The 278087-nt window shown below is 38.2% G+C and overlaps 3 protein-coding genes and 1 long non-coding RNA gene across 8 annotated transcripts in view; 1 reads left to right on the top strand and 3 right to left on the bottom strand.

The window, feature by feature from the left end:
- The window catches only part of RSU1 (Ras suppressor protein 1), a 114417-nt gene extending 85219 nt beyond the window's left edge, over nt 1-29198 (bottom strand). The window contains exons 1-4 of the mRNA XM_034402610.3: nt 28956-29198; nt 27133-27268; nt 18725-18775; nt 606-726 (exon numbers count right to left, since the gene is read on the bottom strand). Coding sequence (XP_034258501.1) covers nt 606-726; nt 18725-18775; nt 27133-27241 — 281 coding nt within the window. The 5' untranslated portion in view covers nt 27242-27268; nt 28956-29198. The remainder of the gene's footprint in view (nt 1-605; nt 727-18724; nt 18776-27132; nt 27269-28955) is intronic.
- Nucleotides 29199-43133: 13935 nt separating this feature from the next.
- CUBN (cubilin) lies at nt 43134-212390 on the bottom strand. The gene is given in 65 exon segments (XM_087893689.1): nt 43134-43241; nt 47219-47477; nt 47660-47857; nt 49232-49397; nt 51554-51683; nt 52297-52310; nt 52313-52513; nt 63376-63590; nt 64264-64393; nt 70663-70713; nt 75586-75745; nt 80087-80209; nt 80211-80263; nt 81014-81152; nt 81154-81240; nt 83097-83183; nt 84082-84203; nt 85656-85754; nt 86026-86242; nt 87105-87136; nt 87139-87195; nt 87198-87305; nt 88752-88930; nt 89732-89800; nt 89802-89910; nt 92920-93087; nt 94417-94472; nt 94474-94552; nt 95088-95179; nt 99449-99682; nt 103561-103675; nt 108738-108923; nt 116524-116584; nt 116586-116622; nt 116909-116966; nt 117346-117460; nt 117960-118064; nt 137618-137790; nt 139330-139521; nt 160509-160668; nt 166839-166922; nt 167604-167757; nt 169581-169735; nt 175196-175333; nt 175336-175386; nt 177529-177698; nt 178622-178633; nt 181027-181183; nt 184904-185094; nt 185599-185761; nt 188286-188476; nt 189819-190053; nt 191660-191784; nt 192304-192339; nt 192342-192483; nt 193498-193619; nt 195678-195773; nt 198038-198206; nt 199710-199836; nt 206143-206246; nt 207568-207669; nt 207776-207814; nt 209428-209511; nt 212000-212129; nt 212269-212390. Coding segments are annotated over 65 exon segments (8040 nt in total). The 5' UTR covers nt 212388-212390.
- A 160-nt stretch (nt 212391-212550) lies between these two features.
- On the bottom strand, nt 212551-242337 carry TRDMT1 (tRNA aspartic acid methyltransferase 1). Of its 5 annotated transcripts, none has more exons than XM_087892843.1 (11): nt 242072-242190; nt 236962-237071; nt 235098-235174; nt 233757-233828; nt 231714-231779; nt 230878-230947; nt 229509-229592; nt 225695-226053; nt 223801-223858; nt 221993-222122; nt 212551-213560 (listed from the first exon to the last, which is right to left on the bottom strand). In XM_087892843.1, exons 1-11 carry the CDS (start codon nt 242136-242138, stop codon nt 213529-213531), a joined length of 1125 nt encoding a protein of 374 aa, XP_087748969.1. In that variant the 5' UTR covers nt 242139-242190; the 3' UTR covers nt 212551-213528. The 5 variants fall into 5 exon arrangements, with proteins under 5 accessions (XP_087748969.1, XP_087748971.1, XP_034257714.2 ...); XM_087892845.1 differs by lacking the exons at nt 212551-213560; nt 242072-242190 and adding exons at nt 218756-219012; nt 242202-242337; XM_034401823.3 differs by lacking the exon at nt 212551-213560 and adding an exon at nt 218756-219012.
- On the top strand, nt 242174-259150 carry LOC117654886 (uncharacterized). The gene is made up of 2 exons (XR_009620796.2): nt 242174-242310; nt 251502-259150. It is a non-coding gene; the product is annotated as an uncharacterized LOC117654886 (long non-coding RNA).
- The last annotated feature ends 18937 nt before the right edge of the window (nt 259151-278087 follow it).

Here is a 278087-nt window from a genome sequence, read left to right as displayed (position 1 = left end):
TTGTATTTATTTCAGGATTAAATTGCTAGACCATTAATAAAAAGATAAAGGCAAAAGTTCCACTCACACATATGTGCTAGTCGTTCCCAACTCTAGGGGACGGTGCTCATTTCCATTTCAAAGTGGAAGAGCCAGTACTGTCCAAGCCAGGACGTCTCCGTGGTCACGTGGCCAGCATGACTAAATGCCAAAGGCGCATTGAATGCTGTTACCTTCCCACCAAAGGTGGCCCCTATTTTTCTACTTGCATTTTTTACATGTTTTCGAACTGCTAGGTTGGCAAAAGCTGGACAAGTAAGGGGAGCTCACCCCGATATGCAGCACTAGGATTCGAACCGCTGAACTGCCGATCTTTTGATCGACAAGCTCAGCGTCTTAGCTACTGAGCCACAGTGGCCCTCCAGACCATGAATAATATTTGGTATATATTTTTCAAAATAACTAACTAGTGAATAATTTTATTCAACTATATCTTATAAAGAATCTTCTTTCAGTCTGGTACCTTCTATATTGTTGAGATTATACTTCTCAGAATTCCCAGCCAGCATTAGATTGGGAAAGGCAGTTAAGCAAAGTTAAAACAACTGACCACAACTGCTACTTACCCAAGATTTAAGTGTTTCAGCTTCTGAAGGCTGCTGATCTGAGTTGGCAGCTCCTCAATCTGATTGTTGAAAAAATTGAGTACTTCTAAATTCCTCAGATCTGCAATATTTGGAGGCACAGCTGCAAAGAGAAAGAAAACACCCTCAAAAGCAAGATAGGACACACAAATCACATCAACCCAGTTCAATTAATGGAAATGTTTAAATCATACAGTACATATACACAGGCAATAGCAAAATCATTGAATACTGGATATGTTGTCATTTTAAGGGGAAATTTGCCCTTGGTGGGCAAAAAAATATCTTGTCTTTGAATTGCTAAAAGTTTCCGATACTTGGCTTCACTTGTAGGTCCTCAAGTGATTTTTTTTGTATTAATCATAGCATAAACATGCTCTGGAAGCACCTTCTTTCAGCATAGTATAATATTTGGTTTGCTCCCAGTCATAAGACAGTTTTAAGCCATAATTAGTTGCATCTGTTTTATTTTCAGTTCTTTTATACCACTTGGTTCAATTATGATTTATGACAGTTCATATCTATTTTACTACTAAAACTTTCCCATTTCTCTTCTTTGTAATCTTCAATTACCTGAAATTGTGGGTCATAGTACAACAATTTTTAATCAAGGTATTTTAAATGCAGTAACTTCAAGAATACGTATAAAATCCTGGACCTTTATTTCTGGATTTGAAATTTCAAGCATTTTCAGATCAATTGTATTTGCAAAGTTGTGGTCATTACAATACTGTTACAAATGCTACAGTCACATGATTGTGATTTTCAACACTCCCTACCAGCTTCCCATAAGCAACGACAATATGGAAGCCAGAAGGAGTTATTCCCATTCCCATTGCATTTTTTGTCCACCCTTAAGTCATTCTGTTAATCTATTTAGGTAAGTAAAAATCTCTGAAAAGAGGTCATGGCTTTCTAACAAAATATAAAAATACACAAACAGCAAAAGAATACAGAACAAAAATTGGATTAAAAAAATTGCTTTCAGAATCAGCAATTCTACTAAATTCTGAATGGCTTGTTCTAACAAAACAGTTTTCACTACCTTGCAGAAGACTGAAGGGGGGTGGCAGGGGACAAGGTATTTTAAAGCACGAGGATTGTATTTCAGGCCCAGGCCTCCTGAATTCTTGTGCGGAGGGGACCCTCAATGACCCCTATCTGCAGGCAAACAAGGATTGGGCAGATTCTACCTGAGGCATTCAAGAGCACGTTACAGTGATCTAGTCATGACTTATGACAGTTCATAAGTGATGAGGGTGTGGGTCTCAATCACCAAGACTTCTTAGTCTATCTAAAGCTTAACTGATACAGATATCAAATATCAGCTAACATCAGTGAGTAAAAATCTTTATGGTTTTAGGTCTTTTTCAGATCATACTTTAGGACAGCTGACACTATAACAGAGTAGTGTATAACTCTTTTTTAGTCAAGGATTTAACTTTTGATGAGTACACCAGAATTTACACTTCAAAAATGGCAGAGGCAGGGGCAACTCTACAATTAATCCCATTAATTTCCAACATAAGCTTAAGCAATTTGGACATTTACTTCTGCAATACTTCAAACTACACATTGGTAGCACCTATAAGACGGATCCTGAGCGCATGCACTCCTGCAGTTTCCAGTTATGCACCTCTGTTGTCACTAACATGCCTCCTAAATCTCTTAATGTCCTGGTAGGCTATAGCTTCATAATGAATGGAAATCTCTATTCTGCAATGCAGAAACCTCTTTTATTTTTAGCAAAAGAATATATGCCTTTATGCTTTCCGATACCCACATCCACTCCCCCCCAAAAAAGTAAGGTCGCCTTCAAAATGAGTTAAACTTCTCATTACTACATAGTACAACTTGTTCTCTCCAAGATTGTTTTTCAATTTTCCTTAGCCTACAGCTTGATATTCTGTAGAACTTTTCCATCAAGGTACTACTCAGGTCTAGCTCTGTCTGGCCTCTGCTTCAAGACAAAATCACTCAGATTCTGTTATCTGCTGCTACTTTAACAATTTATCCAAATATACTTCTACTTTAATTCTGAAATATGACAATACAGGAGAAAGCTTTATCATATGTGATCACCTATCAATCCATAAATATTATTTGCTTGCTTAGATTTTGCTTTAATAAATAAAAGAGAAAATTAAACTAATAGAGAGTTTAAATCTTTATCTGAACTGTAGTATTCATATCATGCATCAGGGCTTTTTTATATTTCTAGATAATAGCTAGACATTGATTTGTTGCTAATCTGATGTAACCTTTTTTGTGAGTATTGATCATAATAGTATCCTCCTCGGAATTGCCTCAAAAGTGGCCTGGCTTGATCAGTCTATTATTTATTTCAAATTGATAGCCAAAGTTTAAATGAAGATTAAGTTTAACCGAATTTTAAATTTAAATTTAGGCCAAATGCATATCATTTTGAACAGCCAATATTAATACTATAGTTGTATTACCTGCAGGAGAAATAAAGTCACTCCTCAAGATTAAATTCTGAAAAACCAAATGTTAAAGGAAAGAAGAGGCATGCTAAGGCCCCAGTTCTTAGAACACCAGCTGAGATAGAAGTAGTTCTGGTAGTTTGATGGAGCAGGATAAGTGATAGCATTTAAGGATAAGCCAAAGGCAATTGGTCTTTCAAAAGATGATAGGATGGAATTGTTTCCTTTACATATACTCTTGATGAAATAAAAGCTACCAAGTAAAAAATTCAATACAGGTGCTTGTTCATAAACATTGTTCATTTTCTGGAATTATCACATTGTAAGGTAAGTTACAACTACACTCCACTAAAATCCGCACCCATATCACCTGAGGACCTAAGAGTCCTGTTGAATCTGGCCAAAGATTTTTTTCCTCTGCCTTCTGGCTAAGATCATAAGAGATAAAGCAGTTGTGTTATGCATTGTTATTCCTTACCATTATTTATCAACTAATATTTAAGACATACTGATGTTGATTTTGGAGGCAATATACAACATTTAAAATAATTACTATTGATAATTTAACCTTCCTTGAATTTGTCTTTTAAAAACCATTACACTTACCATCATTACATCTGTGGCAGTAAACACCCCCCCACACACAAATCTTTTTACATTCATTCAATAGACATACATTTTAATACTGGGGGCGGGATCTCTGCCTACAATTTTCACATCATTTGTATTTGATTAAATTCTACCAAGACAGAACTGTTTGTGTTTATTAGACAGGGCAGGAGGGAAAGCTAGTTGCATTGGTCCTTAAAGTAACCCTGGAGAGGGATATGTTTCCCAGAAAGGATTTGATTCAAGTCTTAGAAGTTGTTTTCAACTTTTCCATGAAGAGCAGGTGGAAGTGGTCAGGGGACATTTTGCCCATCATTGGCTGATCTCCTTACATGGATCAAAATCACCCAGCAACAATAGCTCATGTCTTCACTTAGTGGTACTACACAGAATTGTTGTGGGTCCTTCGCATTTGGGAAATACATAAGGCATGGATAAGTTGGAATGCTTTCTCAGTAGTCTTACCCACATGAAATATCTTGTTCGGAGGTATAGAGGGCTCAACCCTATTGGTGTTTCATAAATGAAACATTAAAAAGTGCTGTGTCAGTGAATGTTTAGATCTTAGGGTAATTTGAGCATTAGGGCACCTTTGTGACTTTTTTTTAATTGTTTTGTTTAATAGTTTTGTATAAAAGTCCGTGCTGTACTATTTTTTTTTTGTATAATTGTATAATAGGACAGAGTATAGTAAACAGACAGACAGAAGATATATATAGACAGAAAATTTGTAAACCATTGAGATCCAATTTTTTAAAGAAACTGTCTAACATAATTATATTACACATTAAAAGGTACAACACAAGCAATCTAGTCAAGAATACATCCAAGGGAAAATTATGTAAAATTCTAAGCTTCAAATTCCTTGTACATAAAAATAACTAATAATCAGTATTACAACAAATTTAATTAAGACAATGATGGAGATTTTTAAACCCAATATTAGGTTCCCAAAGAAAATTCCATCTCAGGCTATTAGCAATTTTGCTCGTATAGCTAGTAGCAGTTTCAGTGGGGATATTTTTTGCTATTCTTTGAATCATGACAAAAGATAAAAGCATTAATATAAGTCTTGTTTTATATCATCCTTGGAAATAAAATATAATTTAGAAATCTTTTAAATAAATAAAATACAATGACCCATATATGTTGTCTGTAATCTGTGCCAGGAATACAAAGAGAAAGGGAAAAGGCTCTGAGAAAAATTTTGCTGCAGTCCAACAACAAAATAAATAAAAAAAGTTGCACTTTTCTTGGTTTCTGCAGATACTGGTATTTTTGACAAGATAAAGGATTATTTTATTGCCCTCACTAAATCAGTCCACTTTGTTAATCTAACTGCAAACTTCCATATTAAGCTACTTTACGTCAAATTTTTAAGCCATTTTTCTCCAAATAAAAACTATGGTTTCAAGAAATTGTACTAATTTAAGTTTACAGTTTTAACTTAAGCTTCAATATTAACTATTAAGTTAATATAAAATATTTCTGTGTCTTCCAGGATTATGTGCTAAGTCGTTGTTGACTCTTAACAACCATATAGATTTACTCCATTATTTATGGAGTACTTTAAACTACTACTTATTGTACTACTACGTACAATAAACCTACTTAGAGGTTTACAAGGTCACTGCTACCTGTTTTTGGATCAAAAAATCCAGAATCTGACAGGACCAAATCAGTGAAAAATTTTAGAGGAATCTTGATGCTTGAACAATGCCTTGGGTCGTGTTTTCATAAGGACGGCTATATACATGTGATATGGTATGATACGATAAGATAAGATACAATATAATAGTGTGTTATAAGTCACAGAGACTTAAAAAGTAAAATATTATTATAGGACATCTCTGGGATTATACCCTTTATCTTTTAGATTTTTGACAATATATTTTATATATTGCATTGTTCACCAGTACTTGCTCTATAATTCTAATACTTTTTACACACCTGCCTTCACATCATCACTCAAGAGTGCTACATCGAGTATTTTAAAATTAACATCCTGACTCTCTTGGACTGAAAGTAAAAAGAGGGAGCTAATTTATTTCAAGTTTATCTATCTTAGTTAATAAGAAACAGATGTTACCCAAATTTCAGTTTTTGGCCTTTCTCATCACATGGTAAACCTAGAAATGCAAGAATTGAATGTGGAATATTCTACGAATAAGTGAGTTATGATATTTCCATTAACATAAATGGCAGTGATCAGACCCAACAAACCAGAAAATAATGATTTAGCCCAAAGTTATCTACTGCTGTGGATATTATACTGAAATATATAAAGGCCTACCATATAAAAATGGCAAAAATTAGTATCTTTGAAAAAGGATTATTGCTTAATTATCTATTTATTATTAACTAAGCATTGAGTTGGTTCCAAACAGATATTTCACAATTAAGAGGCCACCTTTATTTGTTTAATGAAGACTGTCCTTTTTTGGACAGAACATGATTCACAGAGCTAAGGGGAAAAAAACTGTGAACAAAATATATGAAAAGAACATCATCAAAACACCACCTAGGGAGGAAAACACACACAAAATAAATACTAAACATATCTATAGGCAGCAGAAAATATGTGATTTAAAAACAAAAATAGGCCCAAAGCCAGTTTTACTTTCACATTTCTTCAAAATGGTGTCCAAATAAAGTATGTGTAGGATAATATGGATGTATGGATTCATTAAAAAGTTCCAGTTATATTTATTTCACCTACGGCTTATTCCTTTTTGCATATCTGCATATGTAAAAATAGAAATTATATTGATGCAAAATGAATCACTAGAAAATTGTGAAATTAATTATACTAATTAATATATTATTTATACTATCTGAAGATGATACAGAGACAATTTGGAAATTGTTTCCCTATGTCAAAGAAAGGTTCACTTATTCCTCACAAACATTCTGTAACAAATGCAGTTACCTCACAAGTTTTCTAAGTTTCCAAGTCAAAGAGTAAAAATATATCTCAGCAGTGACCTCCACTGGATAAATTATGCAATGATTAGTTTTTTACACTGCAATCAGAACTTAGAAGAATTGCCTTCTAAATATATTTATTACCCACATTTCACAGTAATCGTAATACATTTATAGACTGGATATATTATTTTAATAATATCAAATTATCTCAAGTACTCAATTAAAAGTTATTTCTAAATAAACATATAATCCCATTTAAAGTTATACTGCATTTACCAGTGACAATAATGCAAAGAAAGGAGTTATTTTGCCCCCTACAGATCTTTTTATTTAATCCTCTTTTTATTGCTTTTTTGCAAATTGGTATTCTATGTATCTAATTTATCAGTACATATATTTATCAATAGATACAACTAGTAAATGTAAATAAGGAAAAACTTTGTATTAAGCACAACATAAATTCAAAATGCAAGAATTATCTATTTCTAAATAGAGTCAAAACAAGAGTACATTGTTACTAACATACAGGTAGCCACTTATTCAGCAACTGTTCTCCCTCTGAAAAAGGAAGACTTATGACAGATACTCAGAGTTATGGCTGTTGCAGCATCCCACAGTCATGTGATTGCCATTTGTGCTTTCATGACCAATTTCTAACAAGAAAGTCAATGGGAAAGCTGGCAGGAAGTTGCAAATGATGATCACCTGACTGCAGGATGCTATCAACATGTGGGATTCGCCCAATACTAGCAACTGGAATGGCTGTCAGAAGTTGATACCGTCACACAACATCACACACTATGACTATGTCACTTAGCAACCAAATTGACAGTCTTAAACACCGTCAGTGAGAGCTACTTAATAGCATATAGGAAATAGCCAGAAAAAAGAAGCTATTTTTCAATTAAAAGCATTTAAATAATAAATGCAAAAGGTTTCTGACATTAAATAATACAGAGAAAAATGCATATATACAAAAAGAATTCTGGATCAACAGAACACTTCGTGCAACTGAGAGAGAGAAGAAAAATTATTAATTTTGCTTGTAGTTTGACTTTCTGAGAATCTTAGAACCACATCTCAAACTCATCAATTTGGAGAAGATTATATTATTTCATTCCCATAAAATGATGTAATTCTGGATTAATTTTATAGCATGGAGCAATGTTTACAGTATTACTGTAAGTTACAGACTTCCTAATAATAAAGTTCACTAAACACCTCATAGTCTGTTTAACTATGTTGTTCATTTTGTGTGTGTAAGCTTTGCAATCTTTACTTTCTTGCATCAAAGATGCATATAGTCAGTTTTCTCAGTTCCTCTATCAATGAAGAGTTAGGAATGTATAGTCTAGCCTTCTACCTGACACGAGATCTTATATCATCTTCGTCAAATGGTTGTCCAATCTTTTCTTTAAAAACTCCAGGGATGAAGCATCCACAATCTTGGGAGGCAAGCTGTGTCATTGATTAATTGTTCTTACTGTCAGGAAATTTCTCCTTAGGTAGGATTTCTTTGACAAGCTTCCACCCGTTGCTTATTGTCCTATCATCAAGTACTTTGGAAAATAAGTCATCTCCTCTTCTTTGTTCAGCCCCTCAAGTACCAGAAGACTGTTATCATATCACCCCAGTTCTTCTTTTCATTAGGCTAGATATCGTTTCCTTAACCACTCATTGTACAGTTTAGCCTCCAGACCCCTTATCACTTTTGCATTCTTTCTAGGATATCAACATCTTTTTTTAATCATGGTGACCAGAACTGGATGCAGTATTCCAATACTAGTCTAGTGATAATAACCTACCTATCCTAATACTATCTTCTGTTGAGGCAGACTAGGACTGCATTGGCTTCTTTGATAGCTGCAGTACATGCTGGCTCATATCTAAGTGGTTGTCCACTAGGAAGCCTAGATCTTTCTCACAGTTACTGCTCGACAGTATATAGTATAAAACCTATACACCACCTATTATATACCTGTGCATTTTCTTGCCTACTTGTAAGATGTTATTTTCTTACTAATAAATTGTGTTTTGTTGGATAGGGCCCAGTATTTAAGGCTATCAAGATCCTTGAGTCTATCTTCTAAAGTGTTAGCAATTATCCCCAGCTTGGCATTGTCCATAAATTTGATGAGTTTCACCCCTCATTTAGATCATTTATGAAGATGTTGAAGAGTATTGAGCCCAAGACAGACTCTTGAGGTACCCTATTGAATGTTTCCCTCCATGTAGATGTAGCTCCATTGAGAACTACACAATGAGTGTGGTTGGTCAGCCAACTGCAAATCCATCTGCTGGTGGTACTCTCTACCCCACGAAAAGTAGGCTGCAGTCTACTTTGGACTTTACTGAAGTCCAAGTATACTTTGTCCACAGCATTTCCCTGGTCCACTAATTTAGTCTCTTTATCAAAGAAGGCAGTAATGTTTGTCTAGCATGACCTGTTCTTAACAAACTCGTGCTGGCTTTTGCCAATTGCCTTGTACATTTCTAGGTGCTCACAAATCTGCTGCTTATTTATCTATTCCAGGATTTTTCTGGCTATTGATTAGTCTGTAGTTTCCTGGGTCCATTTTCTTCCTCTTTTTGAAAATTGGAACTACATCACCTCTTTTCCAATCCTCTGGCAGTTCCCCTGTGTTCCAGGTGCTTTGAAAGACTTTGTTCAGTACTGGGGTGAAATGCTCCTGGTTCAGACCGGCTCAGGCAAGTAGGTAGCGCTGGTGGCGGGCAGTTCGGAGAACCGGTAGCAAAAATCCCTGCCCCCACCCCCCATGCTCAGCTGAGCCATGCAATCATCAGAGGCTTTTCTTTTAAATGGCTCTGACGATCCAAGCTCTGACAATCCCAGCTGACTTGCCTGATCGGCAGAGAGTTTTTTAAAAACCCTCTGATGATCAGGCAACTCAGCTGGGATCGTCAGAGCCTTTTTTTTTTTAACAAATTTTATTTCATAGTCAACATACATCATATACACTTAAACAAAAAATCAATCATTTTTTTTTATTTTCCACCCCCCTCCCTTCCCCCCTCCTATCCCAACCCCCACCCCCCTCCTCGGACTTCCCAGAACAAATACAGGGTAAAAACATTTAACAAACCTTAATAAAAAATCCCACAAACTAACTATCTATAGATTTATCTATCACTTGTACTTTAACTCTCCTTGTTCAAAACAAAATATAACTTTTCTTGCTTAAAGGTAGTTAAACAAAACCAACTTGTTCCTCCACAGAATAACATTAATGTTAAGTTTATCATCCAAAAGAAAGTTTCTTTTTTTAATCCATTACTTGAAGTAATTTTTAGATATAATCCATCCAATCATAATCATACAGACCATATCCTTAATAAAAATTAATCATGTCTTACAATCACCTCCACAGAATAATATTAATGTATATAACCTTAAATTTAACATAATCCATCTAATCATAAGTAAAAAAATTTCAAAACCATACAAATCATATCCTTAATAAAAATTAATCATGTCTTGAATACCAATACAATTATAAAAATTCACATTTATATAACAGTTGAAACATCCAGTCATAAGTAAAAAATTTATTTTCAAAACCAAACAAATCATATCCTTAATAAAAATCTTGAATACCAATACAATCATTCACCATGTTATCCTGCCTAACAAAGAGGGATAAAATTCTTCCATTTCCATTTCCCCCTAGTTTTTTTCCGAGCCTTCTTCTTCCGCTTTATTCCACCATCTTTTATTTCTACAAGCTTTTGTGTATTCAGCTGTAATTTTATCTTCCAGTCCTGTGCAACTCGCAAAGTAATTCCTTTTAAGAAACACACCTCTTTAGTTAGGATTAAAAGTCCATTTTTATAAAGAAATTGTAATTTCTAATTCTTCTTGATATCTTGAAAATGAAAGCTTCTCCCAGCACTTTTCCTCTCATCTGCATCAAAACCTCTGGATAGATCTCACTCCATATCTCCGGATTAACCTCCTTCAAGCCCATCAGCTTATTCATAATTTGAGAAACATCCTTTCCATGTTCCTCAGGCGCTCTAACTTGAATTACTTCTTCTTCCTCCTCTTTCAACATTGCAACTTTATTATCAATTTGAGTAATAAACTTCTCAAAGATCTCATCCAGTCTTTCCGTAAATGATTTTTGCCATGCTTCCAAAAAATCCACTGTCAGTGTTTGTACACTTGCTGAATTCTGTGCTGAGAAACCTCCATTCTCTTCAAAAATCTTTGCCTCTGCCATCTTTTCTTATGCTGCAAACTTAAATTCCTTCTTCATTCAGCAAAGCTTCAAAGTACTGACAGCTATAACGACCTTAACAAGCGCAAACAAGCTTTAACAATCACTTTCTTCTTAAACTTCCGTTCTCTATCAGCGCTATTTTGGATCTCTTTAAAACTTTCACTCGAATCCGAAAGGACTCATTATTCATCAGAGTTAAAGGAAAGAAAAATACTTGCGAGAAGCTCTCCTGTTTTGTTCTGCCTGCGTAAAAATCAATCCTTGAAATCACTTGTTTCGCAGGGATGGTCACGGCGCCTTGTTCCGTCAGAGATGGAATCCCGAGTCTGGAGCTGCTTTCCAGGCGTTTGGGATTAATCCTGGAGATTTAGGGGGGCTCTACCCTATACACCTGAGCACTCACCTCCCCCTCTTTGCCCGAGGGGGAAGTTCCAGCCGCCAAAACGGCTGATTTACGCTGTTTTGGCGGTTTTACAATCCCGGGGTTAGGAGCTCATAAGGAGCTGCAGTGGCGCCGGTAGTGCCAGCGGAAGTCCCGGATCGTCAGAGCCTTTTGAAAGCATTTTTTTACATGGTTTTACATGTTAAAAATGGTTTTAAAAGTAAAAAAAAAATTGGCCACGCCCACCCAGTCACATTACCACCCCCCCCACCAAGCTATGCCCACAGAACCGGTAATAACAAATTTTAGATTTCACCACTGGTTCAGTGGTTCCGAGATCATGTCTGCCAACTGCTTCAAGCAATGTGGAATGTAATCCATCTGGTCCTGGAGGTTTGAACTCATCTAGAATAGACATCTCTTACCAATGCCTTGTCTATTTTCTGTGTTCCTGTTCCCATAATGTTGTGTTTCGTAGGCTGGATTATGTTTTCCTTTTATGTGAATACAGCTACAAAGAGGGAATTGAAAAGTTCTGCTTTCTCTCTGCTCATCACCTTCTTGCCATCTTAACCCCTTAGTGGATCCATCATTTCTGAGCAAACCAAAATCTGCTAGATTCAATTTGCAATCCTCCCCAAAGAATGATCCTAAATAAGATTCAAGTGACTGAGATGCTATGCTACTATCTGGCAGGTAGTTTTTGACATGTGTGTGAAGCTGCCCCTCTATCTCCCCAACTTTACCCACGTTTAAAGGTTCCCTTCTTCAGATTCTACAAGATTCTGTCTCACCATGTCTCCCTGTCATCTGTGATTGGACATACAAAGAATTTGTCTTGGTGCAAATAAAAGGAAAGATACATTCATCAAGAATCATAAGGTACAACACCTATGACTATCATTAAGTGTTGTACTTTATGATTCTTGACGAATCTTTTATCTATACTGAGAGTATGCACCAAGACAAATTCCTTGTGTGTCCAATCACACTTGGCCAATAAAGAATTCTATTCTATTCTGTTCTGTTTTATTGTTAGAAGGAGATGAGGAAAGGAATTTGTGAGCCTTTGTTCTAATTGCCGGAAGGCTGCAGCAACTTTCTTTGTGCTTGAAAAGTTTAAAACTTTATTCAGATTTACTCTGCAGCTTGTCTCAAGAAATAGTGAACCGTGCACGTGCCTGGTTATCACCAGCACACAGCCTTAAATCATCAACTCACTGAATCTACTGCCTCTAAAGTCTGCAGCCAAAGTATTTCCAGGCTTCTCCCCCAATAAACAAATTGAGGAATGCAAAACAAAACCTCCTCTACAACCCAGCAGAAAGTGAAGAAGCGATAAGAAAAGAAATAATTACAGTAACCTCATTAGTGGCTATTTCTCCAGCAGCCTGTAATCTTAACTTTTATTCAACAATTGCAATCCTTTTTGCTACTTGTCCAAGAGGGATCTGCTTAGAGAGGGCTGTTTTTGTCTCTCTTCCAAGTGGGATGATTCAGTCTTTTAATTCAACTTTCTGGAACTGAATTCACGCTCTGCCGCAGCACTATAAAAAATCATAACCCAGCACCCCATTCTCATGCTCAGAGCACCACTGCTCCAACATGGAGCATTTTTAATGCTAAAACTGCTAATAAAATGTTTCTCACACATTTTCATTCTAACCAGGGGCTTATGGGGGGGGGGAGACAGGAATTGTTTTGTGCAATCCCCCCCCCCCCCCGATAGCCTGCCTGAGCACTGTTTTACATTTCCTTCCTTGCCTAGAGCAGCTTAGGCAATTTCATTGCGTGAGACAATAGGAAAAAGGGAGCTTGAACAGACAGTGGGAATTCAGTTTTCTATTCGACACAAGAGGATTCTCACTCACTACTCCAAAGTCAAATTTCTCTTTGCTTTCAGGATACTTTTGGTCTTTGCTCAGATCACTTCCAGGGGTGGCTGAGAATTGGAAGAAGAAGGACACATTCACTCGACAAACTTCCCTAGCCAAAGACTTTTAGGCAAAGACTGTTGCCTTATACATACTTCTATAGAACACAGGTATACCTAAAGAGCCTTGGTGGTGCAGCGAACTAAGTGCTGTTATGTAGCACTTAGTTGCCAGCTGCCTGTAATTAGTGCGAGTTCAAATCTCACCAGGCTCAAGGTTGACTCAGCCTTCCATCCTTCCGAGGTAGGAAAATTGAGGACCCGGATTGGGGGGTCAAAAGCCCTAATAAACAGGTATATACAAAAGAATGAAGGCTATTGCTATAAGTGCATTGTAAGCCGCCCTGAGTTTTCAGAGAAGGGCGGCATATAAATTGAACTAATAAATAAATAAATAATAAATACATAACTTTGACAGGTTTATGGATAGAAATGTAAAAAAAAAACAAAAAAACAAGCTAGAAACAAATAAAATGGTGAAGTGGTACACAACCTGAAAGCAAGAAGTCTATGACTTATTGTAGTGATAAAGCTTGCTGGTTTTTGTCAGGCTGCAAACACTAACTGTGGAAAACACTGGACATCTGCTTACCTTTCATGAATAATTTACCACCCTAGAAAATAGACATATTTACTATAAACAGTGGAACAACAAAGCAAGCATGCTCATTTATAAGGCAGAAAACTAGTATGAGATGCTAATATGACCTTAGTGAAGCTTATCAAATGTCATTGACATTGTTTTCCCAAGTCATTTTGATAACAATCCGCTCAGACAATTAATTGTATCTTTTTAAGGGATTAGGTCAAGAATGCCAAATGTGACAAATAAGAAAACTGAAATCCAGTTTTTTAGTAATTGTAAGGCACACTATTTATTTTTATTTATTGTTTAGCTAGATTGCAGTCTATCTTGCAACATTTTTTCCCATGTGTCTTGCAAGAAGTTTCAAAAGTATGACTTAGAATGAAATACATTTAAACACTTAAAAGTACAACTAATTTCATCAGATGACAGAAAAAGCATGACATAAGTGTTAATATGTTGGGAAATTTACTTTGCCTGGAATGTAGAACTAAGATTATTTTTGTCATCTAGGCAAATGACTTATATTTGATCCTTTTTGTGAGCTCACCAACTTGAGGATCCTTATAGAATGGAAATGGGGAATATCTAATAAATTCACTGACACTATTGAATAAATTATAATGCAGGAATGGGAAACTCAGACAGCATATGACCTCAGCATTTTATCTGTGGTCCTCCCACACTTAGGGTCTATGGTAAATCTGCTGAAAGGCAGTAGCAAAATGTTTCTTTTTAGCAATGAACAGAACGTTTTTCTGAGGCATGTCCTGCTTATTCCAGCCTCAACATTTCTTAATCATGTGAAAACAATTATTTCCAGAACAGGGGAGGATTGCACATCCTGCTATAATCTTTGCTACCCAATACACCTCTGATAATGTTTTCCACATCAACAATGTAAAAATAGAAAGGAATAAGATATTCCTTCCATTCAAATATCTCCTTGTTTTGGAAACTAAAAATAATAATAATCACACAATCAACAGTTACATAATCCCATTAAAATCTCACCCTTTTTCTAAGTCAAATCAAAATATACCTTTTACACTTCCTAAAGAGTTGGTTTCTTTGTCTGCTCTATCTAGTCAGGCTGACAATGAATGTTTGTATGTACCCTTACATACGAAGGCTCTCTTGCTGTGGACAATCACTCTGCACTCATGGAAGGATGTAATAGTATATGGGAAAGATCTTGGGAGATGTGGGGGAAGAGATGCTGCCTAGGGAATGGTTAGATAAGAAACAACATAGCCCATAGCTGCTAGCTGGTGAGCAAGAGCTCAAAGGAACATTACCTAAGTTCTCAGGCTGTAAAGGTTAATGTGGAAGAGTTGTACTTTCAGACATTCATGACACTATTAATGTAGTATTACAATAAACTAAAATTACTTTATCTGGTTTCTTATTTGGTCTACCTGGCAAAGCTGTCAAAGAACAACAAAATAATATGCCTCAGTATTTCTAAATGAGGTTTGATGGCAACGACACAGATTATAATTCTGCAGAAAACTGGACACTTGGTGCCCATTTATACCATAATATATTTAAAAGTATTTTTATGTGTGTGCGTGCATATATACGCATCAACTTCAACAATTTAAGTTTTTTAAAAATAATTTTGCATTGTATACAATTTTGCATTGTATACACACATACAAATACAGTATTTAAAAATGTATAATAATCACAATATATATTATGTTTAAATAATATACAAAAATAATTCACTAGTTGTAGAATACTTTCTACATTAAATTAGAAATTTAAGGTCCAAGTACTAATAAAACAATACTACTAATAATCTCAAAAATCATTACATATAAGTGTGTGATACAGATATGAAAATATGTTCAACAAACCATACAATCTAGGAGCCACTACAAGCTATTTAAATAAATAAATAAACGTAATAGCCGGGGTGGCGGTGGATATCCCCAGGCTTATGGTCATGGGGGATTTCAACCTGCCATCTGTCGGTGAAACGTCAGAGGCAGCTCAGGAGTTCATGGCTTCCATGACGGCCATGGACCTGATCCAGTTAGTCCAAGGCCCTACTCCAAGGTCCAGACACACTCTGGACCTGATTTTTGTCTCTGGTCAGTGGCTAAATAATCTAGAAATAGGGGATATAGTCATCAAGCCCTTGTCATGGTCAGATCATTCACTCCTTCAACTAGACTTTCGAGTTGCTACCCTCCGCCGCAGGGAGACGGAACCGACTAGGTGGTTCCATCACAGGCGCCTGATGGATCCGGATAGGTTCCTGAAGGAGCTTGGGCCATTCCCTGAGGCTCTGGCTCACGACTCGACTGAAGAACTGGTGGCCACCTGGGATAGGGCGGCCGCTGGAGCTTTGGACCGCGTCGTGCCTTTGCGGCCTCTGAGCTGGTGCCAATCCCAATTGGCTCCCTGGTTCTCTGAGGAGCTGACGGAGATGAAGCGCCGGAAAAGATGCCTGGAGAGCGGTTGGAGGGCCAGCCGTTCCGAAGCTGACCGAACACTGGTGAGGTCTCATATTAAGATCTACCTAGTGGCGATAAGAGCGGCAAAATCTAATTATTTTTACGCTCTTATTGCATCTGCAGATAACTGCCCAGCCTCCCTGTTTAGGATGACCCGCTCCCAATTCATTTGGGAGCGTGGAAAGACCCCTTGCAGGGTAAGGCTGAGGATTTTGTGCAATATCTGTGTGACAAAATCGCTCAGATTCGGGAAGGCTTGGACTCCAACTGGGTAGGTTCAGATGGGGTGATGGAGGTAGGTCTTGAGAGTGTTATCTGGGAGGAGTTTGACCCTGTGACTCCCGAGGATGTGGACAGGATTCTGGGTAGGCTTAGCGCTGCCACGTTTATTGGACCTGTGTCCCTCCTGGTTGGTGCTGGCGATCACACGAGGCTGGCTCCAGGAGATTATTAACGCTTTTCTGAGTGAGGGTTTCTTCCCCTCCGCCTTGAAAGAGGCAGTGGTGAGACCCCTCCTCAAGAAGCCTTCCCTGGACCTGGCTGTACTAGCGAACTATCGTCCAGTCTCCAACCTTCGCTTTGCGGCGAAGGTTGTTGAGAGTGTGGTGGCGCGACAACTTCCCCAGTACCTGGATGAAGCTGTTTATCTAGATCCGTACCAGTCGGACTTCAGGCCTGGGTACAGCACAGAAATGGCATTGGTCACATTGGTTGATGATCTCTGGAGGGCTCGGGACAGGGGTTGTTCCTCTGTCCTGGTCCTATTAGACCTCTCAGCGACTTTTGATACCGTCGACCATGGTATCATGCTGCGCCGGTTGGAGGGGTTAGGAATAGGGGGCACCGTGTTGCGGTGGTTCTCCTCCTTCCTCTCTGACCGTATGCAGTCTGTGTTGGCAGGGTGGCAGAGGTCAACTTCGAGGCGCCTTGTTTGTGGGGTGCCTCAAGGGTCAGTCCTCTTGCCCCTACTGTTCAACATTTATGTGAAGCCGCTCGGTGAGATCATCCGTGGTTTTGGGATGAAGTTCCATCAGTACGCTGATGATACTCAGTGTACATCTCTACCCCGGACCACCCCAATGATGCCTTTGACGTGATGTCCCGGTGCCTGGAGGCCATGCAGATCTGGATGGGGAGAAACAGGCTCAGACTCAACCCCTCCAAGACCGAGTGGCTGTGGTTTCTGGCATCCGGTTATAGCCAGCTGGTTCCATTGCTGACTATTGGGGGTGAGATCTTAGCTCCCTCAGAGAGGGCTCGTAGCTTGGGTGTCCTCCTGGATGCGTGGCTGTCTCTAGAAGATCATGTGACGGCTGTGGCCAGGAGGGCTTTTTATCAGGTTCGACTGATTCACCATTGCGTCACTTTCTGGATCGGGACTCCTTGTGCACGGTCACTCATGCCCTCATTACTTCCCGTCTGGATTACTGTAACATTCTCTACACGGGGCTCCCCTTGAAGAGCACCCGGAGGCTCCAACTGGTCCAGAATGCGGCCGCACGGGTGGTTATGGAAGCGACACGGTGCTCCCATGTAACATCACTCCTGTGCGAGCTGCACTGGCTTCAGGTGGTCTTCTGGGTGCAATTCAAGGTGTTGGTTACCATCTTTAGAGCGCTCCATGGCTTAGGACCTGGGTACTTGCGAGATCACCTTCTGCTACCGATAGCCTCCCACCGGCCAGTGCGCTCCCACAGAGAGGGACTCCTCAGGGTACCGTCGGTCAAACAATGTCGACTGGTGACACCCAGGGGGAGAGCCTTCTCTGTGGGGGCACCCGCCCTCTGGAATGAATTGCCCCCGGAGATACGGATGATCCCTGACTTGCGCACTTTTCGCCGTGCCCTCAAGACGTTATTGTTCCAACAAGCTGGGTTGGCCTAAACATTAATTTTAATGGGTTGTTTTTGTTTTAATGACGTCGGGGCCAAATTATTTAATGTGTTTTTAAATTGTTTTTTAAATTTTATATGGGTACTTGTTTTATCTTTGGCTGTGCACCGCCCTGAGTCCTTCGGGAGATTAAAAATTAGATTAAATAAATGAATAAATAAATAAATACACAAACAAACAAATAAATACACGAAACCTATCAGACCACTCTGGATCTAATGTGTCAACCTACCGGCTTAGATATAGAAAAGTAGTAAACTGTAGGAGGAAAAAATAATCTCCAGTCCCCTTCTCGTTTAGTGGCAAGAGGAAAGGTTCCATCAGTGCAAGAATTAGGACTATAAAACATTAATTGCAAAGGAAAGATGATTTCTGCAATATGCTATTAAATATTAACTTGCTATTTCAGTGTTGACAACATTATTTGAAATGTGCTACTATTCCTGCCAATAAAATGTTGAATACTGAACAGAAAGAAAATTCTATAAAATGGCATGGAAACATTCAACAATACAAGAGACCACCTACAAAATCTGTAACATTTAATAGTGTTCAAATCAATTAATTGCCAGGAATTCATTTACACTGAGGAAGAAAGGAAATATTTAAAATGCACTTACAGGTGAGCTTGTTGTGACTGAGAACCAGCTGTGTGATGTGAGACAGACTGACTGTAAAAAAAAGAAAAAATAGCCCACATTATAATTACAAAGCAGAAAGTACCTAAAAAGAACAGATTGGAACTTATTCTTACATAGTTTCCTAGCAAGATTTACACACAAAACATTGTAGACTTTCCCTAAAGACCTAGTTAGTGAGGTAAGTTTGTCTAAGTCTATAACACTTTTCATAGAATTAGGTTGCTTTGCAAAATATGATTTTAAAGTTTTGAATTATGACTCATTACAGAAGCAATACCCAAGTTTTATTTTATTCGGTATCTTTTTAAAAACATATTTAATTAAAATGCTCTATAGATATATATTTGTCTTAAGTAAATGTTCTGTATAGGTTTGTATATGATTTATTTCATATTAAAGTTCACCTAGGTAAAAAAGTAGATTGGCTATATTTCAAAGACTCAATTGGTTCACAAAGAATGAATAAATGTAGCAATAATTATCTAACCTTCAGAGGAAGTATGCATTTGTGTTGGACTCCGGGGAAGGGAGATGAAGAGGAAAACAGTAATAATGGTGAAAAATAATAAAGCAAACGATGGTGATTTAACTATGTGTTTATAAAGCAACTTAAAAACTAATTAAATATAAGACGATAACATTAAAGACAGGATGCTTTAATATGCTCATATACTTAAGCAGGCTTCAATTGATGTTAACTTGACATTTGTGCCTTTCAGGATACTGCCAACAGGTTGCAAAAGAATAAATTATCATTATCCATTGTATTATATATATATATAAGAAAACTATTTTGCATTCTTGGCAACTTAAAACATTTTTGAAGACAGAATTTGCATGCTTGGAGAAAAATATTTCCAACTAACTCTCAATTAAATGATTAATCCCTAAAATAAAAAATAGAATAACAGCAAGATTGAATTATAAGGAAGAAAAAAATGTAATTGGAATTACTGAAGAACTTCTTTATTAGGTAAACCATAATAAAATGTGCCATCAGATCCACAAGATGGCACCCTAGTTTCGTTTTTAATTCATAACATTGAGAAAGGAAGAGTTTATACTATCACTGTAAATTTCATATAGATTAGGGGGAAAAAACCAGAGGAGAAAATGACATATTCCCATCTTTAAAAAAAAAAAAGTATAGCTGAAGTCTATGTCAACTTGCTTTAATTTTTTTAAAAAATATGTTTTCAATGCCTTAAATAAGAAAATGAATGAAAAAAACTATTGAAAAATATCCAGTTCAAAGACACGTCATAATGCATATTTATTTTCCTTCCTTTTCAGAAATAACAAAATACAAGCCTTACTGGACTGTTTCAACCTCTGCTTTTCCCAGTTTTTGCTTATGTACATATTTACATTCATAGTCCATTCACACATTTAAAAGTAAGCAATTACTTTTAATCAAAGAATAATATTTCTTCCAATAGTACTAATCCCCTGAATTTTGAACTGAACAAGGTTTATTTGGAGCCTTCATTAAGCCATTGCTATTCTCCTGACAATCCTTCAAAGTAGACCAGATCATTGCCTGATCATACTCCACGGGATGATCAAACTATACCTTACTATTACAGGGGTCCCCAAGCTTGGCAGCTTTAAGACTTGTGGACTTCAACTTCCAGAATTCTCCAGCCAGCATAGCATAGAATTCTGGGAATTGAAGTCCACAAGTCTTAAAACTGCCAAGTTTGAGGACCCCTGCCTTACTATAACAGATTTCTGAAAGTGTCATTCCAAATCTCTGACTCCCATCCTAAGAGTTAAAGAATGTTTCTATCCTCTGATTACAAATTTTTATTTTTTTAATAAAATAACATAAAAATCTTTAATAATAAGTTTTATTTTTTAAAAAAATTGCTTCAAAGTCATGACCCTGACTCTATGTACCACCTTTTCAGCTATCATTATGTCAAAATAACAAGCAACCATATATATTACGATTAGATGTTGGGTTATTTTAATTATTAGAAAATTCTGGAATATATATTTATTATAGTATTTTTGTTAAAAAATGATGGGAAAGCTTATAACTATTTGTAGGCTCATTATGTAAAGGGAGGAGAATCTATAGTTTGTTGGTTGGTTTATTTATTTTTCAGCATCCAGCTGGGGATGATTCTTTATGTTCAATGTTTGATATATTTTACATTTGGCTTTTTTTTTTCCTTTTCCTTTTTTTGGTACACAAGTTTTTTTTTTTTTTCATTGCTAGTGTTGAATGTACGTTTTTATGTTTTTCTATTTTATTCTAATTGATAAATGAAAATAACTATGTTAAAAAATGAGAATTACTCATTTCAAAACTCAATCGCTGAAATTAATAAAAAAAGAGAAAAGATCAGTATATACTAGCCTTGGATTTATGAGTCTCTTGCCATAGTGGCTGAGGATAATAGAGAAGACATTCTATTGAGGAATATTTTCTCTATTATCCTCAGCCACTATGGCAAGAGGTAATGGACCTACAGTTTAACATTTGGGATGCATGATTGGGAAGGACTCATTAGACATTTTTTTTCCTTTTAAAACAGTCCTCTCTCAAATGATTGCTGTTAATGTTAAGAAAAAAATCTTCCTTTTGTAGATTATAAAGCCATGTGAAGCTTTGATAAAAAAAAGCGGTTACTCAAACTACAACAAACAGGAATGAGATTAAGACCCAGGATATGCATTTGCCACATGATTGTGTTAAATAAAGAAAGGAACTGCATTAACAGGGACTTGCCTGGATGGGGCATAAAACTCTTACTTCCAAACTGAATCTGTTTTCCAATAAAATTAGAATCTATATTTAAAAATGATAGTTATAGCATCCATGAACTATTCTGGAGTAATTTTTTTATAAAAAAAATAACCAGCAAATAATGTTTGTCTACAAATGCAATTATGTATTTATTTTTAAATAGCAAAAATAAATCCTTTGCTGCTGAGACTTGTGTAAAAAGTTTGCCAGGGAAGCATGCCATAGAAGACTTACCTTTATGTACTTGGTTTATTTAATTGACATCATTTATTATTCTATTTGATCATAAGTCATAGAATTCAATTTAAAGGAGGCTTTACTTTTTCTTAGTACTAAACAGCCTGATGAAAGGGAAAATACACACACACACAAAATTGAATATATAAAGAAAATATCACACACACACATTTAAACACTGCATTTTTTGCTTCTATTTACACATCCCAATTCTCATAAGTAATCATGTTATTAATCAGTGTTTGTTTTACTGTAAAGTGTCATTTTTTTCCCCATTTAGTGAGCTTTTACTAACTTCACATGCTACAGGAAACTGAATTATGCTTTTTCACAATCCAGGATGTAATCCACAATCCACATGTGATCTATAAATAGACCACCTATGGCCTATTTAGTTTTACTTTTAAAAAAGATGCAGTCAATTATGCATTGGAAATAAAAATTTGCATGATATAGAAAATCATGCAATCTAACCTTCATTTTCAATGTGAATATTTTATGTACTTTTGCCCCTAGAAATAATGTTTTAAATTATGCTGAACTAATCAGTATAACCTTATACATTCTCATTCAGATACAAAATATACTGAATTCAATAGCTTTGATTTTCTAATAAATATATATAAAATTGTACATTATATGTTAGCATTTTCAGATACTAACATCCTGATAACAATTTTTAAATGTCAGGGCAGTTTACTTTGGAAACAGTCTTAAAAGTTGTGTTTGGTAAATTTTTTCTTTTGTTTCTTTCCTGTCTTAAAACTGCAACAGTAATTAAACCATGGGGGGAAAAAATCTAAACCAGGGGTGTCAAACTCGCGTTGTCACGGCAGAGTCAGGGGACTTTTTTCCCCTTCGCTAAACCGGGGCCAGCCCGTGGGCTTGACAGCCCTGAACTAAGCATTGTAATTTCTGCTGTTTCTTCAGCTCAAGCTGAAGATAACTGTACCTGAAAATGAATCAGTACGTTCTGCTTTAGGATTTATCTTTAAACATCTGAGAAATTTTTGATGTTGTTTTAATTCTCTTTTGAGAATTAGTTAACTCTTTTTTCATGTGGTTTAGATATTGGCTACAACTACTATCTAATTAACCAAATGCCACAATGGGAGCTGAAGTGCAGCAGCTGCCTAATAAACTGCCTTATACTGAACTAATAAATAACTTAAACATCTTTGGCATTATTAAACAATATTATAATTTCTGATTGGATAATTTAATGTTTCAAACAAAGGGAACTCCTGAGACAGGTGTTGCGCTTCACTAATGTCACATCATGAAAAAGAAAGCCTCTTACAACAGCACTGAATTAATTATAAGATAATTAGCATAGAGTTAAAATTTGTCTGTCTCTGAAGATTCAGGGATAGGTTACTAAGCCACAAAAGATTTTTTTCATCCTGATTTCTCTACAATCAGGAGAAACATTACTAATTTATGTAATAGTCACAGAATATACTATGAAATAAGATTAAAGAACAGTCTTAGACAATAGTATTTTTCAGTCCTTAAATCCTTAGCACCAATAGAAGTAAAACATGAAATTATTCTGTCAAGAAACTGATGTATTCCTGTCCTTTAGAACAGGGGTCCCCAACCTTTTGGACCTCAGGGACCACCAAGTTCAAAATTTTAAATCCCACAGACCACTAATACGAATCCAGTGCGCTGCTTGCTGAAGCGCCTGGACTCCCAGTAATGGGATGTGGTCCTTCAGGCACTCTCCTTCCTCTCTCTCTCTCTTTCTCTCTCTCTCCCTCTCTCTTTCTTTTCCCCCTTCTCTTTCTCTCTCTTCCACTCATTCCCTCTCATTCTCTCTCTGATTGTGGTGGCCCATCAGTGGCCTGTGCAGATTGTAGCTGATTCTGACAATGAGGAGGCTGGTGTGGTGCTGCGTCAACAGCCTGTGCAGCTAGAGTTGAGTCGGACAGTGAGGAGGCTGGAGAAGATGTGGTGCCAGAGGCAGGGGGCCTTCAGAACTTCCAGAAACTCCTTTAAGTGAAGATGAAGAGGAAGAGCCTCTTCTCAATGCACGGGCGCGCAAAGCTGCCAAAAGGCAGGAGTGGCTCCTCAGGAGGAGGTCTCCTCAAGAGTAAGGCTTGGGGCTAATTGGCCACTCCCTTAGCCTATTTAAGAAGGAACGCCACTTGCAACAAGCTGTAGAGAACAACTTTAGTTCACTCTCCTTCTAGTCTGCAAAATTGCTTCTGGGCTTTCTGCCAACTCTAGTAAGACTGTGATTACCTTATCTTAGAATTCTGGTAGGCTTTTAAGACAGTTCATTAACAGCCTTTGAATGATAAAGACTAAGTTATTTGAGAAAAATAAGCTTTGCATAGAGTTTGTGTGTGCTGCATTCTTTGGGGTCCCTAGCTGGGGTAGAACACTGATTCCCTCTCTGTCTCTTTCTCTTTCATTCTCTGTCTCTCTCTCATTCTTTCTCTCATTCTCTCTTTCATCTGTCTCTTTCTGTCTCTCATTCTGTCTCTGATTCTCTGTCTCTTTCATTCTCTCTTTCATTCTGTCTCTCTCTCTCATTGTCTCTTTCATTCTGTATCTTTCTGTCTCTCATTCGCTCTCTCATTCTCTCTGTCTCTCTCTCATTCTGTCTCTCTCTCTTTCTCTTTCATTCCCTCATTCTTTCTCTCCATTTCTCTTTCTGTCTCATCTCTCTCTCGCTCTCTTTCTCTCTATCCCCTCTCTTCCCCCTCTTTCCTCCCTTTTCTCTCTCTCTCTCATTCTTTTTCATTCTCTATCTCTCATTCATTCTCTCTCTCTTTCATTCTATCATTCTCTCTCTTTCATTCTCTCTCTGATTCTCTTTCTCTCTCTCATCTCATGGGCCAGCCAGTGTCTTGGGACTGAGAGGAAGTCAAGCATCTCCCCGAGAGACCGAGGTGCGCGGAGCACCAACAAATGCCAGAAGAAACGGCCGCGAGAGCCAGCAAGAGACGAAGCTTTGGTCCCGCTCTGGAACATGGAGCGAATCTCCATCCCCCGCCCGGTGAGGAGTGACTGGGAAGGGAGAGCGAGGGGCAGGGACAGCCACTGGTGGGTTCAGCCGACAGGAAGCAACAGCAGGGGGAAGAAACAGCCCGGGCTTGTCACCACCCGTTGCTTCGGCCCATCTGCACACCCCCTGGCCGATGAGGGCTGCACTGCAAAGTTGCAAGTTGCATGAAACTCCCTCTACAGTGGAGATTTACAGCCCCACCATGCCTGGCCAGCCCTATATTCCAGAGCTCTAGTCACAGGACTGGCCATTGCTTATCCCAGAGCAGTTCCTCCACTGAACCACCAAATTCTCATGGACTACCAGTGGTCGGCGGACCACCGTTTGGTGACCACTGTTTTAGAAGGTAGCAACAAATCAGATTACTGGTAGTTCTTGATTTACAAGCATTCGTTTAGTGATTGTTCGAAATTACAACAGCACTTTAAAAAGTGACATCATTTTTCACACTTACGACTGATGCAGCATCTCCATTGTCACGTGATCAGAATTGGCAACTGGCACATATTTATGACAGTTGCAGTGTCTCAAGATCATGTGATCACCTTTCGTGACCTTCTGACAAGCAAAAACAATGGGGAACCCAGATTCATTAACAACCATATGACTAACAACTGCAGTAATTAACAACTGTGGCAAAAAAAGTCATAAAATGAGCAAAATTCACTAACAATTGCTAACCAACACAAATTCTGGGCTCAATTGTGGTCCTAAGTGGAGCACTGCCTGTACTCATGAACATATAAACATGAACTATCAGAAAAATCACACATTATTTTATTGTATGACATGTCCTACCTTTCATTCTGAGACAGCATGTATACTTGAGTAGTTTTCCTCAGAAAACTTTCATTAATGTAATTTTGTAAAGAACACTATAGTACTTTAGTCAATTTGAATTTTTGTTAAGTCATCTAATAATTTACACTATTTAGATCTCAAAATTCTTGAACTATTTTTGTAAGTCATATGAAGAACATTCCTTTCTCTCATACCATTCTCCACAAATTTAGGATAACTGGTTCATTTAAAAGGTAAATTATTTTTGGGGGGAGGTGGAAATCAACCTTCATATCCGGATGTTAGAGTACAGTCAAAAGACAAAGTCAGCAATAGAATAGCAGCCAAGAGGGCACAAAAAGTATTGCTCTAAATATACAGAAATAGAACTATAAAATATGGAAAAGAGCAAAGAATGTGTTTTTTAAAAAATTCTGTTGTGAGTCACAAACAGCTTCCAATAGTTTATGTTGACTGATAAAAAAGCATCAAGACAGTAGAATAGTTCCTCTTCCATATCTGGTCACAGTTGTTTAGGGAGCAAGTTGTACAAATGCTGTACTGGAAAAGTCTGTTTACACAACACTGACTATCATCCCATGAGTTTACAGTTAAGTCTGAAAAAATAGCTCTGATGAAGTTATTTCTATCCAGTAATATCAAATTACTATATTTTCTTTACAAGTTCTCAATTTAGTACATAGCCAGCATGTACTGAGCCAAACTCTGCTTAGAGAGTATCTTGTTGGAATGGAAAAAGTCCTCTAACTCAAACTAATAATATGGATTTATACAGACTTTTTAGACTAAGGTGTGAAATCTTTTATGAAGCTGTAAGTCACATTTGGTTTGTGCATCATTTCTCACTATGAAACTAATATGGGAAAAGATGCTTGATGTTTTTTAGGGAAGTAATATGTGTGAACCGTGGCCTTCAGGTTGTGAATCTTTGAACTGTTTTTTTAAAAATAATCTCAAACAGATACTTATGGAATGAAATCATAGACCTAATTAGTCTGATGCATTCTTTTCCTTAATGGCCAACCAGATGTCCTTGGAAAATCATAAGCAAGGCGATGCAAAAAGTCTTATTTTCCTATTTTTCTGAAAGCCAGAGTCTGGGCACCTATTGCTTTGAATCTTAGAAGAAGTATAAAATCATCATAACTATTATTACTATTATTAACAGCAGTAAATATGTATCTACATACAAAGCATTCATATAAACATCAACCTAATCGTTATGCCTTGTGCAGTAATATATACTTACTGCCATATCACACTTGGGACCTATAAGTAAAGAAGTTTATTTATTTATACCGCATGTTGAATTCCTGGACAAATTAAGTTTTGAAACTTAGACTTCCTAGTTCTTTGCTATTGTGCAATAACAGCTCTTGAGACCAATTTACGAAAAGTGTGATCAAGAGGCAAAACTACACAATAAGATAAACCTATTATTCAAATGTATTAGACAATCAAAACGTTTTCCAACATTATGCTTGGAAGATAATCTGCACCTTACCTACCAAATCTTTATGGAAACATATTTATGCCTGCAGAAGTGATTAAACTTGCAAAGAGCAGCTAAATACTTACATAATCCAGGGATATCCAACATGTTTGATATGCCACGCTCACACATGTCCACTTCCAAAATATTTTTTTCCCTACTTTCCTCTACAATCTTTTTCAAGGATTTCGACATGGTTTAAACTGAAACAAACAGGGTACACTGTAGAATAAAAAATATAGTAATCACAACCAGCAAGCAGACATTTTTACTGTTAATTCCAATTACTTATCCCCAAAATGTGCAAGATTTTCCATGCTGAAAATTGCATTTGATAAAGCAAAAGAAATTTAATTTAATAAAAATTTAAATAGAAGTATATTAATTACATATGCATATTTATGTCTTATGCATTTAATAAGTTCCTTCTCTGATTAAACTATAATTTAAAAAATAGTAGCAAAGTTGAGAAATTGCATCCAAGGTTGCATCCACACTATCTTGGAGCCTCTTGATAAGCATTTCTCAGGTACTAAAAAGCCAAATGTGCTAAAAGTCCCTCGGGAGTTGGGCAGCATAGAAATGTGACAAAATAAATAAATAAATAAATAAATAAAAATAAATTAAAAAACCAGATATATTTTTTCTCTAATTATGTTTTCTCTAAGGAATCGATGCAGTTGATTACAACTACAGTAATCAATGCATTTTAACTAACTTTTAAAGTTGTCAAAGTACCTTAAATTTGCTTGCCTGAATGTACATATTATAGATGAATGGCTGCAAATCACAATGAGAGACCATCTGCTTTCCATAAAAACAGGCTTCCTCCATTTGCAATTAAAGTATCAAATAACAAGTGATGGAATCTACAAATGTACAATCAAATTCCCGAGCCTTCAGTTTTTCTCCAGAACATCCCATTTTTCTGCTCTATGTGTTTCAACAGCAACTGTCCAGAATAGGAAATGGTTTCAGCCCCAAAACATATAATCAGTCAAATATGATTTAGTCTATAAGGCACAATAATCAAAATATGATTTAACATGATGTATGGCCACAGTCATGTGGTATTTACACTTAGCCCACATAGTGAGTGGACATAATTGTTGAGAGTTGGATGACAAACAGGTTTTAATGTATGTATTATTTTTAGGTGGAGAAGAAACCTGAGGTAGGTTTAATAAAAGTAACTACTTTGAGGAAATATCTTAAACGTACCTGGGAGCCACTCAAGGATCCCTTATAAAAGTGGATGTAACTTTTCTGTCTCCTGGGACAACTCACACCAGTTTTGATTTCATCTCAATAGCCAACATCCAATCACGGGAGAGAAATAGTTAGAGAAAGAAGAAAAGAGGGGGGGAAAAAAAGGAAGGACTGCTGGAAGAGGTTGAAATCTCAGGACAGACTGGGAAGCATTTATAACAGAGTACGAACATGGCAAACCTCTTCACTAAATGCACGCCATATATCAACACCTAAAGGCAAAGAAGAGCATCACTTAAAGCCATACCTCTTAAGATCAACTGGCCATGATCTGTCCTATCATTGCCAGAAGAAGAGAGAAACATGGAAACTAACTTTACCCTTTAGAGAAAACATGTAAGATGCAACATGTATGTAAGTCAGGACTTTTGAAGAATGGGGCAAAACGGCAGAAATCCATAGGTTAAAACCATTTTTTCTCATCACAACAGCCAGGCATGGGGACAACTCTACCTGTTGAATACTGCCTGCTTATTACTGCTTGCTCTCTGGAAGGGAATTGTTTCTTGGGCGAGCCCACCGTTTTATGCTTCCAAAGCGGCCAAACCAACCCAAGACATTTCTCCAAGGGGGGGTGGGGGTGGATTGGAGATGCTCCGGTTTAAAGGGGGTGGGGGTGGGGAGGGGCAGAGCAACTCACCGCGAAGAGCGACCAGAAGATCGGAGGCACCAGACGTACGGAAGCAGCGCAGCCCCCGGATTTCAGTGCACACACCCTACACAAGGTCCGCCTCCCGCCGTCGGGTCCCGTCATTGCCTTCCTCGAAGTGCGCAGGCGCTTCGATACCCGGCGTCCGAAAAGGAGGGGGCTCGGGGAAGCCGAGCACGCTCCACTCCAAGTAAGGTGAATTGCCTGAGTGAGTGAAAGGCCCGCCCATCTCTCGGAATATGAGGCTGGCGGCTACCCAATCCCAAAGTTCCTTTGCCTTTGGCCGATGGCTATTGGTAGGAAGATCTCAAAAGCGGGCAAATGAGTTGAGGAACCGAGCGCCCTGCAGTTCTGCAGTTGGTAGACCCTGAAAACTTATTCTGGAGCGTGGAGCAAAAAAAAAAAAAAAAGATTGGCTCGTGCAAGAAAGAAGGACCCAGGAAAGCGAGGTGGGGGTGTAACATGGGGCAAATGGCAATGCATACAAACTGAACTCGACCTCTTTCCCTTACGCGCACCCTTATTTTACTTCGTATCTGCTAGCGTTAGGAATAGTTTTCAAACTGCCAAGATTGAGGAAGTTAGTATATCCGTGTTGGTGGGTATAAAACAGATATCCTAAAATTAAGAATGAACTTTGTATTTGCAAAGATTCATATTTAAGCCTCGTGTTGAATGTATGTGCATTTTTGAGAAGTTTTCCTGCAGCTTTAAAGCGTTCTGCTTTGGATTTTATCTAAGCTTGGTATCATCTCATATAAATATGAACCACACGGTGATAACTTCAAGTCAATTAACAATATATAACCCTATTTTTGCTTTCTCAGAAATGAGCCACGTTTATATTCAGTGGTTTTCCATGCGGGCTGGAAATGGTGCAGGGTGGACCGGAAAGAATTCAAGGCTCTATTGTGAAACTCACTGATTTGTGGCCAATCAAAATTATCTCAACTATCTCACAGCACTGTTGTGGGGATAATGCTAGGAAGCTAAAGATGGGGTGCAAATATTATTACTACTACTTGTTCTGGGAAGCTTAGTACAGGATGCCAACCAAAATGGCATGACACTGTTCTTAAATTGTGGGTATTCTTTTTTCTGTTCTTCATTATTTCAGTCCTGTCAGCAAGCAAGAGCAAGGCACAGGAGTGATTTCAGCAATGTTTCAGTATTGTAAGTATAATTACAGAAACTCAAGAGTATCTTGATATTCCATTCTGCCTCAACTAGATCAATATGAGATTATGTTGAGTATTTCTCATACTTTCTTCCTTCCCTGATTGAACAGTTTTTTCTGAAACTCCTCTCTTAATTGTTTGTTATTTAATTATTTCATTTCTTCTCTATTCTTAGAGCCAGATTTATACTCCATCACATTTTTGAGAAGAATGCCCCCACCCATCCTATGCTTTACTATTTTTAGTGGGGATAGTTTTAAAACTTTTTGACCTCAAGATGATATTCGGATTTCTTTTTTCTCTCTCCATCTTAGCCCTTTCTATATGCTTGTTGATACTCAGCCTAAAAGATTGCTGTCAGGGCTTTCTTTTATAAGTGAACATTTACATAATTAGTTCTAGTATTGATTATACTTTCTAGCTAATTTATATAAGGCAGAATGTAAACTACACACTCTACTACTTACATTCTATTCAATGTAAGCATAATAAGCTTAATGAATAAACTTATATAAAGACAATTTCTTACTGGCATTCACTTTTGCCTCTATGTCTGGAGATTCTCATTCATCCAGGTCATGGTTGTTCCAAAGGTGCTTTTTTTTCAAGAGGCAACTGGACTTTCTGGTTTTTCTTTGAAGACATTTTGCTTCTCACCCAAGAAGCTTCTTCAGCTCTGACTGAAAAAGCTTCTTGGATGAGAAGCGAAACGTCTTCAAAGAAACCAAAAAGACTAGTTGTCTCTTGAAAAAAGCACCTTTGGGTTTTGCCTGTATGATAACTTGATTATCATAGGACTTTTCTTCAAAGCGCTACTGCAAAAAAAAATCACAATTTAATTAGCGAACTTTAAATTTTTTTGCTAATGTATTGCTTAGAATCAATCATAGTTTCTAGCTTTATGTTTTACATTTTGGTTGAATAAAATATCATTTTATTTATTTTATTTTATTTATTTTTGTCAAGCATATATTAGCAGATACAAGTATAAACATGATTATGAATACATGGAATGGATACGAATAAAAGGGAACATTAGGACTGGGATGGTAGGCACGCAGGTGCGCTTATGCATGCCCCTTAAAGACCTCTTAGGAATGGGGTGAGGTCTACAGTAGACAGTCTAAGGTTAAAATTTTGGGGCTTTGGGGAAGAAACCACAGAGTCAGGTAGTGCATTCCAGGCATTGACAACTCTGTTACTGAAGTCATATTTTCTGCAATCAGGTTTGGAGCGGTTTACCATAAGTTTGTATCTACTGTGTGCTCTTGTATTGTTTTGGTTGAAACTGAAGTATTCATTGACAGGAAGGACATTGTAGCAGATTATTTTATGTACTATGCTTAGGTTGGACCGAAGACAGCAAAGTTCTAAGTTGTCAAGCCCAAAATTTCAAGTCTGGTGGCATAAGGTATTTTGTTGCAAGCAGAGGAGTGGAGGACTCTTCTTGTGAAATATCTCTGGACTCGTTCGATTGTATTAATGTCTGATATGCAGTGCGGATTCAAGACAGATGAGCTGTATTCAAGAATTGGTCTAGGAAAAGTTTTGTATGCCTTAGTTAGCAGTCCAATATTACCGGAGAAGAAGCTACGCAAGATTAGGTTAACAATTCTTCATGCTTTTTTGATAATGCTGTTACAGTGAGCTCTGGCACTTAGATCATTTGAGATGAGAACTCCAAGGTCTTTGACAGATTGAGGGTCATCTACTAGGTCGTATCCACCTAGCTTGTATTTTGTGTTTTGATTTTCTTTTGCCAATGTGTAAGACAGAACATTTATTGGTTGAGATTTGGAGTTGCCAATTGTTTGATCATTCTGACACATAGTCAAGGTCTTTTTGTAGGGTAGCAGCATTGTCAGTGGTGTTGAATAGTTTTACATCATCAACAAAGAGAACGCAATTGCTTATAATATGATCACAAAGGTCATTTATGTAAAGTATAAAGAGTGTGGGTCCTAAAATACTAGCTTGGGAGACACCACTGTTAACTTGTGCAGAGTTTGATAAGGCGTTCCCTATTTTGACTACTTGTTGTCTGTTTGATAGGAACGCAGCTATCCACTTATGCAGGAATCCAGAAATGCCATAAGATTTTAGTTTTAGAAGTAGTTTGTCATGTACCACTGAAGTCTATATAAATTGCATCTATTGCTTTATCCTGGTGGAGTTTTGAAGAAGTCCATATGTTTTTGCAGTGTAATAGTTGCAGATTGCAGGATAATTTTTTTCTCAAGCTAAACTTGTTAGAAAGTAGTTTGTTAGTCTCTAAATAGAGGGATTGATTTATGATTGATTCCATGACTTTGCAGGTGACATAACATAACAAGATTGGTCTATAATTATCAGCTAGGCTGGGGGTCACCTTTTTTGAAGATAGGGATGACTGTGGCTAGTGACCATAAATTAGGTGAGCTGGTTCTGAAAGATATTTCGTAGATTATGCTAAGTGGTTCTTCCTATTTTTTAGGAAGTAGGCACATAATCCATCAGGGCCAATTGATAGAGATGGTTTAAGGTTGTGTAGTGCCTTTTCAATCATCTTTTTAATCATTTTTTAAAAAAAAATATTTTAAATTAAAAAAAATATTTTTTAAAAAATTAAATGTTTTTAAACTTAATTTTTTTTAAAAAAATCATCTTTTTAAATACTGGAACATGAAAGTAACACATTCGAAGTTCTCAATAGCTATGCATGTAAAAAAATCTGATATATCCTCAAGCACTTACAGACATAATTAAGAAAGGTATATTGTATTGCTATGGCATCTGGTGCAAAAATAAAATGGCAAAATTCTCACTTCTAGTGTCCAAATATGTATCATAAAAGTAAAGGAATACTGTAAACTGTGATTACTTCTTGCCCGATTCTACAATGATTCATTCTCTTAAAAATTAACTCGATATACTGGGACTTAATCTTTAAACCCAGTCTATTTATTCCAAGGCAATTAAACCTGTGAGCTTTCAGCAAATCCGGTGCAATTGAAAATAGGAATAAAAACAAAGTATAACTTTTTGATGGCCTGTGTCATGTGAGTCATTTCTAGCTCACAACTACCAGCTTTAAAACAACAAAAGTATGGCACTGAGGATTTAGCATTTCACATCTTTGGTATTTATAACATGACACCCAACTTTAATCAGAAAATAGCACTGCCTGGGCCAATGGAAGGGGTTCTGCCCCCAAATACCCTGTGGTATGGCAGGAGAATATATCTGGGAGGGATAAGCAAAGGAAGCCATGATTGTACACTAGGTGTAAATTCCCAGCAGGGTGACCAAAATGTGAAGATGATCCCAGATGCAAAGCAAATATTGTCTATATGAGACAATAGAGAAACAGGATACTCAAGTTGGATATTCAGTATAGCGACAACGGCAAAAGCATTCTGGACTCATGACTCCTATTCAAGGGACAGGTAGCAATTGGTATATTCACTCTTACATTGTTTTTACTAAATGTTAATTGTCTCATTGTTCAATAGTACTCAACAAATTATTTTATGTTTCAGAGTATTCTAATTAGTCCAGAGAGCATTTGATTGGATGTCTTCATACGGAAAATATTTTGGAAATTAAAAAAAAACTTAAGAAATGAGATTTTTTCATTGCATGGATATGTTTAAAGATAAGTAAGAATTCTGACAGTGAATATCTATACCTTTAGTTGAGCTGAAGTAATTGGTTGGATAACATACAATAAAATGATCTAATTCAGTTACTGAAACAGAAACTCATCCCAAGGGAACAGGACAGTAGTGAAATCCAAAAATTTTCTCTACCGGTTCTGTGGGCATGGCTTGGTAGGCCTGGCTTAGTGGGTCATGTGACCGGGTGGGCGTGACCAACTTGACGTCACCCATGTCACTCACTGTTAGAGCCAGGAGCTGCTCATTCTGAAGTACATTCTGCTCTTCTGAAGCCCCCAATGCTTTGATTTCCCTCTGGCTTGACTGCCCAAGCGTACCTCTGAGCCTTCTCTTGCCCCGCTCTCTATCCCAGAGGGCCGCGCATCCTTCCCTGCCAATCCTCTGCCTCCCTCGCTGTAACCTAAGATGTATACTACCTATGAACTTCTTGCGCTGCGAGATTCCCCCCTCTCGCAGATCTGGCCCTCCACATTATCAAGAGCCTACCTCAAGGATGGGTTTTGGGACCCAGAGAGGTGGCATGTGAAAACCAGGGGGTTGTGGGGTTTTTTATCAAATTTTTTAAATTAAACTTTTAAGGGGTCCCAGGGAGGGGGAGGGTCGAATTAGAACTCGGGTTGTGGGTTTGGGGGAAAACCCACAAGAGGGAGGGTTCGGTCTGGCCTCGAAGTGCGGCGGGGGGGGTGGGGGACCTGGGGTCGAGGGGGGTGTTAGAGCTCATCCGGATAGTGTTTCAAACATCAGTACTGTGAGTGGGAGGGGTAGATATGGCGGGAGCAGGGGGCCATATCATGTTAGGGGAGCGCGCACCCGCTGTCTACGAGCGGTGGCATGCTCCGGCCCCCTAGGCTCCACCCGTTCTCCAGGTTGCATAGACCCTCAGGGCCCAGGCCTTCGGCTGATGCTGTGCAATGCCAGGTCCGTAGTAAATAAAGCCCCCCTCATTTGTGATCTTATTCAGGAGGGGGGTGCGGACCTGGCAGGTATTACGGAGACCTGGTTGGGCCAGGAGGGGGGGTTCCCCTCGTTGAAATGTGCCCACCAGGTTTCCACGCATTCCATCAGCCAAGGTCACAGGGGAGGGGCGGGGGGGTAGCGGTTATCATTAAAGAAGGCCTGAGACCGAGGGAGGCCACTGTTCCTCAGACAGCCGGCTGTGAATCCCTCCTTGTGAAATGGGGTCACGGGGTTCAGAGGGGTTTGCTGATCACGTACCTGGCTCCCTGCCACGTGGCAGCAGCCCTGCCTGAGCTACTCAACGTCATCGCCGCGGTGGCGGTTGATACCCCTAGGCTTATGGTCATGGGGGATTTCAACCTGCCGTCCGTGGGTGAGGCGTCAGAGGTGGCTCAGGAGTTCATGGCTTCCATGACAGCCATGGACCTGACCCAGTTAATTCATGACCCTACCCACACGGGGGGAAACACGCTGGATCTGGTTTTTGTCTCTGGACAGTGGTTGAGTGATCTCGAGATAGGGGATATAGTCATCAAGCCCTTGTCATGGTCTGATCACTCTCTCCTTTGTCTCGACCTTCGAACCGCTACACCCCGCCGCAGGGAGGCGGAGCCGGTAAGATGGTTCCGCCCCAGGCGCCTGATGGAACCTGACAGGTTCCAGATGGAGCTTGGGCCATTCCCTGAGGCTCTGGCACACGCCTCGACTGGAGACCTAGTGGCCGCCTGGGATAGGGCGGCCGCTGGAGCTCTGGACCGAGTCGTGCCTTTGCGGCCTCTGACCCGGCGCCGATCTCATTTAGCTCCTTGGTTCACTGAGGAGCTGAGGGAGTTGAAGCGCCGGAAAAGATGCCTAGAGAGCAGTTGGAGGGCCAGTCTTTCTGAATCTGACCGGACACTGGTAAGATCTCATATTAGGAATTACCTAGTGGCAATAAAAGCAGCGAAATGTAACTATTTTGCTGCTCTTATTGCGTCATCAGATAATCGCCCGGCCGCCCTGTTTAGGGTGACCCGCTCCCTGCTCCACCAGGAAGCGCGGGAGGATCCCTTGGAGGGTAGAGCCGAGGATTTTGTTCAGTATCTGTATGACAAAATCACTCAGATTCGGGAAGATCTGGACTCCGACTGGGTAGTCTCAGGGGGAGGGACTGGGGCAGGTCTTGAGAATGTTATCTGGGATGAGTTTGATCCTGTGACCCCTGAGGACGTGGACAGGATTCTGGGTAGACTGAACGCGACCATCTGTTTATTGGACCCGTGTCCCTCCTGGTTAGTGCTGGCTTCTCGGGAGGTGACACGAGGCTGGTTCCAGGGGATTATAAATGCTTCGTTGGGTGAGGGTGTCTTTCCTGCCGCCTTGAAAGAGGCGGTGGTGAGGCCTCTCCTCAAGAAGCCTTCCCTGGACCCGGCAATGTTGGTAAATTATCGTCCGGTCTCCAACCTTCGTTTTGTGGCGAAGGTTGTTGAGAGTGTGGTTGCGCAACAGCTCCCCCAGCACCTGGATGAAACGATGTATCTGGATCCGTTCCAGTCGGGCTTCAGGCCCGGGTACAGCACGGAAACGGCATTGGTCGCGTTGGTTGATGATCTCTGGAGGGCTCGGGACAGGGGGTGCTCCTCTGTCCTGGTCCTGTTAGATCTCTCAGCGGCTTTTGATACCATCGACCATGGTATCATGCTGCACCGGTTGGAAGAGTTGGGGGTGGGAGGCACTGTGTTGCGGTGGTTCTCCTCCTTTCTCTCTGACCGGTCGCAGTCTGTGTTGACAGGGGGACAGAGGTCGACCCCGAGGCCCCTCATATGTGGGGTGCCGCAAGGGTCGGTCCTCTCGCCTCTCCTGTTCAACATTTATGTGAAGCCGCTGGGCGAGATCATCCGTGGTTTCGGGGTGGAGTACCATCAGTACGCTGACGACACCCAGCTGTACATCTCCACCCCGGATCACCCCAACGATGCCCTTGAAGTGATGTCCCGGTGCCTGGAGGCCTTACGGATCTGGATGGGGAGGAACAGGCTCAGGCTCAACCCATCCAAGACCGAGTGGCTGTGGTTTCCGACGTCCCGATATAGGCAGTTGACGCCATCACTGACTATTGGGGGCGAATCATTGGCCCCCACGGAGAGGGCTCGCAACTTGGGCGTCCTCCTGGATTCACGGCTGTCTTTAGAAGAGCACTTGACGGCCGTGACCGGGAGGATTTTTCATCAGGTTCGCCTGATTCGCCAGTTGCGTCCCTTTCTGGATCGGGACTCGTTACGCACGGTCACTCATGCCCTCGTCACCTCCTGCCTGGACTATTGTAATGCTCTCTACATGGGGCTCCCCTTGAGGAGCACCCGGAGGCTCCAACTGGCGCAGAGTGCGGCCGCGCGGGTGGTAATGGGAGCGACGTGGCGCTCCCATGTGACACCTCTCCTGCGCGAGCTGCACTGGCTCCCGGTGGTCTTCCGGGTGCGCTTCAAGGTTTTGGTTACCACCTTTAAAGCGCTCCATGGCTTAGGACCTGGTTATCTACGGGACCGCCTACTACCACCAATAGCCTCCCACCGGCCAGTACGCTCTCATAGAGAGGGACTCCTCCGGGTGCCGTCAGCCAAACAATGTCGGCTGGCGACCCCTAGGGGGAGAGCCTTCTCTGTGGGGGCACCTACCGTCTGGAATGAGCTCCCCCTGGAGATACGGAGGATCCCGGATCTGCGCACCTTCCGCCGCGCTGTGAAGACCTTTTTATTCCAGCAGGCGGGCTTGGCCTAATCTCTTCCCTTTTAAATATGTAAATTTTAATCTGTTTTTAAATTATTGGGGTGTTTTAATCTGTCTGGGCCAAAATAATTTAATTTGATTTTATCTGGTTTTTAAATTTTTTATGTCTATGTTATTTTATTGTTTGGCTGTTCACCGCCCTGAGTCCTTCGGGAGTAGGGCGGTATACAAATCGAATAAATAAATAAATAAATAAATAAACCATTCGCCCCATTTCTGCAAAGGCAGAGCCCCCCCTGCAGGGCGATCGAAAGGAGAGGAGGATGCTGCAGAAAACCTTCCATCCGGGCCTGTTCCTATAGCCAAGCACGCCCAGCCATCCAAGCCCTTTCCTCAAATGGGCTGTGCATGGAGTGCTTGGAGAGAGAACAATAGAGCTCTCCAACCTCTGTTTTGTGTGTGTGAGAGAGAAGGAGAGATCTGAAGCCGAGGCACCCAAAATTCTGGCAGCGGCGGGGGCAGCTTCTGACAGTCCTGAGTCAGCTAGTTCCAGGGAGCTACTCTCAGGGAGTACCTTCTGACCTACTCCCTGAGTCTCACCGTTCTCCTTACATACACACACGCAAGTAGTGGCAGGCTCTGTGGGACAACAGGGCCTCATTTTTCCCACAGCGCAGCATATGCTTGCTATCTCTGCTTTCCTGCTTGCAAGCAGCGATCTTCTCTGCTTCTCTTGGGACACTGGTGTGGGTACCATGCATCACTTGTCAGGGCTGAGCAGGAAAGCCGCTGTCCCGCCACACATTCTTGCTTCCCCGAGCACAAAGCAGAAGCCATATGCTTCCTCTCTGGGCTGGCCGCTCGCAAAGAGCCACGCGATTGACAGCTTCTCAATGCCCCATGCAAAGCATCGCCCAGCCACCACCCAGCTTGGTCTTAGGATAGCTGGTTGGAGCAGCGCTGCAGCTGAGGCCTCCATGCCAACATTCACCGGCGAGCACAACTTTAGTCGGGCCATTCAAGCCGCCACTGCAGGGACAGCTGCCTGGTGCAAAACCTCACAGTTTTTCTCCTCAGAATCATCCTCCCTGCTCAAGCAGCGGCGGGGTCTGCAGGAATCATTCCTGCCCTGCCACGGCTTCAGATTGCTCCCTCCCTCTCTCTCTTCACACACAAAAAAAACAGAGGCTGGAGAGCTCTATTGTTCTCTCTCCAAGCACTCCATGCACAGCCCATTTGAGGAAAGGGCTTGGATGGCTGGGTGCACTTGGCTGCAGAAGGAGGCGCGGTGCAATGGGATTGTTTTGTTCACTGCGGTGATGCTTCGTGAGGACAGGCAGATGTCTGCAGCTGACAACTACAATGAATACATCCGCCTGCCCTCCTGAAGCACTACTGCTGCCGTTTGCTTTCGTTTTGCGGCAGGAGAAGGAAGAAAGCAACCGCCGCCACAGTGCTCCGGGAGGGCAGACGGACTTCTGCAGCCAGGTGGGGAGGGAAGGTAGTGAGAGCAGCAGCAGCAGCTCCTTCCAAGTGCAGCATAAGGAGGCAGTAGGCAAGTCAGGGCCGGGCCCACCAGGGATGATTGCTACCGGTTCAGCGAACCAATGCCAATCATCACTACTGGTTCGTCCAAACCGATAGGATTTCACTCCTGGAACAAAACAAATGTTTGTTTTGTTTCAAAGGCTAAGAAAGGTGCTATCATTGTTATACAATATGTGATTTGCAGTACATAAACTATTTTTTTAAAAAGAATTTTCTTCAACTCCATCTGTACTTTGAGCAATTTCAAACATATATATATAGTTGTATAGTTCAGACCTAACCTATAATTGTAACCTATCAACAAAATAGTCATAATACTATCTTACAAGAATATACTTCCTTATTAGAAATATTAAAAAGTACTAGAAAAAGAAAATAACCTGATGTTACCCAAATGTGTTGGGACGAATACTTCCTTAGTAGCAGTAAATAAGTTATTTTACTGTTTTCTGATTTTCTTTCAACTTTCCAGTTTAGCCTGGGTTGCGCGGATCCTCAGGGCCCGGGCCTTCGGTTGATGTTGTGCAACGCCAGGTCCGTGGTAAATAAAGCCCCCCTCATTTGTGATCTCGTTCAGGAGGGGGAAGCAGACCTGGGGGGTATTAAGGGGACATGGTTGGGCCTGGAGGGGGGTCCCCCTCGTTGAAATGTGCCCACCAGGTTTCCATGCATTCCATCAGCTGAGGTCTCAGGGGAGGGGAGTGGGGTGGCGGTTGTTGTAAAGAAAGGTCTTAGTCTGAGGGAGGCCACTGTGCTTCAGATAGCCAGATGTGAGTCCCTCCTTGTGAAGTGGGGCCGTGGGGGGCAGATGGGCTTGCTGATCGTGTACTTGGCTCCCTGCCACGTGGCGGTGGCCTTGCCTGAGCTGCTCAATGTGATAGCCGGGGTGGCGGTTGATACCCCCAGGCTTATGGTCATGAGGGATTTCAACCTGCCATCTATCGGTGAGGCGGCTCGGGAGTTCATGGCTTCCATGACGGCCATGGACCTGACCCAGTTAGTTCATGGCCCCACTCACATAGGGGGACACTCTGGACTTGGTTTTTGTCTCTGGCCAGTGGCTGAATGGTTTTGATATAGGGAATATTGTGATCGAGCCCTTGTCATGGTCAGATCATTCTCTCCTTCGACTTGACCTTCAAACCGCTACATCTCGACTAGGTGGTTCTGCCCCAGGCGCCTGATGGAACCAGATAGGTTCCAGACGGAGCTTGGGCCATTCCCTGAGGTTCTGGCTCATGATGCGGCTGACGACTTGGTGGCTGCCTGGGATAGGGCGGCCGCTGGACTTTTGGACCGCGTCGTGCCTTTGCAGCCTCTGATCCGGTTCCAATCCCAGGTGGCTCTCTGGTTTTCCAAGGAGCTGAGGGAAATGAAGCGCCGGAAAAGACACCTAGAGAGCAGTTGGAGGGACAGCCGGTTTGAATCTGACCAAACACTGGTGAGGTCTCATATTAAGACCTACCGAGTGGCGATAAGAGCGGCAAAGTCTGACTACTTTTCCACTCTTATCGTGTCTGCAGATAACCACCCGGCCCACTCCCTGCTCCATCTGGGAGCGTGGCGAGACCCCTTGGAGGGTAGGGTTTAGGATTTTGTACAGTATCTGCATGACAAAATCGCTCAAATTCGGGAAGGCTTGGACTCTGACGGGGTAGGTTCAGACAGGGTGATGGAGGAAGGTCTTGAGAGTGTTATCTGGGAGGAGTTTGACCCGGTGACTCCCGAAGACGTGGACAGGATTCTGGATAGACTTAGCATGGCCACATGTTTATTGGACCTGTGTCCCTCCTGGCTTCCTGGGAGGTTACATGAGGCTGGTTCCAGAGGATTATCAATGCTTCTTTGAGTGAGGGTTGCTTTCCCGCCACCTTGAATGAGGCGGTGGTGAGGCCCCTCCTCAAGAAGTCCTCCCTGGACCCAGCTGTTTTAGCGAATTATCGTCCAGTCTCCAACCTCCGCTTTGTGGCGAAGGTTGTTGAGAATGTGGTGGCGCGACAGTTCCCCCAGTACCTGGATGAAGCGGTCTATCTTGATCCGTTCCAGTCGGGTTTCAGACCTGGGTACAGCATGGAAACAGCATTGGTTACATTGGTTGATGATCTCTGGAGGGCTCGGGACAGGGGTTTTTCCTCTGCCCTGGTCCTATTAGATCTCTCAGCGGCTTTTGATACCATTGACCATGGTATCATGCTGCGCCAGTTAGAGGGTTAGGGGTGGGAGGCACCGTGTTGAGGTGGTTCTCCTCCTTTCTGTCTGACTGGTCGCAGTTTGTGTTGACGGGGCCAGAGGTCAACCTCGAGGCGCCTTGCGTATGGGGTGCCACAAGGGTCGGTCCTCTCGCCCCTTCTGTTCAACATTTATGTGAAGCCGCTGGGTGAGATCATCCGTGGTCTCGGGGTGAGATACCACCAGTACACTGAAGACACTCAGCTGTATATCTCCACCCCGGACCACCCCAATGATGGCCTTAACGTGATGTCCCGGTGTCTGGAGGCCGTGCGGATCTGGATGGGGAGAAACAGGCTCAAGCTCAACTCATCCAAGACTGTGGCTGTGGCTCCCGGCTTCCCGATATAGTCAGTTGGTGCCATCTCTGACTATTGGGGGCGAGTCGTTGGCCCCCACAGAGAGGGCTTGCAACTTAGGTGTCCTCCTGGATGCACGGCTGTCCTTAGAAGAACATGTGACGGCCGTGGACAGGGGGCTTTTTATCAGGTTCGCCTGATCTGCCAGTTGCGGCCCTTTCTGGATCGGGACTCCCTACACACGGTCACTCATGCCCTCATCACTTCCCACCTGGACTACTGTAATGCTCTCTACATGGGGCTCCCCTTGAAGAGCACCCGGAGGCTCCAACTGGTCCAGAATGCAGCCGCGCGGGTGATTATGGGAGCGTCATGGCGCTCCCATGTAACACCTCTCTTGCGCGAGCTGCTCTGGCTTCGGGTGGTCCTCTGGGTGCGATTCAAGGTATTGGTTACCACCTTCAGAGCACTCCATGGCTTAGGACCTGGGTATTTACAAGACCACCTTCTGCTACCAATAGCCTCCCACCGGCCAATTCGCTCCCACAGAGAGGGGCTCCTCTGGGTGCCGTTGGCCAAACAATGTCGGCTGGCGACCCCCAGGGGGAGAGCCTTCTCTGTGGGGGCTCCTGCCCTCTGGAACGAATTGCCCCCCGAGATGTGGAGGATTTCCGACTTACGCACCTTCCACCGGGCCCTCAAGACGCTTTTATTCCAACAAGCTGGGCTGGCCTAATTTTTAAATTTTTAATTGTTAACTTTTAACTTTTTAATGTCCAAAATGGGTAGTTTTATTTTAATTAGATATGGGCCAAATTATTTAATATTTCTTAAATTGTTTTGTAAATTTTATATGTATGTTTTAGTTTGGCTGTACACCACCCTGAGTCCTTCTGGGAGAAGGTGGTATATTAAATAAATAAATAAATAAATAAATAAATAAATAAATAAATAAATAAATAAATAAATAAATAAATAAATAAATAAATAAATAAATAAATAAATAAATAAATAAATAAATAAATAAATAAATAAATAAATAAATAAATAAATAATAAATAAATAATAAATAAATAAATAAATAAATAAATAAATAATATTGTTAAGTTTTTCTAATGGTCTCCATGGACATCCTAGGTTTTTACCTTCCAGTTTTTCAAGGTCATCCCATATTGCCACCTAGATAGGCTCTTGCGGTGATTCTGAATTAATCTAAAATTTAAATGCAAAGTTGTGTTTGTGCTTGTGGCCTGAAATTTCTGACTTTAAATCATGATTTTAATTACTTTAGAAATGTAGGAAAGCTCAAAGTAGTCTAGTTAATGTCAAAGTGACTGCTAATTTGAATTTCCTCCCCAGCGTTATTGAAGAATATATGGAAAAGTTTTACTAGAGAATAACTTGCTTTAAAGTTGCATTTTCTAAGGAAAAACAAGATGTATGCATTTCCTTGAAATAATTCTTAACAAGTTATCAACTTCATTGCTTCCAAATAATTTTATTACTATTTTTATTACTTTATTACTAACACCAGCAAGCTTGTGTTCTGGGAAGTCTCTTCAGGAAGTGATGAGTGTTTTCCATGAGATAATTATTTCAGCTAGTCCAGGTCAGTCTAAATCCTGATGGGTGAGTTACATAATCCACATGGAATTTGATGAATACTTGATCTGACATTGCTGTAAATGGAGCAATATTTGTAGCCTAAAAATGAGAAAATGTTTAAAAAGTTATTTTTGATCATATTTTTCTACTGGAATGTTGCATTTAAATTATTATGGTTTCTAATCCAAAGCTATTTCAATAATTAATTTAATGTGGATTCCATGGCAGAAAGTTTTGCTGATTCTTCTAAATTTCAGGCATGGGTCAATATGTGCTACAGAAACTTCTTTCAGTTCCATTCAGTATTGAGATGACATAGGAGATACCCTGTTTCTCCTAAAATAAGACATTCTCTGATAATAAGCCCAATCGGGCTTTTGAGCACATGCACTAAAATAAGCTGTCATCGAAAATAAGCCCTCCCCAAAAATAAGCCCTCCCCAAAAATATTTAAATGCATGTGTGGCCAGTCCCTGCCATTTCCTCTGGTTAGGGTTGGGGAGACAGAGCTGGAAATCAGGTAAGACGGCAAGAGGAGTCCCATCTTGCTCCACGCACACCAAAATAATTAGACATCTCCGAAAATAAGGCCAAGCATTTATTTTAAGGTTAAAAAAATATAAGATAGGGTCTTATTTTCGGGAAAACATGGTAGGAGAAAAAAATAAAATCTTTAATATCTTGGTATATCAGCTCCATATCATTATCTCCACTTATTTCCATTTTACAGTCAGTCCAGTTTTAGAAAAAAAAACATCCAGGGGGTCATCCACGTCCCTTCCAATCACTTTTATTTGTTCAACAGTTTTGAAATTTTGAAGTTTAAAGTAAATTTCAAGTAACTCTTTATAACCCAATAAATATAAAAATCTCATAGGTGCACAGTTCTCCTCTTAACAGCAGATGGCGCTCCTAATTCAGCTTGGTCTTGCCTCTCTGCGTAATGCTGGTAAACTAATTTTAATTATTTTAAATTGTAAATCCAATAGGTGGGCGTAATAAAATTTGATAGTAATAAAGTAAAGACAAATTCCAGATCAAATTCTAGTATTTTTTTTAAAAAAATACCTTTTCAGTATCACATCTTCACTTTAAGAGTTCAATTTTTTAACTTCATTTCTTTTAAAAAGTTTTTCTTCTTAAATATTATGGCTTTTTTCCTCCTATAAATGTGCTTATTCGGCCACTGGCAAATAGTCCCAGTATGCTTCCCCCTTGTATTTCTGGGGATACTTTAAAAAAAAAAAATCTTACCTGATTCACAAGCCATTCACTTTGTCGTCTCCTGCTCAGTCTTATATATTCAGGTTATCTTCGGCTTCGTTGCAGCCATGTTTGCTGCCGCTATTCCTTGCCGTCGGCTGAGGGGCCTTTCCAGGTCAGGGAGGGGAGATGTGGTTCCCCTTTATCCCTTTGTTTCACCACACCTCTGGGGTGGCTATGGTCCCAATTCGGACCCTCTGACAGGGAAAGTTCAGCACTGGCCATGCAGCTCGCTGACCAGGCTTCTGATATAGCCAGAAGTCCAACCGGAAATTCCTATCTCCAATTTTCTTGAAGAGATCTCTGGTCCTCCCTATTCTATTGTTTTCTTCTATTTCTTTACACTGTTTAATTAAGAAGGCATTCTTACCTCTTCTAGCTATTCTCTGGAATTCTGCATTCAATTGGGTGTATCTTTCTCTTTCTCCCTTGCCTTTCGCTTCCCTTCTTTCCTCAGCTATTTGCAAAGCTTCCTTTGACAACCATTTTGCTGTCTTGCATTTCTTTTTCTTTGGGATAGTTTTAGTTTCTACCTCTTGTAGAATGTTTTGAACCTCTGTTTATAGTTCTTCAGGCACTCTGTCTATCATTTCATTTCATTTCATTTCATTTATTAGATTTCTACTCCCGAAGGACTCAGAGCGGTGCACAGCCAAACAATAAAAACACATACAATACAAAATTTAAAAAATAGAATAAAATCAAATTAAATAATTTTGGCCCCGACAAATTTAAAACCCCAAACTTTAAAACCAATTTAAAATTGAATCTATAAATACTAAAAGATGTTTAAAATTTTAAAAATCTTTTATAAAAGAGGGGGAAAATTAGGCCAGGCCGGCCTGGTGAAATAGTAAGGTCTTTAAGCCGCGGCGGAAGGTGCGCAGATCCGGGATCCTCCGTATCTCTGGGGGGAGCTCGTTCCAGATAGTAGGTGCCCCCACAGAGAAGGCTCTCCCCCTGGGGGCCGCCAGTCGGCATTGTTTGGCTGACGGCACCCGGAGGAGCCCCTCTCTATGGGAGCGTACCGGCCGGTGGGAGGCTATTGGTGGTAGTAGGCGGTCCCGCAAGTACCCGGGTCCTAAGCCATGGAGCGCTTTAAAGGTGGTAACCAAAACCTTGAAGCGCACCCGGAAGACCACCGGGAGCCAGTGCAGCTCGCAAATATATTCATCACTTCTACTGTATATTCATCAGGAATATGATTTAGTTCATACCTGAGTGACCTAGTGCTTTTCCCTACTTTCTTCAATTTAAGCCTAAATTTTGCAACGAGAAGCTCATGATCTGAGCCAGAGTCAGCTCCTGGTCTTTTTTTTACTGACTGTATACAGCCATGATTGTGAACCTATGGCACGCGTGTCACAGGTGGCACATGGAGCCATATCGGTGGGCACGCGAGCTCAGCTCCAGCGCGCATGCGTGCGCCGGCCAGCTGATTTTCAGGCCTTTTGGGCCCATCGGAAGTCAGGAAAAAGGCTGTTTCCGGCCTCCAGAGGGCGCCCAGGGGAGTGGGGAAGGCCATTTTTGCCCTCTCCAACCTCCTAGAAAGGCTGTAGAGCCTGGGGACAGCGAAAAATGGACCTTTCTTGCTATCGCATGCCAAAAGTGGAGGGAGCCCAGGGGGGGGAGGATCACACATGCATGTGTAGAGGGAGGAACACATAAAATTATGGGTGTGGGCATGCAAGCGAGCAACCCCCCCGCACTCCCCCCATTTTTGGCACGCAATGGCAAAAAGGTTAGCCATCACTGGTATAAAGCTTCTCCATCTTTGGCTGCAGAGCACATAGTCAATCTGATTTCTGTGTTGACCGTCTGGTGATGTCCATGTGTAGAGTCGCCTCTTGAATTGTTGGAACAGAGTTAAAAGTTTACAATTTTGTGGGACTGTATTACTAGCTGTCCAGGGTCATGGCTTGGTAACGCCTGGTCTAGGATATAGGTTCATTCATCACAAACTGATATTTTGTGGATTTGGATGTGGCTCGTGTGAATTCATCTGATTGTTGATGTATAACTTAGCAATAGTTACTGTCACAGTTGTGCTTAGTCACCATGTTATAAACTAACATTTATGCTTTACCATGATCTTTAAATCCACACATTGATTTAAGGTAAGCATATTTTAAAAAGTACTGTTTTAAAAAGCATTAAGCTACACCTTGTTAAGTCATGTCTCATAGTTAATGTGCAGCAACATCCAGATATTGGTGGGACACAGAATTATGGTCATGGTGAAATAACACTCCTTTTGCAATGTTGCACAGAGATACCAAACAGTTTTCAGCATATCACAAAACTTTTTTTTGTCATTCTGATGCAAGTTTTTACAAATGCTGCTGCTAATAGGAAATAAAATATTAAAATAAAATTCTGCACTATTTAAAGTATACCTTCAGGACTGGGGATTATTGAATAAACCACAATTAGGTGGATCACTGATCACACCAAGTCATAAACTATAGTTTTAAAACTTCAATGGCCATGAACAAAACCAAGCACAATGAAAACTCATTCTAAAATAATTTTAGCAAAGTTTCCACTAGATGGCACTACAAAACCTGTGATTTACAGAAGTGTTTTTTCAAATATTGCAATCATGCTGGATATGTTTGGTTTTACCTGATAAGGGAGGGAACCACTTTAGTTAAATAAGAGAGAGAAGGCAGTAAAAGATAAATGCATCCTCTAGTTTATTTATTTTTCTTGTCCAAACTAAGCATCAGTTTGAATCCAAATCTTTAGTCTGATATCTTAACCACTATACCAAACTGGCTTTCTCTAAAAATTCAGAAAAAGAAAAATCCTACCAATCCACAGTATGGTCCAATGGATGGATAACTACTGTCTGGTCTATTATAGAGTTTCAAGTAATTACTAGTACAATCGCCTGGATCTTCAATGCTGATGTAAGCAAAATTAACAGTAACAATTCTTCTTTGCTGAGCTTTAATTGTCCATTCACAGTCAGTTTTATTCTGGTAAGAAACTAGGTATTCTGAATTGGCGACTGAAGCAGACTGTCCATATAAGAAACCACCACAAGTTAGGAACAGAAAAAGTAAGTTACTGCTAAACATTTACTTGTTCTCTTTCATGAGAGCCCCAGTCTAGATTTGAAAAATTATACATCTTCCCTGTGGATGTCATTTTAATACTTTGCAGATTGTATTTTAATTTAAGACTTATACAATCATTGCCATTTGTTTCTGATTTGTGTTTAGTTTAGTTGTACAAGATTAAGTGGCAGCCATGTTGGTTGATGTATTAATTTATTAATTGTTTGATTGACAGAACTTAAAATATTTTTGGTACCATTTGGAGATGAAGTCCAAGTAATTTCATATCCTTCATAGGAAAGTAGGTGATTGTTTTTGAAACACAGATATATAACATGGTTTTTAGTAAATGTACAATTGGGTAAAGTGTTTTTATAATGTTTGCCAAGCAGTGGAAGATATCACTACAATTTCTATATTTAAAAGAATATATGAAGATTCTGTTAGCAACAATGTGATTGTAAAGGCTGAATTAGTAAGAATTTCTCAATTGATTCAACTTTTTTTGATTTACCAAGTTTTGACTGACTGAACAAACCTCACTACCTAATTAAACCTTCATCCTATTTTAAGATTTATACAGTAGTTTTATTAGAAGTATTTATCACGGCAACAACAAAGTCTCTTCAGGCATGAACTGATGAGCAAGACTGTTCTGAAATTTTTTTTTAACTATCAGGAGGGCTCCTAATGGAGAAAACCTGAAGAAGATAGTCATTTTTTGGTATCTGGGATCCCACCTCCAAGGCATGACAATATCAGTGGCAAGGTGCGAACAAGGGTGAATGCAGCCTCGATGCGTTGGTGAGAACTCACTGATGTGTTATGTGACAGATAAATGCCAATCTGTCTTAAATCTAAGATTTACAAGACAACCATCCAATAATATAAAATACAAAACAATCTGTTTTCTGACTTCCCTTTTTCAGTTAACTCATAATTCTTCATATCATAATAGTTTTCATGTTTTTGGTATATAATTGAAAAGTACATCCGCATCTTTAAACTCTATTCATTTTTGTGTCACCATGTTAACATACTTATGGCTGTTGAATGAAAAGAGTGATGGCATTAACCAAGGCCAGCTTATAGCAACTTTATGAAAAGAATGTATATATGATTTTATCATTGCAACCAGGGTCTTGAAATTAAATGACCTTGTTGCATGGGTGTAGTTTATTCTTAATTCAAAACTTCTTGAGATTCTTGAGATCAAGGGAATAAGGTCAGGTTTTTTTGTAGCTTTTCTCTGTTTTCCTTCCTCCTTTTTTCTTTTTTTTTTAGATTTTCATATTTTATGTCAGACAAATAATGCTTTCTCCTATAGTCTGTGCTAATGAAACCTAATGCCTGTAAGAAACAGTGTTATTTTTTAATGAAGCTTGAACTGGAATCGATTATTAATCATATAAGGGACATGATGGCTCAGTGACAAGACGCTGAGCTTGTTGATCGAAAGGTCGGCAGTTCAGCGGTTTGAATCCCTAGTGCCGTGTAACGGGGTGAGCTCCCATTACTTGTCCCAGCTTCTGCCAACCTAGCAATTTGAAAGCACGTAAAAAATGCAAGTAGAAAAATAGGGACCACCTTTGGTGGGAAGGTAACAGCGTTCTGTGCACCTTTGGCATTTAGTCATGCCGGCCAGATGACCACGGATACGTCTTCGGACAGTGCTCACTCTTCGGCTTTGAAATGGAGATGAGCCCTTTCTCCTAGAGTCGGGAACGACTAGCACATATGTGCGAAGGGAACCTTTACCTTTACCTATTAATCATATAAACATCTGATCTAAAAATTACAATGGCACTTTGCCTGTAAGAATAAAAATCTAGGATTGTAAAGTTGTCAGAAGCACAGAACTGGTGGATACAATCAGCATGCTCTTGAATGCCCTGACACGTGACACAGGTACAAATGTAAAATGATGAAACTTCATAAAAGAATTCAATAGAATCCAATTCACATTGCCCTATATTACTGCTACAGTAATATTTATTTTTATTCTTCACAAACATGACATGAATGCTTTCACAAAATCTCTGAGGCCCAAAAGCCAAAGTTTGAACTTGCTAGAATTTTCTCTATCATTATCCTATTTTAGTGGAGGGGTTTTGGGGAGGAGATGGAATCATCCAATCTTTTTCCTCTCGAGATTTTATGAGTCTTTACCAGTCTCCCATTAAACTATATATATATAAAAGTCACTAACATAAAATTGGATATACTAAAAAACCCATTAAGTCCATGGCTAGTTTTTCTAGCACTAGGTTGAAAATTAACAGCGATGAATCCCATTTTTTTTATCTACCTCTACTAATACCTAAATCTCTGTGAGGAAACCTTTATTCATGTCATTATTCCTCCCAGAGTGATAAGCATTTCTTATTGTCTGGGCAGAATTCTTTGTATATTTTTTATAGTTTAAAAAGAATGCCACCAAACTTTTGCATCTATTTCCCACATTACTACTGCCAAACTAGAGGTAAAGAGAAAGCATTTGAACACAAATGAATAGTCTTAGGAAGGGCTGTTTAATTTTTCTACCTTTTTACTATGGCCCTGACAAATATGACTTCTTAAAGCAGCCAGTTTGTAGAGATGTGAAAAATTCATTGATCCAATAATGGAGGACTATTCTCTGAGAACTTCAAAAGATTCTATTTTTCACGTTGCTTCTCCTTCAGACCATCCTTCTTTCAGAGGATTGTTTGATGGTTTCTAAAATCCAATAGTCTTTTATGTGTTTTCTTCTAACTGTGATATTTTAACAAAACTGGCCTGTTTTGGAACAAAACCATCCCCAGGACACCTTCAATTATTTGCAACTTGGACTTCTGGAAACCACTGAACTGTCTGTAGAATGCCAGAATCAAGACAAGGTTCAGCATAGTCCAGAAGAAAACAGAATGTTTGTAATTTGTTAATCTTATCAATGTCAGTATCATCAGTGACTAGAACAGTGTATAAAACCAAGGACGAGAGAAGAAAAAATTCTGGAAATTTCTGGTCTTTCCTGGATTGACAAATTCTGTATATACCTTGATCTTTACATTTCAAGTAAATTTCTCATTGGTGCTAATGGAGGTTTTCATTAAAACGCAAATGGCAATTTTTGGCCACTTTAAAGCAGAGAGGTCATTAACATTTTGGCAAGGAAAGAAAAGTTACATTTCTTGTTTTCAAGACTGCTCATATTTACCCATTTATTAACAAATGTTATACACATTCATTCAGATTTAATTTGGGCCTGGTCTGCCAATGAAGGATTTTAAACAAAGAGGAGGTTATAGCAGGCGAGGCATGGATCACTGTAATTCAGATTGGAATTACCATCTCTTGAATTACCTTTGTCTCAGTAGATGGCAGCCTTTGCCTACATATGGAAGCTACATAGCATTGGGCCTTGAGCATCTTGGAGGGAAACCATGGACAAGATAAGGGCTGAGAACTAAATTGGTAAGTGGAAAAGTAACTGATAGAAGGTAATGGCAAACCATTTCTGTATTATCATTGAGATACTGCAGAGCTACACTCTATGAAATCACTGAGGCACAAGTTTAATTTGAGTGTATTTTTACATTTTTAACCTTTAATATAAAGGTAAAAATATATTTCAGGGGCACTATGGCTCAGTGGGTAAAGACACTGAGGTTGTCAGCTGGAGAACTGAGAGCCTGATTTCGAGACCTAAGCTCTGCACAACAGGTGAGCTTCTGTTATTTGCTCCAGGTCCTGTCTACCGATCAGTTTGAAAGCCTGCTGTCAACTCATGAAGCATTCCTGACCTGCTCTTGAGTTGCCACAGGCAGGGGGATGGGAAAACCAAGCCTCACAGCTGCATCGAGGAACTTGCTTTTTAGTCAAAATAAAGCACCTTACAGTGGCAACATCAAGGTCATCTCCAGGGTGACTCACAGAGGCCGGAGGGAGTGACTTCTATAACCCACGAAATTGCTTCATTGGGGAATGTGACTGATAACACCAGGGGTGGGTTCTACTTACCTTTACTACCAGTTTGCAATGGGATCGCTGTTTTAGAAGAAATTTCAAGTGGTACTATCTACAGTAGTGTAGTAGTAGTGAAACCTCTTTCTAACAATGTATCAGTAACAAACTTAACAGTCAAGAAGTTGTTAGTAAAAAGGAAATAAGGTGGGAGATTGGGGCCACAGAACATTCCAACAAAATTGGCATCTTCATTACTACCATCATATGACTAAAGATGACAGAAATACATAAAATTAGGCTTCTATGGCATTATTTGAATAAAGTTGGCTCAATGAATAAGTGGATCTCTTTTTGATGTAACAGGGATAGATGAAATGTCCTGTTTTATCTAAATCAGAAAACTATCACCTGTTTCTTGTACCAGGATTTGAAAATAACTTCTGTATTTTGTTTGCTGCCTTGAAGTGGAGGTTAATAAATTAAAAAAATATGGATAACTAAGGATTCTGGTTTATTTTCTGATTGAGATAAAATGAAAACTAAGATGTATTAACCGTCACAACTCAAAAGAGATTGTATGAGAACTGGATACACAAGCATAATAGCGTATTCATATCTTAACATGATAAACCAGTTATAAGTATACCTGAGTGGAATCGATTTTATTATGATTTCATAAAAAGTCATTTGCACTCACTTAGCAATTGCTTATTGGCTTGCTGCTTTTGAATTCAGTTTTAATCTTTTTGTCACTTTAGGGCATTTTTTAAAAAAAATTATTTGAAACACACATTCTCTGTCTGCCTAAGAAATGCTGTTGAATGAAAAGAAAAATGGAATAGTCACAATTATTTTGTTATCTGGTACATGGATCTTCTTACCTTGACATAATCCTATGGCAATTTTGAAAAGATGCTGCAGCTTCTAATTCAAAAAACTCAAAGGTGAGGTTGATCAATTTGTTTATAGGTACAGCTAAAACCCACACACATTCTACATCTTTCCCATCCTCGTCAGAGTCTGGAGAGCTGAAGTTTTAACACACATTTCTCAAGTAGCCACTACAATTTGCCATTACCAAATGACCATTTAGCAATGCTTGATATTGCTGCATTAAATGATACCTTACTTTTATCATTACTTTCTGTCTCATACACCACATGTAACTTGATGCTTATTGGTAATGTTTAGCATGGAGAACATTGCTTTCATGAAAAGCATACTTTTTACACAGTACTTTGGTTTATACAGCATAGTAAACTTAGAGTTTGTGTAACAATTCTTAAATTGGTTGGATGCCAAGCGAAAAGCAACCAAATCACATTATTCATGAACATTGCCATTATTTTGAATATGTGGAGGAAGGAAAAAATGGTAGTACTACTATTATCATTGACTGCAGTGTGACTGACACTGAAGGCCATCTGTTGCAAGATTAGTGGGTTCCTTGTGTAGTGTGTTGGCTATTTGACAACTGACCGCTGGACAAGATGGGCCAAGGGTTCGATCCAGCAGGCTACTGTTTATTTTCTTAAGTTCTTATGTTACGCTATTTTTGCTCAGAGTTTATTAATTTTAAACAATCAGTATGACTAGATTATTCTTGGCAACTGTACCTACCGTTATGTAGCATTTTCTTACAGTTTTGGTAGATGACTGACAATTATAGTCAATTCTTTTTTCCTTTGCATCTAGTCAAATATATTCTGTCAATATTGTTTTTCATCATTCCCATGATGTTGCTGATATGGCATCTCATCCCTGGTCCATGAGTAAGACAGCCTTAAGTTATCTTTGGCTGTTTTGATATTAAAATAGGTTTATTTTTTATTTAGAGAGCATCCAAAAAGAGTCTAAAGGGGATAAAATCTGTTAAGCTTTGTCGTCCATTAATTTGGACAAAAGTCATGATACTTGAGGGGAATAAATTCAGTAGAGGTAGTATAACTCATTTCATGCTGATATATAATTTTATGCTAACAGAAAATGGATGAATAGTTCTTCTGTGCAGTAATACAGAAAGGCCCAAAGAGAGAAAACAAAAAGCAGCAGAAAATAAGATTTTTTCATAGCAGTCATGGAATGTATCAGTGTTAAAAGCAAACACAATCGGTATTTCTTTATATTTCTTTATTACATGAAGTGAGATCACTAGCGTTCAGCATAAGATTCATTAGCTAAATAAATCAGAATGCATGAATAATAAATGGAAAAAATTATAGAATTTTGAGTACAGCTTCGATCTTCCAAGATTATTTCTCTCTTTGAACAGAAGGAGGAGCTATTTCTTTGTCTTTGGACTAGAATTTCTATTAATTCCTGGGATTTGTCTATAGAGCTGTTGCAAATTAAGATATTACATTTCTATGCAGGAACATAAATGAATATGGTTTATTATCACGAATCAGATAGACTACAAGACTTTAACATAAAATTATTCACTCATATCAAAATAGGTATACTTATGAGCTGATTTTTGTTTTGGCATAATCCAAATCAGGGATATATTTCAAGCAATTGCTGAGTTTACCATTGCACTAAGCCATATTTTAACTTTAGTTGTTTAAATAAGGCACAAAATTGAAACTTAGCCTGGGCAACTAGTGCATATCCACATTTTTCATTTTATCACAGAGTTGGAATATATATTTTATTTAAGAAAAAATGCTTGGATAGTTATCAAAATATTAAGCCAGAGGAAGAACTCTTCTTTAGTTGCAATGTTATACTTGATTGCCTGCAAGTAATTTTTATTCACTATAGGAGGTTAGATAAGATCTAATTAAATGACTGCCTAAAGTTAAAAACAAAGACATTCTTTTTGTTTTACAGGAATGTAGTGATCTTTACAAAGGTTTTCCTATATTTTCTGGCTGAGTAAATAGATTTAGAAATTTGATAGCATGTTAAATTATTTTCTAAAAATGCAATGGTTCGTGGGAATGATCTTGTGAAATTGGGGTTAAGGAACACGACCAAGGGACTGGTCAGATAAAAGGCAGCTGGGCCTGTACCAGGAATGCAGACACAGTAAGAGGCTCAGGAGGGACCCTCTTTAATTTGGGGGCGATAAAAGGACAGAGGGGGAAGCATGGTGGTGGTGGTGGTGGTGGAGAGAAGTATTTTTAGACTTGTAAGATTATGCTAATGTAGCTTTACAGTAAAATGGAGGTAGCTCATCTGGTCATGTTTCTTGTCTGGTATATTTAGTAAGGCTAGCAGAAAATAGCTGCCAAGAAGGACAAAAACATTCAAATCATTTAATTGAAAGTAAACAGGTGAGAAATTGCTCCCTATTACTCTATCCTCCCACGGTGCTATTCCGTCAATTTATCTGTGTTATCTTCTAGGCACACATCCAAACAAATTACTGGCCAGCACTCATTTATCATTATTAATATTCCAAGAGTGTCTTAGGACTAAAAAGGGCCTGAAATCATTCTTAGAAATAAAGATTTATGCTGGAAGTTTTGTGTGTGTATGTGTGTGTTTGTCTGTGCATGTGTGTGCGTGTTCATAATACTCCTTTGAAATGTTATGATATTGATAAGGAGGATGAAATGCGTTGCATTGTCCAAGTTTGCTCCTTCACAACCTGTATATTCAGCAGATAGAGATTCTATATAGAAAGGATTTGCACAAGACTACTAAGAAACTTGGACAAACAAGACTCTGAGAAGAGTTTCTCAACTTTGGCAATTTGAAGATGTGTGGACTTCAACTCCCAAAATTCCCCAAGCAGGATGGGAAATTGTGGCAGTTGGAGTTCACATATCTTCAGGCGGCCAAGGTTCAGAAACACTGGTTGCAGTGAATATACCACAGCAGGGGGCTCTCTTGAGATGTTGCAGTGAAGAGAGAAATATTAGGGTGGAACCCACAGAGAATGAGCCTCTGGAAATGTGACTTTCAAAAGTAAATTTCTTTATAATAGGAAAAGGGTGGAGCAGCAGTTCCAAATTAGCTCCATGGACATAAATACATCTGGATTCTTGACAGGCTTCAGATGTCTCAAAATTAACATGCCGGTACATTTTTAAGGCTAGAGTTCAAGCATTACAAAAGATTGCTTTGAATGAAAAGGAGAAAGAAAATAACAGCAATTCTAGCCAGCCCAAAAATCAGTGTATTAGTTAAATGATGAGTAGTACCTATCATAGTTTCTCTTTGTTTTCTGCTAAGTCACAAGCAATATATGATTCCAAGAATGCAATCAGAGGTGTACATGGATTTGTAGAAATAGCATTCGGTAATTGCCCATCCTCTCCTACTGAAGTGTATTGTGCAAATAAAGTGATAAACATATATTGCATTATTATAACCCAATATAATTTAAAATTTAATTAAATTTAATTATTTCACTGTATTAGGACTACTTAAGCAGCCTGAGCATTCCACTAAGTAGACTACCGTGTTTTCCTGAAAATAAGACCCTGTCTTATATTTTTTTTAACCCTGAAATAAGTGCTTGGCCTTATTGCCACACGCTCAAAAGTCCGATTGGGCTTATTGTCAGGTGATGTCTTATTTTGGGGGAAACAGAGTATATACTTGGCAAGATCCCAATATAACCCATAAGGCTCTTGGCTTAAAGCAAACAGGTCATGGTTTAGGGGAAATCACAATCCTATTACTTATTTTTTTAAATAAAATAATGCAAGGATAGTCCCACACAGTTCGTTTAATTGAAGTCTGGATTTAGTCATGAAGTAAAAGAGCCCACACAGAGCAGCCAATTAGGTTAGTAAGAGTCCAAGTAAGCGTCTTACTTCAATGGGAGGATGTTGAGGTTATAGATGCCAAATAAACTTTTGAGAGTCTATGGGACAAGCTATGTCACAGGTTTTATGCTCCATTAGCTGCCACTCACTTTCCATAACTCCCAGTTCTTCTTTCTGTCATTGAATTTCTCTTATATAATTATCACACATACCAGATTCATATACATATTCAGCAGGTTCTGACCAATTCTGGACAACTGGTAAATACCACCTCTGGCTGGCCCTGCCCCCAACTATTATCTGCCTCCCAAGTCCCAGCTGATCAGGAGGAAATGGGGATTTTGCAATAAACTTCCCCTGGAGTGGGGTGGGAATGGAGATTTTACAGTAATCTTCCCCTGCCATGCCCACCAAGCCACACCACGCCCACAGAAGCGGTAGTAAAAAAATTTGAATCCCACCATTGACACATAACTATTATACATTAATACATATGTGTATATTATCTTATACATTCCATATACATATCTATTACTTTGACCTTTCAACCTACTGCTTCCCTCCACCCCGAAATTGTAATAATACAATTTAGTCTATTGGAGAAAAAAATATCTACAGCAAGTCCAAAACAGGGCATATCCAAAACTCAATATATAACTTTCAAGTTTTGGAAAATGCAAAAGTTGCCTATTTTGAGGTAGTTGAGTAGGTACCACTAAAGTATTGTATATCTTCGTGTTTGAATATTTAAATAGGAGGGCCTAGTTCACTCTAAATTCCAAGTAGCAGCAACTAAAGCAGGAACATTGCTTTCATCATTCATCATATAATGGAATAATTCCTAATTATTAACTTGTTAGAAACAGATGGAAAGTAGTTAGAAACCCAAGAATAAGGATTGGGACATTGGCTTAAATATAGCTTGTGTAGAGTTTTAGGGCAGGAGTGAATATGCTGTTTCCAAGTAAAAAATGGGAGGACAGGTTTATAATTTGTGGTGTATTTTCCAGACATAGTATTGGTAGGAAAGGCACCACTATTTATAAAGAGATGAACAATAAAAGAATTACATTAAATAAAGGTACTTTTCTCCATACAAAGTCTGAAGAACATTTCACCTCTTCATTACATCTAGAGATTATTGTAATTATAAGCAGCTATTTGGGAAGAAAATCAGCAAGCATGTCAACTACAAGCAGATAATTTTGTCTAAAAGGTTCTTGCTTCTCACATGTTATCTGTGCCTCATCATTATAGAAGTTTCAAAAAGCTCCAAAATATTAAAAGGAAATTCGAACAAATAAAAAAAATCATGTCTATTACCAAGAGATAAACAAGAAAAAAAGCAAATAACAATACCAAAAAAATGCAGAGACAACTTTTATCATTGATCTCCATTCACTGGAGTAGAAACAGAGAACCAATTTCTCTAGTGTGGGACTAAGTTTCGATTAGGACCAGGGAGACTGATATCCATCCTTAGCAGGAGTGAAATTCAGCAGGTTCTGGAGAACCGGTACCGGAAATTTTGAGTAGTTCGGAGAACCGACAAATACCACCTCTGGCTGGCCCCAGAGTGGGGTGGGAATAGAGATATTGCAATATCCTTCCCCCAGAAGTGGGGAAGGAATGGGGATTTTGCAGTATCCTTCCCATGGAGTGGGGTGGGAATGGAGATTTTGCAGTATCCTTCCACTGCCATGCCCACCAAGCCACTCCCACAGAACCAGTAGTAAAAAAAATTGAATTTCATCACTGATCCCTAGCCATAGAAATTGACAGACTGAGTTTGAGCCACTCACATTCTATCAACTCAACTTACTCCAGACAGTAGTGGTGGTGTGGAAATGGAGGAGGTACTATGGCACTCTGAACACCTAGTGAAAAGGAGAGGGGCAGATCTAACAAATAAATGAACTCGCAAGAGTTACTACAAAAAAATGATATTTTGAATTTTAAACATAAGTAATTTTATGGTAGGTTTTATATATTGTACTTGAACATAATATGGTTGGCCTGGCTTTGGCTTGTAATGTTCTGTGAATCCAACTTTATAAAACCATCGCTTATACCTTAGTACAGTATATAAATCCCACCAATTTTGGTTTATTCTACAAACCATCTTAAAGAAATATCTATAAGTGAATTACTCTTTATGATAAGTACACCATTTCATTTTAAGATTATAGACATAATGTGGTGCATTACAGAAAAAAATGTACCTTTTTATCCATTATTTACCATCTGAAAAGGTACAGGGAGCCAGTACTTGTCCAGACATATTTCTTTGCAGAGCTTTTTGGATGGATTATTTGTTTGTTTATTCGATTTGGAGACCATCAGGCTCTCAGTCAATTCTGGGTGATTATGTCCAAGGATAGGAAACAATAAAATATATATCCATACACATCCAGGAAAAAAAAATACAAATTTATACCACAAATGCAACAAACTGCTGACCAAATTTTATGAAGCAAAATTATGAAATAATAGCTTAACTGTGATATATTATTTGAAAAATATGGTATCACTTTTGACATAGATTGCACATTCTTATAATATAAAATCATTCTTAGGATAACTTAGTTCTTAGTTGTACAAATAGAAGCCTGAAGGACACTGTTTTTTCTTCCTACATATGTTTCAATGTAAACATCTGCCAATCTTTATTTACCAACAGAGATGTTTAAAATAAAAATGTTTCCATTAAGTTATGAGAAACAAGGGGACAGACTCCTAGTGCACATTTACTTTCAAATTAACAAATGACTCATCTCTCAGTAAAATGTACCACAGGTAAAAACATAGATAATTATTTTAAGTAAGATAGTTTGTGTCTTAACGAAGATGAGAGGCTTCTTCATAACAGTGCTTAGATTACTACAAATGAGTTTGCCATTTCTGTTTTTTCTCTTCCAAGAGTTCATCTGAATCACCAACAACATTAAACAGAATACTTTAATTAGATTATTCAATCTTGTTTTACTAATATATTCCAGTTACTAAATAACACACTGGTTATACTTTAGTGAATAATTTCATTTCAGTCCTGTTAACCACATGTTGTACTACTAATAAAAGCTTTTAGGATTGAAGGGAGTTCTTTTGCAGATTTGTTTCAAACTGACATGCCAGACCATTTTAGATTTAAGCAGATTTTTTTAAATAAAAAAAAATAATGCAGATGAGAAACAAATGATTCAACAAAGAATCTCAAATTATTGTTGATTGGGTGATGTTGCAACAATTTACTCGGGATTATAGTTCATTTATTTTGTCTGTCAAAATACACATGGTCCTCACATGATAGGTAAAAATTCTGGAAGTCGTATCCTTAGCACATGCAGAGGGAATACAGTTGAGACACACTGCAAAAGAGGAACCTTATAGAAATTAAAAACAGCTACTAACTGTGGAGGTGGGGAAGGGCTGAGTTACAATGACTCAGTGAAATACTATGTCCTGCTACACCACAAAGGCTTTATGTCATCAAATCTGGAGTGTTTCCTTTACAGATTGTTAAGGATCAGTTAAGAACTACTTTCTCTAAACTCTTAAATTAATAGGATTATCTCAGGCTGTTTTGATAGGTGGTTATTTTCAGCTAATTATTTTTGATATTAATATATTACAGAAAGGCTGGATTGAAAATAGCTCCAGTCATGCTACCCAGAATTAATTTTTAAATTCTGAATAAACATTATTTCATGAGAGCAAAATCCAAAAATTTGGCTTAGATCTAATAAATGTTCCTTAAATATGAAGCTTTTTGGCAAGATCTTTTTGGCAAGATCTTCAAATGAGTTTCCTCTGATCTGTATATGATGATTTGATATGTAATCCAGTACTTAATCCCATTGTATATTCCTGATAGTCTTTTCTTATAGATAGAAAAATGTATTAAGCAACTTCCATCCTATCTTCAACCTTCTCTTTTTGACGATTTGGTAATGAGAAGGTGATTTGATTACACCTACAAAGATTCTGAAGAAGGTTGATAAATAAATAAATAAACAGATAAATAGATTATTTAAACCTGTTTGAGTTGACTTTCAGGTTGAAGCTAGAACAGAGACAGTATTGATCATGTTTGTTTGTGAATGATCTGTGGCAGAACCAGAACGAGACAAGCGCAACTAGGACCTCAACACCTTTTGATACTATTAAACATGGTGTTTTTCTGGACCAACTGTAGGAATGGGAGTATAGTTTTGCAGAAAGCTCATGTCTCGTCTGTCCATGGCCAGTTCCAGTCACCATTGGTATGAAATGCTGTAGGTCAAGTGTAATGCCTCTTCTTTGTGAGGTGTCTTGGGGTTAGTACATTCACTTCTCTTTATTTAACATGAACATCTGTTAGAAGGATGTTGATAGTACAGTATAGCCTTTATTGTCATTGTACATCATATATACAATGAAATTGGTTTAGCCTCTGGTACAATCCATAACAGAAAACAGTATAAATAGTATAGAGAATAATCCCTATACAAGTAATTGGGAAAAAAAGACTAGTCATACATTTCCATATGTGCATGGAGTGATTGTGATTGTGCCCATGGGTAGAAGCTATTTTTAAACCTGTTTGTCCGGCTGGCTATGCTTCGCTGTCTTCTGCCTGATGGTAGAAGCAAAAAGAGACACTGGCCAGGGTGTGGATCAACCCTAAGTATTTTCCTTATTTTGCTGAAACGGCGAGACCTGGCGATGTCATCTAGTGGTGTTAGAAGGCAACCGATGGTTTCTTGTGCCGAATTGATCACTCTATGTAATGCCTTCCTGTCCGCAGCTGTTAGACCAGCATACCATACTGTTATACAGTATGTGAGGACGCTTTCTATCATAGACCGATAGAGAGAAGTCATCAGCCGTTGTTCCACCTGATTTTTCCGCAGGACTCTAAGGAAATGAAGTCTCTGTTGAGCCTTACTAACCACCAGGGACATGTTGTTTTTCCAGGTGAGATCTTGACTAATGAGCATTCATTTAAAAGAGGAAACCTTCTCCACATGGTTCCCCTTGATACATAGGAGCAGGCACCTCTCTGTGCTTCCGGAAATCTAGCACCATCTCCTTTGTCTTGCTAGTACTTAGATGTAAATGTCAGCTTTCCAGAAAACTCCCAATTCCAATTAAAACCTCTGAAGCAAGCATTTTCTCAAAGTTCTATTTATTAGGGTAGGTATACTGGCACATCTGGGAAAACTCGAATCTGAGAGTTCTGGGTTTTCCCTCAGTAAATCAAAAAACCCCAAACCATCTCCTCACTCAACAGTCGATTACATGCTCCAATCACCATGCGTCCCATTTCGAGACAGCACTCCAATCACTCCTTCTCCAAATGCAGGATCGTCCTGACTTTGACCGAAAGGAAGAATGCTATTTTGTCTAAAGACAATCCCTTTACTAAATCCCCCCTCTTACTTTCCCACACATGAGAAGGTGGCAGCGTGGAAGCTTCCGGCCTAATATGGCTTCCAAAGCTGACAATAAGTTGTTTTTTGAACACCATATGGATACCTTCTGGACTTCTTCCCTGTATGCTGATTCGTCCCCTCCAGTTATAAGCCCCAACACCATTGTGTCGTCTGCAAACTTCATTATGGTGTTAGATGGATTTGAGGATATGCAGTTATATGTATACAGCAGTGGTGGGTTTCAATTTTTTTTACTACCGGTTCTGTGGGTGTGGCTTGGTGGGTGTGGCATGGTGTGGGTGTGGCTTGGTGGGTGTGGCAGGGGAAGGATACCTTAAAATCTCCATTCCCACCCCACTCCAGGGGAAGGTTACTGCAAAATCCCCATTTTCTTCCAATCAGCTAGGACTTGGGAGGCAGAGAATTGATGGGGGTGGGGCCAGTCAGAATTTTTACTACCGGATCTCCGAACTATTCAAAATTTCCGCTACCGGTTCTCCAGAACTGGTCAGAACCTGCTGAAACCCACCTCTGGTATACAGTGAGTACAGGAAGGGGCTGAGCACGCAGCCCTGAGGGGAGCTTGTGCTGAGCTTCAGGGTGGAAGATGTCAGAGACCCAATCCTTACTTTTTGTGAATGGTCCATCTTTGACCCAGTCTTTGGGTCTTTGACCCAGTCACAAATGAGGGGAGGGAAAGATGTGATATTTTCTGCCTTTCCCAAACTGAAAGTCCTTTCTTATGGTCATTCATAAGGAATCTGCTCTATATGAACTGCCTTTGAAAACTATGTGGAAACTATAGCTCATACAGAATACAGTGTCACAAACAGTAATGGACAAGCATACCATGCTTATGAAATATTTACGCTTCATTGCTTATTAGTTGGATTCAAGGTACTGCAGATCAAGGTACATAAGGCCTAGTTATTACAGGGATCAATTGTTTCCCATGATTTTTGCAGAATCTGGCAGAATTGGCTATCTCTTGTTCTCTTCATCAGGCAGTGCCCTCTAGTAGCAAGATCCAGCAGGCAGACCTTCATTACTGCAGTTCTTGGCCTCTGGAATAATATCCTGAGATTTGTATGGCTCCCATCTTCTCAGTCTTTAAATAGCATTAAAATTTTAGCTTTTTTTTAAAAGGCCTTGGTTTAGGAAGATTGTAAGGACCTTTTGTTTATTTCCCTAAGGAAGGCACCCACCTTTAGGCATTTTACTTTAATCATGTTTAAATGTTAAGCCAACCAGCCATTTATTGTGGCCTAGAATGTTGAAAAACAAACAAACAAAAAAGACTGCATGTATATCTTTTGTTTTGCATTTTGTTCTATGTTTTTAAAAAAGTTATTTGTAGAATAGGAATAAAGAGAAGCCAGGGGATACTATCCCTTCCCTCTTGAACTCTTATTGTTTACACACTTCCTATTGTCTCTCTCTGCCTTTCCTTGCCTCATGCTGCAGATTGCCTATAGATCAACTGCTTTAATCTGATGACCTGGAACCACTAAGAGGTGAGCACTTTTATAACAGTTGATTGTACTTAACATCAGTGGTGAAATCCAAATTTTTAAACTACCAGTTCTGTGGGCGTGGCTCGGTGGGCGTGGTGTGGCTCGGTGGACGTGGCTCGGTGGGTGTGGCAGGGGAAGGATACTGCAAAATCTCCATTCCCACCCCACTCTGGGGCCAGCCAGAGGTGGTATTTGCCAGTTCTCCAAACTGCTCAAAATTTCTGCTCCCGGTTCTCTAGAACCTGTCAGAACCTGCTGGATTTCACCCCCGCTTAGCATGCTAGGAGCTCTTCATATGAATATAATTTTACCTATTGTCTCTCTGAAAGATGCTTGCCATCCATCGGCAGCTCCAAAGGCACCTGTCCTAAATACTAGCAGCAAGTTGTTTGAGGAACTCTTGATAGGAGAAGGAAGGATTGCATCACAGAATTTCCCAAGTAGCGGAGAAGCAATGTTTGGGCCATCATAAATTGCAACATAGCCTCTGAGACAAGAAGAGACCTCAAGATGAAAGCAATTGAATCTGTAAAGATTTAACACACATCTATACAAAAGGATAACTGCAATTGATATAGGTTTGGTAACTAGAATCTACTTGTGAAGGTTATGAATAAGCATTTTACGGGAGACCTTTAAGATCGCCTAAATTAGGAAAGGTTAATTTAAAGTATGATATTTTTTAATATCTGGAATGTAGGCTACCTGAGTCACAAAAGAATTTTGGTGCAGCTTTGTGCTATGTAAGATGATAGTAATTATAAGCCCAAAATGAAGAACTTGTACCTTGCCAGATATGGCTAATAATCCTAGAAAATATACTGTTGAAGTATACAGAGTGGTATACTCTTGAGTTCCCAGAGTGGTTACTGGGCAAAAAGAACCTTTGGGACAACCTTGACCTGGATGACTGAGAATCTCCATAGACAAGAAGGCAACAGGTTCCCTGTTTATGATACTGACTATAGCCTCAAAGAAATAAAATGGATAATTTTATGGAAAGACCCTGAATAAGACTGCTTTTTTGATATGGGTTCAGCAATCATGATAGTTTTTCCATAATTATAGAAAACTCCCAGTTATAGTAACCTATAAGTAGGTTACTTTTGTTTAAAAACACAACCTGTTTTTTTATTAAGCATCCTCTCTCCCTACAACAGTTGTTATGGTTCATTAAAAATTGCTTTTAACTTATGTACATGAGTTCCACTATTTTGTTGTTTCCAACATTTATGTGGTATGAACAGTTCATATTGTCATGATAGTCCATGAATGAATACGTAGGGCTTTTGATTTTGCCCCTGGAGACATTAAAAGTGCCCCCACAAGGTTTGATGAAAAGAGAGAAATGAAAAATTATGACTGTTATAATTTTCCAAGAAATATGCAGTCATCAGAAGTGACTTGAAGGCACAAGCAAAAAGACATTAACCATTAATAGATTTAAATGAAGTTATCTATGGATTGGATGATGGGATTGATTCATGATATAATAAAACTGATTAATCTTAAAGGCGCCACAATTTGTTCTCCTTTTTAACTGTGCATCAGTTATATTAAAATTAATGTGAAAATTTAGTCATGAATAATGTATTAATTTAAATCAATTTTTTTGGGATATAACTTTGTAAAGTTATTTATAATTCTGTTTATTATAATATATATATTCTGCCTATCCTGCAGGAATATTGATAATCCTCAAAACAACCATGAAACAAACTAGACTAGAATGAGCAGCTAATAATACCAGCCTGTAAATGTCATGATTTACAGGGAGGTTGAATCTCCATCCAACATCTTAATCACACCTCCCTTTATTTTTCCAGTTAAACCAACAAACAAGTGCTTCAGATAAACTTTTAGAAATAAAGTACAATTAACAATAAAAGTAACTAAATTACAAAAAAATGATCCATATAAAATATAACAAATCATACAAATAATTAAGATATCCCATCATTTACATAGACACATACAAGAAATTGTAAACTGAAAATCTGTGAAAAGTAAAAAGTTTTCAGTAGATGAGAAAATGTTATAAAGAAGGCTAATGCAAAAATTCTCACTGGGACATATGTTCTGCATTTGCAAGACATTGTGCATGATTTATGTTCTGATCAACCAAAATTTTGTTAGAGATGGAGCAAAAGAAGACTTTCCTTAATCGTTGGAAAAATTACGTAGCTTCCTGTGGGATGAAATGACCATTTTTAAAGAGTTTTCCGGTGAATATTTCCTACCTTATTTATATTATTTATATGGTTTCTGGGAATGCCTTTATATGCAGTCAGTGCTTCAGCTGGAGGCAGTGGCAGATTTTTAACTTTTTTCAAAAGAAGCACAGTTGAATGATTTTCTACTTGCCTGAATTTTGGGGGTGAAAGTTAATGTCCTTTGCTTCAAGATCCACTTGACAACTTGCAATAGCAGAAGCCATAGTACATTCAAGCAAGCTTCTTTTTCTTTTCCCATAATGACTTGCCAAGTCCAAGACATAAGGCTTTATTCCCTGCTTTACAACTCAGCATTGTACTCTGTTTTATAATCTTGACTTGGCAACTTACACTTTGGCCCTCTTGACAAATGGCTGAAACCCACAACTACCCAAGTTCTAAAGAGTAGTCATCACAGTCACAAACATTTGCAAAAACTCTTTTAAGGACAATGGCTATCCCAGTTTTCTGTCTCCATTTTCAGCTATAATAGGGTGGAGTAGTCTACTGAAAACAGATCACTTTGGACTGCTTGGAATTAAATGACTTAAACTCAGAAAATAGGAGAACAGAATTTTTAATAAGCAAGCAAATATACACACATCAGCCCCTTTTCTTATCTTGTTGAGAATAAAGCTGATCGGCAACAATGTTAATTGCTAGAATCTGCTTTGGAGGGGAAAACCAATTTAATAAAAAGCTTCTAGTCATACTTCACAAATGTCATAAAATCAAAGGTCAAATAGCAGCAACCAATTTGAGTTATGAAAGACTTTTTCAAGTGTAAATGAATATTGTCATCCTGGGTTGTTATTCGATCAAGCCGGTAGCTATCAGGGTGACTTACTTTGAACAAAGATTGTTTATAAGCAGTGGCTTTTTATCAAAGGGAATGCATTTTCGAACCATCGGCTTACTTAAATGAATAGGAGTCCCTCCATCTGTTACCAGCTTCAACTGAGTTTGTTTGTTTGTTTGTTTGTTTATATCCCTCCTTTATTATTTTTAACTCAAATAACTCAAAAGAGCAAACGAACCCAACACATCCTCCTCCTATTTTCTCCACAACAACAAGGTGTTGTGTAAGGTGATTTGAAGTGAAAGACAGAAGCTGACCCATGTCACCCAGCTGGCTTTCATGGCTAAGGTGGGACTAGAACTCACAATCTTCCACTTTCTAGTCTTAATCATTAGACCAAACTGGCTCTCATATATATTTACCTGCATTAAGAGGAAAACTAATTTGGTGTAGTGGTTAAAGACACTGGGTTGGAAAATTGGAGCTCTGGTTGTATTTTAGGTAGGAAACCAGATGGGTGATTTTGGACCAGTCACTGTCAGTCAGAGTCAAGACTGAAGTAAATAAGAACATTTCCTGAGAAGTCACCATCAGCTGAAAAGTACAAATATTTTTGATCTTTGACTAAACAGAAGTGTTTCTCAACATTGACATCTTCAAGTGGTCAAGGTTGAGAAAGATTGCTATAGAATCTTCAAATTAGCTTCACAACCTCCACTAAGCTGATTCCTACTCTGAACTTTTTGTTACATCTAAAATTAAGCTAAAATTAAAACTAAAATAGAGGGGGGGGGCGATCTTCAAGACCTTTAGACCTGATTCTAAACAAAAACCACTAGATAACCACCACCAGATAATCATATAAGGAGGTAGGGATTAAGGAGGAGGAGGAAAAAACACAGTGAAGTAGAGAGTGATGGAAAGGATGGAAAACCCAGATACAAAGTAGAAGATATAAGAAACATACTCGAGATTCATAAAGGACTCATGCCTAAACCTGAATGCTCAAAGTTTAGGGAACAAATAGGGTTAACTTGAAATACTAGTATATGAAGGTAAATATGATATAGTTACCATTGCTGAAACATGGTGAGATGAAAGTCATGACTGGAATGTACTGATGGAAGAATACAAATGTCAGCTTTGGAAGCCATATTAGGCCAGAAGCTTCAATGCTGCCACCTTCTCATGTGTGGGAAAGTAGGAGGGGGATTAAGGAAAGGGGTTGTTAGTAGACATAATAGCATTCTTCCTGTCGGTCAAGGTCAGGGCGATCCAGCATCTGGAGAAGGAGTGGTCAGGAGGCTGGGTCAAGATAGAACGGACGTTGATTTGAGCATGTGATCGACTGGGGAGAAAGAGGATGGTTTGGGGTTTTTTGACTTACTGAGGGAAAACCCGGGCTTTTCAGATTCGGGTTTTCCCAGATGTGCCAGTTTGCCTATTCTAGTAAAGAGAACTTTGGAAAATGCTTTCTTCTGCGTCTTTACTTGGAGTTGGGGTTTTTCTGGAATGCTGACAACAAACTGTTCAAAAGAAACAGACCTAACAAAAGAGGAGGTGGAGTTGCAGTATATAAAAGATCACTACATCTCTACAGAAATCCACAAAACCAAGGATGAAAACATCCTAGAATCCATATGGGTCAATATAAAAGTAAAAAAGAATGACATTGCTATAGGGGTATACTACAGGCCACCCAACCAAGCAGAAGAAATAGATGAACTTTTTGCTATACAACTAACAAATGTAGGAAATATACCACTACTGTAATGGGAGATTTTAACTACCCTGATATTACCCTGATAAAACAAGTCATTAAATTGGCTTGTTTTAGCACTATTTTATTGTTATGTTGTTTCTATTCTGTGAGCCGCCCCGAGTCCTGCGGGAGACGGGCAGCAATTTTCTGGGGATTTTAAATTGGCTTGTTTTAGCACTGTTTTATTATTGTGTTGTTTCCATTCTGTGAGCCGCCCCGAGTCTTACGGGAGAAGGGCAGCATATAAATTTGATAAAATAAATAAATAAATAAATAAATATCAACCGGGAGGCAAACTCTGCAGCAATTGGGAGATCAAACAGATTCCTAACCAACTTAGCTGACAACTTTGTCATCCAAAAGATACAGGAGGGAACTAGAGGAAAAGCTATGCTAGACCTAGTTCTTACTAATAGAGAAGAAGCGCTAGAGGGAGTTTAAATTACCAGAACTTTGGATGAAAATGACCAAGTTATCTTGAAGTTCAATGTAATGTAGTAATGGGTTTCAAATCTCATTACTACTGGTTGCCACAGGGGTCTGTCTTAGGCCCAGTACCCTTCAATATATTCATAAATGATTTAGATGGAAGATTAGAATGGGAACTCATCAAATTTGCAGATGATACTAAGCTGGCAGGAATAGCCAACACCACAGAAGACAAGCTCAGGATTCAAAACATCTTGACAGTCTTGAACAATGGGTCCTATTCAATAACATGAAATATAATGTGGAGAAAAGCAAGGTTTTATACCTAGGCAGGAAAAACCAAAATACAGATTAGGTGAAACCTAACTCAAAAACAATAACTATGAGAGGGACCTTGGAGTCCTAGTAGACGATCACTTAAATATGAGGCAGCAGTATGTGATAGCCAAAAAAGCGAACACAATCTTTGATTATATAAACAGGCATAAATCAAAATCACATGAAATATTAGTACCACTTTTATAAAGCCTTAGTAAGGCCAAGACTAGTTTTGGTCACCACATTACAAAAAAGATGTTGAGACTTTGGAAAAAGTGCAAAGAAGAGCAACTAAGATAATTAAAGGCCTGGAGACTAAAACATATGAAGAATGGTTGCAGGATCTGGGTTTGACTAGTCTAGAAAAAAGAAGGACTAGGGGTAACATAGCAGTATTTCAGTATTTGAGAGGTTGCCACAAAGAAGAGGGGGTCAACTTATTTACCAAAGCACTGTAGGCAGGACAAGAAACAATGGATGGAAACTAATCAAGGACAGAAGCAACCTGGAACTAAGGAGAAACTTCTTAACAGTGAGGACAATTAACCAATGGAACAACTTGCCATCAAAAGTTGTAGGTATTGCATCATTGGAGGTTTTTAAGAAGAGACTGGATAGTCACTTATCTGAAATGGTATAGGATCTCCTGCTTGAGAAGGGGGTTGGACTAGAAGATCTCTAAAGTCTCTTCCAGCTCTATTCTGATTGATTGATTTTTGACTTCCTTACTCTAATCACTTCTTCCATCTCTTTATCTTACTTCTCCACTGAACTGTCACTCTGTAATCTCATGGTTAAAATGAGTGTTTTGAACAGTCCAGATCTGGTAACCCTAGTCTATTTCTGGGATGAAAGAGAAAGCAAAATTTTCACCTATTCTACTTGTTGTAGCCTTTAAAATACCCCTCCCACACATACACATACACATGTACTCCAAAACAGAAATAAAGAAAACAATATCCACACAAGATTTTTCCAGACTCATGTCATCACAGTTTAATCCTATGAGGATTATTGAAGAAATTTACCAATGGAACTTGAATTCAAGTACAGTTGACCATTATTATTATAATCTTGTTTTGTGAATGGAATAGCAAATTAACGTGAATGTTTTGGCTTGTGTCTACAAGTATTTGTGGCAGGTTAATAACATTTAATAAAGTCTCAGAATGCATATTCTTTTTTTAAAGAAAAAAGTATGAATTGTTTGTACAGTACATTTCTTTGTTATATAATTTTATACTGTTAGAACTTAATGGCATGAAATCAGCCTGGAAAAATGCATTCTCGAATTTACAAGGAGCTCCACTCTATTTTTGTAATGCCCCATTAAATACAAATACTGGGCTAGGCAGAATGTTGGAATTTTGTGTTACTTATCCAGTGTCAGATCAGTAAGAAAAGGTCTTTTGTTGATTCTCTTTCTATATTCAGAACGATCAATATAGTCAAAGATTACTTCAGTAACATTAGTTGTAGTACCACTATGCTAGATTAAAATTGTTAAAACCCCTGCTTTAGGCTTACCGTGTGCTAAATTTGCAATTTAAAAATAGGCTGCATCAGACTTTAACAATGAAGTTCATTATTACTTAACAAGAAAGATTTTAAACAGAAACTGTATCAATATTTTCTGTAATGTGTAACAGATTTCAAGAACATTTTTGGAGATGGAGTTACTGGTACTTTTTAAAATTGACTTCATTAAAAAAATAGAATTAAGACTTGTCTTATTAACTAATAAAAATTAATAATTTGCCCTGTGGTCAATGCTGTATGTATACTACTTCTAGCAACAGTGTGATTATATTTTATGAAATAAAGTACTAATTGTGATGAAATTTATAATTACATATTCAGAATGTTTACCCCTATTTAAAGCTGAGAGCTAAAGTGTCTTACTTCTGAAACAAAATTCAAAATTTAGAGTTGCACATACAGATTGCATGGATTATGATTCCTTTTAATATCTTGGTCCCCTTTCTGATTTAGAAAAACACATAAGGATATGAATTTGTACCCTCTTGTAAACATTTGGCTATTTCACTTTCAAAGTGCTATATTTGTGACTACCCACAGATTACCCTATAAGTGATCAAAAATCCAGTGCCAACAATATAGGATTTTATTCAGTGGTGAAATCCAATTTTTTTTACTACCGATTCTGTGGGCATGCGTTAGTGAGCGTGGCTGGGGAAGGATACTGCAAAATCTCCATTCCCACTGCACTCTGGGGTCAGTCAGAGGTGGTATTTGCCAGTTCTCCGCACTACTCAAAATTTCCGCTTCTGGTTCTTCAGAATCTGTCAGAACCTGCTGGATTTCACCCCTGATTTTATTTCACAAAGTGTCTCAACAATTGTACTTCTTTTAAAAACCTTCACTCCATCAAAAGCACAATATTCCAAAGCACTGAGACCCCAAATGAAGAACAATTTATCAATATCTTGTGGATCTATTTACTCACCTATCCTAATGTGCTTCTTTCCACCCATATTATAGAAGCAAAGTTTATAATAATGAATAGTGACATTACTGATAAACCAATTGCAGTGAGGAATAATATAAATGAAATACATTTTTCTATTTAAAAAAAGCTTCTTCATGTGTTAATTATATGAAGGGGCTTCATATGATTGAAAGACCAAAGTTATTTATCCTCCCAATATCCAAACAGATAAATTAAGAATTTGTGTGTGCACGCCATGCAATCTACTAGGTCCATATGTTTGTCTTCAACATCCATTTTTAATACGTGGACATATAATGTGTAAGATAGAAAGAGAACAAATGAGACCTCAAAAACATAATTTAAGAAAACAGAAGAATATTACTAAATAAGTAACATTCACTTATTTTTTTCCAGAAACTCAATCTTTTATTTGAATGCCAAGATTTCTAACAGTTGCTTGCCACAGAAATTAGTCATACAACTAACTTGTGATCAAGTATTTTCAGTAGAACAGTCACAAGTAGTGTTGTTGAAAATGGACCTTAAGTATTTTAAAACCATGATGTAACAGAGAATAAAGCATACTAGTGAATCTTTCTTCCCAGATCATGGTTTACTGCCTCAAATATTCATGAATTAAAAAGAAAGCAATTTAGCATTCATAGCTCAAAATGGTTTACATTTTAACCAAACCCAGCTTGAAATGACCTTTTCAGAATAAAGTCAGGAAGTGTAGATGATTTTTGTGCTTTTAGTCATACTGGCTGGGAATTGTGAGCTGTTTCTCACATCCATAGAGCATGTAGTTTGAAAGTTTTAGGAAACCAATGACAAATAATGTGATGTAAATGAGGTTTTTAAAGAAGTCATTTGGCTTGAAGAACTAACAAAGAAAGAAGACTGTACTGGAAAATAAATAAAAGCTCCTAGTATGGAAGACTTCCTAAGAAGGAGATGATTTTTTATTTCTTCTGTTAACACTTGAAAGGTGGGGGGGGGGAGTATTTATTTGTATACAGAGACAAATTAACAAATAGTTATTTTGGAATTCCACAATAGAGGCATGTGCTAAATAATGCTTGCTTTTTAGCAAGCTCTCTTACTCTTCATACTTGTTTTCAGAGAAGAATTATGTTCCCTGAAAATATCCTTCATAGTTGAGGGAGCTCAAATATTTCGAATTAGGATACTACTAAGCTATCAAATCTTGTAACAGATAATAATTGAAGCTGATGGTCTAATCACAATTGCAGAAAGGGCACAGTAAATAACAATATTAAGAATATAAAGCAATATTATCTTCATTTTTAAAGAATTAATCAATTTATAATTCATTTGAAAATGCTAGACTTTTGATGAACTGATCAGAGACCAAAGTAAGGCTGCTTTGGTCTATGTACAGAATGAACTGGGGCTGTTCCAAACAGAAAGGCTTCAGCAGAGGAAATGGGAAAAATGAAAAAAGATGATGTGAAGAATAAGATTAGTGTGTTTCATTCCATTCTGCTCATCATCCTCTGTATCCCGTGATCTTACTGGCTCCTAGGAAGATAACAGATAAACAAACCAATGACATATATCACATTGGCTGATGGGAAAGAATGATTATATATACCAGCTTTTTCTACTTTCCCCATCCAATTTTGCTTCAGCTGAAATTTTGGACCACTAAAGCACTGTGGGTTTTGGTTCTGCCAAACCATGGCTAAACCAAAATGATTCCACAGAACACCTGGAATGTGATGGTTTGTTCCAAGTGTGATAGTTCATTATTTACACAAATGTTGTCTAATAAAACAATGCTTAAGTTTGCTTTGCATTGCCAAGAATTTTAATATTATAGTAATTAAGTCTATCTAATGGAATAAAAAGAGCCATTTCGATGTGCAGCTAAGACATCCGGTTAGAAACCAAGAGGCAATGAGCCTTAGATCCAAAGCTAACTGGGTAAACCTTGAAATAGTCTCTCTTTCTCAGACTTGGAGACAATGCAAACCAGTGATGAAATCCAATTTTTTTTACTACTAGTTCTGTGGGCGTGGCTTGGTGGGCATAGTGTGGCTTGGTGGGCGTGGCTTGGTGGCATGGCAAAGGAAGGATACTGCAAAATCTCCATTCCCACTCCACTCCAGGGGAAGGCTATTGCAAAGTCTCCATTCCCACCCCACTCTGGGGCCAGCCAGAGGTGGTATTTGCCGGTTTTCCGAACTACTCAAAATTTCCACTACCGGTTCTCCAGAACCTGTCAGAACCTGCTGGATTTCACCTCCGATGAAAACCATTTCCAAAATCTTGTCAAGAAAACTGCAAGGAGTTGCCTGGAATTTCCCAGGCAGTTGTCAGGAGTCAACAGTGACTCAAAGGATAAAAACAAAACAGCAACAAATAAAGGATCTCCTTTTCTATTTCTACTTCTTAGTGAGATATATGGACTAGACAATTAAAGACGAGTCTCACATGAATCTGTATCAGCAACTTCAGTCTGTCATGAGGCAATAGGAATCATTTGACTCAAGAGCAGATGACTGGTGTGGTTGCTATAGCTGAGGTCTCCCTATTCACCCATTAATTCTCCAAGTCTGCCAGAGTGAAAAGCTTTTATTTAATTTGCCAGGAAAAGAAAAATTCCTGCATTTTCCTAATATTTTCAGAAGAATACTGGAGTTGAAATAAACTTATTGGAATATTTACTGTATTTTTTAACGCAAGGAAAGTTTTCTTTCCTTTTTTTTTTTTTTGAAGGGCAAGGACATTCAGTTTTGGGAGTCCCTTTTATAACGTTATGTATTTATGTATTCTAGATGAATTAACAGTGGTTTTCTAGCTATGATATTTAGAGATGCTGAAAGAAGTTGATGTTGGTATCAATTATTTATGTCACTTTTGGAATAACAAATTTGAACATCCTCTTTTAGTAAAAAATGGGGAGGGGCTGCTTTGAATATAAAATTAGTTTCCAATGACATTAAAATGAGGATAAGATAGATAATTCTGGTTCCTTTCAGTTATGTTATATAAATCATCCACCAGAGATGCAATTGAGAACAGAATAAGATTGGGTCATGTCCCATTACTGTTACATTTTGGCTTAATTAGCAATATTATACAGTTCTTATAATGTATGGCTATTATAACTTTGGTCATTTGCTATGTGATGAAGAAATAAATACATTTACCTTTACTTAAATTTTCAAGTACAGGTAAATCTGGCCATCCCTGGTACAGAGAACAAGAGGCAAATTCAGTTATGCTTTATATGGGTGATTTGCTTTTAAGAAGGCTCAAGAAAAGCATTTCTTTATAAAATAATTTGCCTCACCACATTTAATGAGCAAAGCAAAGTTGCTTTGTTGCTGCCTGCTGCTTTTTTGTATTTCAGAAGGCCATCAAAGAAATAGGAATTGCCTTTTCTTGGAAAAACAGGATCCCATCCATTCCTCAGTAAGAAAAATAGCTTTGTGCAGCATTAAAGCAGCCTTGCACAGCACAAGTTATGGAAGAATCTGAGCAGATTTCATAACCAGGTCCTGCAGAAATTTGCAGCAGACTCTTCATACATAATTACCAATATACCAATGGTGGGTTACTCCTGGTTCTGTCCGGTTCTTTCGAACTGGTAGTAAAAATGGCGGGAGGCTCCGCCCACCCGCCCAGATGTCATAATTGATGATCTGCGCATGTGCAGAAGCACAAGCAAAGCGCTTGCACGTGCTCCAGTTGCAAACCGGTAGTAAAGGTAAGTAGAACCCACCCCTGCAATATACCTATAACCTATGATCCAACATCACGTGTCAGTCAGTTTTGGGATAAGAAACGTAAGCCAGCCTTTATCATGTGTTTGTGCTGGGTTTAATGAGTAACCAAATTCATATATTGCTGGAAGTATCAGATTAAATACATATAATTATGCATTACTGAGACACATAAAACTTTGGACTTAGGGTTACTTACTAATTTCTTTATGACATATCTATTAAATTATTATCAGATGCTCTGGACATCCAAACCAGAGGTGAAATCCAGCAAGTTCTGACAGATTCTGACTCAATGCCAAAGGTGCACAGAACGTTGTTACCCTTCCCACCAAAGGTGAACCCTATTTTTCTACTTGCATTTTTTACGTGCTTTCGAACTGCTATGTTGGCAGAAGCTGGGACAAGTAACGGGAGCTCACCCCATTATGTGGCACTAGGGATTTGAACCGCTGAACTGCCGACCTTTCGATCGACAAGCTCAGCATCTTAGCCACTGAGCCACCACATCCCCGGTTCACCCGAACCGGATAGAACCGGCTGAATACCACCACTGATTCAGTTGTCACAAAATCTAAATCTTTTTCATAGCTGTGGTTCACCAATGTACACAGTAGAGAAACTTTATACCTGGTTCCTTAGGTTCATATGGCATTTTATATATCAGCGCATGTACATTATAATGAATGATGTATATTATGATGAAATATTGTAAATGTTATGACATCTATTTATGTCAGATATCCTGATATAAGGGCAGAGGGATTTAGAAAATATCACTGCACAAATTACTTACTGTTTATAAATGATACAGAAAACCCACATCCTGAAATGTTCTGTGACTGAAATGCTACAGTCATCACATTTCCTGGAGTAACTGTAGGCCCTGGAGCTGAGTTTCCACATCCAACAGCTAATATGGTGTGTTCTTGTTCTTTATCTCCTCCTCTCAGTACCTGGAAGACAAAGTGTTAATATGTATGTAAAACAATAGGGTGATTTTCATTGACACTGACTTATATTCTGATCCCTAGATATAAACGTGATTATAATAAATAAAGACGTTACCAGCTCACCTAAGTGGAATCCAACAGAATGATATTGAATATATCAAAACATTTATAATTATTTAGTTCAGGAGTATTCACTTATCTTTGCTACCGGTTTGCAAATGGGAGCGCATGGGCCACCTCCACGCATGTGCAGGGCCTTCCGCGCATGCACAGAGTGTCAAAAACGGGATGTGATGACATCTGGGTGGGTTGGCGGAGCCTCCGGCAATCGCCACTACCAGTTCGCCCTAACCGGATAGAACTGGCTCAATACCACCACTGATTCAGTTGTCACAAAATCTAAATCTTTTTCATAGCTGTGTTTTTTGTTTTTTTAATTTGATTTATATGCTGCCCTTCTCCGGAGACTCAGGGCGGCTTACAATGCATTAAGCAATAGCCTTTATACTTTTGTATATTTATACAAAGTCAGCTTATTGCCCCCACAAATTGGCTCCTCAATTTACCTACCTTAGAAAGGATGGAAGGCTGAGTCAACCTTGAGCCTGGTGAGATTCGAACTTACAGTAATTGCAGACAGCTGGTGTTAATCACAATGCTATCAGTCTGCTGAGCTACCAGGCTCACCAATGCCCACAGTAGGGAAACTTTATACCTGGTTCCTTTAGGTTCATGTGGCATTTTATATATCAGCGCATGTACATCTTTAACCATTTGCCAATTAAAATTCCCTGTCTGTTTTATTTATTTTTAAAGTTAGGAAACAAATATAAGCTGGAACCCTCCATCTTTTCTTCATCCATCTACTTATGTACCATCTAACTTCAACTTCAAATCTTTGTTTGGTCATAGTCAGCACATAAAATACAGAAATCATAGTAAGTTAAAATAGAATACAAGAGAAAAGAAATACCACAGACACACAAACACATACAAATATGCTAAAATGGTTGACAACAAGGTGACAAACTTAATAATGGATTTTAAAATACTAATCCTATATATTCTGAGATTTATATTCTGTCTTTCTTCCAGGAACTTAAGGCAATATACAGTACATACTATTACCTCCTTCATTTTTTTCTCATAATAAACCTGAGGTAAATTAGATGTCTGAAGATGGATTTGAACATGAGTTTCCCTGTTCTAGACCAACACTTTAATTACTATATCACAAAATATAGAACCAGAAAAAAAACCCCTACCCAATCCTTTTTAAAAAAAGAATTACTGATTTTTACTTCGGTTTATAATAGTGTTATATTTAAGCACCAGTAATTTTGTGTAATTGATAGCAATGGGGTGTAAATAATTTCTTGCTTGAAGCTTCACTTCCTAACTCTGTAACAACTTCTCAGGAAGACAAATTATGTGAGAAATTCTATACCATAGAAGAAATGGGCAGGGAATGAGAAGTTGATTCTTAGGCTTACAAATTACCATTACTTTCCCAAATACTTATAATCCACCTTGCAAAGTTATGTGCTTCAGTTATTTCTTAAATGATACACTTATGAATTTTTTGGTTTATTCTGTTTGACGTTATTATTGTAAACCACCCACGGTCTTGGGAGCTGAACTGTATATAAATATACATTAACAAATAATTATTTTAAAATTCAGACACAACTTCACATTTTGATATATTCTTGTGGCACAGGAAAAATTGCTTACAATCTTTTTATGTTAAAAATAGAAATTTAAATCAAAATATTCATCACTATTTATAAAGGCAAGATTTAAACACAAAAATGGCTTGGCCATGAGAGTAGTTTCAAAGAATGAAATAGCAAATGCCATTTCAGCCCCTTCATTTTTTAAGCAAAGCATAGTTACTCAGTTCCTCATGACTTCCTACATTTTGATAAATTATGTTTGCCCTTTAGCAACAAGTGGGAATTATGTAGCTTGTACAGTCTGACTATTGTATAGTTTTGTACAATGATGACCAAAGTTTGGCAAATTCTTTAAAACCTAACAGTTTTAGGAATTGTGAACATCCCTACGCTTCAAATGAAATGCATTATATACAAATATATATATATATAATCAATAAAGTAAATATTTTTATTTTGAATATTTTCAGATATTAAATGAAAAACAAACAAAAGCATACGTTCAGATAGATATATAAAAATGGTAACAAATTTTGAGTTTTTACAATATTTACCGATGACTTTTTCTATATGAATTTTCTTTAGAACTATCTCAATACAGAATCTGATGTAACAGAAAAAAAACAGAATAACAGAGTTGGAAGGGACCTTGGAGGTCTTCTAGTCCAACCCCCTGCTTAGGCAGGAAACTCTACACCACTTCAGTATCTTCTTAAAAACTTTCAGTGTTGGAGGATTCACAATTTCTGGAGGCAAGTTGTTCCACTGATTAATTGTTCTAACTGTCAGGAAATTTCTCCTTAGTTCTAGGTTGCTTCTCTCCTTGATTAGTGGAAACTAATCCACCCATTGCTCTTGTCCTGCCCTCAGGTGCTTTGGAGAATAGCTTGATTCCTTCTTCTTTGTGGCAGCCCCTGAGATATTGGAACACTGCTATCATGTTCCCCTAGTTCTTCTTTTCATTAAACTAGACATACCCAGTTCCTGCAACCGTTCTTCATATGTTTTAGCCTCCAGTCCCCTAATCATCTTTGTTGCTCTTCTCTGCACTCATTCTAGAGTCTCAACATCGTTTTTATATCGTGGCAACAAAACCTGGATGGAGTATTCCAAGTGTGGCCTTACCAAGGCCTTATAAAGTGGTATTAACACTTCACGTGATCTTGATTCTATCCCTCTGTTTATGCAGCTCAGAATTGTGTTGGCTTTTTTGGCAGCTGCTGCACACTGTGGCTCATATTAAAATGGTTGTCCACTAGGATTCCAAGATTCCTCTCACAGTTATTACTATTGAGTGAGGTACCACATATACTGTACTGCATTTTGTTTTTCTTGCCTAAATAAAACCTTACTTTTTTCACCATTGAATTTCATTTTGTTAGATAGTGCCCAATGTTCAAGTCTGTCAAGATCCTTCTGTATCTTAAGCCTACCTTCCGGAATGTTGGCTATTCCTGCTAGCTTGGTGTCATTGCAAATTTGATGAGTTCCCCATTTATCCCTTCATTCAAATCATTGATAAAGATGTTGAAGAGTACTGGGCCTAAAACAGAGCCTTGGGGTATCTCACTGCATACTTCCCTCCATGCAGTTCCATTGAGGACTACATGTTGAATGCAGCTGGTCAGCCAGTTATGAATCCATCTGGTGGTGATGCTATCTAACCCACATTTTCTATTTTATCTAGTAGTAAGTTATGGTCTATTTTATCAAATGGGTCCAAGTAAATTATATCGACAGCATTCCTTTGGTCCACTAATTTTGTCACTTTGTCAAAGAATGCAATACTATTAGTCTGGCATGATCTGTTTTTGACAAACCCATGTTGGCTTTTGGTTGTTACTTTGTTTGCTTCTAGGTGTATGTTGATTTGTTGCTTGATTATCTTTTCCAGAATCTTCCCTGGTATTGAGGACAGGCTGATAGGTTTGTAGTTTATCTTTTCCAGAATCTTCCCTGGTATTGAGGACAGGCTGATAGGTTTGTAGTTTCCTGGATCTATTCCCCCCCCCCCTTTTTTTTGAAGATGGGAACTACAGCAGCTCTTTTCCAGTCCTCTGGCAGTTCCCCGGTGCTCCAGGATCTTTGAAAGATATAGTTCAGTGATTCTGTGTGAAATCGCTGTTCCCAAATAAAATTATGCTAGCAATTACTCAACTGCAAGGGAAAGAAAAAGTCAAGCTGCCCCACAAGAACATATTTTACTGTTACTCTAGATATTCCAGGATTAAATTTGGCATTGAAAGTATGGTCCAAGGCAAAAAGTACAATCCCAGTTGCAAAGTAGAGAGTGAAATGCAAAATGTCAGATTCTCCATCATATTCTAAATTTAATCATATTCTAAATTGCACCAAACAGATTGAGAGACGGAAGAGTCAAAATTACTTTCCTTCATCTGCACAGATCTTTTGGGAACAAGGGATATATAGAAGGGCTGATCCTGAAATTTCTCCAAGGAGCCAAAGAACTGAAACTATTTCATTCCATTAATTTCATCTCAAAGAGTGTCATATTTGAGGGGCATACTGCTGTGGAAGCATAACAGTACAGTTATGCCTATTGAATTTTGGGTAAGCACATGAACTATGCTGACTGCAAATTTTAAGAACTGTAATCTCAAAACATTTGAAATTGAAGGGTAAATTGGACAGTGATAGATTAAAGAACCATCCGTTCCTTCACAAATCTATTCTGGCAGTATCCATTGTTATCTGGAATCTGGAAATTCTGATCAAAGATTATTTCAAAATGTTTGCTCTCATGAGTAATTACTGCCCATGAGCACCTTTTCACTATTGTGAAAAGTTATGGTATCGTTTTCTTTACGAAGTATGCCACCACATCCTGCAAGAATAAGGAATGATTGCATCCCAGTGGTTTTTAGTTATGCAGACAAATAAAAGATTGTAATGTATAATAATACAAATAAAATTTTTAATTAATTATATAATAAATTTGCAATTCTTTATAAACTCTAGTAATATTAACATTAACAGCAAAGTCACACTGTCTTCATCTATTTAGTAATTATTGATCATGTATATTTTTTCTTGAAAATAGTTTTTTTTTTATTTGAAAACTATTTTGGAAATGGTTGATTTTTAAAAAACTAATTAGAATTTTGAGAGTTTTTGTAGATTGTGTGGATGTTACAGGAATCCATAAAACAAGGAACATACACACAAAAAAATAAATTATTGTAAACCATGAGGTGCTACAATTTCATATTCATATGAAATTCTGCTGGCTATTTCTGCTTTTCAATGTACTTGACAGTATTATCAGCATTATTCTGAAAGACCAAAGAATCCCTGGTAGCAACACAATTTCAAAACAATACTAATTGCCTGTAAATAAAGGTACAATTAAAGGGTAAAAGAATTAAGATAGTAGTTCTTCATATGCAAGATGGGTTTACAAGAAGTAAGACTTCTATAGAGGAATTCTTGATACTTTTGATGAAATCAAAAATATTCCTTAACTTAGCCATTTAGAAATACGATTCTCCAATTTATTGAAGTCTATTAAAATGGAAAAGATTTCATATCACAAAATAGTTTTACATGTAAAGAAGAAAGATGGGTCTTTACTAGCCTAAAGAATCATCAGTCCATGTAGCATTGAACCCATCTCCTTGTCTAGAGTGATTGTAATGGAAATGTATTAACACCTTATTCGAACCAGACAAAATGGTGCCTGGAGAAGTAGTTCCACAGTATTGTCCTATGACGGTGGGAAATAGCAGATCCACCATTCAGAATGGTGACTGAGGTCCTCATACAATTCCTTCGTGTTTCCATCTTGAAGGCAACAAAGGTAAGCTGTGGACATACAATAAGAGAAGACCAAAGAAACCATTGTGACTACATAAATATAAGCAAACAAACTATTACTACTATGCATAAAAAATGTAAAGGTTTCCCCTGTTCAGTCGTGTCTGACTCTAGGGGTCAGTGCTCATCTCCATTTCCTAGTGGAGGAAATTGTCCGAAGATGTTTCCATGGTTATGTGGCCAGCATGTCTATATACCTGCTGTAAACAGGCACATCTATTTATAGAAGACAGGGAAAAATCTGGATAGTTTAAAATTTTGTTTTTTAATTGAAGATTCAAAAGAAAAAACATGCTATATATACAGTTGTTTCTGTTTTGGATCAAAAGAACTAATGGTTGACCACCATTTTATTTTACATATTGTTTTAGCTATTTCCCAAAGATTTTTATTTGAAAATATTTAATTTATAAAGGGAAACAATATAATATGCTCAGAACACAATTCAATACCACCCCTTTTCCATTTGACAAAGATGTTAAATAAAATCAGCATTAGCCATATTAGATATAGCACAGTAGTAATATTCGCCTGTTAAACTTACTGCTAGGAAAAAATGGCAGCACATGTTTAACCCATGTTTAACCCATGTTTAAGCAATTACATTGTAACCATGTTCCCTCCCCACATCTCCTACCTTTTCTTCAGGAGGCATACATATGTTTCCTCTTCCAATTTTATTCCCATAATAAGGGCATGTAAGATAGACTAGAGTAAGAGAGAACAAATTGTCCCAACCCCTCCTAGGAAGTTTCATAATCTGAATGGACTTGAAGTTTGCTCTGTTAGAAGGCTGAGGCATTAACGAGGCGAGCGAGGCATGAACAATGTTGTTTATTAACATTAAACCAAACGGTAACAAATGTGAACAGAACCAACACGTCTGAGAGAATGACAGCTCTTTTATACTTCGATCTGTCAACTAACTACCCAATCAGAACAGGCAGAACTCCCGCGTGTTTTGGCCACTCCCCCTAGCCAATCCCCAGGCAGCGTCCTTGTCGGGCCGCCGGCGAATCACAACAAAGTTGAGCTCTCAAATCCTAATTCAAATCATTATTTTAATCAGAGGTAGGAAACAAAACTCAGCATCCTAGCCTTTTAAAGACTAGGAACCAGTAACAACTATTCTATTGCATATCCAGATCAAGAATAAATTCCTGGGCAGCAACCAACAATGGTGTAAATGAAGAAGACCCTTAGTGTTGAGATAAGCAAGGCAGAATAGCCATTGGATATTCCAAGGTTAAGATGCATAGTCCACAAAGCTCAAGGATAGCAGAACAGTTGCACAAGTCAACAATGGGAGGCAATGAACTGGAATTTTTCAGGCTAATTGCTGACCCAAGTGCCACTTGACTAAAGGGTTTATTCTTCCTATTAAATGTTCCTCAACGATTCTTCTACAACTGCAGTTTTGGTCTCTTTAAGTAAGTGAAGAATGGGAATTGAAGAATATTCTCAAGGGAATTTGAAAAACAGACTGCATGAGTTTGGTTCGGGCAAATTGTGTGTAAAATAAGTGAAATCCAACTACAGTCCAACTATTTGGACTGTAATAATCAATGGGCACCTAATTTTTTTTGAAAAAGGAAATCATATTTGCTGAAATCATGTGGAAAATAAAGATCACTTGTTTGAATGTCTTTTTGCCTAAATAGCTTTTCCCTTTTGTGCCCTCCAGAAACATGAGCTTTTGGTTTATATTTTTTGCTTCGGAATTGAAATCCATATATACAGAGGTAACAAATTGGCACAGCCATCTAAAATCAGAATCTCATTTTTGTAGCACATATCAGAAATATAAAAGCTTCCTTGTTCTCTACAGATGATTGATTACTCACATTGATGGTATGTCCCTCTGGTGCTATCAAGAGCCAGGAACAATGAGTAGAACTATTGTAAGGATGTGGGTAGTTGGGATTTGAGCTCTTTCAGCTTGTTTCACACCACCATAGGCTAAAATGAAATGTGAGATATTTGAAGAAACATTGATGCATGCTCAAGAGATATGTAGATGTACCAATGTCATATAATTTCTAGGTAATTTTGTAATAAAAAGTCATCTATATTAAAACCTTAGTAGGTGTGTGGCAATTATATGTGGGAGGGACCTTAGAATACAGGGAGAAGAGCCACAGACTAGAGGATCAGACAAGTGGCAAACAAATCTAAAGGGCCCCACCTTTGGTTTTGGACTGTGAAGTTAGACATGTAATTTTAGATTTGCAAGAGTCTATTAATGTAACTTAGATAAATAAAATTAAAGCTAGTATTTCTGGGGGTATTTCTTGTCTGTACTACCTCAAAGGTTGACACATCCTATGTATTTTTTAGGGGGATTGTATCTGATAAAGGTAAAGGTTTCCCTTGTCCAGTCACTTGAATCTAGGAGATAGTGCTCATCTCCATTTCTTAGCTGAGGGAGCCAGCATTGTCCGAAGACCACTTGTGCTGTTACAGATAGTGAGTCATAGTTAATTAGTCACTTTAAGGATTAAGAACTGTCTCCTTAAGAGATTGCATTGTGGGAGATGTAGAGAGAGATTGCATTATGCGAAATATAGTCCATGACATGTGACCATATCTGTGTGCCTGACTGGCCACTGAAGCTCTCTGCCTGGGTTTTTAGAACAAAGACCCGGCCATTTTGAACCACCACAGAAGAGAGAAGCATGCTTTCTGAACAGGGGGACAGAACTACCATCATTTTACACTAGGAAATGGGATAGATTATGAAATTCTTGGGTGAACCTCACCTTGACTCACCTTGATTGTAAGTCTATGGTTTCTGAAGGATTCCCAAATAAATATAATCTGCATGAAAACCTGTTTGCTAGAGTTTGTCTGCCTGTTCCCAATGGAGCCAAAGGCCTGGGGAACAGAACAGTAAAATGATGTAGACTGCCTGACCCCCTCCCTTTCTTTCTCTTGGAGCATTGATGGACATTCTGTTTGAGTGAACAAAACAAAACAAAACAAAACAAAACAAAACAAAACAAACAAACAAAAAATGCAATCTCTTAAGGAGACAGCTCTTAAATCTTAAGGTAACTAATTCACTATAACTCGCTAACTCTAACAGCACACCACTCCTGTGGTCATGTGGTCAACATGACTATAAGCTGAGGTATACGGAATGCCATTATCTTTTCAGCATGTTATATTAGAGTTTCTATAATTATATTAGTGTCACATACATTAGTACGCGCGTACACACACACACACTGATCTGTGGTATAAGTAGGATGTAAAAAAGAATTCAAAATTCTAGCTACAATCACACAAAGCTCCACAAAAAGAGGTCAGGTGTTCATTTGAATGACCCTAATTTTTACATCAAGAGACACATCAATTTTATATATGTCAATTTTAAGAGGCACCTGCTTTAACTTTTTCAGTCTTTCTCGGGTTGTTTGTTCTTTCCCTCATTAAATTAACTTCTTCTTGTTCTTGTTGTGCCATCCGTCATTGGACGTTGGCGATCATGTTGGCAATCCTATTTTTGTCAACAGCTGCATGAAAAAGTGCTGTTGAGTTTTGTCCAAACTAGTCCTTTAGGTTTTGAAGCCATGATGTTCTTCTTCTGCCTGGACCTTGTTTGTTTTCAATATTTCCCTGGAGGATTAAGTGAAGGATGCCGTACTTTTCTGGGTGTTGCATCACATGTCCAAAATATTCTAACTTTAGCTTTTTAATGGCTTTGATTGTTTCCTTTTGCTTTCCAAGGCAGCTTATCATCTCCTCATTTGTGATTTTGTTAACCCAGTTTATATGTAACAGCTATCTGCTTTCACTTTTTCTGTCTTTCCCAAGTTATTGGTTCTTTCCCTCATCAAATTAACTTCTACTGAAACCAATCAGAATAAATTGGCAAACTGCTTATATCAACCATGACTGATATAAGTTATGTAACTAGGTATGTATTGGAATAGTATAAGTGCAACTTTTCTGGCCTTCAACAGCATGACATCCTTTGGGCTTTTCTGATAGCATATCTGATGTTGGAAAGAGCCATTCTGTAAATTTCTAAGATGGAGGAAGGACATTTCCAACATCAGTCCTGCTTTAGAATTCTCCTAGGGAATGGAGTCACAATATGTAGAACATCTTCTCAGATATTAATCTCATTTATATATGTATTTGCTTTAATAATATCAAATTATTGTCTTCTTCCAGGTTTACCTCTCAAGGCAATACTTATAACATTCTCTAACAATTTAATAGCAAATAGCGGGCCTCTGTGTAATCTTGACTTGTTACCAGTGGTGGGATTCAAGTAATTTAACGATTCTCTGCCCTAATGATTTCTTCCAACAACCAGTTTGCCAAACTGCTCAGAAAGTTAACAACGATTCTCCTGAAGTGGTGTGAACTGGCTGAATCCCACCACTGCTTGTTACCATAACTACCATTATCTTGTGACTTAACTTGAGTGCCAGGTGTCACCATACCACAGAGTTTCACCAATACCATTTTGAACTTACAATAAATCAATGAATCTAGCACACCAAGGATTCCTCTAGAAAAGACTGTTCATATTGTAAAATCTTATTTTAATTTTTACACAAGTATTTTTAAAGGGATTTAAAATGATTTACTATTTTGAATGGAAAAGCATATTTCAAAATGCTTTTCCATTCAAAATAGTAAATCATCTTGGCTTAGAGAGAGATGGTTTTTGTGTTATTTCCAACATTTTAATTTCTCATGTTCTCGTTTGTGATAGCTGGTTTCATAGTATACACTTTTTTCAAATTCTAAATAATGTACTTACTGCCAAATAGTTCAAACCACAGTTCTTGCTGGATCCAAAATTCATGTCATTGATGGTGAGGGTGATCCGACATCCAAATGGCAATATGATTCTTCATTTGCATTTTAATTTATGCAGGGAATGATTTGGGTAGTTGGGAGAGGAAAATGTCCCCACAGTATCACGAAGTTCACCTCCACACTCTGGAATGATGTCACTTGTCAGTTTTTTTGGCTTTAGGTTTTTTTTTTACGGAACAAAGAAGTTACAAGGATACTTAGGACAGAAAATAAAAATTGTTCTCTTCACTTCATTTAAAAACTATATTGGAAAACTCAGTTATATTGCTGTATCTTCTACTACAGTATATATTTTACCTTTTTATTTTTCTGGCAGAGCACTCGGGCCACCACAGGTGCCCCCGACACAAGTGACATCAAGCTGGCCATGCCCATCCTGGCCACACCACTCCAGTCCCCCAAGGTCAAACACAACCCTGATGCAGCCCTCAATGAAATTAAGTTTGACACCCCTGGTCTATGTATAGTTTCCTATGGAAAAGTTAACTTCTTCATTGTTATCACTTAGGAGATTTAAAACGTTTATCTCCACAGAACTTTAAAAGTTTCCAAAGAGTATGTTAGTCAAAATGGCATGCAGCCATGTGTAACACTTCTTGATGGCATCATTCAAGCAGCAGTTGGGAATAGTTTTCAGAGGATGTAGGGTGGGTAGATGTAGGCTAAGAAAATAAGCAGCAGCAAGAGTCATTAAAAAGCTTATCCATTTGAATTCTAGATACGGTGAGAGACAATGGGCTGTGTCTAATTGTATCTGCCATTAAAAAGCCATCTCACAGTGGAAGAGATTCCATTATCCTGCTGTATCTCCCTGTGCAACCCTATATCTACTCAAGTAGGTTTGAGTACTCTTCACAACAGATATAAAGTGTGCCCAGGAGAAAAAGAGATTGAAAAGTATTTCTATTGCACAACCAGAAATCCATGTAATGTTGGCCATAGCTCAAAATATGCCCTTTCAGTACCCAATAGGGCATGAGAGAAAAAGAGATGGTATTGATTCACATACCTGTCACTCCATTTTCTTGAATTACCAAGTAGTTTTGGGGCATTTTACCGAGTGCTGAATATCTAGTGCTTCAAAACTAATGGTAAGATAATGATTTCAGGTCCATGGAGAAACCATTCACATAATAAATTATCTGGATAGTAAAGTTGAGAAAACCCAATACTTTCAATGAGTCCATTTTGTCTTGTCAGTGTGCTACCACATGCCACTGAAAGAAACAAAGATGTCCGTTAGTCAACCATAGAACCTGTCCTACATTTCCTTCCCATGAAAAAGGACAAAATGTGTTTCAGCATGACTGTACTATACTATAGAGAGAAAGATTTAGATCTAGGTTAACAATGTGGTAGTTAAGGCACCAAGCTAGAACCAGGAAGACCTAATTCTAGTCCTGCCTTAGGCATTAAGCTAGAGAGGTGATCTAGGGCCAGTCACTCACTCTCAGCTCTAAGAAGGGAGCGACAAATCATTTCCAAAAATCTTGCCAAGAAAACTGCAGGGACTTACCCATGCAATCATCAAATGTCTGGACTGACTTGAAGGATCATCACTACCGCCACCACCACCACCATCATCTACAACTGACTCTTCAGGTGTGAATATCTTGGATTCTATACCTTTTGATATATAGTAGTGCTTCTCAGGGCACTTCAATGCATTCCCTAGTCTTGCCTCTTTTACTCTATGCAGTGCTTTTGTACCACACAAGCATCGTCACTACTTCTTGGGATTGCAAAGTTAACTGGATGGGACATCGGGACATAATTATGATGGAGCAATGGACATTCCCCTTTCATACATCTCCAAAGAAGAAAGACATTACAGATTCAGAAAATCCAGGAATAGGAATGAAGACATCTAGGCATAATTATATATTAAGAGCATGAAAGAATTTCACAGGTACCACATATGCATTTCACAATGACCAGGAAAATGAAGAGCATTCTCACCAATTCAGAGAAGTCATTAATGAAAAATTGAAAAAATTCTCTATCCGAACACACTGAGAAATAAATTGGGTTTTAAAGTGAAGTAATCTGGTTGCTGAGATTTATCTATTGTATTTATTCTATTTAAATAAATCTTATTAAAGAAAAATCTCTTTAATCTTGCTTTTGATTGAAATCAGTTGCTGAACATTTGACAGTATTTATTCCAGGGAATGAGGAAGCCTCCTGGTGTTCACTTCAGAGGAAATGATGCAAAACTGTATTTGCAGCATTTCCTCTAAAGTAGCAGCTAAGGACATTCATCACTCTAGGTGCTGAAGAATTTCTCCAAATCAGCATTTTGTCTTCTTCCATTCAGCCCCAATTTTTAATGATTTTATAATTGCATTATTCTAGTATTTTCTATTTTTCAGAAGCATGTTAATATTTATGCAAATATTTTTAAAATGTGCATCAAAAAAGTAGTCTCATTTTAAATACTTTTTTAAAAATCCCATAATTAAGAACATTCTGAAATACTAAGCTAATATATATATATATTGGAATGATGATGCAGAAATCACTTTCATTAGCTGGTGTATTTCAAAGGACTAGAGAACCTGACCAAGATGATTTATTGTAATCTTAAAAACCAGTTCATGGATTTATACCCTTAGACTTTAGGATCAGTAAAATCTTATGCAAGGATTAAATGTACATAGTACATCTTGAATACCTAGCTCTTAATCCAGACTGTCTCTCCAGACTATTTGATTGGAATCTCATAGATAGGGAAGAAGCAGAAGATCTCTGAATACCCAGCATACAGGTCCCACATAAGTTAATGATGAGCTGAATTGTGGAATCAGTCCCATCTTGTAATTCATGATAATCTAATGTATAACTAAAAGAAGACCAAGGGAAACTGAAGGGGAAAAAATAACTGAAAAGTTGGCAAATCACTTTCATGTGTTATCAAGAAAAATATAGGCAAAGCTGTATGAAATCAATAGAAGTTTATCTCAACTCAAAGCAGATTTTATTAAAAACTGAAAAGGAAAGAAGAGGTTATCTACCTTGTTAAATGCTTGTAATACAACAGAAATCCTGAGCTTCATGACTGGAAATTCAATTAATCCAGGACAAGCTAAAAGGAAAATATATTGTCATCTTAGCGGTAACATCTTTCCTTCAATTGTTTCTAAATTTTTATTTTTTAGAACAATAAAACATTTTACCCCGACTACTAATTATGCCTACATCCATGCTAGCACCACTGAAATGCACTGGATCAATTAAAATCTTTCAGTAATTTCCTAATCCTGATTGGAGAACAAGAATGTGGAAAGTGGGATAGAAGATTCTTCCCAGCAAGGTTTTCAGAAGAATGACATTGAGAAGATGTCAGTGTTATCCAGTGTTATCCAAGAAGACATTTGACAATCTTTTCAATTTCTTGAAACTGTAGGTGGGGGGTGGGGGGAGAGACCCAAAACACACCAACTCAAGTCTTGCTAGGTTGTAGCCATGGTATCAACAGAAACAGTGCAACTATATATGTAGATGGACATAAACCCAAAATGCAAGTTGTCACACTGCATATTTTGTAACCTTTTTAAGAGACATAAAAATAGTGAGGAATATTTTCATAAAACCTGATTACAATTAATTACTTATAAAATGTAATTAAAGCTAATCTAATAACTGTGTAAATACTTGGGAAGGCAGAATATCAAATCTATCTTCAAACTGCAGCTCTACAGCCATCCCATGTAGTTATGGTCCAGACACAATCAGCAAAAAATGGATAATATCCAGGATAGTTGGGTGAAGATATAAATCCAAATAGATTGTCTTGAGTGATGCAAACATTTCCTCCACATCAGGGGTGGGTTCTACTTACCTTTACTACCGGTTTGCAACGGGATCACGCACATGCTTGCTTTGCTTGCGGACATGCCTTGATTCTGCGCATGCGCAGATCGCTTCTGATGATGTCAGGGTCAGTAGGCGGGGCCTCCTGCCAATTTTACTATCGGTTCTATAGAACCGGTCCGAACCAGGGGCAATCCACCACTGCTCCACATGCTAGCAAGTAAAAAAAAGCAACATAAATAATCTATTGAACAGGATTCAATGTTCTCTGTGACACCTCAGGATTTTCCAAACATAGGCTCCCAGTACAGTTCATGCTATCTGGTCATGCTATCTGAGACTGCTTTGTACTATGGTATATATAAAACACAATTAGAAAGGCACAATTAGAATGGCAAACTCTATCTACAATTTCTACCTATTTCATGGATTTCCTATAACCTGGCCTGCCGAATGAAAGAGAATGATCAAACAGGAGCCTACAGAATGTGAATAGTCTCCCTGCCTTGAGATGAAGAAGTTGTGGCAAAGACCATGGAGAGAAAGCAGGAACAATGTAGTCTTTTCTGAACTCCTAATCAAATCCTCAAGCCAAAATTAGGCCATACTGTATATAATTCCCTGAAGAAATCTGGGACATTATATGATGTCTTAGGGAAGTCTGATTTTGATATGTGAAACGGGATCTGTGTACTCTATTCATCAAAAGGAGCCTTTTTTACAAATGGGTGAGGGATTCTCTCTCTCTCTATATATATATATATATATATTACTGTTGAGTATGTTCTGAATATTACTTAACAGACATTATTATTAAATTATAAAATCCCAAAATTATTAAAATACCAAAAGAGAAAAAATGTCATGTATACACATGTATCAGTATTTGAAAAGTATGGCAGAAGGATGCATTTGGAAGATCTTGGAGACCTGCTATGTGCCTGGGCCTGGGTCCCAAATGTTTGAAGGGCCACATTTCTTGGCTATGTTGATTTTGATGGACTTTAACTCTCTTGGCTGTTATTTCTATTTAAATTTATTTTATTCTTTTTCACTATGTTTTAACTATATCACAGAGATGCTATACAAATTGAATGGATAAATTCAATTCTTGATCCACTAAATAATGTTTTTTAAGATGAATCTTTGAAATTGCTAGATGGAAGTTGAATTCCAATATTTCAACAATAATGTACTGTTTCTTGGTCATATGATAACGAACTGGGGCTTAAAAGAAAGTATAACCACAGGATTCAGCTTGGCTGCTAGTTCAAAGTCCTTTAGAAATACTCATGCAGCATACATCTATAAATATCTATTAGCCCTTAAACAAAAAATGGAAACTACATGCTCAGCGGTAATATGCTAGATAATAACAATTGCTGGGGAATTGGGAACTAAGAGAATAAGTTTGTGCCTTGACTTCTCAGAAGCATTTAATTAGTTATGGCAGGAAGAAGCATCACAATCTGCTTTTTTTTTTACTTGTCTCCCCCATTCCTCTCTTAAGTCTCCACCTATATCAGTGGTGGGTTGTCCCCAGTTCAGACCGGTTCACAAGAACCGGTAGTAAAACTGGCAAGAGGCTCTGTCCACTGGCCCAGACACCATCAGGAAGCTTCTGCACCTGCGCAGAAGCTTCTGCACATGTGCGTGCAGCCCTGTTGCGAACCAGTAGTAAAGGTAAGTAGAATCCAACCCTGATCTATATTTCTTGGATGTATTCCTCCCACCTTTACTCTCTTCCGCTGCCTATTTTCTAAAATTTTTACCAAGGCCCCTGCCTCTAATTCAAGCATATCTTCCAACTCTCTTAGTATGTTTTCCCCCTGGTTTAATTCATCAATCATTATTTTCGTTATGATCATCTCCTTGTCTTCTTACTTCTTTATTTCTTCCTTTGGATCCTCCCTTTCCTGGGCGTCTTGGTCTGTAGTCATCATCCCTTGTATAGTGTTTTCCTTTTTTTCCATAATACCCTTAAACTCTTTGTTCATAACGTCTTTTATATTTTGAAAAAGTAGATCCATCTCCTGGACAATTTTACTCATTTCTCCACCCAGTTCTCAAAGCACAGCAATTAAATATCGAAGTGGGCAAGAGACAGTGGGTAGATAATCTATTTTTTTTTCTTTCCTTATTGTTGTTTTGACTTGCTGTTCCTTTTCCCCCTCTTTCTTTTAAAGCAAAGCAATTAAATATAAAGCAGACAAGTGATGATGGAAGGATGATTCCTTTTCTCAGTTGCTGCTTTGAATTGTCTTTCCCTCTCTCTCCCTCTTTTCTTTTTTCTTTCTCTTTTTGTAGGCAGGGGACATGATTAGAAGTTAGTCAGGAAAGAAGGGAAAAGCTTTTTTATAGGGTGATACGATTAAAAGCTAGACTGATAGAAATAAAAAGAATATTAATGTATGACATCTTTATTTGATAAAATGAAAGTAATAATGAGAAATAGGTGGAATAATTGAATAATGAAAGACTGTAATCTAATATAGATGTATATTGTTATGGGAATTATATAAATTGATTGAATGTAATAATAATATTCAATCTGATCAGTTTTGTTTGGAATGTATAGTACCCAGTTGCCACACTGTTCACTCATTGATTTGACATTTTTATAATTTTTTTAAAAAAAATTAAAAACTTTTTTTAAAAAGAAGAAGCATCAAAATCTGGCTCACTTTTCTTCAACCTTGAATCACTCGATTATTAGCTGGCTTTCCAATGCCATTCAAATCCACTGAAATTAAAGAAAAGAAAAGGAATAACTCATTATTCTAGTTATGTTGAAATGTCACCTGCCCAAATTACTAATTTATATGCTGACTGGTAATTCTAGGAGCTGTGGTCTCAAAACATCGAGAAGATACCAGGCTGAGAAAGGCTGATCCAGAAGGCTGATTGCTTTTGTCAAGTCATGGTCCTGAGTCATTGTATGAGAATGTCTGGTTTAAAATTTCACTGATTTGTGTCACCAACCCACAGTCTTTATTTGTATTCAGTTCTAATACTCACCAAGGTCCTTTGCCTCATATGTCAGTTTGAAATCCTGGTTTCCATTAGTGCTCCCAGAATTGAAACGTATAAATAACTGGTTAGCTGTGGTGAACATTATAGGGAAGGTATTGTTATCACAAAAAGGCCCATTTCTGTTCTCTGGTCCTAGAGAAATCTGGTCCATTTCTAAACTGAAAAATAAATGGTGAATAGAGTCAAGGAGAAGAATTCGTTAAAGCATGATCCAAGAGCAATAATTTAAAAAACATACAATGAAACCTCATTTTAACAGACAAGTGGGGAGGGAAAGTGTCTGTTATTCCAAGGTCTGTGGAATTATACTACCGTAGTATCTCATTGCAACGATGCAAATATGTTAACACATAAATTGATAAAGGATGAACAAAATTTTACCATATATATATATATATATATATATATATATATATATATATATATATATATATATATATATATATATATATATTTGTAAGTAGCACGTTTTCATTTTAGCTTCACAACAAATCTGCAAACACAAACCACCTCTCATTTGATAAATTAGAAATGAGAACTCACACAAATTACTAAAGTTTGGAGAACTTTAACAAAATTTCATTCAATATACTTTAGAACACATTTTCAAAGTAGATCACTGCTCATTTGCAGATTTTCATGCTAAATAATATTTTTGGGAAGGTAATTTTTTTTTCCGTGAGCCTTATACAATGAAAGGAATGAGGATAAAGTGGCAAAGAGAAGCTGATTCAAGGCTAAAGAGAACTATTATAACAGATCAGTGACTTCAAGGTCACGAAAACAATCAGGTATTCATTGATTCAGTAAGATGGAAGGAAAAAGCTAGAATTGAAAATCCACAATAAAAAGTTACATATTGTTCTTCAAGTCTACTGGTTCTGTGGTGGCTTGGTGGGGGGCTAATGTGACTGGGTGAGCATGACCAATTTTTTTTTCTTTTAAAACCATTTTTTCTACAACCTCTTCAGTGAAGAGGTTGCAAAAAAATGCTTTCAAAAGGCTCTGACAATCCCAGCTGAATTGCCTGATCGGCAGAGGCATTTAAAAGAAAAAAAACCTTTTTTTCTTTTAAATGCCTCTGACGATCCCAGCTGAGTTGTCTGATCGGCAGAGGTTTTTTAAAAAGCCTCTGCCAATCAGGCAACTCAGCTTAAATCGTCAGAGGCATTTAAAAGAAAAAAGGGTTTTTTCCTTTTAAAAGCCTTTGACGATCCCAGCTGAGCCGCACGATCATCAGAAGCTTTTTTTTAACTTTTTTACTTTTAAAAGCATTTTTTGGCCAAAGAGGTGGTAGAAAAAATGCTTTTAAAAGTAAAAAAAAGCCTCTGATTATTGGGCATGGGGGGGGCATGGATTTTTGCTACTGGTTCTCCGAACCACCCGCCTCCATCGCTACCAGATTGGGTGATCTGGTCCGAACCGGGAGCATTTCACCCCTGACATGAAGGATGGACAAGTGTTATTTTAAAAGACACTTACTTTTGTGTAAAGAAGCATTAAATCCAGGACCAGTAATACGTGAATCTGAAGTGAACTGCATTCCCAGTTGACCTTATTGGGCCAGGAGGTTTTCGGTCACACACAATGGATAGAACTGGTGCAAGACTATTATCCCCTATGAAAAGAAATGGGATAGAACAAATTGACATGATCTTAAACTTTTTATTATTTATCTATTTACGGTAGTTACTTTATAAGAAGCTAAAGGCAGAAAAAATACATAATTCTCTTTTCTTCTCCTATTTTCTTCACAACAACAAAACTGTGAGGTGAATTGGATAGAGAGACTGTGACTGCCTCAAAGTCTCCCAGCTGGTTTTCACGCCTAAGGGCCGACTCTATCTCAGTCTCTTGGGTTTCTAAAATAATACCTTAACTATTACACGAAAGTGGCCTTCTATACTAGTTATTTGTCACAGGAACTATCTTTGATTTTGAGAAGTATTATGCCTGAAAATCTAACTTCTTTCATCAGTTATTGTTTTGGGCAGCCAAACGATGCTACTTATTACAAATCATACCAACCATTCACTTATGATGACAGTGTTTGGAACTGCCTTGTAGAACATGTTATACATTTGGAATCCATGGACTGATAGAAATGAAACTTCCTTCTGCATTTGATTTTTAGTGTGAGGGGTCATTTCTACATCCCGTGCCCAAGGACTGATAGTTGGTTGCTCCATGGCAGCAATATATTAATGGAAAAACTCTCCCTGACGAACATGATTGCAAAAGGAACCTACGAGGAAAACACTAGAAAGTCATGCAACTTTCACATAAAGGAAAAGTACCTTAAGATACATAGAAAAAAGAAGAACTTTTCTCCCACCTGCCTGAAAATGAGGTTAGTACTTCCCATGTCTTCCTGCAGGGGAATCTTTTCCATGGAGAAGGAAACTGGGAGCACTTGTCTCCAGCTTTCTGTGCATACAGGAAAGGTGGGAAAAGCAGTTATTCCTCATCCATTTTCCTCAAATAGATGCATTCCTCAAGGGCATTACAAAGATCCATTCTTGCTCTATCCAAATGAAAAATGGACCAAAGATCTTGGCCCCACTTATTCTGATAGCATCACTGTACCCTTGTTTGTTCCCCTGTATTATTCTGTTGAAAGCTTCATATTTTAAATAGAAAGGATAATTCTTTCCATTTATCCAGGATAAAAAAAAAAACATTCTTGCCAATATGATTGATTTATTCCAGAGATCAAACATATGTGGTCTGTGGTAGCACAGCGTTGGAATCCTGCTAAATGATGCCTGTTAGCATGCAAAAAATAGTAATTAATGAATTAAAAATACTACTTTGTTAAAGAAAATCAAATAAGCATTTGGTGCTTATTCTACGATTTAAGATTACTTATATGAACTCACCACCTAAAAATATTGCAAACCCTTATTTATTTGATTTTATAGCCAATCAAACTTTCAGATCAAATATTTGTCCATCCCTATTAATTTTACTCCTCTTAAATCACTTAGAATGCAAAAAAAACATGATCATATTTTAACAGTGTTATCTATCTTATTTCATCAATTCTTTTAAGTTATGGTTCTCCAATATACAGAAATGGAAAATACTAAAATAAAGTTAGCCAACTGCATTGCTACATATGCTTTAATCTCTTTTGTTTAAAATTAAATTTGTTATTACAGATGTAATGACTCAGACGTTCCAACTAGACGTAAGAATTAAGCCAGACAATTATCTATTTTCCCAAAGGGATATTTTATTTTATGTCATGGCTTTGTACTAAACCTTCAGATTACCTGCTGATGATTTCTCATGCCTTCCATTTCTTTCTTTTGGAAAAAAAACACAATAGCTAACATTTATGAGCTGAAGGAAAATATTAAATTGCCTATGGAAATGGAGCTGAGTGTGTGAGAATTACAACAGCATTTGCAATCTTAAGAGAACCATGAGTAGCCAGGTAGGTCATTTCATTATGCTTGATCTTCCCCAAAGCTCGGATTGCATATGTTTCTGCTGATTACAATTCTGAGGATAGTATCTGGCCTTTTTAAACTGAGAAATTAGAACGTTAAACTCATTTGGGTGCCATACTAAAAGCATTCCTTGAAAGATGGTTAATATATAACCAGATATAATATTTGGCAGAGGGAGGAACTCCACACGTATTACTTTACATTTTGGGAATCAAACTATATCATTAAAGTTGATTTGCTGAATGCGAAGCTTCAGTACTTCCCACTTCAAATTCAGTTTTTATTTCCATTATTGATAGAGCACTTCTTTCACTTTTAGGAAAAGAGCCTCTTCAGTTGGGATTTCTGTTTTTGAACTGCCTGTGACCAGAAATTTTCTTTGCCATATTTTAAAACCTTTGATGTGTTAGTTGTTGCTTTGGAGATTTTTGTTTTATAGTTTTTCCAAGTGGAAAAGTGTACATTCATTTCCCCTTAAAATGCATGACTCAAAACCCCTGCCACATGTGTTCTGATTTAATTGCAAATGAGAGAGACTGGGCTTCAACTTTATCTCATGCCATCTCAGACAGAAGCCTCTTTCTAAAGATTTCTCTGTGCATGTTCAGAATACGGGTAGTCCATGACTTACAACTGTTCATTTAATGACCGTTCAAAGTTACAATGGCATTGAAAATAGTGACTCATGACCATTTTTCACATTTATGACTTTTGTGGCATTACTATGATCATGTGATTAAAATTCAGGTGCTTGACAACTGGTTCAGACTTATGACTATTGCTATGTCCCAAGGTCATGTGATTACCTTTTACAACCCTTTGTAAAATCAATGGGGAACCCTTTGCAACCCTTTGCAAAATCAATGGGGAAGCCAGAGTCACTTAACAACCATGTTACTAACTTATCAACTGCAGTGATTCATGTAAGCCATTCATCGGGCTTCCGGCGCGGCACAGCACGGAAATGGCATTGGTCGCTCTGGTGAATGATCTCTGGCGGGCCAGGGATGGGGGTTGTTCCTCCATCCTGGTCCTACTTGACCTCTCAGCGGCTTTTGATACCATCGACCATGGTATCTTACTGCAGCGACTTGGGGGGTTAGGGGTGGGAGGCACTGTTTTACAGTGGTTCTCCTCCTATCTCTCAGGTCATTTGCAATTTTTATGGGTAGGGGGGCAGAGGTCGATCCCAAGGACCCTGACTTGTGGGGTACCTCAGGGATCAGTTCTCTCCCCTCTACTCTTTAACATCTACATGAAGCTGCTGGGTGAGATCATTCATGGTTTTGGGGTGAGGTATCATCAGTACGCTGATGATACTCAGTTATACATCTCCACCCCAGGCCACCCCGGGGATGCCCTTTCCGTTATGTCCCGATGCCTGGAGGTGGTGCGGGCCTGGATGGATAGGAACAGACTCAGACTCAACCCCTCCAAGACTGAGTGGCTGTGTATGCTGGCACCTCATGTTCTAGAGGTCCCATAACTTTTGATGGGGGGGGAGGTACTTGCCCCCGTTGAAAGGGCTCGCAACTTGGGTGTCCTGGATTACCGGCTGTCTTTAGAAGACCATTTGACGGCTGTGACCAGGGGGGCTTTCACACAGGTTCGCCTGGTGCGTCAGTTGCGCCCTTTCCTGGACCAAGATGCCCTTCGCACGGTCACTCATGCCCTGGTTACTTCCCGCTTGAATTACTGCAATTCCCTCTACATGGGGCTGCCCTTGAGGTGCACCTGGAGGCTCCAGCTGGTCCAGAATGCGGCCGCGCAGGTTGTTACGGGAGCTCCTCATTACTCCCATGTAACCCCTCTCCTGCGCGAGCTGCACTGGTTACCGGTGGTCCTCCGGATCCGCTTCAAGGTGCTAGTACTTACCTATAAAGCCCTACATGGCTTAGGTCCAGGGTACCTGCAGGACCATCTTCTGCCTGCCTCCCACCGTCCTGTCCACTCTCACAGGGCAGCTCTCCTCAGGGTACCGTTGACCAGACAATGTCGTCTGGTGACGTCCAGGGTAAGGCATTCTCTGTGGGTGCCCCTACCCTCTGAACGAGTTACCCACCGAGCCCTGGATGGCGCCTGATCTCCGTTCCTTCCGTCGAGGCCTGAAGACTTGGCTATTTCAACAAATGGGCTGATTCAGATTCTTGGATTTTATTATTTATTATTATTTGATTTTAACTGGTTTTAATTCGAATTTTTATTGTATGTTTTTGCTTGTGTTCGCTGCCCTGAGTCCTTTGGGAGAAGGGCAGCATATAAATACGTGCAAATAAATAAGTAAATAAATGTAACAACTGTGGCAAGAAATGTTGTAAAATGGGCAAAACTCACTTAATAAATGTCTCACTTAACAACAGAAATTTTGGGCTCAGTTATGATCGTAAATCGAGGATTATCTGTATTCTTTCTTGAAAATTATTAAATAGATCCTGGTGTGAGGAGGGATTGCTACTTAATGAACTCGCTTAGCATAGCCAATTAGACAAGCGCCAGTTTGTTTAATTGTTATGGCCCTAGACTAGGAGTGGAGAGACTTCCTTAGTCACAGAAATTGAATAGGTGACAAAGGCAGACCACTTCTAAAAAGGTAGGGTGGAAAATAGATCTTGAAATAGACCTTTGTCCTTGAAATAACCAGGAATCAAGACTGATTTGTGGGCAATGAAACAAAAATCCCAAAATATATATCACAGTTTAATATAACGTAAGTGGTACTAAGCAAACATTTAATGATTATTCAAATTTACCATAGCAGCAGGGGGAAAGAGACCAGTACTCATACTTTCAACTGATGCAGTTATAATTTTGTAAAAGTTATAGATGCAAAATTGGGATGGTATCTATAAGCATAGATTTTAGTTGCATGAAAGCTGACCAGGATAATAAGCAATGGGGGGAAAAAAATAAAGCAATCCCTTTCTGGCTGTGATTGTATTCACTTTCCAAGTTGTGGGTACTGTTTTACATGCCAGTAATTACATTCTTCTAAACCCAGCATTTCCTTCCTGCTGCTCCATTAAAAGATTAAACAATAACTCTTTGAACAATTGATTTACATGAAAGACAGCTGGAGCCGGTTGCCAGGGGAGCTCAGAAGATTCCAGACACATTCAATGTTCAATGGGTATGGGTCAGGAAAACGTGGGCTACTGAAGGCTCCTCTCTCCATATGGAAGGTACCCCCACAAGCTGTACAAGGGAAGCAGGAGATGAGACAAAGTACAATATGGAAATGGAGAAAATAACTCCAGTAGGATAGATGCTGTGAGTCTAGTAAAGCATGGAATTCACTTTAGCAAAAGCAAATGTTGTTTGAACACTATGGCTTATAACAGAAAATTCTAGTTGTAGGAAATAAGTGGTTTCTTTCCTTCCATCTTAGAAGTAGTAGGCTTTAGAGTTTGTTATTTATTTTTATATATCAGATTTATAGATTGCCCACATCACTCACAAATCTAACCTGTCCAGATCTCACCTTTTACCAATTTGGTACTACTGCATCAAACAGAAGTACAGTGCAGAACATCTTGAAATATGTCCATAATTTTTCCACTATGTATTCAAAATGAACTATGATTAATATCTACAGCATGGCTGGCTCAGCTGTGGTGGTGCAGTGGTTAGAATGCAGTATTGCAGGCTGATTCTGCCCACTGCCAGGAGTTCAGTCCTGACTGGCTTAAGGTTGACTCAACCTTCCATCCTTCCAAGGTCGGTATCAGATTGTTGGGGGCAATATGCTGACACTGTAAACTGCTTAGAGAGGGCTGCAAAGCACTATGGAGTGGTATATAAGTTCTAAATACTATTGCCATCCATCCCATATCTCATCTTTTATCTATAAGCAAATCCATAAAACCTCAAGTTTTCTATTGTATCAGCAAAAAGCCCATAAAAGGTTGCTAGAACACTGCAAAAAATGATCTTATTTTAACTTTGATCAAATAAAGTAACTTTTCCTTCATTTTATTTCTAACAGTCTTAATTTTTAATTCAATAAAATATTGTTCTAGGATTTGATTTCTCTTCCATTCCTCTTTATCCTATCCCACAGATTTCATCAAAGCTTTATTAAGCCTTTTTTGTAGTTACAATATGAAAATATTTTACGGATCATTTTAAAAAATTAAAAAATTAATTTCTGTTGCATATCCATAAATCATTCTTCTCCAAATCATTTTCTGGGCCTATATTTGTACTTCCATTTTCAATACTTTCTCTGTTTTGTCAGATAAAATTTCTTCCACATCTCTCATTCTTTTATTAGCATCTCTTAGATATAGTCTAGCTAAGTTTATAGAAGGAAACAGAATTACTGACAGTGTTGATATCATAGTTACTAATTTCTGGCTCCGTTCTTCTTTTCTTTTAACATTTCCGATTTTATAATATTTTATGTCATTTTGTAAGTTTCAGTATTAACGGGCATCAAGAATAGGCTTGTACTTTTTTTCTGCTTAAAATATTTATTTCCCTCTATTGTCCAGTTTCTAAGTCATCACTCATTTTTTGTTATGACCTGAAATAACCTGATAGCCAAAATAAAACTGTTCTCACAAAAAGCTGTTTATCTTTTATAGTTAATTCCAAAAACTTATAATAAAATTCAATTTTCCAAATTTATCTGGATCCTTAATCTCTTTATAACTTTCTTGGATTAAAATCTTCACCATATCTCCACTGGGAGCCAAAATGAAATTTCTTGATTTTTATTTGGAAATTTCTATGTGTGATTTAGTTTTCCTCCTTTTCTATATGGGTGATCTAAGTTTTTGTTTCCTTTTCCTCAATAAAATATATTTTATATTTGAGCCCGTGGCTATTTACTTTAATAAAGGAATGTCTATCCTTCATAGGACTGCATATTTGCCTGGCCCCCTTCTGTATTCTTGGCAATTTTACAACGTTTTTGTAAATTCTGAGCTTCCTAGAGTAGGACAAGAAATGCATATTTCTCGTTATTATTTCCCAAAGCCAAACATACAATAAGAATCTGAACAGAATTATTTAACTCAACCCATGAGACATATCAGAAAGCTGATAGAAGTATGTTGCATCTTTTCTCTTTTAGAACAAGATGCCTAGCATTACAGTAAAAAACATGCTACCTCCAAGAATTGTAATAATCTCCTTTCCCCCCCAATCTTTACAATAAATGTTCTTCTCGTTTCTTTTGCACTGAGTTATAAATTCCCTACTAAGATGCATATTACAAACTGATGTTTCATTCAAAATCACCAACCAGGTTTGAAAACCAGAAATTTCCTCTAGTTTTCTGCAAACTGAAATTATAATTTGCTTTCAGCAACAACAACTATTACAATACTGAGAATAATAGTCACTAGGTAAAAGGGAAACAAGGGATAGGCAAGCCTTCTTGTCATATTATATTAATGTTCCAATGCCATACCTAATTGACAGAGCCTTGGTGGTGCAGCAGACTAAAGCACTGTTAAGTAACACCAGCTGCCTGCAAGTTCAAATCTCACCAGGCTCAAGGTTGACTGAGCATTCCATCCTTTCGAGGTAGGTAAGGAGGTAGGACCCGGTTTGTGGGGGCAATAAGCTGACTTTGTATAAAAAAGAACACCGCTTGGGGGGGTGGGGGCGAAAGGCCTACTAAGCAGGTATATACAAAAGTAAGTAAGTAAGTAAATAAGTAAGTAAGTAAGTAAGTAAGTAAGTAAGTAAGTAAGTAAGTAAGTAAGTAAGTAAATAAATATGATTTGGATACCCAAACCAGTTGTATTACAATTAAAAAAATAGGGTCAGCCAGTCAACTATTCCAACAAATAGTTGAATTTAAGAACTTAATATTGTGCTCTATAATAAATGTGAATCCTTCTCCATTAAACTTATGCAAATCTAGTAGGTTTTGTAATTATGGTGTATAGATTTTCAAACTACAAATTACAGTGTGTGCTAAGAAATTGTTTATCTAGTGTTCACTAAGAGGAACAGTACTTTTATCATAAAGTCTAAGCTCCAAAAAAGTTTTTATTGTCACTATATAGTTAGTTAACCTATATTATAGTACTGCATAGGCATTCACAGTATACTTGAAATATTTTGGGGACCTCTGACTTAGCACACTTCATGATCCTAACCAGTCTCTTAGTCTAGAGATGACTAGAGTTAACTCCAGGTATGGGGAACTAAAATTAAAAGACCAGATATATATAGGTGGTCCTCTACTTATGACTACAATGGTTGTACATCTCAATGGTCATTTTCCTGTTCTCACTAATGCAATTATTAAACAAATGTGCTGGTTGTTAAGTGGGGCACAGGGTGCCTTCCAAGGCCTTCCCCACCTTTGAGGCACTTGATGCTCTGTTTCCTGATCCTTGGGATAAGGACCTCATCCTAATCGCTAGCTGATTATTCAGCCAGGCAAAAGAACCTAAACTGGTCAGCAGAAGTAACCACTACACAGAGGGCATTTACAGCCTGTAGGCCAAGGCCTACTTTCCATCAGCTATTCAGTGGCCTCCCAAGGATTCCACCTGCCCCTTGAGATTACCCAAATTTATTCTCTCCCAAGAGAGAATGGCTATTCAACCAGACAAGGAAGCCTAAAGCTACTCAACAGAAGCAAATGGCTGGCTTTGGATCAAAAGGTGGATGGATGGGGGATGGATGGCGGATGGATGGGGGAGTCCCTTTGGTTGGTTGTGAGGATGAACAATGGCAGTGGCACTACAGCATTCATAATTTTGAAACCATGTCTTAAATATCTTTTGGGTGGTCTGTCATAACTTTGAACAGTTGCTAAATGAGAGATTGTAAATGGAGAACTACCTCAATTGTAAATTTAATTTTACAGTTTGCATGTCCATTTTTCTAATATCCGCAGGACTAGTTTGTACAATGGTTTCCTTTGTGTAATAATCTTCTTTATGACCTATTTCCATGGTGTTTAATACTGAAAAATCAAGGCTGTACACTAAACACTTTATCTCATTTCGCACCAGATTGTTAAATCTTTTCACATTAAATCCCCATAAGAAGAGATTAAGAGATAAGCATCATTGATACTTCCCATCTAACAGGATGCAGGATTTCCTGCAGATAAGAAATGGAGGAATTTTGTATTGTTTTTACAGAAGAGGAGAGGATATTAGTCATTTTGCTTTCTCAGCAGGGAGAGATGAATTCATTAATTTACCATGGTTCTTGAGCTCGAATAATCCAACTACAATTCTGATTATTTGGGTATATTGCTGGATGCAGAGAAGAAATGGCTCCACCAACTGAATCAGCTTCTGAGATGCTTCCACAAACTTTGGAGTAATAAGAAATATGCAAATACCGGTAATTAGAGTAGCTGAACTGCAATGAAATTAAAGAGTCATAGTATAGATCTCAAAATAAGTGATTTGGCAAAGTGTAGCCAAAAGAAACTTGATTACAACATAGATAAAAATCTACTAGTATCCATCATTCTCCACTTAAAACTTCACAGAAAAAAAGTGTGTATCTAGAAAATGAGTCACAATATCAATATATAGTTGGAAAAGCACTAAAGGAATCTGTATGCTCAGCGTCAACATACACATACAAGTTTACATTTGCAGAGCTAGATTAAATGTGCCTCTTTTCTGGGATTCACATTTGGGAATATTCAACTTGTCTCAGGATGAAGCCAGATTGCTATTGTTAACTCTCTATGACAATGTAGTGACCTCACATGCCCAGTCTAGCACAATACCAATGAAGAAGAAAAATAATAGATCTCAAAAGAAACCAGCATGGCTGCATAAAGAACTCTCTAGCAAATTGAAAGACAAAAAGGACAAGTATAAAAAGTGGAAAGAGGGGCAAATAACTAAGGCAGAATATCAGCAAATAGCCCGAGCCTGTAAAAATGAAGTGAGGAAAGCTAAGATTCACAATTAACAAAGGCTTGCGATTAAAGTAAAAAATAACAAAAAAAGCTTCTTCCAACATATTAAAAACAAGAAAAAAGTCAAGGAAACAATTGGTCCATTGCTGGGAGAAAGTGGCAAGAAGGTGACAAGCAACAGGAAGAAAGCAGAACTACTTAACTCATTTTTTGCATCTGTCTTTATACAAAAGGAAAAAACAGTCCAACCTATCAAAAACAGCACCACAAAAAACAGATTAGGAACACAAGTTAAAATAGGGAAGAAAATGGTAAGTGAACACCTGTCTACCCTAGATGAGTTCAAATCACCAGGACCAGAAGGATTACACCCCAAGGTTCTGAAGAAACTGGCAGATGAAATCTCAAAACCACTGAACTATATCTTTCAAAGATCCTGGAGCACAGGGGAACTGCCAGAGGATTGAAAAAGAGCTGATGTAGTTCCCATCTTTTAAAAAGGAAAACAAAATAGATCCAGGAAATACAGACCTATCAGCATGACCTCAATACTAGGGAAGATTCTGGAAAAGATAATCAAACAACGAGTCACCGAACACCTAGAAGCAAACCAAGTAATAACGAAAAGCCAACATGGATTTGTCAAAAACAGATCATGCCAGACTAATCTTATTGCATTCTTTGACAAAGTAACAAAATTAGTGGACCAGAGGAATGCTGTCAATATAATTTATTTGGACTTTAGTAAAGCCTTTTATAAAGTAGACCATAACCCACTACTAGATAAAGTAGAAAAATGTGGGTTAGATAGCATCACCCCCAGATGGATTCGTAACTGGCTGATCAACCGCACTCAATTTGTAGTCCTCAATGGAACTGCATCTACATGGAGGGAAGTATGCTGTGGAGTACCCCAAGGCTTTGTTTTAGGTCAAGTGCTCTTCAACATCTTCATCAATGACTTGGACGAGGTGATAGATGGGGAACTCATCAAATTTGCAGATGACACCAAGCTGGTGTCATCCAAGGAATAAGCAACACTCCTGAATATAGGCTCAAGATACAGAAGGATCTTGACAGATTTGAACATTGGACGCTATCTAACAAAATGAAATTCCACAGTGAAAAAAAGCAAGGTTCTATATTTAGGGAAGAAAAACAAAATGCACAGGTACCGTATATGTGGTACCTTGTTCAATAGTAGTAACTGTGAGAGGGATCTTGGAATCCTAGTGGACAACCATTTAAATATGAGCCAGCAGTGTGCAGCAGCTGCCAAAAAAAGCCAACACAGTTCTGGGCTGCATAAACAAGATCATGTGAAGTATTAATACCATTTCATAATGCCTTGGTAAGGCCACACTTGGAATATTACATTCAGTTTTGGTCGCCACGATGTAAAAAAGATGTTAAAACTCTAGAATGAGTGCAGAGAAGAGCAACAAAGATGATTAGGGAATTGGAGGCTAAAACATATGAAGAACGGTTCCAGGAACTGGTTATGTCTAGTTTGATGATGAGAAGGACTAGAGGAGTCATGATAGTAGTGTTTCAATATCCCAGGGGTTGCCACAAAGAAGAGGGAGTCAAACTATTCTTCAAAGCACCTGAAGATAGAACAAGAAGCAATGGGTGGAAACTAATCAAGGAGAGAAGCAATTTAGAACTAAGGAGAAATTTCCTGACAGTTAGAACAATTAATAAGTGGAACAACTTGCCTACAGAAGTTGTGAATGCCCCAACTCTGGAAATTTTTAAGAAGATGTTGGATAACCATTTGTCTGAAGTGGTGTAGAGTTTCCTGCCTGGGCAGGGGATTGGACTAGAAGACCTCCAAGGTCCCTTCCAACTCTGTTATTCTATTCTATTCTAACAAGCTCTTGATAGCATTGTGTGAGAAATCTGGTTTGAATAAGCCTTGCAGTTATTTTTAAAAGCATTAAACAGAATCAGCTTCTATTTGATTCCTGCAATTCTTTCCAATGGGTATATAGGCTTCATAAATATTTTTAATTGTAAATATTTCCCAATGCAGGCTTTTAAATACATTTTACAGATATATGCAGAATATATGCAGAATTTCCCTAATACCTACTTCAACGTAATCATTTCAACATTAGTTTTAAAAACTGAAAACAATATAAATAAGTGTTTAGAGCATGAAATATAACATAGAAATTGAAGTACTATAAAATATAATTTAAAAAAAAATTGTATGGGAAGTTTCTGACTAAGCATTTGTTTCTCTTTTTTAAACTAATACATTTTGTTTCCTGGGAAATTATAGATATTAATAAAGTGTTTTCAATGAAATGTTTTGATCTGCACCAATTAAGTATCTCATTGTTTTTCTTTTTTAACATTCTTAGTTCTTTTCAGATAGTTGCTAGAGCAGGGGTGTCAACCTTGCATCATCACATTGTTGTCACGTGATGTATCATGACTTTTTCCCCTTTGCTAAAATGGGGGTGGGCATGGCCAGCGCATGATGCATCCAGCCCGCAAGGCCATGAGTTTGACACTCTTTCCCTAGAGCAATCTTTCTCAGCCCTGGAAATGCTGCAATGTGTGGATGTCCATTAATCAAATGTCCATTTGATACCATTGATTATGGTATCATGTTGCGCCAGTTAGAGGGGTTGGGGTTGGGGGGCACCATTTTACGGTGGTTCTCCTCCTATCTCTCTGACCGGTCGCAATCTGTGTTGGCAGGGGGGCAGCGGTCGACCCCGAGGAGCCTTGTTTGTGGGGTGCCGCAGGGGTCGGTCCTCTTGCCCCTCCTGTTCAACATTTATGTGAAGCCGCTGGGTGAGATCATCCGTGGCATTGGGGTGGAGTTCCATCAGTACGCTGATGACACTCAGCTGTACATGTCCACCCCAGACCACCCCAATAATGCCCTTGAAGTGATGTCCTGGTGCCTGGAGGCCGTGCGGGCCTGGATGGGGAGAAACAGGCTCTGACTCAACCCTTCCAAGACTGAGTGGCTGTGGCTTCCAGCGTCCCGATATAGCCAGCTGGTGCCATCGCTGGTTATTGAGGGGCGAGTCATTGGCCCCCACAGAGAGGGCTCGTAACTTGGGGGTCCTCCTGGATGCACTGCTGTCTTTAGAAGAGCATATGACGGCCGTGGCCGGGGGGCTTTTTATCAGGTTCGCCTGATATGCCAGTTGCGTCCCTTTCTGGATCGGGACTCCTTACGCATGGTCACTCAAGCACTTGTCACTTCCCGCCTGGACTACTGCAATGCTCTCTACATGGGGCTCCCCCTGGGGTGCACCCGGAGGCTCCAACTGGTCCAGAATGCGGCCGCACGGGGGATTATGGGAGCAATGGAGCGCTCCCATGTGACACCCCTCCTGCGCGAGCTGCACTGGCTCCCGGTGGTCTTCCAGGTGCGCTTCAAGGTGTTGGTGACTACCTTTAAAGCGCTCCATGGCTTAGGGCCTGAGTATCTATGAGACCGCCTTCTGCTGCCAATAGCCTCCCACCGACCGGTTCGCTCGCACAGAGAGGGCCTCCTCAGGGTGCCGTCGGCCAGACAATGTTGGCTGGTGACCCCCAGGGGGAGAGCCTTCTCTGTGGCGGCACCCGCCCTTTGGAATGACCTATCCCCAGAGATACATACAATCCCGGATCTCCGGACTTTTCGTTGGGCCCTTAAAACTCACTTGTTTCATCTAGCCGGGCTGGCTTGATCCCATCTTTCGGTTTTAATTCATAATTGATTTTATTGGGGTGTTTTTAAATTGTGGGCTGAAACTATTTAATATCTTTTTAAATTGTTTTAAATTTTGTATGCTATGTTTTTACCTTGGCTGTTAACCGCCCTGAGTCCTGCTGGAGAAGGGCAGTATAAAAATCAAATAAATAAATAAAACAGAATTCCCCAGCCAACTGCTATGATTACATGGGAGACTCAGGGAGCTGTTGTCAATTAGCATGGACAGACCAACATTTGTGAAAGTTCAGATGAGGGGAATGGATTGATTTCTTAGACATTAGATTTTTTTGTGTGTGTGTGTGTGTATGTGTGTGCATGCGTGCGTGCAGTGTGCACATGTGCATAAGAGTCAGTATTGATTCCTAGTGACTGCCTAGACGATGCCTTGCAGTTTTCTTGGCAAAGTTTTTCAGAAGTAGTTTCCCATTGCTGCCTTCCTAAGGCTGAGAGAGAGTGACTGGCCCAAGGTCATTCAGATGGTTTTGCATCTAGGGTGGGTCTAGAACTCACCACCTCCTGGATTCTACTCTGGTGCTTTGACCATTACACCAAACGGATTCTCATTTATATCTTTTAAAAATGTGCAATTTGCCAAATTATACTTCAACTACTTTTCTTCACAAAGTTATGTCCTATTGTATTTGAAAGTTTCAGCAAAAAAAATCACTTTTAATGGTTGTTATTGTCTTAAATTAATCCAAAACCTCAATACTTAAATGGCTTTTTGGCCAAGGATATTAGTCTAGCAGGGATTTTATATCACTGAGAAACGTGCCTTCTGTGAACCAAGCTTGAAAACCTCGGAGATGTATAGATGAGTCAGAGCGAAACCACACAAATGTGGCATTTAGGGTAAACGTGAAAGAAGAAGGTTTCTGCACACCACAGACTTTTCCAAGAAGTTGAGCTTCCCTATTTGGACCATCAAAAATCTGTAGGACAGAAGAGTCAATACAACTTTAGAATTATATAGTTTAGTTGTCCCATAAACAATTCCAACATTTTATAAGCATTTGAAATATATTATATAAATGCATTACCTGCAAATGTAAATATCCATATGTAGTACCAGCCTGCCTGTGATCTGTTTGTCGACAAATCGTCTGTTTGTACTTTTTTAAAAAAAGAAATAAAATTTATTACTATATATATAAAAAAAAAACAATGCATTTGATGCAGGACAAAATTGTTTGGCAGTTCCCCTGTTCAGTTGTCCCTTCTATTTTGACATGACTGACCATCATAGTTCCTGTTTTCTATTAGATCTTGAAGAAAAGGTATGTTGCAGGTACTATCAGTGAGGGACCTACATACATTGGGACCCAAGAGATGTGCCTTCTCTGCTGTGGTGTCCACCTTGTGGAACATCCTTTTTCTTTGAAATTAGATTTTCTCCTCTCTTTTGACTTTTTTAATACGGCTATGCTGCCAGGCCTGGGGCTTCAATGAAACTGGAGGTTTGTTTTGCTGATTCCATTGCTCAGGGATAGCAGTTTTGTTTTTAGTTATTTATTATTGTGATTTATATGTATTTATCTGTTTTATTGGGTGTTTTATTTATTGTTGCGCATTGCCCTGAGTCCCCTTTGGGAGGAGATGGATGGCTATATAAATTAAATAAATAAATAAATAAATAAATAAATAAATAAATAAATACATACATACATACATACATACATACATACATACATACATACATACATACATACATAAAGTACAGACCCATTTTTGCAAAATATGAGTAATTGCAGTTATGCCTATTAATTTTAAGAGTCAAAAATGGGAAGGAAGTAAATAATCCTGCAACTGTTCCAGAAATAAGTTACTTCTGCTCCCAAACAGCATCAGTACTGTATTATGGACTCTCAGAAGTGTGGATTTGCTTTCAGACTGATTCAGATTAGTTGAAGGGAAAAGCATGGTATGGCTTACAGCATGGTTTAGAGATGACTGTTACACTAGCCAACAGTCACTGATTCAATCAACCATATTTTAAATATTTAAGTAAAAAATGCCTTACTGCAATGTGTGAAACTACTCTTTCTGTGTTTATTAAAGGTAAAGGATGTTCAGTATCCAGTTTATGAAATTCCTTTTTCCTACCCTGATATTTACTTTTTTTAAAAATGAAAACTTTATTTCACCTAGTATGTTTCTGTCTAAATTGTTCTTTTTTTCTTGGAAAAGGTTACATTCCCTTTCCTTTCTTTTTCTTGTATTTCAGACAATTTGAAGTCCTTATTTATTATTCGGAGTCTTGCTTAAATATCACCTTGTAATATCTTTAGCAACAATGATAAAGTAAGATTTATTTTAGTGAAAATATTATTCACTAGTGTTGGTTATGAATGTAATTAGAGATTACTCAGATGTATGCATATATAATATACAATACTTAATAATAAGAGTAGATGAATTTTAAGTGAAGTTGGATCTGCACTCAGGTTCAGCAAGTAAATGTCGAGTCCCCTATGAAAATCAAAAAGAAAGCAAGTGCCATTATAAAATATTATTAACTATGCATCAATTAAAACTAAAAATCTCCAAATAACTACATTTTGTCCTGATTTACATATAATTAGAAACATTTTAAAAAAGGAATGTTTGCTTAAGAACATTGGAGTAAATCAATCATTTTTTCCCATTTTACAGATTAATAAATGGTATGCATATTTTGAGAGTGGCAGGGTTTTTTCCAGGCATGGTAGAAATTCTGAATTTGTTTTGAACAACTTCAAAATCTGTATGAAGTTATAATCAAACTAAGATGCAATGATTGAAATAACTGGTTTCCTTACAACTGTGTTTGTTCTGTCACTATTTGACACTTGCAAATGTTTATTGATAGCTGAGAAAAAAGTATTTCCTTGAAAATGCCCCTTCTCCATAGTTTAAAAAAGCCTCTTCAATCTAGCCAAGTCTTGTAAACTCACTAAGGAAGAACAGATGGAAAACATTTGTAAAAGGATACAACAAACATAAAAGAGAAGATTTTTTTCCAGTCTGCTATGAGTGTCTTTCCATTCTGCCCTAACTCTCTCTCTATTTGCCAACTCTAAGATTAGGCTTGCTTTCCTCAGTTAAAATATTGGCCCTGAGGCTGAAGACATTTCGAACAATTCCCACTGAAGGTTAGTCACTCAGAACAATCTGGATTTCATTATCAAAAAAAGTTTAACAATCAATGCAGCAATTGCAAGCAAAATTTGAAGTACAACTGGTTAAAAACTCTCTTCAAAGCTGTTAAGTGTTCAATGATAGGAAAACTATGTTTTCTACAAATGTTTTACGAAAGTTATTTGTTTGGTATAATAGATCAATGTTTCCCTATCATTTCCCCCTGAAATTCTGAGACTTAAAGTTCACACATCTTACAGTTGTGTATACAATGTTGTGTATACAATGCCCCACATGTATACTTTCTCTGTTGACTGAATAATCAGTTATCTGGAGAGTCTCACTATAACATGAAAATGTGTAGCATTTTGCAAACAGGTAGCTGTGGGTGCCTGTCTTTTTTTGCCACAATCAACTTTCTCTTACAACTAGTTATTCAGATTTAATTTTGCTATTCTAATACCTAGGTCTTTCTTTTTTATATTCTATCCCTACTAAAAAAAAAAATTAGGCAGATGCTAATTTGCTGCAATAATCATTTACTTTTTCTTGAGCTTCTATGTGGGAAGGTGCAAGATTTTTCAGATCTTGGAAATCTACTGAATATGGCATTTCTCTGAGGTATAACTTTGTAAAGAGCAAGTAGAAAGGTTTTAAGAGGAACTTGAATCAAATGATCCCTGCATTTCAGAAATCAGCAGAATATTATAGTTTTGCAAACTTTATTCTCTGCAGACTTTATTGCTGCTGAAAAAAAAAACAAGGAAATGAGAAAATAGTTGAAGCAAAACTGCTTCCAGTGAAAGTACTTCATATTTTTGACCTGTGTTTAAAGCTTCTCAAAATTGTTATTGTAGATCAGAAGGCTGAAAAATAATATGAATAAATTATTCAGAAAGCAAATTAATTTGGTTATTTTTCCAAGTGAGATTTCTTGAATGAACAAACTCAAGTTAATATGAATATTACTACTGTTCCTTTTTTTCTAAATAAATAAGAATAGCAGCAATTAACATCTTAAAAATACCATCATATATGTATATGTATATGTATATGTATATGTATATGTATAATGTATAATGTATATGTATATATGTATGTATGTATTTCTCTTTAGCCAGGTTCTTTCTACGTAAACCAATTTTTTTATGCAGCCCTAGTTCAGTGAAATACCAATCCACTAGTTTCTAGGCTTTTTTTCCAGCAGCCAGCAAGCTCCCTGCTGCCCATTGGGAGACTAAGGAGACTAAGATAGATCTATTTCGGATTTATAGGCCCTCATCAGTTAGCCACACCTTCATCCCATGTATCCTCCCTCTAAAGGTACAGTATTTGTTTTTTTTTCTTTTCGTAGGCCTTTATGTGTATTTCTCTTTAGCCAGGTTCTTCCTACGTAAACCAAGATTTTTATGCAGCTGCTGAAAATAATATGTATGTATGTATGTATGTATGTATGTATGTATGTATGTATGTATGTATATGTATTTGTTTTCTGAGGTTTTTGCGGGTGTTTGTATGTAGGTCTTTGGTTATTCAGGTTTTCTCCCGCGTAAAATTGGAAATGTCTGATTGAGGGTGAATCTTTGATTTCACTTATTCAGCTTCTGATTATGATCTCTTCCACATGGCAGCCTTTAGCAGCTTGTTTCCCACATTCATAATGATGGAAAATTTAGCTGACTTCAAAAATCTGTATTTGGATTTCCATTTTTTATAGTAATGCTGACCAGTTGCCCTCTTTTCCTTGGCTGGGTTTTTGGGGATACTTTGCATCTGCATGAGCAAATAACATATAGGGGATGCAATCATAGAGGACTAGAGTGGTATTTTTCAAATTTGGTAATTTTATGATGTGTGGACTTCAATTCCCAGAATCCACACATCTTAAAATGACTAAGTTGAAAAACACTGCGCTACTAGACTGTCAAGTCTAACCCTCTGCTTAGTGCAGATATTGCTTACTTATGTCAAGGTTTCACCAATCTACTGGCGAACTGGCAGTGTGTGGAAAACATCATCCTTTCACCATTCTTGTTGCCACTTGAGTTATAGGAGGAAACTGGCAAATTTTTGTCAGCTTCATTCCAACTCTTCTGCTCTGTCACCTCTTCCAAATACTAAGCTATGTAAGTCCAATTAGAAGAACTTAACAAGCCAAATCATTAGAGAATCCTAGGCTAGGAAACAGAAAGGTATATTTGCACTTGGAGACAGCTATGGAATTTGGGTTTTCTACATCTTATTTGTGATAGTCAGGAAAAGATTTGAGATTTGATTGCTTGTTTTGCTCTACATGATCTCTCTCTCCCCCCAAGGATCCTTTCCTCTCCCATTTTTTTTTTTCCTTCTTGCAGTCTTTCCTAATACTCTTCTGGCCTTCACCAAGCTCCTGTCCTATGTCATTTCTCAGATAAAGGTTCCCCTCACACATATGTGCTAGTTATTCCCGACTCTAGGGGGCGGTGCTCATCTCCGTTTCAAAGCCGAAGAGCCAGCTCTGTCCGAAGATGTCTCCGTGGTCATGTAGCCAGCATGACTAAATGCCAAAGGCGCATGGAACACTGTTACCTTCCCACCAAAGGTGGTCCCTATTTTTTCTCCTTGCATTTTTTTTAATTGAAAAGTTTTACAAAAAACAAAAATTTTCTTCCCCCCCATATTCCCCCCTTTCCCTCCCCTCATCCCCCCTCCCCCCAGACTTCCCAGACCAATTGTTTCATTTAACAATCTTAAACTAGATTAACCTACTTATCCTTAGACTACTAACTCCCCCCCGAAACCTTAACTCCACTATAGATAACAAAATACTTCTAATACTTAACGTTCATTCATGAGCTATTTGATATTTTCTTGTCTGATACTTATTTTGAATATAGTCAATCCATCTTCTCCATTCCGATACATATCTTTCTTGTGTATAGTCCTTCAAGTATGCTGAGATTTTCGCCATTTCTGCTAGGTTCGTTACTTTCAATATCCACTCTTCAATAGTAGGCAAAGAGTCCTTCTTCCAATATTGTGCTACCAACAGCCTAGCTGCTGATATTAGATTCAAAATCAATTTAGTCTCTGATACTGTACAGTCCATAGTTATACCCAATAGGAACAATTGAGGAGTAAATTTCAACCTTCTTTTCAGATTATTCTGCATCACCCACCAAATTGCATTTTTTTACTTGCATTTTTTATGTGCTTTCAAACTTCTACGTTGGCAGAAGCTGGGACAAGTAATGGGAACTCACCCCATTATGCAGCACTAGGGATTCGAACCGCTGAACTGCCGACCTTTCGATCGACAAGCTCAGTGTCTTAGCCACACTCTACTTGTAGGTAATTTCCATGGGATCAATTTGACAAGAAGAAAAAAACTAAAAAGATATATTTGTCAAAAACAACAGCAAAGATAGTCCCCACATTTTTCCAATCTATTAGCCCAGGATGAAATAGCCTCTGAAGAGGAGCAATTAGTAACTGGATGGAAGGCATTGGGCCCACCACAATTAATACAAGAAAGCCAATTGTAATATAAATATTATATAAATATAAATATTACAATTGGTTTTCTTGAAAATGAGGAGTTGAGGAGACAAATTACATGGCCCACTTGTGCTGCACAATTTGAAAAAGCCTACTTTGATGTAGAGCAAAAGGGGAGGGGAGAGGATTAGGATGGACTAGGAGCAGATTGAAGATTGAAGATGGCAATGTTCATTCATATCCTTCAGAATCAGTTCATAGCCCAACCTCATCAGAGCAAGCAAAATAGGGGATGGTTCTAATTCTTTAATCTTCATCAGCTGATTATATAATAAACCTAAAGCCATAAAACAGTCTTTCTAGTTTTGATTTAGAATGGTATGTGAAGCATCTATTTTACCTTAGAAAATGCAGATCAACTTAAACCAGGCTATGACTATGGTCATGAAACTCTATCTTTTTAAAATTCGCTGTGTCTTAGACAAATGGAAGTACCAACTGTTGTTTCTCATCCTAACAGCAAATGATTAAAATCATATCTCAGTATTTCAAGGCATCAGGCTGAGTTAGCATTTTAGTTATTGCTATTGCTAAACTAGTCAGCCTCCTCAGGGCTAGAAAAAGCTGGGCATCATAATTTAGAGACACAATGCAAATTTCTTAATGTTGGTACTAGGTGGAAAAAGATAATCTGCACATGCTGGAAGCCATTTGGTAAATGAACCTCTCAGTATCATAGGATGAGGCATCATAAATGCTAGTTCATTAGTTAATAATTTGCATGTGTTCTTGAGATACTGTATATCATAGTCCAGAGACAGGATATTATTATCATGTTGATTGTCATAAATGGAATAAAAAATATTTTTAATAAAATCATCACATAGCCACTGATGTAACTCAGAATTTTTAGCAATGGAAAAATGAATTTATGGGCATGTCTTTTCTGTCCTTTGAAATTTTATGTGATGGATTTTCACAATTCTCAATGTTAAACCAATAGGATGAAGTAACATTTTATTATATATTTTCTATAGAAGTACACAATTTTAGAATAGCCAAACTAGGTCAAATCTCTTGATTGCCACTTGCTGTTTAGAAAAATTGTATGATGCATGATCAACATTGAATGCAAATCAGAACTGAAGCAATTGAAGGATTTCCGATATCCTAATTTCCCAACCCCAGGGGCCAAAGATCAATGTGAGCTATGCTTGTACCAAACCTAATCCCAAAACTAAATAAAAATAGCACATTGCAGTATTAACATTACATGTTAACCTAGTCTTGCATAGCTTCTTCTCTGGTAATGTTGTACTACTAACTAGAGCATACAAAACATTTGCTAGACAAATTCCTGAATACAGCTCATCTGTCTGGAACCCGACTGCATATCGGACATTAATACAATTGAACATGTCCAGAAATATTTCACAAGAAGTGTCCTCCACTCCTCTGCTCACAACAAAATGTCTTATGCTACCAGACTTGAAATTCTAGGCTTAGAAAACGTAGAACTATGCTGCTTTTGGTATGACTTAAGCATAGCTCATAAAAATATCTGCTACAATGTCTTACCTGTCAATGACTACTTCAGCTTCAACCACAACAATACACAAGCACACAACAGATACAAACTTAAAGTGAACCACTCCAAACTCGATTGCAGAAAATACGACTTCAGCCACAGAGTGGTCAATGCCTGGAATGCACTATCTGACTCTGTGGTTTCATCCCAACCCCCCCCCCAAATTTTAACCTAAGACTGTCTACAGTTGACCTCACCCCGATCCTAAGAGGTCTGTAAGGGGCGTGCATATGTGCACCAGGGTGCCTACTGTGCCTGTCCTAATATTCCTTTTTACTTATTCTTTTCATGTATTCAAATTATATTTATACTTTTACCTGTTATCTTATATATGCTTGACAAATAAATAAATAAAATAAAAATAAAAAAATAAATTTAATGTAAGATTCTAGCTGTATATCAGTGAAGTTCAGCATAATAAGATGACCTTTATCAACACGGGAGGATCCAAGAGCAGTCATTGTTCTTACCGTAAGGTGTTTTTTTTTTTTTTTAATTTGATTTATATGCCGTCCTTCTCCGGAGACTCAGGGCGGCTTACAATGCGTTAAGCAATAGCCTTCATACTTTTGTATATTTATACAAAGTCAGCTTATTGCCCCCACAAACTGGGTCCTCATTTCACCTACCTTAGAAAGGATGGAAGGCTGAGTCAACCTTGAGCCTTGGAGAGATTCGAACCAGCAGAAATTGCAGGCAGCTGTGTTAATAACAGGGTGCACTAAACCACTATACTATCAAGGCTCTATCTGTACTATCAAGGTTGTGGGTAGTTTGGAGAGTAAATTTCACCTTATGGAGCTTGTAAAATGCCTCCACAACCTAGAAATGATAGAAATAGTAGAAATAGTATTACATTATTTTTGCCAGAGATAAATGCTTATTTTAGTGCTTACTTAATAAAAGACTTATCAAAGTTGTATGAAATGGAACCAAACATATAGGCTCCTCTAACTAATGGTTTAGTCAAGAAGCAACAGGTTTTCTAAATTCTGCATTTTCTAATTCTATATACCTTATCAAACAGCAGATTGTAAACTCAATGGCTATTAAGCTTTCTCCTTATTCAATTAATTGGACCTCTGTGAAGGCTTTCATTTTGTAGAGCTAAAAAGCCATGTTTCAGTTTACTCCCTAATCATTCTCTGAGGCAGAAACAACCTTACGATAGCCAGAGGTTGCAACCAATCCTTTGCAGCACCTGTGATCAGAAGATGTAGAGGGAGAGCATCCAGAATTTCTGAGATACTTTTTCCTTGTTTTTTGAAGAGATTTGCAAGTTTTTTATTTGTATATGTGTGCAGGTGTGTTTCATCCTTAAGATGGCAGAAATCCACAATATCAATTTCTGGCAAATGTTAGGCCAGAAATTGGCCAATAAAGTTGGCCAAATGGAAGAAAGCATTCAGGACCAGAGGGGGTCAGGGATTTGTAGTTAGCCAATTCTAAACATCTCTAATATTTCTGTTCAATAATAAAAAGGAAGATTGCTAAAATGATTCCTTGGAATTTGGTACAGTATAACCACATAAACAAAATTTTCAAAGCCGTCTATATTTCTAGCCCAGACTCTCTTGACAGTGAAATGGATGGCATAAATAAATAAATAAATAAACAAACAAACAAACAAATAAATAAATAATCAGTGTTTTCAACCTTGGCAACTTTAAGGTGTGGCTGGGGAATTCTAGGAGTTGAAATACACAATCTCAACTTTAACTTGAGAAACACTAAGATGGATGGATGGATGGATGGATGGATGGATGGATAGATAGATAGATAGGTAGATAGATAGATAGATAGATTGAAGCTGACTGTAATTGCATTTCCAGTGCTAAAGACATGCAAAGGATTCTGTGATAATCTTGGAGTGCGAACTTGGGGCAGCCTAGGTGATGATGAATCATATCCACCATAGATCTAGAAGGACATATAAAAAAACCAAAACAAAGCTAAATAGTGAATGGATAAACAAGGAATATGTAAAAGTAATGAAGAGCTCTACGGTTGTTTGTTGTAAAAGGCAATCAAAAATGTTTGAGAAGAGAACAGGATAGGCATCATTTTAAATACTTTAGTAAGATTTTGGCAGTGTAATTGGAACAAAGATTAGTACTATCAGTAGATAGCACTGGTCTACAAGGAGAAAGAAAGTTGCTTAATTTTACAGAATTGGGTCACTAATAAAGAAAAATTATGTCCTGAGAATTAATTGGTTCCAGCTTCAGGTCAAAATTGCATCAAAATAATTCAAAATTATGAGCGGGATGTGCGATTATGCTCCATAACTTTTCTGCTAAATGTGATATAGCAATGAGAATGGTGCCACACCAATCATTATAAATTTATCTTTTTATTGATATCAATAATATAACTGTTACAATATTTTCAGGATCAGACTCAATAAATAAGTTGAGAATTATAAATTCAAATAAATCACTGTTTATTTACATAAGGCATTCTATATTCACTGAATATTCACAGATAGAAGCACAGAATGGACGTATGCAGCTCCTTATATATACAATGGGTGGAGCTAGATATGGGAGTGGTGAAATATGAATACATTAAGAGGTGGAGAATAAGTTAACCCCTGATACCCTGTTCATGTACTATTTACATAATGGAGAATAAGGCATTTACTTGTGACAAATCCCCCTCTAAATGCCGATTCGATATATTACAACAATTACAATCAGATTCAGAACAATATAAGACATGTAATTTAGAAGTCAAGTATTTATGTTGCTTAGACGGCAAAGGCTTTGTTAATATGTCAGCTATTTGCTCTGATGTTTCGCAATGAACTGCTTTGATAAATCCATCTTGAGATAATTGTCTCACATCATATCTAATTTTGCATGTAAATACACAGTCTGTATGTCGTATTGGAACACATTGAGGTTGAGTGCTGATGCTATAACCAGAGCTGTCTTGACACTCTCTGTTCTTACTGTGGGGAAGTATGTATCTGTATAATCCTCGGGATATTTCTGTGCATAACCTTGTGCAACTAATCTAGCTTTGTATAGAGTATTGCCTCCCTCTAAATTTTTAATTTTATATATCCACCTAGTGCCAATGATGGTTTTGTCCTTTGGTGCAATTGTAGGTGTGAATACATTTAGCCCTCGTAAACTATCCATCTCTTTAGTCATGGCTGATTCCCATTTTTTATTTTCTTCAGGAGGAAGTTTTAACACTTCCTCATATGTGTTAGGTGTTGGTGGTTCTCCATCCATATACATTACATAATCTTTGTATTTGTTTGGCACTTGGTTTCTGCTACTTCTGATTGCTCTTTCTGGTTTAGTATCATTGTCATGTAAATACCTTGCTTCCTTTTTAGTTAATGAATCTGTTCTTATTTTGTGTTGACTGTTTGTCCATGTTTTGATTTTATTTTTATGCGTGTTGTTACTATGTTCTTCTCTATTCCTTTTTTCTTGGAGTTTAGTGCCTGGGTTGGTGTTTGGGAATATTTCATTAAGATGTATTCTAGACCAGTTGGCCTGTTCATGGAACACAGCTGTTCTGGAAACTATAAATTTGTTATTACTATCGATAAACCTGTATCCTTTTGTACCTGTCTCGTGAATCTAAGTCTTCTGGATACGTTCTCACCTTTGCGCCTTAATTGTTTAGGTATGTGTACGTCTGCAGTGACTCCAAATATATGCATGTGTGCTAGTTTTGGTTTCCTGTTATACATTGCTTCATACGGTGTCTTATCTACAATACTGGGCCAAGTTCTGTTTTGTGTGTAATTAGAATATTGTAGGGCTTCTGACCAGAATTGTTTACCTAAGCCAGCATCCTCTAATGTGCATCTAATCATGGTTTGTAATGTTGAGTTCTTTCTCTCTACCACTCCGTTCTGGAATGCGGAAAATGGGCTAGATGTGTAATGTAACATTCCTTTGTCTTTTAGCCATTGGGAGAATTCCTTAGACATGAATTCACATCCCCTATCTGTCATGATTTGTTTTATTTTAATATTGTGTTGTGTTTCTATACGTTTGTAAAACTCCTTAAATTTCTGAAAGGTTTCATCTTTATGTTTTAATGTGTAAACAAATCCATAACGACTATAATCATCCACAATGGTTAGAAAGTAACGTTTTTTATAAGTAATTGATGGTGTTAATGGACCAACTAGATCCATGTGTACCAAATCAAAAATTTTGTTAGTTGATCTCGTTGACTTTCTAGGTCTGGGACTAGTTTTGAGTTTTGTAGATTTACATACTGAGCATTCCAAATAGTTTTCACAATTTTTTATTTTAACACCTTCTGCATGTTCAGTCATCTTTTGCACTACAGGAAAACTGGCATGTCCTAATTTCCTATGTAAGACATGAGCACACTCATCGTGAATTGGTTTACCTATTTTAGGTTTTTTTTCATTGTGTGTATCTTTGTGATTATGAGTTACTTCATGTTCCTCATTGTCACTGTTACTATTGTCTCCATTATCTATTTCATTGTCATCTTCCATATTTGAATCAATGTTGTTTAACCATTTCTCCTTTGTCATTAAATAAGGTAGACCTCCTTTGATTATTACTGTGCCTATGTTTGTTCTGTTTTTCTCTAATGTTGCCTTTCCTTTTGAGAACACAATGTTAATGTCAGAATCTCTGCTTAGTTTTATTGCACTAAGTATGTTATGAGGTATCTCAGGTATTAGTAATACCCCCTCTACTTTTCCTAGGCTGGGTAAGATTACATTCCCTCTACCTATTACTTGAACCTTTTCTTGATTAGCTACTTTGATTACAAATTTATCTTCTACAAAAGAAGATAATATATTTTTATTATTTGTAGTGTGATTGGTTGCTCCAGAATCAATAAGCCAATTGTTGTTCTCTGGTTGTTGTATGTTAATGTTGTCATGTTTGTTTAGCCCATTCAGTGAGCCAGACTTTCTATCCTTTGAATTATCTCTGCCCCCTCTATGTTCTCTATAGTTGGGTGGACTTCTATACCTATGTCTATCAATGGAAGGTTGTCTGTTGTTGTACCTATTTCTATATTCTGACCTATGTCTTTCTCTTAGAATTTTAGGACAATCCCTCCTATTATGTTCTCTGGACCCACAATTGTGGCATCCAAATGGTTCATGATATCTTTCTTGAAATGCTACCTTTTTATATTGTTTGTGTTCTATGTGGTTGTTATAACGATTCCTTCTTGAATTGTCTTCAGCTATTAACTTGTTAGATAGACTTTCTATGGATAAGTATCCTAGATTGATTGTGTCTAAATGTGACATATAATTATCCCATGATGGGTCAAGTGAGTTGATGATAACACTTTTCATCGTTTGATCTGAAATTACCTCCCCCCTTAAGTGCAGTTCTGCTCTAATTTTGTTTAAAGATATTAAATGTTCACTTATGGTAACCCCTGGCTTTATCCTAGAAGAGAAGAAATCTTTAGACATTCTTGTGGTAGTGGCTACACTTTCACTGTGAAATAAATTAAACATGCATTGAATAATTTCTGAGACAGTCAGATTTTGCTTAATACTGTGATACATGGCAGGAGATACACTGGAAATTAATAAGAAGAATGCTCTATGGTGTAGGCAATCTAATTTTAGAGTCCAAGGTCTTTTTGGGGGGTTAGTAATAAAAAAGAGTAAATTTTCTTTCATAAAGACAACCTGGAGCTGCTGATACCATTCTTGCAAATTAATGCCATCTATTCTCAGCTTTGGGAAGTCATTGGGTAAATTCCCAACATTGTTGGGTCCATTACTTACAACCGGAGGTAGTCCGTGGTCTTGCAAATGATGAAAGTTGCAAAACGGCGTGGGGATGCTCGCAACGAGTTTGCATGATTCTCTCCGCATCTCATGTCTTCCGAAGTTGTCTGCGTAGTCTTGCGCATGCGCGTTGCTCATTTCGTTCCTGGAGTCATCGTGAGAGGTTCTCGCTGCTGCAGCTCCCTCGCTTTGTTCTTCTTCCGATGAATCAGTCTCCGGCTCGATCTTTGGAGTCCTGGTGATAGTGGGCGCTCGTATTCTTTCGCTGAAGGCGCTGGTCCTTGGATTAGTCTGCGGCGTGGGGCGGTATCTGCAGGGCTCTCTGGGCTCAGGCGTCGGTGCTCTCGCCGTCTGGATAGGAGCGGGTAGATTTTGAGGCGTTGGCTCGCTTGCTTGTTTTTTTGTTGATTTTTTAGTGATCTTCAGTTTCGGTCCAAATGCTGCAAAAAGCGTTTTCATTGCTGACTTTACTTGCATGTCTATTGAATCTTCTTCGTTCTCTGTGTCTGATTCTTCTGAGGTAATATATTTTTTTCTCTTTCATTTTTGCATCGAGTAAGGCTTTTCGCGCCAGATATTTTGAATCCTGCTTTCTGATTGGCTCTGCTTCGCTCATCTTAGGGGTCTGTTGAAACCAAGATGGCTGCCATTCGAAATTTTGCGCGGGATTGTTGGTTTTCTTCTTCGTTGCGTTTTTATCTGCAAGCATATTACTCACTATTTTTGAGTCTTTTTATTTTTCAGTAGCGATGTGCTTCTCTCTCGCTGCTCCGTTGTTTTTTAGTATATCTTGGAGGTTCGCGATTAGACTTTAATCGCTCTTTTGGCTTTTTAAAAGTTTTAGTATCTCTGACCTGAGTTCGTTGTTTTCTATTTCGTTTTCTTCTTGGTCATCGTCTTCATTTATTATTTCTTCGTCGTCTGTGGTGTATTCTTCAGATTCTCTCGAAATTGCATTCGTGGACTCATCGATTATTTCTTGATCCGCTTCCATTTCTTCGCTGTATGCCCTGGTGTTGGGCCTATCTCTTTTAGACATGTTTAAGTTTTTATTGAGTCAATTCAACCATCCTCTGCTACCAGATTTTTATGATATTTTCAGGATCAGACTCAATAAATAAGTTGAGAATTATAAATTCAAATAAATCACTGTTTATTTACATAAGGCATTCTATATTCACTGAATATTCACAGATAGAAGCACAGAATGGACGTATGCAGCTCCTTATATATACAATGGGTGGAGCTAGATATGGGAGTGGTGAAATATGAATACATTAAGAGGTGGAGAATAAGTTAACCCCTGATACCCTGTTCATGTACTATTTACATAATGGAGAATAAGGCATTTACTTGTGACAATAACTTTCCATTCATTTATTGGTTTTCATGTAATATTTTCATGCTTTTTGCATGAAAAAACTGACAAGCTCTAACATCAGATTAAATGACAAGGTTCTACCTTTATTCAGTATCTAAACAGCGTTTTTTGGCTTTTCTCTTGTGAACTGCAGTAGGATCATCCCTGGGAAGATTCCAGCAGTAATTGGCAAGCATGGATAGACTCCATTCCCTTGGAATCCTGGTGGAATCTCTCCCCATACTCATCACTCACTGCCCCATAGTTCCAAGGGAAATAGTCTAAATGAGACTGTAAGAAGTGAATTTTCAGTGACAGGTTTGCACCAAGTCCTTTATAGGATCTAAGCAAATTTTCATTTTCATAGTCATCTGCCTTGCTGTTCTCAAAGTGAAGATAAATGTATACACTTCCCTGTGGTACCATTTTTATTGTTCTATCGTACTTTGACAAGAAGTTACGAGGCATCATGATCATTAAACATCTCCCTCCCTTGTAGGCAAATATAGTCGCCTGTATAAATCTTTATTGTGAAATATCTTGAAAACTTTAGCCAACCAGTACCTTTTATCACCTGTTTTCTAATTCATCTAATCAAAATAAGTAAAATTAACACATTTTATCTCAGAGATTGATAATTTCCCAAAGTTTGTAGACCAGAGTAGCAGCAAAATGTTGCAGGGAACTAATCAGGGGTGAAATCCAGCAGGTTCCTACAGGTTCTGGAGAACTGGTAGTGAAAATTTTGAGTAGTTCGGAGAACCGGCAAATACTACCTCTGGCTGGCCCCAGAGTGGGGTGGGAATGGAGATTTTGCAGTATCCTTCCCCTGCCACACCCACCAAGCCACACCCACAGAACCGATAGGGAAAAATTTTGGATTTCACCCCTGGAATTAATGCTTTATTGCCTTCTAGAGGTTACATGGATTTTTGCAGCCTAAATCTGATAGCCATATTACTCTTTACTTCAATTGTTCTCAGTATTATTCTCAGCGGGTTTTACTTTATTCAAAGATTATTTTGCTACTTTATAGTTTATCACTCTTCCAGCATTTGATTTTTACCAACTTCGTTTACTTTGGTAATATTCAAACTAATAAGCTCTAATTTATAAGTATTTATAGAAAGAAATCTTATCAGATTTTTGTGAAGTAAAGCCTCTTTGATAATATTTTGTTCAAACGCACACCATACACAACTGGCAACTGAAAATACAAATAGTCCTCGACTTACAACAGTTCATTTAGTGACTATTCAAAGTTACAACAGCACTGAAAATAGTGACTTATGGTCATTTTTCACACTTATGACCATTGCAGCATCCTCCTGGTCACATTATTTACATTTGGATGCTTGACAACTGAGTCATATTTATGACTGCTGCAGTGTTCAGGAGTCATTTTGTGACCTTCTGACAAGCAAAGTCAATGGAGAGCCTAGAGTCACTTAACAACCATGTTACTAATTTAACCACTGCAGTGATTCACTTAACAAATGTGGCAAGAAAAGTCATAAAATGGGACAAATTCACTTATCAAAATTTTCAACAGAAAGTTTGGGTTCAGTTGTGGTCATAAGTTGAGGACTTTATTTACTTATGTATTTAGAATTTACTTTCATAATTTATTTTCATCCTACTTTTATCATTCAATAAAGCTTTCATAATTTGCAAAAATGATATGCCTGATAACAGCTACATATGTGCTTAAATATATATTTTGTACCATGTAAATTTTAACTCCCGGGGTTTCCTTCTAAACCTTCACAGTTCACAGTTTACAAAGTTCATTGTATAGCTAAATATGTCTAATTTTCAGAATTAGTCTCCTCAATCCTAGATAACAAAATTATCAGCTGTATTTATTTCAATTCATTCTGTTTGAATGTAGTTATCACATCTGAAATGGTACACCCTGCCATGCCCTTCCTTTTTGCATTAAACAAAACAGAATCCCCATATTTTCCCAAGGAAAATTCTCAGTGGAAAGAACAGCACAGCCCCTTTAATTCCATTGCTTTGATTCATGCAGGATGTAAAAAAACAAAAACAAATCCTAGACATTCAATCACCCTTTTTTCCCCAAAGTGCATAGAAATCATGGGATTTTATTTCAGTTTAGTTAACTGCTTATTAAACTCATTCAGAAATCTGAGAAACTAAGAACATTTTGATTTTTGGAAGAAAGAAATACCATTTAGACTTAATAGACTTGCTGTTCTATCGATCTTTGAAACATGTTATGAATATAGTATATTATTATGAATTTTATTGCTGCTAACATTAGATCTCTTTTAAGGAAACGGAATCTGTGTTTTTGTACTGTGAAGAGAATCCATAGAAGGCAAGGGTAGTTAACAAAATAAAAATGTTGGCTGCATACAAGAAATTAATACCCAGCTTGCTTTAATGTGTATTTCTCAATTGTATAGAAGTCATACAAGTCTTTCTTCAAGATTTCAAAATCTTATCTGTAAAAACTGATGACCAAATGTGTTAGCAAAAAAACAATAGTGCTTAGGACATCTTTCTGCTGCCCTCTAGTGGTTGTCCAGTTTTAGGTAGGCCAGATCAGGTAGTTTTTTTCTTTTCTTTTCCATCCTTTCAGTTCTTTGGAAATTCTAGAATTTCTCTAGAAGAGAAATATTTCACTGTGCCTAACTCCTGAAAATCAGGATTTGTTGTTTCAATGGCATTTCAGTTTTTTAAACAAGCCAGAATCTGTGGTTGACTTATTTTAACAAAGAAACTACAATTTATTTTTAAAAACACAGTTCTTTTACATGTAACATAATCCAAGAATCAGACCAAATGAAACCAAGTATTCCTTCTTCTGCTCATATGGGGAAGTATGCAATTCTATAACTTTTCTTAGACTTATTTCTGGTCACAAAAAGTCAGCCCTAAAAGGAAGATTAGATCAAGAAACAGGCTGGGCAAGCCTAAAACTACTTTCATTAGAATAACTATAGTAACAGAAATCTGAAATGCATTTTTGGTCCTCCCCTTTTTATCTTTGAGTGAACTGGAAAACACCTCCCTTAAGTTTTTCTGTAAATCTCTCTTTTATGACTGATTGATTAAAAAAGTAAGCTTTTCTCTGTATGCCATAGAACTCATTTAAAAAAATAGCCAAACTGCTACAAACCTATATTAAAAACCTTTGTAAAAAGTTACTTATTCCAAAAGCAGGAAGAAAAGATAACAGTGCATCTTTGCAGACTGATGTTTCTCAATTGGCAACATTAAGATATATGGATTTCAACTCCCAGAATTCCCCAGCCAGCATGCTGGGAATTGAAATCCACATATCTTAAAGTTCCGAAGTTTGAGAAACACTAACATAGACTTTTCTTACCAGGCTCATTACCCAGATGAATAATCTATTATCTAGAAAATTGCACGAGGGAGTAGAAATAGCATAAGAAGTAGCATCTGTTGATAAGAGCTCCCTCTAAAGCTACTCTTAAATTCAATCTTTAACTAGCCTTTTAATTTCTATTTCTTCCTATTTTATTCCATTTTACTTTATTCTCTTTTACTCTCCTGCTGGAAACCTGTATTTTTTTCATTTTTACCGGAGGCTGGTATTTTTTATCATCTCTTCTATGAAGAAAAGGAAGAAGAGGCAACATTCATATTCTGAATCTCAGACCTTACTCAAGCCTACGGATGAACAGCTCAGTTGATAGATTCCTAAAAGAGGAACAGCTACTTGCCAAAGTAATCATCTTTCACCTACATTTCATTAAACCTCTTAAATAGATATGACTGTCTGCAATGGAATCCATAGCTAGAGAGCTACGAAGGTTTAGATTTTTCTGTCTCTATCCTTGAAAAAAAAGCTTTCCCTTTTCAGTTCACATGCAGTCATTTGCCCAGCTGCTCCAAGGCTTACACAACAAAAGAATGAGACTTAAACAAACAAATGTCACTGATTTCATAACCAGACAATGCCTAGTAGTGGCACAAATAGTATTGCCAATTTTTGAACTGCTAACTACTGTTAACAACATGGACACACTAAAAAAAGGCTCTTATTTAAATTAAACACAGACATCCAAATACTAATATGTCAATTAAAACAAAATCATGCAGAGGCAACTGTGATTCAAGCGTAGATAATGATGGTGAAAGGGTGGATTCTAATGTTGAATCTAAAAGGAGAGTGAGGATATATGTTAAGAGGTCAAAGCCTACATCCAGAGGAGCACACCAAGCAAGTTCCCACTCCTCCCAGGAAGTACTGTATGAAAGGCATGTAAATCCAAAATAATTATTAGTTTGATTTGTCGACTGATCTGATTTTGTTGAAAGTCACATGAGTATGAGTAAATAGAGCAAAATGAGGATCCAGAAATGCAGCAACTCTCTCCCTTAGCCAGGTTCTCCAATTCAAAAGGCAATTGGTTGATTTGGAAAAGACTGAATGGCTCCCATCCAGGAGAGATTCTAAACGTACTCTCCTTTCTGTCAAACATCTTACTATTGCCAGCATGCTGTTTAAAATGAAGGCTTTTTTTTTTTAAACACAAGTTTGAACTTTTCCCATTTCAGGCTTTTCCCACAGGGGGAGTCAGTCCCTTAATAATTCACTTTGAAAATAGGAGTTCTTCTCTTTTAAAATTTGTTACACAATTAACTTGAAAGTTAATAACACCAGGGATATTCTATCAACATTGTCCTTGAGCAGAGATAGCATTAACAAACCACCTGTCAAACAGCAAGTCAGTTTTCTGAAGAATAAAAGTTAGTAAGTCCAAGGTTGTTCTATCACCACTATCCTTGAGCAGAGATAGCCTGAACAAGACACCTGGACCTCCTACAGCAAGTCAGTTTTAATAGAATAACAGAGTTGGAAGAATCTTTGGAGGTCTTCTAGTCCAACCCCTTCTCAGGCAGAAGATTCTATTCAATTCTGGACAAAGGACTTTCCAATCTCTTCTTGAAAACCTCCAGTTATGAAGTTTTTTAAAGAATCCTTCAGGACCAACTTGATTAACTCATTCAGTATTCTATCAGATACTGAACAAGTGAGTCTTATAAAAGTAGGTACTTCAAAAATGTTAGTTAAACTGAGGGAACTATTAGAAATAACCTCTAATAAAGGTGGTCACCTCCACTGTCCAAGAAAACAATGCCTGCTTTGAGAAAGCATATAATATGTTGGAATATAACAACAAAGGATCCTTGGGAATAGTTCCCATCTTACTTCCTCTGCTCCCTAATAAAATACCACACAATATAGAAAATGTTATTAAAAGAAATAAAATAGAGGTTGATAAATAAAAATAAATAAATAAAATAAAATAAAATAAAACCAGGCTGATTAGGGGACTGGAGACTAAAACATATGAAGAATGGTTACAGGAACTGAGCATGGCTAGTCTTGTGAAGAGAAAGACCAGGGGAGACATGGTAGCAGTGTTCCAATATTTGAGGGGCTGCCACAGAGAGGAAGGGGTCAAGCTATTTTCCAAGGCACCCGAAGGACAGAAAAGAAATAATGGATGGAAACTGATCAAGAAGAGATTCAACCTAGAAATAAGGAGAAATTTTCTGTCAGTGAGAGCAATTAATCAATGGAACAGCTTCGGAAGTTGTGGGAGCTTCATCACTGGAGGCTTTCAAGAAGAGATTGGACTGCCATTTGTCAGAAATGGTGTAGGGTCTCCTGCTTGGGCAGAGGGTTGGACCAGATGACCTACAAGGTCCCTTCCAACTCTGTTAATCTGAATAAATAAAAGGAAGCAAGATGTTGCTGCAGATCATGTTGAGCTACTAACTGATGATGGTCTTGAAATAGAACTGAGTTATAAGGAAGCCATCCTTACTAAGCTCAATGCTTTTAAAAATAGATACAAGCTCCAAATCAACAACTAGGCCACAATCATCATAGCATTTCAAAATGGTCTAAGGAGAGAATCTGAGTTATAAAATTCATCATTGTCTAGAGCAGTGATGGCTAACCTTTTTGCCATCGCGTGCCAAAAGCTGGGGGAGTGTGGGATGGTCGCACATGTGCGTGCCCACATCCATAATTCTATGCACTCTGCCTCCCTTCGCATGCGTGTGTGACCCCCCCATGCTCCCCCTGCTTTTGGCATGTGATGGCACGGTGGGCCCAGTAGGCCTGTTTTATGCCCTCCCCAGGCTCCAGAGGCTTTCTAAGAGCCTGGGGAGGGCAAAAACAGCCTTCCCCACCTCCCTGGAGGCCCTCCGGAGGCCGGAAACAGCCCGTTTGCCAACTTCCATTGGGCCCAGAAGGCCCAAAAATCAGCTGGCCAGTGTGTGCATGCGTGCTGGAGCTGAGCTAGGGCAACGCTCAGGTGCTCACCAATATGGCTCCACGTGCCACCTGTGGCACGCATGCCATAGGTTTGCCATCACAGGTCTAGAGGTGACCTATCCCTCCTAGACATTGACCCTATTCTGAATTGCCAACCTGCAAAAGTACCTCACCGAAATTGTTGCTCATCTCTAAACACATAGTTACGTATACAACATCAAGGCAGTGGTAAAGATAAACAAATTTCAAACAAGTATGGGGTGGTGATGGTTGTTATTGTTGTTTTGACACTAAAGGGATTTTGGATCATTGAATGACTGAAAAATTCATGTATTCACTATTATTAAGCACAAGAGTTCTATCCAGTTATTGTCTTAGAATTTTGCTGTGTGGAAGAATAGAGTAACAGATGAAAACCTGATGGAATTCCTCTCTAATTTTGATTTCATAGGACTTCAAGAAGCCTAATTGACTACAGACAAGGAAAAGATTTATTTACCAGGCTTTAGATCCTGGACTATTCCTGGATGAAAATAGAAGACTAATAAAAGATGAGCATCAAGAAGGACTGACTACACTTGCAAATAGAGCTGGGAATGTCAAGCACAACAATTAGTCATTGGAGATGGTCTCCCTATTATTTAGCTCCCCATTTATAAATTCTCTGAAACAGTTCTACTGAATGTATATTTACCACCACACACTTCTCCACATTCCCTCCTAATATTTGAGTGAATCTAGAAAAGATAGTGTTAAAGATAAATTCAAATAACTCTACTAAAGCTATTGTATCAGAAACCAGATTTATTATCCAATCTTCCCATCATATGTATTTCACACAGAGGGAGCTATCCCATTAATAACTCATCTTGGAAATAAGAGTGCTTTTACTTTAAACTTTAATTGTAGGAATATAAAAGTTGGTAAGTCCAAGGATGTTCTATCACCACTGTCCTTGAGGAGAGACTGTCTCAATAAGCCACCTGGACCTCCCACAGCAAGTCAATTTTCTGAAGGACCCTTTGAGATAAACATGATTAACTCATTCAGCACTTTGTCAGATATTGAGCAAGTAGGTATTATTAAAAAAAGTTTGACAATCTGGGGGAATTATTAGCAGCAACATATGAAGCTGCTAAACCTATAACAGAGCTGCTCACCCCGAGTGACCAAGAAAACAATGCCTATCTCCTGGTTCATCCCCTATATTAGGGGTCTGCAACCTTAAACACTCAAAGAACCATTTGGACCCATTTTCTACCAAAAAAAACAAAAACAAAAAACCACTCACCAGGAGCCACAAAACCCTTCCGTGCCTGACTATTTCTTGAGCGGCCACAAAACTAGCATATGTAGTTGAATTAAATGTTTTGTTTTCTTCTGAAAATTTTCTTTTCTTGGATTTATCTGTGGTTGGCCTACTGGGGGTTGAAAAGCTCAATAAATTGTGTGCTGATGGGTGTCGCACATTGGAGGTTGTGATGCATATTTTGAATGACAGGGAGCTGCAGCCGAGGGGTGAAAGAGGCACATGCGGCTCCAGAGCCGCAGATTGCTGACCCCTGCCTTATATCAATGTGGAATTTGGACATAAAAGAGAACAACAAAGTGCCCTGGTGGAGGTGCTCTCTAATTTTGATTTCATAGCACCCCAATAGGCCTGGTTGACTACAGATGAGGAAAATATTCATTTAGGTCCTGGACTATTCTGCAAGGAAATATAACACTAAAAGGTGGATTGACTACACTTCCCAAGGCAGAGCTGGGTCTAATCTTGTCTGGTATCAGACATGCAGGAACTAGAAAGGGGAAAATGATTAATTTAAATTTAAAAGACTAAAAACTTTAATAAAACATGTAATAAAATCTGTATTTATATAGTTTTTATTTATATAACCAATTTTGTTGTATACATGATGTACAATGACAATAAAGGCTATACTATACTATAGTTCTACTCCAATGGCACATTGATGGCAGGGATATTCCTGACCAGAAAGTCATTCTGTGTGCATATCATCCCAAGATGCACTGTAAAAGATGGATAGTTTGAATAGTACCACATCCATAGTAAATACCCTTGTGCTCTGGTGGATTTTTCCTTGTGATCTTTAGTTCTACCAAACAAGTACACAGTCTATTTAAAAATAAACAAATGGTTCACTCCTCCTCCAAACTTCCAGACAACTCTATCCAATTATGAAGATGTTAAACTTAAAGTTTCCATCTTTTTATTCTTTTTGAGGTATAATAACAATCTCTTTGGCACAATCTAAAAGGGTCTTTTTTGATTTCAATCATTTTCTAGGAGGTAATTGGCCAAAAATGGGTGTGCTGGATCATGTAACATACTTTCTAATACATGATAGGCCTATTCCTACCAAGATATACAGTTTGTCAAGTGGGGTGGGTGCAGGCATTCAGTAATGATGCAGCACATATCACTAAGCATCCTAGCCACCTGTGTAGTGTGTGTGGACTTGCGCCTAATGGGACAGGCATACTCTCCCCTAAATAGCACAATGCAAGAGAGGCTGTTTGTAGAGTAATAAAGTGAAGACTCCAGTAGTTCCAGTCAGATTTCTGAGGAGATAATTAAGCGTGGAGATATGGGTGGCAAGGCAGGAGTTTACTCTTCCAAGAAAGAGTAAATCTCTGATCCTGGTGACCGACCCTGATTGGAATTTGCAACATTATCCTGGGACACATATATATTTGTCTTCATTCCTGTGTAAAATGATTGTCTATTGTAGAATGCTCTAATCTGAATCCAGCTTGTTCCTTCAGTAAGATTTTTCCACCATTAACCAGTCTTCTCTTTTGCTCAAAAGATGTTTTGCATGCATTTTAGCCAAAATTCCAATAAACTATCAATCTATACTTTTGGGTGTCACATTCATCACCCTTTTTATGCAGGGGAATTGTAATAGCAACTTCCCATCCACTTGAAATGCAACCTGTATTGTTTATAAGAACAGCCCTGATAGCAATGGAGAGTGTAACCAGCCCAAGGTCAGCCATCTGGCTTTCATGGCTAAAATAGGGCTAGAACTCATAATCACTTGCTTTTTAGCCTGTTGCCTTAACCACTAAGACCCTCAATAATTTTCTGCTGCAAAAACAATCAGAATCAAACCAATTTCAACTTATACTGAAAATATTCAGGCCAAAAATAATGCCAATGTTGACCTATAGTGCAGAACAGTGGGGCCTTAACAAAGCTATCCTATTTGGACAAGTTCAGACCCGCTCTTTAAGATGCATAATGGGAGTAGAACACATCTGCCCCACATCTGCAATCACAGCAGAAACAGGTATCCATTCCTAGCAAAGTCATTTAATACATAAAGTTTTCACATACTAGCAGACTTCCCAAGGTTTCCCAAAAGATGCTTAGTAGAACAGATGGTATGTACGTCTCAGTCCTGGAGAAGCCAATTTACCAAAGTTCTTTCCCAACATGGGTTTTTCTACACTGTATTTATTCTCAACTATCCCAGGCAAGATTTTTTTTTTTTTAAACAGAGTTCTAGACATCATGCTCAAACTGACATGGAGTTACTGGCAAAAATAAATCTTTAAGTTGGTTGGCTAAGAACAAAATTATTTTCCAATCTGAAAAATACCTAGCGATGAGTTTGTTATAATTTTTAAGAAAGGCCTACCCTAGAGCAAGATGGTGCTCTAGGGTAGCAGTGATTGGACTGAATGGCCAAATATGAACGCTTCTTCCATTTGCCATATCACAAGAGGATCTACATATGCAGTAGCTCAGCCACTAAAAATATTGCTCATGTCCATGGCCATTTCCAGCTTGCCTTTCATTTGTTTAGTGCTCTTTCAGATTGCCAGCCAGTTTCACAATTGTCCTTTGTATGGTTCAAATTTGGACAGTTATTTCAAAAAACAAGCATCTCAAGAGTGGTTTGGAAGTCCTCTCTGTTCTCTTGCATGCCAGTTCAGCTAATCAGTTCCTTTCATAAAGGCAGGAACAGAAACAAGGCCACAATGTTTCTGTAACTTTTTTTTGAAGTGAATTTTGGCTGTAAGAGGAAAAGCCGATTGTTACCACATGAATCTATTAAAAAAAAAAAAAAGCTCCACAGTAAAGGAAGCTGGAATATATTTCAGGGTGTGGTCCATGCATAAGCGTCATATGCCCAAATCAAATGAAAAAAGCTGTTCAGCTGGAACATATAACTGATTGCAAAGGATACAGAGGAGACCCATAAAGCCTGAGGGTTTTATCTGTTTTTTTGCCATTTGCTTCTGGTCTGTTAGCATCCATTTTGCAGCAGCTGAGCCAACAATTCAGTGTTATGATCAACTAAAAGGCTGCTTTATGTGGTTGGCTATCCTCACAACACATATTTTAGCAAAGAGGATGGAGCCCTTCTGAGATGAGAAGGCCCTCCTTCCTCAGAGAAAATAAGAGGGTTTAGGGGAAGCAAATACAAGGTTTCATTGTTTTCCAGCATTGCAGTCTCAGCAGATCTGCTTTGAAGACATGAAATAAATGAATGCATTTTACAGGGTATGTTGCAAAAAGATGTCTCTAATTTCTAAATGGCATTGTCATCTTGATATTGCAGCAATGAACATTGTGAAATAGTAGAGGGTTGAAACTGTTGTCAAGCAATCACATAAAAGCAATTGTGACAGATTTCATACTGGCAGTGAAATTGATGTCTAAGGGCACCTTGATGGATTTGTTCTTGCATGAGCATTGAATTGTGTTTGTGGGTTTTTTTCTGGATCAAACTCCTAGATTCTGTTATCATGAAAGCCTTTCAGTGGGAAACATGCTGTTCGGAATTGCCCAACTCAGCAAGAAGCCCACAAATGACACAACTCCTGGTTGGAGAAATTATATGGAAATCTTAACAATAGACTTACGAATCTTACAACACCTAAGCCCGTGATTGCGAACCTATGGCACGCGTGCCACAGGTGGCACGCAGAGTCATATTGGTGGCCACACAAGCGTTGCCCTAGTTCAGCTCCGGTGGGACTGTAAGTTGGGAAACCAGCTGTTTCCGGCCTCCAGGAGGGTGGAGGGTGGAGAAGGCTGTTTTGGCCTCCCCAGGCCCCTAGAAAGGCTCTGGAGCCTGGGGAGGGCAAAAAATGGGCCTACCGGGCCCACCATGCTATCGTGTGCCAAAAGCGGGGGGAGTGCGAAGGGGTCATGCGCGCATGCATGGGGGCGGGGCACATTGAATTATGGGTGTGGGCACGTGCACTCACAACTTCCCCCATATTCCCCCCACTTTTGGTACACTACGGCAAAAAGGTTAGCTATCACTGACCTAAGCAATCAGAACAGATCTTTTGTTCTGGATTTTTTAAAATCTTACAAAAGCACTGTATATTTTTGTATTGCCCAAGTTTATGGTACTTCTAATGCACCAAGATTTTCTGCACTTGTTTTCAACTTGCTACAGCATTTTGCATATCTCTTTTTAGGTTTGTGTTCCCAAAATCATCTTTGGTCCATATTGATGGACCCAATGCTAGTTAGTAGACTGTATGTTTTATACATATAGCACATGATAGGAAATATCTCTCATAATAATACCAATCTAGGTAGTCCTTGACTTACAACAGTTCATTTAGTGATGGTTTGAAATTACAACAGCCCTGAAAAAGTGACTTATGAGCATTTTTCACACTTACATCTCCATGGTCATGTGACCAAATTCAGATGCTTGGCAACTGACTCATATCCTTCTCACATTTTCTATTACCTACTCCTATTGATATCTTATGATTATCACTTGTTGGTTGTATTATATTATTACTTATGCTTGTATCTTATGACTTACGATTTTTCATTTTGTTGCTTGTATGTATACTGAGAGCTTATGCACCAGAGGCAAATTTCTTGTATGTCCAATGAAACTTAGCAATAAAGAATGTTCTGTTCTGTTCTGTTCTGTTCTGTTCTGTTCTGTTCTATTCTATTCTATTCTATTCTATTCTATTCTATTCTATTCTATTCCATTCCATTCCATTCCATTCCATTCCATTCCACTCCACTCCACTCCACTCCACTCCACTCCACTCCACTCCACTCCACAAAGCAAAGTCAATGGGAAAGAAAGATTTAGTTAACAGCCATGTTACTGATGTAACAACTGTAGGGAATCACTTAACAGCTGTGGCAAAAAAGGTCACAAAATGGGGTAAAATTCACAACAATTGTCTTGTTTAGCAACAGAAATGTTGGGCTCAATTGTCGTCATAAATCAAGGATTACTGTAGTCTGATTTGTTAAAGCAGTCTCATAGCAAGCCTTCTTCCTTTTTCTGATTCAAGGTATCATGATAATGATTTCCCCAAATATTGAGTATATAGATAAGCAAATATATTTTGAAATATGAAACTAAGTCCCTTGGATCCAAAGCGGCTGGTTTTGTACATCACGTTAACTAATAAACCATTGTATTTTTAATGATGGTTTACTGAATAACCCAACATAGTATTGAAATTTGTTCAGTAATAAACAAGGAAATCCCATTATAATGAAAAAGTCTGGACCCTAGTAGCAGGAGATTGATATAAATAAATTAAAAAAAAACATTATGGTAGGTACAAAAGTAGGAATTAATGTTAATACTTGCATTAACGTAATTTAGTTCAATTTAAGGTTGCAAAATATTCTTATGAAATCAATCAAATCAATCAAAATCTTTATTGTCAATGCACAACATGTGTACAATGTAATTGAATGAGCTTCCTTGGTGCAGCCTCCCCCCTGAAACACAAAATACATCTCAATAACTCAATAAATGAAAGAAATAGAATCCCTAGACCCAAATAAGTAATAACACACATTCCCATATACCTATATGTATGTAACATTATATTATATTACATCGCTATGAATATGTTGCACGTTGCACTGGCCCTGCCAGTCTATCATATTAAATCTAATTGTGGTGTTATGTTGCATTCAGACATCTGACAGCCCACGGATAAAAGCTATTTTTCAGCCTGTTCATTCGGCTGGCTATGCTTCTATATCACCCTGACCAGGGTGTGAATCATCCCTGAGGATTTTCCTCACTCTGTTGAGGCAGTGGGTTCTGGCGATTTCATCCAGTGGTGTCAGGGGACAGCCCATAATTTTTTGTGCTGTGCTCATCACCCTCTATAATGCCTTTTTGTCCACGGCTGTCAAGCTAGCATATCATATCATAACACAATATGTAAGGACACTTTCTATTGTAGGCTAGTAAAACAAAGTCATCAGCCGTTGTTCCACCTGATTTTTCTGCAAGACCCTAAGGAAATGGAGTCTCTGTTGAGCCTTCCTGACCACCTGGATCGTGTTATTTTTCCAGGTGAGATCTTGGCTAAGGTGGATTCCCAGAAATTTGAAAGAGGAGGCCATGTGGATAACTTCTGGATTCTTCTCTGTATGCTAATTCATCTCCTCCTGTAATAAGACCCAGTACAGTGATATCATCTGCAAACTTTATTATCACATTAGATGGATCAGAAGATATGCAGTCCTATGTGTACGAGTACAGGTAGGGACTGAGCACACAGCCCTGAGGAGAGCCAATGCTGAGCTTCAGGGAGGAGGATGTGAAAGACCCAGCTCTCACTGTTTGTGACCGGTCCGTCAGAAAGTATTTAATCCAATCACAGGTGAGAGAAAGGAAATTCAAGTCAGTCAACTTTTCGATGAGGATGTCCAGCAATATGGTGTTAAAAGCTGAGTTGTAATCTATGAAAAGCATTCTGATGTAGTTCCCAGGTTTCTCTAGATAACTCACTACAGAATTAAGGGCAGTAGCAATGGCATCGCCTGTCGACCTATTTCCTCTGTAGGTGAACTGATATTGGTCAAAGTTTGATGGAAGGCATGACCTGAGGTGTTGAAGAACCAGTCTTTTGAGGCACTTCGTCACTACAGATATTAGTGCAATGGGTCATTCAGGCTGTTTATTGCTGTTTTCTTCGGGACTGAAATGAATACTGGCCGTTTGCAGGGACATGTTAAAAATCCTTGTTAGGACCTCTGATAGTTGGTCAGCAAAGGTTTTTACCACTATCCCCAGCACCCCATCTGGACCTGCAGCTTTATGGGAATTCATGGCCTTCAATACAGCTCTCACTTGGAGTTCATACAAGGTGAGTGGCTGGGAGTTGGAGGGCCGGCAGGCTAGGGCTACAGGGTCAGGTCTCTTGACCTCGTAGCGGGCAAAGGTGTTCAACTCCTCTACCAATGAGGCATTGGAGTTGACTGTCTTCATCGTATTGTCCTTACAATTGATTAGGTGCTGCAATCCTTGCTACACCTGCCTCAGGTTGTTGTCTGCTAGATGGTTCTTCACCTTTTGTTTATATTTTTGTTTAGCTACCTTGATGCCTCTCCATAGATTTGCCCTGGCCTCATTGTATTTATCTCTGTCACTTGTCTTAAAGGCGGAATTCCAGGCTCTCAGAAGTGTCCGTACCTCTGCTAACAGCCAGGGTTTGCAATTCCCGAAGACTCTGATGCACTTGTCCACTGTTACATTATCTGTGCACATTTTGATATATGAGAGTACGGTGTCAGTAAATTCTTGCAGCTCCAAATGTTCAAAAATACTCCACTCAGTAGTCTCAAAGCAATCTTGCAACTGGCAGAGTGCTCCCCCTGGTCAGTTTTCCTGACTGGCCGTATCCTTTTCCTAAGGGGGATATACTTTGGGCACAGTAGCAGAAAGATGTGGTCAGACATACCCAGATGGGAGAGGGGAATTGCTCTATATGCCTGTCTTAAGTTTAAATACATATGGTCTAAAGTGTTCTTATCTCTGGTGGTACAATGCACATATTGCACAAACTTAGGAAGAACAGACTGTAGACAGGCTTGATTAAAATCCCCAGCCATGACAAAAGCTCTCTCAGGGTAAGTTTGTTACTGCCTCTCGATGGTGTCATGTGACTTAGAGAGCGCTGTGCTAACATTCGCATCAGTTGGAATATAGACAATGGTGATACCAATAACAGAAATCTCGCTAGCTAAATAAAATGGCCGACAATCGTGTAACTTCTGGGCAGGAAAACATGAACAATATAAGATGAATTACAATGTACAAGTATTAGTTATTATGATCATTGCACATATCTATGCATAAGTCATGCCAAACCAAGAAAAAGAATGCCAGAAGTGTCACTGCATTTCATACTAAACCTTATGTGTCAATATAGATCTCTTTAAAATCTTGTGCTTGGATAAGAATGAGAAAGTGGCAGGATGCCACAACCAAGCATCGCACAATGGAAAAGAATGAAAGGCATTATCATTTGACCTAATCTCATGATCTATAATGTCTCAAGTCCTGAATTGACATTACACCAAGAAATACATTTATGGTCATAATAAAAAGTGAAGTAAGAGTTCATCAGGGGTGAGGAAGTATAGAAAAATGTCAAGATGGTAGATATAGAGAACTCTCAAAGGAGTAGGTAGAGCTTTGATCCTGATTGAACTATCAACTTTGCGTGTTTTTTTTACTGTGGATTCTGTTGAATGAGCCAAGTCTTGGCTCAAAAACTTAAAAACATTAAACATTAAATAGTTATAACATTAAACATATATCTGAACCTAAGGGTAACTTTTTAAAACAAAAATGTATTTAGAATATAAAACTAAGAATACTGGGGGGGGGGGAAACAATTCAAAGAAAGGATGGATTTTTTTTTTAATGCCATGGGCATTCAGAAGTCCTGCAGTTCTCCTTGATTATCATATTGAAAGAAAAGCACTTACCTCCAGGTTGCAAATTACGGTTGCAACTCGAATTGTATTCTACATCAAATTCCAGAATAATCAGTTGAATGCTACTACCTAATGCTGTGTGAATATATCAATAACATTCCCTGTTTTGTGGGTTCCTATTTGGATAGCCAGGGCTATCCAAATATTAAGACCCAGATGTCTCAAAAAATTCTCCACCACACCCTGGAAAAACAAACAGGCAGCACTGTTTAGAAAACTAGAGAATGATGATGATGATGATGATGATGATGATGACTATTCATTCCAGCAGACTCCAGACCCACAAAAGTAATGAAAACAATTAAAAATATAAAACAACACAGGCACCCTAACAAAGCAAATTTAAAGCATCAAATGCACACTTTTGTACACATAACAGTTTTACAATAAATTTCCTTTCATATAGCCCTATTGATCACTTCTTTTAAATCTAGTTCTACTACCACTTTTTAAAAACAGAATTCTAGCATTTTGCTATTTCATAACTTCACATTCCAGTCACACGGGGTAGAAGGATTTAACTCCCTTCTCCAAAATCTTTCATATGTACGTTTGAAGGTGAAATCCTGTCTCCGATGACTGGAAAACCAATGAGTTGATGCATCACTGGATTATACAAAAAAAAAAAAAAACATACACAGGAAAAAATAGTCCAGAAAAAGAAAAATAGAAATAATAAAATTCTGCTGGGTTTCAGACTAGCAAACTTCTATTTACAGGGCAAGTATTGCAAGTATTGCTATTACAACATTCAAAATGAAGATAGCTCCAAAATATTTTAGAGGCCATGCTTACAAAATAGCCAGTGAACTGCAATAAACCAAAGCACACTATCTGAAATATGCAGGAGTGCTTAAGGCAACCTAATATTGAAAGATATAATTTGAAGTGGAGCAGAAAAAACAATGGCTACCAACCTGCCTTCCGTTGTGGACCTGTATACTGCACAAGTCAAAGAGAGAGCTGTGAAAATATTTACAGACCTCTCGCATATTGGACATAAACTGTTTCAACTCCTACCCTCAAAACGACGCTATAGAGAACTGCACACCAGAACAACTAGATGCAAAAACAGTTTTTTCCCAAATGCCATCACTCTGCTAAACAAATAATTCTAGCAACACTGTCAAACCATTTACTAAGTCTGCACTACTATTAATCTTCTCATTATTCCCATCACCCATCTCCTTCCACTTATGACTGTATGACTGTAACTTTGTTGATTGTATCCTTACGATCTATATTGATATTGTTTCCTGATTGCTTATTTGTACCCTATGACTATCATTAAGTGTGGTACCTTATGATTCTTGATGAACGTATCTTTTCTTTTACGTACACCGAGTGCATATGCACCAAGACAAATTCCTTGTGTGTCCAATCACACTTGGCCAATAAAAAACTTCTATTCTATTCCATTTTAAAATGGACCCAGTGGTCATTCTAAATAACAGATGATGTTGCCAACCCAGAATACTGAGAGAGCAAATAAGCAGTGCTATGTTTCATACCTGATCATAGCATAAGGAGGACATGCTGGGTCTAATTTGATTATTGATTGACAAACAGATAATAGATTGCATTGCTGCAATACTGTATTATACTATTATTCTTTTAGCTTTCTGAATTAATTCTAATCCATTTATATTTCTTAGCTACCCACGTTCCTGGTGTTTTACTTACTTAGAGTTATACTACTAACGCTGTAGATGTTTTATTTGCTTTGGAAGATTATGAGTAGAAAAACAACTCAGAGATAACTGAAAATTTAAAGCAAACATTCAATAGGTAGAACTTCATTCTACAAGTTTCATCATGGGTATGTGATCGAAATACTGACTCAAAAAAGAAATGTTCACATCAAAATGGAAAGTCTGTTATGTGAGAATATATGGTGTCACTACATAGGCAGCCCTATCTAGGGATGGAGTAGGGGTAAAATCCAGCAGGTTCTGACAGGTTCTGGAGAACCGATAGTGGAAATTTTAAGTAGTTTGCAGAACTGCCAAATACCACCTCTGGCTGGCCCCAGAATGGAGTGGGAATGGAGATTTTAAAAATGCTTCCCCTAGGAGTGGGGAGGGAATAGGGATTTTACAGTATCCTTCCCCTGGAGTGGGGTGGGACTGGAGATATTGCAGTATCCTTCCCCTGATACGCCCACCAAGCCACACCACACCCACCAAGCCACGCCCATAGAACTGGTAGTAAAAAAAGATTGGATTTCACCACTGGGATGGAGGCACCACTTCAGTGACCTAATGAGTCATGAACAAGTGTGTTATGGCAAGGTTGCTAACAAATATTCATCCATTTCATCCATTTACAAATCTTTCTATAAATTTTTCTTTTCCTAGAATAAAACCTTTCTAGTTTTCCTATATTACCTTTCTTTATCTAGAAATTTTGTTGTCTCTTGGTATCTTAGCTTTCTGCTATTAAAACCATTTTGAAAAAAAAACCCTAAAAAATCCAATGTATTCATTTAACAAAAGCACATGAGTTTCTTTACTTTACTATATTTTCAGTGTGTCGTTATTAATGCCAGTCTCCTGCTTTTTACATAAGGAGGAAAATTAGTCATATCTGTAATTTGACTGTATTTATTTCAAAGATGGTCTCTTGAGAGACAAACTCCTTTTTCCTCCTATTCAAATGTTTAAATAAATGTTTGAGATCCATGCTCTGCTAACATGTCCAAATCTGATTCATTAAGCCGGCATGAATAATTGACTCAGTCTGGAAAAATATGGAGAAGAGTTCCTAGGAGGACATGACTTCTTCCCTATTTTGGATGAATAGGAGCAGAATGAAAGCTTCTCCCAAGATATGAAACCCAATGACTTAGTTATGTCATTTTCACAATATACAGCTGTTCTTCAAGAAATATGCATGGTTTATGCTAATCCATGCCTGGACTCCAGTCCACATTTTATAACAGCCTTTTCCAGGATAACATTCTCCTGCAATTAGAATTCCTATCTTCCCCAGTCAGAGTTACCCATCCTGACTAGGAGATGATGAGGAACTGTAGAACACCATATATCTGGAATCAGTTTGGGGCAGCTCACTTATGCTAACAATGTATAAATTTATTTAAGCATTTTTCCTCCCAATTACAACCTTTTTGTTTTATTTTTAGATTTTTTAAAATCCTGTCTTAATGGCAAGCATACCTACTAATACCTCCTCCTTTTATTTTCCCCACAACAACAAACCTTTGAGGCAAGTTGGGCTGAGAGAGACTGGCCCATCCAGCTGACTTTTATGCCTAAAGTGGAACTAGAATTCAGCCTCCTGGTTTCTAGGCTTAGCCTTAACTTCTACATCCAACTGGCTCTGTTAGTGTTTTATAGACTAGACTAGACTAGACTAGACTAGACTAAACTAGACTAGACTAGAATTTTTTATTGACCAAGTATGATTGGACACACAAGGAATTTGTCTTGGTGCATATGCTCTCGGAGTACATAAAAGAAAAGATACATTCATCAAGAATCATAAGGTACAACACTTAATGATAGTCATAGGGTACAAATAAGCAATCAGGAAACAATATCAATATAAATCGTAAGGATACAAGCAACAAAGTTACAGTCATACAGTCATAAGTGGAAGGAGATGGGTGATGGGAACAATAAGAAGATTAATAGTAGTGCAGACTTAGTGACTAGCCTGACAGTGTTGAGGGAATTATTTGTTTAGCAGAGTGATGGCATTCGGGAAAAAACTGTTCTTGCATCTAGTTGCTCTGGTGTACAGTGCTCTATAGCATCGTTTTGAGGGTAGGAGTTGAAACAACTCCGGGATGTGCAGGGTCTGTAAATATGTTCTTTGTTATCTTCTTTTACATTCATGCTGTATTGGTCCTAGAGTTTGTTTGTTTGTTTGTTTGTTTGTTTGTTTATTTATTAGATTTATATGCCGCCCTATCTCCAGCCGGACTCAGGGCGGCTCACAACAGTTAAGAAACATCTAATAAAAAGTTTAAAAATTGAATCCAAATCTCATAATTTAACAGTTAAAAGTACAATTAAGACTAACAAGTTAAAATTAAATTAGAATTAAAACCCCATCAGTCCAGGCTGGCCAAACGAAACACATCAGTGTTCAATATTTCAAAAAAGAATGTTTTTAAAATGGATTTGCTTTTCAGCAGCTAACAAATATCAAATATAAAGTGAAAGGTTAGCTCACACATAATAAGAAATCAAAGTTTTCTCCAGGGTGAATGACATATGGCAATCTTGAGTTCTTTGTTCTGCTTTTTCACAATTGTAAAGAAAAGTTTGAAAGATTTCTTTTTTGTCATTATTGTTTCTTCACCCCAATGAAAAAATAACAGAATTACAGAGTTGGAAGGGACCTTGGACTTCTTCTAGTCCAACCCCCTGCTCCAGCAGGATACCGTATATAATTTCAGATAAATGGTTGTCCAGTCTCTTTTTAAAAGGCTAGAAGAGACAGTTGGGACTCACAGTTTAGACAAGTGACTATATTAACAGACCAGGGAAATGCTGTGGACATAATATATCTGGGCTTCAATAAGTTATTTATCAAAATAGACCACAGAACAGTTAAATAATGGATGGTTTGCCTCCAGAAGTTGTGGGTGCTCCATTACTGGAGGTTTTTAAGAAGAGATTTTTCTGGAAAGGTATAGGAACTCCTGCTTGCATAGGAGATTGGACTAGAAGACTCCAATATCCCTTCCAAATCTATTATTCTGTATTCTTATCTGTCTCTCAGCAGGATACCTCTTTGAAAGTTAGGGTGGGAACAAGTCCTTGGGCTTGGAGAAGTAAACTAAAACAGTTCAAGTTCAAAAATGACCTAGAGTCAGCCAGGAGCTTCAGAGGAAAAATTCCCAAAGCATTTTCTATCCAGTCCTAGGTACCCCTCTTTTTTGGCCACATGACCGAGATTGTAATTGTCTTAAGAAAGGAGTTTTCAAAGCCAGGTTAAACATGTTTTCCGTTATTTTTTAAATCTACTCACAGCTCCATTAGGTTCCAGTTCCAGGAACTGTGGGTTGCCTAAACAGCAATTAATACAATACATCTCATTAATGTGAATTTAGTAACTAATGGAAGCTGTTGAATGATGGAACGTTGTTGATAACTACCCTTTTCCTCGTCAAAAAATACTTGAACTCTCCATGAATTGGCTTATATTCAAAAATGCAGTATTTGCAAATGAAATTTGAGATGCATTCAGTACATCCGGAGAATGAGGAAGAGAAACAGATGCCTCCTTCACAGGGGAAACACGCTTGCAGACATCTGGAGATCAATTTTCAGTATAATACAATCGAATACAAATGTTGGGTGTAAAAACAAGAATTTGCTTTTGGTAGTGCTTGAGAGTTATAAAAGAAGAAAGTTACTGAAACTAAATCACAGCAGTTTGAATAGCGATTAGCCATATATGATATTTAATGTGGAGCTTTTATGTTTTTGTTATTTGTACTAGCAAAACTAATTTCCTTGTATTGTTCTAATTATTTGAAGTATTTGCAGTATTTAAAACTTCATTTCAAAGATATGTCCTTACACAGTAACAATTCACATATGCCTTAATAATACTGATTTTTAAAAATCATTCTGGCACCAATATTCTACCTATAAAGTTACCCTGTTCATAAATACTTTAAGTACTTTATTTGTATTGTGAAAAAAATTGATGTGATATTCTATTAGAGATGTGCAAATCAATAGTTCATTTGGATTAAAAGGAATATATTTGAATATGTTGGGGGACTTTAAGGAAAACTATAGAAGCATTTATATCTATTACTCTTCTTAACTTTTTTTTAAACATATGAAGAGATTGGATTGCCTTCCTTAATTAATATAGTTGCTAAACTAAATTATTTGATTATTCTTTTGATTTTGTAAAGTCAAAGTTCTATGTGGTTCTGAAGTTGTTTTTAAAATTGCTAGTTTCACGCTATAAGCTTGGTAAAATACTACTCTGCTGATGTACCCTTTCAAAAGAGTATGTTCTCTTTCGGTCTTGTTTTGGCTTCTTTTTAAAAAAAAAAAAAAGAATCAGGATAGTGGTCTCTGCAAAATCTATGGCAGTGATAAACCTGTTTCCAAGAGAACTCATTGTTGATTCCGTTTGCATCAAGAATCTCTACACCAATATCTTAAATTTGGGCATAATTTTTCCCTGCTTCTTATCTTGAAAAGGTGATTGCTTAGCTCCATGAGGGTGAACCTATGGCACACATGCCAGAGGTGGCACGCAGAGCCCTCTCTGCTGGCATGCGCGCCTTTGCCCCAGGTCAGATCTCTGTGGTGTTTCTTTTGTGAGCTTCTGTTTCCCTGCAAATGACAAAACAGAATCTCACGAAAGAAAAAGATCTTATCTCTTGCCACACTGCCGGTGTTGGGATGCCCCGCCTTTCACCGGCCAGCTGGTCTTCAGGTCCCTGCTCTGCATGCGTGCATGTCCGCACATGCGCACATTTGCGCACATTCACACATCTCCATACATGTGCGCGTTCACATGTCTATACATGCGCATGTCTGCACGTGCAATTTCCAAGAATTCCGTATGCACGCATGCACATATTCATGTATGTCTGCACATGCACACATTTGCACATACCCACACATGTGCACGTTTGTGCATGAGGACCTTTCAGTTTGGGCATGACTGCATGCGTAGTTTGGACATTCTGTGTCTAAAAAATTCGCCATCACTGACTTAGCTCCTTGTAATGTCTCTTGTGCTATGCATTGTCTACATAAAGGAACTTGTCCTTTTGCAGAATTGAGAAAGAGTATCATTATGTATGCTCCATCTTTTGTTGTTAGCAAGTTAAAATTATCCTAATCAGATGATATAAATATACTCCATTGCATATTATCTTAGTACAGCAGTTTTCATAATGTGGTATGGGGAGCCCTGGAGACAGAAACCATTTCAGCGGGTTCATAAAATCAAATAGTTTAAAATATTTCATTTTTAATTTTTAATACTGTATGATAGATATTAATAGATATAATCCACATAAATCAAGGCTCTCTGAGGTCATTTTAAAGAATGTAAAAGGGTCTTGAGACCAAAATATTTGAGAACTGCTTACTGCAAAAAGTATCACCATTTTATTTCATGTCATCTGTTTTGTCTACATTGCTACACCATTTTTTATCAGGTGTAAATTTGTTTCTTTGTTCAAATCACTAATGAATAAAATTAATTATGAAATTCTACTTGGGGTAAACATATATAAAGGACTTTATTCTCCTATATGAACTTACATGCAGTTTAAATTTCTTTCATTGGTCATATTATCATATGTCCTACTTGAAATAAACTAGGTTGATGGCGATATGAAAATAGATTTTCAGTGATAGTGCCCATCTGTAGCAATTTGTCTAGAAGGCGTCAAATAAACCTTGGTGGCACAGTGGCTAGAATGCAGTACTGCAGGGCTAACTCACTGTTCACTCTACCAGTTCGATTCTGAGTGGCTCAAATTTGACTCAGCCTCCTATCCTTCCGAGGTCAGTAAAATAGCTGTTGCTATTGCTGTTATAACTGCTTCAGCCTCAGGCAGACCTTTACAACTTGTTAGTTTTATTTAATCATTATTGCCAATTTAAATACCATTTTTATTTCTGTTCTAATGGTGACTTTCAAATACATTTGTTTTACATGAGATAGTTTCAGCTTTGTTATTAGGACAATATTATTGTTTAATCACAAATACTTTCTCTTCACATTTGCAATGACTGCATTGATTTTAAGAACGAGTATTTTCCATAAACTTTTTCAGTATCAGGAAATACTGCCCCACCCCCATCTTTAACCTGAGATCTTATATCTGCTTGTTATGATATTGGGTCAAAAAGACTGATTTCCTCCTTTACTTGTTGGTATTGAAATGCTTATGTTGCTTTCTGTGGGTTTAAAAAAAAAACAATTTGTAATTTAAGTAATCTATTACTGTGAATGCTGAGAGAACACTGTTACTCTTCAGTAACAAACATGTTACTTAAATATTTATAATAAGGATCAGCACAACTGCATGCATGAACACCTAGAACTAGGTTCCATAAGTTCAGTAGAGCATTCGTTGGATAATGTGTATTAAGTAAAAAATTAAAAGAGGAAACCATAGAGCCAAATGCAGGAACTTTTCCTGAAGTGATAAAAAAAAAAAGTCAGGATGGTTTTTTTTTTGATCAAATAGTTACTTTCTTTTTTTGATATGTAATCCCATGGAGATGCCCCTATCAAATGAGCCATGATGGCACAGTTGTTAGAGTGCAGTACTGCAGGCTACTTCTGCTGACTGCCGGCTGCCTGCAATTAGGCAGTTCAAATCTCACCAGGCTCAAGGTTGACTCAGCCTTCCATCCTTCCGAGGTGGGTAAAACAAGGACCCAGATTGTTGGGGGCAATAGGCTGACTCTGTAAACCGCTTAAAGAGGGCTGTGTATACACTGAAGCGGTATATAAGTCTAAGAGCTATTGCTATTATAGCTATGGAAAATTAAAATTTAAAATTGAAGTCAGTGTAGTTTTGAGTGCATTATTTATTCAGTTATCTTCTGAGATCTATTTTTTTGAATGTCAGCCATAAAATTGGGCCATTACAAATAGGTTACTTTTCAAGATATGTCAATAAACATTTCCTTCTATTTATTAGCATAAGGATGCCCCTGAAATTATCCATACCTGTATGCAAGCCCATCTTCAGGCCAGCAGAATTTAAATGAATATTCACAGCAAAACATAAATGTTTGGATCTTGGAACTTATGCAGCTTCTCTCAACAAACTACATTTTTTGTGGCTTAGTTCCATAGGAAACCACTGTGTGAATACTCTGGCAGCAATGCACTGTGGTTCTGGGAAAGAACTGGGAATGTTTCAATGTAAATATAGGCATTTCTATCCAAACGTCTTCCACTGACTCCATCCTGTTAGCAAGAAAATGGGGTTTACTGATATTTGAAATAGATGGTTGGAAACATTGTGACATATAATTGCAGCAAACTGTGTTTGGCAAGTCTTGTGCTACATCTTCAGATTACAGAGAAGTTATTTTCTCAGATGAAATAAGATCCCAATTTTATTGAAATATATTTTTAAAGATTAGCATTTATTTTTTTTAAAAAAAGTAAAAGTTAATGAAAGGAACTGATAAAATTGAAGAAATCCTTCAGGCTATGATTCTGAAGCTTAATGAATGAGTGTGTGTGCATGTGCACATGTATTTCACATGCTACTCTTGATGCTTTCTGTTGCACAATTTCCCATCAAGTTGAAACCTCTCTGGAAGTTCATGCTTTGTAATCTCTAAATAAAAAACACATTACTCTTTGTGTACACTTAAGGTATAATTACATGATTGCCATTTTGACCTTTATAACCTAACACTTTGGGTCTGTTATTCCTGATGCCTTTCTTCATATTTAATTAACACATGGAAAACCATTAAAATATTGTGAAGGCTAGAGTATGCAAGACAACAAATAAATTGTTTCGCTCAGGGTTCAAATACTAGGACCATACATATACAATGATGTTTAGCCTTTGAAGAAACTGCTTTTCAGCTTATTGCAGTTGCTTCAGCAAAATTACTTATCTACCTTTTATCTTTAAATCTCCTACTATTCTTGAGTTTGGAATGGGACAATTGGCTGCAGCCAGTTTGCTTCACCCTGCCCTCCCACACTAGCTGACCCACAACGATTGTCCCCCCCCGCCCCTCTCCTGGCTCAGCCCTTCACTCACCCCCCATCCAAGCCATTGCATCCTACCCTCCCCAGTCACTCCTCCCGTTGCTCCTTCCCTTCACTCTGGAAGATTTGCTGCAGGACAGTTCACTGCACAGAACAATTATCTGTGCAGCTGATAGCTCCCAGGATGTGGATGCTGCCGCTGCCTCCCACTCCCTCCTCCCAAAGAAAGACTTGAGGCCACCTGGGGGAAAGTAGAGAGAAAAGGAGGTAAGGTGAATAATCCATTGAAACCCACTTTACCCATCAGGACACTGTCAGTCCAGCTTCAATTCTATATAGGTTTATTTTTTGTTGCCTCTTGCACTAAGCTATAAATCTGAGGGTACCACAAAGACCCTGGTGGGTGTGTTTACACAATTACCCAACCAGTCCTGGAAGACTCTGTTAGCCTAACTCTTTGGAACTGCAGTGGTCATGAGTGGCTGGGTCAACTCAAGTTCAGGGCAGTAGAGAAAGTGAGAATCTGAAAAAGTGGCTTGAGGAAAAGGGCTGGCCTTTCACTGGCATTCTCTCTCCCCCTTCCCTCCTTTCTAGGCTGTTTGTGTAGATTGCAAATTTAATTTTTTTGTTGCTTGGAATGATGTGCTCAGGGTGCCATCCTTGGTGATGTGCGTCCTGTGGAGGGCATATGTGTATGGCAAGATTATGTGCAATGCTGCGTGCAGCCTGTTGTGTAAAATGATTGCATCTCTGCCATGTGTATGGAAAAAATGTGGCTCAGTAGGAATTGACACCAAGAGCAGATGTGGGCCTGACAGCAGGAGCCAAGGCCGGGCTGGCTAGGTGAGAATTGCCTTTGCAAGGTAGGCAGGGAGAATGCACAGTGGGGATGGGCCTGTCTTGCATCCTCCAGACCTGGGGTATGGCCAGGCAGGCTGGAGTCTTTCCTTGAGAGGGAGGGGGAGGTGTGTGTGTGTGGCAGCACCTACATCCTGGGAGCTTTCCCATATGGCTAATTGTCCCATGTAGCAAATTGGCCATGGCAATTTGTCCCATAGTGAGTCACCTGGAGCAAAGCACAGGAGAGGAGACCCGGTGTGTGTGTGTGTGTGGGAGGGGGGATGGCTTCCAGGAAGGAAGGGCTATGGTCAGGGGTGGGTTCTACTTACCTTTACTACCGGTTTGCAGTGGGGCCATGCGTGCGCGCAAACGAAGCAAGCGAGCGCATGTGTGCTCTTCTGCGCATGCGCAGAAGCATTTTGATGACATTGGGGTTGGTGGGCGGAGCCTCCCACCGGTTTTACTACTGGTTCTATAGAACCGGTGCAAACTGGGGGCTACCCACTACTGGCTACAGTGAGTCGGGGGGCTGGCATGAAGCAGCTGGGGCAGTACGGCCATGGAGGGGAAAACATGGTGGGTTGGTTAGGGTGGAGAGGCTGGGGTGAAGGTGCTGCACCAGTTGTCCTAGACCCATTTTAGTTTGAATTTTAAAATGACCATTATTTATAAACTGCCTGACAAGATTCTGAATCTGATGAAAGATAGGCACTTCTCTCCTCTGCCATCTTCTAACACCTCCACATAACATTCATGAAGATTTCTCTATAATCCTCATTTCTTCTGAAAGAATATTTAAAGCAAATCAGCTTTCATCAACTTGATATGAACTGATTAAAAAAGGAGAATCTGTCTGAAATTACGTTGCATTTGTAGCTGTATTGCTGAATAAGTAGGTTAAATCTACCTTCCTCCTGACTGGAGGCAATTAGGATGAGTAAAACAAAAAGCCATTCTGACAATTGAAATCCCCTTGGCTGCTGAAGCCATTTTCTGACAGCTAACTCCACAAGATCTACTGGCAGAGACATCTGTCTGTAGAAGAGCCACATGAGGTAATGAACTCATACGATCGTATAATGATGACTTCTGGAGGTCATTTCAACCCTGTTAAAAGCACTCTATTCTAGGACACGTGATCAGAAGCAAAGAGAGAAGTGCCCTTAGAATGGAAAATTCAGCAACATTCTGAGTCATTTCCCAACTGCGTCTTCCAGTAGAGTCTATTGGATTGTGGTTGTTTTCTGGAATGTTCTTCTCTGCATGCCCTGATCATTTCCAAACTTGATCTCACTTTTGGTGGGCTCTTCCCCAACAGCAAGTCTGGTTTACTTCTATTCAGATTTTGGAAAATATCCCTGCTGACAGGCTGATAGAATTCTATACTGCTTTACTTAGCTTCCTTCTTACATCCCACTGAGTTGTCCCAAAGATGCTTTTTCAAGAGGCAACTGGAATTTCTGGTTTTTCTTTGAAGATGTTTCACTTCTCATCCAGTCAGAGCTGAAGAAGCTTCTTGGATGAGAAGTGAAATGTCTTCAAAGAAAAACCAGAAAGTCCAGTTGCCTCTTGAAAAAGAACTTTGGGACAACCATGACCTGGATGACAGAGAATCTCCATAGACATTCCACTGAGTTGGAAAGAATAGAAAGAAGCAGAGAAGGAAGGGATCTAGAAGCTAAACCAGCCAGACCAGAAAGACCTAACATACTAACAAAACTCAAGGCCAGGCAAAAAGTGGTCACATTTAACACACTGAATCCAACAGAAGTTCCCCAAATAAAATGTTGGGTACAATGAATTGTTACATTCTCACTCACAAGCAGGATCAGGATAAAAGGAAGGCTCTTATCACACATACATAGTTTATATATATAATACATATCCATGATTCTTTTCAGCAGGTGCTCTAAAGCAGTTCCTGTCCAGTTCAGGAATAGCTCTTGTTTTCCAAACTAATGGATATGAAAGACAGGAAAATGAAGCCAGATGGTAAGCTAATCATATTATGACACCATAACTAAATTTCCCTTCGTAGAGGAAATGATACACTTTCTGTAAAAAATTAGTTAGAAAATATTTGCTCTACTGGTATTTATCTGCAAAATCAGAAGGTGGGATTAGAGATATTTTTGGCTGCAGGGAGAAATATTAGACAAAGAATAGTCTTTGCCATTTTTTGCAACAAAGGAGACAATTTTTTTAAAAAGTTGACACAGATACATAAGACTATAAAAAGATATAAAAAGTTATTTGGTTCTGTCAGTGAACTTTAGTTCACTTCAAAAGACTATGAGATTGGAAAAGGTTGCTGGGCAAAATAATACTTGGGTCTACGCAAGAAAGTTTGGATGTAACTCTAAAACCCCTGATGAAACTTGAGAATTGGTTTCTTTTTTAATGACTTCCAAAATCCATTTTAAGTATGATTACTGTGTGCTTATCTATGCCAAAATTGCCTAGAAACTGCAACAAATAAAAGGACCAAGAAGCAGATGACTCAGAGGTGACTGTATCTTCCTGTGGCATCTTGGCTTTAGTAAGAGCACACTGTGCAATTTGAATGCTGATTTGAAAAAATTGTGGGTGCTCCAACACTGGAGGTTTTTAAGAAGAAATTGGACAACTGTTTTTATGAAATAGAGTTTCCTGCTTGAGCATTTGGGTTGGACTAGAAGACCTCCATGGGCTCTTCCAACTCTGTATTCTTTAGAAAAAGGCATAAATGATGATTTTCAAAAGCCGTAACCAACAGTTACACTGGATGCATTTGCTCCAAATAAAAGCTGACTTCTTTTAAAATCAAATACGGTATGCATGTATATCAAGCTGTATGTCAAATTACAGCAAATCTAACATTAAGCTAATCAGAGAAGCATCGACACTAGGATGGCAAACATATATATGTGGTAAAGATAACATGCAATAATGTTTTGCATGACACAACAGCATTCATCAACAACTGACAACTATTCTCAAAAACATGCCATGTTTTTCAACAATTTTTGCAGACTGAAGGGCCTACACAAAAATGCAGGGTATTCTTGCACAACCCCTGGACCCCCTGAAAATTGCCCAAGAAGAAGAGGAAATGCTTTTGCAGAGTTTTCTGAGGCTGCAGAGACCATGGAAGAACATTCTCAGAAAGCACTTCAAGACCCAGAACAGCCTCTGGTAGGCCACAGAGGCGTGTCAACAGAAAGAGAACAAAGCATCAAGATAAGTGAAATGAAGCAGATCCTGGGGAGCACTGGGCCATGGGAGCAGTCATACTGTTATCCTAAGGTTCACGGACCTCGGGGAATGGCGCAAGGCAGCCTTTCTGAGTGGAAGCAGTGGCACAAGGGCTATCAAGTATGAAGATTTTATCAAGATCATCTGACATGAAAGTATAATTTTATACTGTACTAGTGAGGCCACACTTTGAATATTGGTCCGGTTGTGGTCATCTTGATACGAAACAATGCTGAGACCCTGGAAAAAGTACAGAGAAAAGCAGCAAAGATGATTAGGCTAAACCACATGATGAACAATTGAGAAAACTAGTTATGTATAATCTAATGGAGACAAGGATTAAGGTTAAATTGTAGCTATCTTCCAGTATTTGAGGGACTCTCAGAGAGAAGAGGGATTTGAACTGAGGACAGGACAAGAAGTATTGGATGAAAGATCAATAAAGATGCTATCTGGAATTAAGGAGAAATTTCCTCTCAGTGAGAACTGATATTCCTTCAGAAGTTATGGGTGCTCATTCACTCAAGGTTTTCAAGTAGAGATTGGACAGCCATTTATCAATATCCTGCTCAAGCAGGATATTGGACCAGAAAACCTCCAAGGTCCCGTCCAACCTTGTTATTCTATGAAGTTGAGGCTTGGGCCCAGCCTCATCACTGGTGTTAAGTTACTGTTCAGGGTGGTCTAGGTGGGTGAGGGGTAGATAAAAATAGTGTCTCTTTTGTTTGGGGTGTCTGGGTTTGACAAACCAGCAGAGTCAAATTAAGGATTTTCTGAATTTTTGACATACTAAGTCCAAAAGATTCACCACCACTGATCTATGCCTTCCCACTTGGCTATCCCATCTCTTCAAAATACTGTACTAAAAAGAAAAGCTTCACCAGTTAAATGCCTAAAGTAATGTGAGCCCCTCTTTTCCCAGGGTATGTAAAGCAGGCAGCAAGTTAAATGTGTGAATAGACCCAATATTTTCTACCCCAAAATCAATGGCAAAGGGGTTCAGGTAAAATAGGAAAGATTGAAGTGTATTTTTTGTATCTTCCCCCTATTGTTGCATCTCTAACTGAAAATTAATCTGGCTCTCATACTGTCTATTAGGTTTTAAATGGCAATTTGTTTCCTAAGGGAAGGGCAATGAAAAGCAAAAAAACAAAAACAAAAAACTGAAGAAAACCTACCCTGCATGTTATCTTTCTATTCCTGCTTATAGTACATTAATTCTACACCAATTTTTAAAATAGCTTTTTTTTAAAAACCAATTTTATGTGATTGCGATAAAATGAAAAGGGGAACAAAAGAGGGAAAGAATTTTTTTAAAAGTGTACTTTGTGGCAGAAATGATTTGTGCTTATCTTATTAAATTCATGAAATCTCTCTCTCTTACACTGAATTTACTTCATGTGCAGCAGAAGACACCATTTACAGAACTTTTTAACACAAAATACCACTTCCTGAAATAGTCAAGTAATCATGCAGTGTTCAGTGGTCACACAATAATTTCATATACAGCAAAAAGAAGCTGTGTATGCAATCCTATCTGGACATATGGACTTCCTTTCCTGCAGGATAATCTTCTAATCAATGTGTTCGAATGATTTTGCAGGCACTTATTTTTTTATAAGTGTAGAACAGCATTTCACAACCTCAGCAGATTTAAGATGCTGCTGGGAAATTTTGTTAGTTGAAGTTCATGCAGAAGTGCCCATGAAGAAAACTGCAGCGATAACCTTGGAGAAGAGTTGGAAGGAAAAAATGAAGCAAAATTAAAGACATTTTTGTTTTGGGAAAAAGAGGGGAGTAATAAGAAAGACACTTAAAGTAATTATGCCTTGACCTTGTTTGGTTTAAGAGGGAGCCAAATGAAACTGGCTATGTCATTAAATCCTACAACAAAGTAGCATTTCTGTACATGTTGAGAAGCATGAAGAATCAGAAGCAAACACTGATTCTTCATGTAAGAACAAAGTTTAGCTAAAGGGACAATGCCTGCACAGATTTTTAAGACGACTGTGAAAATGGGTCAACTGAAAAAAATATGTCATAGATTATGAAAAAAAACGGCAGCAAAAATACAAATATGTAAAGGTAACCAAACAGCATTGCTAAAAGCAAGAAGAATAGTTTTTTTTTCCTTTATGAAGGAAAAAACAATTGTAACCCAGAAAATATTTATAAAGTGAGCTGTGATCCGCAAACGTTTAGGCATTGATAAATTTGTTAATCTTTCATGCGCCAGAAGAATGCAATTTTTCCCAGAAGGCACTAATATAACCAGCATTGTACAAATGATGACAAGGAAGCCAAAGAGGAATTTGAAGAGCAAAATGCCAGTGGATTTTAAAGCTCGTTTCCTTTCACCTTCACATTCCTTTCTCTTCTTGGCAGGATCCAAGAATATTTCCAGTTCAGAGAGAACCAACTTAGAAGCATTGCTAATGAAAAAGAAAAGCAGTGAACCCCCAAGGAACCATAATAAGACTTAGGCTGACATTCTTTACAGCATCTGAATTTCATCTGCTCAGGAGGACTCTTCCTGAATGCCTTGACAAAATCAGCTCCAAACCCTGTTTAAATCCTCCTTCAGGATAAAAAAATTGTCAAACATTTTATTATTAAAAAAAACATTTTATATACTGTTCTTTATAAAGGGTGTATTCAAGCATCTTTCTCTCCCCTCCCCCCATGTGTGTCTGTGTGCATGTAACTTAATAAAAGACTCTAGAAACTCCTCTCTGGTTGGATGATGTCATCTCCATTGAGGAAATCAGCTTCCCGCTCTCCTTTGTATAGCTTTGGAGTGACATCATCTCAGAGCCCTTCAATCTTATCCCCTTTCCATTTTCTCCCTGCTGAGTTTGAGCAGAACCTCTTGCTTCCCATAAACTGTCTCTTTCCAATGTTGCCAGGATCCCCTAATCTCCTCCCCTCCTCTTAACCGCCCTTTGAATACGAAATGGGTGACTAGTCTAGCCAGAAAGAAAAAGAGATAACAAATAACTGCATTTTGTAAGGCTGCCCTGGAAAGGAGTTTACTTTCAGATATTGTGTAATAATTCATACAACAGCTCAAGCCAACCAGAGACCCGGAGGCAGTTCCAAGGGATAGCTTTAGGGGACAAATTTAATAATGCAAAGTGATTAGGCAGAGAGGGGAGCTGCAGCAATTTAATTACTGTTTACATCATCTTCACATTCTCTGCAAGGATTGACTATTACCCTTCATAGTTCAACCGGCAAAGATATATTAATGTTTCCTAACATGCATCAAAGGCAGATGTAAACCAATGATAATCATCTTGATCAAACCACAATAATGTTTGTTTGGTCAGGAGAGTGTGTACATATCTTATGGTATTCAAGCTCTGAGGGTTGGTCGCAGCCTTACAAATAACTGACAATTTCCAGGGCTAGAATGCTGATCCAAGATCTAGATGCTGATTTTTAAAACCTGAATAACTTAGGATCAGAGACTCTGGATCCCAAATATGAATAAATGGTAATAGCACTCAATTTATTTTTTTTTAATTGAAAAAGTTTTACAATTACATTTTCTCCCCAGTTTCCCCCCCAACCCTCCCTGACCTCCCTAACCCTCCCTAGCCCCCCCCCAGCCCACCCCTTCCCCCACAGACTTCCACAAAATATAATCCAAATCAAAATCCCCTTTTTATAAAACTTGAACCCCTCCACCCCCTATATATTTTTCACATCTTCACAAAATTCAAATATTCTATCTCTATATAATGCTTTCAGTTAAAAGCTATCTGATATTTCCTAGTTTGATATTTATTCTGCACATAATCTATCCACTTTTTCCACTCCCATACATAAGTCTCTTGTGAGCGATCTTTTAAATATGCTGAAATCTTCGCCATCTCTGCAAAGCTGGCCATCTTCAAAGTCCATTCATCAATAGTAGGCATAGCTTCATTTTTCCAATATTGACCTATCAGTAATCTCGCTGCTGTTATCATATACAATATCAACTTTGTTTCACCCAATGTAAAACCCTTAACTATACCCAATAAAAACAATTGTGGAGAAAACTGAATTTTTTTCTTCAAAACATTCTGCATAACCCACCAAATTTTTATCCAAAAAGCCTTCACTTTCTTACAAGTCCACCACACATGATAATATGTGGCATCTAGGCAATCACATCTCCAGCATTTTGGTTGAACATTAGGGTACATGCACAACAATTTCTTAGGATCTAAATGCCATCTATAAAACATTTTATAAAAATTTTCTCTCAAATTCTGCGACTGTATAAATTTAACATTCTGAACCCATATTTTTTCCCATGTTTCCAACATCACTGGTTCTGCAAAATTTTGTGCCCACTTTATCATGCAATCTTTAACCAATTCAGTTTCTGAATCCCTTTCTAACAAAACATTATAAACCCTTTTAATATGCATTGGACCTTTCTCTTTTATATGTCTAACCAATTCTTCCTCATGCATCATTATACCAGTTTTTTGGTCCTCTTTCCATCTCAATTGAAGTTGATTATACTGTAACCAAGTTAAATTAATCCCTTCTTCCAACAGCGTTTCTAAAGTCTTCAGTTGCCATCTGCCCGCATCTGCAAAAAGAACTTCTTTATATAAAAACCCCCTGAGTGACATTATATTTGTATTCCACATGATATGACCAAGATCCAGCCATAACGGTATTTTGTAATCCCATTTGAGTCGGTGCTTCTTCCAAACTCTCATCAAAGAGTCTCTAAGTAATAGCACTTAATTGATCTAGGTTGATCTTGAAACTGTTTCATCAACTTGGATCACCAAGAATTCCTTAGAATTGTAGACTAGACTGAGGGCTTGAATATAAGCATCCCAGAAAAATGCAATGATGAGTAACTTCCATATGGTTGGAAAAATAAAAACTACATAAAACCCATAGGAATTTAGGAGTCAAGTTCAAGGGAGTCCAGTTCAAGACAGTATTTACTTTTCCAGCTCTATATACTTACCTAACATCTGTTTATTACCAAAAATCGTTTACAATTAAAATTAGGTGAGTATTTAAAAGAGATAGAATCTTTTCAATTTTGGCCTCCCCTTGTGACATGCCTACTAGCTTTTCAATACCAGGTTAAAGCATTCCATATCTCCCAGGCATTTGAAGGGCTAAAGTCATCTGTAAAGTCAAATTGGTCTGAGCTTAATTGCCAGCTTATTGTGGGATAATAGTATAAAATCTTTTACAATCTGTAATATCTTTCATTTGATACAACAGTAGTGGGTTTTATTCAAGATGACAATGAGAATGCTTACTGCAAGGAAGTAGAGGGTTTGGTGCAGTAGTGGGTTTCAAATCCTGTCACTACCGGTTTGCTTGTGGACATGTGTGTGCTCATGCGCGCTGCTTCTGTGCATGCACAGAGATGTCCGGGCAGGTGGGTGGAGCCTCCCGCCACCCACCGCTACTGGTTCACCCAGTCCGGAGTGAATCGGTAGCAACCCACCACTGGTTTGGTGAACTGATATAACAAAAGCAACCTTGTTTTAAATGTAGGAAAAACAAAAGATATCATTGTTGATTTCAGAAAAAGTAGGTACAGCTGCACACCTTTGAGTGCGATTCACCTGTGGGTCACCTGGTGGTTCTCCATATGCAGCTAACAAGTAGGTTGGTTTGGTTGCTCAACAGTGAGACACTGATGAAGCAGGCACAGCAGTGCCTGCATTTTCTGCATCACATGAGAAAAGTACATGTTCCTTCCCCTGTCCTTACCACTTTCTATAGAGGGACGGTCGAGAGCATCTTGTCATACTGCATTATGTCTGGTTTGGAAGCATTACTGCTTAAGACAAGAAGGCAGTGCAGAGAGTGGTGAGGATGGCAGAAAGATTATTGGTAGTTCACTTCCAGGACATAGCATATAAGAGATGCTTGAGCAGGGTCTGCAGGATTGTTTGAGACGCTACACATCCTCTTCACAACCTGTTTTCCTTGTTATCTTCTGGGAGGACACTTGTTTGTGTGTGTGTGTGTGTGTGTGTGTGTGTGTGTGTGTGTTGCATGTGTATAGATGTGTTATATGTGTCTATAGGTAAATATATATGTTCTTTTGAGAGCAAGTAACAGAATTTCATTTTTAATGTGGGTCAGAGTTCTTACAGTAAAAAAATGACAATAAAGGTTATTTTATGTCACCTCACCTCATCTTATTTTGCCATTGAGTATAGCATCTAAATCCTTGGATTCCCTGTTTATTTTAATATTTTTAGATAGCTGGGTGATTTCCTGCAGAGAATTTTGTTTATCAGATAGATCACAGCGATAAAAATACATCAAGTTCAAAGAAAAAATATAATAGCTAAAATTGGAATAAATGAACAATAAACAAACCAACTCACCCGTCATACAACTACTTTTTCTGGAAACTAAAATGGAAAAGGGACATAACCCTCAGCTGACAGTGAGAAGCATGGATCTGCCTATCAGAGCAAAGCTTTTACATTGCAAGGAAGTATTAATTACATCCGGGTGCAGAGTTATCAAGTTTCCAACAGTTCCCATTACCAGTACAAAACTCAGATGTGCGCAGATCTTAGCAGATGGCCATATTCATCACCAATACATGCTAAGCTTCTCCTGTTTGTCTATGGATATGAACCTTCTCTACCAAAATTTCAAGTAGAAAGATCCTTCAGGGTCATCCCTTGTGTGTTACAATGTTGGCAGAAAAGTATGGTACTCTTCTTCACAACTGATGTCCTCCACTACAACCCTTCCCCTTCACCAACAACATAGCATCATGCCAATATACTCTTCAAACATTTCTGGGCAGGAGAACATTGCACTATTGTTTACAGTTTGTTCCATAATGTCAACATCAACTGAAATACTTTCCACTTTATAACCAGCTGAAATAACCATATGAGAGAAGGGCATTTCAGGTCAAAGTTATCTTACCATGACTTTTTAAAAAAATTATTGGCAGCTCTAATTAATCTGTAAGAAAGTTTATAATAATGTGATAATCCTATGCTATGCTATGCTACGCTATATTACACTATGCTACCCTATACTGCACTACACTACAATACTTGTCACTATTAACACTAATTTTTAAATATTTTAAAAATGTTACATTGCTATAATAATTGTATTCCTAATTATGAGAGTGCAATAACTCTCATAACTGTCTCACATTTTTTTCCCTAACCAAAATTGTTATGGCCAAGCCATAACTGACTTCAAATTGTTAGACAAAATGATCACTGGAAATATAAAACAAAAATTTAAAACTGAAACAAAAAGAAAGCAACTCACATAAAAATAAAATCACATTACAAACCTAACTCAGAGGATGGTTTCCTGCTGATTTGGGGTAGAAATCATTTCTGCCAAATTCCTAAAATATCAATATGACTTACCATTTATTTTCCATAGCATCTGAAATCCAGTAGACTCATCTATTTGGTCAGAAAAAAACACCACATGAAGACTGGAATTCGTGGTACCTCCAGATGGGAGAACACTATCTCCACAAAATGCGCCAATCAAAGTGGATTGAACATTAGGGCCATCATAAAGCTGAAAGGAGGCAGAAAAGATGTATATGTGAGATGCTGGTTATATTTTAAAAAATACATGGTTATAGTAAAAAGTATCACGGTTAAGTATACGCTCTCTCTAAGTGGAATCTACTTGATGACTCCATTTTTTTCATTGTATCTCCATTACTGGCTTCCTAGCCTTTCAATGATCATAAAGCAAATTTTTGCAGCAAGAAAACATTTGTAGTAATGGAGGGCCCCTGCTAGGGGAATTGATATTCTCATTTCAGGGAAGATGGCACTGGCACCGACACTAATGCCATCAGAGTGAATGCCATCACTCTGCTAAACAACTAATTCCTACAACACTGTCAAATTATTTACTAAGACTGTATTACTATTATTCTTCTCATCCTTCCTAGTACCTATCTCTTCCCATTTATGACTATAACCATGTTGCTTGTATCGTTACGATTTATATTGTTCTATTTGTTTCCTATTACGATTTGATTGCTTATTAGTAACCTATGACTATCACCAAGTGTTGTATCTTATGATTCTTGATGAATGTATTTTATTTTTCTTTATGTACACTGAGAGCATATGCACCAAAGACAAATTCCTTGTGTGTTCAATCACATTTGGCCAATAAAGAATTCTATTCTATTCTATTCTATTCTATTCTATTCTATTCTATTCTATTCTATTCTATTCTATTCTATTCTATTCTATTCTATTCTAACCCACCTCTGATTCTAATCACTGTGCCACCAAGGCTCATATGCCAGCATTAGATCTGTTGATATGAGGGGCAGAGTGCATTTCTCCCTCCATTTGAGTAAATGGCATAACACCCAAAGAGGACACCAGTAATATTTGCAATTATTGCAGCTGTGGAGTCCAAGATAAATTCTTGGCTCACGCAATTGGAATAAAAAGCAGATCATAGAGAACTCTCCAAGTACTTGGAAATGTGGGTTGTATCCTTGAATCAAATGTTCCTGTTCTGCTCTAACTTTTCACTCGAGATTTATTTAGTTTTTGAATAGGATCGTAGTGTGCGTGATGAAAAGAAATAGAAAGAGATGGGTCAAAAGAATCTGGAACCCACAATAATTTGCCTCAGAAAACACTCTTTCCCTTCAAGTTCCTTCCCTCCATTTAATTAGTTGAGAGAAAGGTCTCCCTCCAATTCCACAGTTTGATAAATCACTTCTTTTGGCAGTCCTTCTGCACAGACTATTTTTTGCAAATAGACAATAATTTTGTGTTGCACTGCTGCAGTTTTGTCCCCAAGGGAAGACATTATTAAATTCAACTGAAAATAAGACAGCTGTAAATATTAAAAAGTTCAACGATAGCTAAAGTGGAATGCATTTGCTGGAATTTTGCAGTGCTTAGAAAAGGACAGCTGTGTTATCTTGGATATCTGTATGGCTATTCAATCCTCAGAAAAGTATTTTCAACAGATCACTCCAGGATGATGATATTCACCCTTTCTCGTTTTATATGTTGCTTGAGAACATTGACGGAAAGTAATGATTGCAGAAGGGAAAGACAAGACAATTCTCTAATATTTATAATTTAGACATTAAACTTGGTCTCCAAAAGAAAAAGTATCAGAATTGTTTCTCCTTATTGAAAAAGTACCTGTGCAAATCCAGCCCTTTTATTTTATGGATATCATTAATATAGAGTTAGAAATTATTTATTTTCCAGCCACCAGATGCCCTGGGGAGATTTCCGTGTTCCGAATAATATTATTCCATCCATCTTAATTGAAACTAAGAGAAACAATATTTAGCACTCAACAAATCCAGCACATTGGCTATCTAATTCTGACTACCTTTCAAATGAAATCATCCTTCCTTAATGTTGATCTCAAATGGAGCCCAAAAGTAGTGTGATGGAATGGAAAACAAAGCTGAAAACAGATAGTCCTCGACTTAGAACCATTCATTTAGTGACCTCTCTAAGTTACAATGGAACTGGAAAAGTGACTTGTGGCGGTTTTTCACCCTTAGAACTGTTGCTGTAGCCTCGTGGTAACTTCCCATAGTTAACATACACCTATAGGGCTGAATCTGGAAGTTTTTTTACATGACCAATTAGTATATACTGTACACAGTTTTAACAAATGTTAGATTTTGTTCTTTCTTTCATTATTATACAACCTAAAACATTTTCCCCGAATCTCACAATGCTGGCTAGAACTGATGGGAGTTCTAGTCTAACACATAATGAGGCATAATGCATTTGGACAATCTGTTAATCTAAGAAAAATGTGGTAAGAAGCAAAACCAGTCACCCACATGACTGGACTACATGAATTATTTGTAAAAAAAATTTCTGGTTTAAAGGAAAAAAAGTCACTGCCAAAAAATGCAACTTTACTCCAGAAACCTTAGGAGTTATCTGTGGTATTTCCTGCAGTAAGGCTTTGACAGAGTATAGAGTTCTGCCAGTGAAGTTCTCTAAATCAAAAGGAAAAATAAAACACATAGGTTGGATTTATACTGTGTCAAATGTTAACTCCCAGTCCCAGAAAAAAGTTTAGAAACTAATAATAAAGAATGCCAACTTTCATGAATGACACTTTTGAAATGGAAAAAAAAATAAAAAATTAATTAAATCAATAAATACAAACCAGTTGGAAACAGCTGCTGAAGCAAAGAAGGGTTCTGTCTGCTAGCTCTAAGCAAAAGGTGAAAAGAAAAATCTTGTTTATTTTGCAGCAAGAGTCTGTTGGTTTGAAAGCACTAAGTATGCATTATTCCCACTTTGGTAGGAAGGTAACAGCATTCTGTATGGTTCAGCATATAGTCATGTTATCCATGTAATCATGTAAATGTCTTTGGACAACATTGGCTCCCTAGAATTACTGGGCAGGGAAAATCTTTATCTTTATGCATTATGTATGTCGTATAGAGCAATTCTAATGTACAACATATAAACATATAAAGGCAATTTCCAGTTGTTACTTATGGACTTTGCTCCCTGATTATATGTATTAACTATAGACATATGCAGCCCCACACTTACTCTCACTGATGATGTTATCTATTGGGTAATGTTTTTAATAAATCAACCAACTTCAAAGAACACCAAATTTCCATTATGCTTGTTATTAAAAGCCTAAGAGCCCTAACCCAAAAAATGGTGGCAACTCTTCCAATAAAAAAGCCTTTTCAAATACTCTATTGTTTTGGATGTAGATTTGGATTTTATTTATTTATTTATTTATTTATTTATTTATTTATTTATTTATTTATTTATTTTCTATCTCTCCATGGGGCAAAATAATAGAACAATAAAAAAAAATAAAGAACACAATGGGAATACATTAACATAACAAAAAAGATGAATGGATATGGATGGATAGTCAAAGAATAAGTACACACACACACACACACACACACACACACACACACACACATATTTTCTGAGGTTTTTGTGGGTGCTTGTATGTAGGTCTTTGATTATTCGCGTTTTCTCCCCGTAAAATTGGAAGTGTCTTGGTGACGTTTCGACGAAGTCTCATTTGTCATCTTCAGGCTGGTGTTTTTGGCTTCGTGCTTCTAGGAGCTGCGATCACACATTGCTCCTAGAAGCACGAAGCCGAAAACACCAGCCTGAAGATGATGAATAAGACTTCGTCAAAACGTCACCAAGACACTTCCAATTTAACGCGGGAGAAAACCTGAATAACCAAAGACCTACATATCTATCTATCAATCTATCAATCAATCTATCTATCTATCTATCTATCTATCTATCCACACACATACATATTCATCCTTTGATTATCCATTCATAGTCATCCATCCACCTATTCATATAGATACATAATCATTCAAAAGCATGCCAGTTATCTATTAGATGTTCCTTTACTTCTCCTTACCTCTCCTTGCATTGGGGTTACTTAGAAAAGCATATGAAAGCTTTCTCCCCAATTCCTAATCACTAAACATGGTTAACCTTGTTGTTTCTCCTTTGATAAGAGTTCACTTCATGAGTCAAATGTGTACATCAAAAAAACGGAGTTGTGGCAAGCTGGGAATAAACAACTTGGAGCATTCTAGGTATTGTAGCAATAGTTCCCATGATTTCTGACCATCAGTTGGGATTTATACATCTGAAAGTGGGACCAAATTTCTCCTTTCTAAGATAGAGCAATACAATTTACAGTGGCAGGACTGTAATTGTTTTCTTGCAATAGAGGAAAAAGGCACATGGTAGGGTGTGTGAGCTGAGAAACACGTACAACTAAAAATAAGCCATTAGTCATTCATTTTGGGATTTAGTTGTCTGAGACCCCTCCCCCATCTCTTTGGTGGCACCATGGAAAAACAGTCTGTTAGTCATTTGAGGCTTATTATAATTAGAGGGCATTTCTTCTTGCATCCTGTAGATTACTACTGTGGTTTTACTTCTGCTTCAGATGGCCTGATGCTAAATTTCTTAACTATTTAAGCATCAGAAGCATAAGCTAATGCTGCGTAAGAAGAGGTGGGGTGTTCAATAAAAGCCCCTTATTGGGAAGCCTTGAAAAAGCTGAAGTATGCTTCAATTTGTAGGGAACCAATGCAGATTTTATCTGTAATTATCCTTTTACTAGTCAATGTTTATTATCAAACCTTTTGTTTTTAAAAAAGCTTTTGAAAATATATTTTAAAATAATATTTGTAGAAGAATAGTGATAAAATTAATTTCAGGCAACTTTGCCTTTTCTGTTCCATCTTATAAAAAGTCACAATTGAGATAGAGATTAACAGCTTTTTTTTTTAACAAGAGAAAATGGTGAGCAGTTAGTACTTTATAAACTATAGGCTACTCCCAGTGCCGTTTTGTAATATTTGAAGACATTTTATCATCAAAATTTGGCAAAAAAATGTTAAACACTGGTGCCATGTTGACTTTTATCAGGATACTTAAGTAAAAAAAAGTAGATACCTTTTTTTTTAAAAAAAACCTAAACCAAATAAAAGGGGAGCTTGCTTCATATTATATAAATGAACTGGAAAGTGTTCATTTTTGGCTTATGAAAAAACTGCAAAAATATGTACAACAGGGATGTCAAATTCAAGGCCCGCAGACCAGATCCAGTCCACAGGGTGCTTAGATATGGCCCATGGAGCTACTCTGGAAACAGCGAAGGACCGGCTGGGAATAAACAACTTGGAGCATTCTAGGTATGCTCCAAGTTGTGCTTGGTGCCTCTGCCAGCAAGCACAGAGCTCAGGAAGGCAATGCGGTGCCAGCCCAGATTCTGTTTTTGCCTGTAATGGCCTCCTGCAGCCTTTTGCCAGCAAAAATGGAGCCTGGGGGAGGGGGGGCAGCGCCATACATGGGCTGCAGATGGCCATCATGGCCAAAAATGGAGCCCAGGTGGGCTGCATGGTCCTCCCAGGTCTGTTTTTGCTGGCAGAGGGCTGCAGGAGGCCAATGTGCCCAAAAACAGAGCTCCACGCTTCCCCCCCAGGCTCCATTTTTGCTGGCAGAGGGCTGCAGGAGGCTGTCACAGCCAAAATTGGAGCCTTGATGAGTGACATTGAGCTGGCCACGCCCCTGGCCATGTGCCTCCTGGCCACACACCCTCAGTCCCCCAAGGTCAAACACAACCCTGATGCATCCCTCAATGAAATCAAGTTTGACATCCCTGATATACAATAAACTTAGAGAGCTATAACAGCTCTCTAAGTATTTTCGGGTATTATGAAAAAACAGTAAATTTTAATATTAAATGGTAAACTAGTCTGATTGTTCCTAATCTTTAAGGGACTTAACTAGAAATAAATTATTAATGGAGAATGAAAGATATACAAGCAGATGTGGGCTTTGGAAATTTAAGGTCAAAGGAAGATTTATTGCAGAATATTTCTGGTCTAGGTTAACATTTAATAAGAATGTTTCAACAATTATCCACAATCAACTTAGGCCTTAAAACAGAGGAGCAAAGAAATACCTCTGTGCTTGCCACTGAGTGTGATTGAATGTCACACTCTCTTCCTGATGTTTCAAAATCCTATAAACTGAGAAACTAGAAATTACGGAATAATTATCATCTGATTAGAACAGATAATGAAAGAGCAATTGACTCTTCCGGCTTGGAACAAACAGAAAACAGTGCTACAGACATTCCCTGTATCAGGAATGATATATTTAATACTATATTTCAAAATATAGGATAATATTTGCATTTCATACCTTTAAATGGTTATGTTCACATCTGTCACCTCCTTTCGTGCTAAGTGCTTGGAAACTGTAGTTCAGGGTGTTATCAGTTGTAGTCTAGATCAGAGGTCACCAACCTTTCAGACCTCAGGGACCACTAAGATCATAATTTAAAATCCTGCGGACCACTAATATGATCTGCCTAATGACCGGCTGGGTGGGTGTGGATAGGTGGTCATGTGACTGGGTGGGCGTGGCCAACTCCTTAGAGCCCCAACAGGAAGCGGTTATTGGAGCTAAGCAGCCACCACAAGAAAGAGTTGGCAAAACAGCTCAGTTCAAATTGGATCTAGCCGAGAAGGAGGCTCAGCAGAAGCACCTCACTGAGGACTACGAGTATAGGCTTTCCAAGTAGAGGGAAGACCTACAGGAGTACAAGGCCAGGTACCGGCGCCTGGAGGTTCAGCGGGCTGAGATGGTCAGCCAGTTCCAGGCCATGATGCAGTCCCACTGGAATGAGGTTCTCTTTGCCACCAGTGGCACTTTCCTCCAGCCTTTGCCCAAAGCCCCACACCAGGAGGCCAAATCAGACCACAGGTCGGAATTTCTGCCCCCCTCTGACTCACACAGAAGATCCCGAAAGGGGAGACTCTCTGCAGCAATACAAATGTTCATTGCACGTATCTGTCCCATGCCGTAGTTTGAGGACCCCTGATTTAGTGCAATATAAAAAATGCAAATAATTTTTTTCTGGACCACCAAATTTTTTTCGTGGACCAGCAGTGGTCCGTGGACCACCAGTTGGTGACCGCTGGTCTAAATGGTCCAGTTGCAATATACACCTGGAGGATAGTTGTTAGGATAGTCCAAACTCTCCAAAATGCCTTGGGAATAGTTGGCAATTACTATTCCCTGGCAAATTTGGAAGAAAAAAAAATTAAAAATATGTTTTCTTTATTCTATATTTCTGCTTTACGAATATAAAGAATCTATTGGAACCAGTAAGTTCAATCAGTAGTTAGGTGTTTATATGATGATCCTACAAAAAGGGATACATATTTTAATTTTAAAATAAAATACAGATTTCTAAAACCCGAAATAAACCTCGAGAAGGCAAATAATCTTTAATGTAAGAATGACTTTCAAAAAAGGATCCAGAACATTTTCTGATAAGAATCCCACCCATTGATCTTCAACAAATTCTTTCTCATCTTCCATGCTCTCAATAAATGTCATTTTGGAAAGACATGGTTGTGAATGTAATATCTAAACTACTTGAAATGATATTGTGGCTTTAGGCTGTTTGCAAATGAAAAGGTTTTCTGATAAATTGCAAGGAATTTTGTGATTGGAATAAATATCCTGAAATAACAGGTGGTTGAAAATAAAAAACCAACCATAAATAAAGTAGTAACTAGGATAATTCTGGATAATTTAGAGGTTTTTTTTTTCAGGTACAGCATAATTAGTAAATCATTGGATCTCCTGTTTTAATCATTTTAACATGATAAGAGGAAGAGTCTGAAGTAGCAGTTAAAGGCAATGTTAAATTCTAGCCCTCCTTAGGCACATAAACTATTTGAGGGCCTTTGGGCCACTGATTTTCTAAATCTGGGAAAAAAGCAATTGCAAACTACTTCTGCAAAATTGTCAGGAATCAAAGCTAATTTGGTCTTCCGGGTGCGCTTCAAGGTGTTGGTTATCACCTTTAAAGCGCTCCATGGCATAGGACCTAGTTATCTTCGAGACTGCCTGCTGCTACCGACGGCCTCCCATCGACCTGTGCGCTCCCACAGGGAGGGCCTCCTCGGGGTGCCATCAGCCAAACAATGTAGGCTGGTGAACCCCAGGGGGAAGGCCTTCTCTGTGGGGGCACCTATCCTCTGGAATCAGCTGCTCCCAGAGATAAGGAGAACCCAAGACTTCGGTGCCTTCCGCCGTGCCCTTAAAACCTTCTTTTTCCAGCAAGCCCGGCTGGCCTAAAAGTTTTTAAAATTGTTAAAATTGTTGTTATTGTTTTTAATCATGGGGCCAAATTTATATATATATTTTTAATTGTATTTTAATGTTTGTAGTTTATGTTTTTACTTGGCTGTTCACCGCCCTGAGTCCTCAGGGAGAAGGGCGGTATACAAATTTAACAATAAATAAATAAATAAATAAATAAATAAATAAATAAATAAATAAATAAATAAATAAATAAATAAATAATTTGAACACACATATACATGCATACACACGTACACATACACACACAAACACACATTTTTACAATAATACCGTGTTTCCCCCAAAATAAGACATGTCCGGATAATAAGCCCAATTGGGCTTTTCAACGCATGCGATAATATAAGCCACCCTCGCAAAATAACTCCCCCACCAACTACTTACATGCATGCGCAGCTGGTCCTGCCATTTCTCCTGGTTGCTTGCTGCGCAACCAAAATGAGTTGAGGAGGCGAGGCTGGGGGGAAGGAGGGGACATGCCCTCTCCTCCCTGTTCTTCACACCGGCCAAGTGTCCCAACATGTCCCACCCCACCCCAATGGCAACAGCAGCTTGGCTTCTTCCCTTCCCCACTGTCTCTTTATCGAGAGGGGTGGCAGGTAGGGCAGGGGAGAAGCAAGACGTGTGGAACGAGATGTGGTTCCCCTTGCCGCCCCCCCTTACCGGGCATGGCAGGGCTCCTGCCCCTTGCTTAGCCATCCACCCCCTTTAGGGATGCAATTTGGGGGTGGTAGGTAGGGTGGGTGAGAAGTGGGACGCAAGTCTTACCTTTCAAGCTCCGTCGCTTTTCTCGCCATTGTGTCCAGGGAAACCCGCTGTAAAAGAAAATCTTCTCGCAATAGATAGTAATATGCTTTCTGATAGTACCAATAGTAATAGATGCCTTTGCTACAATCCCAAACATTTGGAGTACCACTTGGACACTATGAGCATTGACAAAATCATCATCAATCAATTGCATAAAGCAGCTTTACCTGTAACAATTTACATTCTGTGACAATACATTTAACATAACTAACAATGGTTACTGCCAGAATAGTTTTGTGAAGGAATGGATGGTTCCTTAATCTATCACTAATTTACCCTTCAATTTCAAATGTTGAGGTTACAATTCTTAAAATTTGCAGCCAGCAAAATTCAGTAGGCATAACTGTACTGCTGGTGTGTTTCCACAGCAGTAGGCGCCAAATGTCACATGTTGAGATAAAATTAATGGAATGAAATGGTTTCAGTTCTGAATCATCCAAGGGTCTTTGGCTCCTTGGAAAGATTTCAGGATCAGACCTTCTATATATCCCTTGTTCCCAAAAGATCTGTGCAGAAGAAGGAAAGGAATTTTGACTTTTCCGCCTCTCAATCTGTTTGGTGCAATTTAGAATATGGTTAAATTTAGAATATGATGGAGAATCTGACATTTTGCATTTCACTCTTTGCATTTCACTTTGCAACTGGGATTGTACTTTTTGCCTTGGACCATACTTTCAATGCCAAATTTAATCCTGGAAAATCTAGAGTAAATATGTTCTTTTGGGGCAGCTTGACTTTTTCTTTCCCTTGCAGTTGAGTAATTGCTAGCATAATTTTATTTGGGAACAGTGATTTCACACAGAACCACTGAACTATATCTTTAAAAGATCCTGGAGCACAGGGGAACTGCCAGAGGACTGGAAAAGAGCTGATGTAGTTCCCATCTTTAAAAAGGGGAAACAAAATAGATCCAGGAAACTACAGACCTATCAGCCCGTCCTCAATACCAGGGAAGATTCTGGAAAAGATAATCAAGCAACGAATCAGTGAACACCTAGAAGCAAACAAAATAATAACCAAAAGCCAACATAGGTTTGCCTACCTTCTGGAGTGTTGGCCATTCCTGGTAGCTTGGTGTCATCTGCAAATTTAATGAGTTCTCCATCTATCCCTTTGTCCAAATCATTGATGAAGATGTTGAAGAGTACTGGGCCTCAAACAGAGCCTTGGGATAACCCACTACATACTTCCCTCCATGTAGATGCAGTTCCATTGAGGACTATATGTTGAATGCGGTTGATCAGCCAGTTACGAATCCATCTGGTGGTGATGCTGTCTAACCCACATTTTTCTATTTTATTTAGTAGTAGGTTATGGTCTACTTTACAAACGTCTTACTGAAGTCCAAGCAAATTATATTGACAGCATTCCTCTGGTCCACTAATTTTGTCACTTTGTCAAAGAATGCAATAAGATTAGTCTGGCATGATTTGTTTTTGACAAACCCATGTTGACTTTCGGTTATTATTTTGTTTGCTTCTAGGTGTTCGCTGATTCGTTGCTTGATTATCTTTTCCATCAACTACAACCACATCAGCTCTTTTCCAGTCGTCATACCCAATTCCTGCAACCGTTCTTTATATGTTTTAACCTCCAGTCCCCTAATCATATTTGTTGTTCTTCTCTGCACTCTTTCTAGAGTCTCCACATCTTTTTTACATCGTGGCAACCAAAACTGAATGCAGTTTTCCAAGTGTTGACTTGGAATTACTTTACCAAGTGTTCCAACTTATAAAAAGAAGATTCGTTTTGCGGTAATACAATGCTTTAGATATTACTTTGAAAAGGTGGTTGTTTATACACCCAAAAAGGAATTAGCACCTTATTGTCATTCTTTAAAGCAGCTACAGCTGTTCTCAGAATTGTTTTCAGCTGGGAGGAACAATCACAATGTTATGGAAAAAGACCAGTTATTTTAAATATTTTGCAGGAAAGAAATGCTATATTCACTAATCAATATGTAGAGCTTTGTATGAAGATACCTTGAAAAAGTTATAAATGTTTTATTTGGAAACATCCTATTCTCTTATAATACAATCCTTTCATAATAACATATGAATATAGTTATGGAAGCATAGAATTTAGCTGCCATTCTACTTTCCCAAAAGGAATCAGCTGACTTCTGATCAAAATATTAGAGACTTGCACAGAACTCAAGAAGAAATTTAGAAATCTAAGGAGCAATGGAAAGTGGGCTGGGACATGCATTTTGCTCGGTATTGCACAATGGCTACAAGAGATTAAATACAAATGACTAAAAAGATTAAATATGAACATCCTGCTTGGCTAGCTTTCTTGCTTGGAGTTCCATCCAAAACCATTACAGTAATTCGTCTGTTTCCCATGCTTCTCACTGAAGCAAGGAAAATCTTTTGGAAATGCAGCATTCAGCTATTGGATTGAATGCTCCTAATGTGAATTAAAAACAAAGTTTTATTTTTCACTTTTTGTTGGTGGGCGAAGCCCCTTAGAAGTTTCGCTATGTTAACAAAAACATAGAAAAACTTCTATTGTGTTAATTTTGTGTCTATTGTGTTAATTGTGTCAACATATGAATTAAATATTGAAAGAAAAGAATGATTATATGGAATAATATATGCACAAAGTTTATTCAATAGACAAAAATGGAAAGATCTAGCTGGCTTTCAGTCCAAATAATCAGATTAGCTCTACAGTAGAAAGGACAATGAGCTATTGGATAATAAACTGTAAAAACAGACAACAGAAGATTAAAACATTATTTGGTTGCCTTTTGCTGATCTATGCTTGCACAACAAAGCTAGGAAAAATGTGGCAGACATATTTCTTTCCATCTGTTTTCCAAAAGTGAAACATTCATTATTCTAAATGCCAAATAAAGATTCTTGCATCATTGATGATTTTTTAAATCTGATGTCCCATAGTCAAGGGATGCGGATATCTCCCTGAAGAATTAGCAATTTGTACTATTTGTAAGTTCTTCCAAATTTTCTTGCATCCTAAGCAGAACATATTCTTTTTCTGAAGGCAATGGAAGTATTGACACTTGGAATCTTGCCATTGTTAACACAAGGCAACATAATTTATTAACCTAATCTGACCAATTCAGGGAAGAGAAGTACAAACAACAGGGAAGATTTTGTACATTCATTCAAGAAACCTTAAATAAAATCTTTTACCCTGAATTTATGTTCCTTCATTGGACAAGACAGATCTGCTTTCAGCTATTTATGATCTAGGTACCATCTAAGCGGATATTATTCTCAGATTGGGGGTTGCTGCTCTAAAGTACAAAATGTCCTTTTCACCCTCTATTTTAAGATTAATCATTAAAATCTCTGAAATATAAACGTATATCCCAAATTGTCCAAAAGATGAAATAAGAAAATGAAAAAGATGGCTCTATGATAAGTAGATTCCTAATTAATTGCAAAAGACATGTTAGATATACCATCTTTGAAAGATTTACTCCAAATGATTAATTTTTCAATCTTGGCAAATAGAATTGTGCTTTCTATTTAAAAAGATCCAAAAAATACAATAATTTATAACTTAGCTGATACTAAACTCATTGTTTGATTTGACTGAACTAATGCCAGCAAAGGTTACCATAAGGCACACCAGAAAATGAACAAAAATAAGAATGTATAATTTCATAACTATTAAAGCTAAGTTTATCAAACTTAGTTACAATTGCTGTAGTATGTGTGTGCAGGATTCGGGTGACCTGGTAAACCATAGATTGAGCATGAGATAGCAATTGTGCTATAACTGCAAAAAGTGTCAGTCCAGCATTAACCAAGATACAATGTTGAGATCACAAAATTGATTGATAATTCTGTACTATCCTGTGGCAATCAGACTGCACCTGGAATACTGAGTCCAGTACAAGAAGGATGCTGAGGATTTAGAAAAGATAAGAAAATTCATCTCTAGTCAGAAGCAGCTGCAGAGACAAAGCAAAAAAGGAAAAAGAAGATGGCATTTTCCCAAGTAGGATACTGACCGTAAAAGCAGGATATTATAACATACAAATGAGTAGGGAGACAAACAATAAAAAAGGATGAATAGATGAGAATGACTGCTAAACCATTCCAACAAAAAGAACTGTTTCTTAATCATGTGAGTAAGGAACTACTGGCCTTATAGAAATATATTCATCAGCCCAGCCAGTGAAAAGAGAGGGATGTTGTACTTCAGCAATATTTAGAAAGCCAAGAGTTCTCTACTTTTGATTTACTATATTGTAGGCAGCATTCTTCTGTTGGAAGGGCCATAGCATGGACCACACACCAATGAAGCCAAGTTACATAGGCCTTAAAGTACACAGATTCAGACTATATATTATTATAAAGTAATGATGGCAGCTTTTTCCAAGTTGAAGTGCTAAAGAAATATTTATTTTAAAAGAAGTTGACATCTGATTTTGTTTGGTATAGCAACTTTGGTAAAAATGGATTTCTAGATGAGTTTTTGTTCTGTTCCTGTTTTGTTTTAGTTACTCATCTGCTTTGGTATGCTTTCATTTCCTAACTCATTCATAACTGCCAGATTCTCAATAAATATTATTTCAGAGCTATCAGTTCAGAGAAACCTGTTATTTCCTGAAAGATCCATTGAATTTTGAGTATGCTCAGAGAAAGGAAAAGGAGAATACACCTCTGAAAGTTATATAAGCAACTATTCATTCTATGGCATTTAGCCATAGCTGCTTTGCCCAGAGTGCTATGCACTACCAATAACTTTTGTCTGCTATAGTTGCAAATCATTTAACTAATTGGGTGCCATCAAGTTTAGTTTAGCTCCTGGTAACTGCACAAATATTCTACATTAGCTACAGATCAATGCAATTCTCAAAAAAAAAAAAATCTAAATGGTTGAATTGCTCTCCAGGACTACCTCCCTTCTCAAAAAGAAAAGAAATATAAAAAAGCTGGAGAGAATGGGATAAAATTATCTGTTTTGTCTTTCAAAACCTTGCAATCATACAGAAACATTCTATAAAATCAGGGAAAGGTTGCATATATAGCTTCCTGAATTTTTCCCTTATCTCTTTAAAATCCTTGTCTTCTGAGTCATGTGACCAGAATGGAAAAGGGAAGAGGGTAAGCATGGAGGAATTGACAACTTTCCAAGCATTGCCCAACTCTTCTCACAAGGATGAATTGATGGGGGATTATTTTCTTCTCAATTATTTTTTCTTCATAGCTCCCAGATGAATACAGCCCATTTCCAAAATTCCCATCATATTAATCAGAATGTAACAATGGAACTATAAAAGCATTTCAAAGATCTAGGTTAACTACAGTAATTTTATCTTTCCTAATCCAATTATACAGCCTTATCTCTGTCTAAACTCAGTGGGAGTTACTGCTAGCATTACATAAGAAATGTAATTAATGCATATTAATTTATAGTCTTATAAAGTTGACTCATGTGGTTGATGAATTAAAAGACTTGATGCCATGGTCAAAGGTGAAGAATGTGAAATCTGCAGAGCCTCACATTCTCTCACCCAGCATTAAATACAGGTACATTTAATTTATATGCTGTATTACATTTTGCCTAATAATTGAGGAACAAATTCAGTGGAAAGGGAGAGTTGGTGAGCGACTAGAATTTACTATATCAAAAGGCTTGTATTCAGCCATGAAGCCAAATTTTGTAGTAGATGAAGCTCTGAATTTTATATAAAGAGAGTTATTTCTTGAATGAACCACAGGTGGGATAGTATTTTCCCACAGTATTTTTCCAAAGAAGGAGAGGTTGCATTACCGCCATTTCTAATCTGCAAAAGAAAAAAATTCAATCCCATGAAAATACCACAGAACTAAACACATATATTACAGGGAGTCATTCCTGTCAAGACTTTGGATAGAGAAAGAAAATTGTCTCCTATTCAGTTTTAGATTACTTTTGTCCAATTTCTCTATCACTTTTTAAAGACATTTTTAAGACTTTGAAAATTGTGTGTAAGTAAATAACAGCCCCGGATAGCTTCAGCCACAAACAACAGCTGCTGTTATTTTTGCTGAGAGCTTCTAAGCTACACAGCATTATTTAATAAATACTAACAATAATGAACCATAATATAAAGGATTAAAGGAAGAAAGGCGAAATCAGAGGAGGGAGGGAGGGAGGGTGGGAGGGAGGGAGGGAGGAAGGAAGGAAGGAAAGAAGGAAGGAACGAAGGAAGGAAGGAAGGAAGGAAGGAAGGAAGGAAGGAAGGAAGGAAGGAAAGGTGAAATCAGAGGAGAAGCTAGGAAGGAAGGAAGGAAGGAAGGAAGGAAGGAAGGAAGGAAGGAAGGAAGGAAGGAAGGAAGGAAGGAAGGAAGGAAGGATGTGATGGTCCTCCAGAGGCTACTGCACTACACTCCCATCATTCCTGAGTTGTGCTGTTAAAGAAATACAGTGCCACTGAGGAGAAGTTAAGTTGTGAAAGAGTGATCGAAATTCCTCACATAACCTCATTATTCAGGTTAAATTGCCATGTTGACACTTTGTGATAAATAAACTAGACATGAAAAGAAGGACTAGGGGAGACATGATAGCAGTGTTCCAAAATCTCAGGGATTGCCACAAAGAAGAGGGAGTCAAAAGTATTCTTCAAAGCACCTGAAGGCAGAACAAGAAGCAATGGGTGGAAACTAATCAAGAAGAGAAGCAACTTAGAACTAAGGAGAAATTTCCTGACAGTTAGAACAATCAATCAGTGGAACAACTTGCCTCCAGAAGTTGTGAATGAATCTTACCTTACTTTCTTTAGCACACCATTTTTAACTGAGAGACAAGCTTAAGATCTCTACAAGAATCTGACCAATTAATGGTCAAAGGAAATTAGCAAGAGATAAGATGTCTCGCAGGGCATAGGGACTCGTGACTTAGGACACATTTGACCCCTCCCTAAGGCTCAGCCTCGCATCTCCCACATCTTCTCTTCCCCTTAATCCTGATTTCTATTCTGAAGTATTCTGTTTCTTTCAATTCTGCTTCATCAGAATTAAAGATTCATCAGAAGAATAATCTTATATTCTGGCACACTTAGAACATTATTAGTTTTAACATATTCCACATTCTGGCATCACACTGGCAAAGGCCTTGCTGAATCAATAAAGCAAAGGTTTATTGTGTTATTGCTCCTTATCTCTGCTTGCTTTCTCTATTATCCATCTGAGGTTATCTGTCTTATCCCATGTTCCTCTGCCTTATCTGAAACCTGTCTGTTCCTTTGTCTCTATGTAGAGCTGCAAAGTACAGCTGTATTCTACTTTGTAAAAACAACATAGATGTTTTATTCTACATATTATTATTGTGAGAAGTGCAAATTCCCAAAACTCTTGCTTTATTATTATTAAGTATTTAAGTAATTCTACCTCATCAACTAGGACACCATTGCCTAAAGTTAATTGTTATCAAAAACAATTCTTGTAATTGCTTATTAGACTGTCTACTGAATAAAGTTTACAATAATGTATAAACCTGCATTGTCTTTCAGTCCTAAGTAAGTATTCTCAAAGTATGAATCCCTCCAATTTCAGCTCAAGCAAATACATTAGAATTATGGGATCAATCTAACCTTGATTACCACCCCCTTATTTTGGTCTGTGACCGCAAATAAAAGTTATTATTATTATTACCCCCCCCCCAACATATTTCAATTTTCCAAGCCAAGCATTACGTTTGGTCTTTGAATCAAGGATCAAAGTGACAAAACACAAAATTGATTACTTTAAATTTCATTAAAACAGAGTTTATGTTTTCCCTTTCTGTCATGATAAATATTATATTTCATTAGTAACTTTTAGAGATTTTGGATTCTTATGGTACATAAATTAAATATGAGTAATTTTTTGAAAGGACATAGCCGGTGGTATCTATGGCCTTTGCAATTTTTGGTTTTCAGAATAATTTCCTTTAAAAAAAAAATCACCTCCACATAAACTGAATTGCAAGTATAATTGACATTATAGATACAAAAATTAATGAAATTAAGAATCACAATATTGTCTTCAGATTCAGATATGATCCATTCACAGATATGGCCCTTTGGCAATGGTCTGGTAAAGTAGGGAGATCTGATGACCCCTTCACCAAACAAAGATTCCCCCACAAGCTGCCAAGAATAGAATAGAATTCTTTATTGGCCGAGTGTAATTGGACACACAAGGAATTTGTTTTTGGTGCATATGCTCTCAGTGTACATATAAGGAAAACAAGGAAAAAAAACATTCACCAAGAATTATAAGATGCAACACTTAGTGATAGTCATAGGTTACTAATAAGCAATCACATCATACTAGGAAACAAACAGAACAATATAAATCACAAAATACAAGCAACATGGAACAGTGATGTCTATTGCTGGTCTATGGCCATAATAAAGTTATATTCTATTCTTCTAAATACAAGCAACATGATTATATTCATAAGTGGGAAGAGATAGGTAATAGGAAGGATGAGAATAATAATAGTAATACAGTCTTGGTAAATAATCTGACAGTGTTGTGGGAATTAGTTGTTTAGCAGAGTGGTGGCATTCGGGAAAAAAAATGTTCTTGTGTCTAGTTGTTCTGGTGTGCAGTGCCCTATAGTGTCGTTTTGAAAGTAAAAGTTGAAACAATTTATATCCAGGATGTGAGGGGTTTGTAGATATTTTCACAGCCCTTTTTGACTCGTGCAGTATACAGATCCTCAATGGAAGGCAGGTTGGTAGGAATTGTTTTTTCTGCAGTTCTAATTATCCGTTGAAGTCTGTGCCTGTCTTGTTTGATTGTAGAGCCAAACCAGACAGTTATAGAGGTGCAGATGACAGACTCAATAATTCCTCTGTAAAACTAAATCAGCAGGTCTTTGGGCAGTTTGAGCTTTCTGAGTTGGCGCAGAAAAAACATTCTTTGTTGTGCTTTTTTTTTTTTTTTTTTTTGATTTATATGCCGCCCTTCTCCGGAGACTCAGGGCGGCTTACAGTGCGTCGTTAAGCAATAGCCTTCATACTTTTGTATATTTATACAAAGTCAGCTTATTGCCCCCACAAACTGGGTCCTCATTTAACCTACCTTAGAAAGGATGGAAGGCTGAGTCAACCTTGAGCCTTGGAGAGATTCGAACCAGCAGTAAATTGCAGGCAGCTGTGTTAATAACAGGGTGCTTTAAACCACTGTAGTACCAAGGGTCTTTTTTTTTTTTTTGATGATGATATTTTTGATGTTAGGTGTCCATTTTAAGTCTTGAGATATGATAGAAGCTAGAAACTTGAAGGTCTCTACTGTTAATACTGTGTTGTCTAGTATTGTAAGAGGTGGTAGTATAGGACGGATTCTCCTAAAATCTACCACCATTTCTATGGTTTTGAGTGTGTTTAGTTCAAGATTGTTTCAGTTGCACCACAAGGTTAGTTGTTGAACCTCTTGTCTGTATGCAGATTCATCATTGTCTCGAATGAGACCAATCACTGTTGTACCATTTGCAAACTTCAGTACTTTAACAGAGGAATCTTTTGAGATACAGTCATTGGTGTATAGAGAGAAAAGAAGTGGAGCACACAGCCCTGGGGGCTGCGGGCTCCTAATGTGATTTTGCCTGTTGTTTGCTGTCTGTTAGGAGGCTTATGATCCATTTACAAGTGTGGTCAGGTACAGCTAGCTGGTTTAGCTTAGTTAGAATATCTGGAATGATGGTACTGAACGCTGAGCTGAACTCTATAAAGAGGATCCTTGTGTAGGTCTTTGGAGATTCAAGATGTTGTAGGATGTAGTGCAGAGTCATATTAACAGCATCATCTGTCGATCTATTTAATAATAATATAATATAATATAATATAATATAATATAATATAATATAATATAATATAATATAATATAATATAATATAATATAATATAATATAATATAATATAATATATATTTAATATAATAATATATAAGAGAAATGGAGAATTAGTTTAGCAATGAATATTGACAAATTATTTGAAGAATGTTGACTAACATGGACATGACATACAGTAGTACATTTATAGATTGCTCTTTAGTATCATTTAATATTACAATTTAGACTTTGAAAAGCTATCTCTATTCGATGAAAATTTAAAGCAAAAATCACAGTTTGCAGTGGGGATTCCGAGCAGTGAATTAATTAAGATAAGAGTTATCTTGCTATTGGAGAGGTTGTTACAGACATTATATCATTTGATATTTACACTGAGGAGGGCTAGATAATAAGATGGGGATCTCTGAAATTTAGAACTATTATTTAAATTAAGCAATTACTAACTGCAAGCTCCAGATTCTTCTCCTCTGCCTCTCTTGCTTATAATAGAACTACAATATTTCACCTATGCATGAATTCATTCACCTCATGAAATAAATTTAATCTGCTCTAAATCACTCTCTTTCCACTACTTCCAAGTACCAAAGACCAGCTACAGTGCATAAACCCTTACCTTCTATCCCACATTTAAATATAAGAGAACTATTGCATTATTAAATAGAGCTAGATTAGTCTATGAAATGACTGACTGATTTTTAAAAAGTGCTTACTTTTTAAACAATATCCAAGTTAGAGCAGCTGTATTTATAAGGGGGAATTTGGAACTTAATCAGAACAATTTATCTATAGATTTTCTGCTGAATTGTTTGAAGGACACTATTGCAGCCTTTCCTTATCCCCGCTATCTCCTATGTAAAAGTGATGAGAGTGGAATTCATGAAAAAAAGTATTGCACTCGGATCCTTAGAGAAATCTGACTGAAATGTGGCAGGATTACTGTCTTCTAAAATACCTGCTATCCTGAACAGTAAAACAATCTATTATAAGGCTAAACTGCTTCAGGACAGCAATGGGTGAGATTGAAAGAAAATTATGTCACCTTTTCCAAGATCATTAAGATCCCCATTTTTGGTCCATTTAAAATAGTCTACAGAATTTACAACATAGTTTGACCATGAAGTTACTAGATACCCTAGAACCATGATGTCAAGCCTACGGCATGCATGCCAGAGGTGGCACGCAGAGCCCTTGCGCAGAGGTGGCACGCAGAGCCCTTGCGCTGTTGCCCCAGGTCAAATCTCCATGACGTTTCTTTCATGAGCTTCTGTTTCCCTGCAAATGACAAAACAGAAGTTCACGAAAGAAAAAAAACTTACTTTGTGCCGCGCTACTGGTGATGAGATGCCCTGCCTTCCGCAGGCCAGCTGGTTTTCAGGTCTCTGCTGCACATGCATGCATGTCCACACATGTGCATGTACATGCATGTGCATGTTTATGCATGTCTGCACAAGTGCATGTTTACACACACACACACACACACACACCTTTCAGTTTGGACATGCGCATGCGCAGTTTGGGCACTCAGTGTCTAAAAGGTTTGCCATCACTGCCCTAGAACTTTATGAAAGTTGCTATCTTACCTTAAATTGGTTGTTTCACTTACGAACTTCATAACTGGCCCTGAAGTTAGAAGTATTAACTGAAATATCAGATTTGAACTTGATCCAGAGGCTACTTTGATTGGAAGTTATTGCAGAAGGGAGCATATTTCCACAGAACTTGTTGATCAAAGGAGCCCTCTCAGTATCACCATCTCGGATCTAATCCATAAAAATAATAATAATAAAAAAGCCTAATCATCTCAATTATCTCATCAATTTCATATATATGCCAGACAGTTGTCTCAATGAAATATTAGAAGTAATAATAATAGAAGTAATAATAAAGGTAGTAAGGAAATACCAGAACATGCCAAAAACATGAAAATTATTGGAATGCTTAGTTTGCCATTGCTCCATATTTTCCATGCTGACTTTCAAAACTTTTTCTTCTTTCAAAAATTTTTACACTCCATTTGCACTTTACTTGTTTGAGGAAAACATAGTGGAAATAACAACAAAATTAACAAAGCTTTACTGTATACAATTTCTTGAATATCTGCTTTCTGGGGAGAAGGCAATATAAACAGCTTGAGAACAGTAAATATACAGATGCCATTTTAAACTCACTTTAAAGTCTCCAACTCATTTCTACAGGAAATACACTATTATATGAGATGATGCTACTTTAAATTCAAAACTTTTAGAATAGTACCATATGTTATCAATTAAAAGAATGGATTATCACATTCCTGAACATCTGCAGGAATATCTGCAAGGAGATAGGAAGTAAAAAAAACAAAACAAAATGGTGGCCACAACCATATGATCAAAACCCTAGGATGTACATAAAATTAATTGCACAATCCTGACTTTTTTTAAATCTGCAGCAGACACTCCTGTCTGGTTCCCTTATTTCACTGAACTGCAATTTATGTTATTTATCCCCACTTTCTGGAACAGTTACATCATTTGCATTCATGACAAAAGCATTGGCAATAGAACAACTTAGCACAACTGATAAGTACCACATCCAGAAACATGTACAAAGAATATATCATCTGATCAATAATTTGCGTTTTTGGGGGAACTCTGATGAGGTTGGATGTGTATTTAATAAAAAGTATGGGTAGTTCTCAACTTGACCAAAACTGAACCCAGAATTTATGTTGTTAAGTCAGACATTTTTAAAGTGAATTTTGCCCCATTTTACCACTTTTCTTGCCATGTTTGTTAAACGAACTCCTATAATTGTTAAATTAGTAACACGGTTGTTAAATGAATCTGGCTTCTCCATTGACATTGTCAGAAGGTTCAAAAGGGGGTCGCATGATCCTAGGACACTGCAACCGTCATAAATGTGAGTCAGTTGTCAAGCAACCAAATGTAAATCACGTGATCATGGGGATGTAAGTGTGAAAAATGGTCATAAGTCACTTTTTTAAAGTGCCATTGCAACTTTGAATGGTCACTAAATGAACTGTTGTAAGTCCAGAACTACCTGTAATGCACCCACTGTTGTTATTGCTAACAAATTATCAGTGCTTTCCAATGGTTATTCTCCGATATGGGTTTATATTAGAGTACAGATAAATATATTATCTGGAGTTTTAGAGTGTAATGGCTAGAAATCCCAGGCACTGTTATTGTTTCAAAGGTCAAAACATTTCCCACTCATGCTAAAATAGCTAGTTCCATATTTGATCCCAGATACTCTAATATTTCTGAGAGAGCAAAATTGCACTATTTTTCTGAGGGCCCATGAGAAATTTATGACTTTTCAAGATGTGTGGCCTTGGCAATTCTTCTCAGAGGTATCCTAGAGTCATCACATTTGAAAACCCAATGATCTGGCAGATAGTCTTTCAGGATCATTGCAAGAAAGGAGGCAATTTCCCATTCTCTCCATCCAAGACTATGCTTCCAAATAGCAAAAATATTGAGTTACTAAGTGTTTGTGTAGCTTTCCCTACTTATAGTCGTCAGCTGGGTGGATGTGCAGAGGTTCAGAAGGGGTGAAAGGGATCTGCAGAAGAGACACAGATTCAACCAGGCAAACCTATAATATCTGGAATTAATTCCCAAAAGACAAAGGAAATGCCTTGCTAAATTAAACCTATTGTTCCTAATTAAAATGGTTTTTTGCTTTGTTCCATCTGGCTTAGGGCATGTTACTATGCTTTTTCCAACAACTAGAGAAGGAAATTATGAATCTAAATAAATAAATGTTCCTGTTTTCATTTTATATCAGATTTCTGTGTGATTTTGGAAATTAATTCTGCTTATGACAGAAAGAAAGAAGAAATAAATCTATACATTTTAGATATTTCCTCTGTTTATATTAGCTCACATAAATCTTTTACAACATTTCTCACAAGACAAGTTTAAATAAAGATAACCAATGACATTTCCTTCTCATTAGTGCTTCAAATCAAAAAGCCATATGGAACCAATTTGTTGACTCAAAATACACAGACTACAAAGAAAAAAGTACAAAAAAGATCACCCAATCTGTGACCCACCTTCAGAGCCAGGGAGAGTTGTGGAGTGACAAAATCCCCTTACCCCAACACCATACAGTATATAAAAGAAATAAAATATATTATTAGAACTTTGTGTCCTGTATTTGTGTACATTTGTATGGTGTTTTGCCAAGTGCAAGTAAAACCACTGAAATATTCAGGGAGAAAACAATGAATAACATATGAGCTGAACCAGGAAGTAGGCAAGAGCTCTTTGGAGAAACAGATGTTCTCAAGTTCTGCAGAATCAGAACATTTCAAAAGAAAGAGCAGCATTTACCACTTTTCAAATAATCTGAAGTAGAACTTGAACTAAATCAAATCTAATCACAGAAACAGTTGTCATGACATCAATCAAGGGCCAACCAATCCCCAAATGGGTTGAAGCATTGGGGTGCAAATAACCTGAACCAAATCTAGACTTGTAGTAGTTTCAATAAAATTTAAGCACTTTTCTCTAAATGTCTGACCCCAGGATCTTTTGAGGAACCCAAGGGGAAAATAGTCATGCACTCATGTTCCAAGTAATGTCTGTCACTACAAATTGGGATTGATTCCTTATGGAATTCATGTATACAACTCAGAACGGAATAAAACATTTTGTAAGATATGGTCCTGGCAAAGTAAGGCAGCCAACAAAGCTTATCTTGATATTTAATTTGACATATCATAAAGATGAGTACTATCATAGCTGGGAAATAAAGAGTAAGTAGAACAGATAATCTTTGTTGTTCATGAACTTTTGTTTTATTCTGATTAATTTCACCTATCTCTTGTCCCCTGTAGATGTTGAACCCTAATGAAATTGATAAACTCTTGTATATCTTTGTATATATGTTCCTATAATATATTTTTAATAAATAGATTGTCTTACTTTTCCTGCTCTCTCATAGCTGTAAACCTCTTCAGTAATATCTAGAAACTTTTCCACTGAATCACAACAGGTTTATAGTAGCTCCTCAGAATGAATAACAATATTTCTGTTTTTTTGGAGTGTTTGGGCTGTTCAAATAACTTAAAAGATGACAGAGAGAATTTTAAGACATCAATTTCACTCCTTCAAGCAACCTAAATTGAGCAGTTTCCAAATCCTGAAATATATTGGCCAAAAATATCAACCCAATACTTTCTGGTGATACCATGACATCATCAGCCACATCATCTAGCCACTCCTCTTAGGCTAAAACGGATTGTTTTTCTGCTTTAAACTTTTCCCCTGATGGCATTTTCTCTGGAAGCTGGTTGATATTAAGAACACAATGAAATGGAAATAATCTCTTGTAGACACTTGGGGCAGGCTAATTGCTCCTAAACCCCCTTTCTTTTATTTCTGAAAAAAATAAAAAGAAACTAATCCCAGATTTAGATTCATTTAATTTGTCCTTCACCATTTTTTTAAAAAATAGGAACTAATAATTACCTCAATATAGTTCCGAGAGCAGTTAGGATGTCTTTCCAGCTCTAGGTGTGTGAAATTCAAGTAGATTTTTTCATTTGCTGGCTGTCGGATGATATAAACACATTGTCTGTTGTTCAGATAAGAATTGGGCCAGTAGGGAGACATGATGATCCCACTGCTATTGGTATAGTTTCCTCCACAGTTGGGATCCACTACATGAAGAAGAACAATTCAAAAAGATACTCACAATGGAACTGAAAAAGATTTATAACCAGTCTTCAAACTTATGACCATCCCAGCAACTCCACAATTATGTGATCGCATTTGGCAATTGGCATGCATTTACAAAGGTCACAGCATTGCACAGTCACATGCTCGCCATATATGATTTTCATAGCCAACTTCTGATAGGCAAAGTCAATAGGGAAACCAGCAAGAAGTCACAAGTTGCAATCAAATAATGTCATCCTTAATAACAGCAGCCTGAAATGTAATGTTTCACTTAACAACCACGTTGCTAACAGTGGAGTTGCTGATCCCAATTACAGTCTGTGAATAAGAAGTATCTGAATATGCTTTGCTCCAGTACAGGATATAGTCTTGTTTCAGCCTGCTAATATCTAGTTATGCAGGATGAGAATTTTAAATTTAGGGTTTCCATTGATAACATGTCTGAAAGGCACCAGAAGATGGCTGATAGGGACAAATACACTTACCAGGTGATGTTATGTATGTGATAAGGAATCCTCTATCACTATCATAACCATTGGAATGAAAATGTACCCAAGCGTATGGACCAGTGGTTTGAAGGGGAGGTGGTAACCCAGTACTGCAATATTTCCCAAGGAGGGGATCTTGTGAGAGAAGGCCATCTCGAATCTAAACAAAAACATGCCATCGTGTATTTGTTATACTTTGTCAAATGTAGATGTACCATCTGTATCTAACATCAAAAGCATATTTATTTTCTCTATTATTTCTATTTTCTCTAATAATTGTTTTTTCTACAATATTTCATACTGTCCATAATAAATTAATTTCAACAACCCAGATACTTATTGTTCTGTCTGATGCTATTCAACTGAGCTAATGTTTGTATCATTGTCTGCAAGCAAAATAATAAGAAGAGCCACTTGATCTAGTGGTTAACACACCAGACTAGAAACCAGAATGTCAAGGGCCCAGGAAATCAGGAGATTCAGGCAGTTCAAATAAGTATAAAGATTTATTGCAAGCATTAATTCTCTACAAGAATCTTGCCAAGTGACTATTAAGAAAAATGCATGGGAGTTAAGAATAGATAGGAATTCAAGATGACTGGACTTAGACTTTGGGTTCAGCCCCACATATTGTGGGGGAAAACAGGAGAAAGTTGTATTGGTTATGTTTGCTGCCTTGAATTTTTTTTGAAAGAGCAGAATATACCTGTAGCTATACCTTTATCCACATCCTTCTGCCTCCCCCAAAAATAATTGAGTAGAGATTGTGCACGTAAATCCATCCTAAACTCCCCATGAATTATGATTCCAACCCTTCTTCCTGGGGGTGTTCATGAACTAAAGATATTTCTTCCTACTCTTTCCCATCATATTCAGACAGAAGACCATCACCTTCAAACTCTAGAGCTGAGGATTTGGACTTCAGATTTCTCTGGCTTCCACTGACAATAATCCTAGCTAAAAAGCTAATCATATTTATTAAATTGAGCAATCCTTAAGAGTTGCATGATACCAACATTAAAAATAACAGTGGATGTTTGGCTGTTTAAAAGGTAGTTTACATTATTAACCCTTCTGAAGATGCACCTGGTTAAATACAAGAGGTTTGTTTTCTTTATGTGGTCAATGCTGCATATGATTCAAGAAGTGTTTGAGAAATACTTATTTTCTTGGAAATGGAGATAAGCACTTAACATTTAAATGTTTTCTGAAATGTTCTCATCCTTCACATGATTCTTTTGATTCATGCTTGGGGTTCAAAATGATTCAAGATTAGAATGAATTGTTGTGCATGTTCTATAAAACAGGTTTCATTTGACATATTTTTGATGATGTACTTGGAACAACTTCAGTGTGTTCTCATTGTTTGCAATATGGATAGATTTATTTATCTAATCTTAACTAAGAATAATTCTTGTGGTTTTGTTTTGGTAGCTTAATAGAAAAATGGGATCATGACATATTAGATTTCTCACCTCTGAAAACATTTTAGAATAGAATAGAATAACAGAGTTGGAAGGGACCTTGGAAGTCTTCTAATCCAACCCTCTGCTTAGGCAGGAAACCCTACACCACTTCAGACAAATGGTTAGCCAACATCTTCTTAAAAACTTGCAGTGTTGGAGCATTCACAACTTCTGCAGACAAGTTGTTCCACTGATTAATTGTTCTAACTGTCAGGAAATTTCTCCTCAGTTCTCAGTTGCTTCTCTCCTTGATTAGTTTTCACCCATTGCTTCTTGTTCTATCCTCAGGTGCTTTGAAGAATAGTTTGACTCCCTCTTCTTTGTGACAACCCCTGAGATATTGGAAAACTGCTCTCATGTCTCCCCTAGTCCTTCTTTTCATTAAACTAGACATACCAAGTTCCTGCAATTGTTCTTCATATGTTTTAGCCTTCAGTCCCCTAATCATCTTTGTTGCTCTTCTCTGCCCTCTTTCTAGAATCTCCACATCTTTTTTACATTATGGTGACCAAAACTGAATGCAGTATTCCAAGTGTGGCCTTACCAAGTCATTATAAAGTGGTATTAACACTTCACAGGATCTGTTTATGCAGCCTAGAACTGTGTTGGCTTTTTTGGCAGCTGCTGCAAACTGCTGGCTCATATTTAAATGGTTGTCCACTAGGACTCCAAGATCCGTCTCACAATTACTACTATTGAGCAAGGTACCATATATACTGTACTTGTGCATTTTGTTTTTCTTGCCTAAATGTAGAACCTTACTTTTTTCACCATTGAATTTCATTTTGTTAGATAGCGCCCAGTGTTCAAGTCTGTCAAGATCCTTCTGTGTCTTAAGCCTATCTTCTGGAGTATTTTAATATAAATATCATGAAAAAATACAGATTTACATTTAAGTCTATTGATATATTACTTTCTAAAATTATAGAATATTTTGTAGACTGTGCAATACAATAATCTGGAAAATCAGTGGCTAGGTTCATATATGACACAAGGTTTTCAATGCTGAAGCTGATAATATGATTTGTAACTTTTGTTTAATATTTTCTTAACATGTTACTGGATGACTTACTTGCTAGAACATGGCAACCAAGATTAAATGCTATGGTGAACCCTTCCTATAATATACAAATTTTTCTATTTAGCTTATTTAAGTCATGGAATTTTTTTAAAAAAATTGTGCTGTTGCTATCCATTTATTTTTAAAATTATTTTTACCTCAAGATAATCTTGAGTACAGCTATCATGATGTTCATGATGTTCAAGACTCAATAAGCCAAAAGCAAATGTAATAAGAAGACCAGGATTAGTTGAAATGTTCCAATAACAATCCTTATTGGGAGGGTAGTTGCCAGGATAGCCGGGTGAATTAATTATCCCATATGTACTGGTCAGTTCTCCACCGCATTCTAAAGAGAAAGGAGGTGTAAAGGAAAAAAATTAACTAAGTTAATTACTTCCCTTTTTAATATTTTCATTGCAGGTCATAAATTCTGGAAGCTCCATTCCATTCCATTCATTAAGGCTATGATTGTGATTATCATCGCTGGTAGTCATATTTAATAAGGGCACAGGTCATCTTGTTTTGTTAGCTGCTTGAAGTACAAACTATTCTTTCTGAATTTTAATTGAGAGGAAAGGAAAAAATGCCTTGAAGAGCATTTCTACTTTGTCTTCATCACTTGGATGAAGGGAAGGAAAGATGACAGAATATATAGTTTCTAGGTGACCAAAACCAGGAAGTTATAATCTAACATATCTGGAGAGGCCATCATGTTGGAGAACAATCACCTCCACTGTGATGCTGCCCTATTGGAAACACCAAACTATCTAGCTGTTCTGGACGTTCAGGAGGGAGGAGCTGACCTCACCCGAGGAGGGGGCAAGAGGTTCCACAGGACAGGTGCAACAGCAGAGAAGATCCTTCTCCTGAACCCCCAGCCATAACAATTGAGCTGACGGAGCCTGCAGCAAGCATGGGGCAAAGGAATCCCAGTGGGAAGAGGCTGTCCCTCAAATAGCCTGGACCCAAATAGTATAAATATTTTTCTCAAAATCCTTCCTGAATAGTAACTAGGAATGTGTGATTCAAGCTGTATTTTGTGCTTGGAATTCTGAGTAAACCATATCTCAATCAAGCTACCATATACAAATAGCTCCCATTCCACCCATGTTACTGAGGATGTTATCTAGTCTGATATTGCAATATCTGCAAGAAGAAAGACAAACTCGGAGTTATAAAGAACCGAACAACAGGGAAATCATTACATTTAGAGTCTAGCTTATATTTAAAAATGTTTTTCTATAAAATTATATTAGGATTCCATAATTACTCAAAACTTGTGTTCTTCAGATTTTAATTCTATTCTTCTAGAACTGCATTGAATGGATTTATTATTTTTGCCAGACTGTAATGGTTCATTTCTTTGTGGCTTAGCATGCTGTATAAAACTACTGAGGCTCTAAAACCATGTCTTAAGATTGGAGTACATAACTTGTCTAGGATGGCATTCCTTCTTCCCTCGCCAGAAGTGCGAATTCAGGAGCCATAATAGGTTTTAATCCTATTGAAACTCACAAGTAGAGTTTTCTCCAACTACCATTAGTTGGGGGTTAGCTTCTAGCATGCATTCAATCAATAGAAATTGCAGTTTCTGGCTTAGGGTACAACCTGAATATGTATCCAGCCAGAGTTTAAATCCTTGACTTTTAAGAAACAAAATAATGCTCCTTACAAAAATATGATCTTACCAGGCTCTTGAGACTCCCAGTGAACTGTAAACCCCTTCCCACTAATCATGTGTTCAGAATGAAATGAAAAATACAAAGAATTGTGACTGCTAAAAAGCTGCTGTGGTTGATGTGGTCCACAATATTTCCCCAGCATATTTGCAGATGTTGAATCCCCATCATGAATCTGGAGATAATCAAATCTACAGTCGCTACTCCCTCCCAGCTGGAAGAATGGGAAAGTGATGTGTAGAACCTAGAAGGAAAGAATAGAGAATGATTTCATTGTTGTTGTTTTTTCATTTCCCAAGACAGAGTCAATTCTGCAGGATGATTAGATACCATTCGTACAATTAAACTACACCTGTCTGCTATCTATAACTGTCTCTCGTGCTCTACAATTTCTTGATATTGAAGTTAAGGTAACTTTACTGGTCAAGGGAAGATATAGACCATTACCACAGACCCAAAAGCAGAACAATTTAATCCCAGACACTACTAATTATTTCAGTCACCTGATAACATTTTATTATTGTGTGGTTTAATTGTTGCACTATTAGCCTTGGGAGATCTGCATTCATATTCCTTATCCCCTGTCTGTTCATAATAATCTTTTATAGCCAATTCAGAAATTATATATGTAAGCAACATTAGTATAACAAATTAATGTCCTCATGGATATTATCTTATTTCAATACATATAGACGTTATTTCTAATTCAATATCTTTTAGATGTATTTGATTTCAACTACCAGATTTCTCAGCCATCACAGAATCTAAAATCCATGTTGGAAGAACGCAAGGTGGGGAAAGGCAGTCTTACAACAATTTAGAAAGTAGTTTCATGAATATGTTGATTTTGGTATAAAATAGTATATATATATGTTAGGAAGCCATGTTGTGATTTGTAAATACTCAAGATTAAACAAACCCAATTTACTGTAGTTTTAACTCTCTTCTATACCATTGCAGTTAATTAATTTGCATAATGATTTCAAAAAGTCATGCAAGTAGTATAAATCATTGCAAACAAGAAACTGATTATTATTATCATTGCCTTCTTTAGTTTACTGTACTGCTGATAAAACAAAAGTCTTGAGAGATATCTGGACAGAAATTTGGTTTATTGCATTACAAACTCTTTGGGGTTGGAGGTTAAACTGAGATTTCAGTGTATCATTATTACTGAACAGTTATTCTATGAGCAGGGATATTAGTATGATTTTTCATGGCAAGAGTCAACTTTTCCATTAAGGTAAGCTTGCAATATTGATGCTACACTCAGTACATGATGTCTGTTTGGTAGGTAGGCTTTATTATACAACTTGCCCAAGTCACCAAATGAATTTTTTTGGCTGGTATAGATGTGAATGGAAAACGGAAGCAGCATGCTCTGTTCCATAATTGGGTAGACCAGGTTGCCCTGATATACTGGTCTCACTTTTTTTTTTTTTAATTTGATTTATATGCTGCCCTTCAGGGCGGCTTACAATGCGTTAAGCAATAGCCTTCATACTTTTGTATATTTATACAAAGTCAGCTTATTGCCCCCACAAACTAGGTCCTCAATTTACCCACCTTAGAAAGGATGGAAGGCTGAGTCAACCTTGAGCCTGGTGAGAATTGAACTCGCAGTAATTGCAGGCAGCTGGATGTTAAATGCTGCCTTAGGAGGCATTAGCTTCCTACGCCATTCAGGCTCCACTTCACTTTTGGATGTGAACTTACACTCAGCAAAAAAAAATTAATAGAAAGTTTGTGAATCTATAACAAAAGTATATTGTTGTACATAATAATTATATATAAAATCTTTCCCCCAATTTTGTTGTTGTCCTATTGTTTCCCGGTTTTACACTCTTTACCTTATTATAAAAGGTCCTGACAACCCAATTACAATTGACCTGTTGATTATATTGCACATATCCTGAATTGTTGGGGTAACTGAATGATCCTGAGGAGCCAGCAAGGGATCCTCCACAATCTGCAACTGAGGAAAAAAAATGAAGAGTTAGCCTATGCAAACCTATTCACAACTTTTCTGGAAATACAAATCTCAAAATTCCTTTTCCGTTATGGCTTGAGATATATGAGTTATAGGTCTCACAGAATGTGAAGCAGGGTTAGTTGCAGCAATTCCTTTCATGAAAACCTTGGTGCCATTCTCAGTTATTATAGCTATTCAACCTATATACTGAGGCTTTTTGTTCAGATTATCTTTCTTCCTAAATTTTTCTGTGATGAGTCACATTAACAAGAGGTCGATTATCTAAAGCAGTGTTTCTCAATTTTGGCAAAAAGATGTGTGGATTTGAACTCCCAGAATTCCCCACACAGTTCAATTGAAGTCCACACATCTTAAAGATGCCAAGATTAAGAAACACTTATGTAGGGAATACCAGCCTTGGAATGGTTCATTGAACCAACAACTTTCTCGTCAACAAACAAGACTTCTACATCCTGCTATCGGCATTATATTGCATTGCAATGAATTATTCATTTAATTTGCTGGATATTTGACACTGCAGTCCAGTCCAACTATCTTACATTCACAAGAGTAACCATTCACTCCAGTAATGCAGCTTCCTCCACAGTAACATGGATTTCTGGAACACTCACCAAAGTTTTCTGAACAGTTGATACCAATCCAACCAGGATCACACTCACAGTTATAGCCAGAGACTGTATCCTGTAAATATTAACCCAAATAAAAAAGAAATGTAGTGCTGTAAGCATGCATCATTTCCCAGAAGAACCCAATTTCAAAAGTAATTCTATACATGTTGAGGTATTGTGATCTAAATTCAGCCTATACATGCTCACATGCTCAGTCATGAATCTTCAGACATCTTAGGAACCAGCCAATCTTGCATATAGGTATTTTGCAAATTTTAAGGAATTATTTTTGTACATTTGGTGGCAGTCTGAGGAAGGCTAGCAAAACATTAAAGTTTAGACCTTTGTTTCTTACTCGGTGTATGTGTGTGCTTTCTGTATTGTGAGTTATTTAACCATGGTTTGTGTTTAAATCCAGAATCCTGGCTTTTTCCTGACTTACAGTTGGGTGGGTGCGCTCTGTCATTTCTTTAGGTTTGTTGGCAGACACCAAGCCTTAATAATTTTGCTTGTCTAAACAATTGAGTTTGTCTTACTCCTTAATGCAGTATCTGAATCCAGACAACATATAATTGAGAATGAAAATACTATAGAATAGCATAGTTAATACAATAATACATTGTAATATATCATTAGCATAATAATGATGTAGTATAATCAGGGGTGAGATTCAGCCTGTTTGGGCGAACCCACCCGCACCTGTCTTATCCTGTCCTATATTTCTTTCTGGCTCAGCTGATTCACTTGGCACAGCTAATTTCCGTGCCTCCGCTGTTCTGCTTACTGGGGCTGCTTTAGAAGGTAAGCAGTTTAGCTTCAAATTGCTGTATTTTGAACGCTGTGTGCAAGTGTGTTAGGCGTGTGTGCACAAAGCCTGTGCTCACAGAACTGGTTATTAAATTGGTTGCCCACCACTGAGTATAATTCATATAACAATAACAGTAATACATTGATCAATAATATTTTGGATATCTATTGATAAGATAGATGTGGTCTGAGAAAATATAAGTCTATATAATCAAAGTTTAACAAGAGCACTGAAGATTTAATACTTCATGTTCATAAATTCACTTTTAAAGACACATACAAGACATTGTCCATTTACACAAGGATTGTGTGTTTGGCATATGATGCTCAGGGCAAAACATCCATCTGAACCATAACCATTTCCAGTGTATCCATCTGGGCAAGCACAATTAGGTATAGAGCCTAGAAATAAAAAAAGAAGGAAGGCAAAACAATCATCTGAATTTGCTTTGGGCATCCTTATTTTCTGCTATTATAATAACACCACAATTTTTCATTATCTGAGAGTACCCAAATGTTTTACTAGCATCCATGCCAGAAAATGAAGAGACCAGAGCTGTGAACAGAGAAGAAAGTAATAGGAAATGCCAAAGAGGAACATGTCTGACCAACCAGAGTCAGTAGGCACATTAGCTAATGTGAAGCATTATGAAAACAATAGCAATAGCATTTAGACTTATATGCCACTTCATAGTGCTTTACAGCACCCTCTCAGCAATTTACAGAGTCAGCATATTGCCTACAACAATCTGGGTCCTAATTTTACCAACCTTGGAAGGATGGAAGTCTGAGTCAATCTTCAGCCAGTCAGGATCAAACTCCTGACTGTGGGCAGAATTAGCCTGCAATACTGCATTCTAACCATTGTGCCACCACGTTACATGTCAGATACTGAACAATATTGTTACTGTATTTTTTTTTTATAAAGAAGACAAATGGAGGTATTATTGAAATTTGGAGTCTCTCTCAAAGAAATTTGAGTTGTGTTCCATAAATTTTGAGTGGGATGAGACACCAACACGTCGTACCTCTTCATATAGCACAATGTTTGTGGCTAGCCCTGAGTACAAAGCTTCTTTGTCGTATAAATCAGATGAAGAGTGTAAAGTTCCATTGGAATCTCTATATATTTTGGAAGACAATCCTCTTCCTTCTGTATTGAAGCTAAAAGATTACAAAGTGGATGCCCCAATCCCAGATGTTTAGGGTCTACATTTCTTGGAGTTATTGGTCCAGCACAATTGGAAAGTAGAGGTTCCATTAAGGCAGAGTTTCTCAACTTTGGCAACTTTATGTGTGAACTTCAACTACTACAGGGGTGTCAAACTCAAGGCCCGAGGGATGGATCCGGCCTGCGGGGGTGTTTAGATCTGGCCCATGAGGCCACCCTGGAAATAGCAAAGGCCCGGCCCATGGTGCCTCCACCAGTGAAAACAGAGCTTGTGAGGACCGAACGCAGCCCTCCTGGGCTCCATTTTCGCTGGCAGAGAGTTGTAGGAGGCTATTGCAGCCAAAAACAGAGCTCGGGAGCCTGTTTTCACTGGCAGAGCGCTCTGGCCACCACAGCCTCCCTGATACAAATGATGTCATGCTGGCCACGCCCACTCTGGCCACACCCACCCTGGCCCCCTGAGGTCAAGCACAACCATGATGTGGCCCTCAAATCGAGTTTGACACCCCTGAACTACTAGAATTCAAAGTCCACACATTTTAATGTTGACAAGATTGAGAAACACCACAATAAGAGATTAAAATTAAATTTATACACACACACACACAATAACACCCCCCCAGCACTTTTCACTTTCAAGTTTTGAGCAATATCTTTTTTGATTTTCATTTTATATGCCACTTTTAAGTCCTGTCTACTGCACAAGGAGCTTAAAGGATAAGTATGGTTTTCTTTCTTCCTGTTTTACCTTCCCAAGCCTTCATAGCAACTTAGACAGAAGGTAACAAATCACTAATATGCCTTTTGGCTGAATGAAGCAGGATTCTCAGGATTCTAGTTCAATTTCATAATCTTCCTTTTTCATTGAGAGCTTCTCCAAGATCAGCTCTGAGGATTGGCCCTCTTTTCATTTGTCTCAGGGCACACCTGAAGGATACTGTTGTGCCAGTTATGTGGCCTGTCCTGTGCACTCTAAATAAGCTTTGTCAGATGAACCAGTTCAGTACTCTGGAAGTTAAGATTTAACTGCCAGCTTTGGTATACAGAATGGAAAATGGGTACCATCTTGTCTTGAAGATTAGTTTTTCTCAACCTCAATCATCTTTAGGTATGTGGGTTCCACTCCCAAATTTCCCAGCCAAAATATTGGGGGAAATTTGGGGAATTGGAAGTCTACACATCTTCAAATTCATCAAGTTGAGAAACACTATTTTAGATAAGGAAAGGGAAAATTTTGTTGGCTAGATATAGCCTTCATACAAACCTTGTGTTGTTGTTTTCAATATTACCTGATATGCTGTTACATACAGCTAGTGGATGGCAACCCCCATTGTCGACTGAGCATATGTTAACCAGCGTGCATACTTTTCCATCACCTTCATAACCTGATTTAAAGAAAACAGTAACTTTATCGAGCAGTGATGGCATGTGATGGTGAAGTAAAAATAAATACTGCTCTTAGACAACAGTGTTGAGTGAACTCTTCGCCAAAGGCAAACTGTTTCACAGATTTCTACATTCTAGGAAGAGGCTCAGATCCTCCTGACATCAGTACAAGCCATTTAAATTAATTTGCAGCAGTATATAAATCAGGAGGAAATGTGGTCAGCAGAATCAAATCTTATGACTTGATTATATTAAATACTGCACTTCATTTCATTGATTCAATACATCCTTGTGTTTCTGCCAAAATACCAGTTACTATACTAACACAAAATGCATTAAAAAGGAACAGTATGGTGATATCCATAATGAACATCGCTTGATGAACTGTTCCATAAATAGATCATGCAAATAATTTGGTAACCTTCAACTATGGATTAAAATATAGTAATATGTACCCCTTCAGCCGTTATGGAAGGAAATTCTTTAAAAAGGAATGTAATTTGCACCTCCATACAAAATATTAATTAATTTATTTATTATTTAAAAAGTCAGTCAAGATCTACTTTCTTTTAACCTGTAAAATCCATTATTTTCTGTCTTGAATGATGCAAGTGATCAAATGATGCAAGAATAAGCTTTGGATTTCTTCTCTGTAACTTCGTCCAAGGTATTTGAAGAGCCCTAACTCTCCTTCAACTTTCTCTTCTCAAAGCTAAGCATTCTTGGTTCTTCATTCTCTTTTTATAAGATATATGAAATTTGCCCTTTCTCTGAACTGAGTTTGTCTGTATTATTCTTACACCATTGTGATTGTTAAGTATAGAGGCAGAGAGTTGGCCAACATCTGTTGAACAAGATGCCTTCAACAACCCTTTTTCCTTTCTTCAATGGTCGACTTTTTCCCCATTTAGGTCTTAAGAAAAAAGAGGCAATGCCAGCTACTTCCCTTGTTTCATACAGTACTATTGATTGACAGTCTTCTTCTAGCTAAAATGATTGAGTGAATGTTCAATTGGTGAGGGATAAAAGAACAGTAACAAGCTAGTGAGCCTTGATAACCAATCATTCTCTCTGTTATTGAAATCTGGACTTCCACAAATGCCTAGTAATTGCAACTTCTGATACTGACCATCTTGTGAAAAATCACTTTATCTTATGAGCTAATCTTTCTGTTCAAGGCTTTTGCTACATGTACCAACTGGAACAATAGCTTATATAAGACAACAAATTCAAAAAGTATTGTCCCTTTCCATTTATTAGATATAATTTTTGTATTTAACAATTCACTACATGGATAAAAAAATTTCATGTTGATGAATGGATACAATCTATTCAGATAATCAAGCAGGCCAAACAAAAGAGGTATAACACCGTGGTGAAATTCAGCCGGTTCTATTGGGTGAACTGGTAGCATCGGCGGTGGGAGGCTCCACCCACCCACCTGGATGTCGTCATGTCCTGGTTTTTGCCCTCTGTGCATGCGCAGAAGGCTCTGTGCATGTGTGGATGAGGCACGTGCAAGCGTAGCGAGCACACACGCTCACATTTCCAAACCAGTAGTGAAGGCAAGTAAATTTCACCCCTGGTATAATACCATGTTTTCAGAGCTAGATTCAGAAATAAAAAAAATATTATTCCTCTAATAATCAGTATGGAAACACAGTGGACTGTTTATTTTTGCATCATATAAATACAGTCATGTGTGTGGTGATTATATATATGGAGACACAAACAAGGAAATTTTAGAAAATACATTTGTTCCAGATTTGTAAAGGAAGGATGGATAGATATATAAACACACACACATACATACAAACACACACACACTAATATAAGGTGAACCTAATTAACTAATATAGACTTGTTTATCTGGTGGACAGTGACTACAATAAAAATATTCCAATGTGTTAAGTCAACAATTGAGAAAGATGAACAACTTTCATTACTTATTTCAGATTCATTAATACCTTGGCAGCTATACTCCATGTCCCTCCCAGCTGTCAAATCACATTTAAAAAAATGCTAGGTTAGTCTTATGTTTGAATATGGCCAAACAGGAGTTATTCCTCCTCAAAGACAAGACCACTCTGATTCTCATACAGAGAGCTACTATTTTTAATAGTAAAATGCCCCAAACAAAGCAATATAAAGTTTGAAAACAGCATCTCAGAAAGAAGATGATAGCACCATGAACCTCCTTGTAATGCCAATGCTAAGCCCCATGAGAAAACAACTGAAAGGACATTTATGAAATACTGCTCACCTGCTGGACAAGGATCACAGAAATAAAAGCCTGGCATATTGATACACCGTACAGGTGGATTCACTGAACAAGGTGGATTCGGGAGGCTGCATTCATCGATGTCAGCATTGCAAGCAAGGCTCCCTGGAGGCGACATCCAGCCATCATCACAGATGCAAGTATAATTTGGCTGCCAGGTTAAAATAAGGTAAACATCAAAATAACTGTGAATGTTCCTAAAAGAGTTACTTTTATTTGCACTGTTACTATTACCAAGCCATTGTTCTAGAATCTGACATGTCAAAATTCTTGATGCAATTTCAGTTTATCTTATTTCCCCAGGTTTTCTGTTCCTTCCTCTAACAATTAAAGCTTAATACATACTCGCAGTGAAATATATTGTTATCATGTCAGAAAAAGAAAACCCATAATTTTCTCTGAAAAAGGTAGAAAATGACTGGTAATCACGAAATGAACCTAAATAGAGGTAGAACAACAAATACATCTCAAATCTGCAGAAAGAAACACATCAATCTGAACATTAGCTGATTTATTTTTGGCAAACTATGTAATTATAATCTGAAGAAGCAGGTAAATAAAAGTTGCTCATTCACAGACTTCCAGGCTATCAAATGGGTTCCTGATTTAAACATAAGCACAATCATGAAGACAAAGTCTAGATTCTACTACACAGCAAATAGTATAGTGATACTCTTTGAAACCACCTGTTGCAAAATGGCAACTATAGTTATTACAAGGACAAGTAAGATATTGCTAGTAAAGAGCTCAAAGCATTTTGGAGACATACCTCTTAAACAAAGTATGAATGCTGTTCATTTTGTAGCAATTAAAAACATGGGAAATGTTGAATTGATAAGAAAATATTCATATAAAACATTGCTAAAATATAGTGAGAAGTGGGGAATCCTTTTCACAGCCGGATAGTAGCCTATAGAAGACAGTTTCTGAAAGCAAAATTTCCTGTCCCCTCTTTCCTCCAGCAGTCTGCATAACTTTCCCCAAATGCTACTAAGAAAATCAGGGGAATTTCAAAATAAGGCGGAGTGTGGTAACATATATCCATTCTCATGCTGAGAGAAGGCAGAAGTCCTCCACAACCAGGCAGAGATACCTTCTGCCAATGGAGACCTTCTTCACTGAAGATTCCTTCTTCCACTTCAACTTTTTCTTAGGTTGATGAAGGATGCAGTATTCTAAGAAAGTGTTGCTGCTAAATGTTTAACCAAATAAATATAAATAAAATTTTATTATTCCCAGGCTAGCTAAGGTTAATTCTGATTAAATTTCCACAGATAATGGAATCTTCAGTAGAACTGAAAGGACAATTGAAAAAAAATGAGACTTACATCCAGGAAATTGGTTGTACAGCAACTGCACTGCTGTATATCTCAAAGTTTTGGAAAAAGCTTTCTGGGCAATTGAGTACAACTCCTCACATCCTGCACAAATGCCAAATAAATTATTTGAAATAAAGCTCCCTAGGTGGCTCAGTGGCTAAGACATTGAGCTTGTAGATCAGAAAGGTCGGCGGTTTGAATCCCTAGTATAGGTCTCCTGCGTGAGCAGGGGGGTTGGACTAGATGACCTCCAAGGTCCCTTCCAACTCTGTACTATTACTGTTACTTTATTCCTGGCAGGTATCTACTCTTGAAACAAGGCTTCTCTTGCTTACCTGATGGAGCTGTTCTCTGTTTCCATCCACACAAACCCCATGCCCACAAAGAAGAGAGGATCCGCCTTGACAATCGTCAAATTTTGATGTGCAGTATTGTCCGTATGTTTCTGGTGTACAAATGCAACTTTTGAAAGAAAAATAATGAATTAATATAAATATTCTTTTTATGTGTCCAATGTAAGATTTTGATTCAGGCACATTCATCATTTTTATATTGTGTTTATATTACAAGTAGTCCTCACCACCCACAGTTGGGGCCGGTAACTCTATCGCTAAGCAATGCAATTGCATAGTGAAACATCACACGACAACTCCTGACTTAACTATGCCTTAACTAGTTGATCAATTTTTGATTGGCCTTTAGGCAAATCATCACATCATTAAGCATGATGACTTTTTTATATTTTTTATGTTCCTCATTTTTACACCTTGAAATGAAACATTATATTCTTAGAGAAAATTCTAATTTGATAGAAACAATAATGTTTTCCCAGCTAGAATGTGCTCTCTTTCTTTCATATGACCAGAAAAACCTCCAGATATAGTGGAGTATCTTGGCTTTTATCACTTTTAAATAATCAAAAAACTGTTTTCATGTTTCCAAATATTGTAATGTAGTTATTAGCTTAAAAACAAAATTTTACATATTTTATCTAAAAAAAAATCAGAAGAATAAATGCAGAAGAATGAATTTAAAATGCAGGTTGATATAGTAACAGAATGGAATGGACTTATGAAGTAATGTATGTGAAACTGAATGGAAATAATTTGATCAGTTCCCTTGTACAAAACAGCTTGCAATTTATCTCATTGATTTTCCAATGATGAATTGATTTATTAAATTGGCTGATAATGACAACTTCACATGAATTTATAATACGAATATTCATATGAATGTTTATATGAGAACAAAATACAATGTATTAAATTTATTAATATTTGGTAAATATATTTGCCAATTATCTCACCATTGGGCTATTCTAAGAAGCTTATAGTAATTAAAAGAAAGAAAAATGAAAGAAGCATAAACAGAACAGAAGTATAATAATAGAACAGTAAAATAAACAATGACAAAAAAACACAACAAGAATAACACATCAATATGATCTCCAAAAAGATGGAGAGCAAGTGGGGGAAGGTGGAGTCTGCCATCAATCTAGAAATTATATATTCAAATATGTTCCAGTAAAACTAAAACTAAAAACTAAAACATCACATCATCTATTCTGCATGTTCTAAAGAGTCTTTTCAGGAGCCTTCATCTGTGATAAATTTTTAAGCAGAGGCTTCATATTTTTTTTTCTGAGATGCTATAACAACATTCTGCATTTGATATTTTGCACTGAGCATAAAGCTGAGCAAGACAGCTTTCAAGTCCTTTCCAATTTTATAAACCTGTAATTTTATATGTATAAAGATCAGGGAAGCCAACACCGATTGCATGAACTTTAGGGAAGCTATGACTTAGTGCAAGTTGTGTTGCAATAGATTTATTCTTTAATGAGTCTGTTAGTTTTTTTCTGCATTATTTCTATTCCACTACTACTACATATGTGGTAGCATGTGTTTTACTTTTAGAGCTGTCTTCATTCTGTTCCTTTGAAGAATTCCCAGTTCAAACTTTACAATTCTTTTGGCACCTAAAATAATTAAGATCAAAAGTCCATCCAGTTTCTAGGCCCAAATTATGCCTCAAACAGCAATCCTTCAGAAAAAGTACAGAGAATACTATCCATGTTTATTCTATGTTCAACATCTGGAAATAAGCTACATGAGATACTCTGAATACAGGTAATACTTGAGATACAACAAGCCATTTAATGAACGCTCCAAATTACGTACAACAGATCTCCCAAAAGCAACACAGGACCTGATTTCAAAGTTATGACAGCTGCAGTGGTTCTGTAATTGTTTGTCCTTACAATCTAGCACAGGGTTGCTGCAGTAATCCCATTGTCTCTTTCTACCCATTCCATTCCACACCCATCATGCCCCATACTTACTTTTTGAAAGTACTTTTTTGACTTCATGTTGTAGAAGGAGGGCAGGCCACATGGCCCCAGGATGTACAAGGGTGATCTAACTGTGCTTCATTTTGCTGCCTTAGAGAGGTCTACACAGTGCTGCAGGAAGCTTCTGAATGTAGAAACTTTCTGCAGCATGGTGCAGACCTTGATAAGCCAACAGAATGGCAGTGACCCAAATGTGGCTGCCACTTTTGTGGAACAATGTGGCTGCACAAAGAAGGAAGTTATTCCAGTGCCCTGAAGAACTCAAAGCCTTAGAGTTCTTCAGAAGATAATTGAGGAGAAAGGTGTTTGCTCTGGTAGGGTGGAAATCAAGCCTAAGGCCTGGGAGGACCCAGTGGGAGTGGGAAAAGATCTGTTGGAATCCAAGGTGTGGGAAGTGGAACAAAGGGCATCTTGGAAGTGGGAGGCCATAGGTGGGCCAGGGCCTATATTCGGCCTCCAATGGTGTCCCCCATCCAGGAGCAACCCCATGTTCTGCTTAAGAACCTGCATTTCACAACATTTCATTGGAAAGAGCAGGGATGAAGGAGGCATTAGGTGGGATGTTTCACCTAACAACTGACATATAGTAACGATAATTGGCAGGCTCCATTATGGTCATATCTCAAGAACTCTCATACATAATAGCTACTACTGTTAGACCATTTTTTTTCATGAGTGGTAACTCATTTGGAGTACTGCATCATGTTTAGGGTTTTAAAAAAAGATGATGAAGTAGAACAGGTTCAGAAAAGAATAACAAATCTGGTTCTTCATACAGAAATAAGTATTAGACACAATAATAAATTAATATTAGTATTAGAGGTGAGGAAGGCTGAGATTCAGCAGTTTCTTCATCAATGAGGGATAGTCTCACAGAAAAGAGTAAGAAAGGACCTTTTGCTACCAGAGGAGACACAGGATCTAATTTGATTAAAATTATAAGATGTTGGCTGTAGATGAACATTATTACTAAACTCACTTTTGATAGTAAGAATAGTTTGAATCCCTGAACAATCAAGAGACAATAAGTAAGTCAGCTGGTATCTCACAAACAGCAACACAACCTATAGGAGGCTGGAAAGAAGTGTTTTATATCATTCAAAGAATCTTCACCTTACTATGAATGAAGATGGAGAAATCCTAGAACAGCTTCCAAGATTCAGTATTTATCCTAATGTAGCTACATGGCAGTGACATTTACCCTAATGTAGGATTAAAGATAACTCAGTGAAGTCTTGCTTCCTTGATCTTGCACAGCTGCTTGGGCTTTGACACAATTATCTAAACAGAAAGAGGAAGTTGCAAACCTTAGCCAACTTTCATGCTATTCTTCACCCAGTTTCAAAAGCTTCTGAAAAAGGTCAGTTTAGGCCTCTAATAATAATTGATTTAGCAAACAAGCTCTTCCTGGGTTGTGAGAAGGGGAGTAAAGGGAAAAATAAGGGATAGAAGAAAAAGGATTCCAGGGAGAAAAATAATTTTGAGGAAAAAAGTGGGGCTTCACTCACTTTTGGCTTTTAACAATTTATTGGTTGCTCCAGCTTTTCCTAGTGTTAGAGTCTGTCTGTCTGTCTCTGTCTCTGTCTCTGTCTCTCTCTCACACACACACACAGAAAGAGAGAGACACAGAGATTTACTGACATTCACACAGTTTTATTATTCATATATTATTTTATTCAGTAAGTTATCCCTCACTAGAAGACTTCAAACGGAGACTGATGGATCAAACAGTTTAGTGGGTATGACATATTATACTATAGTTTTCTTATTGTAAGGGATCTTAATTTTAAAACTGAAAGCATTGAAAACCTCTGAATAACCCGCCTCCCTCCAAAAAAAAGAATCTCTAAGTATATTTTGATCTAAATTTGCCTTCACTTAAAACCTTTTAAGCTATGACAAAATTTTCTAAAACAAAAAGAATGTCAGTTTGGTATTTGTAAAGATAAATTATTTTAAAAGCTATTGTTAAGTATAATTTTTCAATGTCAAGCAGAAAAATGGCTTTCATTGAAAAGGTTTTGTTAGGAAGTTTTATAACCCAGTCTCTTTTTTAATCAAAACTCAAATCAAATGAATCATGACTAATGAACAAGAGCTCGTCCAGATTTTTGGTGAACTGCCTGAAAAAAAAGGATAACTCAAATGTTTTTTTGGAAAATAGTGGGAATGGCTGAGAAGATAAAAAGAGAACATTTATTTATTGTTGAAGGGTTGAATTTTTTTCCTTTGTTTTTCTACATATGTAGCAGTGCTGGGTTGCCCCTGATTCGGACTGGTTCGCAAGAACCGGTAGTAAAACCGGAGGGAGGCCCCGCCCACCGCCCCGGATATCATCATTAGCGATCTGCGCGCGCGATCCTGTTGCGAACTGGTAGTAAAGGTAAGTAGGCCCACCCCTGATATGTAGGTAGTTCTTGACTTACAGCCATAACTGAGCCCAAAATTTCTGTTGCTAAGTGAGACATTGCCCCATTTTACAACTTTTATTGCTACAGTAGTTAAGTCAGTGGGTCTCAACCTTCCCAATGCTGCGACCCTTTAATACAGTTCCTCATGTTGTGGTAACCCCCAACCATAAAATTATCCCTAAAACCATTGAAAATATGTGTTTTCCGATGATCTTAGGCGACCCCTGTGAAAGGGTCGTTCGACCCCCAAAGGGGTCCTGACCCACAGGTTGAGAACCACTGAGTTAAGTGAATCCAGCTTCTCCATTGACTTTGCTTGTCATAAGTTTACAAAAGGTTATCACATGACCCCAGGACATTGCAACCTTCATAAATATGACTCAATTGCCACATGATCATGGGAATGCTGCAATGGTCATAAGTGTAAAAAACGGTCATAAATCACTTTTTTCAGTGCTGTTGTAACTTCGAATGGTCACTAAATGAGCTAAATTGAGGGCTATCCATAGAATGCATGTGTAATGTAATATATGACATTTGTTATAAACATACAGAACAGAATGCACTGAGTTTTTTAACCCCTTGTAATCAGTTATATCCCCCCCATGAAAGAGAAATTGTGTCTATCCAGATAGAAGAGACCCTTCTGTCACTGAGTCATGGCATAGATAACTTGAAGGTAATGACAGCATTCTCAGAAGGGCTAAGCTGCTGAGTTTTGCTATATCTTTTGTTTCTCACAATAGATCAAGCATACCAACATCTAGTTTCCAGATAGTGTTTAGGAGATCCACTTCAAAGTTATTCTGGGAAATGTAAGAAAATCCGGTAGTTGTTCCAGCTTTCTGGTGTGTTTCATGGTATTGATTCTGCAATATGGTAATAAAGTATAAGAATGGTGAGCACTGCCTCCTGATGCTGCTTAGAGATTTGTTATGGGCACTGTGGAAAATAAGAACAGGACTAAGTCTCTGGAATCTGATCTTAAAACATCCTTAAAGGGAGTACAGAGGTAGTAGTCAATGATGAATTGTCCCAGCAGTTTGAAATGAGAAAATGTCATATGCTGATACCAACTCTGTGCATGCTTTACAGTATTTGTCTAGGCCTCTGTTTTAAAAGAATAGAATTCTTTATTGACCAAGTGTGATTGGACACACAAAGAATTTGTCTTTGGTGTATATGCTCTCAATGTACATAAGGAGAATAAAATATATTTATCAAGAATAAAAAGATACAACACTTAGTGATAGTCAAGGTTACTAATAAGCTATCAAATCGTACTAGGAAACAAGTAAAAACAATATAAATTGAAAGATACAAGCAACATAGTTATAGTAATAAGTGAGAAGAGATAGATACTAGTAAAGAAGGGAAGAATAATAGTAATACAGTCTTAGTAAGTTATTTGACAGTGTTGTGGGAATTAGTTGTTCAGCAGAGTGACGGCATTTGGGAAAAAGATGTCCTTGTGTCTAGTTATGTGTCAGGGTTGTGATACATTCTTAGACTTCTTGAAAAGTCTAGTGCGTTGATAAATCAAGCCAAAAATGTACAGCTAGTACTCTATGATCATGATTGACAGCATTTTTTTTAAAAAAAAACAATGTTAATTTCTGGTTTTCAGCAAAAAATGCCCCATGGTAAACAATGGGTTTGCTTAATGACTATGGTGTTTGCTTAACAACCATTGCATTCACTTAACGATTCCTGCAAAAAAATGTTTTAAAATCACATGTGACAGTTATGATTGTCATAATCTGCTTCCAAAATTGCGATCTCAATTAATGTCATAAATTAAGAACTATCTAATGGTGAAAAAGTAAAATTATATAGTTTGGGATTTGCAACATGAACCTGTCCTACTATGAAGGGCCTAGAAAAGCATCTATCTGTTTGATATCTTCCTATCCATCTGTTCTCTTAATTAGGACAAATGTTCTCTCATATAAAAGTGGCACTTAAAAGTGCTATACAAAAGACTGCCCATAAGATTATTAGAATTACCTGTATTTCCCTGGCTTATTTATACATGTTGCTCCATTCTGGCATCCTAAGGATGTTCCTTCATAAATCTGGCATTCATTAACATCAACAGAACAATCTGGTCCCTGAAAAGAGAAGCACAGTTTATTTTCCAAGTAAATTGGTGATTAAAACGTGTGCATCAAGCCAATATATGATATAAAATTTCAAAAAGTACAAAGTAATGTTTCTCAATCTTGGCAAATTTGATCTCCAAGAATTCTCCAGCCAGCAGAATTCTGGCAGTCAAAATCCACGCATTTTAAAACTGTCAAGACTGGTATAGAGTATCCAACTTTCCCACCGTAATGCTTCCTTTATAAACAGTAAAACAAAACTTGGTTTGTGCCTGCACCTTCCTTGTTCATTTAAGTACAGCGCATTTTCATTTATTTCAAAGCATGGGAATACTGTAAAAAAGCATAAAACTCTTTTGAAAATCAGTTAGCCCTAAAAATTGATACTAGATATACAAAAAGATGTACATTATACTAAAAAATATACTATATATAGGGCCATTTGTGTAGTAATTAAGCTGCTGCTGTACTATTAGATGACCAAGATTAATTTTTTTTTTAAAAAAAGGTTTGTCTGCATGAATTAAACTGTAATTTTGTAGCTAGGGAGATAGATAAATTCTGCTCCCCCTCCCATTTTTTCCCCTAAACAACCCTCTTTTGTATATTTTTCAATTAAGAATCATCACAGCACAAACAAATGTAAGCAACTGAAAATTCTTGGGCTGGCTAGCATATTTTCAATACCTATGGATTCCATCACTAAGTAGTTCCCTTCTAACCATCCTTGGTATACAGCACTTTTCAAAATAATCAGACTCTCAACTGTCAGGTATTAAATGGAAGGGAAGGTTATGGAACTTAATAGCAGAATACAAATTTGCATGCCAAAAACACCCTTCAACTCTTGGCATCTCCAAGAAAAAGATCTCAAATAGCAGGTGACCAGGAAGACCTCCGTCTAAAAATCTAGAGAAAGAATTATGTAGTCTAAGTTACAGTATATGATGACTGGTCTGGACCCAGACAAATTATGCCTGAGATCAAGGACAGAATGCACAAGCTGGCTAGAAGAGCAATGGAATTTCAACCTGGATAATAGATATTCTGTCTCCACTGCCTAAAGTGGATGAACAGATTATGTGGTATACAATACCTCCAATTTGTAGTTCTCTTAATATCTATAGCAACTTATAATTTCTGCCTAGACTGCCCTATTGGCAAATATCTCCTGCACCATGTTATTCTGTTGCATGGGCATACAAGCTCTGCTTTGACTAGTTTCTGATTTCCTTTTATAAGTTAGACTGATTCCACTGGATTGACTCTTGTGTAGTGCAAAGTGCTGGTGCAAAGTGCATTTTATACATTGCAATACTAAAAACCTTACCTGCCAATTGTTGGGACAAAGACAAAAGAAAGCATCTGGTAAATTTATGCAAGTTCCAGAATTCTGGCAAGGGTTGCTATTACAGGCTTTTTTAAGGAAGGTCTGGAACAAAACATAAAGCAAAAATAAAGTCATTCTTTTAGCATTATTACTTCTGGCAATTAATTAACCCTAAAGTACATAAAAGGGTGTACATCATGTTACTCACTATCTCAAGATTATGAAGTCGGTCTTCAATATTCACAATCTGCAGCAGAAAAAGAATGGCATGTAGATTAGCATAAATCTATTTGTTGCCACCCTCATATATTACTCTGTTCTGTCCAGTTTCATAATTTTAATAAACCTACAAAGTCCCATAGTACAATTTTTTTTTTAGAAAAATGCAAAATTTCTATGTTACATTTATGCAACTTTTATGAATATTTGCAGATTTCAGGTAAATTGAATTCTAACTGACTTAAGATACTATTTCAACAGAATCTACTTTGAGAATTTTAGTATTTCCAGAGTTTAAAAAAATACAAAAAATCAAGAAAGATTTATTTTACTGCATTAATTGTAGGTGTTGATGTTTCAAAATAATTAAATTCGCCTTTACTAAAGATGAAGCCTTTCTAGAAATCCAGGGTAGACTATGATTGTGATGGCAAACCTATGGCACATGTGCCAAAGTGGCACGCAGAGCCCTCTCTCTGGCACGCATGCCATCATCCCTGGTCAGATCCCCGTGGTGTTTCTTTCATGAGGTTCTGTTTCCCTGCAAACGATGAAACAGAAGCTCACGAAAGAAAAAGATCTTACTTCTTGCTGTGCTGCCGATGTTGGATGCCCCGCGTCCTGCTGGCCAGCTGGTCTTTGGGTCTCTGCTGCACATGTGTGCATGTTTGTGCATGTGTGCGTGCATGTCTGTGCATGTCCGTCCATGCACGCATTCACATGTGCGCGTGTACCTTTCAGTTTGGGCACTTGGTGTCTAAAAGGTTCACCATCACTGATCTATGCAGTGCTTTTTAACACTTCATTGCCCTTCAGATTCTACTTCCTCATCTACATGAGGTGTCCTTCATATTCTTAAAGTAGTATTGGTCTCAATCACCATCCAATTTTCAAACGGTTAAGATATTAACCCATTAACAAGCAATGAATTATTCTCTTTTCAAAATTTACAGTTAATTCAAACAATTCATCTTTGGCAGTAGTTAAAAATGGATTTTATTTTTTATAGAATACATTTTTTATATGGCGAATAAAAAACAATTGATAGTTATCATAGGCTGCTCTTTGTGTGGCATAAAATATAGGATTCACAACCAGGATGTCAAAACTATTTTGCAGGACAGTAAATTAATCAATTAATTTGTTAGTTAAATGTGATGTTTGTACTAGATGTACAATATATATAAGTGATGACTAACCTTTTTGCCATTGTGTGCCAAAAGCGGGATAGTGGGGGGGGATTGTGTGAGTGGCCACACCCATTATTCAATGCGCCCGGTCCCCCCATGCATGCACGCGTGACCCTCCCCCGCTCTTGGCATGCGATGGCCCGGTGGGCCCGGTAGGCCCATTTTTTTGCCCTCCCCAGGCTCCAGAACCTTTCTAGGAGCCTGGCGAAACTGAAAAAGGCCTTCCCCACTCCCTGGAGGCCCTCAGGAGGCCTGGAAACAACCGGTTTCCTGACTTCCAGTGGGCCCAGAAGGCCCAAAAATCAGCTGGCCAGTGCGCACATGCGTGCTGGACTGAGGTAGGGCAATGCTCGCATGCCCACAGATATGGCTTCGTGTGCCACCTATGGCACCCGTGCCATAGGTTCGCCATCAGGGATATATATGATACATAAGAGATATTAAAAAATACCTGGGACTGAAGCTGGATGATCTCTGTGAGAGTTGTGTTGGTGAGTTTTTTTAGTTCTAGAATTTCATCTTTATTCCTTTGGATCTATATTTAGAAAGAAAAGGAATCAACAATTCTCAAATGCTTAAAAATTGCAGCAAGCATAATTCTCAGTGAATGAAGAGAACGCTGTCCAGGAAGAGGAAGAGACTCTGTTTCTTACTCTTTATAGGCCCTGCTGTTTTTAGAGATTGCTTCTGCTAGTTCTCCTCTTTCGAATGATGTATTTGCAGACAATGCTCCAATACCATTAACTTCCAGTCCAGGCAGAAAGACCCACATGATCAATTCATGTCAGGTGTGGGTTCTACTTACCTTTACTACCAGTTCGCAGTGGGGCCACACTTACTGGTTCTATAGAACTGGTGCAAACCGGGGGCAACCCACCACTGGTTCATGTGATAAAAATGGATGAGGTATCATGCTGCCAGTCTTGAGTGAGGAACTCTAAACCATCACTACACATAAAAGCTTACTGGCCAAATGCATGAAAGGTGGACTAGTTCCATTGAAGTAGGTCAGTAGTAGGAGGTCTAGCACTCTATCCCACACTCCACAGTGTTTGTTCAAATGAAGAGAATACTGCAAAATCCACCCATGTTACAACATTTGGGTATGACTTAGAGAGAGAGAGAAAAAGAATTGTAACACTAATGTTAGCTAAGACAGAGGTTATTCACCCTGAGAAACTCTTGAGTAACTTGACCCTTGGGGCAAAGTCCCTGAAGATTCTACAGGTTCCTAGATTCTAACAAAAGACAGAGACCCAATTGGTGTAATGCTTAAGTCACTTGGCTAGAATCCAGGAGACTGGATTTTTAATTATACCTTAGACACAAAGCCAGCTGGTCGACTCTCTCTTGACCCTCAGAAGGAGACAATGGCAAAACACTTCTGAAAAACCTTGCCAAGAAAATTGCAGGGATTAATCCAAACAGTTGAGGGGGAAGGAGGAGGAGGAGGAGGAGGAGAAGGAGGAAAGTTTGGATTTTACTGTGCATTTTTACTAACTGTGGGGACTTTTCTAATGTAGCTGGCATCTCTTCTAAACTAGGATATGTATTTACTATATTTCTATATAAAGGCATTTCTGAGTTGCCATACAAGTCAGAAATTTCAGTATGCATTTTAATATTAAACACTATTAGTTAAAAAACATAAAACTCCAGATAGTTGATTCAAAACCCAACATAATTAGGCTTTTATGAAGACTTTGTTTTCATCTCTACCATGCTATTGTGTCTACTCTTTCTTATCCTTCTAGTGACTGCTATCAGGCATCCCAGCTGGGCATGCTTTTGAAGTCTGAAAAGTGTTTTGTTGGGAAGGTGGTAATGTTTTCCAATGGGAGTTGAACTACAATAGCAAAAACATGAACTCTTGGCCAGCCACTACTGGCATTAGGTCATCATATACTTAGGCATTGCATTTTTGAGCATGGCAAATATTGGATGACACAGCAGAGGCCTATAATTAAACTAACAGTGACTGGAAGAATAAATAAACTATAGAACCTTATTTCATCTTTCTATGACAATTTTCAATCACTGGCCTATGCTGAAAAAATTATGAGAGAGGAGCTCCTTTCCTCAAACTGTAGAATTTTCATGAGCCTCAGATTGGTCTTGCAATCTATGCAAAATTATTGTAGCTGCTTGCCAAAATAAGAATAATCAAGCCTAATAAATGCATAAAGGCTGCATCACATGAGAGACCAAATCTATGGTCTGGATACTTATTGGCTGCCACATATCAAAGGACCTCAACAATCTCTCTCTCTCTCTCTCTCTCTCTCTCTCTCTCTCTCTCTCTCTCTCCCTCCCTCCCTCCCTCCCTCCCTCCCTCTGTGTATAGCTAGCTAGTTGGATGATAGATAGATAGATAGATAGATAGATAGATAGATAGATAGATAGAGTATAAGCAAAGAAGAAAAGTGATGGTTTAGTCAAACCAAATAAAACCACGCTGAAGGATATCATTTGAAATAACTGGGACACTTGATGATAAAGCCTTGTGCAATCAATTTATTGGTGTAGGCAATATATTTTACTGCCAGTGGAAATGTTACTATTCCTGCATGTTTGGAGATATTGTAGCTATTACCTTTAGTTATCAATATAATATATTCTGAGACTTTTGATATACAGCTGATTATAACCATTTTAAATACATAATTGTGATGTCTGAAATAATTGTCCTGGTTATGCACTGGATGCCTTTCAGTAACTGTATTCTCTGATCTATGTGTTACAAAAATATAATATATAAAAGTAATCTAGGAATTATAAAAATAAATAAAATCTATGGATTATCCTATTTTGGGACCAGATTATTTAATTTGGGACCAGATTAAAAATTTCTTTAGATAATATATTTATTTTAGAAAACAGTATATAATTGATGGGAATGTATATGAATCATCATGTGTCAACATATTTAAATCTGATTTTCTAAATCCCCTTTGAGCATTATTGAAGAATAGTATTTAGATAGTAAATAAATAACACTGTGAACAACAGATCCAAATCATTACCTGACTAAAAACATCAGCAAGGTCTTCTTCATTAAGTTTTATTCTGCCCTGTGATCCAGTTCTGAACTCAATATTCTTGGCAGAGCCAGTGTGGAAGACTAAATTGCCCTCTTCAGACGACATACGAGGCCTGATATGTCAAAGGGAACAACACACTATAAAGAACTTTAATGAAGCTACATAATTTATTCTATTTGTGTGACAACTTTTTTTCTGTATCTATATGAATCCAAGCAAGCTGTAATTAAAATGTCAAGAATGGTACTCACTGTGCCTGATTAATGTTCCTTCTGGATCTGTTTTTTTCATCAGAATTAGATCCATAGTTTTTCCCAAAAATTATCAATAATGTCACCAGGGTCCAAGGAAGAAAGCTTAGACACTTCATCTCTCACTTCCAGCCTTCTGGACTTGTGCAGTCAGTTAAAGTGAAATCTGTATTATCTTCAAGGATTAATCCTATGTCAGGTGAACTTTGCTCTTGAAAATGTCTTTGCATATTCATAGAGATGATTATTCAGCACTCTTTCTTTCCTCTCTTTCTTAGTTAGGAATGCTAAGGGTGATTTATTTGCTATAAAAGGAATAGTTGCCTATTCTATAAATCAGCAGTCACCAACTGGTGGTCCGTTGACCACTGGTGGTCTGTGAGAAAATGTTGATGGTCCGCAGAAAAATTATTTGCATTTTTAATATTGCACTAAATCAGGGATCCTTAGAGTACGGCCCCTGGGACGGATATGTGCAGTGAACGTTTGTGTTGCTGTAGAGAGTCTCCCCCTTTGAGGTCTTTTTGTGTGGGTCAGAGGGGGGCAGAAATTCCAACTTGGGATCTGCTTCGGCCTCCTGGTGCGGGGCTTTGGGTGAAGGCTGGAGGAAAGTGCCGCTGGTGGCGAAGAGCCGGAGGACCTTGTTCCAGTGGGACTGCCTCGTGGTCTGGAACTGGATGGCCATCTCAGCCTGCTGAGCCTCCAGGTGCCAGTACCTGGCCTTGTACTCACTCAGGTCTTCCCTCTACTTGGAAAGCCTATGATTGTAGTCCTCAGTGAGGTGCTTCTACTGAGCCTCCTTCTCGGTCAGATCCAATTTGAACTGAGCTGTTTTGCCCAACTCTTTCTCGTGGTGGCTGCTTAGCTCCAACAACGGCTTCCTGTTGGGGCCCTAAGGAGCCCGGGCGGGGAGGCAAGGAGCTGGCCATGCCCACCCAGGCACATGATCACCTAGTCACACCCACCAAGCCCGTCATTAGGCAGCTCATATTAGTGGTCTGCAGGAGTTAAAATTGTGAACTTAGTGGTCCCTGAGGTCTGAAAGGTTGGTAACCTCTGCTATAGATCATATTTGCAATTAACCTTTAAAAGTAAATCAACAGTTTCCCAAGACTTCTCTTGAGCAGGTACTGGAATATTGGTTCTTATTTTCTAATGGTGTGATGATGTACATGCACATTATTATATTGTCTCTTGAGAATTACAGCTTGGTTTTATCTAATTTGTACCTGCCTCATGTTTATGGTATTGACTGGAAATTCACTTCAGTTCATCACCATAAGGAAAAATTCCTGATTAAAAAAAGGAAGTTTTATATGTGAATATAAAGGAGCAATAATCATAATACTTATAATAAGAAACAAAATGACAGATAGAATATTTACAATTTATTAATCATTTTCAATCGATACCTATGAAAGATTCTTTGGCAAACACAGCTCAGGAGGCAGGAATTTGAATACTGAGGTATTATTAGAATTCATATTAACTCTTTGAGGTAGTTTAGACAAGCACATCCAGGTACTTATTTATTTATTTATTTATTTATTATTTAAACTTGTATGCCGCCCTATCTTCGAAGGACTCAGGGCGGTTCACAACAATAAAAACAAGCAAAATCAATGTTAAAAATACCCAGTAAGATTTTAAAAAGACCATTAAAATCCCCTTTAAAACTCTTCAGTCCAAACCAGCCAGGTGAAATAACCATGTTTTAAGGTCACGGCGGAAAGAGCAAAGGTTAGGGGCCACCCGGAGCTCCAGGGGAGCTGATTCCAGAGTAGGTGCGCCCACAGAGAAGGCCCGCTCCCTAGGGGTCACCAGCCGACATTGTCTGGCCGATGGCACCCCAAGTAGGGTCTCCCTGTGAGAACGCACCGGGCGATGGGGAGCTGTCGCTGGCCACAGATGGTCCACCAAATACCCTGGGCCTAAGCCATGTAGGGCTTTATAGGTAATTACCAGCACCTTGAATCTCACTCGGAGGGCAACCAGTAGCCAATGCAAGTCCCACAGGAGAGGTGTAACATGAGAGTGTCGGGACACTCCCATTACTACCCGCACGGCCGCATTTTGCACCAGCCTCTGAGTGGTCTTCAGGGGCAGCCCCATGTAGAGAGCATTGCAGTAGTCGATCCAGGAGGTAATGAGCGCATGGGTGACTGTGTGTAGGGCATCACGGTCCAGGTAGGGGCGCAACTGGCTCACCAGACGAATCTGAGCAAATGCTTTCCTGGTTACGGTCGTAACATGATCTTCAAAAATCAACCATGAATCCAGGAGGACGCTAAGTTGTGCGCCCTATCAACAGGGGGCAACACCTCACCCCCTATAGCCAATGATGGAATATTCCCTTGGAACCGGGATTCCGCTATCCACAGCCACTCTGTCTTGGCGGGGTTGAGCTGAAGCCTGTTCCTTCCCATCCAGAGCCGCTCTATCACTTACTCTATCTTTATTGACAGGTTACATTAATGGAATTTTACAAGTATTTCTCCCTTTCTTTTGCTCTGTGGAAAACCAGGAAAGGAAATGTTTCTCACATCCCTCTCCTATGGGATGATAAATCTTTGCATGGTTTTCCTCATGTAGCTCTCCCTCATGTCTCTCAAATATAGTTTCACACACCATTACAATTCAACAACTGTAAAAATATTGTAAGAGACAGCAAAAATGTTTCCTGGTCACAATTTAAATTGATGACAGGAAGAATTTACCTTTATTCTGATTTAGCTTTGTAACATTCATCTCTAATCAGACCCAGTGGTTATAAGGTATCATGAAGTCATAATATTCAATTTCCTAACTAGATCATATAGCATGAAACAAAATCCTAAGGGCTTAAATAGAAAAATAAATTATATCATAGAAACAGGGTAGAGGGACTGCAAGTGGCTTTGGAAAAGCACAAATATTAATTGAAACGGATGGGAGGTTTCCCTTCTTAACTTGCAAATATTTGGTTTGCAAACACTGGTACAACTTTAAATTTGCAGGGAGAAAGAGCCAAGGACAAAGGAGGGAGACTGCCACATTTAGGGAAGCCTAATTATATGATGGACAATAAGATGTTAGTGGGAAGAAAATTGAAAAAGAAAGGGATCTTTGGAGTGGAAAACTGTGTGTCGATATGCATCTAAGATCTAAACACATCTAAGAATGTTTTCCAAGTTTTTTTTTTTAAAAAAACTTCTACTGTTCAACTTTTTTGTTTTTAATCATTCTGATTCCTTTTAATCTTTGCAGAAGCAAATTATTATACTATGCCAATGAATAAAGATGATTTATTTAATTATTTAAATTAAATTAAATTATTTAAATTTATTTATTTATTTATTTAAACTTTAGCCTTTTTTCACACTTTCAGAAACAATTTCTGACATCTGTAGAAGATAGCCTAGGCATAAGTAAGAGAGGCTTGATGGCTGTGTTATCACTGGCAGAATATCAGAAGAGTGAGGGTTAGTCTACACCAATGTTTCTCAACCCTGACAACTTGAAAATGAATGAACTGCTAACTGAAGAATTCTGGAGGGGAACTCCACACATCTTCATGTTGCCACGGTTGAGAAACACCCTTAATTAATAACGTTGCAACTAAAAATATGGAATCAAATAAAAAATTAACATATCCACATTGCACATATTGCCATTAAATAATGGTTTTGTGGTATAATAAAACAGGAACATAAGAACATATTACAGGCCAGGTCATCTGGTTTTGTACAGTGAAACTGTCAGCAATTTTCCAGGCTTCATTTCTACCAGAGATTTCTTCAATCTTATCTAGACATACCCAAGATAAAGTATATGAGATATTCTATGTGGAAATCAGATGTTATATTATCTAGATACTGCCCTTCCACTAATTTCACAATAGTTTGTAGTTTATATTAACAAGATCTTTTAATGATACTTTTATATTACAGGAATGTATTATAGCTCAGTGGTGAAATAACAACTTTCCTCTAAAAAATTGATGGCACTTCCAACTAAAAGGTACATGTAGCAGGTTATGGAGGATTATTACTAGTCAGGAAATACTGACATTTTTTAAATCTAATGTATTTATAAGTTAGACAAATAGTCTGATGAAACAGAATAGTGAAATGTTCATAATGTGAACATGTTTTCTGGGAAAGATGGGAAATGTAACAACAGATAGAGTGATTGGAGAAAGCTAAAGTAGACTATTAGACAAGGTTTAGCTTGGTTTCAAATCTGCTCTTTGGAATACAGGTTCTAGGTTAACATATTTCATGTGTAAGGAAATAGGAAGAAGAAATAGAATATGTAAGTAAGAACTGAGTGAAGAGTATATAATAGGGTGAGGATGCTTTGAATCCAAAGTGGATAGCTAGTTTATTTTAATCAAGTTTGTCTGTAGCTTTTAAATGTTCAACTAAACTTCTAAAAAAGCAAACATCATCTTTCTTTCCCATCTCTTTTCCACACTAACAAAACAAATCAGTTTTTGTATATACCCCTACAAGATTTGGAACTTTTATTCATAACAATATTTTAGGAATTTGAGCAACTGTGTCAAAATAAAAAAGGAACATATTATTTGATTTTCTTGATAATATATCTTGAATCTCAATATTCTATGAGATGCAGAGACAAAAATGCTAAGCCTGTAAAAATTAAAAGGCAGATGTTTTCAAAAAATAGTTTTTGAAAATATTTTAAAATGTTCATCATATTGGAGATATGTTAAATGCTATCATACTTAAGATATACTTTACAATAAAAATTGAAGGAGTATTTATAAGAAATAAACAAGGAATAAACATTATCATACCTTATCAGCTATTTTGATATTCCATTGAGTATTATGTCTAAATATGAGTTTAAAATGAAATCCAGAGAGAAAATGAGTTAACACAAAGACAGTCTGGATTCATGATTCTGGATTTGTCTCTGAGACTTCACCACATAAATGCTCTGAATTCCTCACAGCTTCTGGAGGAAGCTGAGCCACAATACTGTAATTTATTAAGACTCTTTGATTTGTATATGAATATGGCTAAAACAAATTAATTTCCAGATTACTCCATAAATTCTTAGTATTGTTAATATAGCATTAATTTAGTCTGAATTAAATCTACTTTAAAACATATAATTATAGGAATCTTTTTAGTATGCAAATGGAAGTTCATGATAATTTTCAAGCATATTTACCAAATACCTCTGTGTATTGTACTTATCTTCAGCAGTAATATGTTCAATATAGCTAATTATAGTTGGGTTTATTCAAGAAGATAGGCTAAAAATGTTAACCAGGGAGCCTGTTGTGTCTTCGAAATATTATAGATAAAATCCATTTTCAAATCTTCTCAGTCTTTTCTTCGGGTAGGGGAACATCTTCCTTCTGTTTCTTCACCAGAGTATTTCCCAAGGCAGATATTGAGGGTATATGTGTATATGCAGATTTTCAGAGGAATGGTGAATAGATAGAAGCTATCACATTGACAAGAGTTTAATTATATACACTTCTATAACTCTATAGCAGATGTTTTGAACAGTAAGTATGTTTTCAAGCTTGCATACTGTATGCTGACAGTCCTATCAACAGAATTCCAGATGCGATTATAGGATGGTCCTCTATGAACCTTAAAATTTCTCTCTTGTCTGAAAAGTGATTACATTAAAACTATTCAGAAACTAGATCTCTTGAATACTCATATAGTACCAAATAAGGGTTATAAGAATGTAGAAAGCCAGATTCGATTTCTTTGATAACTTTGAACCTAAGCAAATGATTGTTTTCTAATATCTACTCATGATTTATAATTATCAATTATTTTTAAATTTCCATCATAAGATGCTCTGTTTTTTCCTCTAACAACTGTGACAATTCTGGGCTCCTTTTACTGAAAAGTTGTTTTTCGTAGTTATCATTATTCTGAGTTCAATATTCTAAGAGGCACATACATTGATAATAATGAAACACTGGATCTACTAGCAAATCTGTATTGAGTCCAGAAGGTATTTGTCCTTTACTTTAAATATAAATACGGCGAGTGAAAAGACTGCTTGTTATTTTTATAATTACAGATGCTATTAACTGAATTTAGGGAATTTGACATGCAGAGATTTTATGATATATAGATTTACTTCACACAAAGTAAGTTGAGTTGCATCTTTAGCAATCATTCCCTGAGGAAACTTGAAAATTGTAAAGGTAAAGGTTTCTAACAAGAAATTATCATGAAATTACAATTCTAGAATTTCTTTGGGAGAAACAGTGATCAAATGATATTAAAAATAAAAGAGCTGTTTTCAAGATATTAAAAGGAATTTAATATTTGCTTTTAAAATTTTTATTTAAAAACATTTATATTCAACCACTGAGCTGGGTTTAAGATTTAAAATGACATATAAATTCCTATTTTTTCATAAATTCAGGATCCAGTATTCATAAATTAAAACAGTAACACAGGACTTTCAGTAAGACCCTCAATTTTCACAAATGGTAAAACAGATACATATTTGACAATTATTTATTTTATAAACAAAGATGAGCATCCACACAAATATAACATAGTAATCAGATTCAATCCTCTTCCAAGAAAGAAATCCATATTCTGATGTAGTATAATGGCCCCAGAAAGTTCACTTGAACAATTCATCACTTATTGATAGGGTCAACGAGAAATGAAATTAATTTAGCAACCACAAACACGCTGAGGCTGTTTCCAAGTAGACGGTAACACTGTTTTATGGAAATGTTTTCAGGAAAATCTAAAACAAAAATTATTATTTTTTTTAAAAAAAGAGAAAACATTGTTTTTTTCAGCAATATGAAATATCTTAATTCCGAAAGCAATTAATGGATACTGCTATTATTTTGACACTGAAATCCTACAAAGCCTTAGTCATAAATAGACAGTTAACTTCAACAACTTATATTTTAAGGCAGTGGTCACCAACTGGTGGTCCACGGACCACCGGTGGTCTCTGGACCACAAGAAAATTTTGGTGGTCCGCAAAAAAATTATTTGCATTTTTAATATTGCACTAAATCAAGGATCCTCAAAATATGGCCCCTGGGACAGATATGTGCAGTGAACGTTTGTGTTGCTGCAGAGAGTCTCTCCCTTCAAGGTCTTTTTGTGTGGGTTGGAGACGGGCAGAAATTCCGACTTGGAATCTGCTTCGGCCTCCTGGTGCGGGGCTTTGGCCGAAGGCTGGAGGGAAGTGCCACTGGTGGTGAAGAGCCAGAGGACCTTGTTCCAGTGGGACTGCCTCTTGGCCTGGAACTGAGGGGTTTTTTGATTATTTTAATGGGTTTTAATATATGTTTAAACTATATATTTAAACTTTTATGTATTTTATGTATGTATACTTATGTATTTTATGTCTTTTATTGGCTTTGTTTTTACTTGTTGTGAGCTGCCCTGAGTCCTATGAAGATAGGGCGGCATATAAATTATATTAAATAAATAAATAAACTGGCTGACCATTTCAGCCTGGCCAGTACCCGCAGGTCTTCCTTCTACTTGGAAAGCCTATACTTGTAGTCCTCAGTGAGGTGCTTCTGCTGAGCCTCCTTCTCAGTCAGATCCAATTCGAACTGAGCTGTTTTGCCAACTCTTTCTCGTGGTGGCTGCTTAGCTCCAACAACTGCTTCCTGTTGGGGCCCTAAGGAGCCCGGGCGGGGAGGCGAGGAGTTGGCCATGCCCACCCAATCACATGACCACCTAGACACACCCACCCAGCCGGTTATTAGCAGATCATATTAGTGGTCAGCAGGAGTTAAAATTGTTAACCTAGTGATCCCTGAGGTCTGAAAAGTTGGTGACCCCTGTTCTAAGGCCAGTGAGTACAGAACTGCAGTCCTCTTTGACTTGAGAGCAAGATCACTGAACTCAAAATTGAATGGACATATGTTGTCTTAGCAGAAAACAGCAAAACCTTGGCTTGGAAATTAAGAAGAGCTACCCTGCTTAGTGTTGGGAGACCACCAAGATTATAGACTAGACTGGGAAACCAACCAATCAACCAATCCAAATACATATTACAGAAGAAAGCAAAAACAAACTCCTGTACTGTTGCCAAGAAAACTGCATTGTTGTTTTTATGTAGGCATTGAGTTTCAGTTGAAAATATCTTGAGCTTTTCAGATAGATACAGAACTGCACTGCAAACATTCTATTTTCTTGGTATTCTCTATAACTTACAACATTATCAGAAATGTGGAAGAACCCTTCAACTGAAAGAACTGCCTGGGGTTTGGTGTTTTTTTTTTTTTAAATAATTCCTGGTATTTAACTGCCAACACAAATAGCATCCGAACCATGAAATATGGATTACTCTGACCAAGCATGATTATTTCATGATATTTAATCCACTAAACATTCAGCATTATTCTTTGGCATGCTAAAGTGTGGTTCTTTTAAGAACTTTGCTATTTTAGGGAACATCTTGTCTTTTTTGCCTTTTCACTACCATTTAGCAATGATTTTTTCCCCTCATTTAAAGTGTTTTTCCTCCTAGTTACATTCATGTCCACTGAACTGTGAAGAAATTGGATTCCAGCATGACCTCAGTACTAAATGGTATGCTCTACAAAATCTGTCACTTGGAAAAGAGAAAAATCTGTCTCAAGCCTGTATGTCAACATCTCTCTTCATTTCTATTCTGAACCAGCCATTATCCAATTTAATGCCTTCCTGATATATCTGACCATTATCTGTATAATGCTCTGCTTGCATGCAACCATGCATTTTTAAGTGCACCAGGTTGAAGAAGGCTAAGCTAGCCTTGGGGAAAAACATTAGCAGTAGAAGCATTTTCTGAATAATCTGATGTCATCTTTCTGAAAGCTAGCCACAGATGCATGGGCATCGTAATTGAGCATAACGATGTTATTTCAGCAGCCTTAGGAGACTGATTTTATTAATGAAAATAAAACAATTAGAAGACTGCCTTTTCTGGGTGCTTCTTTCACATATAAAAACAACCAAAACACAGAGAACATGTACATTTTATAATGTACTACAAATGCAGAATCTAAAATCTGTAGTTACATTAGAAGAAATGTATTATATTCAAAGTTCACAAGGTCAAACAAGTTAGAATAAGCTCAAGAAGTGTTTTGCCTGCTGAAGAATTTATAGCATACCGTATACAATATACAGTATCTGCCTATAAGCCAAGAATTTTTGATTCCAAAATATCCCCATACTTGGGTTCAGGTTTCCATAGAACAGAACTTGGATTTAAAAAAAATATCACTAGTTTTAAATGATGACATAAAAGTTTGCAGTTTCTCACCCTTTCTGTACTCATTTCCAGTAGGTAGGAAATTGCAATGTTAATGCCAGAAATTGCCAATGATTGTCATATATTGCAACTTTCAAGCTAAAAATTGTTAGTAGCATGGAAAAAAACAAATAATTCTGCTTCTGCAAGAGAATGTGAGGTGTGTGAAAAACAAGTTTGTGAATGGAAGCAAATTGCTTGGTTGCAATTTTTGATTCCACAATATCCCCATACTTGGGTTCAGCTTTACATAGAACAGAACAGAACAGAATAAGCAGGTCTCCTTATGTATAGTAGCCCATTTTTCCTGGAATTCTGGTTGCAATTTCACAGGTAGGCTTATATGCAGATTAATTTATATATGAGTATATATAGTAAGCATCTTCACTGAGCTTCTGGGGTGTACACATTTCTAAATATTACTTATAGTTGTATTTAATAAATACCAAACACATACCAAATTCAGGGGGAAATCCATGCAGATTTGCTATCTCTCTCGGAGTAAAATACCGCAGTTGAAGCATTGATAGATTCTTAAGCTTTTCATCTTCAGACAAATCATCAAAGGATTTAAATACGGATTCAAGCTGTAGAAAAGAGTTTGACAAATTGTTCATGATGTATGCCTAAAATATAACATTCTTATTTTCATCCACTATTTCATCATCCATCATCATGATTTGCAAGGCTCCATAATCCTAGCAGAGCTGAGCTGAAACACTCTGTCTAGGTCAGGGATATCTGCAGGACCTAATGCTTTTGACAGATGGAAGCAGCTTCAAGCCACAAATACTGCCCATAACATCAAGGTGCACGCACACAGGAGACACAGCTTGAGGAACTGTGGCCTGGTAGTTCTTTGCCCATTTCACTTCTCTGTGGTCTCCTCTGATCTGGTTCCCTATGACTTTGGGGTATAACAACAGCAAACACAAATGACGTGAGAGCCAGCTGCCCAATAAAAAAACATTTGCATTTTTTTAATATGGGAAGAATAAAGTAAAAAAGCCCACCTTTCTTCTAATGCTAAGTTACTGATAAATGATACTGAGAAGTGTAATCACGTAACATTTGGAGAAGGGAAGGTTGTCCACCTCTGATTTGCAGTTCATTCATTGCAGATTTGATTTTCACTGCAATCTTTGTTTAACTTATGCCTCTATTTGATTCTATTAATAAATATAATTTTATTCCTTAAATGCATAGTTAGCTTTTATTTATCATCTTAGTGATTCATGCACATTAATATGCAAGTGAAGTTTTCTTTATCAGTTCTGTTTTCATAGTCTTGATTTTGAAATATATTTTTCTTAAAAAAAGAAAATTAGCTTTGTAGATAGTTTCATATTGAATCTGTACTATTAACTTTAAAAGATATAATTTACATTGATGATATCATAGGAAAAAAAACTTCCAGAAAAGTCCAGTGAATGGTATAGAAAAAAGTAGATAAAAATATAATGATGATATTTCAAAATCACTGGCCATGAAATCTGAAAAACTAAAAAAACCTTTGCAAATACATATTTCTGTGGACAGTCTATTTTTATTAACCAATTTTTCCTTCTCACTCAAATTCGTACTAGTTTTACAGATATTCGTCAGATTACAATATCAATTGCCGTTTCTAAACAACAGATATAGAGCAGATATAAACAGATATAAAATGACCACATTGCTAACTGACAGCAATTCCAGAGGCCCAGCTTCCATCATTATGCTAGGACTGTGTGGATTGTTAAATGAGGACCTCATTTTTTCACTCAAAGGGAGGATACAATGCTCCTGCTGCAATTAAGCTTTTTCAAGCCAAGTTGCTAGCACAGCTTCTTTAGCGGGAATTAATATTCTGCTCTGATGTCACTTCAATGTTGCAATCAGGAGTGCACAGATCATGTGATCAAGACTGTGACAGCCAGAACCCTGAAGCAGAGTCATAAAAAAACCCTTGTTCAATGCCATCACAAGTTTGAACAGTTGCTAAATGAGTGTTTATGTTCTGACGATTATCTACATACATTTTTCAGAAAACTGAATGGTTTTGAAATATTTGAACTACCTATAATTATTCCATAGAATATTAATATATAATTAAATATATTAATAAAAAGAATAAATAACATACCTAAGCTTGACTCCAGGTCTTTAGGCAACCTGTATAATTTTCTTGCTGCTAACTTTACTTCTATCTTTTTTTAAATTAACTAAAGCCAAGACTCTGCACCATAAAAATAAACCATGAATATATAAAGGGTTCCACTGTACCTGAATATCCTCTGCCATCTGTAACACGGAACCAGTTCCTTCTACGTAGTGTCCATACCTTCAAATCAATTAAGAGTCATACATTACAATCCTTGTGAGATTTGCACCATTGATGAGTAGAGAGGTTGTGTTTGCAAATGGCTTATAAAAGCATCTAACTGATCACCAATTTAATAAAAGTAGTCCAGGGAATGCAAGTTCAACCAGTTTGGTCATAAATAAAAGCAAATGCTCTATACATATGGCTACTACAGAGGGTTCAAATCCCTTGTCAATATTTTTTTCTACATCAACATGGTTTAATATTGATGAACTGCAAATGAGAAATGTGTGCATCATATGCATAGTAGATTCATTGTTTTCAATTGCATCCATACAAATTACTCATCATACAAATCTGCCCACAGCTGTTCCAATTATACATCCCATGGTTATCCCTGCTTTGAAAATAATGTGGAAGAAGTGATTTGAACCTTTCAGGACCACAAATGTATTGAACATTAAAACAGTCGTGCTTTCTTTCAAGGAGTGACTCAAAGGTTATTGTGACTCTGCAAAAAGTGGTACATTTTTGTAAGCTGTCGAAGCATGAAAACAATAAAGACTGCTTTAATGAACAGCAGAATCATGATGTGCTCTTGCAAAGCCAAAATCATTTTTGCAAATCATTTTCCAGATGTACACAGCACTAACGTATACAATGCTGGGCTCACTGATATTTGAGACAGAAGCACTAAAAATAATGGTATCCTCTTTCTGGAGCCACTGTGGGTTTTTTGCATAAACACATTTATGCAGCAGTTTCTTGCAGACTGTTATTTATTGTTAATTACAGGACAAGCAGAACCTGAGAAACAGTTATCAAGCAAACAGAACCAAACATACCCCCACAAAAAATAAAAGCTGACATGGGGTGGGGGGAGAGAGAGAGAGAGAGAGAGAGAGAGAGAGAGAGATGAACTGTAGTTAGAGACAAACACTGATTCCACTAAAGGAGACAAAGAAAGTTGGGCAAGTTTAAATGATTGTTCTATACAGTCACAGGGTGAACAGGAGAGAGAAAAAAGGAGTTGGACTTCTAAATAATAGAGGCTGCATCTCTCCGCTGCATTGCACACTTTCTGAGGACAGAAACTGCAAATAAAATGCACTATATATATTACAAGATTGACTTGTAAACAGAAGTAATATTACTTCAAAAAAAGAAAAAAGAAACCAAAGTCATCCTGTGTATTTAGCAAAGTAATGAAAAGTTGCTTGATGGTCAACACCGTAATGAAGCATATCTCTTTTGCTCAATTGTTTATTAGTTGCAGGGGATTCCCTGCAAACCATTTCACAAAATTCATTGGTAAATCTCCAAGTCTGTACAGTCTTTAAACTACATACAATAGTTTGGACCACTAGAAGGTAGCTGCCTCCTGCTCCCTGTGGAGAAATGGATGCCAAAGAGAGCAAGCAGCAAGAAGTTGTCTTCAGAGTGGGATTCCTCTACCGTGATGCTATCTGGCCTTCTTCTGGGCATCTGGAGAATATGAGTGGATAGAATCCAATTCTTGTTTCCCACCCTTTCCTGATTTGGTTCTCCACCCTTACTTCATTGTCCTGAAACACTATAATGAAATGAAACAACAGATATCTTTGCCAATAGCTACTAAAAGGATTTTGCTTTTATGAGACATAAATGATTCTTTGGAAAGATCATTAAATATGTCAATCTCCTCTGCGAATCTTCTTCTTCTCGGCATGTCTTTTAAATGATTGGGATAAATGAATTTAGGAGAACTATGCTTTGGCTTATTGACTAAGTTTTTAAAAAAGACGATGCAAAGAAAACATTTATATTATGAAAGCTACACCAAATGAATTAATAGGTTCATTCAGAGGATCTTACCCTTTTGTGAAACATGTAGATCTTCTGCAAGTGGGTCTGACAATATCTAAAAGAAGAGCATAACGTAGCAAGGACTTCAATGGCAAGAAGTACTGACTCAGCTCTTTTCTGTCATCTTGGAGAAAACTTTTGAGCATCTGTAAAGACAGATTGTTGTCCCACTGCTGTTTTTTTTCCAATTCAGACTCTGTTTCAAGTTTATACAGAAACTCCCCCTTCTCTGAGCACAGCTTGCCATTAGCATCATGACAAGAACTGAGGTCTTTCATAAGTCCTTGAGAATCACCTTCTGCCACAGTTGCAGCAACCTTACAGGTCTCTGAATTCTCTGTTTCCTGGCTTGGGAAATCAGTCAAAATCTGTTTGAAGAAAAATGTGCAGCAAATTATAAAGTATTATATTCACAAACATTCAAAGGAAATTTCCAATTTTATTTTAGCAAGGATGACAACATCTGCAGATCAGGTTCATGCACTGCACTGAACTATCATGTGATTTGTTTGGTTTGGGGTTTACTGCATTTTATGCACCAAGCACTATGATTGCAAGTCATAACAGACTGCTTAGAGCAATGTGTGAACTTGTGCAATGTGCAAACTGTACTTTATTCAAAAAGACAAATTTATTTATTTATTTATTTATTATCAAATTTATAGACCGCCCTTCTCCCGAAGGACTCAGGGCGGTATACAGCCAAAGTAAAAAACATAGATACAAACATTAAAAACTATTTAAAAAGATATATATATAAGTTTGGCCCCAAAGTTAAAAAACAATAACAAAACATATTAAAAACATTTTAAAAAGTGTTAAGCCAGCCCAGCTTGCTGAAAAAGAAAGGTCTTCAGGGCACGGTGGAAGGCACCGAGACCTTGAATTCTTCGTATCTCTCGGGGCAGTTGATTCCAGAGGGCAGTTGCCCCCACAGAGAAGGCCCTCCCCCTGGGGGCCACCAGTCTACATTGCTTGACCGATGGCACCCTGAGGAGGCCCTCTCTGTGGGAGCGCACCGGTCGGTGGGAGGTCGGTGGTGGCAGCAGACGGTCTCGAAGATATTCAGGTCCTATGCCATGGAGCGCTTTAAAGGTGATAACCAACACCTTGAAGCGCACCCGGAAGACCACTGGGAGCCAGTGCAGTTCACGCAGGAGAGGTGTTATGTGGGAGCGCTATGCAGTTCCCGTCACTACCCGTGTGGCCACATTCTGGACCAGCTGGAGTCTCCGGGTGCTCTTCAAGGGGAGCCCCATGTAGAGAGCATCGCCATAGTCCAGGTGAGAGGTGACGAGGGCATGAGTGACTGTGCACAAGGAATCCCAATCTAGGAAGGGCCGCAACTGGTGGATCAGGCGAACCTGATAAAAAGTCCCCCTGGCCACAGCCGTCAGATGTTCCTCCAAGGACAGCTGTGTATCCAGGAGGACGCCCAAGTTGCGAGCCCTCTCCGTGGGGGCCAACGACTCGCCCCCAATAGTCAGTGATGGAATCAACTGACTATATATTGGGATGCCGGGAACCACAGCCATTCAGTCTTGGATGGGTTGAGCCTGAGCCTGTTCCTCCCCATCCAGATCTGCACGGCCTCCAGGCACCGGGACATCACTTCAAGGGCATCACTGGGGTGGCCCAGGGTGGAGATGTACAGCTGGGTGTCGTCAGCATACTGGTGGCACGTTACCCCAAAGCCCTGGATGATCTCACCCAGCAGCTTCACATAAATGTTGAACAAAAGGGGCGAGAGCACCGACCCCTGAGGCACCCCACATATGAGGCATCTCGAGGTTGACCTCTGCCCCCCTGCCAACACAAACTGCGACCGGTCCGAGAGAAAGGAGGAGAACCACCGTAATACGGTGCCCCCCATCCCCAGCTCTTCCAACTGGCGCAGCATGATACCATGGTCAATGGTATCAAAAGCCGCTGAGAGGTCTAACAGGACCAGAACAGAGGAGCAACCCCTGTCCCGAGCCCTCCAGAGATCATCTACCAATGCGACCAATGCAGTTTCTATGCTGTACCTGAGCCTGAAGCCCAACTGGAATGGATCTAGATAAGATGTTTCCTCCAGGTATTGTGGAAACTGTCATGGACCACACTCTCAACAACCTTCACAACAAAGCGAAGGTTGGAGACGGGACGATAGTTGGCTAATACTGCCGGGTCCAGGGAAGGCTTCTTGAGGAGAGGCCTCACCACCGCCTCTTTCAAGGCCATGGGGAGGTAACCCTCACTCAATGAAGCGTTGATAATTCCCTGGAGCCAGCCTTGTGTAACCTCCCGGGAAGCCAGTACTAACCAGGAGGGACACGGGTCCAGTAAACATGTGGCCACACTAAGTCTCCCCAAAGTGTCCACGTCATCAGGGTCACAGTCACTGAAATGTATTTCAGTGCCATATATTAAATCAGTCACCATGTTATTGAATAAGATCCTTCTCTAAGATTATCAGCTATCAAATATTTTCAACATAATTAAATTTTATTTTATAAATCAATTTTTCTCATCCGGTGCCTCCTAGGTATATTGGCAAACACCTTTTTTGGGCAAGCAGTATATGGAATCTAACAGTGAAGCTGATCATCAGGTAAAGCAGGGGTGTCAAACTCTATTTCATTGAGGGCAGCATAAGGGTTGTGTTTGACCTCCGGGGGCCGGGGTGGGCATGGCCATCTTAACGTCATTCATTCCAGAGGGGCCTGTGGTGGCCCAAATGCTCTGCCAGCAAAAACGGGCTCCCGAGCTCCATTTTTAGCTGCCATGGCCTCCTGCAACCTTCTGCCAGCAAAAATAGAGCTCAGAAGGGCCATATGCAGCTCTCCCGAGCTCTGTTCTCACTGGCAGAAGCAGCGGGGGCCCGTCATTCACTGTTTCTAGGATGGCCCCGCGGGTGAGATCTAAATACCCTGTGGGCCGCATCCGGTCCCCGGGACTTGAGTTTGACACCCCTGAGGTAAAGGATGCCTAATCTGATATTGATTGATCACCTGAATTGGTAAATTCTTAAATTGCCCTTGTTCCCTGACAACATGAATCAGCCATGAAATTGTCTTAGCTTCGCATTTGTGTTTCAGGTATTTAATTCAAATGGTGTTCATATGTACACATGATGTACAAATTTCATTCAAAATATTTACATATGATATTCACCAAGTAGTGCAGACATCTAATATTTACAGTCTAATAATAAAATACAGTAATTATAGAGAAACTCTTTGTCCTCAAGTACCCATTTCTCAATGTACTGAATGGGTATTCTTCCAGCTAGTCATTCATGTGGTAAAGATTCCAAAATTGGGTTTGTGGATCACTTTGCACAATGTTTCAATACGCCCTTAACAACTAAGTTTGGTTGCTCCATTAGAGCAGTTTCAAGTTCTTTTCTGAAAAAGAAAATCTTCCAAATGCCTTCTAACAGGAGATTCCTACAGAAAGAACAATCCATGCATTCATATCAAATTAAATAGCAATTTAATACAACAGAAATGAACAGGAAAAAACCATTGTGAACTTCAAACTTGCATGCTGTTCTCTTTAATCATTTCTTCTAGCAGAGATTTCTGGAAATTGCAGTTCCAACAAAATTGAAAAGCATCATGCTTGACTATAATCATTTTTTGATAGGTACCATATTAAAGCAGGCTACATGATATTATTCACCTTCAAGATGCAATGTTCTCTCATTTCTTTATACAGTTTAGCACATTTCAATAAAATATATATGGAACATTTTAAAATTTCCATTCACAGATTACTGTAATTTTGAGATTACTGCAACCAGTAGCTTTTGTGATTAATAATGAAAAGATAGTCTCACCTTCCCAGGTGCTAGAAAAGAAAAGGGCTCTGAATGGAGTCTTGCAATCAGGAAGTACCTCAGTCTTGAGTTTGGAATCCCAATCTGTAAGTAAATAACAATCTCAATGGTTTAGATCAGGGGTGTCAAACTCGCGGCCCAGATGCATCATGCACTGGCCACGCCCACTCACCCGAGTTTTAGCAAAGGGGAGAAAGTCACGATATGTCACATGATGACAACGTGACGCCGCGAGTTTGACAACCCTGGTTTAGATGATCAGAACAATGGTTGAGTTATCAAAGTTTCAGGCCTTACAATAACAAAAAATTAGAACTGGCATAATATTCCACTGTGGAAGTTCATCACACCAATCACTATGTCCACAGTTGTGAAATATATTTCAGATTAAGTTCAAAAGAAAAACAATATAGGCAATCCTGAGGCCTTAATGCCCTCTTTTCTGCTTGAAAATCCCTGGTTCATTTTTCCCCTTGACTGTTAGCAGGAAAAAAAAAACATCATTCAGGAACAAGGTGGCTGGAAGAGAAGAAGTAAAGGCTTCCCTCTCTTTCCAGGGATTCTGAAGAAAACTGCATTTTCACCAATCACAACAGAGAAGCAGTAATTTGCATCACAATAAGGAAGGAGAAAGCAAAACTTTCCCACTTTGCTTGGGAATATGTGGTGAATACGTGCCTGCATCTGAAAGGACAGGTTCATGTATATGCATGAAGTCCAAATCTCTTTACAAGACTGCTATTTTCAAGGGGTTTTTTTTCCTTAACTCAATCATCCCCTTTCTTTTCTCACCACAAATTGGATGAATCCTTTTCTCCTGGTCCATCCTGCTTCCACTCCTCCTTCCTATTTCTCTTTTTCTCATACACAAATCTTTCTCTCAAAATAGCAAAGTATTTTAGTCTGAGATGCAAATGCCATTTCATTATATAAACACAACTGGATTATGTTATTTTAATCTGTTGACAACAAACTGCCTCTCTAATTGAAATAGGGACAACATCAAATCTTTCCATCATTATATTTCCTGATTCCCAACATCTTCATCTCAAATACGACAACCAAGTACGTATAATTTGGTGAAGTTATGTTTTAGATTTCAGCTCTTGACCAGTATGGTCAATTAGAAAGAATCAGATATTTGTTTCTGTTGCTCTTCTACTCCAAGAAATGTTTCTGCATCAACATCTCTATGAGAAAAGAGGCAGAATTCAATTTTGATAGAATAATAATAAAGTGAATCCAGGAACAAACTGGTAGGAATAATTTTGGTCTGAGAAACATTATGCAATGATCAGCACCTCTCAAAAGTAAGTGAATCTACAGGAAATTTTTGAACTGAACTAATTTTAAAAATACTATTACTCACACAAGTTGGAGACAACAGAAATTCTTGATATGTAAATCCACATTTTTTTAGTGTTCGTATAAGTTCATCCCTGGAAGTATAAAAATAAAACAAAAACATGAATTCCACTGTTATGACTGAATATCCAAAGTTATCTAAATACATTTTTTCACTACTGTCATAATGATTGGATTCAGATACTATAATTAATACTTTTACAATAAGATAAAGTCATCTTAGTTCATAAAACAGTTCTGAACTAAAATGACTGAGATCCTAACAGCACTAAGCTAAAGAAAAACATGAAATGTTTTTCAGCTTAGTTATTTGGGCTGGGAAATGTGTCATGAAAATTAGTTGCCGATCCTATTTATCCTAAAATAAAGAAGTACCTCAATACTTTGATACTAAAAGAGTACCTTCTACAATACTTGTAGAAAAGGAGAGCAAGGAACAGATGGAACCCCTGCAGTTTTTCCTCACACTGTTAAGCAGAAGTTAATGTTTTAGTTTAAAAACAAAATCTCTTGCCTTCTTAAGTGACTAGTCTTAAAATAAAAAAAACTAGGATGCCCTGAAATTTTCCAATAAAATACTAATTCTAAATATATAATATATAAATATAGCCTTACTATCACTACATCTCAACTAAAAACAGTTTAATCTAGTTATATGAATTAGGAATTATTATTATTTTTTAAATACAATGAGGTATTACGTGTTAATCTCCATGTTCCAAGTATTGGCAATGTTACATTTTTTCCAATCTGAAAATACCCATTGTATAATTTTATTAGTTCCTTACTCTTTTGCCAACAAAGTGTAAAAATTGGCATTAGTGTTTAATTCCAATATACCTGGCAGAAGATGTTTCAAAACCTTTGACATTTTCTAAAAGTAAATATTTTGGCAGTCTCGTAAGTCTGAAAAACAATTTGTTTAAACTTTAGTTATAAGGATGAACAATTGGATCAAAATAAACATTAAGCTTAGTTACTTTTCACCCTAGATTACATCTCATTATTTCAATTTAAAAACAGAAATTATTGGCAACAGGTTAAATAAATCAATCAGAAATGTATTAACTTTTATCTCAGTAGGAGACAAGAATTGGGTAAGACCAAGTCTCAGAATTTAGCAGTTTAAGACTGAAACTGTTTGTCAGTGCTGTTTCACTGAGACATATGGTCAAGAAAGATTAAATGCATTTTTTAAAATTAAGATAACGCAATGAATTCAAGCTAGTTTGTTCCAAGCATAGAAAAACAAAAACAAAAAAAGTTTTTTTGTTACTTCCTCTGAGTTTGTGAAAAAGGAACATATAATTAAATAGTCAGCATGTGAAGTGTTTTAATATAGACATTTCATTTATAGAATAGAGATATGACCATGTTAGATATTTTTTAAATAAAAAAAAAAACACATTCAATGAAGTGATTTTCTTGAAAGCACGGAAATATAGTTGGGATTACTAAAACTCTCTGATTGGTGACTGGCTATAAATTACCCATGAGTCTCTGTGACTTTGGGTCAAACTAGATTCTCAGTGATGGCAAAGTTTTTGGGGTCAGTGTGTCAAAAATTCAGAAAAAGATTAACTTGACTCTGCTAGTGTGTCATACACACAAAGGAGGAGGGGGAGAGAAACAATTCATAACAAAGTCACTTTGACTAGTGAAATGGGTGACATTAACGAATGAATAAATGTAAATATTTTTCAATTTATCTTTGTCTCTCAGGAAAAATAAAATCCCTATTCTAGAAGTTTTGGGTTGCACAAGGCCTAGAAACTTTCGAAAATGCTCTTGCATATCCTTGCAACCTCCAAGAGTGGAAAAGCATGTCCTGTATTCATGTGCATTTTAGAGACTCTAGTCTAGAGGACATGTGAGGTAGAATCCTCTTACATGACTTCCAGAGAATTCAGAGATCATGTAAGAACACACCACATTCTTAAATTTGGAGTCTCCAAAAATCACAAAAGAATCTCTGGAGTCCCCCAATCACACAAGACCTTCTCCCATTTTTTGAAGGCTGCCGAAGCCACATGAGAATGTGGTGTGGTCTCTGGACCTTCTGGAAATTGTGCTAGAGGGTCATGCTTTCACGCAGCCTTTGGAGGCTCTGAAAAACATTCAAGAATGTTCTTTCATAATTTTCAGAGGTTCCTTAGGCCATTCAAGTACAAGGTCATCTCACACAACTTCCAGAGGGTCCAAAGGTTGCGCAGCAATACACCACATTCTAGTCCAGCTTCTAGCACATAACAAATTACATGGAACGACACACATATATGTCATAGATTTTCCATCACTGGATAGAACCTAGGACAATCCAACATTACGTATATATCATGCTGGGTATCAAGCATATTACATATGAGATGTTATCAAGATCTAGCTACCAATATGCTATATTTGATAATTTACTGTTACTATATATTTAATATGTATAACACAAATTCAGTAGACTATGATAGAAAACAACTCTTTCTAATCAGTACCAATCTTGTTCATAGGTACTAAAAAAGACCAGATAAATAGAATAAAATGCTGTATTTGCAAATCAACTCAAATTCATATGCTATATGCTATTTTCAAAGAAGAAGAGAGGAAGAGACAAAGGCTGCACCTATACAGGCTCAGCACAAAACCGTAGTTCCTAAAACATGATGATTTTATGTGTCCATTTCTCATGTTCAATATTTCATCAGAAAATACAAATTTTATATTCTTTTTAACATGTTTTCTTAGGCAAGTCTGTAACAATATAAATCTATGATCCATAACATTCAGAACTACAACTCATGGAAAGCAATACAGGCTTTAAAATCTAGACATAATGGCATCAGGAATCTTAACCAGTAATATTAGAGGAGAACAGTTACTCTGAATTCTTACTTTGGAAGAATATCTAAAATATAAAGAAAACTTTTGCTCCTAGGGTCAGAAATATCACCTTGTCGACCAATTCTGTGGGGAAGAAATAAAGATGTAAAATTTAAAAATGTATGTTTAACTTTGGTGCACAAAATTGGAAGAACTCATACTTCTGCCTCTAAAAATAGTATTTTCTTAACATCAACTATTTGAGTTGAATCAGAATTTGAATGTCCAATTGCATATATGCTGAGAATCTTTAGCTCGACCTGTGATGATCGTTAAATGAGAATTAGTTCAGTAGCCTGAGAGCTGAAACACTAATGCTCTTTCATAGATCAATACAAAAGGCTCTAGTGAGTGGAAATGAAGACCCATGCAGCATGGAAATAGTAATAGCACTTAGGCTTATATACCGCTTTACAGTGCTTTACAGCCCTGTCTTAAGTGGTTCACAGTGTCAGCCTATTGCCCCCAACAATCTGGGTCCTCATTTTACCCACCTCGGAAGGATGGAAGGCTGAATCAACCTTGAACCTGATGAAATTTGAACTACCAAATTGCAGGCACCTGGCATTCAGCAGAAGTAGCCTGCATACTGCATCTAACCACTAGGCCACCACATCTCATATGAAATGAAGGATATCATGATAGTCCATTAAATGCAAATATGTTACATAAAAACAATTTTATTGTAAAATAGTCATTTCGCTTTGGCCTTTTAGCTGGCAGATTTCTTCCATTAACCAGAACACCAGGGGTGAAATGCTCCTGGTTCAGACCGGATCGCTTGATCCAGTAGCGATGGTGGCGGGTGGTTCGGAGAACCGGTAGTAAAAATCCCTGTGTGCCCCCCCCCACATGCCCAGCTGAGCCGCACAATCATCAGAGGCTTTTTTTTTTTTACTTTTAAAAGCATTTTTTCTATAACTTCTTCCGCCGAAAAAATCCTTTTAAAAGTAAAAAAAAAAGTCTCTGATGATCGTGCGGCTCAGCTGGGATCGTCAGAGGCTTTTCAAAGCATTTTTTTGCATTTGCAGAAAAAATGCTTTAAAAAGTTAAAAAAAAAAAAGTTGGCTACGCCCACCCAGTCACATTATCCCACCACCACCAAGCCACGCCCACAGAACCGGTAGTAACAAATTTTACATTTCACCCCTGCAGCACACCAATATGTGAGTTTAACATAACTAGAATAAGAGAGCCAAATTTAGAATAGTGGTTAAGATGCTACACTAGGAGAGGAGAGACCAGAGGACAGGCACCGAAACCAGCTTTGGGCCAGCATTTGGCCTAGGACTCTGCCTCAGTCTACATTGAAAAGTTGAGAAAAACACCCCAAAAGAAAATAATAGCAAATACCTTGTAAAGGGCTGACAAGGAGGACTCATTAAAATCATATCAAAAGATAAGCTGTTAAGTTCTTTCAGTGTTATTCCCTAAAGAAATAAGAGATTAATGAAACATTTCCCATTATACGCAGGAGACTTAGGCTTGCGGAGAGAGAAGGAAATGGGACTATTTCAATGTCTTCTTTTCTTGCTTCTTATAACAAGCTGCAAGGTAAACTTTAAGAACGTATACCTGAGACATCATCTTTCCCCTTGTTCCTTGGCCTTTTGTACTTTACAGACTTTTCATGCTCATTGTCCTTATTTTACCTACCATGTTGCCTATTCTTTTATTATATTTTAAGTTGTATTACTTTCAGTATATAAATATAAAAAGAAAAGAAAAGCCAAGGCAAAGAGTGGGAAAGAAAAATATATGAGCCTGAACCTTTTTTCAATAGATAGGCTTGTTCCTGAGTCACTGTAATTGCCAAAATGCATTGACATGGCCCTTTTCAATAAATCCTTATCTGTAATTTTTGAATGTCGTAACAGCTTGCCTAAATGAATCATTCCTGCCTGTGGAGTAAACCTTTCAGGGGTGTTGCACTGTCAATTCCTACAATATGCTTTGGGTTGCTTAATCAGGCTTTCTGGAGTGAACCCAAACTGGCTAGGGTCATATGATGTGTTAGGCCCGTGATGGCGAACCTATGGCACGCGTGCCACCTGTGGCACACGGAGCCATATTAGTGGGGACGCCATGCTCGCGCCGGCCAGCTGATTTTCGGGCCTTCTGGGCCCACCAGAAGTAGGGAAACAGGCTGTTTCCTGCCTCTGGAGGGCCTGGCCGGGGGGGGGGGGAGGCCTGTTTTTCTTTCTTACCTGGCTCCAGATCTTTTCTATGCATCTGGGAAGGGCGAAAACAGCCTTTCCCACTTCCTTGGAGGCCCTATGGAGGCTGAAAGGGCCCATTTCCTGACTCCTGGTGGGACAGGAAGGGACGTTTTTTCCTGTCCCCAGCCTCCAGAGACTCCTAGAGAGTCCTAGAGAGGCTCCTAGAGAGGTTCTGGAGGCTGGGAACAGCAAAAAATGTCACTTCCTGTCCCACCGAGAATTGGGAAATGGGCCCTTTTTGCCTCCGTAGGGCCTCCAAGGGAGTGGGAAAGGCTGTTTTCGCCCTTACCAGATGCATAGAGAGGATCTGGAACCAGGTAAGAAAGAAAAACGGGCCTACCAGGCCATCATGTGCCAGGAGCGGGGGTGGGTGGGGTTGCGTGCGCATGCACTTGGGCACGTGCGCACGCAACCCTCCCCCGCCCCACCCCTCCTGGCACGCGATGGGAAAAAGGTTAACCATCACTGTGCTAGGCTATAATTCGTAATTAGTTTTATTCAGTACATTGAGGCAAACTTGGAGGTCCCCCTAAATAATAACTGAATTTGTCCCCATGAATAAAACACAGGATAGATTACTTATTTTTAGTTATAAATCTTTTAACTGCAGGCATTCTCAAATATTGTACTTTCAAAATTGCAAAATCCAGAACAAACTCATTGCCTTTGGAAATCTGATCAGGTTAACTGTGACCCTCCCACCCCTACTAAATTGCTCCTGATGCCCAGGGGGTTGCAACTCAGAGTGCGAGAACCTGTGTCAACAAGCAAATCACATTTTAGCACAGCCTGCTGTGTGAAACCAGCCATTTGCTTTAATTGGGACAGCAGTGTGAATCTTCTTCACCCTCATTTACAAAGCAAGAGAAATAAAGTACAAAATTGGAGGGCCGGGGAAACCAAATTAGTTTCTTATTTAGCATAGTACCAGACAGTTTGGCTTCACCAACATCTAAACAGATAAATGTATAAGGATTTCAAATGATTATTTCACTTACCTCAATTGTTTTTGGCCACAATGGTGTGGTAGAAAAATTGTGTGCGTAAACCTCATTGGCCACCGTATTCACATCAACAGCTGCCACAACTTCTGCAGGTATTCCACTTGCTAAAATTCCAGGGGAGGACAAACAGAATAAGAAGCATCAGTTGCAGAGCAGTGATTTAAACAAATACATATGTTTGTTTCTCTAAGTGCAACTGGATAATTTATATCTCAGTAAAGCTATTCCAGAAAAGGAAACAGTCACATCTTATTTATTTTGCAATTACTGAAAACTTTAACCAATGTCTTTTCATTCTCTTTAATCAACTGCCCAAGCACTTGAGCTTCAAGGTTTTCAAGGTCATGGAAGCAATTGCAGATTGAAGCCCTTATTCTTTTGAAGCCAGTGTTTCTCCATGGAACTTGCTCCTGTTTATCAACAGACTCAGTGGTGGATTTCAATTTTTTTTACTACCAGTCTGTGGGTGTGGCTTGGTGGGCGTGGCATGGCTTGGTGGACATGGCAGGGGAAGGATACTGTAAAATCTCCATTCCCTCCACAATCCACGGGAAGGTTACTGCAAAATCCCCATTTCTTCCTGATCAGCTGGGACTTGGGAGGCAGAGAATAAGATGGATGACATCTTAACCACTAGATCAAACTAATTCTCATTATATATATACATGCTTATTTGTTACATGCAGTCCTTTTGTTATCAGCTTTTCAACTGCCAGCACCAACAGCTTAGCTAGCCACATGTAGTATATTCCCCCTGTGTACCAATTGTAGAAGTGGTCAGAAGGAAGGTCAAGCCAAGGGCTACTGATCAAGTGACAAAAGGATGACTTTTTTATATCTTGGGTCATCTGACTGGGGATGGATAATGCTGAAGAGTTCTTGTCATGGTTCAGAGGATTATAGTCTCCCTATCAGCAGCCCAGGAACTGAATGTCAGACAAGAATGTCACCCTAATCCTTTGAATCTGACCTTCAGGAGGTGTATTGGTCCAGAGAAAATTTCTGATTTACCTCTAGGCTTTGACCCAAAGGAAGTTAAATGTGACTATTCTTCAGCCCTGCAGTCTCTTGTAGGGAGAAACTTTGGGTTGTTGGGAGGATTAAACATCTGTTTTAGCAACATTCTGCTTTTCAATATTAGTCATTTGTGGCTCTAATAGTGTGTGACCTAGTATCAGATGAAAGTTGCAGGGTGTCTCAAAGAATCAGAATTGATGCAAGGTATGGTATAGATCAGGGGTGTCAAACTCAAGGTCCGGGGCCTGTGGGGTGCTTAGATCCGGCCCATGGGGCTACCTGGAAACAGCAAAGGACTGGCTCATGGCGCCTCTGCCAGCAAAAATGGAGCTTGGGAGAGCTGCCTATGGCCCTCCTGAGCTCCATTTTTATTGGCAAAGGGTTGCAGGAGGCTGTCACAGCTGAAAACAAAGCTCGGAAGCCTGTTTTCACTGGCAGAGCGCTAAAGCCACCACAGGCATCTCTGACATGAGTAACATCAAGATGGCCACACCCACTCTTCTCTCCCCCCCACCCGAGGTCAAACACAACCCTGATGTGGCCCTCAAATCGAGTTTGACACCCCGGTATAGATGAAGGCCTACAAGCGCTCCAGCATGGTGGATGCTACCATATTTCAGTCTATCTTCTGCCTGGTGGTGTTACCTGCATCATCTTTAGCAGTTACCATCAAGAGAGGGAGGAAGCATAGCAAGCACCACCCCCAAAGTAAACATCAATGCTCCTTTAGATATGTGATCCAGTGTATGTATACATGTTTGTTTAATGCTTCCTCCAAAGCAGGATCAGACCCAGGTGCCCAAATAAACTAATATTTTTGTTTAGGAAATAAGTAATGGTTATTTGGCCTGTGCTTATAGAGTCATAAGATCTATTCATAATTAAGATTAAAAATTGGAGGAACAACATTAAACATATGAAGTTATGCACATTCAAGAAATTTTGTATAGTTTCTCTATGCTGTATATACTTTACCAGAAATAAAACAGTTTTAAGATAAGCACATTTTACTTTGTAGACAGATGACAGTAATCATATTTCCTACTTGTATTAAGGTAAAATGAGCCGAGGTGGCACAGTGGTTAGAGTGCAGTACTGCAGCTACTTCAGCTGACTGCTAGTTCAGCAGATCAGCGGATCAAATCTCACTGGCTCAAGGTTGATTCAGCTTTCCATCCTTCCGAGGTGGGTAAAATGGGGACCCAGATTGTTGGGGGCAATATGCTATTTAGTATACTGTCTTTGGTGTAAGCCGCCCAGAGTCCTTGGAGAGTGGGCGGCATAGAAATATGACTAATAAATAAATAAATAAATAAAATCTCCATTCCCATCCCACTCAAGGCCAGCCAGAGGTGGCATTTGCTGGTTCTCCGAACTATTCAAAATTTCCGCTACCAGCTCTCCAGAACCTGCTGGATTTCACCCTTGGTGCAGAGGGTTCGGGAGACCAAAAACAGGCCCATATTCTATAAAACACATTGAAATTTTCATCCACTTTTAGGGGGGAAGAAAGTGTCTCTTAAACTCTGAAAAATACAGTGTGTGTATGTATATGTGTATGTGTGTATGTATATACGTATATTTATACGTATATGAGAGAAGGAGCTAATATATATTAAAGGTATAGATCTGCTCAGATTCAATTAATCTGTTATTGTAATGATATATTTGCATATTTCTTTAGTACAGTTTATATTCTATTAAACATATGGAAATATATATATATTTTATATATTTAAAGTAATTAGTTTAAATTCTTATCAACCCATACTTTTTAACAGACTTTTTTCGCACAGTAAAAGTATAAATATTTGAGTTCTTTTTTGTTTTTTTTGTATAAATATACAACCACACCAAGCACAAAAGATCCAGGCGAACATTTGGTGATTACAGAGATTACATAATTTCTCAACATGCAAACAAATTAATTCACTTAGTTTAATCTATATACTTTATCAAAATAAGTATAAAGAGAATTCCAGTATACTTTTGGTCTATTAAATATTGCAGCAATCACTTAATTTGTAACAAATAGGGTTACATTATCAACACTTAATAGCAAAAGGGCATTCAGACACCATCACACATCTTTTTAAAATAGGTGAAAAATTTAAAAGAATTGCAGGCATGACAGTTCGGAGAGCTACCAGGTTGGGGAAGTCTGTGCTAGAGAATAAGAACTGAGATCCAGATAGATAGATGTGATTTATCATGCTTTGCATGAAGAACCACTTAAGTTTCCCCAAGCGATGTTTTGTAACAGGACAAGAAGCAGATGGTCACCTCTCTCAGAAACTCAATGGCTTCTTCCAGCTGCCAAAGTAGACAATACACTAAACCAACTAAGTGACTATTTGAAAGGCAATTTCCTGCATTTCTAAAATGACCCCAGAGTGCAAAGCATAAAAATGTTTTAAAAAATCAAGGTTCCTAAGAGTTTTGCAGACTAAACTCTCAGGAAAGAGAACCTGCCAACCAGTGGTGGGTTGCCCCTGGTTTGCACAGGTTCTATAGAATCGGTAGTAAAACCAGCGGAAGGCTCCGCCCACCGACCCCGATGTCATCAGAACGCTTCTGCGCGGCGTTGCGAATTGGTAGTAAAGATAAGTAGAACCCACCCCTGATGCCAACCCACTTGGCTATAGGCTTTCATCCCACTCTAAAGCTGCCATCCCAACAGAAGTCACACATTGAAACAAAGCTATCAAAGTAACTGTCCTTACACAGGACTGGAATTTCTAATTGCTGCTGTTGTTACTTCCATGGGATAAGGAACAGAACCTTTTTTCTTCAAAGCTGTCTCAACAATTCCTGGACAGATGCCTCATTGCCTCATTGCATGAGGATTTCTGGCCTACCTTCATTCTTGTTGCTCCTTCCACCCTCATTGCAAACATAAATCCAGGGGTGAAATCCAGCAGGTTCTGTAGAACCGGTAATGGAAATTTTGAGCAGTTCGGAGAACCGACAAATACCATCTCTGGATGGCCCCAGAGTGGGGTGGGAATGGAAATTGTGCAGTATCCTTCCTCTGGAGTGGGGTGGGAATGGAGATCTTGCAGTATCTTTCACCTGCCAAGCCCACCAAGCCACACCACACCCACCAAGCCACGCCCACAGAACCGGTAGTAAAAGAAATTGGATTTCACCACTGCATAGGCCCTTCACCATTCCTCATAAGGGGGATTCCTGCCCTTATTTCCAAGCTTCCTAAAAAGCAGTTGGTTCCAGGTCAGCTGAGGATGGCGGCAGACTGTTCAAGAGATAAAACAGGGATCCCACGGAAAAGTGATGGTAATTGTTGATTTATTCCCTCTGGTTATTTGGCATACTATTTGCATTCCATAAGATCATTCTTCGCATTCCTTTTTGAATTCTAAAAGAAAATTTTAGCTGTCAAGTGACACTCTCTAGCAGTCAAAACAAGGATGGCCAGGGAGACCCAAAATATCTTTTTCTTAGTCTCAGCAATTTTAAGAGGAATGCATTTCAACCTCCAGAATTCCCCAGAGAGCATGCTGTAGCCAGATGAGAGGAGTCCTTCAGGATGCTGAGCTGCCTGAAGCTGTTCCTCCAGGTGAATCAGAGGGCAATGGGCAACCCACTTATAAATTCTATCAAGAAAACTGCAGGGACCTGTCCCAGGGAGTTGCCAGAAATCAACACTTGATTTGAAGAGACAGGAACTCAAAAAGTCAGAAATTTGCAGACAAAGCAACAGCTGGCATTACCTTTCCAGAGAATAAAATCGATTAGTTGTGAAGGGCTAATCATTTAAACGTCCATGACTTTCTGCATTAAGCATAACATTCATTTTCTGCAATGCACTGGTTCCTATAGTTTAGATCAGGGGTCTCCAACCTTGGCCACTAAGCCTGGCGGACTTCAACTCCCAGAATTCCCCAGCCAGCAAAGCAAAGCAAAGAATTCTGGGAGTTGAAGTCGCCAGGCTTAAAGTGGCCAAGGTTGGAGACCCCTGGTTTAGATTGCAACTGCAGGTGTCCTTCCCCACCAGGAAACCGAGCCATGAAAGACATGCCTACGAGGCGGGACCCGAATACCTGTGCGGATCGGAGGATAAACCTACCCTTCAACGCATAGTGCATCCCTCCGACCCCGCTGTATAACTCCAACACTCGCAGCCGCGGATCCATGACCCCCACTTTCAGCAGAAGCAACCCCGAACTGCATCCGGTCGGCCGCGCGTTGTAAACTACCTTTTGTTCCGCTGCTTTTTCGTTCCTATTCGGTCTCTCCGAGAGAGCTTGATCTCACCGGGTGAGCAAGAGCGTTGGAGACTTGAGAATCCCCGCAGGCGGTTGAAAGGTTGGTCGAAGCTTCTGTTTGCATCCTTTAGGATTCGCTGCCTCCCCAACTCCGTTCCTGCATTTGTATAATAAAACACAACCAGTCGGGATAGCTCTCTTTTCGGACCATTTAGGATCCAACTTCTGAAAAACTGAGAAGGAGTCTCTTTAGTTAAGATTTCCAAGGTGGGGATTTTTTTAAAAAAAGAATATCTCATTATGGAAAATTGCATTTGCCTTTAGTTAGATGCAGGGAAATCCCTGGATAAGACTGGGTAAAACTAAAAAGAAGCAGGTATTTTATGATTGGATGAACCAGCATTTGGTGTGCCAAGAAAAAAAATGTTGAGCAATGGACAAGGACAACTGAAAAGGGGATAAAAACTGTCTGCTCCAAACATTAAACGGAGTGCATATAGATTGCCTACAGCCTCTTTTTGAAAGAAAGCAGAAAACAAATGTGGCCTGTTTTCATAATAAGTGAAAGTTCCCTCTCCCACCCCCACCAAAAGCAAACATAGCAGGATTGCTATTGCTAAGCAATATCATGTTACACTTTATGACTGCATTATTTTGCAACGGAAATTCTGGTCCCAGTTGTAGCCATAACTCAAGAACTATCTGTGGAACAGATCATAATCTACTGGTATCAGATATGAGTTAAATTAAACTAAAGAAGAGAAAAACAGTGAATAAATATTGTGCTTATCTCTGTTCAACTTATACAGTAAATATCAGAACAACAGGATGAAGTGGGATGATAGCTAAAGTTGACATACTAACAAATTGAAATGTGTGAATGACACCTCTTCATTAGTCAAAATTAAAAAAGCCTTAGAAGGATTCAAACACTGTTAAAGAAGGATGATAGGATGGAGCTGTAAATATTAGATTAAATGTATTGATGAAGACAATAGCAAACCTCAACAAAATCATGAAGGATAAGACATTTCAATAATAACCAAGATTAAAACAGTAAGTCAAAGGATTTTCAAATACTGATATATCATTATAAAAGCTAGAAATTGAGATTGAGCAAGAGATACAATTGAAGTATGAATCTGGAGATTGGACTATCCAGAAATCAAATAATCAGTCCGGAACCAATAAAGACAGTTACTTTCTTCAGGCAATAATTAGCAAGCAGAAACTCACATATTTTGGACATGTGATATAAGATTTGATGTACTGGAAAATTGATTATGGTTAGCATGATTGAAGCTAGAAAAAGAGAAGAAAGACAAGGATAAGATGAATAGCAAGATTATACTTGGCAGCTACAAAATATTAGTAGACACTAATCAAGTTGGTAAGCATATATCCATACTGGGTTCAAGAGCTGAACCCATCTTGATGGCATTTAATTAATTTCAATGCTGCTCACACAACATAGTCACGGTTCTGTCAATTTTCTTATAGTCCACACAGCTTCTTTTGTCACATAAACCCTGTATCTTTCTTCTGATACCTTGCCCTTTATCCAACCTCCACCCTCATGTCACCTATTCCTTTTGCTCCTAACATAAATAAGTATCACAGGGGAGGTCACACTCTGGATTTGATTTTTGTCTCTGGCCAGTGGTTGAGTGGTCTTGTTATAGGGGATATAGACATGGAACCCTTGTCATGGACTGACCACTCACTCCTTCGCCTAGATCTTCGAACCGCGACCCCTCGCCGCAGGGAGGCGGACCCAATTAGATGGATCCGCCCCAGGCGCCTGATGGATCCTGATAGGTTCCAGACGGAGCTTGGGCCATTTCCTGAGGATCTAGCACATGACTCGGCCGAGGACCTGGTAGCCGCCTGGGATCGGGCGGCTGGTGGGGCCTTGGACCGAGTTGTGCCTTTGCGGCCTCTGACCCGATGCCGATCCCGGGCGGCTCCTTGGTTTACTGAGGAGCTGAGGGAAATGAAGCGCCGGAAAAGACGCCTGGAGAGCGGTTGGAGGGCCAGTCTCGCTGAATCTGATCGAACACTGGTAAGGTCGCATATTAAGACCTACCTAGTGGTGATAAAGACGGCAAAGTCTAACTACTTTTCCGCCTCTATTGCGTCATCAGGGAATCGTCCGGCCGCCCTGTTTAGGGTGACCCGCGCCCTGCTCCATCTGGGAGTGCGGGAGGATCCCTTAGAAGGCAGGGCGGAGGATTTCGGACAATACCTGTATGACAAAATCGCTCAGATCCGGGGGGATTTGGACTCTGACTGGGTAGATCAGGGCAGGGTGACGAGGAACAGTCTTGAGAATGTTATCTGGGAGGAGTTTGATGCTGTGACTCCCGATGATGTGGACAGGATTTTGGGGAGACTTAGTGCGGCCACATGTTTACTGGACCCGTGTCCCTCCTGGTTGGTACTGGCTTCCCGGGAGGTTACACGAGGCTGGCTCCAGGGCGTCATTAATGCTTCGTTGAGTGAGGGTCACTTCCCCGCTGCCCTGAAAGAGGCGGTGGTGAGGCCTCTCCTCAAGAAGCCGTCCCTGGACCCAGCAATATTGGCTAACTATCGTCCTGTCTCCAACCTTCGCTTCATTGCGAAGGTTGTTGAGAGTGTGGTCGCGCAACAGTTTCCACAATTCCTGGAGGAAACATCCTATCTAGATCCGTTCCAGTCGGGTTTCAGGTCTGGGCACAGCACGGAAACGGCATTGGTCGCGTTGGCGGATGATCTCTGGAGGGCTCGGGACAGGGGTTACTCCTCTGTTCTGGTCCTATTAGATCTCTCAGCGGCTTTTGATACCATCGACCATGGTATCATGCTGCACCGGCTGGAAGAGTTGGGGGTGGGAGGCACCGTGTTGCGGTGGTTCTCCTCCTTTCTCTCCGACCGGTCGCAGTTTGTGTTGGCAGGGGGGCAGAGGTCGACCTCGAGGCCTCTCATTTGTGGAGTGCCGCAGGGATCGGTCCTCTCGCCCCTTCTGTTCAACATTTATGTGAAGCCGCTGGGCGAGATCATCCGTGGCTTTGGGGTGAGATACCACCAGTACGCTGATGACACCCAGCTGTACGTTTCCACCCCAGGCCACCCCAACGATGCCCTTGAAGTGATGTCCCAGTGCCTGGAGGCTGTGCGGATCTGGATGGGGAGGAACAGGCTCAGGCTCAACCCTTCCAAGACTGAGTGGCTGTGGCTCCCGGCATCCCGATATAGTCAGTTGACTCCATCACTGACTATTGGGGGCGAGTCTTTGGCCCCCGCTGAAAGGGCTCGCAATCTGGGAGTCCTCCTGGATAGGCAGCTGTCTTTGGAGGAACATCTGACGGCTGTTACCAGGGGGACCTTTTATCAGGTTCGCCTGATTCGCCAGTTGCGGCCCTTTCTTGATCGGGATTCCTTGTGCACAGTCACTCACGCCCTCGTCACCTCTCGCCTTGACTACTGCAACGCTCTCTACATGGGGCTCCCCTTGAAGAGCACCCGGAGGCTCCAGCTGGTCCAGAATGCAGCAGCGCGGGTAGTGATGGGAGCAACATGGCGCTCCCATGTAACACCGCTCCTGCGCGAGCTGCACTGGCTCCCGGTGGTCTTCCGGGTGCGCTTCAAGGTGTTGGTTATCACCTTTAAAGCGCTCCATGGCATAGGGCCTAGCTATCTCCGAGACCGCCTGCTGCTACCGACGACCTCCCACCGACCCGTGCGCTCCCACAGAGAGGGCCTCCTCAGGGTGCCATCAGCCAAACAATGTAGGCTGGTGGCCCCCAGGGGGAGAGCCTTCTCTGTGGGGGCTCCTACCCTCTGGAATCAGTTGCCCCCGGAGATAAGAAGAATCCAGGACCTCAATGCCTTCCGTCGTTCCCTGAAAACCCATCTTTTTCAACAAGCCGGGTTGGCCTAAGAAGAAATTTTTAAAATTTTAAAATTTTTAAATTCTTTTAATTAGTCTGTGATTCTTAACTTTCGGGCCAAAATTTATATATATTTTTAAATGTTTTAATATTTGTATCCTATGTTTTTTATCTTGGCTGTACACCGCCCTGAGTCCTCAGGGAGAAGGGCGGTATATAAATTGGAAATTAAATTAAATTAAAGTATACAATGTTAAATTCTTTGTTCATTTACTGAAACTAAATCCATTGCTTCAATCTCTGGTAACCTCTGGGCATATTATTTGAAACTTCCCACCATTTTTAAAGACATAAGAAATCAATATAAGTCATGTCATGGAAGAGCCTCAACATAGTTAACATAGTTGAAGGAATTCAACAAATCAGCTCCCTCCAGTTTGTATCATTTCCCCCACTCACTACAGCCGGGCCCCCAAAGTCTCCTCCCACCTTGCCTTAACAGAATCTGACCTTGCTGTGGAGGGATAAAAAACTGCCATAGGCATAATGATGAATTATCCTCTCTTCCAGGGTTTTTTTCTTTGATTCTGTGGCTGCCAAGATTAAAGCAAAAAAACACAGTGTAATAAGGCAGCATCAATCTGCCTCAATCAGGGCCATGTGGACAGTGGATAAAACCGGAATTGCTAGATCAGTGGTCCGATGTAAAAGCTTCAAACTTGAAAGCTCTGCAGCTAGGTTACATAAGTTTACTCCTCCCAAAAAACTGCCTGGAACTACAGTTAAAACCTCTCCTCTGCAATATTAGATGCTTTCCAAATCGATTGCTTTACTCAGTTATTGAAAAAATAGTTTCTTACTACATTTTTTTATAGCAGTGGTTTCGCTAAGCAAAACTGGTTGTTGTTTTTTTGTTTTGTTTTTTAAAAGGTTTTTTTTAAGAACCTATAGGCGTAGCAAGGCGTAGAAGAACAGGAAGTTAGTGGTGAAACTGTTTCATTGCTTGTTATCTTTCTATCTACAAATATATATGATACTGGGAAAAAGAAGGGGAAATAGCTGGAAAGATGCACCACATTGTATAAACCATTATTATTGAAAGCCTTGATGAAATTGTTCAGTCAAGTGGTTTTTATGCTCTGTTTGTTCATTATTGCCACTTTGCTTATTATCAGTTATGTACAATGCTGCATGATGTACCAAGTTTATTGTATAAGAAAATGCTGCATGATATTTTCTACATAAAGTGTAATGCCTTACCTTTATCACCCATATTAAATCCTTTATTAGCCTTCTCAGTATATTGTTGAACACTTACTTGGAGAAGTTTTAAATGTTCTTCTGGTGCATGAAATTTTAGGTCTGCACAGTTGATTGACCTTTTAAATGGGTTTCCTAATATTTACTGTCCAGTGACAGCTACCTTTGAAGTCTTCTTCAGCATATGGTGTCTATTAATCTGTAATATTTTTGTTATTCCAGCTGGCAGTTCTGTTTGCTCCTGCTCTTATTCACCTGTCACTCTCATTAGCACTGAATCTTGATAGTGTACAGTCTGTATTAATTTGGTAGGTTGAACAGAAAAAGCATCTGGAAGTCTGATAGGATTACAAAAATGTTGATAGTGATCTTTCCGTTGGTGCACCTTGTATTTAAATTATTATTTTCATTTATCTCAGTCCAGACTAATATTGCAGGGATAGGGTTGCCAGGTCTGCTTCCAAAAAATAGTGGACAAGCGGGGGGTGGGGGGGTGGGGTTTAAGTAGTAAAAAAATAAAAAAATTACAATTAAATTATATATTTTCTTACAAACATTTTAACACGCCATTTTAGGTCAGTCGACATAAGCTACAATACATTTTAAAAATGTGAACTGTACATAATTTTATAATATATTTTTATTTTAATCTCATCATTAATTTTTTCGGAGAATCGAGTTCAATGGATATTCGATCTTTGTCTCATTCTAACTTATGAAAAAAAAGACAAAACGCGATTCTCCTATCCTTATTCTCTTAGATTGTACAGCTTTAGATTACGTACCATTTCATCATAAAGCTTTTGAATAAAAAAAATGTCCACTATTTTGTGAAAACAAATAGTGAACATAATGTGAAAAAAGTCGACTGTCCGTTCAAATAGTGGACACCTGGCAACCCTATGCAGGGATGAGGCCATGTCTTCAGTGGTAGCAAAATTACAATATTTTATTTAAAAACGCACACATGTCCAGCAATTATATTTCTAAAATTAGGCTTGACAGTATATTAGTAATACCTGCTGATATTTCAAAAGACAAAAAAAAAGTTTTTCTTCTTTAGAACATCATTGTGCAAAATTTCTATAATGACAAAGAAAAGAGCTTTAGATTTTCAGCACAAACTATGCAGTTACTTATGAGTAGAATGATGTAGCTTGGCGTTGCCATTTTAGTTGTCTTTAAATCTATTTTGAAACACAGAACTGTCTCTCTTCATTAAACCATTCCAATGTTAATTTGTTGAAAAATGTTCTATCAAGTGACTTTGTATAATATAAGTCATAAGTCATGCTTTTATACAATACAGAGATTGAGTTCATACACAACAAAGTTTAGCATGATTTGTGGTCCAGTCTAGGATAAAATAATATTTTTTAAAGTTCCTTTTGATCTATATTTTATAGAAAGTCAGGATACTCCTACCATTCTGTATCATCTGGATGTACATGATTTATCTTCCTCAGCAAGATGATCAGTGCAGTTTATTGCTATTCTCTCCATTGGCCAGATCCACTGTGATGCTTTCCTAGAGAAGGATATTTATTTCCTTGAAATACTTCCTTAGCTGATCATTACAGAAGTGTATAAAATTATGGATAAAACAAAATTCTTATATGTTTAAGAAAAACCTAACACATAAAAAAAATAGTACAGTACAACAAAATTAGCAAATTACCAAACAAGCTCTTGCAGTTTTCTTGAGAAGATTTCACAAGTGGGTTGCCATTGCCTCCTTCCTAAGGCTGAGAAAGAGGGCCTGGCCCAAGTCCAACCAGCTGACTTTGTGGCTAAGGCAGAACTAGAACTCACAGTCTCTTGGTTTTTAGCCTGTTGCCTTAATCACTTGGCTAACTCTCACAAACTGGCTCTCCCAAAAATTAAATCCATGGTAATTTTTTAAAAGTATGCATATAAGGCATATTTTTAGCTCTACTGCTGCAATTATAGACCTCAGTCTCCTAACTGTATACCTGGTAGAAGTTTGCAGATGTCCTACTATGTACTTCTCAATTTGCAATATTAAACTTGCACAATTGCCACCTTTCTTTTCTGGATGAAGAAGTCAGTCATGTTTTTACGAGGATGTAGGCATTTTCAACCAATAGGCTACTTTCAATAGTATGTTATTTGTGTAATTCATGAGCTGTGAGTATTTTCAGTGCATATAGCATTTACTTTTCATCAGGCTAAGTCCTATGCATTCATGGAAAAAAAATAATAAAAAAGGAAGAATGTTTTGGATACAGTAATTTAACCTTAGCTGTAAATTACATGAAGAGTTGCTTATTTCACTGAATTTTGTAAAAGGGAATTTCTGTATTTTATATCTCATTTAAGATTGGTACTTGAAAGAAATCTCTTAAGGAAAACGGAGGCAATGCTTTAGTGAATAAGTAGGCAGTTGTTTCCAAACATTTCATCCTCATATATTTATTGATGTCATATCAAAAAACCAGCCCCCTCTCCAAAAAATCTCAGACACTATTATAAGAAATACTGCTAAAAACTGTGGACAGTCGTAAGGTTTGGATCATCTGCTCAGTGATCCTGAATATCTTTTGATCATCTGAAATATCTTTTTTTACTGTGCTGAAAGAAATTGTCAGACAGGTGGACATAATGAATTTGATTTCCCATTGCTGGTTCTGATTGCTGATCCCATTGTCAAAAGCGGATTTTAAAAGTCTAATGCCAGTTGCCTATACAAGCAGAAAGATAAATCTTTATCACCTGCTTGATATCTCATGCTAAATACTTGTTTTGGTGTCCTACTATGTTCTTCTCAATTTGCAATATTAAACTTGCACAATTGCCACCTTTGTTTTCAGGATGAAGAAAGAAGTCATTGTAATTTGCAAACCATGGTTTATGACAGACCTGGGCAGTTTATGGTCCCTGTCCAGCCCATGTGAAATCAATTGGAAATTAGAAATCAAAAGTAAATAAGGCGTCGAGGGGTCAGGAGAAGAAGTTGAGTCAGGTCCAGCTCTGTAAAGTCACCATGCACTCGTACAGTTGGCTTGTGGTTGCAGGAGTTCAAAGAGAGAAAGTGCTTTTCTGTACCTCTGCAATGCTTGTCCTTGACCTGAAGCAGCCTGAGGGTGGAGGAAGTTATCATGTGAGGGGACTGGGCTCAGCGGCCATCCATCGCTGCCTCGGTCAAAGTGCAGGCAAGCAGGTGGAATGTATTCTATTGGCTTGGTCCTTCACGATAGTCCCAGTTTCTTATGAAGCCCCTTGAGAAAATGTATACCCCACCCCTGATTTATGGCTTAGTGCAAAAGCTTGTAAACAAGCAACATTGAGAAAGGTCTATGAGGACGTCGTCTTGAGTTCTGACTGCTCTTCCATAGAATCTAGTTAAGAATCAAAAAAAGTCTTCTAGTGAAGTGGGTGGGGTGGAGGAGAGAAAAGCACAGCACTGACCTGAGGCAAGAGCAGAAGATACAAAACTTACTTTCCTACTTAAATGGCAGCAGCCATAAAATTACTGTTTCATTGGAAGATGAAATGAGGGCCAACCTACTCCTGAAATCTGTAGCTCAGCTTCAGGGTCACCTGCTTCACTGCCTCACTAGTGAAAGCAAGATTACTGTATTTTTCGGAATATATGACGCACCTTTTTCCCCCCTAAAAGGAGGTGAAAATTTAGGTGCGTCATATACATCAAATGTAGCCCCGCCCACCCACTGGCCCCCACCCTTTGGCCTCTGCCTCCCAGCAGTTTACCTCCTTGCAGCAAGCAGCAAGAAGAAACAGCTCCTTTCAGCTTCAGCACAGCCTAATTAGCACAAGTTGATTGGATCGGCGTCCCGACTCTTAGCTGTTTTGCTCTCAGCTGTTTTGGCCAGGCCTCTGCTGCTTGCTGCAAGGAGGTAAATTGCTGGAGCAGATTTTTTTTTTTTTTTGGTGCTAATCAAGCTATGCTGACAATGAAAATGAAAGTAAAGCAGGCTGTTTGCTGTTTGCTGCAACAAGGCAAAATTGCTGGGAGGCAGAGGCAGATTTCTTTTTCTTGTTTTCCTCACCAAAAAAGGTAGGTGCGTTTTATAGTCTGGTGTGTCTTATACTCCGAAAAATATGGTATTTGGGCATTGTAGGGAAAACCTAATCAACAGTCAATGTTAAAACTGAATGGATGTCATCCTTGGCTTGACAGGTCAAAACAAATATATGTCTCAGGATGATTCTGAATTACTTTGTGGGTAGGGGACCAGGAGGCCCAGAGCTTCTATTCTTCTGTATTGGAGCAATGAATGAAGAGGTGCTTTTGAGAAAAGCCGGGCTAAATCAACATACTGTAAGTATGTTTATCCTGCTTATAGAGAGATGAGATCAATGTTTTGCTCAATGACTGCTCAGTCTTTTATGGATAGAAAAACTATTTTTCACTTTTAATTAAAAAAGAGAAAACATAATTTGCTTTTACTGTATCTCATAAAATCATCTCTTATATCTTTCAGGACAATCTGACTTTGAAATCCAAAGAGATTATTTTCTAGTTTGGGGTAGAACCGCTGATAACATAATACTAATCAAAACTAAATACATAATCATTGGTGATAGTTTTCTTTTTTACAGAATTACTACTCCCTAATTACAGCTCAGTTATTGAGTTTTCCTCAGGTTCTTCCTCTTTCAAGAGAAGACTCATCATAAACATAATTAACATTCAACTTAACAGAATTTATCTGAATGGTGTGAAAAAAATAGTATATAATATTTTAATTTTCTTACATATTTTAATTTGCCTATTCTTCATAGCCAAGAAAAGAAATTATTCTGTCAAAATTTGAAAAGAGTTGCTTAATGGAAGTTACACATTTCCATTCAATGTGTAGGGCAAATTGATTGGAAAAATGGAAGCTAATGGTAAAGTAAAATAATTGAATTTAAGTTTTAACTATATCTTCTGTAAAAGAAATCAAAGCCATTTTTGTCTTTCTATAGTTTTTACTTTTCTGAACTTCTATCTTTTTTCCTATTCTCTCCCTTATCTATTTCTTTATTAGTTTTTATGTTTTATTAAAAAAAATGTAATAAAGCCACATTAAAAGAATGTATTAAGGCTCCTGATGTTATTACCAATTTATAACTAATTTTGTTGTATTTGTGAAAATATGCATTTAATTACTAATTTTCATGATAAGCTTAATAGTTGAATTGTATACACAAGTCTTCCATATTTTTCCTATGTTTTCCTTTTTTCCAAAACATTGGGGTTATAATTGCAATTAATATTCTAATGGTGTAAAATGCTGTATGCAGTACGCTATTATTTTAAAATTACAATTTTTTGGAATGGCTACTCCAGAATTTCTCAAGTTCAGCAACTTTGGGATGTGCAGGCTTCAATTCTCAGAATTCCCCGGGGAAGCATGCTGGCCAGGGAATTTTGGGAACCGAAGTCCATGCTTCTTAAAGCTGCTGAGGTTGAGAAATACTAGGCTATTCAATACTTTACCAGATGAGCTGTAAAAATGTGAAGTTATTTTTCTCTGTTATGGTTGTTATACTACAGGGTTTTTCTGAACATTAGTTCTTAACTCAAATGGGTTCATTTATATCCCACCTTTATTATTTTTACCAATAACTCAAGATAATGAACATATCCAAAACTTTCGTCTTCCTATTTTCCCCACAACAACAATCCTGTGAGGTGGGTTGCACTGAGGGAGAGTGATAGCCCCAAGAATACCCAGATGGTTTCCATGGCTAAGGTGGGGTTTGATCTCCCGGTCTCTTGTTTTCTGGCCTTGTGTCTTAAGCACTAGACCAAACTGGCATGAGTTTTTAAGTAAGTAATTTCAATTTTCTGCCCCTTGAAGCTACGGGTTGTTTAAATAGTAGAGTTGTACCCTATATTTGAAATTAATGCATCCTACAAGTTTTTTGCTCGTTTTGAACTGAAGTACCAAGTCCAAAGAAGCATTCTTTCAGCAGAGCCAGAAAAAGACTTACCTGGAAAGTGAAAATGAAGACAGAGGGCAGTCCCTCACAAAATGATTGGTCTTCTGTTCTGGCCGCAGGAAACCAACCACACAACATGGATACACCCATAATGTTCTGGATGTGAATGCTAAGCAGGTAATCTTTTTAAATTCTAGCCCATTGCATTGTATCTATATTCTCTTGATGGTCCCAAGCCTCTTTGTTTCTTGAATAATTAGAGACCTCGACCAAACCTAAGATCCTTATTTACATCTTATTTATTCAATTTATAAAGTAATCTGGCATGGGAATGAAGTAATTATTTCAAACCAGGATTATTTGAAATTGCCATTAAATAAATGTTTTATGTTGGTCTCGAGTTATATATTCATTTAGAAATAAGATTTTTTTTAAAGCAGGGGTGCCCAACCCCCAGGCTGTGGCCCACTACCGAGCTGTGGCTTATTCAAAAGTGGGGCACATGATTGGCTGGCTGGAGTGCACATGAGCAGCTCAACTTGTACAAACAGCGGGCACCCATGCACATCAGCCCACCACTCACTTAAAGAGCTGTTTTAAGGTACAACAAGGGAATAGGCCTCCAACTGTTTAGAATTAATGCAATGTGTGAATCCAGCCATTATGGATTGCAAGTGCAGTGCTGTGTGCACAGCAAGCTAAGTTAATTGTGATTCAGTATGTGCTAATATAGTTTTGTGACTTATTCAACAAGCCACAGCTAAAACCAACTCTGGTTTAGAATGTGTGAACTTATTTCCTGTTAGGTTCATATTGCACCCTAAGACCAAGTATACTTAGTGAAATAATCAGCAGGTTTGCATTGCTCAAATCAAACTGCGGCTTCCTAAAGCATGCTGAGCCTGATAGGCTTCAAAAGCTTTCTCCTACCTTCCTACAAAAGCTGTGCTTGTACTTTGCCACAGCTGTTCTGGTGTGTGGGTTTTTTGGCAGTAATTAAGCTAAACAAACCAAATGTAACCATCTGTGTTTATTTGGTACATATTTACTTGAGATCTATCTCATTACTCCCCCGAAAGACTCTTGTAAGAATCATTACTTCCATAAAGTAACATCAAAGGATTACAAACTTCAAATTAGGTGTTTGAATTAAGCATCCTTTTCTGTTATCCCCCCCCAAATATCTATTTTAGAGATGATTTGTCAAGAAAAAAGTTGTTTGCCTCAAAATTGCCAGATGTAGCCTGTGATTTGAACAGAATTGTTTCCAAGGATTGTAAAGCCTTTAAAAATAACAATGGAGGGAAATCCTCTGTGGAGTTGTTACCATTTGAATGCTACCCTCTGCTTTGGCTGGTTGCCTAGGCTACTGAACAAAGGAAAATGTTGGTCTCTATATGATCCAAATACAACACCTCTCTAATTTGCTGCTTTGAATGTGCTATAGACTCCTGGCCATCTTGATTATAGATGATGTTCCTTGCGTATAATGTAGTAGAAATCCAGACGTATTTGATAGTAGCACCTTCAATTTAATAGACTATTTATGCCAATATGACATTACCCTGGCTTCAATCCCTCCCCAATTTATATTTTTGTCATAACAAATAGAAGCTGATCTGCTCCAAAATACTGATCTTCATTAACTTTTTTCTTTACAAGAAGCCCCTGGGCTTTACATGAGCCCCATAAGATTTTAAAGAAAATTAAAATAATGGGCAGCTGCAATTCAGTGATTTTCAATTCATTTTCCAGAAGCAGGTTAAGGATAGGGAATATGCTGAAGGAGGGGGCTAGATAAATCAGGAGTGCTATTCACAGGTTCTGACAGGTTCTGGAGAACCAGTAGTGGAAGTTTTGAGTAGTTCGGAGAATTGACAAATACCACCTCTGGCTGGCCCGAGTGGGGCGGGAATGGAGATTTTGCAGTATCCTTCCCCCAGAAGTGGGGAGGGAATGGGGATTTTGCAGTAGCCTTCCCTGGGAGTGGGGTGGGAATGGAGATTTTGCAGTATCCTTCCCCTGCCACGCCCACTAAGCTATGTCCACCAAGCCACGCCCACAGAACCAGTAGTAAAAATAATTGAATCCCACCACTGGATAAAATGGTAGGTCAACATTTTAAAAATATAAAACATAACAGCTCTCGAGATCTTGGTGGGCTGAAACTTCCATTTTGTTAGGGCTGAGGTGGAGTTGTTCTTGGAGGACGTGGATTGACCATCACTGGGCTCCAGCATAAGGTCAGATAGTCTTCACAGATTTCTCTCCCTTTGAGATTGTGATGCTAGGATGGGATAAAACAGCACCCAGCTCTGTGCTTGCCTGGTGGCAGTTAGGGAGGCGAGGATCTGGTTGGGCACTGAGTTGTCCCCATGTCCAGTTGGTCAAGCTGACTTGTTCCACACTAACCTGGTTGTGCTGACCCAGTGCGCCGACCCGGTCACAACCAGCTATCTGTGCTGATCTGGCCACACCCATGTGGCCAGGCCAACCCGTCCACGCCCATCCGTCCACGTTAACCTAACCACAGTGAGTTGTCCAAGATCCTCTGTCTTGAAAGGCAAGATCTTCAGACACCACTTTGTATAAGTGCTCACAATAAATTCAAAAAATTCCATATTTGTTCACTGCTCTGTTGGGCAACTAGGGATTGGGAAGAACTGAGGCGAGACAGGTTCTGAAGCTAACAAGCCTTTATTGGCTTACCACAGGCAACAGGAACAGAGCAAGTTTAGAATGACAACAGAAGAGTTCATTCGTCTGACAGCTATTTATATAGCAGCTGTCAGACGCAATAAACCAATTGGAGAGCTTTATTCTCCCGCTGCAAATGCTGTGCACCTTAGCCAATCAAGAGCTTTCTTGCCATTGCTTTGTAAGTCTGAGGACTTAACATCCCTTCCATCCTGGACGGCACATGCAGTTGGCCAGATATGCAGGGCGCCGATGTTTCCGCGCAGATCTTCGCAGTTCAGGGGTGGCTTCTGAAGGAGTAGGAGGTGTTTGCTCGGCCTATGGAACTACCGGCGACTTTTCTGGAACTTTATCTTCAGAGACCATCTCAGACGGGACTCCTGGCTCTTCAGGTAAATTGGGTGCCAGTGGTGCATTGAAGGGTGGGATAAACAGTTCGTTGCTTGGACTTGAATTTATGCATAGTTCTTTGTTGTTGGCTGTTTCTTGTTGTGTGACGATAGGCCGGCCACACAGTTGATTGATGTGGTGCCGCCAGATCCTTCCATTGTTGAGTTCGACCCTGTATGAGCAGGACCCTGTAATTTGTTTTATTAGTCATGGTAGCCACCTTGGTTCGCCCCCATAGTTCTGGGCATAGACTGGATCTCCCACATTAAAGTTTTGGATGTGGCTGGTAGAGTCTGGGGGGTTGTCAGGTGCATAATTGGGGTACGTAATTGGGTGCAAATTGGACAGTTTGGAGCTGTCGACCCATTAGTAGTTCAGCTGGGCATGGCATTATGTGTTGTGCCATGAGGTATCAGGATACTTTCTCCTGCCAGTCACCTGGGCCAAACCTTGCCAGAGATTCTTTGGCTGACCTGACAGCCCATTCAGCCATCCTATTACTAGCTGGGAAAAATGGGGCTACCTGGGGATGGTGTATGCAGGGTGGATTTGATTTAAATCAAACTGATTTAAATCACAATTTAAATCACGATTTAAATCACTAGTCAGTGAGGCTTGATTTAAATCATAGTTTTCTACATAAAGACTAATTCTTGGTGGTATAACTTTAATATGCAAGTAGATGAAGATTTTTAGAATAACAACTTTTCATATTAGTTTTTTTATCCCCCGTTTAATAGGTTAATCATTCATATTTGGACAACTTTTCTGTTGTACTTAGGAAGGAGAAAAATAATCATTACCTTAATAATAACAATTTAAATAGATTTATTCAACTGAAACAATAACATTACAGCATATGTTATTTGCTTAAACAAACATCCATGTTTGTTAACTAATTTGGCTAAACAATATATATATATTTTAAGAAACTTAGACTGCCAACCCAGCCTACACATGAAAAACTTAAATACTGTCCTCTGTAGCTCACTCGTCATCTTCATCTTCTTCTTTGTTCATAATCTGGAAAAGAAAAACAAGCTTTCCTGCTTTATCGGGTCCCAAACGATTTCTCAATTTAGAATGAATGAGTCCAAAGGAAGAGAATATTCTTTCAACGCCTGCAGAAGAAGCTACTGCTGTTAAAAGTGAAATCATTACTTGAACAGTCTCTAAATCCAAGTGCTTAAGTGACTTCCACCAGTTCATTGGTGTGACTTTCTTTAAAATATCTTCAGCAAACATATATTTCTTGAATGGTTCCCCCTTAGCTTTGAAGTTTATTATAGTTGGCATTACAGATGGATGATTGCTGGATACCCATGTCATAGCTAACTCCTCTTCCTCAACACTTAAGTTTTGACCCTGATACTGGATATTGACAATATTTGCCAAAAAAATGAGCTGGAGACAATACTTGTCCCATTCGTTTTTTTAATGCTTGTAATTTAATTCTGTCCATGTGTAGTTCTGTTTTTAAGTGTTCACTCAGTTCCTTCCAAATTTCAACAGAATCAGCAATAAAACAGCTATTTTTCTGTATTTTGTTTAAAGCTTCAGAGATAGGTTTCAGGATGCTCAGCATATGTTCAACATTTCTCTTAAACCCAATGTTGAGGATTTTGGACGTGACAGCGCCATCTATTTTATCTCGATTTTCTTCACAAACTGTCATCAGAATAGACCAGTTCTTGATATACTGCTCAAAACAGTCCACCAGAGTTCCATCTAACATCTTGTGGGAGTGTTAGCTTGGTTCCACCCATCCTTTTCAGAGCTGCTGCAGCAAAATGATTATTACGGAAGTATTTAGCAATTTCAACAACATTAGTCTTTATTTCTGGAACACTTAAGTCTTTGGCTAAGAGGTGCAGCAAATGAGCACTGCAACCATATGTTATTAGCTTTGTATTCCCTTCCTGCTCTTCTAAATTTCTTCTCATCTTGGATACATTTGCAGCATTGTCTGTGACCAAACTGTGTACTAGACATTTGAATTTTTGTTCACATGTTATTATAGCTTTTACTGCCACTTCTTGTAAGTATTCTGCTGTGTGTGCATTTCCTGACGTATCAATTGTTTGTGCAAGGAAGACTTTCCCTTCTTCTGTTGTTATACAAGCACATACAATAGGATCATTGTGGACATTACTCCACCCATCAATACTTAGGTTAACAATTCTACCCTCCAGAGCTGTTGCACATTGCTCCATTTCTCTGTCATACACTTTATCCAGCAGTTTCCCTGCAACATCTGCTCTGCTGGGTGGACTGTATCCTGGTCTCAGTGACTGAACCATATTAATGAAATGTGGGTTCTCAGTCAGATGGAAAGAGTTCGTTGCATAAACAAACTGGGCAATTTTTTTATCAATTAACTCTTTTTCTAATCTGCTAGTTTTTATCACAAACTTATCTATGGTGATTCCAGGAGGGAAGGGTTTTTTCTTTCTTTTAGGTGATAGTAATATGTGGCTGTGGGTGTCTGATGCTAATGATGCTAATGAAGCACTATCCTGGATGGATAACTCTGAAACTGTAGAACAGGAGGATGGTGATCTTGAAGGTGGATAGTTTCCAGAATCCATGAATTCCCCTAAACAAAAAAGTCAATGCTGTTATTTTATTGTTTATACAATTTCTGCTTATTGTACACAGCACTGCCCCAAAAGGAATATTTGCTTTTCTTCATAACTGTACCAAATGACAGTAACATGCAGTAATAATAAGAAATATAATTTTGCTCAAACATGACAGTTCAAGGCAGTTTTTAGAAATACGATTCAATAAAAATGTTTACCAACCTGAAAATCCTGCCCGTTCAAATGTGTTTCTTTGGTCATCTTCATCACAGCACTTCTCATGATGTTTCCTCATTCGGGCCACCAGGCCTTGCATTTCTTTGTTGCAGTGTTTGCAGTTTGCACGCATGCCTGCCTTACCGATAGGTAAAGGAACTTCATTAAAATATTGCCAAACTGGGTCTCTTTTACGGCCTGCTGCCATTATAGGTTTTTTCCTCCAAGGAAAGAATGTGATAAACCTCAGGTCATACACACAAAAAGATCCAAAGACTTGTCTGTCTGTGGCGGTACAGTATTGTGCTCAGAAAGTTTCACTTTCATTTTGTACTGCTTGTCTGCTTGTCCCTTCCTCCTCACACTTAGTTTTACTTTCTTGTGCAGATCTATTCTGCAAACAATCAGAAAAATATTGTTTCTATTTTATTCACTGAACTTCTTGAAACTTAGCATTGAAGGAGTTGATTCTGTATTCATAGGTTTGTAGAACAATAGGATTAAGGTCTTTTTCTCAACTCTGTTCATGTTATAACATTTTTGCTGTGAAGAAGAAGCATGTGATCTCTGCTGAGTCAAATTCAGTTTTGAGAACTGCAAAAGTAAACCAAGCATCTGTGATAATATCTTGTAGGCAGAGAAACTGCCCAATAATCTTACAAAAACCTCTGGAAGAGCATGACATTGTGAATGGATTAATGGAATTTATTTACCAAAAAAATTAAACATATACAGCCTTATTCTACATAATTAAAAAACTAATCTTTATTTCATGATGGAATAACTTTTGGATGGTAATATATTTTCCTCAAAAAGCATTTTATTTAAAAAAAATCCGATTTAAATAAAAAAAAATCCGATTTAAATCAAAAAAATCCGATTTAAAATTTAAAAATCTGATTTTTTTTATTTTTTAAAAAAAATCATTGATTTTTATCCACCCTGGGTGTATGTCATGTTCTGCCAGGTACATTTGGAATGGAGCCAACGTTAACTGTGGCTCATTATCAGAGACCAGCACATCGGGCAATCTGTGTGTGGCAAACAGCCTCTGTAAGACTTGGATGACCGTGCTGGATGTGGTAGATGCCATTAACACTGCCTCTACTCACTTGGAGTAGGCATCCACCACTACCATGAAGATCTGCCCATGAAAGGGCCCTGCAAAATCCACATGGATCCGGGATTTGGAGTTTCTCACTGTCTGATGGGGTGACTGGGGCAGCTGGACGGGACAATTGGCATGATTGGCACCCAGCAATCCACTCTGTGACTGTTTGGTCAAATTGTGGCCACCACACGTAGCTGTGCCCTAAAGTCTTCATCCTGACTATGCCAGAATGACCCTCATGCAGGCTTTCCATGACTTGCCTTTGTAGCTTAGGGGGAACCACCACCCTGTTTCCCCATAGCAGGCATCTGCACTTCATGGACAGCTTGTGCTGCCTTGTCTGGTAGGGCTTGAATTCCAGGGATAGTTGCTCGAACAGCCAGCCCTTCACACCAGTTTAAAACTTTAAGGAGAATGTGGTCCTTGGCAGAGTAAGTGGCAATGTCGGCTGCTGTGATGGGCAGGTTAAGAGATTCAATGAGGAGGATTGAAGGGATGAGGGAGGGAGCAAGGACTGTGGCTGGGAGTGGGCATCGACTAAGGGCATCGGCGTTAGATAAACATTTTCCTGGGCAGTAAAGGAGTTGGTAGGAATAGGCTGCCAGGAATTCAGTCCAGCGGGACATGCATGGGGACAAAACCTGGGGTGTTTCTTTGTCTCCTGCCAAAAGCCCCAGGAGAGGCTTATGGTCAGTGACAAGGGAAAAGAAATGGCCTTATAGGTAATTGTGGAAGCATTTAATGGCAGCGACAGCCACCAGCGATTCCTTATCGATTTGGCTATAATTGCGTTCAGGAAGAGAAAGTCCTGGAGTAGGAGGCTATAGAAGCTTCAGTCCCGTTAGTGTTGTGGCCCATCAGCGGCCTGTGCAGTTAGTAGCTGATTCTGACAGCGAGGAGGCTGGTGTGCTGTGCCAGCAGCCTATGCAGCGGGCGCTCGAGTCAAACAATGAGGATGCTGGAGAAGATGTGGTGCCAGAGGCGGGGATTCAGCCAGGGCCTTCAGAAGCTCCCATAAGTGAAGAGGAAGAAAAGGAGGAGCCTCTTCTCAATGCACGAGCATGCAGAGCTGTTAAAAGACAGGAGTGGCTCCTCAGAAGGAGGTCTCCTCGAAAGTAAGGCTTGGAGCTAATTGGCCTAGCCTATTTAAGGAAGGACGACGACTGATGCAATTGGCAAAAAACAACTTCGTTCATATTCCTTCGCGTCTTGATTCCAGAAACGTTTGATTCGGCTCTTGTTTCTTTCGTCAGTTTTCCTGCAAATTACTTCTGGGCATTCTGCCAATCACAGTAAGATTACTGTTATCTGAAATATTGTGCCTCAGAATTGAGATATTATTCTTTGGATTCTTGTCAGCTGTTAATGAAGTTAAATTAACAGCCCTTGTTCAGAAAAGACTGATTTAAAATGTACTTGTGTTTGAACAACTACTAAGAAAGCTCATTAGTAGTCCTTAATTAGTAAACTAAGGTTTGTATGGACTTTGTGTGTGCTGCGTTCTTTGGGGTCTGTAACTGGGGGAGAACAGTTAGGCAGTTTATGGCTGAGGACCGCCCCTCAGTGAGGCGTCAGCCACCAGTATGAGGGGAAGGCCATCATTGTATTGCACTAGGACAGACTCAGACGTTAATAGGTGTTTGACAGTGGAAAATGCTGCAGCTTCATGTTTGCCCTAGAACCAGGGGGTCTTCTTGTCCAAAAGGCTGTGGAGTGGCTCTGCCACTGAGGCTTTGTGAGGCAAGAAGATGCTGTAGAAGTTCAATAGACCTAAGAAAGCCTGTAGCTCAGTCTTATTGGTAGGCGTTGGTGCCTTTTTTATGGCAGCCACTTTGGATGGTGTAAGGTGTGGAGGAGTCAATGATATAACCCAGAAACTGCACTCTAGGCACCCCTATTCTGCATTTTTGCTGTTTTAATTTGAGGTCAGTCTGTTGGAATCGGAGTAAAACGGCCCTTAGTCTGTGTTTCAGTTCAGCTTGGCTGGTGGCTGAGATTAATACATCATCAAAGTATGGAACGACGCCAGGCAATCCGTGCAACAGTTGTTCCATTAGCCCCTGAAAAATGCCAGGTGCCACACTTATGCCAAATTGAAGCTCCCCAGTGGGTGATGATGATTTGTGCCTCAGCTGTGGCATCATCCACCGGGAGCTGTTGGTATGCTTGTGCCATGTCCAGTTTGGCAAATATTGTGTCATGGCCAAGGGAGTGCAGCAGATGCTGCACAACTGGTACTGGATATAGGTTTGCTTGAAGGGCTCAGTTTAGAGTACATTTGTAATCAGCGCAGATGCGAATAGACCCATCTGCCTTGATTGGTATTATGATAGGGCAGTGATGGCTAACCTTTTTGCCATCGCGTGCCAAAAACGGGGGGAGTGCAGGAAGGGGTCACGCATGTGTGTGCCCATACCTGTAATTCTATGCCCCCTGCCCCCTGTGCATGCATGTGTGACACCCCCCCCGCGCGCTCCCCCCGTTTTTGGCACACGATGGTATGGTGGGCCCGATAGGCCTGTTTTTTGCTCTCCCCAGGCTCCAGAGCCTTTCTAAGAGCCTGGGGAGGGCAAAAATGGCCTTCCCCACCCCTACAGGCCCTCTGGAGGCATAAAACAGCCTGTTTCCCTACTTTTGGTGGATCTGGAAGGCCCGAAAATCAGCTGGCTGGCGTGCGCATGCGTGCCGGAGCTGAGCTCATGTGCCCACCGATATGGCTCCGTGTACCAGCTGTGGCACGCCTGCCATAGGTTCGCCATCACTGTGATAGGGATTTCCTACCTGGCATGATCGATGGGCTCTAAGATGCCCTGAGTGATCAGCTTGTTTAGCTCTTTATCAACTTTAGAGTGCAGGTAATGGGGACACGCCTTGGTTTTAATCGAATTGGGGCAATTTGCGGGTCTAAGCTAAGGAAGATGGGGGAGTCATTATAATTACCTAAAACGTCATCGAAGACCTTGGCGAATTCGGCTAGCACGTCCCCGTAGTCATCAGGAGTGGTAGAGTGGATGCCAGTAATGCCGAGCCCTAACAAATCGAACCAGGCCAGGCCAAGCAGACTGGGAAGGTGGCCCTGGACAATTATTAAGGAAATGCATCCCGTGAAGCTCTTGAACTCTACCAAGAGGTGGCAGTAACCCAAGGTAGGGATGGAATTTCTCTGATAGTCACAGAGCCATATGTGACAAGGTTTTAAAACCTTTTTTGTGATCATGGAGACTAGTTTTTTTAGGGTATCCCACGAGATCAGAGATTTGGAGGATCTGGTGTCCACCTCCATTCTGCAAGGGACGCCTTCTATTAGGATTGTGAGGTAAACCTTGCAGCTGGTCAGGGAGGAAGAGTGATGGATGGCAACCTCAGGGCATCTCTGGTCACATGAGATGGTAAAGCAATCTATGCTGGGCTTCATTGTCTTGTCAAACTGTCATCTCGTGGATGGGTATTGGTTGCTTGGGATGTTGGCTCGGCAAACATGTGCCAAGTGTCCTTTCTTCCCACACCTGCGGCAGATGGCATTTTTAAAATGGCATGTTGACCTGAGGTGATTTTCGCCATAGCTCATGCAGGGTGGATACGGGGTATTCTTGTCTGAGAGGCTTTTTGGAGAGGGTTGGTAGTTTTAAATTTCTGGGCATTTATATCTTGAAGGACCTCTCATGGACTATGAATGTTAAGATGCTTGTGAAGAAGGCACAGAAGAGGCTGTACTTCCTGAGAATGCTCAGGAAGATAAATGTATCTCAGCATCTACTTCTGTCCTACTATCGCAGCACCATTGAGTGTCCTGACATACGGCATTCTTGCATGGTAAGGGAGCAGCTCTGTAGCGGACAAAAATGTTCTACAGAGAATCATTGAAACTGCCCAGAATATCATTGGGCTCCAGCTACCAGCGCTGGACAAGATCTTCGCTGTTTGAGGAAGTTGCATAACATTCTCAGAGACTCTCCCCATCCTGCTTACAATCTTTTTGGACTATTGCCTTCTTGCAGAAGATACAGAACAATTAAAACTTGGACCACACGTTTTCTGAATAGTTTTTATCCCAGAGCTATAATTGCACTCAACAATGAACTAAAGGGCTGTCAGGGCATTTATTAATCCCATGTTTGGCTCTGGGACTAATTACCCTGGTTTAGAGGAGATGGATCGTGGCTTATTCCAAGTTGCAGTAATCTGAAAAGAAACGCGAGGAAAAGTTTCTAATAAAATGCATTTATTTGTTATAAAGAAAATAAAACACCTCACTAACTAAGAAAAGTTAATTGCTACATTTTTGAAAGTAATTTGGGCCAGCTGCCTTTCAGCAACCGGCACCCGTGGCAAGAGAACAAAGGAAAGAGTGTGTGAGAAGCAAGTGAAGGAATGTGGGTGGATACGGAAACACGTAGCTTACTGATAAGAATTCTTGGCAAGGTACGGAAAGTCAGATAGTCCAGAAATAATGAGCTCAGCTGGTAAATAAAATAACGCAGTGTCAAGGGCCACCTTTAGTGAGCTGTTGGACAGCTTTACTTGGTCTGTTATGTGGATGTTTGGGTGGTTTAGGGGTGGGGAATTGTGGTGGGTGGGATTGTTATGTGTGTTGGATCTGGAGCGTGATGTCTTTCCTTTCTAGTAGGTGTCTTTGCATCCTCAGGTCCTTCACTCCGCAAACGAATTGTTCCAGGAGTGAGTCCTCGAGGTCCCTGAACTCACAATTTAAAGCGGCAGTTTGGAGGATGGCCATGTAATGATTGATGGTTTCTCCCTCCTGGACTCGCTGGCGGAAATTAAACCGGCGGGCTACGCGGGAAGGCATTGGCGCATAGTGATTCTTGAGCTTGTTCCTCAGGGTGTCCCATGGCACCATGTGTACTGACTGTGGTGCCATTAAGCGCTAGGGCAGTCGTGAATATCTTGGGGGCGCAAAATTTAAGAAATGTATGCGCTTCCTGCTGTTCGTCAGCTTCCTATAATCGTTTGCTTCAAGGAAGCATTCAAATCTTGCCTCATATGAGTTACAGGTCTTGGTTGCCAGGTTGAACAGCGCAAATGTCAGAGGAGCCATCCTTATAAGGACGGTCGGATGATAGTGTGAGGAATTTGCTCTCAATGCGACATAACATCGCTCGCAGCACTTGGCTTCATGCGCCTGGCTCTCAGTGACTTCACTGAATTGTCACCTCAACCCTGAATCCCATCTTCATCGCCAGTGCTCTGTTGGGCAACCAGGGGTTGGGAAGAACTGAGGCGAGACAGGTTCTGAAGCTAACAAGCCTTTATTGGCTTAACACAGGCAACAGGAACAGAGCAAGCTTAGAATGGCAACAGAACAGTTTGTTCGTCTGACAGCTATTTATATAGCAGCTGTCAGACGCAAAACACCAATTGGAGATCTTTTTCTCCCACCACAAATGCTGTGCACCTTAGCCAATCAGAAGCTTCGTCGCTGTTGCATTGTAAGTCTGAGGACTTAACATTCACGGAGCAAAAAGACTATGGACTCCACTTTATTACACAAGTTTCCATTGACCTGGATATTCTTCTTGAGGTTTTGTCATATTATCTTGACCAAAAATGATAATAAATTGTCTATAATAAACTGATTAGTTCTTAATATGTCAAAGATTTTTGTATCTTTCCTCAACAAACTAAGCCATTTGTAAATTGTTTCTGTTATTGTGCCACTTTTGCACTTATTTAAAAGAATACACCTGTTTGCATTTCACTGCCATTTTATCAATAATTGTATAGCTTTTTACTTAATTTGCCTTGTTTAGTATTTATTTTATTCAAAGACCATCTGATTCCTAAATGATTGTAAATGGCTTCACTGAACACTAACTTATTTAAATAAAATTACAAAGGCCAGAAGAGCAAAATACAAAACTAAAACACATCAACACAAAACCAAAAATGTTTGCTTTTTAAGGCTCCATGTATAGACGAGTCCTTATGACTTTACATCTTTATATATGTTGAGCTCTTTCTTCAGTTCTTCATTCATGGAATTATATCATTGCCTTATCCTGTTCCAGCTATTACACAATGTGGCAACTGGCCCCATACATGCTTTTTTTTATTTATTTATTTATTTATTTATTTATTTATTTATTTATTTATTTATTTCATTCATTCATTCATTCATTCATTCATTCATTCATTCATTCATTCATTCATCAAATTTCTATACCGCCCTACTCCCGAAGGACTCAGGGCGGTGAACAGCCAAGATAAAATACAGATAATACAAATATTTAAAAAATCCCTTACAATTATTAAATATTTTGGCCGAAACACAGATTAAAACACCCAATTTATAAAATCACACAAATTAAAAATTTAAAAGAGGAGAGTTAGGCCAGGCCAGCCTGCTGAAATAAAAAAGTTTTGAGAGCACGATGAAACGTGTGGTCCGGGATCCTCCATATCTCTGGGGGGAGCTCGTTCCAGATGGTAGGTGCCCCCACAGAGAAGGCTCTCCCCCTGGGGGCTGCCAGTCGACACTGTTTGGCCGACGGCACCCTGAGAAGCCCCTCTCTATGGGAGCGTACTGGTCGGTGAGAGGCTATTGGTAGCAGAAGGTGGTCTTGTAAATACCCCGGTCCGATGCCATGGAGCGCTCTAAAGGTGGTATCCAAAACCTTGAAGCGCACCCGGAAGACCACCGGGAGCCAGTGCAGCTCGCGTAGGAGGGGGGGTCACATGGGAGCGCCACGTCGCTCCCATTATCACCCGCGCGGCCGCATTCTGGACCAGCTGGAGCCTCCAGGTGCTCCTCAAGGGGAGCCTCATGTATCTGGTCTATTTAAAAATAGACCAGATAAAATCTGATATCTGACCCTTTTTACATCTAGTGATCATTTAAGGACTTAAATTTATAGCAATATCAATGATTTTGTGAAACTTTCCTCTCTTTTTTATCGTTTTTCTCATTTGTTATGCTTATTTTAAAAATACCTATTTTTTTCTTCACAATAAAACCTGTTTTCTTTGTTTTCTGCTGGTGTTATAGTTTGATAATTTAAAATAGTAACTTTTTTAAAGATCTAACTTCTTTTTTTGGGATATAATGCTGGCTAGCAAACAGGAAGATTTTAGAAATGTGTGTTGAGCAATACTCCTCTGGTCTGTCATGACAAATCTGCAGGCAATTTCCTTTTGCTCTGGAAAAGATCATATTAACATGTAGCCAATTTACTGCCCACTTGGCATTGGCAATTTGGCCTCAGTGCATATTGGCATTAGAGACCAGCTAAAAGGATGAGCTGCTACCTTTTGAAAATAGCTTTGGGCATCTCACAAGACGCAGCATCAGTTGCCAGATTAATCAATTTCACTGCAGGGCTCAGAAATAGCACCATTTATCTCTAATATCCTTAGCAAAAACATTCCAATATTATGCTCAATATAGGTGACAGGAGGAAGAAGAAATCTGGGAAACATCTGCTAGAAAAAATCTATGGGCCACCTCCCAAAAACAACATTTCGTCATGCATCCAATTGGTTGTGCAAATAGTTCTCCCCTGAGGTCCATAATGCCATGAAAATAAGACTGCCAAGAAATAAATTTATCATTTATAATTCCAAGTCCTTTTAAGGAGACTTCAGATTTTTTTTCATCTAAATCATCATTGCATGGGAGAGAATAAAAATAAAAGCTACAGAAAAGGTTTGGAGGTGTTGAACAATTTCCATAATTGTAGCGAGCATGGTTAGGGATCATGAAAGCTAAGACTGAATTCATTTAGAATACATGTGCTTAGACAAGATTTCCTATAGAAAGCATTCTAATCCTTTAAAACAAATTGGCCCAAAAAAGAAAGCCATTTCTTGTAGCTCAAACCTCAAGAGATTCTTGGAGATGTTTAAGCAGCTATCAATTAATCTCTAAATGAATAATTTTTAGATCTGCATTCAAAGATACAGCCAAATCCCTGCAACTCACTTGTGGCATGGGGGAAAAACAAAAAGTGAAAACATTGGTTTTGTTTCAGTGGGCTGTGTATTGTAACCATTTGGCAGACATTCAGATGCATGCTAGATATTATAATGTGGAAACAGCATCCCTTTGATATCTTAATTTAATTGAAAGCAGTTATTGAAAAATGACAGTTTTCCATTACGTTTCCTCCTCAACAGCTGTTTCCTCTCCCCAGAGGTATATATATTTCACCTGCACAAAGTTAGCTCAGTCACTTTTGTTTTAGCAGGAAAAAGTGAGGAGAGAGATGAAGATCTTCCCCTTTTTTTTTAACCTCATGATTCAAACTTCCTGGGCTTATATTTCATGTCATAACATTTCATTTAAACCCAACCACAACCCAATATTGTGTAAATGTTTCATGCATCTAAATTGGCCTTGAGTAAGTCTCAGATACCGAGTTACATTTTTAAGCCTCTAAAGACAATAGGAAAGTGCCATCAGCTATATTTTTCATAAGGAAACCATCTACAACCCTGAAATAATTTATTACGAACCTCTATAGGATGATGCAAGTAATTTGGGTGTGGTCACCATAGAAACCCAAGTACCACGACTCTGGCCTTTAAAACAGCTTGCCCTTATTGACACAGTAGTAGTAATGTACAATCTTGCTAAGTTTACGCAACTCAGTTGCTTATTTTAACCACAGCTTGTTGAGTAAACCATAGTGAGCTGGCTAAGTCATAAAGCATGTTATATAAATAGCAGAAGCTGGATTCATGCAATATATTAAGCCTAAAACAAACTAACCACCTTACAGATTAGCCTGAGGCGTAAATCTGCCCATTTTCTTTTCTCAATGTATTCTCTTGATTCATCCTCTTTCTTCATCAAGTTCAAAATGGTTCCTAAGTAGCCACTGTCACTTTGGGTTTAGCCTTAGAAGGCAGAAGTAGGTAACTTGCCATCCTCCAGATATGTCTGAATTCAGCTGCCAGGAGTTCATGTTCAACCACATCTCAGGAGTTATATTTATCATACTGTACAACATTTATATAATTAACCAATTAAACTATCATTAATAGTTCTTAGAGGTAGATCATACTGAAAATATGCTGCTGTTCTGATAAAACATCCTAAATTAGCCCATAGTTCAGTATTTCATAACATTGATTCAGTAACTCTGAACAAATGCCCCCGTTCACACAAGTCCGCAATGAACCTGATGTGCAGGGGCATGGAGTGTATCAGCAAATGTTGCACTGCAGTCATTAGGGAATTAGCACATTGACAAATAGGTTAGTTCAGTTGTTCATAAAGCAGATGCTCCCAATATCAGACATGACCCCAATTATGTTTTGGGAAACTCTGGACTCTCCCCCCCCCCAATGTTATTATGAAAAATTGGTGACACGTTGGTGACAGCAAGAAACACATGAAGTTTGTAATACAAGCCCGAAAGTACGCTGGAAGCAATGAAAGCAACCTAATATGAGCCAACAGTGTACGGCAGCAGCCAGCAAAGCCAATGTAATCGTGAAATACTAACGCCAGTCTATAAAGCCTTAGTAAGACCAACCCTAGAATACTGCATCCGGTTTTGGTCACCACACTATTAAAAAGTTGTTGAGACTCTAGAAAGAGTGCAGAGAGGAGTAACAAAGACAATTAGGAGATTGAAGGCTAAAATATGAAGAATGGTTACAGAAACAGGGCATGGCTAGTATAATGAAGAGAAGGACCAGGGCAGACATGCTAGCATTGTTTCAATATTGAGGGGCTGTCACAGAGAGCAGGGTGTCAACCTGTTTTCCAAAGTACCTGAAGGCCAGACAAGAAATAATGGATGGACAATGGTCAAGGAGAGATTCAACCTAGAAATAAGGAGAAATTTTCTGACAGTGAGAACAATCAACCAATGGAACAGCTTGCCTTCAGAAGTTGTGGGAGTTTCATCACCGGAAGCTTTCAAGGAGAGACTGGACTGCCATCCATCAGAAATGGTATAGGGCAAGAGTGTCAAACTCAAGGCCTGTGGGGCAGGTATGGCCTGCAGGGTGCTTATATCTGGCCCATGGGGACGCCCTGGAAACAGCAAAGGACCGGCCCATGATGCCTCTGCCAGCAAAAATGGAGCTCAGGAGGGCCGCATGCAGCCCTCCAGAGTTTGTTTTCATTGGCAGACAATTGCAGGAGGTCATCGCAGCTGAAAATGGAGCTTGGGAGCCCATTTTCACTGCAGAGCACTTGGGCTACCACAGGCCCCCCCAACACAAGTGACGTCAAGCTGGCCATACACCCCCAGCCCCCCCAGGTCAAACACAACCCCTGATATGGCCCTCAATGAAATTGAGTTTGACACCCCTGGTGTAGGCTCTCCTGCTTGGGTGGGGGGGTTGGACTAGATGACCCACAAGGCCCCTTCCAACTCTGTTAAATCTGTTAATCAAGGGAACAAAACTACACTTCACATTCTTTTATAATCATTTCAAATTTTGTTAACTGTGTATCTTTTTCCTTGAATGTTTCTTCTGTTTTTATCCATTTCTCTAATTGTATTAAATTTAACCAATTTAATTTAATATCTGATAAAACGTTCTTTAGTTGTGTTATATTCTTTATCTTGTTCTTCCAGTCTTCCCGTTATATATCTGATTTTCTTTTAGTTTTCTAATCCATTCCTTCAATTCAATCTTAGGGAATTTCTCCATTTCCACCACCGGTGTTAAAGGAGAAATTCCTGGCATTAACTGGTACCTCCATTTATGCCATAGTTCTATCAATTTTTTTAAAAAAGGGATTTTGAATCCTCTTAGCAATTTTTTAAATATCCTTTTTAAACCAATATGTTGCTATGTCAACTATTTCCCTTAATTCTTTCAACTCTATATCCCTCCATATTAAATCTCTAGTTAATGTTCTGTATAATATCTGGAACCACCTTTGATTAGCTACCCAATGATTTTTAACATTTGGAAGACCCAGCCCACCCTTTTTTAATGGTTCATACCATAATGCTTTACTTATTCTTGCTCTCTTACCTCCATTACAATACGCCTCCAGCAACCTCTGTATTTGCTTTAATTCTTGATCTGAAAATTTAATTGGGATCATCCAAAACAAAAAATTAATTTTTGGTAAAACTTTCATTTTTATCATTGCAATTCTTTCAAACTATGACAGTTTTACTTTCTCATATTTATCTATTTTATCTTTTATATCTTTAACTTTTCATAATTTATTTTCTTGAATATTTTTTGGAATGACAATACCTAAATATTTAATACGATCTACTATTTTTAATTTATATTTTCCTTTCAATACATCCACTTCTTTACTAGGGTTATATAACATCATTTCTGATTTTTCCCAGTTTATTTGTAATCCACTATATTTCCCAAATTCATTCAGGTGTAAATATATCCTCTCCATAATAACTATGGGATTTTGAAATGTTAATAATGTATCATCTGCAAATAAATTTATTTTAATTTTCTTCTGTACACCAATTTTTTCAATCAATGAATCTTCCCTAATTACATTTGCCAAAACCTCCATCAATAATGCAAATAAAACTGGGGATAAAGGGCAACCCTGTCTCGTTCCCGGGCTTAAGGTTTTTGTCTCTATAACATCATCATTTATAACTATTCTTGCTTTATTCTCTGAATATAATTGATTTATCACTTTTCTAATTTTTTTTCCAAAACCTAACTTCTTTATTAATATCTTCAATTAGGCCATTCCACACAATCGTAGGCCTTAAATACATCTAATGCTAATGCACCTTTAATTTATGATTCTTTATATAGTAACCTTTATATAATACCCTTTTTACTATGTCTGACATTCGTCAGCCTCTTATAAGTCCACACTGGTCATTTTTAATATACTGTCATTCTCTATAAATATATTCAATCTATTTGCCAATATTAATGAATTATTATGATCTGGAAAAAAAAGAATTTAGAATAGAACCTTCTGGACTCATTTGCTCTTTTAAGCCTAAACATGGCAACAGCTATTATTATGCAACACCACACTGTGATTTGCTTAGCCAGTTTATTAAATAAACGACAGCTTGTTTGCTCACACAGCATATTGCTGCTTATCTTTGCCTTTTTTAAAATTGGTGAGCTCATTTACATAATTATTAATAGATTAAATCATCCACCATTTTTCCCCTTTTTAATAATGTTTTGGATTCTGTGTGGGGCCTAAAGACATTTTTAGAAATAAAAATTATATGGGAGGGTGGTTCAATGCTTTCCAGTATGCCACATTATTATTTTAAAATTAAAACAGCTTCTGATCTTGTTAGCACATTATGCTGAACTATGATTTATTTAAAGATGGTTTATTCAACACAATGAATGACCACTGGTAATGTTTAAACAACATTGGGTTCATAAACCATAATACTTGGATATATACAGAACATTTCAGCCACATCCAAGCAAACATTATTTTTGCATGTTGTGTACACCTTGCTCTTTAAGGCAGATCAGATAGGGATTAGGGAATCTTGTTAATGCCTGGGGAAATTAGTCTGAACATAATTGATGTCCATGTACAGATCTCACTGATAAACAGAACAATTAAGCTCCCAGTGTAAGCAGAATAAGGATTCCCTGAAATCTGTGAGATTTCATGAGATGATATTCCATATAAATTCAGGTACAACATTTTGTGGGAACATCTAAGCGTCATTGTTTCCTGAAAAACTGAAGCACTTAGGATGGGAAAGCAGAAAAGCATCAGTGGAGGTGAGATTGTGCTTGGTAGATTATGGTCAAAATATTATTATCATGGTGGCTTCAATTGCAAATGCAATCTAGATACAAGAAAGGCATGAAAAGTATGAATGTTATAAAGGACAAGCAGTCTTTGATCAGATATAGAATAGAATAACAGTGTTGGAAGAGACCTTGGAGGTCTTCTAGTCCAACCCTGATTAGGCAGGAAACCCTCCAATCTCTTCTTAAAAACTTCCAGTGTTGGAGCATTTACAACTTCTGGAGGCAAGTTGGTCCACTGATTAATTGTTCTAACTGTCAGGAAATTTCTCCTTAGTTCTAAGTTGCTTCTCTCCTTGATTAGGTTCCACCCATTGCTTCTTGTCCTACCCACAGGTGCTTTGGAGAATAGCTTGACCCCCTCTTCTTTGTGGCAACCACTGAGATATCTGAACACTGCTATTATGTCATCCCTAGTCCTTCTTTTCATCAGACTAGACATTCAGACTTTTGTCTGAATGTTTTTATTGTACCATTGTGGCCATAATTTTGACTTTTTGGCCTAAGTTTTCTAAATTAAGGATGTCTGTAAGTTGTGGTCATAAAAGTCAAAATAGATCCAAAATGGATCACATAATTTCTGTATATTTTAACGATCATAAAAATTGTAAAATCACAAGATCTGGGGAATTCTAAAAAGCCCTTAAAATGTGGAAACAGATTTACTCATAAGACGAGCATAGAATGATATGAATGATATGAATAACATCTTCCCTTAAAATACTTACAACTAAAAGCTAAGCTAAACAGAAAAAGAAAAAAAAAGTTTGGGTCTAAGTCACTTCTAGAGTCACTTCCTTTGAAATCTCCAGTGCATTTCTCATTTCTGTCTGCAAGTGTTTGGTACATTTACATGGTAGCAGGCAAAAAAACAGTATGCAAATTCAGTATTATTGACTGTATACATTCCTTGGTTACTAGCCCTAACGACCAAGAAGTGAATGAAATGAGAATAAAATACAGTTTTCAGATAAGCAACTTGAAACTAAGAATGAAACAAATTAGAACCATCAGAGGATTTAAGATCAGCAGCATAGAGTGTACCACATTGGCTTTGAACTTGAACCTCAGGAATGTTCTTCATTGGCCAGAAATTTGAGCTACTGTGGGACTCTGTAAAAAAAAAAAAAGTATTTGCATGGTTGTGTATATTGCTCTATCTATGCGATAGATAGAATTCTACTATAGCCTTTCAAAACTTGCTTGGATTTGGGAAAATGGTTTAAGACCTTTATATAAATACTCTTTTATCTCCAGCAAGCCCAGATGTACAGAGTTGGAGGCAAAGAGCCTTTATTCTTCCACTGTAAATAGAATGGAATAACAGAGTTGGAAGGGATCTTGGAGGTCTTCTAGTCCAACCCCGTTTGGGCAGGAAACCCTACACTACTTCAGACAAATAGCTAGCCAACATCTTCTTAAAAACTTCCAGTGTTGGAGCATTCACAACTTCTGGAGGCAAGTTGTTCCACTGATTAATTGTTCCGACTGTCAGGAAATTTCTCCTTAGTTCTAAGTTGCTTCTCCCCTTGATAAGTTTCCACCCATTGCTTCTTGTCCTACCTTCAGGTGCTTTGGAGAATAGCTTGACTCTTCTTTGTGGCAACCCTGAGATATCTGAACACTGCTATCATGTCACCCCTAGTACTTCTTTTCATCAGACTAGACATACCCAGTGATAATAAATCAATTATTATCTTACCGATTTTGATAGTTAATTAATGCCATGGATTTGGCTGCCTGCCTGCCATCCATCAAACAAACATAATGATGTTGCTGTGATCACACCAGCTAGTGACATTGGGAAAGCCAAAGGTGTACAAAGATACTTTTCCTTCAAAACCTATGCTTCAAAAAAACCAGGACAGAGGCCATAGAGAAAAGATAGGTAAGGACAATATTGCTCTAGAGTTTTGCTGGCTTCAGGACACATAAGGAACTCTTTAACTGAGGAAAGACTTTCTGGTCAGGATAGGCAACTTCCCACTGTATAAGCATCAGAAAACCTTTGACTCTGTGCTAAACACTGCACTGCACAGAGAAGCAAAACAAGAGGCCAAGGACTGGTGAGGAAGAAAGATGCCCCAATGCTAGTTGCAAACATGTCTCTCTCAGTAGCCCAGCACAAAGAAGCAAGGGAGAGGTAATTGTGCTGGCAGCTGGAGCCATGTTTTTCTATGGCATTTGGGTCAGAAATAAAAGACAGAATTAGAAAGCAGAAATAAATTAACTATAGCACACAGATGTCAAGCAACCCCAGTTTAGTATAGCATTTAAATTACGGACAATCATAAAATTATCTCTTCCCTGCCACACATGCCCTCAGTATAAATCTTATCAGAGTGTAGCTAATCTATGCATCTAATGAAATGTGCTGCAGCTCACAAAAGTTTATGCCTTTTAATAAAATATGTTAGTTGGAAAAAATATCATACACCTGATTTTTTTTTTTTACCACTGTAGACTAACACAGCTTTCCTCAGAATCTCTCACTTCCTGTTTCTCAAAATGTACAAGTTACTTTGTTATTGTCTGCAAGTGTTTAGTTGCTGATTAACATCTTGATCATTAATATGCTTAGAGTAGTTCAACTTGAAGATTCAGAGAGACATAAGAAGTTGATTAGCCAAAGCAAAGACTTGATTTATTAGGTAGCAAATGCAATTTGCTTGAGTTGGTTCCTATTTGACTCTTTGGCTTCTTCTCTGTCTTAACAGAGAAGGGTTAATTAATATTCACTGACATTATACCTCCATGGATTGCCAACCAGGATGGTGGTGGCCATTTTGATTGGGAATTCCAAAAACTGACTGCACTCAGGAAATGAAGAGATAGCAAAATGGAAGAGCTGCTCTCTTGGGTAAATCGTTAGCATTTGTATGCTTTATGGGTTAATTTTGTCACAGAGCAATATAAAAATGGGGGGGGGGGGAAAACCCAAATGAATTGCATCATAAGCTGTTATCATGTAAACTGTCTACAATCCAGAGACCTATTAATAAAGTTTTCCAGCAACTTTCCTTTCCTTTTTGTTTTTAGGAACTTGAACAAAGTGTTTTTGTCAGGTTTTAAGGAAATATTCCCAAAGAATTATAGTGCAAACTTAATGGTTTAAATTCCATTGATAAGGAAAATAAATTGGACTATAGCTGGAACACCAGTGGAGCATAAATGAAGACATGTGTATCATGAAAAATTAAAATTTTCACATCTCTGTGATAATTCCATGATGTCACTGTGGCTTCTGTCATATGCTTATGACTGCAGTATAAAGCTATCAACAGCTAACCATCTAACTGGTCACTTCTGTTGTAATTACACAGCACAAACAAAGCAAATTATAACTTTAAAGTAAATTAGCGACAAGGAGGAGAATTCTTTTAATTATAATTAGTGCATTTTTTTTAACTTCAAACTGTGTGTGCACATGTGTGTGTAGGGTGGAAAAGAAACCTTTGCAAAACAGAAACGATCTTTGCCTGAGTTCAGAGGAATGATACTGCAGTTTCCCCTAAATAATATTTTCCTGTTGGAATAGCTAAAACAAACAAAGGCCATTTCCTCAGTGGTGATCTATAGAAGTCTTTCACAACTTCAGCAAGTTTAAGATGGGTGAACTTCAATTCCCAGAATTCCACAGCCACCTGGGGAATAAACATTGATTTATAGCTTATTGTAGCAACCCCCGCTAGTTATAGTAACTTAAAAACTTGTTACAGCAACAAAAAAACTAATATATTGCTACAGTGATGGTTAAATCGTTCTATAAAGTAATCTAAATCACTAGTGAACACATGGACACAATTTTTTCATGAAGTTTATTTTATTTCAATTAAAAACAATAAAGTTTATGACACAATTTGATATCTTTAGCCCCATTGCAATTGGATCCGCTAAAGTGGCTCAGTGGCTAAGACACTGAGCTTGTCGATCAGAAAGGTTGACTCCCTAGTATAGGTCGTCTGCGTGAGCTGGGGGTTGGACTAGATGACCTCCAAGATCCCTTCCAACTCTGTTACTGTTAAACCCTGTTAAAAGTATTATTTACAACTTGAGAACATGAAACATTAAATAATATTTGACATCATTGTTGCTTCCAGATCAAAATCAACTTCAGCTGAAGATTACTTACTTATCAATTTTCCTGTCAGTATTTTTTAAAAAATTTACTTCATATTGGCATTTTAATGTCTTTTTTCTTGTTATATTTCCTTTCATGTTTTTCAAAAAAATTTCTTCCTCAGTGGTGTGATAAGAATAAATTCAGATTAAATTTGACAAGACAGTTGCAAGTGACCAGATAAGTCATGTGCAGTGTTTACAAGCACCTAATCTTGAAATAGATATTATTTTGCAAATGTTATGAATTCAAAATACAGTAGTTAGATAATTGTTTCTCAACCTTGGCAATTTTAAGATATATGCGATTATGATAATTGAAGTCTAAATGTCTTAAAGTTATTAAGGTTGAAAAACACTGATTTAGATCAACTTTTCCCAAAGTAGCATCTTCCAGGATGCTACTTTAATTGTCATGATTATCTTAATCTAAAGTTAATGCAAAATAATCTTAAAGCACCTTCAAACTACCTATTTTCACTTCCTGATCCTTCAGTGTAGTGTTTCTCAACTTGGCAGGTTGAAAATGTGTGGCCTTCAATTCCCAAAATTCTGGGAACTGCAATCCATACGTTTTCAGGTTTCCAGGGTTGAGAAACACTACCTTAGTATGAAGATGATTTATGTTCACTTCTAGAATGGATCCTCAGAGATGAGGAAGGACAGCTGACCACAACACCAATATCATGCAGGGAACACTTTATATTCACCAGTCAATGGTCCATTTGAACTATCCTATATTAGTATCCATTCCCAGCCAACCAAACCTTTCTTGCATTCCAAGGTACCAGATTCTGGAGCTAGAATTATCCTTCACCCTACTCTACACCCTTCATAAATCCCTCCAAATAGATTAGTGTTACAATCCACATTTTTAGTATATGTGATATACTTTCATTTATCTACAGATAAATGAACCAGGGGTGGGTTCTACTTACCTTTACTACTGATTTGCAACGGGAGTGCGCTTGTCCGCTAGCTTTGCTCGTGCACACTTCTGAAAATGCAC

The sequence above is a fragment of the Pantherophis guttatus genome, chromosome 4 (genome assembly GCF_059756535.1).
Source record: "Pantherophis guttatus breed Tessera chromosome 4, ASM5975653v1, whole genome shotgun sequence".
NCBI classification, from domain to species: domain Eukaryota; kingdom Metazoa; phylum Chordata; class Lepidosauria; order Squamata; family Colubridae; genus Pantherophis; species Pantherophis guttatus.
The sequence above is the reverse complement of the archived record's forward strand: the minus strand, read 5'-3'. Positions and strand labels throughout refer to the sequence as shown.

Excerpts from the sequence above, each read along its gene's own strand:
- TRDMT1 (XM_034401823.3), bottom strand. The coding sequence starts at position 242,138 with ATGGATCCGCGGCTGCGAGTGTTGGAGTTATACAGCGGGGTCGGAGGG. Across the intron at positions 223,859-225,694 it reads TCTACATGTTTCACAAAAGG|GTATGGACACTACGTAGAAG; the intron begins GTAAGATCCTCT and ends ATTGATTTGAAG. Across the intron at positions 219,013-221,992 it reads TGGATTTCCCCCTGAATTTG|ATTTTCCTGAAAACATTTCC; the intron begins GTATGTGTTTGG and ends TTTTTGTTTTAG.